The sequence below is a fragment of the Dermacentor albipictus genome, chromosome 4 (assembly GCF_038994185.2).
Source record: "Dermacentor albipictus isolate Rhodes 1998 colony chromosome 4, USDA_Dalb.pri_finalv2, whole genome shotgun sequence".
Classification (NCBI taxonomy): Eukaryota; Metazoa; Arthropoda; class Arachnida; order Ixodida; family Ixodidae; genus Dermacentor; species Dermacentor albipictus.
The window spans coordinates 173517676-173758990 of record NC_091824.1 but is presented as its reverse complement, the minus strand read 5'-3'; the positions used below and the strand labels follow the sequence as shown (position 1 = coordinate 173758990).

Below are 241315 nucleotides of genomic sequence, written 5' to 3'. Positions count from 1 at the left end.
GTAAATAAGCGGCATACCCCCCCCCCCTCCCCATCTACCCACGCCACCACTCCTCACACACATTCCTAAAGCGCAGACAAATCAATCTACTTGGCGGTCAACATTTTGCCGTCTTTTACAGCGAAATCAGTGTATGACTAACTTCTGTAGTTTCTTTCGGCGTCCGTTCACAGAAAAAATCATCATGTGGGCCGATCCTGCATGGTGACAGTGAAGAAAGGGTCCAAGATCAATGGCACATACCGCTTTGGACTCGGGAACCTACAACGCGCCCTTCGGAGTCTTGGGGACGGGCCCATGTATGGGGAGCTCTTAACGCCTGCTTCGCCTCCGCCGCGGGTGGGTCCGGTATTGCACTATCTTCGGGATCGGCATACGTATGCGGGGTGCTTAACGCTTGCTTCACTTCCGCCGCGGGTCGGCGCGATATTGCATTATCTTCAGGCCGACCCGCAGCGGAGGTGAAACACTTTGCTTTTCGTTTGACAGCTTCTCGTTGAGAGACTGTCGTCAGCTTTTGCTGCCATTCCAATCTTCACAGAGTGGAATGGTCGTCAATTTTTGCGCTCCTTTTGGATGGTGGTAGTTATCGGCATCTCCTGGGGTGTGGAGACCAGTTTTCTGATCGATTCGGTGCCTTCGGTACTAACTCAAGATGAATTCAGGCAGGACGCGTAGTTTATTGTTTTAAATATAATATTTTATTTTGTTTATAATGCCCAACAAAATTTTTATCTGACCATCTATTCAACGATCACGCGCATCGCTGTTGCTTCGTTAGTACAACATTCCTTATTTAGACTGATCCAGGGGCCAGGGAAGGGATTCGGTTCATAGTCAACTGTTCTGCATGCTCGTGGAACGAGTTGTTGACGGAGAAACTGTCAATTGCATTTAACTTTTCCTTTTGCTTCATTATTTCCTCGAGTGACGACTCGCCGCGACGCTGGCAGATTTTCGGAACCATATATCCGTGATATGGGTTAGATAAGATGAAAAATTAGATATTGCGAAATAGCGTCCATTATCAGACCCTGCAATAACCGTTAAACCCATAAGCAGTATGACTGTCACCCGTTACAGCACTTTTCGTGCAAAATTGGCAACTGGAAACAAGAGTCGCAAGGAGATGAGAAATTAAGCGATCTACTAAGGGAGAAAGCCATGGCAACAGCCAAACAGGGAGGCAAAGCGAAAATTGTTCGTGAAAGTATTTATGGATCAATTTTTTTTATTTAAAAAGGAAGTAGAGATAACGACACCGGAAGTTGAGAATAATTCCGTGTGTTGAATGATGCTTCTACAGTTATAAATCGAGCCGCTTGACGTATCCACTTCCCTGCTGTGCTAGTGGGGGTGTTTTTCTAACCTTCCGCGGTGGCCTCAGTACGTTTAGAACCCCACAGCGTCCTGCGGTCTACGCGGTTGTACGAGACTGGGGTCCACGAATCATTACGCAACTTCCCAAATAACAGCACGAATTGGTTTTGGAACTTGGTAGAGCAGTAAACGAGGGATGCAAAAGAACTGTGATTGTTCCGCAAATATACATTTCTCTATAATTCTTCCAGAGCTAATTAAAAAAAAAACGCTAGTAGGAATCTTTATTTGGCACTTTCGCTTGTTAACTTGTTCTTGGCAAGGTTCTTCCTGCGCATCTTTCGTGCGCGAGTCCATTTATATGGTTCTTTGTTTGCCAAGTAAAGAAGAGGTGTTTCTCACAGGTGTATACCTGTGAGATACACGTGATTTCAATTCTCTTTTGCGGGTTTACGCGTCTTTATGACGAATGGTGGGCATTATTTACATTTGTACTAGTAAAAGTACCCTCCCCCTCATTTGCATAGAAATGTTACCTTGGGTTGCCCCCCCCCCCCCCCCCCCGAAAAAAAATCCTGCGTACGTGCCTGCCCTTCAGACACAGCGACCAACAAATGGGGCGTCCGTGCCCACAGCCTCACCGGGCGGGCAACCAGCGGCGGAGCAACAAACTCGACCGCACTCCACAATGCCGGCACGTCTAGGGGACAAACGCGTACAACACAAACCTCCTCCGCAGTGCCTAGGCAGAGTCAAGGAGCAGAAGATCCCAGATTTGCTCTCTCGCGCCCGCTTTTACTCGCGCCGGCGCACAAACGACTGGCGATCCCTCAAATGAATGTTTCGTAAACTAGGGCCGAATCTTATAAAGGCCGATCCACACGACGGACCAAATTGCTCTTTTGGACCGCGGTCCGCGCATCACGTGATAGGACGTCACCAGTTCGTGCGTACCGCCGTTGGCCCGCTCAAGACCGCGGCCCTCGCGGTCCAACAAATCGCCGAGGCTATTCCCGCTTCCGTATTGGCGGCGGACCGCATGCAAACCGCAGCGATTTTGCAACTAATGTTGTCCAGCAACAGAGTGTCTTCAGCCAAATCCAATATAGTTTTCGGCTCAGCAAAAGCCAGTCAAGCCAGTCGTTTCATGTCTGCCGTTCCGCCTACATGTGCGTGCAGCAGATATATTTTTTAAACACCGTGTCCTCTTGGAGTGACGAGGAGGTTTTTTTCATCTTGTATGCCTCATGGAGCAGTTTCCGGCTTTATGGGACTCGAGCCGGAATGATAACAATGATAACACTCTGGCCGAGAGTGTAGCTGGTTGGTCCGCTCTGCCGTCTGCTATGGCGGTCCGCCGTGTGGATGTGCTCTGCGCCGGACCGGACCGCGGCGGGCCGTGACGTCGCATCACGTGACCGATTGGCCCGCGGACTTGGTCCGTCGTGTGGATCGGCCATAACGGTTCGGAATACGAACCGTTCCCTTCGCCGCTTACGTCACTAGATGTGCCACTCCCAAGCCGGCGGTGGAAGAAGGGGAGGACGCGACCAATAGATGAGAGGGTGCCACCTCTGAAGTGTACGTCATTATATGACGAGCTAATCGAGGAATTGCAGAATGTTTCTGCTTGCTAAATAAATGTAAAATATAAATTAAATATTATACGCCAAGTTCTGAAGTATAAACTTGTGGTGCCGGGCGTTTACGCAATGCAGAAGTAATTTATTAATGTCATTCTTTTTCATTCTCAGCCCACAGGTGGTATCGTAAGCGTAAATGAGTTGGCAGAACGCAGTGCTATGTCGTCTGCTACCAGGGGCCCTATAACGTAAAACTATTCCAATATGTTTCTATTCCAATCTCTTGACGTCAAATTTGCGTAACCACCAACGCAAGCACCGGGTGGTAACCAGCAGGGTTGTCTGAACAGACCAATCAAACGCCCTCCTCGTTCATAGGAAGTCACTTTTGTTTGCTTGAAAAACGAATAACATTGCCTACACTGATCGGCTTGTCGTATCTAATTGGCTGAGAAGGGGCGAGGAGAACGCTCAAGTGGAGAGGGATTCGATGGGGCCGAGCCACTGCACTGAAAGTCGATAACCGGATGAAGCGGGTGGTGCCGGCGTCTACGATTGGTCGGCTTTCCCTTACTTAGCTTGCGGTGGCTGGTCGAAAATCGCAGCGGCATGCAACGGAAGCTCAAGGATGAGGCTAAAACGGACCCTCAGCAAAGAAGAGTTGGCAAAATGAGGGAGTAAACGTGCCGAAAGTGCTCGAAAACGTTACACGGCCACGCAAGAAGTTTTATTATACGCAAATACACCCATGCTCCCCGGCAGGTGCGAGTAGCCAGCGTCTGAGCGATAGGCGGCAACCATCTTCTATTCCTTTTGGAACGGGGCAGCATGCGGCTATTCCGAAGAAAATTCAGTTTTGTTCGGCATATTAATGCATCTTTATCGCGTAACGTCACTTTGACGCGGTGAGTTCTTGCGGGTTTGTGACGTCGCGTGACAACCAGGGGAAGTGGGTGCAGCCCGAAAACTTTTTACCAATAGCCGAGGGCTAATGGCGGAAAGGGGTCGAATCAGAAATAAATGTTTTTCTTTTTTCTGTCAAATCATGCATAATCAGTGTGTAACCATAATATCAGATGGGAAGGTATCGCGGTTTTCGTGACGTCGCATGAAAGACAGGTGAAGTGGGGGCGGTCGAAAAAATTTTTCGACCAATCGTGGAGGGCTGATAGCAGAATTGGAATAGAAAAGTTTGGAATAGTTTTACGTTATAGCGCCCCAGGAGCTCGCACGACGCATGCAACAGGAACGCACTGCCAGCACTTCTCAAGTAGCTAGCGCGACAAAACCGTGAACTGGTTCTTAGGGACACCTTTACTAGCCGACTATATAAATTTTCCTTCTTTTTTCGCCCGTCGTCATCGGCTCGGACATGACTCGATCGCCGCCGCGCTGCCGCTATCCCTGCGATCTGCCCCACGACGCGTCGCGTAATAGAAGCAATGGAATTTAAATCGAACATTAGGTTATACGGGCCATGCATTGTCTGCGCGAAGTAAAATCGAAGAGTGTGGTGCTGATGGTGCGCGCTGTGCCGTGAAATTGAGAAAGAAAGCATGGCACTCCCGAACTAGAGAAAAAAGGGCAACCAAATAAGAGAGCTCCACAACACCTTCCCGTCCTGACTGTGTAGTTTTATCAGCCGAACGAAGAAAGCGCTGCACCAGCCTAGGTTGAACCCTTCTGACTGCTGAACGGCGATCTGCGAGCTATTCACACTGGCGATAGCAGTGGGAATTCAATTTCACCATGCAAATAGCTCCTTGGCATTGACTTTGAAGCTGAGGTCACAGGAAAGCTCACCCAGCACTTCAACCGGCCAACACAGTAATTGCGAGAGCAACTTTGTGGTCAATGTCGGCAGCAGAGATCTAGGCAATTTCGATGAATGCTTCGCGTCCGACTGAGTTCTGGGAGCTGCAGGCCGGTGGCGATGAACCGCAGCGCGCAATATTCAATCTTCTGCGCGGAATGGCCACTCGTACGCTTGCACCCGAGTCTCCTCCATTTGATAGCGTAGCCTGCAAAAGGTCTACTTAGAAAGCTAGCAAGGGCGGTGCAACTCATTATCCGTCACTTCTTCGAACGCGTATCGCACTTCCAGCCGTGGTCGACACCGAAAGAGCAACGCCAAGCAGACGACGAAGGCAAGTAATAGCCTCCGAAGCAACCAACGCACGCGCGCGCGGCCAGGGTCACAAGCCAACAGCCAAGCCACAGCGACGGAACCCAAAGCGGACTACCCGTTCGCCGGTTCCTACGACCGGTTTGCTTTGAAGATGATTGACAGATGCGTGACGTATTCATAAATTGCGATACCACCCCGCTGCCTCTGACGACCTGTGACGTAATCAAAATGTTGGCCAATCAGGTGAGGCCAAAGCAACGGTTCCCCAACCGAACCGTTATAAGATTCGGCCCCTGGTTCTTTATTCTATGCTGTGGTCACAGATCTAGAGGAAAAGCTGGCCCGAAGAAGTGACAATCGCTAGGGCGCCGCCCTGTTGCTACTAGCTAGTATACTGGAATTACTATTGGCGGCGAGGAGTTACGGAGTCGCCCTCTATCGGAAGCGCCTCGCTGGCGTAGTATGAGGGATCACGTGGCGCGCTCCTCATAGGTTTTGCTGTCAGCGCTCACTGAAAACACCACGCGCGAGCTTTCCCGGACATTTCTGTAAGTACTTTCGAAACGAGAGAAGTTTCTTACTGTCTAAATAATAATCTTGGGCCAACTGGAAGCACACAATCGTTTACAGCCGCTATCTCTTTACCGAATACGTAGAGTGAACGCCACTGCGCGCGGTCGCCGCGATGGAGTCTGCCGAACCGGCTACTTGCGTGAAAGGTAGGTAAACGCTGAGAGCAAACTATATGTGAAATATGCTCTTATAGTGTTTGTATAACTAAATGGAGCGTAATAGAATGAAGCCTCAATGCAGCGATCGCGTAGATTCGCAGCGACCGACTGCGCGTCTGCATGCTTGTCCGTGCACTGTTTCGCTTTCTCCGCGCGCACGTTTTCGCACCGTGCCATGAGCTTTAGGCCGCAGAATATGAGCATTTGACAGTATATAAGCAACCATTGTTGCGTGGGCGCTATCAGAGCTGTTCAAAAATAATTTCATTGTAGAGACTTCGACGCCTACGGGGACTGTGATGTGCCGTCGCGACGATTCAATCTTTTTTTTCTTCTGAATTCTTTGTACTTTCAATACTATTTCTCGAGTTGCGTCGCACTGCATGTTTATCGGTGCACTCAGCGTGCAATTTCCCTCTGCTCCTTTTTTGTAATCCAGTGCATTAATTCATAGCACAAACATGACCATATGCCATGCTTTTTTTTTTAAATGTGCTTCTTACAGCTGCCTTTCCAGTCCACTGAACTTGCCAGTATCTATAGCATCGACAAATTCATACACCAAACCGTCATGACATTAGTCGGGCAGCGGACTCGGGCGAGCGTCTCAGTGCGCGTTTTCAGAACATCGCAGACCGGGCGCCGTAGCAGAAATCTTCCTCGCGACTGTGCTTGCTGCATACCCGAGTTGCAGCCGATGACTGTTTGCCGGTTTTATGTTTCGCGAGCCAAGCTTCACGCAGCTTCTTGTCCTGCGGCTACGTGTGAATAAGGCTGACACCGGCCTCCGTTACGTGCGTCCGGCCCTGCGGCACCGAGCAGTAGCCCACCATGTTGCGCGCCTTCAAAGGCAGCCATACCTATTGTAGTGCTTTCAAGCATCGTAAAGGAGACACTCGAAGCGGGAAAAGTTTGCCACTAATTGAGGACCGCAGCGTCCGAGGGAATTTAAACTCGTTTTCAGCTCCCTTCGGCGCGCCCGAAGCAGCCGACGCGGCCGCTATGTCCACGTGATCCTTCCTAGCACGTCACGCCGACGGTGGCGCCAGCTTTTCCATTGGTGGAGCTCGAGGCCATATCAGTTAGAGTAAATTTTTTTCCAGTGACTCTAATATCAGTGGCACGACCGCGCCTCTCCGCTGACGTACGTGCGCGGTGGCACCCATAGAGTTTCCTACAAAATTACTAGAGGGAACTCTGGCGCTAGTGTCTACGTGAGCTACAATGGGAGCGCTTGTCCTAGCATGGGAATTATGGGAAGTACATGGATTTGCCTAAACTTCGTCTTTTTGGCTTCAAACTGCTTTGCGACTTTGTAAACTCGTCATTTTCAACAGTTTATTGCATAGAGTTTCTAAATAAATACCCTAGAGGGAAATGTGGCGCTAGTGTCTATGGGGGTTCTCATGAGCGTTGCCTCAACCTACATGGGAATGATGGGAAGTACAGGCTTCGGATTGACTTCGATCTTTAGACTAGTGGCGTTTGCTTCTGGCGCAGACAACAAAGCTATACTCAAATATTATCGCGTAAAATCTAATTATATTTCTGCAGTATGTTATGTAATGTACAACACGCTACATAAAATTTGTATGAATTTGAGATGAAAGTATGATTTACTATGGTTTGTCACCAGGACACACCAGGGTATGCATACTTGTGCGATTCTGTTCTCAATTTAACGCCAAAGAATAATTATTTATTCATTTTTGTAACAGCAAAACAACCGTGCATGTACTTATATAAAAATACTCACCAAGTATTTCTGGAAATAAAAATGTATTGTGAGAATGTGTTGCGCCCTTGAGCAGAATGCTACAAGGTCGTCTGCTACGACGCCTGCTCGCTGCAAACGCGAGACTTTTCTCGCAGACGACAGGCACTTGCGAACTCTCTCGCTCTTTCGAAAGGTTGCGTCGGCTGTCACGATTGCTGAACGTCTTCAAGTACTTTTAAGCACATCTGCTGCAGTGCTAGCTAGGACGCTAGTGGCCTCCTACGAGTATGCTTCATATTTTATATTGGCGTACCGCTTCCGAAGCGTTACAGCGTGGCTTTGCGGGTACCCATTGTGCGACACTAGACTACAGCTCGGAAGCAGCTATCTTTCCTACCACAAGTAAGTTTGTGTTCTCAAAGTCCTAAAACACGCATGTCAATGAGCACACGAACGAGCACATAATGAAGCCCTCAATAAAATTTGATTTTCAAGCCACTAGAAGTACAACTGTATATGTCTTGTATCAGTAGTGCCTTCTTTGTCCTATTCTGCAGTTTCATAAAGCACGTAACGCTATAGTGTCAACCTAACACACTTAACCAACCAAGGTCCAAACGCTCAAAGCATGTTCTTTCAACGTTTATGATGCCGCCGCTTTCTCGTCACGGCTTCGACGCCACACCGCGACACAAGCATCGTCCCAGTAGCTGGCCCAGCGCTCTATCGCCACTCCGAGCAACATAGCAAAGGCAGAGAGCTTTGCGTTGAACTGTCACACTGCAGGTTATAGCAATTGCGCTTGGAGCGAAACCAAAACTGCAAAAAAAAAATACTTGTAGACTAGTTCGCTAGTCAATAGAATGCCAATCCGAAGCCTGTACTTCCCATCAACCTGAGGCAGCTTAAATCTAGGTCCCATGGAATCGAAAAATACAGCGGCGAGTATAACACTTAAATTTGCTATCTTGCGAACATGAGCGATAAAACTTCAATTTGAAAAGCTTTGCTCGAAAGGGAAACTCACGGCTGTAACTCTGCTGCTCGTCGCCAGTTATGTTTAAAAAAAAAAAAAAACATCTGCACGATGAATAGACACTTCGATATTTGAAGCAGCTCGTTAGTGGATATCAAGGAATGTGCATGCACTGGAAAAGAGCGAAACATGTAACCGACTGACTGACGGAAGTAAGGCTCACAGGATGTTTTCTCTGCCTACACCGATAATGCAGAACGTATTGTGCAATTAAATCGCCCGTAATGCGCAGCAATTACCGCACTCGATTGAAGTCGCCATCGCAGCGACGCGCCATTTATTTCAGGACCACGAAAAACAACGTTAAGTACAGCGGCGGTTTACCTGTCGGCAAGCCCCTAACTCGCATATGACGAAAGCAAATATCACGGAGTCCAAGCCCACGATTGCTCAAGTCAAACTGCGCTCGCACGAATATCGCGCACGTTATAAGCTTTCGACACGCACAAAAGCGCGCGCAGAACGTCTTGCAGCCGACACGGCGGCAATGGCTAATGGCTAATCTACGTTCGAGAGTAGCTTTTTCAAAAAAGTAAAAACAAGCAACAATGTGACGTCACATCCTGCAAGAAAGAGTTGTTCTCCTCTCTTACCTTCTTTCAGCTCACGCATGCGTAGCGACCGCGGAGCCCTCGGGGGCGATGTTCAGGTCATCATTCCCATGCACGGAGGAAGGAAACTAAGGGTCTGTTCGATTCGCCTGCACCACTGTGAACCAGTTCACGGCGGTTCACGAGAAGTTCAGAAACTGTGCAGCTTGATTCCGGAGGTGCAGGCCCAGCGAAACGCTCGAAACGAATGCAAAGGTGCAGACGCGGTGTAGACGTTATGCTATGTCAGACTAATGTGCATGGAGTGCGTAAGTTTGAGAGGTCCTGAACTGCAGGTATGATCGGTTTCTGGGGCGTAAATACACACTACAGTTGCGTAGACACATCACACGTGTGTAAGCGGTTTTTTACGGTGCTCGCGCCCGTGTGCTGCGTCGTCTGCTGCGTCGCTGCTTCGCACCTGTATGCCTGCACCAAGTCGGCACCGACAGTGGAGCGGGTGCAGCAAAATCATGAACCAGCCCTGCACCTTTCCTGCACCTTTTGAAACGAACGTCAGGGTTCTGCGGGTGCCATTGCTGCACCGCTGAAACGAATGGCAGGGTGCAGCACCTCGTGAACTGGTTCAAGTGGTGCAGGCGAATCGAACGTACCCTAAGGAGAGGCCCTACCCCCTCCGCGCGCTAGGAGAAAAGTGTGGCGGAAATGACGTATAGGTTCTCATTTCTTTTGCTGCTTTTTTATTTTTTTTGCTGCATGGCCACGCCTTTTGGGCCACAATGGCGGCGTTCATCTGATTTTTTGAGCGCTCACACGTGTTGCTCTGGTAGGTTTCGTGCCGTGGCAAAGGCGCTGTGTGGGCGGGTTTGCGTTAGTCACCGTGTCTTGTTGCGCTGTGTTACCTGCACCGTGCTCTGCCGGATGTTGCGCGAGCGCGCGCGCTCCGCGCGCGAAACCACGTGCAGCGCGGCGTGGTTTCGCGAAAGATGTAAACAAGAGAGGAGGGTGGCACAAAAGGCGGAGCATCGCCATGAGCAACGCCAACTTCCGGCTTCACTTTTGCTTCACAAAGAGTGACGTCAGGGCCTCTCCTTAGTTTCCTTCCTCCGTGTTCCCATGGTAGGACAACGACTGCAGCGCCAGAGTTCCCTCTAGTAATTTTGTAGGAAACTCTATGGTGGCACCTGCAGCGGCGGCGCTGCAATCGACCGCTCTTGAAAGCTCGCCCATAACTTCTTTTTCTTTCTCTATGGCTTGCCCTGGTTCGCCTCTGCAGCGTACATGGCACACAAAAATAGAAAGCGTATTTGGTTATGTACAGCCGCTGTTTTACCGTAATTCAGCTTGGCTTTGCAATTATTTTTGGGGTACTTTATGTGCGCAGGGGTGTTTGAGCTGGGCGTATGATTTCGGGCGTGTCTACAAAGCAAAACCAGTAGCAGACGAAGGAAAGTCAATGCGCTGCATTTTTTTTTAATTTTTCACGCTTAGTCGCCAATTCGGGCTAGATCACCGTAAGCTATAGCGTACGCTATAGTTAAGTACGCTAAACTAAAACGGCAATACCGGAAGAATTTGCGAGTACTAAATTTTACGAAGCAATACTTATTCGCGGGACCAAACATTCGCATGATGTTCGCGATCGCAAAAGACACCTTGTTTACAGTATCTGCTAGGGTGCACATGCACAGAAATCCGGCCGATTAAGGCGGATTTAATATTTACACGAGAAGGCACTTCATTTTAAAGCACGTGCTACAGAAGACGGAATATGACGAGCAGAAAAAAAGAAGGAAGAACAATTTCGAAACTGCTTTCTCTGTCCCATACGATTTTATTTTAGGCGCTTTGCAATAGCACAAGAATAATCCTGAGCGCTTTAATGCACTTAACAAGCAGTGTAGAAATTAAGTCACTCTGCTTAGCTTCAGGTGCTGTGCTGCCTTTCTTTTTGACAGAATACGTGCTTTGTTCAAACCTCTGACTATGCCTGACTATGCGAGGAGTCAGGCTCTCTACATAAAAGCGCTTCCCCGCAGGCCGGCTGTACCCGGTTTGGAGGCAAACCGGATATGACGTGAGCCGGGGGTGTACTCCCTGCCCCCAGATGGGTACTTGTACGCCTAGGGAAAGACGCTGCTAGGTGTTGCTGCTAAATCCCTATGGTTTCTGCCGGCTCACGTAGGTCGACATTCACGTGATCTTGTTGCCCCTCGCTGGTTCGTGTTCAGTCATGCCGTCTTCGCGCGGTGTCATTGTCGGCGACAGTCGTGTCGATTTCGCCGTTCTTTATGACCTTGAAAGCAACATAGATCCACAAGAAATATGCGACATCAAGGTAAGTCTACTGAAATAAAAAAAAAAAATCTGAACATTAAGCACTGATAGTTGTGTTTTCTTTTAAATTTTAGGCCTTGATTGTTCAACTTCCGCGAGACGTGGCCCCCGTCGTGCTGGTTTTCAAGGTGCTCCCTCGCTGCCTAGCATATGCTGATGCGGAGCAGAAAATGCAAAAACGTCGTTTGCTCAACCGCAAATTGACGGCTACGCTGAAGCGCATGCCGTGTCTGCGGTTTTTTAACCCCGAGGTATGGACCCCCTTTTTCCAGCGGCATGCTGTTGCATACCGTCCGGAACACGCTTGGCTTATTTTTGACTCGGTTAAAAAATTTTCACTTTTTGTCCCTGCTCGCTGCGGTAGAAATGCAGACCGTTTGTCGTAGTTGTACTCGAAGTCCCTTAACTGGCCTAGCCCTTTGAAGACTTCTGCACAATGCTGTGCTGGGGGGTAAACATGTTCGTATTCAATGCTCTGCAAGCGGCTGATGAACCCCAAACGTTCTGCCGCGGCGCCACTCGGTGTTACTCGGTGTTCTGCTCTACAATGTAAAATGTTTCTTCGTGAGATTTGTTGTTGGCTGAAAGTAACAGCCGTACTTTTTCATGCGATGCAGTTTTGTATAAAAAAAATGCTGTAAGCGTGACCCGGCAGGATTCTGTTGGCTTATCTGGTAGCGCGCTTCAATGTCTCGTTTCGAAATAACGCAACAGTTTGCGCCCGTGTCTAATTTGCACGTCATTGGTGTGCCTTCAATAGGAACCATCGCATTCCAGTTGTCTGTTATGGTATGCACCGTTAAAGTTTGCAAGAAATAGTCGTCGTCTGCTTTTAGAAGCAGCTCACGCAAATCTCTGCGTCTCTGAACCGCGTCTCGTGATGGCAGTGGCGTCTTGCATACTGGGGAAAAATGGTTTTGCCCGCCGCACTTTTTGCAAGTCTTCCCGATCGGAGAGCAAATTTCGCTGCGATGTGTCTGGCAGCCGCATTTACTGCAGACGTTTCTTTTACCTGCTACTGCATGAACTCGTTTCCTGAGCGGTAGTGGCTGCTACGCTTATCTCGCGAAACTGCTCTTCCCCTTGCTCATGGGCATGACAGATATCGACAGTCTTCTGATACGAAGGGTTTTCAGCGATAAACTCTTGCTGCAAATTCTTGTCTCGAATGCCTAGAATAATGGGGCTGCGCAGCATGCGATCTTCTAGCGCTCCAAATTCCCAGTTTTTAGCTAGTATACGCAGTTCGGTCAACCATTCACAGAAGAACTCGCCTTACTTTTGGTTTCTTGATCCGAAACGGAATTCCTGAAAGGTTAGATTCGTTTCAGGCTTGTATAAATCCTCAACTTTCTGTAACAAAATGTTTACGTCGTTTTTGTCTTCTCCTGCTTTAAACTTGAACATGCTGTACGCCTTTCTAGCCTCCTCACCAATCGTTACTAGCAACGTGGCTGCCTGCACATCTTTGCTCTGCTTGCTCAGCTGAGTGCCGGTAGGAAACAAAGTAAACTCACTTTTCCAAGTTTGCCATCCAACCCAAGCGTTGACAGATATGTCCAGGGGCTTCGGCGGAGGAAGAAGGGACGCTGGCGTCGACATGCCGACTAGGGACCACCACCATGTAAGCAAGCCAGTTGTCAGTGAAGAACAACGTTTATTGCCGGTGGGACGCTGACATATATGGAACAGGAGCGTGACGTAACAGGTCACGATGCCGTGTTGCTGGCAGCTCTGCTACAATAAGAAGCCAACAAACAAATACTCCAAGGACAGCATAGGGGAAATGTACTCGATAATTAAATTAAGCAAATGATAAATAACGGAAATGAAAATGGATGAAAAAAAAGTAAAGCCACGTCCACGCAGTGAAAGCAGTCAAAACAGCGAAGCTGGTGGTCGCTTTTTCAAGTTAGAACTCCTGTTTAGCGCGATTTTCTTTCATGAATGTCTTTTGTCTCGCTGTCGTCGTTTTGCTAGACTCGAGCTGCGGTTCCGGATTGCGCCCACTCTTCAGTTGAGTGAGGTTGTAATGAAATCACAGCCTATCACACACCTTGCAGCTGTGGCCGCACTCACGGTCGAGGAATTCTTTCTTGAGCCGTCCATCGGCACCCTCCGTGGGAGGAATCTCTCTGCGTCGACGTCTCTGCTTGGCCTCCTACTCTCGAAGTTGGGGGTTAGCTTGCCTCTGCTGGCGTTTGGCTTGGGTTGCCATCTGTTGAAAGTGGGGGCTGGCTTGCCTCCATCGGCGCTTGGCTTGCGCTTCCCGTTCTCAATCCTCGGTGGTAGCAGTTTCTCAGCGCTGGCACTGTGCTTGCGCTTCTCGCTCTCGAAGGTCGGGATTTGTGCGACGTCTGCGCTGCCGCTCGCGCCGAACGGAACACATGGGGCGAAAGTGCGCGCGCGCCGGCGAAACACCTGCTCCTGTGTTTCTCTCCTCCCTCTTCCTATCCCCCATAATGGCTTTGTGCCATTAACTTTCACCCCTGCGTGACACCGGACGCCGGACGGCGAATGCTCGATTCCGCTGCTAAAACAACTGGCCGCAGGTGGGGCACGAACCCACGTCTTCGCATTACGCGTGCGACGCTCTTACCAACTGGGCTACCGCAGCACCGATTTCCCGTCCACTTTGTTTATTTATGTTTTATTTATGGGTATTTATGTTTTTTCTGCTAGAATTAACCCTGGGAGTGTTAGCCGGTGGCACCACTCACAAGCATTGGCGGCGGCTGTGGAACATCCTTTCTGCCGCAAGTGTCACGTGTACGTAAACTTCATGGATGAAGGCAACTGGTCAGGAAACCCACACGTGCTACCTGAAGGCATCGCGATGCTGCCGGACCCAAGATGGGAAAGTGGATGGGAAAACGGCGCCGCACTAGTTCAAGTGGTAAGAACATCGCACGCGTAATGCGAAGACGTGGCTTCGTGCCTCACCTGCGGCCAGTTGTTTTTCATCCATTTTCATTTCCATCAATTCATCATTTCTTTTATTCAATTAACAAGTACAAATAATCTACCCTACGCTGTCCTCGGTGTCTTTGTTGTCTTCTTATGTGACTAATAAAAATTGGTCTCTCGGTTTCTTTTCTTCTATGCAATAAGAGCTCACTTAAAGTGAGTCCCGTGACCATACAATAATTTGGGGGCACTCGGTCCTTTGGACACGAAGGCCACATCACCGGCAACCAAGTCCGCCCCCTCCGCGCAATGCAGGCGCAGCTCCGGCCAAGTGGCGCGCACCTGGCGCAGAGGCTCGTGCTCGTTGGGGCAATGAACGGGACGCTGGGCGCCGCTTGCCACTCAGCTGCTTCTGCTCTACGATTTCGAAAATGCCTGGACCAAAGGTAAGCGTTGTGTCTACGTCATGCGCCAGAACAGCCATGCACAGGCATCGCTACACTAATCTAACGGAAAAAAGGGAAGCAAGAACGTCTAGCTCACAAGCACGCAAATAAGAAACCACTATACAGGCTGTTACGAACAGCCTGCAAGGGTCATCATCTTCATCATCAACAGCCTGGCTATGCCCATTGTAGGGCAAAAGCCTCTCCCATACTTCTCCAATTACCCCGGTCATGTACTAATTGTGGCCATGTTGTCCCTGCAAACTTCTTAATCTCATGCGCCCACCTAACTTTCTGCCACCCCCTGCTACGCTTCCCTTCCCTTGGAATCCAGTCCGTAACCCTTAATGACCATCGGTTATCTTCCCTCATCATTACATGTCCTACCCATACCCATTTCTTTCTCTTGATTTCGACTAAGATGTCATCAACTCGCGTTTGTTCCCTCATCCAATCAGCTGTTTTCTTATTCCTTAACGTTACATCCATCATTCTTCTTTTCATAGCTCGTTGCGTCGTCCTCAATTTAAGTAGAACCCTTTTCGTAAGCCTCCAGGTTTCTGCCCCATACGTGAGTACTGGTAAGCCACAGCTGTTATACACTTCTCTCTTGAGGGATAATGGCAACCTGCTGTACATGATCTGAGAATGCCTGCCAAAGGCACCCCAGCCCATTCTTATTCTTCTGATTATTTCACTCTCATGATCCGGATCCGCGGTCACTACCTGTCCTAAGTAGATGTGTTCCCTTACCACTTCCAGTGCCTCGCTATTTATCGTAAACCGCTGTTCTCTTCCGAGACTGTTAAACATTACTTTAGTTTTCTGAAGAATAATTTTTTAGACTCACCCTTCTGCTTTGCCTCTCCAGGTCAGTGAGCATGCATTGCAGTTGGCCCCTGAGTTACTAAGCAAGGCAATATCATCAGCGAATCGCCACTTACTAAGGTATTCTCCATTAACTCTTATCCCCAATTACTCCCAATCCAGGTCTCTGAATACGTCCTGTAAACACGCTGGGAAAAGCATCGGAGAGATCGTATTTCCCTGCCTGACGCCTTTCTTTATTGGGATTTTGTTACTTTCTTTATGGAGGACTACGGTGGCTGTGAAGCCACTATAGATATCTTTCAGTATTTTTACATACGGCTCGTCTACACCCTGATTCCGTAATGCCTCCATGACTGCTGAGGTTTCGGCTGAATCAAACGCTTTCTCGTAATCAATGACATCTATATATAAGGGTTGGTTATATTCCGCACATTTCTCTATCACGTGTGAATATGGTCTATTGTTGAGTAGCCTTTACGGAATCCTGCCTGGTCCTTTGGTTGACGGAAGTGTAAGGTGTTCCTGATTCTATTTGCAATTACCTTAGTAAATACTTTGTAGGCAACGGACAGTAAGCTGATCGGTCTATAATATTTCAAGTCGTCCCCTTTCTTATGGATTAGGATTATGTTAGCGTTCTTCCAAGATTCCGGTACGCTCGAAGTCATGAGGCATTGCGTATACAGGGTGGCCAGATTTTCGAGAACAATCTGCCCACCATCCTTCAATAAATCTGCTGTTACCTGATCCTCCCCAGCTGCCTTCCCCCTTTGCATAGCCCCCAAGGCTTTCTTAACTTCTTCCGGCGTTACATGTGGCATTTCAAATTCCTCTAGACTATTATCTCTTCCATTATCGTCGTGGGTGCCACTGGTACTGTATAAATCTCTATAGAACTCCTCAGCCACTTGAACGATCTCATCCATATTAGTAATGATATTGCTACGGGATAGTATTTCCAATGACGAAGAGCCGAGCAGTAAGAAGACGACGACGACGATTGGAAGCTAGCGCGGGCTGTTGCCTCTTGGCCAACTGCGGCGTATTGCCTTGTAAATATACTTGTAAATAGCTTTTCGTCGGTGTCTTCCTACGTAACATATCTGGTGGAGGTGGACGTTCCCTGTACCTCGTCACGGAGCTTCGCAGTGGACGGTACGTCGAGCCTTCCTTCGTGGCTTCCGGCAACGACAACTCGACTCCGCCGGGACACCTGCTGCCACTTCGACGACCTACATCACTCTCCCCGCTCCCCGTGATCCTGGCGTATTCTCGGGCAATGATGGGGAAGACGTCGAGGACTGGATCAGCCTGTACGAACACGTCAGCCGCAATTGATGTATCGCCAACTTCATCGTCATCTTCATCGTGCCTTCATCGGCACTGCCATCGTCATCATCACACGTCAGCAGCGGAACACATGGACGCAGGCTGCAATAAAGCTGCGGTGCTTGCGGCGTTATGTCTGACTGATGTCAGTGTTTTAAGCCTAGTGCGACATATCAGCAATAACCGGTGGGACCCTATATACTATCATGCTCGCCAACGTAGTCTTTTACCTCGGTGGCACACCTCGAGTTTGGTATCGGACGCACGAAGATGAGCTGATTAGTTGGGATTCGCTTAAGCAAAAGCTTCGAGACTTGTTCGGCAACCCTTACGGTCACCAACTTGCCGCGCAGAAGGCGCTTTCCAGTCGTGTGCAGACGTCAACGGAGCCCTATGTCACGTACATTCAGGACGTCTTGGCTCTGTGCCGCAAAGTTAACGCACACATGACTGAGTCCGACAAGGTCTCCCACATCCTCAAAGGCATTGCCGATGACGCCTTCAACTTGCTCGTATTTAACAACGTGGCGATGGTGGATGCAGTCATAAAAGAGTGCCGCCGCCTGGAACTCGCTAAAAGCCGACGTATCGACCAACAGTTTACCCGTCTGCCCAACACCCCAGCGACATTTTCCTGTGCCGACGCTGCTCGCCCCAATAACACTGGCGATGTTACCAGGATAGTCCGGCGTGAGATCGAGGCCGCCTATCCGGCTGCCTTGGACTCCAACCCCTCCAATGCACCTGCAGTCACTGTTTCCCTGATCCAGGCAGTTGTCCGCCAGGAGTTCGCCAACATGGGTATTCACACCATCTGCTCGGCCCATCGCCCTGATACCCACCCGGCTTCTTCGATTCCACCCCGTCCCGCACCTTCTTACCCGCCACGTTTCCGCAACCCCTCTGAATGGCGCACTACAGACGACGAGCCAATTTGTTTTCACTGCCATCGAATTGGGTACATTTCTCGGCACTGTCGCAGTCGCTGGAGTTCCCTGAACCAGTCTACATATACTGCCTACTCTCGCCCCCCAGGTGGCCTTTCTCGTCCCTATGCTGCCCGCTCGGACAATGCCGCCACCGATTCTCCTGCGCCGAACCACCCCTATTCTCGTTCGCCTTCGCCCCAACGACGACAATCTCGCTCCCCCCAGCCCCGTCGCTCCTATTCCCCGACTCCCTTCGGACGCCGCTCCCAGCCGGAAAACTAGACGATGCAGCGCCTCGAGGTGACGTTGCATTGCTCCCTACACCGCTGTTGTGCCATTACCACAAGCCCGGATCCCGAATCTGCAAGATGCAGAATCTATCCTGCGAGCGCCATAATTCTCCCTTCACAAGTCAAGATGCTGCGCCTTCGTGCGGGAGAAGCCTCGGCGGAGCAGCGTGTTTTGACGTGTCCGCGTGTGCCCGACGGCCCGGCGCCGCACCTCCCTTGCCTGGAGGTCACCGCGCGCGCGAACTTTGAACCGAGTGGCCAGCGCGGTCGCTGGTTGGACCCCTCGGACGACCGTCGTGTGCTGACTTTGTATTGGGCCGTTTGAGTGACAATGGGCCTCGGGGATTATAAAAGCAGCGACACGCCGCTCGAAAACAGGATCTGCCGACCCCACCGGGAGAGAGTGTCGCTCCCGACTGGGGTGAGATGTGTAACGCGTTTTCGCCGGACGTCGTCGTGCGAGAACAGTCGCGTTTGTTGTGAGCACTCGGCCCCAGTGCCGACCCGGTCATGTCCTGTATGATAACCTGTATATAATGTATAAAGTCCCTTTTGTTATTCTCATCGACGCCAGGCTCGGAGTCTTCGCTACCAACGCTCTGTCACGAAACGGGTGACGAGCGCTACGGGACCACAAAGCCGTATTCGTGGTGCAGCGGTGCAAGTTCGTAACACTGGTGGCACCGGTTGGATGTCCGTAACACTGGATGGCAGCTACGGGATTGACCGGCATCAGCTACCTCGGCGCGGTGAGTGCCTGAAGTTTACCTCAAACACCAGACTTTCTCTGACACAGGTTATAGTAGCTTAGGGAAGGATTTGGTGTTGCATTGTGATAACCTTGTGTGTTTCAAGCCTAGTAAGAGTGTTTTGAAAACCAGGGGATGCTGAGGGGGTAAACAGGGCAGTGTGTGATATACTTGCATATGTCTTACTAGTAGTGTTATAGTAGCGTACGGCAGGTATATTCAAAAAGGGTAAACAGCAGGAGGACAGTGTGAACGATGGAGAAGTACAAGGTGAAGGAACTTCTCGAAATTTGTGAGGAGTTGGGCATTGAGTTGGGCTCAACCAAAAGAAAGAATGCGATCCTTGAGGTCATGAGGACTGGGGACGTAACGGCTGAGGAAGCCGCTGAGGCCTTGGCGGGTATCAATGAACGTCGGGAAAGGGAGGAGGAGGAACGTTGCGAGCAGGAAAGGAGAGAACAGCAACGTCGCGAGGAGGAAAGGAGAGAACAGCAACGTCGCGAGGAGGAGGAAAGGAGAGAACAGCAACGTCGCGAGGAGGAAAAGGAGGAAAGGAGAGAGATTCGTGAGCACGAGCTTAAAATGAAAGAGTTGGAGACCCGAAATAGCTCGCCAGCGCCTAGTCTCACTTCTAACGTTCCAAGAATACGCGATCAACTTCCACCCTTTGTCGTCGGAGAGGATATGGCCAAATACCTCGTGAAATTTGAGCACGTGTGCGAACGGAATAGCATTGAGCGATCCCTCTGGGCACAGAATCTGTTAGCGTTGCTTCCTGGGGAGGCATCAGACGTAATAACTTGCTTATCGAAAGAGGCGTTTGAGAGCTACAGTGATGTGAAGGAAGCGCTACTGCGGAAGTACAAATTGTCGCCCGAAGCTTTCCGGCAGAGGTTCCGGTATGCAAAAAAGGGTAAGGAGTCGAATGTTGACTTCGCGTTTCGTCTAAAAGCCGACTTGGTGGAATGGCTGAAGGGCGAAGAGGTTTACGACGACCGCGACAAAATTGTCGAATGCATCGCGTTGGAGCAGTTCTACCGTTGCATTGATGAGGATGTCCGGCTCTGGCTGCAAGATAGGCTAAAGGAGGTTAAGCTAAACAAGGCAGCAGAGTTAGCGGAAGAGTATTACACCCGCCGCAGCTTGCACAGCAAGGCGGTGCGCGTAGAAAAAGCTGATAGAAGAGATGTGTTTTCCGGGAAGTCCGATGAACGGAAGCAAATCACGCGTCGCGAGTTTCGGAAAGATGAGTCTCTTACCAAAGAAACTGTAAGGGAAGGACAGAATGCATCTCAGAATGCTAGCGATGGTCCCAAGCAGCGAAACGATACGACGCGTTCTTTTGAAAAACGGAAGCCGTTAACTTGCTACAATTGCAAAAAGCAAGGGCACATCGCAGTGAGCTGCCCGGAGAAAATTGCTTTTGCGACAATACGGGAAACTAACAAAAACATACGACTATTGGAGCCATATATGCGGGAAATTAAGGTAAACGGCAAGAAGTGCCGAGCACTTCGAGACTCGGCAGCAACTATGGACGTTGTTCACCCGTCTTTCGTCTCCTCGAGTGATTTTACGGGAGAATGCGCTTGGATACGGCAAGTGGCCGAGGAGGAGAGTGTCTGTTTACCGATCGCAACGGTTACCATTGAAGGAGAGTTTGGGAAACTTAACACAGAAGCCGCTGTGTCTGCCGCCCTCCCGGAGCATTTTCCCTACCTCTTCTCAAATAGCTCGGAGCAGCTGCTGAAGGATCAGGGCAAATCATTCTTTGCCGACGTGGCGTACATGGCCCTCACGCGATCCAAAGCGCGCCAGCTGTCGAGGGAACTTGACTTTGAGTCGGTGAGCGAAAGGCGGTGCGGCACACGGACTGATCAGGGTAACTTGAGTGGCGAGCAGTCACGGGAGAGGCAGAGCTCGGAGGCTGGCCTAGACGAGCGGGTCCTGGAAGTGAGTGGGAGTGACGCGTGCAGTGCTAGCCGCGATATAGACTCGACGCCGCAATTAGGCGACGCGGGCTCCACACTCGCTCCGGTTTCCGCCAGCTGGCAGGAGCAGGCTGCAGTTGAAAGGGAAACTCGGATTCGCGAACAACAGGAAGATTGTTCACTAGCCGATCTGAGGAAGAGCGTCAAACGGGGAGTGAAAAAAAAAGGAGGTTTCATTTGGCAAGGAATCTGGCTTATTGTACCGCCGCTACACGGATAAGCAGGGTCGCAAATATAAGCAGCTTCGGATTCCGCGAAAATATCGCCGGGAAAAATGAATGACCTCATTTGCTTCCTCAGTAGTATGTTTTCGGTCCAAGCGATTTCAAGGGGACCATTCTATTTGTAATTATTATTGCTGATTAATAATTGTTTCTATTTTGTTGAGTTGTTGATTTGAAAACTGATTGTTTGAGCCTTGTGTGCTAGATCGTACACCTGCCTCTTGTTGCAGCGGGAGCAAAAAGAGGGATAGCAATTTAGTTAGGTTGATTTGAATTATGGCCTTGTCTGGTGTTTGACGGGAGACAGAGGGCACTTGTTCGTGTTGGGTGTTGCCTTTTGCCGGTCGGTTTTGCAAGCTGCAGAACGACCAAGCGGGACTAGTGGCGAGAAGCAAGGTCTTAGGAACGACCCGAGCGGAGCTGGTCAAGGTGCCTTGGCGACGACGTGGTGAGCAGAGCTCCTGTCCTGGCGAGTCGGACCTGGGCACGTGAGGTTACCTGGCGTCCCGACACTGGACGTGAACTTGGACGAGCCTGACGAACGTGCGCGCCTGGCATCCGAGCCACGTGGAGGCAGCTCGTCTTCCCGGCGCCTTATCTGAGGGCGGGGATGCTGTTGTGCCATTACCACAAGCCCGGATCCCGAATCTGCAAGATGCAGAATCTATCCTGCGAGCGCCATAATTCTCCCTTCACAAGTCAAGATGCTGCGCCTTCGTGCGGGAGAAGCCTCGGCGGAGCAGCGTGTTTTGACGTGTCCGCGTGTGCCCGACGGCCCGGCGCCGCACCTCCCTTGCCTGGAGGTCACCGCGCGCGCGAACTTTGAACCGAGTGGCCAGCGCGGTCGCTGGTTGGACCCCTCGGACGACCGTCGTGTGCTGACTTTGTATTGGGCCGTTTGAGTGACAATGGGCCTCGGGGATTATAAAAGCAGCGACACGCCGCTCGAAAACAGGATCTGCCGACCCCACCGGGAGAGAGTGTCGCTCCCGACTGGGGTGAGATGTGTAACGCGTTTTCGCCGGACGTCGTCGTGCGAGAACAGTCGCGTTTGTTGTGAGCACTCGGCCCCAGTGCCGACCCGGTCATGTCCTGTATGATAACCTGTATATAATGTATAAAGTCCCTTTTGTTATTCTCATCGACGCCAGGCTCGGAGTCTTCGGTACCAACGCTCTGTCACGAAACGGGTGACGAGCGCTACGGGACCACAAAGCCGTATTCGTGGTGCAGCGGTGCAAGTTCGTAACACCGCCAAATCCTCTCCTGACGTTGCCCACTCATCTGAACCTTCTTGACGTGCAAGTCGACGGTGTTCGTGTATCTGCTCTCATAGACACTGGGGCGCATTTTCCGTAATGAGCGCTGACCTTCGTAACGGGCTGAGGAAAATAATCACGCCCGCCACGTCGCCTGTTGTCCGTGTCGCCAATGGCGGAACAGCCCCTGTAATTGCTATGTGTGCCGCCCGCGTCTCCTTCGCCGATCGCTCAACAATCGTGCTATTCACAGTCATCACCCACTGTCCCCACGACATCATCCTCGGCTTAGACTTCCTCTCCGCACATTCTGCTCTCATCGATTGCTCCGCCAGTACTCTCCGCCTCGACCTGCCTGTTCTGGATTCCGCTGAACAACACCTTACTCGCCTCAGCTCCGTCGACTTCGTTCGCTTGCCACCTTCGGCACTGACTTACGTTGACTTCGTGTCATCCCCACCAGTAGCCGACGGTCACTACATCGCGGCTCCTATGCAAGAAGTCCTCCTTAGACACGGGATCACAGTACCTCACACAGTTTTACCTATTACCGCGAATTGCGTCTGCCTGCCAGTGGTCAATTTTGGCTTGACGACACAAGTGCTGCCACGCAGGATGTCTCTGGCCCAACTTTGCTCATTCGAGGATCACTCTGTAGCATCGATTTCAGTAGACGACAATTCAGCCGATCCTCCTCTACCATCGCAGTCGGCAACTTGTACCATCGCCAACTTACAGAAAATGATTGCACCCGACATGCCGTCCGAGCACGCTCGCGCGCTCTACCGCGTTCTGATTTCCTACCAAGATATTTTTGACTTTAACGATCGTCCTTTGGCCCAAACTACAGCTGTCAAACATCGCATTAATACCGGCGATGCCCTTCTATTCATCGCCGCCCGTATCGAGTATCACCGGCTGAGCGTCAAGTTATTCACACCGAAGTTCGCAAAATGCTTGCCAAGAACATTATTGAACCGTCATGTAGACCATGGGCGCACCTGTTGTGCTGGTAAAAAAAGAAGGGTGGCTCATGGCGCTTTTGCGTGGATTATCGGCACCTTAACAGGGTTACCAAAAAGGACGTGTATCCCCTACCTCGAATTGATGACGCCCTTGACTGCCTCCACGGTGCTCGCTAGTTCTCCTCTATTGACCTTCGCTCCGGCTATTGGCAGATTGCCGTGGATGATCTCGACCATGAGAAGACTGCCTTTGTGACACCCGGCGGTCTTTATCAATTCAAAGTGATGCCGTTCGGTATATGTAACGCTCCTGCCACTTTTGAACGCATGATGGACTCCCTTCTTCACGGTTTCAAATGGTCCACGTGTCTGTGCTACTTGGACGACGTTATAGTATTCTCCCCAACATTCGCTACGCACCTCGAGCGCCTCTCAGCAGTCCTGGACGTTTTTCGGCGAGCCGGTCTGCAACTCAACGCATCGAAGTGCCAATTCGGCCGTCGCCAGATTACAGTCCTTGGACATCTCGTTGACGCGAACGGACTGCAACCGGACCCAGGCAAGATCCATGCTGTTACGCACTTCCCTGTTCCAAAGTGTGTCAAGGATGTGCGCAGCTTCATCGGCCTTTGCTCGTACTTCCACCGTTTCGTGGAAAATTTCGCGGCCATAGCACGACCACTAACCGAGCTTTTGAAGAAAGACGCCCCTTTCCAGTGGGGCGATAACGAGGCCTCTGCATTCTCGCTTCTAATCGGCCTTCTCACAACGCCTCCCGTTCTGGCCCATTTCGATCCTTCTGCGCCTACTGAAGTCCGTACTTTTGCCAGTGGTCACGGAATTCGCGCAGTACTGGCACAACGCCAGCGTGGCCACGACCATGTTATCGCTTACGCCAGCAGGCTCCTCTCGCCCGCGGAGCGCAACTATTCCATCACTGAGCGTGAGTGTCTGGCCCTAGTTTGGGTGGTTGCGAAGTGCCGCCCATACTTATATGGCCAACCCTTTTCCGTTATCACAGACCATCACGCGCTTTGCTGGTCATGCTCATTGAAAGATACAGGAAGACTTGGTCGCTGGGCCTTACGCCTCCAAGAATATTCGTTCTCTGTCACCTGCAAATCTGGCCGACTACACAAGGACGCTGACTGCCTGTCTCGCTACCCGGTAGACGAGCCTGACAACGCTGACAGTAGTACCGCCGACGGAATTTTCTCTGTGTCTTCCTTCGCTAACATCGCCGATGAGCAGTACCGAGACCAATCGCTGCGAGTACTCATCGAGCGTCTGCGCTCTACACCTACCGACGTATCCGTTCGCCGATATGTCCTCCAGGGCGGCATTCTGTACCGAAGGAACTTCCTCCCTGATGGCCCTGATCTTCTTGTCGTGCCAAAACATCTACGACAGACTGTACTCTTTGAGATGCATGACGCACCCACTGCAGGACATCTTGGCATAACCCGCACGTACGACCGCGTCCGCCGCCGCTTCTATTGGCCTGGTCTCGCTCGCTCCGTCCGACGCTATGTTGCTGCCTGTGAGCCCTTCCAGCGTCGGAAAACGCCTCAGGTGCTACCTTCCGATCATCTCCAGCCGATCACCGTCCCTATGGAACCGTTCTTTCGTGTTGGATTAGACCTCCTCGGTCCCTTTCCCACGTCATCCTCTGGGAACAAATGGGTAGCCGTCGCAACTGATTACGCCACCCAATATACTATCACGCGGGCTCTCCCTACCAGTTGCGCCACTGACGTCGCGGACTTTCTCTTGCGCGACATTATCTTACTTCATGGCGCCCCGTGACAGCTGCTTACTGACCGTGGTCGTAACTCCCTCTCGAAAGTTATCGCCGACATTGTGCGTTCCTGCTCCATTCAACACAAGCTGACTACCTCATACCATCCTCAAACCAATGGCCTGACAGAGCGGTTAAACCGTACTCTTACCTACATGCTGTCCAAGTACGTTTAGAAGGACCACCACGACTGGGACGTTGCCCTTCCTTACGTCACATTTGCTTATAATTCTTCCCGGCACGGCACCGCCGGGATTGCTCCCTTTTATCTACTCTACGGTCGCGAACCGACCTTGCCCCTTGACACGGTACTTCCTCCTGCTGCGACCTCAACAAGCGAGTATGCGCGCGACGCCATCGCCCTCGCCGACCATGCACGTCAGCTTGCCCGTGCTCGACTGACGGACTCGCAAACCACGCAGCAGCGTCTGACGTATGACTTAACGCGGTCGGACGACCAAATATTGTTAGTGGATTTGCCATGGCCGCCACGGCTTGTTAGAAGCGGTGGAAATCCTAGGAGGAGATGTCTTGCGGCCGTCTCACGGGGCTTAGAAGTCATGGACGGACGCGGCGGCCATTGTCTGCGGAATCAACACTGGGATGAAGGGGCTCCTGCTCGGGCCAAGACACGTGTCTGCGAGAACCCGCTCACCTTGGCGTGGTCAGTGAAACCTGCGCGGAAGTGTGTGTAACACCTCCCCTTCAAAGGCGGGTCGGCTACGATGACTTTGAACGCTCCGAATCGGTAGCAGGTTGAACGGCCGTTTTCCCTCACGTAGGGATCTAGGGAGCCGCTGGCGGCTCCTCAGGGTGCATTTTTCTTTCAGTCATGTTAAATTGATGAACTGTAATGTTATCATGTAAAAACCGCAAATAAACCCATATTCCTCGTTCTCGATGAGAACAAGTCTCTCCCTTCAACAACGTCCTCAGCGAGGATAAGTTGGACAACTGCATGGGCCAGCTACCATCTACTTCATGCTCGACCCCAACCATTACAAGGGTTCAGTAATGTGGAAAGTTGGGCTAATTGGTGAGTAATCATCATACCTTTCTGGTGAAGTAGTGCACTGACACGGACACAGTGAAGACACACAAGAAAAGACGACACTCGCTGCAGCGGGTGTCGTCTTTTCTTGTGTGTCTTCACTGTGTCCGTGTCGGTGCGCTGCCAGCAAGGTATGATCATTACAAGGGTCTTTCACCTAACTTGAACCATAGGCGTGTGGGCAGGAAAGGCAGGCACCTCCTCCTTCGCCTAGAATTCTATCCACCTATAGTGCTATCGGAATAAAATGGTGGCCCACTAATACCTTTCTAGTTGTGTGTGCTGAAAATATGAGTAAATGTTTTCACTGAGCCCACGCACCACTAATTTTTATGGTGGAGAAAAAACTAACATGCGAAGAAAAACCATTCCTTTATTTTCCTGGTGTGATTTCGAATCTTTATCGTAGATGAGTATTTATGATATATTCATTGCATTTAGTAGCCATTTGTGCCATTTCCCATTTTCAAGCGGTATATAGCAATGGAGTGCTGGTACCTTTACAATTAACATGTTTTCTTTTCTCCTAGTTGATTGAGCATCGATTACAGTAACTTAAATATAGATGTACGGTTTAAAATGTTTTCTAAAATGTATCTCCATGCAGGAAAACAAAAATATGAGAGAAAAATAATTCTAACGTTGAAGAAATTTTTTTACTTATAAATTGAATACTAAAGTGGTTTATGCAAATATATGAGAGTTCGTGCATTTTACAGGCTATGTGTCAGTATTTGCTTCCGACTTTGAAGTCAGTCTGTATATTGTCAGAGAGGAAAGGTACTTCAAGTTGTGAAGATAGTTATTATATTTGAATATGCAAACTACCACGTGCTTCACACTCGTGAGGTTTGAATTACAATTTTAATCAATCAATCAGTGTTTATTTCGTGAATAGAAAAAGTACATCGATAAATTAGAAGCATGATATGTTTGGTGTTAGTATACATTAAAGTTCTTATCAGGAAGAGTGACAATAGCTCTTAATTCAAGGGAGGAAAGCAAGTGTGACGTCCGGTCCTCGTTCTATAGTCGGCATCACTCCGCTCTGCATCTTCTCTGCATCGCATTAGATAATGCAGTGAAGACGTATTACTGCGAAGCAGCATAACGCGCTGTTACAAGCGTCTTTTCTTTTTTCTTTTTAATGAATTGATAGCTACACAAAAAACGCTTGCGGATTTTGACTTCGTGAGATGAAGTAACATTTACTTCCATGTGGGCATACAGGAACACACAATCAGTACTTCATGAAACAAAATCAATAGCATGCAGAACGCGCAACCCATATGAATTGATGCTGAAAAAGGTGTGAAGTAGGCTTTGCCACATGTTTAATACAATCGCGGCTAAGCCTGCTTTGACAAGTGTATCGTTGATGAAGTATATGAACGATTCTTTTTTTCTTTATTTCCCCTTCAATGTAACATTTGGGCAGCATGCGACATTGGGCAAGCGCTGTTTGCATACACGACGCCGTGCAACACGCATTCTTATGCCCTCGTTTATCAAAGGAATTTTCAGCAAAGCCGCGTCCTTTCCGGCGAACGCAGTGCGTCTTCTGCCGATGATCATCGCAAGATGCACTACCATTAGTTATCATGGAAGCGATAATTTTACTGACAAAGCAGTGCCAGCATTGTAGAGAAAAGAGCTATGGGTTTTAAGTCATTCATTTCTCTAGAGTTTTTAATAAATACATGTACCCACTCACTGAAATGTCACTACAGATTGGGATATGCCAGAAGTTTTCTCCACAGACGTTGGTCAAGCTCAGTTCAGATGTCTCGAGTTCGTAACAAGAGTGTGTCTAGCACTGCGTAAACGCAGTTTTAGTGATCCTAATCTTGTTGAAACATAAGTTCAGATACAATATGTAATTCTGAAACAAATATGCGGCGTATAGTAGCCAATTTACAGCTTTCGTTTGGTATAACTGTTCAGTTCTGGCGAAGAAACACCGATAACCAGAAGCTGGACCGGCACTAGCAAGAAAGAAAGGCCTCGAGGCAACAAAACCGCTCGAAAGGTGCTTTCCTAGCTTGTGGTGAAGCTGATTAGTCACACTGCAGAGATGTGGGAGCAGAGACAAAAATACCAACCATGAGTGACTATCAATACCATTATTTGTAAGAAATGGTTCAGTCTGACGTAGTTGGCAAGGGTGATGAGATACCTGCGTCCTATCCCATACATGACATGTTTGTGTATAATGGCGAGTATAACCACGAATGCATCTTGCATGTTGTAATTTTGTATGTGACCGCGCACACCATTCGTCCACTTACAATGTCATAGGCACGCCAATGTCATCGTTTTCCAGCTTACCAATAAACTACAATAACATGAAATCAGCCGCTAAAAATAGAAACGCTGGCAGAGAGTAGGAAAGGTGACAAAATCACACATTGTTTGATTTGCGCAATAACGCGCGCGTTTATTTATTCATTCATTCATTCATTCAAACGGCTTTTCCGCATCTTCCGCTCAGTACACAGCCGCTGCAAGAGTTCACGACACGGGGCTGTAGCTAAAATAGGTAAAATAAAACATGTCCATACATATATACACAACGTGGCAGGAAGCTCGGCGTTTATGGCACACAGGTCCCAAAAATTTCACTCATATGCTCGAGCTCCTTCCAACCGATCAGCTGTACAACTATAAACAACAAACAGCCAGTTCTAACAATGCTCGGCATATGAAAGGAGTCCGGGCGAGCACACGCACTCCTCTCGGAAGTAAACTCGGGCTCCAGCTACACAGCTTGAAAAACACAACAAAAAGTAAGTACGTGCAACCGTTTTTTGACAAGAACAGAGCAAGAATGCGTATGCAGGATCCTGCAACAATGTGCTTGGTGGAATTAAATAACGAGATTTGAATGATAAGCCACAAGCTTAATACCTCTCGGAGCCAATTAAAGCAGTACCTGTACTTTACAAAAATGACATTTGAAAGAAAGAAAAAAGAGATGTTGTGGGGCTCACACACTTTTTTTATTATAATTTGCTCCTTGACATGCTACACCATACGTTCTTATAATAATAAGGTGCCTCCAGTGAATGTAAAGCTATCGTTGCGGCATGTCGTATTTATCTTGTTACGTATACGCACGAGGCCTAACCGTTTTGTTAACTACTGTTGAAACTAGAAGTTTTAAGGCATGGTGCCTACATATTTTGCTTTTCTTTGTCTCTGCTCATGTAGTCTGAGAAAGCAAGCTTGTTTTCGTTGGTTGCGAAGCGGTAACATTTTGTCCATATTCATGCCGATGATGCCTTCTTTTGCTCGTAAAAGCAGAAAGGCTGACGAAAATAAGGCTACTTAAGTGGTTCTGCAGCCTGTTACACAGGGCGTAAAATTTATTGTGTTACAGGCTGACCGAACTTTCTGGAAGCTTTAAAATGAAACATGCCTCTATAACTTTTTTTTTTCGTTGACACCATGGGCAACTGCGTACCTCAATCAAGTGTTTCAATACGCGCATGACCAGGGCGTAAATGGTCTAATATAAATTTTTAAAAGTGAATGCTTCCTCGCACCGCACATTTTAGACGACTAGATCTCCAAAATGACGGTACGTTGGGCACTTTGGTATTCCATACTGGAGCTACACTGACAGCGCGAAACGGAATGAGCTACACCAGAAAGATACACGGACAAGTACTGCATCAGCATCGGCATTGTGTACGTTTCTTGTGCAGTTCGTGCCGTTTCGCGCTGTCAATAGTTTCAGGACTAGATCTCAATGCTCCTTGGGAGCTTCAAGTGTCCGGTTATCTTCCCCGTTCCAAAACCACAAACGCAGGTGTTGTGCATGCGAGTCTTATACAAAGCCCATAGGAACCTACAAAAAGATTATAATGCAGCCTAACTTGGTGTAGCCGCTGAACAAGTGGTGCGTCAACATGACGCATGTTCTGCGCACCACACAAAGAGATGAGTTTACAGAACTAAACGCAGCAAATGACAAGGTGCAGCGGCTGCCCCCAAAACTCCAAACAAGTACAACAAAAAAATGTACTAGTGCAATAAAAAGTTGTATACGACTACAAAACACCCCAGGGTCATCTACAAACGTTCCTTGAGGTAACACAGCAGGGAGTGCACAACAGGCTCTCTGATTGCATTCCTGAGGTTTCCTTTGGTCGCACAAAACGAGAAATAGTCTGGCACTATTTGATTGGCATCATAATGACTAGAACACAAATAGCTTGCGAAAGTGAAGCCTGTCTTTCACCTGGCGAGCAGATCCATCACGAACAGGCATCCAAGAACTCAAAATGCAACAAAGCATGATAACACAGACCTTTAAAACAATATTACTAGATAGTTCATAAAAGCAACCACAACTCCGAGTGGCCAGTTACCCGAAAGTAGCATATGAGTGGCTAAATTTCATGTCATTATCGTCTGCGCATGCGTAGCAAGTACATTTAAATTATGCCTATATGTGCAGCAGACTTTCCACCGGACAGAATGTAAACCCTCAATCATCTTTTGTGAAAACAGTATGGTGCATTATTTCCCTTTCAAGTCCTGCGTCCTTGGATATCAAAACTTTGTTTGTTTTCGGTGTAATTATGCAGTGAATGCGATGTCGAATATATGCTGTGTATATGCCGGGATAACTTAGAAATCAATGCCGTAGGACTATTTTTTTCAACCCTGATCTCAGTGCGAGACCAGGCTAGTTGGTATTCCATGCTGAATTGACTAGCGCAAGTACAAAAGTGGATTCCACTCAGTCACATTTTGGAAAAAGGTTCTGATTAATCAAAAAAGAAAGTACGATAAGTACAAGCTGTCATGCATCTACATATGATTTAATCAAAGCAAACACAGGTGTCAGTTTAAGCCCCATGCCGTGAAATTAAGCAATACGTGCCACCAATGCAGTAACCTGTAAATGCATGCGTGATTAGTCGATGGCCATATAATTCAAGCCTTATAAGTACATGTGTAATACACACATAAAATTTGTTTTCCTTCCTAACCCACCAGGTAAAGAAACCAGGTAAAAAAATGAAAACAGTCCAAGCATAAAAGCAGCCGTAAACTAGTGATGACGAATGAAGCCTTCTGAGACACAATGTGATCTTGTCCAGACCCTGCAAATATAGCAAAAAAAAAAAAAAGCCGGGGCTTGAGAGATTAGTGATGTCTTCATCAACAAAAATACACAGCCTTTATTTTTTTGCGCCCCACTACATTTGTTTTAGGTTGCGGTTCAAAATGTCTGGAAAATTTCAGAGCAAGAATGAGTAGCCAGGATATGGTCTACTAGAATTGGACAATGTGTTGTCAGCACCGCAAAACAATGAAAGAACCGTGGTCACCACTGCAACGACGCCCATAGCAGAACGCTGCGAGCAACTGGCATACTCAGAGCGCGAAACCCAAAGGTTATAGTACAAGGCACCTTCATTTATAATCTAAAACGCTGTCAACTGTCAAATAAAATTAATATACTTCGCATAAAATTTATAAAACAAGATCACAGGGTACGTTAAAGCACAAAGAAATTGCAAAAAAAAAGTAAGCTGTACCTATGCTTGGGTGTTCAGAGGACCCCGCGACCACCTGAGCACTGTTCTGACGCAGCAGGACAAGACGTGCTTTCGATCGTCTGCCTGTTCCACTCGTATGCATGTATGATTTTGTTATCAAAGCTACTTTGAAATTATTGGCCAGAACACACGAGAAGGAGATCGACCAGAAGGGGAGCCTGCGTTGTACCAGGTAAACTGTTCGAGTATTATTTCAGCTGTATCAGCTAGAAAACTGGTCACCAGGTCTCGTCTAATAAAAAATAATGCTCGGGTATTATTGTGCTGTGCTCAAGCTTGTCCTGATGGGTAGGAAAAACTGAAAGTGCGCGTTTGAAAAAAGCCCGGTCACCCGCCATGGTGACTTAGCGGCTATGGTGTTGCGCTGCTAAACATGATGTCACGGTGATAAATCCCGGCCGCGGCGGCCGCATTTCGATGGAAGCGAAATGCAAAAACGCCCGTGTACCGTGCATTGAGGGCACGTTAAAGATCACCAGGTGGTCCAAATTAATCCGGAGTACCCTACTACGGCTTACGCCTCATAATCAAATGATGGTTTTGGCACATAACACCCTAGAATTCGATTTTAAAAAAAGTCCGGAATTGCAATAATTGTTCCAAAGGAAACATGATGCATAAAAAACAAACAAAAGTTACTTAAGCCAACAGTGTGCCTGCCATACGATTATAAACGTACGCGGGCGTCGGCAGGAAAAACGGCACCGAGAACCGCAAATGTTGCTTCCGAAGGCTTTGCGTTGCCAGCGACTGCAAGAGAAATGTTGTGGTGAGGCTATTAAAAGAAAGTAAAACACAAAAAAAGCCTTGCCGTGCCACCAAGGTATAACAGGCTGCCAACGTCTACAGGCTGCAGCGACAGATGACGCTGCAGTAGACGAATGTGCTACAGCGCCTCAGGCTGTCATCGCAAAAAGGGCCACTGACGACACACTGCCTAATTCTAGTACAGCATATAGCCCAATTTTCCACACGATCGATGAAGGTATAAAAGTAAAAATGACATGCAAGAGGACAAACGCATGACCTCGAGGACAGTGCAATGTGCCAATGGCTGTTCCAGACTAAGTACTTTCCATCATCGCAAGAAAAAAATTCTGCGACCACGGAGGAAGCACACAAAATGAACTAACCGACACCACGTTTTGTAATGCCGGGTTTTGGTGGCTTGCTACGCTGACCCGGTTGCTCCTCCTCTGTCGGTGTAACATTTTCTGTCCCACATTTTTCACATCGTCCGCATTTCATCCCCCTATTCCACATCAGTATAGCGCAAGCAAAAATGTACAGTGGTTAACAATTCAAACGCGATAATCGGACCATTTGGCGGTCGGCAATTTTCGTCTCACCAGAAAGCACTGGGTGATCGTCGGGCGGCAAACAATGTCACAATGCGTCACAAAGACCCTCGCTTTCATTGGATACCATAGTGCATTAGGTCCCCAACGCCTACCGGTACCACAAAAAGCGGCGGCGATCACGCTCTCCGAGTATCAATCATATGGGATCGAGTTTGAATCAGGGAGTACTGTTCATACATGGTCCTTTCACGCTGAGCCCAGTGTTAGCAACCGCAATACCATCGCTGACGACGCCAGTCTATCATGTGTTTAAAAATCTAGCATGGAGCATTATACGGGCATCTCGTGAATATCTTTTTTTTTTGTCCTCCCTTCGTCGTCACAGCTAACACAAAGCTCTTGCTGAAATTCTTAACGTTGGTGTGAAAACTATACACACATATCCTCCATACCGTGCAGCATGGTTCATTATGCGTGAAAGGCAGTGATTAAACGCGAAACAATAAATGCTTTGAACACCGAGTGGAGTACTAAACGAGAAAAAGATAACCATGGCACAGAATAAGCTAGCATGTCTGAGTTTGCTTCGAAAGGCTACCTTGGCGATCATCACAGCGCCCATGTAAGTGGGAAACTCAAGGAAGGCGAAGCTGAAGTGCTTTCAAAATTTGCAAACAACGACTTTTACTTGAAGCGGATGTAGTGATTCGAAATTTGCTTTAGTTCCTTGATTATGTCCACATTTATCAAATAATATGTCAAATTCTCTGAAATAAAGGGAGCTATAAGTGTCCCATCTTTCATGAGCCAAAGACAATCTATGCACACTTCAGCAGGCCGGAAGAGAAGCTACACAACGCCGCTCAGAGCTTGAAGATGTACACGTCCACGCTCCCATACTCTATACGACACCGGTGCATTACGCATAACTGAAAGGCACTTTCACAGTTAAGGCGAGCGTAGATTTACAAGATTGGCAGGTGAAAGTCAACACACATCATATGAAATGAACTGGCAGCAGCGGCGGCTTGATTTTTCATAATACAAGTACAACATATGTACAGCACAAGGTACTCACGGGGTAAATGGTTCACGATAACACTAATTACCAAAAATACGGCGTGATCGAGTTAGCATGAGAAGATAAGTGTACTGTGTTGCCGGCTGTTGAATTAATGCATATACTAGGTCTGCGAATAAATATATAGCTTGAGGTTTTTTGCTTATTCTTTGAATTTTTTTCCTCGTAGTAATAAAGTGAAACGTGTACACACACCCGAGTTCCGCCTGACGTGGCGACGATTCACAGACTTTGGTTTATAGCATTATTTACTCATAATCTCTTTCTGTCCGAAACGTCAACAGATCTCGTACAATTTTGTTTCTGCCTGAGCAGAGTAGAAAGTTAGAGAATGCTGACTCGGCCATCTGAACTGATGCTTCTATTAAATCCCACCTCCATAACTGCTGTCAGACTGCGGGGACTCATCGGTAAGCACAACAAACCGCACTAGCCATCTTTATGTGGTGTTGCCAAACCAATAATCAAGGGCGATAACGCCATTTTGAGACTGAGCGAAGCTAAGTAGAAAACTTACTTAGGCATTGACCACTCTAATTTTTATCTCAGTATAGTCGTTGTAGCTGTTGCTCTTGGCATAAGCCATACCCTTTTCGACAACCATGAGCGTATTGACCAAGCTGTAGAGCAGCTTATCTGGACGTCTAGTGTAGCCTGTCACAATTTATGCCCTGCCACAAATTATGAAAAGTGTCTTTACACTCATCAGAGTTCGAAACTTCAGCGTCACAATACAGTAGCCGGGCACTAGGACAGCAATCGGGTATGGACACCCAGTCAGTAAAATAAAAGCTAGTAATTCCTGGCACAAAGCAAGGAGCATCGAGGTCCAAGTTCCTGCCCAGCAGGCGTCTTTCGCGAACACACACCAACGACAACAACGACATGCACACGAAGGGATACACGTAGGACCCCCCTCGGCCCCCGTCAGTCTAGAATAGACACGACCGTCCAGAAGACGTCCGCGGCGCACTTGCGCACCTTGGCCGATGTGGACTTTCGGTTTCTGGCCAACGTCTGACTTCGCACTGGTCCGGTGGCCGGAGCGCTGCCTGGTTCACTGTCTGCCGCTGGAGGCGAGGATGGAGGCAGCGCCGGCGGCGAAGGGCGCCGCCTCAACGCGAGGTTGGTCCTGAGCGCAGGGGTCAGTCGGTCCTCTCCGATGCGGCCGTCCATGAATTCGAGCACGAGGGCTGCCTCGATGTCGTCCAGCAGTGACGGAGCCGCGCGTCGGAACTGGTCGCGGTCGAGCAGGAAGTGACGAACGAGGTAGGCAGTGTCGCCCAGCACTCGCCGCTTTTGCGCGGGTTCTGCAGCGTCACCCTGCCGTCGACATTCGGCGGCTGCCCAGCGGTCAGCGCCCTTTGCCGCCGAAACTTCGGACCTGGGATCGCAGCAGGAACAGGGAATAAGAGAACGGCATCGCTTGCCAAACCAACAGTCATTAAGGGCAATCTTACCGCGATAAGTTAAAACCTAGGAAGCAGCGGGTGTAAGTACGTAAACGTACGCGACGTGACGTCAGGCTCATTTCGCCAACATTAGATAGTCGTCATGGTCCAACAAAAAGTGATACGCAGATAAGACATGTGGTGTATAGAATTGAATGTCTGAAGGTATAAATCGCAAATTTGAGGGACTTGAGTTAACTGGCATAATCATGTGCCAAGAATGGAGTAAGTGAAGACCGGGTGAAGATAAATCGCGCAGAGGAAGTATCTAAAAGAATCAACGTTGGACTAAGTCAGAACTTTCTGAAAAAGCTAGAAGAGACAGAGGAAAATAGCGGGGGAAGGCAGACTGGAAGAATGACCAGACGAGCGTGCGATTTTCTACCCTGCACACAAGAGTGAAGGAAAGAACGAGGAAAAGAGAGCGAGTGAACAATCTGTATACACGTTAGCATGCTCATGTCCTTGCGCTTGACTTGGGCAGATGGCTTCCCTGACCTTAGAGCGTGGCTTATTCTGGACCTATAGATGAATGTCAGATCCAAACTGCTAAGAAAAAACGTTTCCTCGGTTCACACTATTGGGTGTTTTCAAGTTGTGTGTGCGCAGAAACTCTTGCAGATGGCCCAGTAGGCGATGCCACAAGTCTGTAGGCAATACATTGCCATTTCTGCACCACTACACAGCTGGATGCCAAAATACAGCTGATCAATAGTTTGATGCACAGCCCGCATGCGCACAGCTAGCTCTGTCTTCTTTATGCACGCGCAGTAGCTCCATGCCGCACAATGCACCGGCAACAGATTTAGGATGTGTGATTCTTTCCCGGTGGTTAAGGTCGCCCATTTCAAGCTGTAACGACCAGCTCATATGGTTCAGCAGCTTCGACATGTTGGCTCCTAGCTCTTTGCAGATCCACAAACTAGCAGACGCCCTGTGAGTTCCTGCACCTCACAGTAATTGTGTGGGTGACTCCATGGCCGACTGTGTACTATAGAGTGAAAAAGTAAGAAGACCACTTCCGCCAACATTTCCTTCTTCAAAAACGGTCTCATCGTAGATTACGAGTCGATGCTGTAGTTTATCGCTAGGTGTGGTAGATAATTCGCTTGCGAAACAAAGATATGAAATTAGCGAGTAGTTTGCTATAAAAGAAGCGATAGTTGAGTTCTAAATAGGAACCGGCGCCACTAGACACGTGTGCGTGCATGCTTGGTTGGTGCTGCGCGAACCTGAGCCACAGGGAGTCCCTGCCCAACACGAGGGCGAAGATGGTGCGGGGCAAGCACTCGAAGGCGGCGTCAGCGAGCAGCCACTCGGCGTTGCGGTCCACCACGTCCAGGCAGCGGGCGCGCGTCTCGTTCAGCAGGTTCTGCTGCAGGTCCGCGGCGGGGCCGCCGCCGGAGACCTCGCAGAGCCGCGTGAGCGCTGACAGCGCCGTCTCCCTGTCCACGTGGTCGCCCACGTAGCGCAGGCACACGGTGAGAAGCCCGGGAACGGCGAAGGCGTGGGCCACGCGCATCACATCCAGCGCCGAGGACACGTCGTCGAGGCGCACGTCCCGTCCGTACAGGAAGCTGAGCAAAGGAACCCGGACTGTCAGCGGCTCCGCTCCCAAAGCGTCATGTCCGCATGCGCAATCACAACGCAGTTACGCTGCTTCTATATGGCTGAGAGAACCTAGTCGTATGCTCCAAGCGCTGTTCCTTCATACGAATCAACGTGAGATAGAATGCGTCGTTACTTCCTCTCAGAATTGTAAATATCAGCTGCCTGAATATGCGCTCGCATAATTAGCGTGATCCGTGAAATCTCTGCAGCGTTGAGCAAGCACTGAATGCAAGGTGTTGCATCATGATTTTCGAATCGGGACGCAACGCTGTCATGATAGAAAAACTATGTTATGTAAAAACAAATACGCACAGTAGAGTTCGCACTCATTTCGCCGTAACATCCCTCTCACGTTTCTCGTTCTCAGCAAGTGGCAATGCCGAGCCACGATTTAAGCATTTCATGAGGTTGAAAGCGCAATCATCGGAAAGCGCACAAGTTGATAACGCCCGTTTGCCGAGTACACCAAACTATTCGCAAGTTCGATGACAATACGAAAAGCGTTGTCCATGCTTCGAGCCATCGCAATGAATTTCCGTCATCATCTGCATGGAGAGACGCAACGACAGACACGCGGCAACAGTATTCTCAGTGCACTAAATATTATGTCGACTGGCTCATCCAACAGAGTAAACTGCCACCATCTCCGAAAAAACAACAACAAAAAGAAAATAAAGACAATTCTTGAAGCTACAGCTGCACATTTTTCTGTGCCCCTGGAAGATATATACAGGGCGTCCCAGCTAACTTTAGCCAGAGATTAAAAATACGCGAATGCCACGTCGCTGGACAGGAACAAGGTAATGTTGTCTGCCGTCGCCTGGAGATACTGTTTTGTTTTCATTCCACCTAATTAAATAATTAATCCTGATTAATTATTCAGCTTCTCAAGTATTATAATTAAATGAGAAGCATCAATGAGAAAATTGTATACAGCGACATGAAAAGCTCCCGATACAGCTTTCTGTTGCTCAATACGTGTTACATAAAAGTGTTTTTCCGAGCGCTAAAGAAGTTTAATAATTAAGACTAATTACCTAATCAGGAGGAATGAAACAAATAATTTGAGTATCTCCAAGCGACGGCAAACAATGTTACCTTGGTTCTGTCCACCTACGAGCCATTCGCATATTTTAAAACTCTGGCTAAAGTTAGCTGGGACACCCCCTGTACATACGATGGTTAGGCTCACAGCTATTGTGGCAGCCTAGCCTGCATGGTTAACCATCCTGCCTTTCCCCTTTCTTCTGGCTTTCTCCCTCCAATTAGTTGCCCAGCTGACATACGAAATCACATCGGACGGGCACGGCGTTTCAGCCTTCGCACTCCTCCAACGACGCAACTGCCTTTATACATTGCGCTCCCCCCGCCCCCTTCCCCCTCCCCGTTGTATGGGCTAGAGACAACTCCTTCCGGCTTTCTCGCACGTAGGCTTTCAATCTGGTTACGCAACCAACAGTTCTCTACAGCGAAAATGTGTTCGCGCGAAACGTCTGAAGCAAGAAGCGCGTGTGCAAGCACACAGTTTTCTCAGTAATAAGGGGAAAATGAGACATCCACCCAAACGTAGCTAAGTGGTACAGAGGAAACCAATACGTATTTCTCTAAATAAAAGCTTCGCAGTCGAAGAAATAATTCGTGCTGGTCCGGCAATTTTTCTTCAATTGCGAAGCTTTTCTTTCGAGGAACCCGTACAGGTTTCCTTTGTAGCATTCAGCTACGTTTGGGTGGATGTCTGGTTTCGCTTTATTATTTACTGCTCTCCACCTTGCGGGTTTCCGCAGAACTATTACGTCACAGCATTCTCAGCCACAACAATCGTGGCCGGGGATATGCGCAGACTGTAGTTGTGCGCGCGTAAAGTGCGAAGAGCGACCTGTGGAACGTGCACACGCGTGTCAACGGAGAGGCGACCCACTCACGGCATCATCTTCTCGAAGGCGTCCGGGTCTGCCCAGACGACTCGCAGCGTCCTGGTCCGAGCGTCGGCCTCTGGCTGGCAGCCGACGCCCGTCGCACTGCACCGTGCGAGCAGGTCTCGCAGCACAGCGCTCTGGCTCAGCACAGCAGCGTGCACCGGGACGGACCGGGCCTCCCCCGGCTGCGGACCGACGGCGAGCCGCACGTCGGGCGGCTCCGCCAGCCGCCGCAGGTCCTCGGGCAGCGGCGGCGCGCTGGGCCTCGGCGGTCGGCGGACGGCCGGAGGGTAGGAGGCGCAGCCGCACGCCACGGGGTCGGTCTGCGTGCAGCGGCTCCTCGCCCGCCGAGGGGCGGCCATGGCCGACGTGAAGGCGGCCGGGCGGCCGCCGCCTCGGGACCCCGGCGCCCGGCCCTGTGGCGAGAACAGAGCTCAGAACAGGCCTCCGGGATCCGGGGCTTCGATTTGCGGGCCAAGTCGATGCGCCCTACGTTATCGTCAGCAGCCGCGATGGCAGTAATAGCACGCGTCAACTGCCGTCGTCGCCGCATTCGTGATGGAAGTATTATGGCAAGGGTATTTGGCACTGGTATCAGTAGAAATAGCACGCGATGCTAGCGTGGCTACCGCTATTGCGGTTGTACTAAGAGTACTTGGTAAAGGCGGACAGTGTTCTCGTGGTGCGTAACTTATAGCAGTAGCAGCCATCAACCCTCGTAGATTACACGACAATTAATGGGATTTAACACGACCTTTAACAACTGATATAACACGGGAACTGTACGATAACTTTATTTTTGAGGTTAGAAAGCACAGAACGCATTTTAATTTTAGCAGTAGAAAACGTTTTTTATTGAAAATACGTTCTATCTGTTTCTGATCACAGCATGTTTGCACGTTCGCAACAACGACGGGACGATACGAAAGGGTTTGATATACACAAAGTGTTTGAGCGAACACGTTCAATATTTGTTTTCAATTACCTGTGGCAGATAGCACAATTATAGTCCATGAGCTGGTGTACTCGAAGAAGCGGACATTACTTGCACAAAATTTGAAGTGCATAATCGTCCAATTAACAAAGATTTACTATTTAGGTTTCCAATTACCTTATGGCACATATTGTAATTTACAAATTCTAGCGGGTGAGACTGCAAGGCACATCCACTTGAAGAGAATTACGTGGATAACACCATTTACGAGACAATGCGCCGTCAAACTTGCGGTAAATATGCACTGTCGTTCCAGTTACTTTCATAACAAAACGTCGTTTTATGCATTGATGCACTAAAGTAACTGGAACGCCAATGCATTTCTCCTCAAAGTTCTGGAATTAATGTTTCGAAACTGATTTCATACCAAGAATTCGTTTTAAGTGGATCTGCCTTGCGAATTTCCCGGCTAGAATTTGCAAATTGCAACACGTGGCATAAGGCAACCAGTTTAAAACTTAATTAGTAATTTTTGCTAATTAGTCGATTATGAATTTCAATTTCTTGTGCAAGTAATGTCCGCCTCTTCGGGCAGACCAGCTTATGGACTAGAATTGTGCTATCAGCCACAGGCAAGATATATATATATATATATATATATATATATATATATATATATATATATAAATTTATTGAGAACCAGCAAATTAGTTGGCTGCGCCTAGGCCTCCCATGATGGGACGTCGAGGTCTTGCCTCTTCGCCGCTTCGTAGGTACAGCGTCTATCGTAGGCCTGCTGGGTAGCCCAGAGTTGCTCGTCGAGATGGAAGCTGCGCAGGGCTGAGTGCTATCTCGAAGCGAGGGTCACGGGATTAAAGTCTGGGTATTGATGTTTGCGCTCCCATAGCATGTGGGGGAGTGTTGTTAATTGAGAACGAGCAATAGAAACAGCGCTAAAACGACAGGACGAGTGAAGCGACACAGACAACAGCGCTGACTAACAACCAAAGCGTCTTTATTCTTTCAGTCAGCTTATATATGCTCCGCCGCTATCTGAAACCACAGAATCAACAGCACTGGGCATGCGCAGGGGGATTGCAATTAATGCGATAGGAAGGCAATCTCCTTCGGAAGGAGAGAAATCGTGAACCAACCAGCCCAAATGCGTACTCTTCTGCTGATTGAGCTTTACAGATCTTGCACGTGTGGCGTCGGTAGAAGTCGGGGTATATGATGTGATAGCGTGTGAGGGAGTGGTATGTATTGGTCTGTAGCAGGCGAAGGGTGGCTGCCTGTGCTCTGTTTAACTTGCGGTGGGAGGTGGGGAAGGTTCTTCTTGCGAGGTAAAGTGACTTCACAAAGTCGTTGTATCTTGTAAGGCGGTCGCGTCCTGCGGGTGCACCTGCACCATCTCCAGCACGGTTGACTAGTTCTCGTGCTACGGATTGTGTAACCTCGTTGAGGTTGGTGAGGTGCGGGTGGACATCGCCGGCGTGTGCTGGGATCCAGACGAGGGTGATTTGATTTTCAAACGAATGCGGGCCTTGTAAGATGCGGAGTGATTGTTGAGAAATACTACCCTTGATGTAGTTGTTGATGGCTGTGCGAGAACCGCCCAGTTAGGTGCGGCAGGCTGGGTCAAGAGTGGCCAGGGCGATGGCCACTTCCTCGGCCGTCTCTGCATTTTGGGTAACGATGCTGGTAGCATGTCAGAGCAAGCCGCCTGCTGTGGTAACCGCCGCAAAACGACCTCCATCTTGGTATTTAGCTGCGTCGACTAAGGTGACGCCTGCGGTATTGCCATAAGCTTTGATGAGGGAGGTAGCTCGTGCCTTCCTGCGTTCTTTGTTGTTGTCTTAGTGCATATTTTTGGGATGACAAAATGCCGACTTTATACTGATGATAAATTCGACGGGATACATAAATTGGATGGGGGATGAGGTGATCTCGTAGAGTATGATGATGGTACAACTTGTGGTAGAGGGCAATACGACACACTTTTCTGCGAGATGCCAGCGATGGGAGGCAAAGATTAGATTTCATGTTAGTTACACTCGCTGTGCGGTTGTAGTTAGCAAGTATAAAACGTACAGAGTTATTTTGAACCATCTTTGATAACAAGCTTGGTTAGAATGCTGCGGCCCGTTTCTGTGAGGGTAAGCCGCTCCAGTTGGGATCGACGTTGCGCTTCGATTAACTCGTCTAGCGTGTTGTGGATACCTAATTGTAGTGGTTTCTGTGAGGCTAAGCCGCTCCAGTTGGGATCGACGTTGCGCTTCGAGTAACTCGTCTAGCGTGTTGTGGATACCTAATTGTAGTGAAGTTCCACACTGGTGTGGTTGGATAGACCTAAGGCCTGCTTATATGCTCCTCTGATGATGATGTCTAGTTTAGTCTTTTCAGCTTCGTACCAATTGAGAAAGGGCGCAACGTAAGTAATGTGACAGATGTTAAAAGATTGGACAAGGCGGATGAGGCTTTCTTCCTTCATACGCCTCCGTCGGTAAAATTTTTTTGAAGGGGTTCGCTGAAACGCCCGGTATATTCAGCTTGTCTGCGTGCTTTAAAGGCCAACTGCAATTGAATTTCACTTTCGTGCAATGGGTGCTAAATGAGTAGTACATATTATACTGAAGCAATTTTGGCAATGCTGTAGTGCTAGTAATCGTCTATTTTTCTAATTAGCAGCCTTCGTATAACACCTAGGTGGGCGACGCGTGCATCTAACTTGTGCGTCTGCTACGTGAAGAAGGCTTAGCGGAAATAGTTTCAGTATTTTTCATAACTGTACACCATATTCCTTAACAATGGCTTACTTAATCAAAGAAATTATTTGTAGAGTAAAATCTATATAAGCTTTCCATCGTAACATCTGTACTATTAATAAAAACGTAGAGTTGTTTCTGCTTTCCTGTCGTTGCATGCCCATTCGTTCAGTGTCATTGCAACAACTGAGACGCGGCTGCGAAAAAGTGAAATAATGCGTTTTACAGGTTACCGAACAGAATCAAACGCGCGCGACTCACGTTCACGCGAGGGTGGCGTTGCATTGTCCGTAAAAGACGACATATCGTATATATTGTAAAGTTTCAGCGGCCACATATAGTTGCAATGACATTGAATCCCTTTTCATTCGGCTTGAGTATGACGTCATCATTGGTGCAGTTTAGCGGTAGCCTCGTAGGATTTCTCGATAAGCTGGAATCAATTTTCTGCGCTGTGTCAAAGCATCCAAATGAACCAGTGATTATAGTAGGCGATATGAAGATGAACACATATAACATGCATAACCGTGGCTATAGCTATTTGTTCCAATCTTACAACTACCGTAATTTAATCACGTCACCGACGCGTATAGCTAAGGCATCTTCGTCTTTAATTGACCATGCATTAACGAATCTAGACATGGGGTTTACTGAAGGCGTTCACTTAGAGCCAGTCTCTGATCATCTACCTATCTTTTCCGCTTTAGATCATCCGACTAGTACCGTGAAAATAAGAAATAACATTGTAATGAAAATATATTACAACATATTACGATAAGAAATTATTTGCATTAATTGCAGTGAAATATACAACGATGATATCGATATTGAAATAACTAGCCCAATTACATATCAATATTGCTGTAGAAAGGAGCAATCGCAAGGTCTCGAAGGGCCGACATGATCAACCCATGTGCCCTTAAATGACAGAGCAGATACTTCAAACACTTAAGGCCAAAGAATACTGGCATGACAAATGGCGCCATAACAAAGATAATATATACTGCTCACAGCAGTTCAAAGTAAATCTATCGCTATGATTCGATCGCGCAAAAGGGCGTATTATATTCACCTAATTACACGGACCGCTGGTAAGACGAAAAAGATGTGGGAAATTATAGACAAAATCATAGGAAAATAACGCAAGGTAACTGTGCTTCCCGAAACTGATGAAGACGTTGTAGAGACTTTCAACACATAATTCGCATGTATTGTTCCATCCCTGGCTGCATTGTTAAGTGAATCAGAAAATATATCTATCTCGAGCCGCACCTGAGGCCACCACAACAAAAACCGCCGGACTAATCTTTAATAAAGTTTCTTCTTCGCAGAGTCCCGTACCAAGCACTTTCGTTATGTATACCGTTGAACTTGAAGCGTGATGGCAACAGTAAGTAAGATGTCAACACATAACATGTCTGGACTAAATGGTATTTCTATTCGAATGATCAAAGATATTATAGGTATATTAGGACCAGTTTTATGCCACTTGTTTAATCATTCCGTGAACTGCTCTAGATATCCGTCTCAGCGGAAGATTGGAAGATTTCTGAGGTGGTCCCTATCTTCACAGATGGAGACCGAAGTGACCCTTGTAATTACAGGCAAATATCCGTGCTCAGTACCATTAAAACTATATTAGAAAAAAATCTGACCCGTCGTTTCTACAAATGTATTGATAAGTACAGAGTTATGCGCCCACAGCAACATGGCTTTCGTCCGAATCATTCAACTTCGTCAGAAGTATTAACGTTAACTCAAATAATTAATGTAGCTTTGCAAAATAATATGCTTGTGTGTGTCATATTCCTGGACCTAAAGAAAGCATTTCGATGCAGTTGATCACAACATACCTCTACACAAGCTACAGCATTATGGTTTTCGCGGTAGCTCATTGGATCTTCTTACTTGCTACCTTCATGAACTAGTGCAAGTATTAGAATGAACAATTTTACATCATCACCTAAGAATATGCCCACTGGAGTCCCTCAAGGATCCGTTCTTGTGCCACATTTATTTTTATTATACGTTACCGACTTCCCACTTATTTTTGGTACAAGTGAAGTTCTTATGTACGCCGACGATACTTGTATTGTAGTAGCAGCCGATAACATTTGTGATCTGGAAACTAAAGCAAACGAAGAGTTGAAAAAAGCAAGTGAATAGTTTTTAATGAACAAACTTGTAATTGTTACTTATTTTGCATTGGACCCGCAACTAGCCTGTGGCTATGGTTCCTACCAGTTTTGGTATTTCTGTATGTTCCACGTCTGCAAATAAAGAAATCAATCAATCAATCAGTCCTGTGGTCCCAACACGTTGCCTCCGAGAGTCTTCAGCTTGGCTGGCGACGCCTAATCTCGCAGCTGACGTCGAGGAGCCGCACATTCTTCGTGCGTCACTTCCGGCAAGCGGCAATGACGGTGACGGTGCTTATTATTATTTTTTTTGTAATCTGGCAACGAGAACGCCTAATAAGATTTTGCATGGCGGCTGTTCTACAGGGTTAAAATTTTTAAAGAGAGAAAGAGAGAGAAAATAATGCAGAGAAAGGCAGGGAGGTTAACCAGAGGTAGTTCCGGTTGGCTACCCTGCGCAGGGGGAAGGGTGAAGAGGGATAAAAAGAGAAACAGAGTAGAAGGGGGAGATAGAAAGGGAGACAAGCACGAACAAAGCGCGTATGCTACAGAGCGGTAGGGGGAGGCATTCTTAGAGTCTGTCGTGAAGCCCCGTAGACCGCAAGAACCTTACTAGCGCGTGTAAGGCCTTCAACGCGGATGTCCTTTCGGAGCATTGGCCTAAAGCTTTTAGTTCTGAAAGTGGACGATTGTCCAACTGGTCCAGTACACTGCACATCACTTGTCTCTCAGCACTGTATCGCGGGCAGACACAGATAATGTGTGCGAGCGTCTCGTCGATGTTACATGTGTCGCACGTGGGGCTGTTGGCCATTCCTATGAGGAAAGCATAGGCGTTTGTAAAGGCAACGCCTAGCCACAGACGGTAGAGCATGGTCTGTTCACGTCGTGGTAATCCAGGCGGGAGGTGCATCCGTATGTCCGGAGACAATGAACGCAACCGACACATGGTGAAAACATTTGAGTCCCACAGGGGCAAAGTACACTCACGGGACATCAATCGCAACTCAGCCGCAGCGTCTGTTCGCGAAAGCGGAATGACGACTCGTTGACCACTTTCATGTGCAGATCGGGCGGCTGCGTCGGCGTGGTCATTCCCGCTGATGTTACTATGTCCTGGAAGCCACTGAAAGATTATGTCGTGTCCCTTGTCATAGCTTTGATGATATATGTGCCGAATTTCTGAGGCCAGTTGTTCATTCGGTCCGTGGCGCTTTCCAGAATTCTTAATGGAATGGAAAAACTTTATTGCTCAGAGAGATTGGCCTTCAGTCTTGGCCGCTTCACAAGGTCGGTTAAACATCGCCTATGGCAGATAGCACAATTTTCGTTCCTGAGCTGGATTATATTCGATGAGGCGGACGTTGCTAGCGCGAGAAATCGAAACGCATATTCATCTGGTTAGCATACATTCACTAATCAAATTCATAATTGATGACTTTTGCGGCACATATCGTAATTTAAGTATTGTAGCCGGTGAGATTGCAAGACGTATCAATTTTGAATAAACCACCAGGATGACATCAGTTTCGAGATATTATTTCGCAAAGTGTGTGAGGAAATGTATGGGCGTTCCAGTTACTTTTGTGCTTCAATACATAAACATAACAGAGCATTTTGTTAAAGGAGTAAGTAGAACAACAGTGCATATTTGCGGCGAGTTTGATGGCGCATATATTTCCAAGCTGGTGTCATTCTGGAAATTCATTCCAAGTTGATGCGCCTTGCAAGCTCACCGGCTACAATTAGTTAATTGCTATATGATCTGTAATTCGTCCAGGACCAGGACGAATTTTTCTTTAACTGCGAAGCTTTTTTTTCGAGGAGCCCGTATGGTTTTCCTTTGTAGCACTTAGCTACGTTTGGGTGGATGTCTCATTTTCCCTTTATTATGATCCGGAAAGTAATTAATTGAGAATTTCATTTGTGCATATTATTTATTTAGTCGAATATGTTTTTTTCATTTCTCGTGCAAGTAATGTCCTCCTCTCTGAATAATCCAGCTCAAGGACTATAGAATTATGTTATCTGCAATAAAAATGCTGAAAACCTTAAAAACGATCGCCCCGCATATCTACGCTTGCTGAAACTAGGTTTTTTTACGCGGCCCAATATATTACTCCAGTTGATCTTCAATTCGGCCGCTTAGCATGACCAGCGTGGTAAACGCACCGTTTGCCACGCGCATACAAATTTCAGTCTTTCATCCGACTATTTACAACACGCAAGAACTCAATTGTAATCTACGAGGTCGCGGGATCGAATCCCGGCTAGAGCGGCCGCATTTCGATGGAGGCGAAATGCGAAAACACCCGTGTACTTAGATTTAGGTGCACGTTAAAGAACCCCAGGTGGTCCAAATTTCCGGAGTCCTCCACTACGGCGTGCCTCATAATCAGAAAGTGGTTTTGACACGTAAAACCCCATAATTTTTTTTTCAATTGTTGTCTCGCGCTCCTGGTTGTCGCGCTCCGCATACGCATTGCGCATTCACCGGTATAATCAGGGGCATTCGCAAGCGGCACTCTTTGCGAGACCTCCAAGTCAAAGGTCAACGCATTCGAACTTCAGCACCACGTTCAGCTGCATCTTGGTCCACATTCGCACGACGGACACTTACAACCTGAAGGGGAGTAGGCAAGAACTTTATGCGCCGGAGAATCAACCGTGGAAGCACTCGTGATGGCTAGAATAGTATAGTACGCAGCGAATAGGCTAACCGGTGGTTGGTGAAAATGTCCTCGCGACGGCAAACTGAGACTAATCTGTCCTTTGTTTGCCTACGTCTTATCAGCGCCTACTTCTCTTCCACTAGCACTGGTTGACGTAATGATTAGATCTACGAGATTGCGTGAGCGCGCGGGGCTGGGAAGCAATTCCAACCTGCTGCCCCCTTGGTCCGCGGCGTGCACTTAGCAACAGAGAAGGGGGGGGGGGGGGTGCGTACCACGAACCCTCTTGGGCGCCGAACATCTGGCGGCGAAAGGAAACGACCGGTCGCGATTGCGCCAGCAGCCGCGATTCGCCGCTCGTTTCGCACGCTCGGTACGTCGCTCACTTTCTTCTTTTTTTCATTCTTCTTTCGGTGCGTGCTCGCGCGAGGAAAGCCGTTGGCCGCCGGTGGAAGGGACCTTGTGTCGGCGAGTCTCGGATATTCTGAGCGACTAATCCCCATTGAAGTCTCGGACAGCACTATGGGACTTTGTAAAGTACGTAACGAGGGGGATGAACTAAACTGTCCTCAGGTAAATGAACTAAACTGATGCTGCTTAAAATAAAGGAAACGTGATTACGAAAAAGAAATGCCGAAGAACTTCCATGCGTGAAGTGACAAGAATGTGGCGAAGCCAATTTGCCTCCACGCGTACTGATCGAGTAAGCATTCAATGTAACCACGGCCCACGTAACTAAACGGGGCCTCTTATGGCGAGACCGTGCGTAGCTTTGGGGAGAACTGTATCGGTACATGATTTTTGATTCGAACCATGACCATCCTATTGTGACGACCAACGCCTGTGTTGCGCGGTATTGCATCGAGGGTTCTCATGCGAAAGCGTTTTTTTTTTGTAACTTCTTCACTCTCCAGCCTCCCTTTCACCCGTCTCACATGACAGAAGGGAAAAGATAGCGGCTTCCGTCCCCTAGCTGCCAGTGCGGGCTACGAGTGCTGTAGTGAGAGCAGTCCCGATTAATTTTGCCTGCTTTTGGTTCTTCGACAGATACTCACATGCAAGCACTCGTTCGTTTTAGGAATCGAACCGTTGACCTCTGGCTAAGCGCCACGCACACTGCACCGCCGCGTGCTCGCTCTGTTCGGCGTTCTCGCGTGGCACACTTTTTGTTTGTTGCGGTTACGTGGTCAAGTGGGGCGGCAGCGTGTGCCGGCTCTATCTCGCACTCCCGGCCTCGATCAGCTCGTCGACCGCGTGCTCGAAAGTGTCGAGCTGCACGCGGCTGAACTACACAGTTCGTTTTCTTCCCCTCAACTCCTTCCCCAAAGCCATCCCTTTTTCAATAAACCCATATCGTGCCGCCATAGAATGCCCGACAGGACCTTCCAAGAGCTTGGAACACAATGTTACGCACTCTCGTTCATAGTAAACTACCTGTATACCGCGTGCTTGAAATCCCTGTTGCACGTATAACTAACTGCAGGTTCGCGTACAGGGTGTTTCACGTAACTTGAGCCAAACACAAAATATGTACAAATGTCACGTAAGCTGGACCGAACAAGGCAATGATTGCCGTCGCTTTATCTGATATATACATATACATATATATATATATATATATATATATATATATATATATATATATATATATATATATATATATATATATAATTTTTTGCATTCCGTCTAAATACACAATTACCCTTAATGAATTAATCGACTCCTCAAATACTCTTATAATAACATGAAAAGTGTAAGTGAGAAAATCGTAGAACATCATGAAAAACTCTTGATGCAGCTTTCTGTTGCTCCATACGTGCCACATAAAAGTATTTTTCCGAGCGGGAAAGAAGCCTGCGAATACACGCAAAGTGCCTCGAGCGGCCACTCGCGCGGCAATATTGTGTGCATTCGCAGGCCTCTTTCATGCTTGGAAAAACTCTCTTATGTAGCACCTATTGAGCAACGGAAAGCTGTATCGGTAGTTTTTCATGTTGCTCTACAATTTTCTCATTGACACATTTAATCTAATTATAATAATTGAGATGTTCATTAATTATTTAGGACTAATAATCTATTTACGCGAAATACAAAAAATAACCTGTATACCTCCAAGCGAAGGCAAACAAGATTACCTTGGTTGCATTTTTAAAGTTTGGCTCAAGTTAAGTGAAACACCGTGCATAGGCGTTCTTCCTCCTCGACGCTCTCCCTGCCTCCTCTTTACTCACCGCGCTTTGTAGGCGGTCGTACGCATGCCGAGAGATTCTTCTATCTTCTTCATATTTTTAAAATTTCTTTTCACCCCTTCTTCGTACATCACCTGCTTCAGAAAGAGATATTCAACAATGGATCACATTCGCGTCGTAGCCGACTACAGCCAACTTTTCTATATAGTTTTTATAGGTGCTGAAAAAGCGTTTGATTCAGTGTATATACCAGTAGTTATGGATGCATTTCGCAGCCAAGGGCAACAGGAAGCATACGTGAATACCTCAGCAACTATATATTAAGATTTCACAGCTATATACTTGAGTTCTCCACATGAAAAGCGGAAACATGTTTTTGTCCTGTTCAACAAGCTCGATATAGCTCGCAAGAAATTATAGGGGACCTATATAGCCGTCAGAATGAATGAGTAGGTTCGCAGATCATTATTCAGAAAGCTAAGGTAATGTTCAATAGCCTGGCAAGAGAATGAGAATTCATGCGATAAAGTGAAGGTGTGAGTTCTCACAGCGCATGTGATGTGTCCTTTCTTCTGTCGCCGCCTTTTGCGCTGTGTAGTCATGTCGATAGAAAAATCATTATTGGCAATCAGCTTCTAGAATATGTGCAACAGTACGATTATCTATGCCAATTAGTTACACGGGGCCCGGATCGTGAGAAAGAAACTTACTGAAGAAGAAAAATGAGTTGGAGAGCACAGGAAAGGTATATTACCAAGTCATGACAGGCAGATTACTGCCATCACTGAAAAAAAAAAGTGTAAAACTATCGCATTCTGCCGGTACTAACGTAGAGGGCGGGAACTTGGAGGCTAACAAAGAAGCTTGAGAAGTTAAGGACCATGCAAATAGCGATGCAACGAAAAATGTTAGGCATAACTTTAAGAGGCTAGAAGACAGCGACGTGGATTAGAGGGCAAACGGTGGTAGCCGATGCTCTATAGTTGACATTAAGACGAATAAATGGAGTTCGGCAGGACATGTAATGAGTACGGCACGTAACTGGTAGTCTCTTATAGAGTTACATAATTAGTGTCAAGAGAAGGGAAGTGTAGTAATGTACGGCAGACAATTAACTGTAGTTGGTGTGACAGAATGAGGAAACTTCCAGGTATACAGGATGGAATCAGCTGACGCAAGACAGGGGCAATTGGGGATCACTGGCCCTCGTCCTGTCGTATAGATAAAAGATTACGATGATGATGACGATGATCAAGATTATGGTAGTGGTGGGGATGACGGTGATCACTTGCAGAAATTTGCATCGTCCTCCAGCGTTGAAAGCTGTAAGCGTTCGCCATGAAAGACAGGTGTCCTTTATTGTGGCTTCTGCTTTGTGTACACTTTGCGGTGCTGAGTATACAGATAATACTAGTACATTCGCTGGAGTGGAAAGCTGGGAAATCGAAAAGGCGCACAAAAGACGCAATTATCGCGCATGGAGATGAGCTTTCATGAAAGCAAAGCCGCCTAAGTTGTCGTTTCCTTACTGGGATTATTTTGTTTACGGTGGATCTGACCGGTCTAATATACAAGAGAAATAAAGCGGCAACAACCCTGTTACCTCGATGAGCCACAAGTTTATTAACAAAAAAAAAAAAAAAACGGTTAAGCTAGCTCGACTATCCATGCAAGTAGTATGTTCTTGATTTCCCGTGGCGCCGCCAAGTGGGCGAGCAATTGCTGCCAGTGTTCCTGGACTTCAAGGGTGCAGGGTGGTCTAGTTTGACCATTGCAAAAGCGAGCGAGCATTCGAGCCACCTATGCAGGAAGTCTGCCGTGCGAAAGAGAGAGGCCTGTGTACCGGCACACGATAGACAACAACAACGAACAAAAGCAAAAAAGGAAATAAAAATAAGCAAAAATAAACACGGGGACTGATCGGACGCAAACGGCGAGGGCTGCACTGTTTTGTCCGGACCGACAGCCGACACCAGCGTGGGAGCAAAGGCTCGAGCGCGTCCCCAAGAACACGAGAGGCATGAGCGCCTTCGACGAGCACGCTGACCGACGCGATGTGTACGTACGTACACCGTGCGGGTTTCGAAAGTGTTGGCTGTTCGAACGCACAGTTATGTTGCGCACGTCTATTTTGTGCTTTGTGTGAAAAGTGCAGCGCAGTCATTCGAACGATCTCGTACCAACTATCCCCAGTTGACGCCTTATTTTTCAGTTGCGCATTAATGCTGCCTGACTCTACTCCGTTTTGCATTTTGTTTTTCTGTCGTTATGGAACACTTGGTTCTGTGTATCCTCCTATAGTATCCCACGTATGTAAGTGTCGTGGATGAAGACCACCGCCGCTGCTGTCGTCACCGAGCTACTCCCCGCGCTCTTCCTGCGAACCAGTGCCGTTAGAGCAGAGAAACGCCAGCACGCTCCAACGGCGCGAGGGAAGACAGCGAGGGCACGGAAGCCTTCGTGTCTGGCAGCGCGACGGTGGCGTCGTTGGGGGACGCGCGTACTCGCCGGAGGCAGCTGCTCGAACACGCAAGCGCCGACGACGGGTTGGCGCGTCCGACTGCCACCGGATGTCGTGACGAACCCTATCTCGACTGTAGTCGAGCAGCCGCCACCCCCTCGGTGTATTAGCTTGTTCACTTTCCCTGTCCTGTTTTCATTGTTTGTTTTTTATCGCGTCCCCTTTTGTAATTGCGACATCACATCGCACTAAACCGACGCAGTGCTGTGGACGGCTTGGGACAGAAGACGAATTCAGGAGCGCTCGCCTTCAACGGGTCCCGACTTGGCGGCGTTCGTTCGCTGGCCAATATCGATAAGCGGTAACACCAGCAGGAACGACGCAAAAGAATCACAAACGTACAGTTTTCAATACAAACGAACAATACAAACGAACAGTTTTCTGCACCGGGGTCTGTGCCCTTATTCACGTCATAAGCTCGAACCGTTCGTAAGGACAGGTATTGGCAAACTATGATGAGGAATACGTAATAGTCAAGGCGCGCGACCAGTGGCACTGTTTTTACAAAAGAATACATTCGTGCATTCGCCAAGTATTCACAAGGCGGTCCCTTACGTACAAGTGCTTTCCCATTGGTTGGTATTTGGGCCAGACGTGACAACCATCGGTGCGATGACGAGCCGATCGTCGCGGCGAGAAACAATCATAAACCGCACGTATTACTTAACAGAAGTTTATGGCCGCGAGTTTTTTTGTTCCTAAATGCTCTTTACCGATGGCCGGCCACCTACGCTAATTATACATCCATCATCACTATTGATTTTAGCTGTCTGCATACGAACAGTTCTGGAACTTTTCTGTGAATAGGGCCCATATTCACGTAGACGTTCGTATGCACCAGTGCTTCGTGCAACTATACCGCCGGTCAGTCGTTATAGCGAACGGTATGAATGATGAACGAAAAGATTTCTGAACATCCTCGTGCAATCGGCGACGTACACCTGAAAACGTCAGTAAAGTAATTATGTTCGTCGTTGCTTATACTTTCGTCGTGAAGTCGTTCGCTCGTATGCTAACAGAAGGGAAGCACTCGGAAAACAGTGCACAAAGGCGGGGCGTTCTGTCGTTCGCTGTCGCGATTAGCCGGCGCACGCCGTGATTCGCAGGTGTGCGTTACTTAGCAGACACCACCTCTCGCCTTAGTTTCGCTGCACAGATTTATCGGGATGACGGTGCGTACACCCGTGCACTCTTTCCACAACCCTTTCAACGCCAACGGTCGCCCCGAACTTCGCGCCTTTTTCTTAAAGCCGCTTTCTAATCACCGCCGCCCGGTCACGTACGCGGCCTTCAAACCCAGTTTTACCATTTCAGGTGTTTACTTTCTTTTCTTTTTGCGTCCTTCTCCTGCGTCTTTTTGGCGCGTAAACTGACAGCCACGTGATTTGATTTCGCGGCCCGCCATTAGCTCGCGCAGCGTGGAGCCGACGCGGCACCCGCACGTATGTTACTAAATGCACGGAAAAATAAATAAAGAAAGTGAGGCGTGTGAAGGGTCTCGTGCGAAAAGTGTTTCAGCGATAGAGAGCGACAGCGTACATGCGTAAACGTGCTTTGTGCTTCCACAGCATTTCAGAAAACGACATCAGCGTAAGCGATGTACGTGTGCATGCAGTCGGCCATACGTAACTCGTTAATCGATCAAAATCTCGACGTAAACAAACTTGCTGCCCTGTGCGACTCCGTTGTTACTACTTTAGTGTCACTCACCATTTCCACCAAGTCCACCTCTTTACCACTGCTGTTTTACACGCTGTTGGAATTAAATCACGAGACTGAACCTCCAAAAACTACTTAAATGGGTTGTGCATGAGAGACACCGTACAGTCGAAGGCGTCGAAATTCGGCCACCGCGAGCGTCAATCGAACCCGTGACCTTGTGCTGAGCAGCAGTATCCAGAAGCCACCGCAGCGAGTGGTTTACGTGCCATGCAACAATTGCATGTTTGAAGAACAGTGTGTGAGCGGGACACTAGCCGTGATGTGCCTTTACACTTCACTCTTTCCTCCTTCACGCCTATGCCTCAGGCCAGCCTACACGGTTATAGGTCTAGGGCTGGATGCACAAGGCCTCTCGTTCGTAATTAAGGGCTGCTGACACGACTGGCCGGCTGGCTTTCCTTATGTTATGTCAGGCATCACGATTGGCTGGCTCATACGAACAGATTTAGGGTGAGAACTTTCTTATGAAAACGGGGCCTCATTCATTCATTCATTCATTTCAGCACAAAACGAAACTACATTTGTGAGAGACAAAAAGGAAATGAGTTTATTGTACAATTAGTGGACGTAGCCGCCGTCGATGCTATTAATTTGCACTTTGGTACGCTTAGTGTCATACCGGCGCTTCTTAAGCAGAATTTATATTTAATTGCTCATGCGGAAGCGCGAACGGTAGACTAAATGCGAGTGATTAAATTTTTTCACCGGATGCGACACGGCGTGCCACTCCGGGCACATGTCGCGAGAGGGAAGACTAAATGCGGAGCCGTCTCGTCGGTGTGTCACAAGTATAGAACAGTCTCAGAAAGGCGGCGAAATTGAAAGTGATTCCCTTCAGTTTTCTTCAGCTTTCATTTCCCTTTGCTGCTGAGTGAGTGCGTGAGACGCAGATGACGTGCGGCTGTTATAGCGGCTATAAAAACCACGCGTTATTCAGAAGCTGTGCCTAGTAGCCCAACCAAAGCAGTTCCCTTTAAGCGGTCTGTAGATTAAAGCGCTCACAGCGTACGAGAAACTCGGTGGTCGTGGTCGTCTCTACACACCGGCTACTAACGACGGTGACAAACTGTACGCGTGTCACTGTCGACATGCTCAGTCGCGCAGGTTATACCCTTGCGGGCTGGGTGCTTGCAGCGATGGGTCGGTGGGAGGCGAGCGGTAACTTCTGTCCGGCTTATGCAAGTTTTACGCGGCAATGCATTTATTTACGCTTCGTGTCCCTGCATAAATCGCAGGGTTAAACTCAGTACTAGTGCCCGAACGTCCGGAAAGAAGGCATGCGAGAAAATCGCGAAGAACGGTTGCAGCATTGCGCAGTTCCTTATTTCTTTATTTTAATATTTTATTTCTTATTGGCGGGAAATATCGAGAGCCGACCAAGCTTTGAAAACAGAAGACGTTTCGGCCATGCTACGGGGGCCTCGTTCACAACATATTGCTTATTATTTTGACACTTAGAGAGCGATGAAACTATGCATAGCAGCGAATGTGTTCCTTCGTGTGTATATGCTTGCTTGCATGTTTGCGCGTGGGTGAGTGTTGTTGAGAATCGCAAACGACCGCCACACGCTGTTGTGCCCGTGGTTGGAGGCCCGACTACGCAAGAGAGAGAGAGCTGGCGAACGGACGATGGGTGGGCTAGCGTCCCGGCCGGCGCCTCGACCCGCAACTATAATCCGTGCCACCGGGTTTTCGGCGACGCCTCCGAAAGGGACGAAGACGTCGGTGCGGCCAACGGGGAACTTGGATCTTGTGCTTCCTCTCTCTTCCCTTCGATCTGTCTTTTTTTTTGTAAAATAAACTATTCTCGAAACAGATCCCAACGAGTGGAGTTCTTTCCTTCGAGTCGCCGAGCTGCGCGCGCGCGGCCGACGCCGTCCAGCTGAGCCAACGCGCAGCAAAAGTTAGCGCAGTCGTCCACGAGCGACAGTAAATAGAGTCAGCCCATCTGCGCGAGCATTTCATTCGCAACTTTACTGTTGAGCGAGTTCTGGGGGCTGAACGAAAGCCGGGCGATGAAATGGTATGCAAGAACGCGACACCTGAAACATAGATAGTTCGCCCAAGTCAAAGCTATTTGAGCATGTATTTTCGCAACTGACCAACTGTGTCTGAAGACTTCGTAAATCAATTACGCTTGCAAAGAATCGCACTGTACACTCCTTATTAAGAAGTAAAATGCGCAACTATACAGATATGAAGGCTTGTTTAGGGTAAGAAGTATTCCGCTAAACGTATCTTGCATAACACGGTTCAGTAGCGAGTCAGGGTACTATTTATGTACCTTGCCTTCAGTTGCAAGCTGCGCAGCGTTGCTTTTACAGTGCGTACAGGGTTACCGAAACGCATTCTTGGAGCCAGTGCACCGACTGTTGAGGGAGACAAACAGATCGCCATTACGTGCCGAGAAGGCTTACATTATTCGTACCGTGCTCAGCCGCCGTGCATCGGGCGTCGCGGGGCTTTTCTTCGGGGTGGGACGGCCATTGTGAGCACCGATCGACTTTTCCGCGAATCCGGCTGTTGCGCGCCGCATTCGGCATGCGAAACAGAGACGGCGTGGCGGGGGTCACTCCCCGGCCGTGTAAGACAGTGACCCCCGCCTCTCGTAGCGAAACAGCCGCGCGCCCTTCTCCCCAGCGGTGCTACCTGCGCGAGCAGTGGCTGGCAGGGTCGACCCCTGCGCGGTTTTAGAGCACGGCACGGCAGGAAGCACGCGGGGTGATGCTCCGGAGCAGCTGCTGGGCGGAGACTCCGGGCATTTAAAGCACATCGCTCCGGTCCCGCGGGCAACAAGAAAAGGCACGCAAACGGAGCTTCTCTGTGCGCGCGTGTTTTGGTGAATTTGTGTAGGTCGTTCGTGCTGTTGGTTGCACTGGCTGCAGTTGAGCCCGTCTTTTCCCTCGCAATCGTGAGACGCGCGTGTTCTCTCTCGAAGGAATGAAATCAATTCGACGCTCCGCGGAGTCCTCCCTCTCGATATAGGAACAAAACTCGTGATAGGCGAGGTCCGTAACTACAAACGCACTTTAATCACGGCTGCTGCTTAAGGCCGGCGACGCCTCTTTCTAATCTTTTACTTTTCGCGACATATTACGTGTACCCGTATTTATGCACAAAGCAGTTAAGCACGCAGCAACGGTTAGAACAACAGGAAGGCCCGGTAAATCTTGATAGCGATCATATTACAATGAAGGCGACCGGCCAGTGATAAAAGAAATTATTTATGGATTCGGCCCCTGCAGTGTAACTGTACATCACAACAGCGAACGGGCATGTAATCTAGCCGCTTCTTTGCTGTTCACAATGTCGACTTGCAAGCTGGGCTGGCGCCCCATCGCGCTAAGTATTCCGTTTGAAATATCTTGCTACGGTGCGTAGCTTCGCGCAAAAGTCACATAGACGCATTTCGGGCGCATCGTCGACGTGACGGTCGCCCGGTATCGTCGTGTCGTCTATGCGCGATCATCCCCAGCGACAAACCTGGCAGGAAGCATGAGTTTTCAATCGGCGAAAAAAAGAAAGAAAAGAAACAAAGAAAGAAAAGAAACAAAAAAAGAAAGAACAAGGTCAGTCGAAGCAAGCGGGTACACGCGAAAGGGTGTCACAATACCTAATTCAGCCATGTTAGGTGTATCAGTTAGCGTATCAGCGGGTACACATGTTCTAGCTGCTGCCAAGTGCAAGTTCGCTGATTACATCTCCAACCGCACTGTCGCGTTTTCACAGCTGGGGCCTTAATGCGAAAACGTATACCGCCAGAATTTCGATCATCGAGTGTGATGTAGGTCAAAATTATTTCGTACCTAGACATCTTTATTAACTGCGCGTCGTCCCGCACAGACAGGCCACCTGGGGACGTTAAAACCAATCGCTGTCCCTCTTCGACAAACCAATTTTATCACAGTATCCTCGAAATGGTGAGACAGTAATAGCACGTTATTCTATATTATCAATAGTCATCGCGCGTTACATAAAAAAAAAAAGGATTTCTCGCGACACCCGTTTACTGTCATACTCCTCATCCGCTTCGTTGTCGGAACGAATTTTATGGCGCGTGAACGTTCCAACTACTTCCAAATTATACGAAATTGCACGCGCTATTCGCGAAGGAAATATTTTGATTCCGCGTTTATTTGGTTCCACGAAAATCTTGATTATAAGCCAGGCAGCACGTTTTGACGGCGTTGAATATTCGAACCCTGAGCTAGGAACACATGATTCATTGCTCCTAAATGTTTAATATTTGCATATGTTTGTCCATTCTATTTGTTGTTCTCTGTGTGAAAAAGTACAGCGCAGTGAACAGAACGCAACCGAGAAGTCAAAATAAGTGAATTTAGGCTGTGAAACAGTGGTTAAGAAGAGTATGCCGAAACAAGGGGCCCGATTTCTTGCTAGTTGCAACCATATATATAAATATGTGAAGCAAACTGACAATGAAACCAGGGAAAGCATAGAGGAACTTAACTGTTCTCTTTATTTGGATGGAAGAATAGTGAGTAAAATGGAAATGAAAGAGGACAAAAAAGGCAACTCGCCGCAAGTGGGAACCGAACGCACATCGCGTGTGGTGCTTTACGATTCGGAGTGATTGAATAATTACCTATGAGTAAAGAAAAAGGCTGAGCGATACTCTTCTTTATTAAAGCAAGCGCTGCACGTTGTTGGTTTGTTTCTTTATCTGGTGTGCTCTGGAATTTCCTAGCCATAAAGTACATCGTCGTATTAAATAAAAGTCTCAGTTGTCAGTGGTCAATTCCGCATCGGCTTGTCCCGTTGCCGCCCACCCCATATTCTTTGCCCTCCGGAGCACTGATCCTCCAAAAAGAAAGAAAGAAATAAAGAAAGAAAGAAAGGAAGAAAGAAAGTTGGTCGTTCAAGTCAAAAATAAATACAAACAGATTTGCTAGCCGTGGTTACTTCCTTTTACCGAGAAGCTCTGCAGAAAAGGCAGTAATATAAATAATCAAGCGCGAAGCCGAATGGAAATATAACTCACTGGAAGTTAAAATAAATGGCTTGAATGAAGAAACGTTAAGGTAACTTTATTGCAGCACGCGGGCGATGCAATGCACCGCATGCATGGAAGGAGCGCTTTCAGCCGGTAGCCCGGAACGCTATTCTGATTGCACAGAACCCGAGTTGGATCGGCTCGAAGTACTGTTGCCAGCGATGCATCATGTGTCCCGATTTAAGGCTGCACAGCCGCATCACAAGAAAATTTTGAATTATCGCTGCTGCCATGGATCCGTAAACCTTCGCTCGTGATATTAAACTTTCTTTTGTGCAATGTTGGTTTGCTCTTAGGAATCAAATTTAAAAATATATATACGTGATTTCGAGCCCTGTCTCCGGTGCAAAGTCCAAAATAAGGCGGTGGTGGTCAATGAATTCATCCAGTTGAGCAAGTCTGGTGGCTCGTTGGGATGAAGACCGATACGGCGCGTAAATTCTGCGCCTCGAATCGTCCTGAACAACGTCTCGGATAGCACGCATGCGCCGATGATGAGACAAACAAACGCGATAGCACTGGTCATCATGCCGCCGACTTGGGTGGGTAGCGTCCGCGGCGCCACCTGCCTATGTATTCCGGTCACGGGGTCCCTCACAGCGTCGACCAGAGGTGGGGGTCGTCGCGCACGACGTCGGTGCGCTGTCTCGTTAGCATGATGGCGGTGCAGCGTCCACGCACGTCCTGCGGATGGACTCCCGCCCACGTTCTCTTGCTTTCTCGCGGGAATCCCGTCTATGCTGGTTCAAGGCCTGGCAGCACAGGTGTGAGCGCGTGGAGTCAAGAGCCAGCGCACGCTAAGCGAACGGCGCTCTGCTGGTCGTCAATGCAGTCGGGTGCCGCACCTGCTCTCTTACCTGACCTGATGCGGCAACGATGTAGGCCCATTATATCGATCGCGATGCTCTTATAATTACTTCTGTACCAGAGAGACATTTTCAACCTGCTTGCAATCCTTAGGAGGGCGTTCTTATACGTTCCCAAATAGGGCGCTCCTGGACGGATCATGAACCTTTGAAGGAACGATATATTAAGCTACAGTGCATTAGTAAATTACCTTTCTAGACAAGCAAGACGATCCCTGTCACCGTCAGGAGAAGGTGACTTCGCGTAAATTCGCGTGTCGCGATGGCTGAGCCCATCCGAAGAGCGTGGTACATGGCGCAAGTAGAGGCAGCTTCGCTGTAATTTAGGTCGTCATTTGTTTGGCCGCGCAAGACTGCTGCGGATATTCAGCGTAGCTATCTTTGTTGCAGCAGTTGCTAGATGGTTGGCGAGGCACTGACGCCACTTTCATATTCTGACATCCGAAGACTCGAGGTGTACACATTAAAATGGCGCTGACATGTCTGCGAGATGGGCCAGCAAGTGCCAACTTGCGAGCACGCGCCTGTCCCGTCAACTTCGCTGTCGTGTCGACGAATCGAGTGTAGCCAGCAGTGTGGGCTGGATATTTGAGCAGGGATTTCGCTAGAGGTTGTCTGTCGTTTGCATGCTAATATGTGGCTCTATTATGACGCTATGCCGTGTGGCAAATCAAGCGCAATAAAGAAAAACAAGAAGGATTTATCGAAGACCTTCGGTAGATACACACGGGCAATGAATGTCGTCGTGCACGAACGCGCAGTCGCCTGCGACACGTTTCCACAAAGGCAACAGCTCCAACAACGCCGGATCCTCCACCTGCTATAAAAATGTGCGTTGACAGGGGCTATCCATCCTGTTTGCCTGCTGGGCTGCTCGGACTTATTCCTTGATCGAGTGCGCGTTTAGCGGCGTACCCGTATGTGAAATCTCGAAGCGTCGTTTCCCCTCGTGTCGGGAGCTTTTGTTAGTGAAAAGATTTGGCGCCTCCGTGTATAGCGTTACATGTGGAGATAAACGCGTTCCTTTCGCCCATATCTGCATCCGCCACTCTTGCGCGACCGACAAAAAGTGTTCCGTGTTTACTTCCTTTAGATACGGATCGGAGAAGAGAAAAGAAAGGCGAACCTCCACAAGCATCCGCCGCCTTCACCGGTTGCGGGAGACCCCCAACAGGCCTGCGTTTCACGACACATTTCGACGGCGAGAGGTACCTCACCCCTGTTGAGCTACCGATGTCAATCAACCAATAAATTTTACTAACGTGCCCATGAACAACCTGGGTACGTTGGTGTTAACAACAACAACAACAACAACAACAACAACAACAACAACAACAACAACAACAACAACAACAACAACAACAACAACATTATTATTATTATTATTATTATTATTATTATTATTATTATTATTATTATTAGTAGTAGTAGTAGTAGTAGTAGTAGTAGTAGTAGTAGTAGTAGTAGTAGTAGTAACAATAACAATACTTGGCGGATCGCACGCTTGTGTAAGAATGAAGCTTTCGGTCATGCTCCCGCAAATTATAAAGTAAATGTTATGCGCAAACATGACGCTAATAACCGAACTGCTTTCAGAAAACGACGGAAATGTTTAGCTGCAGGTGGGACGTCTATTTAAGGGCGACAGAAATGCACATTAAATGCAAACACCCATTACGGGGATGGCACATGTTGCCAACTTCTTTGTATCCCGTCCGTAGCCGACTTCTTTTCTCCTTGCCTCGGGTAATGGGTAGTGGGTGTCGACGGCAATGGGATGAAAACTCTATAGTGGCGACGAAATGATCACGATTACCGCAACGGTCTGACAATCGCGGCACGACGATATGGGGGGACGGCAGCACAAGTGGCGCCAAGGGCAGAGCAAAACAATTACCGCCAACGGAGTGCTTTGGAATCCAACAGAGTAGTATTATTTAATGAAGTTACATTTAAAATGCAACATGTCGTATACAGTGTGTGAGGTGTGCGATGGTTAGACTCTTTTCGCTTAAGGTTTGTTCAGTAGTCGTTATGCTGCTGCTATCCAGCAAACTACAGCATAGCAGCGCAATTAGAGCGAGGAAAATGTCGGCGCGTTGAACATTTCGCGACTAAACTTGGTCTGCACGAACTCGGTGCAGTGGAGAGAAGGCGCTTGTCAGCCAACTAGTAGTGAGAGCCTGCTAGCTGCACATCGTATCGTGCTATGTGCCAAACTTTCCGCGACACTAAGTCGGCGTCGCGCGACCGGGTGTTCTAAAGGCGGAGGAGCCCTTCTTCTTTCTGCACGGTTCCGTAGCTTTCGCTGAAATGCACGGAGTTTTTAAAATGAAATATAAAATGCCGGAACCAATGCATCGATGAAGCATGGACCGTTGTAACACCCACAAATCATGCGGTTTGATTATCAAACGCTCGCACTCTCAATGAGTGCCGCTGATTTGTGTTGCCAACCCCCCCCCCCCCCCCCCCCCTTATACCGCTGTATCAGTTGAGTGTGTCAGCTAGTGTTATTGACGGTCATTCATTCATGGTTTAGCTAAGCTCGCACTCGCTTACAGTCTGCAGGAATGACTCGCGTTTACGTCACACACTCTCGAGCTGCCCCGGCACACCAGCGCAAACGCGTGCACTAACGAGGGCCGTGGCATGCGCAGGGGGCACGTGGAGCCTGCCTTTCATCGAGGCGAGTGCGACTGAGCACCCTGGTCCCCGATAGCCTGCACTATTGGCGCTTTTTCGCTGGAGCTGTGACAAAGGACGATGCAGACCTGACCAGCGTCGGCGTCAAGTTGAGGTCAGACAGTGCTGGGAAAGCGCGTGCCGCCGCCGCAAGCGACAACTTCGACAGCGGTGGTGCGACACGCGACCACCCGCGCTTGTCGCGCGGCGTGAGCCGACGCCCTCCAGACACGCCGACCCGGCGGCTTTCGCAGATGACGCGCGCTATACGCACGCGCCTCCTCGAGAGATGGCCGGCGTACAATACAAGCGCGTGCGCGTCGAGATAAGTGCACCCTGCTATCGCCGCGAAAACAGCTGTCTCCCCGCGCTATTCCGAGTACGTGGGCGGAGGCTGGCATTGCGCAACATGCGCGGCGACGGGCAGCTCGGTGTCCCAGCGGACCGTCGCCGCGTCGCACTGCGCGCGGGTTGACGCCCGCCTCGAACAGGGGCTGCAGGAAAGACGCTGCGTCATAAACGACCTGTTCACCATCGGTGCGTATATATAGCTCGCGAAGCTAACGCCGAGGAAAAGAGAAAAAGACGAATCGCTGACCTCGGGATAAGGCGCAAATAATTCTTCGGCTGCTCCCTTGCGGTAACTTGAAGTATGAAATTAAGACGAGCGCTAACTTGGCACACGTGCGCTTCTCCTGCTCGTTATGGTGGCGTAGTGGCTATTACGTTTTCCCGCTAAGCACGATGTTACCGGCTGTGGCGGCCGTGTTCCGATAATATGCACTGAGCTTTGGCAGCGCGCACCGTATGGTCAAAAAGGGCTCTCATGGTCACTGTGTTGGTCTCTGACATCTACACCGGTTTACTATTAAGCCACGTGTACGCCTCCTTGATTTGTTTTTTTTTTATCCCACAGTCGCTACCTTCGTAGGAGTGTTTCAGTTCAGGCGTCCCCAACGTCATGTATACAATTAAGAGCCTACGCGAGATTTATGGGCAGGTTAATCGAGGTATATAAAACCACAGCGAGAGGCGTTATTAGTGCACTAATAAACGAACGTACTACGTAAACGGCCGTGTCACCTGTAACGCTTGCAGGCATCGAGGTGCGTCTCCTATATGTACTGGGTGCTTTCCTTTTCCTTTAATGTGCACCACTTTCTTTAGAGATTACCTACGGCAGATAGCACAATTCTAACCCTTAATCTAAATTGCTCGTTGAGGCGGCCATTACTTCTGCGAGAAATAAAAATGTTCCATCGAGTGATTAAGGTAATTAGGTTAATTAACTTTTTAATTAATTACTATTGAGCCACATATTTTAATCTACGAGTTATAACCGCTGAATTCGCACGGCGTATTCATTTTGAAACGAATTCTCTGGACAGCACCAGTTCCGAGATATTAATTTTCAATGTGTCCTTCGAATTGCATTGGTGTGCCAGTAACTTTTGTGCTCCAATGCACAAAACACCTAAAAATGTAACCGGAACGGAGCCGTCACTACCAGGCCCCGTTTTTTCTTAGAAACCGAGGTGCCTCGAAGACATCGAGGAGACAGTCCCGCAAGCGACGGGCTGCATGCCTGCAGCCTCGCCGCGACCCCCGGTTCGACCGCCTTCGCTGACCGCAGGCGCCTCTCTCCGCCTCGAGCCCCGCGTCTTACGACCCTGGCGGAGTGCGGTGGCCTGTGTCGTAGAGAGAGAGTAAAGTTGCGTTTCAAAGAGATTAGGTTGTGTGTCTGTTTGCACCCCCAAGTTCGCGAGGTGCCCTTTTCGCGTGGGAGCCGCTTGGGGCGGGTGTACGCCTGCGCCTTACCCTGCGTCGCGTGTTTCTGGTCCACAGTGGCCAGTTCGCGGGACGCTGTCGACCAGAGCCGGTCTTTCAAACCAAGTGCGCGGTTAGCTAGCTTAGTCCGCGGTCGAGAACTTTTTACACCTCTGAGGAACGCAACGTCAGAGTTGACGCACTTCTCTACGAAGCCGCATCTTGCAAGAGCTTCTTGGTGGGCCTCAGGAGCAAGCTGGCGTGCACGGGGACGACGAATCGCTGTTCGTACGGAGGCAGCCCACACACCCAGTGTTCGGCAGTCGATGTGCTCGGATCGCGCGCCACGGGGCTCGGCACAGACATGTAGCATGCACGAATCGGAGACGAGAGTCGGATGACGGAGCTCGAATGACGACGATGCCGCGACCCCGCCGGCAACGCGAACGTGAATATCCAACGGCTCAGGTTGGTACACGCACCGCCCGCTCCGCGTCGTATACGAGGCGAGATAAATACGTGCCTGGAGTTCGCAATGAATACTTCGCATTAATAATGATATCCGCATTCACAAAGCTTTTCAATAAATACTTCAGTTTTGACATTGGCTGGTCACCTTGTCTTATAATATGTCCAGCATCAGGACTGGTTGGAATTTTCTCTTCCGATCAATTGTAGAATAACAGCCTTTCGGCGATGACAAGCTCTGTTACCGTTGTCAGGTTTGAGCAGCGTCTGCCGTTTACGTGTACAACGCACATGAGGCGATTGCAACAAAACGCTTGCAAACAAAGCTTTGAATATTGCACCATCTCGACCTTCCAACCACCTGCTGTAGCTCACGCCGCTTTGTGAAAGGCCTGCTGTGCTGAGCTCGTATTCATGAAAACGTTTTTTTTTTTATGCTAAAGCAGTTTACGAAGCCATATTCCAGCCAATCGCAACGTTCGATAAATTATTAGTGAAGGCGACTGGTCAATAGCGAAGCGCATTTCAGAACAAGAAAGCTTTGTGAATTTGACCCCTCCGTCGATGTCGGCATGCAGTAGCTGCAGTCCCAATCCTTTTGCGGGTGTTTTCCTCGGACGCCTGTGCGGGAAGCGCAGTCGAGCTGGCGCCGCTCAGATGGGGCACGTGTCAGCCCTGTCGGGTCCACCGGAAAGAAGCGGTCTAAATAAAGACGGCGTTCGAGGCAGCGCGAGTCATATAGGAGAGAATGCCCAAGCGGCGCTCGCGCGACGATGCCATCGACGGCGGAAATCTCGGGGGCCATGCCCGGCATGCAGCCACCAACCGCGGCCTCAGCGGACGTCGGCTTCTCGTGGTGCCACTGCGCTCGCCTTGCTGGTTCACAGCCAACTGTGCGGGCGCGGCGGGGCGGCCCAATTAGTGTGCCCGATAGTCGTCCCGCCACGGGGAGCCGCAGACGATGGGCAGGTGGTCGCCATCCGCTGCAGTATCTTCGCTGAGAGTATTGAAATTTCACGTTATTCTGTTTCTCAAGTCTTCAGGCGGGCATTCGCAGCATCTCCACGTTAGCAATGAGTTTCCCGCTGGCTCTTTCTCCCCTGGGCAAAAGTATACGGGAAAGGCACTCGGCGATGATGCCGATTTGCTTCTCCGCCTACGAATGTAAGTTGAAATTGAGGACTGCAGAATAAACTTGGCATTGCGAACTTTCGAGTCCACTCGTCAATTTCAGTTTGTACGTCTGAGTTAAGATTTTTTTTCCCCTACGAGTCTGCGGTCCGTATGCTTTTGCTCACGGGTCGCAGTCCTGTGCCTAGAGCGCCATATAAACTCGACATTTAGTCTTAACGGGCCGAATATACAGTGCGTAAGAACTGTTCGTAAGAACTGATGTCACTCGACCGCTGTATAACGCTGGGCACATTATTAGCGAGAGCGGCTGGCTGACGGCAAAGAACACTTCCGGACAACAAGCTTTGTGAATTGTTACCACAAATTACCACATTCACAAAACTTCGTTTGCGTCAGTTCTGTCCCAGGTCGGCCGTCGCAGCTGCCACTGTTTGGGTATCGTATACTACGCACGCTCTCGAATGAGGGGGTGGAGTGCCGAAGCCTCAGCGGAACAAGAGGCTTTTGCGAACATGACCCTCGACGTTGATGAAAATAGGCTGGCTGCGCACATCTGATGTTCAGTAAGTTCACGCCCGATTAAAACGGCTGCCCTCGCCTTGCCATCAGGCCGAATGTCTATTTACGCGTGTGAGGCGCGCATCCTTTTTCGAATTTTTTTTTACACAATGTGAGCCTTACGAGAGTCAGTCTTTTGGCTATTCAGTTATCCAAATGGCGCGTACTTAAATATCTCGCTTTTTTTGTTTCAAGATTTCGCACTCCAAAGTGGGTGCTGACTGGCTGTGACTGATGAGAGCGGTGAGAGGCTCGGTTAATTACGCCATAAAACAACAAATGGTAACGAAGTAACCTCACTGCAACAGATATCAGCCATCAAGCGCATAATTTAGGAATGTGCGAATATTTGAAAGTTTCGAATAACAAATCAAATACAGTATTCGAACAGTTTTCGGATATTTGAAATTGTCAACTGTGTGTGACCGAACACGATATCGAAACAAGAAAGTGCTGTAAATGTAATCTTGGCCCGGCCACAGTAAAAATAAAACTCGAGAATATCAAGCATTATGTAACAGGCTACGTCGCTCAAAAAGCCAGTCTTTTAAGCTTTCGCACTCACGGATCAGCCCTGAGCACGCGCATGAACTGTTTAGTACTTGCTCCCGGTATTGAATTTGTGCCTTTAATAAACAACGCTTCCTGACGTCTAATGTAATGACAGAAACTTGCTAACATAGCGAATAATAAAGTGGGAACATCGTTTTAATAATAGTATAAATGGCTGCTCAATATTCGATTCGTTTCTAGCACTATTCGAGTCGTACGTGTTCGATTCGGTCTCAAAAATTACCATTCCCCTAGAATAATGATTTTACTAAAGAAAAACTTTCTTTAGGCTCGGTTTCCGGCAGAGTAAAGTGGGACAATGCGGAGGCAGTGATCACGGAAGCAATGCAATAGTAAACAGGGCCGATCTCGGAGACTGTCATTCGCGGTCTCATGGTGTTTCACATGGCTCCGCGGTCCCATGGGCGGGAGAACATGGGTAAGGCTGGTACACATACAATCTGCATTGTAGGAGTGTGTGACGTTAGCATATATTTGTCACGATGGGAGCGACTAGTGCACTTTCAAAGCCAAGAAGCGTCTCGCCGGGCAGGCACGTGTTCGATATACGCTGCCAGACGCAGTACAAAACACGACGAGTTCCATGTGCGGTACCCGCGAAGCCAAATGACATAAAACTTCAGCGGTGAATGACCGGTGCGAACAGTTCCTCGGGCGTAGTTGAACATTGAATAAAAGTGTACGCTTCATGCGTCTCTTTGCATAGCATTTCATTGAAACGTTTCAACAAAGTTTCGCTTAACGTCAGTTATAACAAGCGCGTTGGATATGCAGATTTCTTTTTTGGCTATATTGCACTTGGACCACGTCCCGCCTTCTTGTTGTATGTGTATATTTGTCTTTTGAATATGAAATTAACGGGAAAAAAATGCTCTGCCTTCGAGAATGACTTTGTATTTAATAGCGCATCTTCAATAAGTATTACAACTGAAGGAAGACTGTAGGTCATCTTTATCATTAACCTTACGAGGCTGCACAGATATAACTTATTAAGCGTTCTTCTTATTTCCTTTCCCGCGCTGCGCTTCACTCATAAGAAAGGAAGAATAGAGACAACTGCAGGTTGCTATCAAAAGCAGCACTGCCGACTCGAAAAGGCCCTCCGTATAGTCGACCGACGTCTGTTGGATTGCACAAACCTGTTTCACATAATACGTAATGCAAGTCTGTAAGTGAGCTGTAGTTACTACTCGTGTGCTTAATGCTCAAGATAGTACGCAGACATATTTACAAAACGCTCACGTGCCTTCCCGCCCACTCTTGAACTTAGCTGAAGAAAGAAAGAAACGTTGTACACAGTATTTTAAGAAAAGCAGATTTCTGCAGCTGACCGTTACATGACCACCTATAAAGCCAGAATACCGACTTTACATTGCGTGCAAGCGTCTTTACCTCGTATATTTGCTTATTGATCACAACCGCGAAGAACTTCTGCAAAGAGGAACAAAGTCTAACAAATGAAGGTACATAAATAAGAACACGAACTCAAAAGGGAATAAGGGAAAAGAGGGAAACAGCGATAGCCGTTTGTACATTTAATATGCGTGCGACGGCTTACGTAGCAGAAGAGCAGGACATCGACGGTGCTGACTGCGACGCGTTGTTGTTGTTGCCTAGAGCGGCGGCCGTTCCACGGGGCTTCCTCGGTGACCCAGCTGACCGTGGTTCGGGACAGGGACACGAAACACACGGTCACGGAGCCGCGGTCAGGTGTCATGGTCGACAAAGTCCCGGGGGTGCGGCTCCGCGCAGCAGCAGCGCCGGTTCCTCCGCTTTCGACGATGCCCACTAAGCAGCCACTTCCCCCGTCACTGTTCACACCACTCGGCTGATAGGTCAACCGAACATGGAATCGAAACTTGCCTTGCGACAGTTGTGCTGTGCGGGATACTCTGATGGGAATTCGTACGCAGCCACTGCGTTTGCCGCACCGTCTTTGAATCGAATCGTGAGCCGACAAATCTTAACGGACCTGAAGCTGCAGCATCGTTGCAGCGAAGCGAGATAGCGCTGCACGTGCAGAAAGAGTCAAACACTCTGTGCGATGCAGCGGTCACTCCCCTCGTCTCTCAACTAGCACTGTGTCTGTAGACGGAGTCGGGAGCGAAGAGCGTCTGCGAACATTTGGTCCGACACCGCCGCTCCGCCGTGGTGGCGGGGAGCGAGCGACGGCCGAGAACGTCCTCGGCAGCGCTGGAGTCGCCGGCGGGCTTCGGATCCGTCTCCCGTCGAACGCGCCAGACGCGCAGCCTGCCTCGACTAGCGAACGAGTGAGCGCCGCCGCCCTCTGCGCGCACGAGAGTGGTGCGCTGGTGCTCCCACAGCGGAGTGGCGCGACGCCTCCTTTCCACAGATCCGGCGGCACAGAGAGCGCGGTTGGGGACGGTAGCCCACCGGCCGCCCGGGTCTACCTGAGATCCCCGCGGTCACCCCCCCCCCCCCCCTGCCTCCCTTCTTTCCCGAAGCGCTACGGTACTTCCCCCCGAGACACTCCAGTGCCAATGCGCCCAGTCGGCGGTCGTAGCCCATGGTTGCGCGGGGTTGGCTGGCCGGAGAGCACGCGCAAGCCAACGCCTGCCCTTCGCTCTTTTCTCCGTTCTGGCCGTACAGGTTTGCGACCCCCGCGCGTACCCCGCGCACGGGCCCCCCGACGCACACAATGGGCGGTGTGCGCGCTCTTTTAGCCACCTGCCCGCAGCCGCCCCTCTTTCGGTGTTTGTGCGTCTCAAGTCTACACGTTGCTATGGGCGCCGCTTTCTTGCGTGCGTGTGCTCGTACGCATTTTGCTCGTTCTTTGGGAACTTCAAGGACTTCGGTGATCTGTGGAAACGTGCCCGGACTCCACCTGAGCCCATGGTGCACCTTGTCTGCTCCGGAAATGCTCAATCCGAAAACACGCGACTTGTAGGCTAAGGTTTTCTTTTATCTTCCTTTTTTTTTTCTTAATTACTTGGAGCGTCGATTCCTCAATGTATGTTAGAGACTCGTTCTGGCGTTTCACAAAGCGGCTTATTCGCCCGTAAAGCTTAGCACGAAGTACGTCTCGTGGCTCTCACACTCTGCCCGATGGCGTAACGTTGTGTCGACGCTGAACCAACGTTCTGCTTAGGTGGATCGTGCACAAAGCGCACGCAGTGTAGCGTATTTGTCTACCGCACAGTATTTGCGAAATGTATGATATATATATATATATATATATATATATCGTGCACAGAAAACCTAACCGCAGTTATGTTCAATTCCATTCAGTTTTATTTTACTCTGACAAGAAGGCTTTTGGAATAAAGTCGCTTTTAGCAGCTTGACTGGATCCAGAAATCCATAGCAGCACTACATTCTCAGTCAAAAGCAAAAAATACACGGCGGTAAATACCCAAAGAAAAGCAGTATAGCGAGAAAGTACTAGAACAAACAACAATGTAAATGAACGTACATATAATAAACAAACAGCCTCACGTTCTGCAATCTTAGGTATATGATACACGATGCTGAAAGGAAATATATTAGCGCCAATTTAGGGGTAAATGCGAGAGAACTGCGTTAGCATTAGGTCGCACCTCTTTGAGGTCCCGCATCGATAATTTTAACCGCGTTTACCACATTGAAGAGTGTTGTTCAGGAGCTAACTCGACACACGTCTTGGCACTTCGTGGAGCGAAGTGCAACTGACGGTTGTCAGGAGAGGACCCCGTTCAGTCGCCCTATGCATGCACATACAGGGTGTCCCAAGTTTACGTATACGCAGGGTGCAGCAAGATTTAAAAATATGCGAATGCCACGTAGCTGGACCGAACCAAGGTAATGTTGTTTGCCGTAGTTCGGAGATACTCGGATTATTTCTTGCATTCCGCCTCAGTACATAATCAGTCTTAATTATTTAATCAATTTCTAAAATAACATGATAAGATTAAGAGTGTCAATGAGAAAATTGTAGAGAAACATGAAAAACTCCGAATACAAGTTTGTGTTGCTCAATATGCGCTACACGAAAGTGCCTTTTTCTTTTTCGAGCGCGAAAGAAGCCCGCGAATGCACGCAATATGATGATGATGATTGGCACATATCGACTCACGGGGATTGGCCAAGAGTCGGGCAGATTCTGCATATGTGTCAGGGTAATAAATGAACAAATCTATAATTTTGATGAATAAATTAAAGCGAGGAAAGTTGAAAACGATTCAGTAGACAGTCATTCAATAAAAGAAAGTATATATAATATAAATGAGGCAATAAAGGAGGAATGAGACTAATAATACGGTCAACAATTAAACCGGTTTGATTCAATAATGAGTTTTTCTATAACGATGCATACATTCGTGTGTAAGTACCCAAGCACAGACGCTCCGAAAGACAGCAGTACCAGAGTGTTCAATAGAAGGCCGAGCTGTCGCACTGTAACCTTCAACGTCCTTTTTCTCAGTGAGGAGAAACGCCGGCATTCCAGTAAATAATGTTCGATCGTTTCTAATGAGTTGCAAGAATGGTACAGTGGGGAAATTGCCAGAGCAGATCGATGCATGTATAAATTTAGGGGTGGGACTCGACAACGCAGTCTCGTGAATGTCGCTTCCATCTGTCTGGCTTTGCAAAATTTCCTGCTCCAAGGGAATTGTAAGTGGAGTAGGTCCGAAGATGATGTTAGATTTGATTTTGATTTTAAAAGGATATATCTTCCAAATCTGACAGACGTGATGAAACCCGTCGTTGGAAGAAGGGTAAGCCCAGGACCGCTGATAGAAACCTTGGCCGAGCTGTCTGCCACTTCATTAATAAATATGCCTTTGTGCCTAGGTACCCATATTAACATAAACTCCGCAAATGACTTGAAGCCAGTGAGCGCAAAGTTTTTAACATATGCTACTCGCCGGGAGCAGTTACTGAGGTGCATCGCTATAAAAAGTGTGATTATTACTGGGGTTATCCTGGAAGCTTGTACCCTACGCAAAGCTAAGACAACAGCTAGGAATTCCGCAAGGAATATTGGAGTGAAGTCGGGAAGCCGAACAGAAAAATACCAATCCAATGATGATGAACAAATTCCAACTGCGGCCTTTTCCTCATTCTGCGAAGCACCTGTTGCTATAATTACGTTTGTGTGGAGCTGATTCAAATGATCCTGGAGTAAGCCGTTAAGAATATGCGAGGAAAGCTGCTTTGCATTGTTTGGGCATATGTCACGATAAGCAATACCCAATGAATTTGAGGTACTGTTTACCGCGATTACTTTGTTTATATGTACATCTAACGGACTCAATAAGGATTTTGTTATAATCACTCGTGGCGTGTGAAACGCAGGTCATGAGACTCCAAAAAATTGGGCTGGTTGATTGATAAAAATTGACCTTCTTAATGGGGATTCATAGAGCCTGATAAATGTTTGAACGGTGAGTATTTTTAAATCTAATTTCAAGGGAAGGTATTCGTGATTCCTTGTATAGAGCACAGCATTTGCTACAAACTTTGGTAGCCCCAGGCATAAGCAAAGCGCTTCCCGTTCCATACAAAACCAGTGGACGTAGCATATAAGCAGATGCGCTGGAGAATAAGAGAGCCTTACTCTAGTATAGGTCGGATATGCCTTCGGTAAATCATTATGAGTGTGTATCTCTTTCTCTTTTATTCCCTTTACCCCTTTCCCCAGCACAGCGTAGCCAGCCGGTATTTACACTGGCTAACCTCCCTGTCTTTGCTCCCCTTCTCTCTCTCTCTCTCTCTCTCTCTCTGCGCATGCTCCATCGATTATTGATTATCCTTCGTAATATCGCCATTGCACGGGACGCTTCTGAAGTTTGCACGGGACGCTTCTCAATATGATGACGCCAGTTCAGATTTCCATCATAAATAATTCCAAGGTACTTGACTTTTTCCACTTGTGGAGCAGTGGAATGGCGGTGTGAGAGGGATAAAATAACTAGGTCTTATAGAGGAAAGACAAGAACGGCACTCTTATTTACATTAAGGGACAAGCGGATACTGTCCAGCCATGCTTCTAGCTCCCATGGTATTCCTGTAAGCATTCGTTCAGTGACTGAATATCACTTACCGAAACAAAAAACGCTGTATCATCAGCGTAAATGTAGTGATTACATTCTGATGATAAGGAACGGAGCTGAGTAAGATGTTAAACAACAGCGGGGATAAAACTGCGCCTTGGGGAACTCCGCACGTTTGTCTGAATTTTCCCGATGAATATCCACTTTGTGCACAGTAAAACGGCCTGCCCTGCAAGAACTCAGTAGTCCACGTTACGAAGCATTCAGGTAATCCAATATTCTGCATCCTCTTTATCAGTATAGGGTATTCCACACTATCGTATGCCTTAGAAATGTCTAGTGTAACTAGAGCTGCACATATCATGAGAAGGCAACAAACTAATACACCAAGGACAACATAGGATAAATTACTTGTACTTACTAACTGAATTAAAGAAAATGATAAATTAATGGCAGTGAAAGTGGATGAAAAAACAACTTGCCGCAAAGGGGGAACGATTTCACGTCTTCGCATTACGCATGCGATTAATGTATCATTTTCTTTAATTCAACTAGTAAGTACAAGTAATTTCGCCTATGTTGTCCTTGGTGTCTTTGTAGGCATCTCATGATAAGATTAATAAAAATCGGTACACACGGTTAACCCCCTTTCTTCTAGAGCTGCGGATTGTTTTTGGTAACGAGACAACTTTATTCGGGTCTCTAGGTCGACGTGTGTGCACCAAATTCACATCCCTGGTCTAAATACAATTTCGCAAGGGCTCAGTAATTCTCTTGTGGCCACAAACTTAATCATGCATGCGTGTAATAATCTTTCTATGAAATTGACAAAACTTGATGTCAGAGAAATAGGCCGAATATTGTCTAGAACATACCCTTTGGCTTGGTCTTTCAGCGGTGGAACCACCTTCGCGATTCCCCACGCAGGAGGGATCCATGCATATTGCATAGAGTAATTTACGGCATCTGACCGCTCGAGGCACTTCGCGTGTATTCGCAGGCTTCTTTTCAAAATTTTTCAAAAATTGGTAAGTTCGAAAAAAGAAAAAGAAACCAGAAGTACGAAGTTTAAAACTCGTAACTCTGCACCTGGAACAGATATCGCACTTTTGTAAACTGCATCCATTAGAGCACTCAAAGCAGAAAAATTTGATATGTCAGTTATTGTGTTACGTGGATTTGTTGCAATGTGTCTACAATAACATTGCAAAAGTTCTACGCACATATTAGTGATAAATTTGAGAGCCATATGTAATACATAAATTTTATCCGCTGTGGTTGTACTGTTAGCTGCAATTTGCAGAATTGTTAGATCTGTATAGTGAAGGCGACGAACGCTGGCCAGTCGTTATCACCAGGTTCGCCACTCGTGCTGCTGCTGCTGCTGCTTGGCCATCGCGTTAGCCGCTCCCAGTCCGCAGCCAATAAACTTTTCACGTATCGTTTTTCATTGCTGAGTTAGAGAGCTGTAAATGTCATAATTTCGTTTTCTGAGAATTTGCGACATTTAACAATCTTTATTGAAATATTCACGGCCTAAATCGAAAATTCGCTACCGACAGTCACTAGATATTGATATTTTTTCTTTTAAATGCAACAAACATCACCAAATTTAGTGCAGCAGTTGCCGGGAAAAACGATTTCTCCTTTCCCATGTATTTAGAAACAAATTTAAGGGCGTCCTGCAAACTCCGTAAATTGAAAGCTTGTAAAGAAGTGCTGCATGATCGAGCGTACCAAAATTATGATTACAGTCTAGAAATGATCCTAAAGTATGTAACTGATTGGCTATCAGCTGAGCTATTCTTTTCTTTAATGCTAGCAAGGCAGTTTTGGTTGAGTTCTCTTTTCTAAAACTGAACTTAGTATCAGATAAAATGCTCTTTTTATTTAAAAATTCGTTATCCGGGAGCAAATAATCTTTTCGACTCCTTTAGAGAACACCGGTAGCACTGATATAAGGTGACAGTTCGAAACTAAATTTATATCTCCCCTTTCATATAAGGAGTCATATAAGACAGAAATATTGCTTTTGTTTCATTGCGTCAGGAAATTTTCCTTCCTCAAGCAACAAATTGAAAATATGCGTAAGTGCTTGAGTAATAAACTGTCAAACGCATTTTGCAGGGTTTACGAGTATTTGAGTGCTATTTACATCTAACGCACTACTGTTCTTTGGAAACGTGAAATTTCTATAAATTTCTAAATTGTCTGTAAGTTCAAGCATGATAATTGAATACGGCAGTATTTGTCTTGCAGTGGCTTTCTTTAACAGCCTGCGTTCAAGGCTATACGAACTTCGATGTCTTCCGCTGCTTCTGAAACTGAAAGTAATAACCAATCTGTTTTTTTCGATCGGGCGTCGTGTTTCAAGCTTATGCTTGCCATGGCTTTCCTCCTCTGTGGACTTGACCACGCGCGCAGAACCGTAAACTACGAGCACATTCGCCACATTGTAATAAAATAGTAAGAACTAAATAACCAACAATAAAGAAATAAACAGTCAAAAGAGAGGAGTCATATTATAGTATAGTTCAAATTGGGTGACGGTTGGTTGTTTCCCATTTCTTTATAAAAAAATGCTATATCTGTGTTTTCATAGCAAATAATAATAATAATAATAATAATAATAATAATAATAATAATAATAATAATAATAATAATACCGCACTTGTGTTGTCAGGTTGCTTACGTTGAAAATGTATAGCTACACTCCGGCAACATTATGGAAGTTTAGCATATAACCCTTTGAGAACCATAAGGGTTCCCCACTGACACTTTAATTTAGCCAAATAGGAGACCGGGAACTAGCGTATAAACTACATCGTTTAGCAAAAGATTTTAGGGCCTTTGTTCTTTGCTCTGTCATAACCCCTCAAAGGGCCGTTGCGAAAGCCTTCATAACGAATACCTGCGTGACGGGCCTATTGAATAATAGCGCACGCGCAAAAACTTTGGCTCTGCTTGGCGTGGCGGACGCTGCGACAGATGGTTCGACTCGCGTTATTCGGGTGACACCTGGAATCCCTTTTCGGCACGAGATGGCCCGAACAGGCGCCGTCGTTTCGCCTTCCTCCTCGCCGCTTAAGCAGCCGCAGGGAATCGAACGTGTGACCTTGGACTTAGTGTCGCAGCACGTGCCCGAGCCACCTCGCGCAACCGGCCGCCTCCGTACGCACTACGATCCGCGCCCAGAGCCGCAGCCAAGGTTGTGCGGCAGAAGATGGGCTCCGCAAGCCTCGGCTCGGAGGCTCCCGCCACACCCGCCCTTGAATCGCCGAGCCACCTCGGTTCCGCGCATTCCATCGATCACAGACAAGCTTAATCCGCGGCGCCGTCTCGTTGCCTTCCGCGAAATCGTGCGCTCTCCGACGCGACCAGGTTGCGCAACGCTGATGAGAGCGCGGTCGGAGCCACGGCGAACCCGGGCGGTCTCTGGCGGACGCCCGCCGTGGGGCAGCCTGCGAACAGTGCGCGCAACGGCGGCCGCGCACTGCACCTCGAGCATGACCGCGCACGGCGGAAGCTGGCTCGGCAAAGTGGCCGGCTTGCTCACGCTGCATGACGCGCACGAAGGGGAAGAGTAACCTGCCTTCAGTTCAGCGGCATTATCCAGCATATCTTCATTAGTAGAGGTAAGAGAAGCGAGTTAGAATACTCCGGCAGGCCATTCTGACGCCTGCAAATGCATTCTTCACTGCGGCGTCATGGCGAAATACGGCTTTGGCGGCAGGCGCTGGAGAAGGTTTGCAAATAAAACAGACCACAAGGTTTGCAACTGCTAAAGGTAATAAGAACGAACGAATAATGATTAACTGTCAGCGAAGCATTACAGGCAAATAATCGTAAAGTAGTTCTCGGGGTTTTTGGAGATTTTGAGATTTCAGAATTAACAAGACCAGGTGGCAATTTATGCTGTAAACATAACGCGCGTGATAAAAGCGAACTAGCGACTGGTTCGCAAAGCTAGAGCTTTACTTACAGTAGTTTAATTAAAAAATAATACAACCGAGCGAAATAGAGGGGGGGAGGGACGGAACATGGACGTGTGTGCAGTAAACTTCTATACTGTGCGTAAAGTGGACAGGCATGAAAATTCAGTTCCCGGAACACGTAATTTAAACGGCCGGGGCAACCTCTTTCTGTTGGAGCGTTCTAAACACAGCTGCATGTGCGTGCGTGCGTGTGTGTGTGTGTGTGTGTGTGTGTGCGTGTGTGTGTGTGTGCGTGTGCGTGCGTGTGTGTGTGTGTGCGTGTGTGCGTGCGTGCGTGTGTGTGTGTGTGTGTGTGTGTGTGTGTGTGTGCGTGCGAGCGTGGGTGCGTGCGTGCGCGCGCGCGTTTGTATTCACTGCAGTAGGTTGCAATCATCCATTATACTATCCGACGCACCCCCCCTCGCCGTAAGTAGTGGCAATAAATAAATAAATAAATAAATAAATAAATAAATAAATAAATAAATAAATAAGAGCGTAGGATGCCCAACTGCGTCTTTATTTAAACATTAGAACGTGCATCGTTCTGGTAAGCTTGTCGGGCATGCAGTGTCGCATCGTGCGCAGGTCTCACGTCGTTTCCGGCAGAGCACAGCGTTTTCTAGAGCATCCAGCGCCGGCCAGATAAAAAAAAAAATAAGAGCGGACGCAGATAGAAGATTCAACGCAGTTCTCAGAGCAAGGCAGTCATCCGAGAGAGTCTGGTAAATTTGTGGAAATGGCGTAACTATGGTAGATACAAGGAAAGAAAAGGTTCAAGCTACATATTTCGAGTGCGTCGTCCGACGAGAGCCTGAGAGACCTGGACGCTATGGCAATGTCCGAGATCCCGATCGTCGCAAGCATCGAATCCCGCAATACTCGGAGGCGCTTTCGACGCATTGCATCATCGCCTTGTGTGCTTTCGTTTGTCGCTGCAAAGGAACCCCGCCAATTAGCTGCTGCGGCTTCTTCGTGAGGCCACATCAGGCTCTTTTTCGATTATACGAAAATGTTCTCGGCTATAGGTTACACGGATAAGTCATTTATATGTCTTTTTTTTTCTCTGATGAAGTGATTCATCTATACGTTATGCTTCAGTGTTCTTTTACAGGTTCACTGGATGGAGTCAAAATATCCACACACCCTATGCATTACTGACGTTATTTCACTTTGTCCGGGAATACGTCTCGCGTTCAAGAAACTCGCTTTCCATCGCAGCAAAGCGCAGTCGCGTTACCTTCGTTCTGAATGTGCAGCTATCAAAACGAGAAACGTGAACACCTCATAGCAAGAGACAATTAACGGCATGGTTAATTTTATGAAAGAGCTAACATCGACTCAACAGTGCCCGTTTCGTAACAAAAAAAAAAACAAATCTAATGCAAATTTGATGTTTCCTTAAGTTGCCTGCATGTAAGTAGACACGGAGAATCATTAACAGACTAGTCATTCGGTTAAAGCTTGGCGATCGGCGCTGACCAAGTTTTAACGATAAATGATCATCTTCGTGGGCAGGAAAACCAGACAGTCATGTATTCCAAGGCGCTGGTATATATATGTGTATATATATATATATATATATATATATATATATATATATACACACACTGCGCATTACTATTACAATAGGTGAAAGAGGCTGGCAATGCTTCTGTCGGTTACATTTATATTTTACAGACATAGACCTATTTATCAATCACACATGGTGAACCATAAGGGCCCGAAAAATTATTTGAATTTGCATTTATTTCTTGCAACTATATAGAATCTCAGGGTGATGCAGGGACAAGAAGCAATTCGTGCCTGACAGAGTTCCCGAATCCCACCCAGTAGCAGCAGTAGAGTAAACATAAAAATGGTCATTTGCTACAAACACTTTTAACGATTAAGCAAACAATTGTACTTGGCGTTTAAGTCTACAGCATAAATGCATCGATAGTTTAGGTAATACTATTGACGAGGTTATCAGCAACGAAGCACAATCAACATTAATTGCTTTCAATATTCATAACAAAAAAGGACAGCAGATGTGTGCGACCTTGGAGAATTACAACCCGATTATCAGCGAAGCTGCTTCTTTCAAACAAGTGCAATAAAAGCTTCAATTTCTTGTCATTATATCACACACTTGAGCAATTGCCCGTATATGACTGTTCCGTTTGCTCGCATGTAATGCTTTGGAACACTTTTCCCGCTAGTTTCGACATCGCTTCTCCGAGGGCAACGGGATGAATTCTTTGTTCAGAAAACACATTCGCGGAGCTCCGGATCGCTTGCGTAGGTAATTTACTTCAAATGTCATCATTAGTTCCCTGCCTTTGAAGTTTACCTACATATTGGTCATAACGCGCCCTTCATTTCTGCCAAATATAAATAAAATGCCTTCTTTAGTTCATCGAGGACATCGCTGAAACCAAGTCGGAACGTGTTATGACGCCTGAATATAGGAAAAGAAAAATGACGGCTCAGTAATTATTTGCAGCGCTTTTAACTGGATAGGAGCGTACAAATTTTGTCGCACATTGCAGTTACCATGTCCTCGCTCCCCTTTCCACAAAATATAAACCTGTTGTAAACTGTATACAGCTTTGTCGAGACACTGAGAAGCATAGCTGATAGTGGTCTTATCACACGCTCTAACGGTTGAATAAGAATTCTTTTTACAAAGGTTGGGTTTGATCCAAACACATTTAATTTCGCACAGAGAGTTTCCATAGCGTACCACCATTGTTCGCTAAATTTGGTCTTGGTGGCTTTTATAGCCAGGGCAGCGGGATCAATGCTTCCCCGCTCAAGAGACACGCTGATCACTCTACAGTGATTGCGTAATGTATTACGAAAGCCCCAATTACCTGTCTATTTTGAGCTTCGCTTAACGTCATTATTAACTTGTCCTTACAGTCACCAAGCATAAGGAAGCTGCCTCTTTAGTTCAGTGAGAACGCCAGGCGAAACTAATATGTAACGCACGAAAAAGAAGAAAGATAAAGGTTCAATAATTATTCGTAACGCCTCTAAATAAGCCAGAAACGTTGAAGCCACGCGACACATTGCACTTAAAATGCTGCCTATTTTTTCAATGTATAACATACATGTAACACAGAGTTCTCTTGGGAAGTAGAGAAACCAAGCAAATAGCCGTAGCGCGATACTCTCGTGCGCCTATGTTGCCTACAATTTTTTTCACTGTATTTGATGAACAGGCATTTACCATCGCACATAAAGTTGGTGCATTGTTTCCCTTATGTACGCAAAAAATTGACCTCAGTTGTAATTGTAATTATACCAGCGGAGCCCTCAAAGCCTTACACCGCTCGCAAAACAGAACGCTATGGGCCACTTGCATACTGTTACGAACTTCAACCGGTGCCACCAGTGTTACGACATCCAACCGGTGCCACCAGTGATACGAACTTGTACCGCTGCACCACGAATACGGCTTTGTGGTCCCGTAGCGCTCGTCACCCGTTTCGTGACAGAGCGTTGGTAGCGAAGACTCCGAGCCTGGCGTCGATGAGAATAACAAAAGGGACTTTATACATTATATACAGGTTATCATACAGGACATGAACGGATCGGCACTGGGGCCGAGAGCTCACACAAACGCGACTGTTCTCGCACGACGGCGTCCGGCGAAAACGCGTGACACACCTCACCCCAGTCGGGAGCGACCCTCTCTCCAGGTGGGGTCGGCAGATCCTGTTTTCGAGCGGCGTGTTGCTGCTTTTATAATCCCCGAGGCCCATTGTCACTCAAACGGCCCAATACAAAGTCAGCACACGACGGTCGTCCGAGGGGTCCAACCAGCGACCGCGCTGGCCACCCGGTTCAAAGTTCGCGCGCGCGGTGACCTCCAGGCAAGGGAGGTGCGGCGCCGGGCTGTCGGCCACACGCGGACACGTTTAAACACGCTGCTTCGCCGAGGCTTCTCCCGGACGAAGGCGCAGCATCTTGTCTTGTGAAGGGAGAATTATGGCGCTCGCAGGATAGATTCCGCATCTTGCAGATTCGGAATCCGGGCTTGTGGTAATGGCACAACAGCATCCCCGCCCTCAGATAAGGCGCCGGGAAGACGAGCTGCCTCCACGTGGCTCGGATGCCAGGCGCGCACGTTCGTCCGGCTCGTCCAAGTTCACGTCCAGTGTCGGGACGCCAGGTAACATCACGTGCCCAGGTCCGACTCGCCAGGACAGGAGCTCTGCTCACCACGTCGTCGCCAAGGCACCTTGACCAGCTCCGCTCGGGTCGTTCCTAAGACCTTGCTTCTCGCCACTGGTCCCGCTTGGTCGTTCTGCAGCTTGCAAAATCGACCGGCAAAAGGCAACACCCAACACGAACAAGTGCCCTCTGTCTCCCGTCAAACACCAGACAAAGCCATAATTCAAATCAACCTAATTAATCGCTATCCCCTTTTTCTCCCGCTGCAACAAGAGGCAGGTGTACGATCTAGCACACAAGGCTCAAACAATCAGTTTTCAAATCAACAACACACCAAAATAGAAACAATTATTAATCAGCAATAATAATTACAAATAGAATGGTCCCCTTGAAATCGCTTTGGACCGAAAACATACTTCTGAGGAAGCAAATGAGGTCATTCATTTTTCCCGGCGATATTTTCGCGGAATCTGAAGCTGCTTATATTTGCGACCCTGCTTATCCGTGTAGCGGCGGTACAATAAGCCAGGTTCCTTGCCAAATGAAACCCCCTTTTTTTCCACTCCCCGTTTGACGCTCTTCCTCAGATCGGCTAATGAACAATCTTCCTGTTGCTCGCGAATCAGACTTTTTCTTTCAACTGCAGCCTGCTCCTGCCGGCTGGCGGAAACCGGAGCGAGTGCGGAGCCCGCGTCGCCTAATTGCGGCGTCGAGTCTATATCGCGGCTAGCACTGCACGCGTCACTCCCACTCACTTCCAGGACCCGCTCGTCTAGGCCAGCCTCCGAGCTCTGCCTCTCCCGTGACTGCTCGCCACTCAAGTTACCGTGATCGGTCCGTGTGCCGCACCGCCTTTCGCTTCCCGACGCTAAGTCAAGTTCCCTCGACAGCGGGCGCGCTTTGGATCGCGTGGGGGCCATGTACGCCACGTCGGCAAAGAATGATTTGCCCTGATCCCTCAGCAGCTGCTCCGAGCTATTTGAGAAGAGGTAGGAAAATTGCTCCGGGAGGGCGGCTGACACAGCGGCTTCGGTGTTAAGTTTCCCAAATTCTCCTTCAATGCTAACCGTTGCGATCGGTAAACAGACACTCTCCTTCTCGGCCACTTGCCGTATCCTAACGCACTCTCCCGTAAAATCACTCGAGGAGACGAAAGACGGGTGAACAACGTCCATAGTTGCTGCAGAGTCCCGCAGTGCTCGGCACTTCTTGCCGTTTACCTTAATTTCCTGCACATAGGGCTCCAATAGACGTATGTTTTTGTGAGTTTCCTGTATCGTTGCAAAAGCAATTCTCTCTGGGCAGCTTGCAGCGATGTGCCCTTGCTTTTTGCAATTGTAGCAGGTTAACGGTCTCCGTTTTTCAAAAGAACGCGTCATTTCGTTTCGCTGTTTCGGACCATCGTCATCATGCTGAGATGCATTCTGTCCATCCCTTACAGTTTCTTTGGAAAGGGACTCGTCGTCCCGAAACTCGCGACGCGTGATTTCCTTCCGTTCGTCGGGCTTCCCGTAAAACCCATCTCTTCTGTCTGCTTTTTCTACACGCACTGCCTTGCTGTGCAAGCTGCGGCGGGTGTAATACTCTTCCGCTAACTCTGCTGCCTTGTTTAGCTTAACCTCCTTTAGCCTATCTTGCAGCCAGAGCCGGACATCCTCATCAATGCAACGGTAGAACTGCTCCAACGCGATGCATTCGACAATTTTGTCGCGGTCGTCGTAAACCTCTTCGCCCTTCAGCCATTCCACCAGGTCGGCTTTTAGACGAAACGCGAAGTCAACATTCGACTCCTTACCCTTTTTTGCGTACCGGAACCTCTGCCGGAAGGCTTCGGGCGACAATTTGTACTTCCGCAGTAGCGCTTCCTTCACATCACTGTAGCTCTCAAACGCCTCTTTCGATAAGCAAGTTATTACGTCTGATGCCTCCCCAGGAAGCAACGCTAACAGATTCTGTGCCCAGAGGGATCGCTCAATGCTATTCCGTTCGCACACGTGCTCAAATTTCACGAGGTATTTGGCCATATCCTCTCCGACGACAAAGGGTGGAAGTTGATCGCGTATTCTTGGAACGTTAGAAGTGAGACTAGGCGCTGGCGAGCTATTTCGAGTCTCCAACTCTTTCATTTTAAGCTCGTGCTCACGAATCTCTCTCCTTTCCTCCATGCAACGTTCCTTCTCCCTCTTTTCCTCCTGTTGCTGTTCTCTCCTTTCCTCCTCTTCGCGACGTTCCTGTTCTCTCCTTTCCTCCCTTTCCCGTCGTTCATTGATATCCGCCCAGGCCTCAGCGGCCTCCTCAGCCGTTACGTCCCCAGTCCTCATGACCTCAAGGATCGCATTCTTTCTTTTGGTTGAGCCCAACTCAATGCCCAACTCCTCACAAATTTCGAGAAGTTCCTTCACCTTGTACTTCTCCATCGTTCACACTGTCCTCCTGCTGTTTACCCTTTTTGAATATACCTGCCGTACGCTACTATAACACTACTAGTAAGACATATGCAAGTATATCACACACTGCCCTGTTTACCCCCTCAGCATCCCCTGGTTTTCAAAACACTCTTACTAGGCTTGAAACACACAAGGTTATCACAATGCAACACCAAATCCTTCCCTAAGCTACTATCACCTGTGTCAGAGAAAGTCTGGTGTTTGAGGTAAACTTCAGGCACTCACCGCGCCGAGGTAGCTGATGCCGGTCAATCCCGTAGCTGCCATCCAGTGTTACGAACTTCAACCGGTGCCACCAGTGTTACGACATCCAACCGGTGCCACCAGTGATACGAACTTGTACCGCTGCACCACGAATACGGCTTTGTGGTCCCGTAGCGCTCGTCACCCGTTTCGTGACAGAGCGTTGGTAGCGAAGACTCCGAGCCTGGCGTCGATGAGAATAACAAAAGGGACTTTATACATTATATACAGGTTATCATACAGGACATGAACGGATCGGCACTGGGGCCGAGAGCTCACACAAACGCGACTGTTCTCGCACGACGGCGTCCGGCGAAAACGCGTGACACACCTCACCCCAGTCGGGAGCGACCCTCTCTCCAGGTGGGGTCGGCAGATCCTGTTTTCGAGCGGCGTGTTGCTGCTTTTATAATCCCCGAGGCCCATTGTCACTCAAACGGCCCAATACAAAGTCAGCACACGACGGTCGTCCGAGGGGTCCAACCAGCGACCGCGCTGGCCACCCGGTTCAAAGTTCGCGCGCGCGGTGACCTCCAGGCAAGGGAGGTGCGGCGCCGGGCTGTCGGCCACACGCGGACACGTTTAAACACGCTGCTTCGCCGAGGCTTCTCCCGGACGAAGGCGCAGCATCTTGTCTTGTGAAGGGAGAATTATGGCGCTCGCAGGATAGATTCCGCATCTTGCAGATTCGGAATCCGGGCTTGTGGTAATGGCACAACAATACGTATTCTACTGGAAAACGGGCATTTAACCCAATAGTTTGGAACATTGCCTACACATTGCCCATACCATGCCGCTAATTTTTCCCAGATGTAAACAAGATACGTTGTTTATCTCACCGTGGACACCGGATAAACAAACTACGAATCTCGTATGACGTCGGGAGAGAGAGAGAGAGAATAACTTTATTGAATTGGGGAAATGGGGATATGGGGGATTAGGAGCTTGATGGGTGGTGCCCCAAGTCCAGGGCTCCACTGGCTTCTGCCGCTAGCCGAACGTGATCAAGAACAGCCTTCTGCACCTTCGGGTCTGAGCTGGCGAGTTGTGCCTCCCATTGCTCCAGTGTGTTAGAACACATGGAAAAACGGGGGCTAAATATATACCTGCAGCACTTGCATTTAAAGCGGGAAATAGAAAGTCTCGCAGTGCACTGCGCTTAAGGTTATTTCCATTTTCACGGAATTTCAACTGCTTCTAGTTCTCTTGCTTTAGGAGTATGGGAAACATTTCGATTAGTGGAAGTATGACATCCTGGAACGCTTCAATGAGAAACTTTCTCCAAAAGCTGTAATGAACTTACACAGAATAAGCATATATCGCTTGTCACTCAGAACATTGCTTCGTACTTCGAATGAATATAAAAACCATGCCCCGCATATTTTACCGATGATTCCGGGGGAAAACAACTAAATGCGTGTAGAACGCATAAGAATTGTGAGAAAGTGACTATAGGTAACTTTTCAGAGAGCACAAGTAACCAGCACAGTGCAAATTTTCGGTACACGTAGCCGAAAATTCCCAAAAGTAGCCCTCATTTTTTCGATATACGAAATATCTGCTGTTTTTGCTCCTGCCGGGAAACAATTAATAGTGCAACTTTTATTTAGAAGCAGCCTGAAAATGGAATTGTCAAAGTCAGAAGTGACATGCGGCTTTAGAAAAAAAAAATCAAGCCAGTGGTACTGAAATGGCTCTGCGAGTTCGACCAAGGTCATTTTCACGAGCATATCTACGATAAGTAGTGCTTACACAATCAAATTCGACAATTTTGCCTGTAATAAGTTCGATTAGATTTTTGGTGGTGATAAGATACTGAGACTGCAACGCTACATAGGTTATCTCTGGACAGAGATTAAATAGTTTCAGCATTTGATGTTATGGCACACCAGTCATTGGGAGTGGCTGATTATAACACTTTATCCGAACTTCCCCGTCGCCCGCAGATTGAATGTAACAAGCTGATAGTGTTTTAGAATACGGATATAGTGGTCCCCCAAAACTGGGCAGGATGCAATTTGCGCAAGCTGACAGTTTGTCAGGGCGGGAACTGCCCTGCGCCAGCTGCGTTATCCGCAACGCGAGCGTGTATGGAGAATCACGCGCGTCGTCCGCTACAGGGCGTCCCGAGAAGGCCCAAAAGCCAGTCCTCGCTGTCCAAGCAAGGCTATGCGTAGTAAACAAAAAGCATTACTTATGTGGTCACTCGACCAAGAAAGAAAATTTAGCTTCAGCTGTAGATTTAATGGAATTTTCGGCGTGCAGCTGAAAGTGCCCGCTTTCAAAAAAAGGGGGGGGGGAAGGTTTACTTTTTCCTACACCTACGGCAGAGGGGGGGGGGGGGGCAGGAGGTAAGTGCTCCTTTTGCCTTCCCCAATAGTCACGCCTATGAAGACAATCATCTATCGAACCATTGTACGACATATACGTTAAATGCCTAAGCATTGTTTCGCGAGTACCGCAGCAAAATGTGTCTGTCATGCGAAGAGTGTAATGGCTTGTATCTGCATAAAAATGCTCAATTTGCGAAGTTACGACATTTAACCGTTATAATTATGTAAATGTAGATGATTGGTAGCTTTATAAGCGATAAGAAACAATCGTAACAAAAATGTTACGTTATTCCATGCTGACTTTATTCCATTCTCCCGACGTCAAACTTACGTAATTTCCGACGCAAGCAGGTGCGGTGACCCGCAAGGTTGTTTAAACATCTCAATCAAACGCGCTCGTCGTTTACAAGAGGTGACATTTGTTTGGTTTCAAAGCGAATAGCATTGTCCTACCGCGAGAGCTTTTCCTTTATCTAGTTAAATGTCTGACGAGAGGCAAGAAGCGCGCAGAAAAGGAGAAGGTAGGGCTGAGCTCAACGAAAGTAGATGACCGGGTGAGAAGAGTGGTGCCGGTGCCTTCGATTGCTTTTTAGCTTGCGGTGGCTCGTCCACAACTGCGGCGGCGTGCAACGGGACGTTAAAGATGCCGCGAGAATAGAGGCTCACTGAAGACCATCTTGGCAGAGCGACGTCGCATACGTACGGAAAGGGCTCGGGTAATGTTATACAGCCACGGAAAACTTCAATTATAGGAAAATAAACCGATTCTCGCCGGCAGTTACTAGTACACAGCGCCGGAGCGATCAGTGCACAGCCATCTTCTATTCCTTTCGGAACGGGGCCCCGTCTCTGGCTGTTCCAAAAAAACGTTCAGCTTTGTTCGACATATTAATGCATCTTTAGTGCGCACATGCCACTTTGACGCTTGTGTTTCCACGGATTGGTGACGTCGCGTGGCAGACAGCCGAACTAGGTAGGTGTGGCCCGAAAACATTTCCACCAATCGCGGAAGGCTAATGGTGACAAAGGCGTAGAAACGGCAAGAAACGTTTCTATTTTGTTCAGCATAATCATCCATAATCAGTGTGTGCATGTCATCTTGAGATGCCATGGGGACTTCTCGCGGTTTTGTAGCGTCTTGTGAGACGGGTGAAGTGGGTGAGGTCCTAGCAATATTTAAATCCTGGAGAGCTAACGAAGGAAACGGAATAGAAACATATTGCAATAGGTTTACGTTATAGCGCCCTTGCGAGCAAACGTAGCGATTACAATACATTTTACGAGTGAACATTGCTCGCGACAAGATATATGTATACGTGCCACAATGCCTATTTAACGCGCCTTTACCGCAGTCATAAGTTCTCAACCACATCAGTCTATGTATGTGACTGATGTACATTGCATCATGGAGAAAAAGTTTTTCGTTGGCTGCTTATAGAACCAGCAAATATGAGCGATGGGTGAAAACAGAATGCGATTTGATAAAACAAGTCTGTGTGCGCTCTTCAGCATATGTTTCGCTTGTCGGAGTGCCACGTGATGGCAGCAGAGCGCCAGACGCAGACAGGGCAATAAAGAAGCACTTTTATCACAGTAGATCTAAAAAATAATTGAGAGAATTAATCTGAAAAACAGACATACTGCATAGGGTCCCAAGAACTCGACACGCGGAACGCTGCTAGAAGGAAAAGAAACGCCAGGTTCGTTCTCCTCCAGATACATTTTTTTTTTCTGCACTTGAACATTTAACACAGTGAATACCCACCGTGAGCAACAAGTCGGTGTCGCAACTCGAAGGCTGGTCGTCAAACATGGCTTAATGCGGCGTAAGCCTGTCGGCGCGCCCTGAACAGTTCGGCGTCGGGAGGCCCGCGGTGGAGAAGGCGAACGGTGCCCGGCTGAATGGACGCGAGAGAGACGGCCTGCGTGCCGGCAACGCTACACGTCATCTCGCCGTGATCGTGCGCTTCTTCTCTTTTCTCATCGGTGAAAAAGAAGACGAAGAGGCACGGATAAGAGTGCATCCAGGCCAGAGGAAAGCGTCCGGAAGAGCACACCAGTCTCGCGAGTGCCCGCACGCACACCCACACGTCTGAGAGGCGAAGAATTATATGACGGTGAATTATAACCCGGTGACGCTGTCCGCATCATGTGCTCTCGCGCAAGAGTGGAAAAGGAAATAACAACACATACATCTGCAAAGCGAGAATGGAAGAGGAACAGAGTAAAGCGGAGGGAAGCGAAGAGGATGGAAAGCTTGCAAGGAGACCGCGAGGGAATTGTTACACAGAAGGCGAGAGTTATTTTTGTGCCAGTGGCGCGAGGAATCAAAGCAAAACCGAAACAAAGGAGGGTGGTCGCCCAATCTCGTGATCGCGGATCGTCGTGGGCGACGCCACAAGGGTGGCGAGACGTGGTCGCACCGGAAGGGTGCGAGGTGCCACTGCGCTGTTCCCGCTTATTTCTCTCTCTCTCCCCCCTTTTCGTCCCCGCACTCGCGATATCTCGCGCCGTGCAGTTCCCCCAAAGGACGCACACGTACACGCTCACCGCATGTACAACCCGAGTCCTTCAGTGCTCTGATACAACGTGCGCGCGTGCTCGGAACGCGCAGCGTGCTTCCTCGCTGCGCTCAAAGCTCTGATCGTCAACGCGGGGCAGAGCCGCCGTTCCGCACGTACTTACCGAGCGTGCGTGAATCAGTTTTTGCCAGCCGGGTGCTCGCGTTGCATCGCTACCGGCAACGATGCGCGCGCGCGGAGGCGAACGAGGGGGGGGCGGGTCTGTGACGAGGCGACCTCTTTTCGTTTCTTCTTCGCTTGCGTGGAAGACGCCGAGAGGCGCCACGTATCCGTCGACGGCGCCCGAAGATGCTAGCGTGGACATCGCACGTCGCGGACGCTCGTTCCTCCTCGTGCGGTCGCTCTTGGCACGAGGTCGCTGGGATGCGCGCTCACTGCGGTCGCGCTGTACCACCACACTAAACGCGGTGTGAACTGCGCACTTAGAAGCAGTGCACGCGCGCGACTGTAAAGAAAAACAAAAGAAAGAAGGGAAAAAAAAGCGAGACAACCTGCGTGCATGAGCGCAGGACATTTATGAGAGACTCAGTGTCCTGCGAAGAACACCTCCGCAAACTTCGCTGCGAGAAGTCAGTGATGCGTTCAAGTTCAAGTTCATTTATTTACCACATACATGGAGTTTCACATAAGTGGTTGGGACGAGGGAAAGAAAGCTGCATTAAGAACAGCTTGACTGGCGCCACGTCTCCGGTTCACTAAGGCGGCATGGCGGTAAAAGAAAAATGCATTTCAACGTCGCTGTCAAATGATAAAACACATGATATCAACAGAAAAAAAAGTGAAATTTAACTATGAACATATTTAGCACAGCATGCTTAAAACAGAAGTGTTAGAGAGTGTGCGAACGTTTTCACAAGAAATCTTGAAATTATTTAATGCCTTCCGCAAGCTATGACTTAACGTTTGAAAGCCATACTTTGTGAGTGGCCGTGGCACATACCATTGTTCCGAGTGTCTGTTTAGGCATGAAGGAAGATTTAGTTGCAAGTTAGCTACACTGTGTATATAACCGCGATATCTTACAGTATCAGATCTAAAGAAAAGTGATAAAGTGTATTCATACAGCACGTTTATTCTAATTACATTATATTTAACGAATAGTTCTGAAGTATGTGCATTAATCGGTAGGTTTGCAACAGAACGTAGGGCCTTTCTTTTTGTAGGATAACAAGATAATTTGTGGATTGCTGCGTTCCGTTAACCCTAATTAAGTTACAATAACGCAGATATGATGGGAAGAGTGCCTTAAATATCGAAAGCTTTTGTCAAACTCGCAATACACGCTGACATTCTCTCGGTACGCCCAAGACCTTACAAAGTTTGTTTTGTAAAAGTTCCATATGGTGATCCAATTTCATATATTGGTGAAAAATTACACCTAGAGATTTTACTGTAGAAGAAAATTCAATTTATTATTATTCAACACGATATTATAAGAATGAGTGAGCTCATAAAGTGGAGATTTAAAGCGAAAAAGAACAGCTTTAGTTTTTGAGAATTTCTAAGTGTCCAGCTGCATATTTTTTCTAATGTCAAGTTAGCTAGATTCACGAGATCATGTATACTTGTTCCTGAAAAGAAAATACCTGTATCATCAGCATAGATGATGTATTGGGCTGAAGGGTCAACATTTACAATATCATTAATGAATATAATAAACAAAAGCGCCCCAATATGCTGCCTTGGGGAACTCCGTATTTAACAGGTTGCATAGAAGTTGCTTATTGATACACATTGATGTCTGTTTGCTAAGTAGTTTTGCATTAGATATTGAGGGCAACACCACGAACTCCATAACATTGCAGCTTTCCTATTAATGTTTCATTGATAATTTTATCAAAGGCCTTGGACATGTCTACAAATATGCCTAGTGCGAATTTTTTTGCTTCTATGTTTTTAAGAATCAATTCTTTTTGAAACAGTAGAGTATTTCCTGTTAAAAAACCTGATCTAAATCCATATTGCGATTTTGTTATGACGGAACGTATGTCAAAAAAGTTTGTCAGTCTAAGATGAATAATTTTTTCAAGTCCTTTGGAGAATAGGGGAAGAATTGAAATAGGTCTATAATTACCGAGAATGTTTTTATCTCCACTTTTGTATATTACCGTCACCTTAGCTATATTCATATTTTGTGGGAAAATGCCAGTTCGTAGCGAAAAGTTGTAAATATATGTCACACGCGGACTATGAAGATCAATCATATATTTAATCAGCTCCATCTTTATACCATTTATATCCTCGCTTTTACTCATCTTAAAGTTTTTAAATACTCTTAATACTTCATTTTCATCAGTTGGGCAAATAAATATTGATTCCTTGAGCGACATGGGTAAGTAATCAAAGGCGCCATCTTGATGTGAGCTCTCCCTTACAGATGTAAAATATTCATTGAATTTGTCGGCTAACTCCTTGCCTTTGATAACTTCATTGTCGACTACAAGTTCTTTTAATCTTCTAAACAATTTCTTATTCTACCTGTAGATATGATGAAGTGCAAAGTATTCCACATTTGTATGATATCTGTGACGACCTCGAACACGTTATAATAGTAATTTCGTTTTGCTTGCCGTTGTAACTTAATAATCAAAGTTCTACATTTTTTAAACATCGTCAAAGAGTCTGGATTTCGGTTAACTAGGAATGTATGAAATAGCCTATCCTTTTCCTTCATCATCTTCAGGATCTCTGTAGTCATCCCAGATTTGTGGGCACGCTTTGGTTTAAAAAAAAAACTGAAGTGGGAAATGTTTATTATAATCTGAACTGATCGTTCGGATAAAACAGTCGTAAGCTAAATCAGCACAGGAGAAAAAAAATAAGTCGTCCCATTGCGTTTGCTCAATTTCATCAGGAAAGCGCGAAAGAGAGTTTGAATGTACAGCTCTATAATTTATACCAGAATCAGCCTGTCTAGGTGTGCAGTGGGGTTGGTGCGCAATAAAATATATGAGTAGGTGATCACTGATAGCGGCACAAATAGTGCCAGAAAGTAGGGAATCGAAGGGAAAGTTTGTTATTAACAGTTCTAATAATGTTGCACTCGAGTCAGTAATACGAGTAGGAGTGACAATAACATTCGATAAAAAGTGGGAATCGAGAAGTGCCGAAAGATACTTTTGCTTATTTGCCTTTGCTAACATATCAATATTTAAGACACCTCCCAACACGAGTCCATACCCATTGTCATTAACAAAGGAAAATATGTTATCTAAAAACTGTATAAAATTGTTTATGCTGCCATCAGGTGGTCTGTATACTGCAGCAAGCACACAGTTTTCTACTTTAAGACATACAATTTTAATATCATCCTTGCATTGAGACCACTCGTTAAGCCATTCGTATCTCATCTCATGTTTAACATACATACATATGCCACCTCCTGTCCTTATTTTCTCATTTAAATAAACTGGATTATAACCTGCGATATTAATAACGTCCGAGTCATCACGGTGCCAAGTTTCTGTTAGCATAACTATGGAGGAATCAAATTTAAACTCATCAAGAAGAACAAAGAGGTTGTCATGTCCTCTTTGCAACGGGCAGACTGATATTATTGTGAAGCACAGCCAAGGGTGATATGCACTGGTCTACAATGCGTGAATTTAGTTCCGATGGACTAGAACCCATCGTATTAAAGTCCATTAGTAGACAGTGGTAATAACATATGTATACAGAAATTAATTATAGCAAGTATAACAAAACACCAGCCCTTGAATAGGGTAAACGTACTCACTAAGAGATGTTGCTGAATCGTTACGAAGCCATACTTTCGTTGTACAATGTTAGAAAAACTTGCACAGAGAACAGAGAAGTGATATATGGCACTAATTCAGCACACAGCAATATTGAAAGCATTATACAAATGTTCAGTTGCCTACAGATGAGCAAAGAGTAGGGGCATTGGTTACACAAAATTCTGCGTAATATGAAGAAATAGGTTTAGACAAATATAACACTGTATACAGACGGACAGGATTATGTTTTCCCGTTTAACAAATCGATCAAGAAAATAAAGAACAATGTCATGCAGGATCACAACTAAGAAGACCGTTTTTCCACCGTGACGACCTGTTGGCTGACGAATAATTGGCTCAAAAGCAGAATTTCTTTACCGAAAGCTGCACCAAACCAACTGGAGACTCGCATCTTGTCATAGTAGCGTTATTTCTCTCATGTAGAGCATTGTGTTTCTGTACAACGTCTTTCATTTTCTCTTTTCATTTTTTTAAAGCAATGAAGCAAACATACAAAGGGATTTCAGTCGATTAGATGAAGACAAAGACCTCGCAGCGTTTAGTCCCCGAAGAGAGAGAGAGAGAATTAATTTGAAAGAAGGCAGAGAGGGCTGCCTGAACTAACGTGCTCTAGCCTCCTACTCTGTACAAGGGGAGGGGGAAACGGGGACATAAATGTGTGAGGAGTTCCGCACAAAGATTGCGAGGAGGAAGGACGGCGATAGTGTGTGCATGAGCCGCCAGTATGCTGTCTCAGTATGATTGGCATTTGGATATTCTATTGTTACGTAAAGAAAACACGAGTTCTGAATATGTACAGGGTGTATTTACACTGAGATGTAAAGCTCTCAGCAAAATAGTGGAGAGCTCGCATGTTTAACGACACCGTCCTCTTCGTCGTCTTTTTCCAGCAACAGTTCTTCCCTTCCTCCTTCATTACACCCGACGCTGGAAGAGCCGCCTCAGATCAGAGGGAGCTGTGCGCTGTGAACTATGTCACTGAACGTGGTCGCAGGTGGCGATAGTCGGAGAGACAGGAACGATCTCGTAGTTGACGTTCGTGACCTGACGCACGACCCGGCAAGGACTAATGTACCGTGTTAGTAGCTTCTCGGACAATCCTACGCGACGAAACGGGTACCGTAGGTGAACCGAATAACCGAGTGAAAAACAGGTGTCTTGACGCCTGCTGTCGTGCAGGCGCTTCTGGTTAGCTTTTGAGGCGGGCGATCTGCCTAGCGTGGACGGCACGAGTGATGGCGTCGCACGCGTACTCGCTGAGCGGCGCTGTAGCAGCAGGACGTCCACTGGTCTCGTGGGTTCAAGGCCATGTAGAAAGGGCGAACGTCCAGCGGTGTCCTGTCATGATGAATTGTAGGCAAACGTCACGTAGTGTAGCGCAAGATCCCAGTCATGGTGATCTGATGAAACATACATAGATAGCATGTCTGTGAGCGTGTGCTTTAAGCGCTGTGTGAGACCGTTTCTTTGAGAGTGATAGAAAGTTGTCAACTTGTGCTGCGATAAGCAGGAGCACAATACGTCATCAATAACTCTGGACAAAAATGTGCGGTCGCGGTCCGTGAGCAACTGGCCTGGAGCCACGCGATGCAAACTGACGTGCAGGAGAAATTCGGCAATGTCAGTAGCATGCAGAGCTGGTGGGGAGCGCTCGAGTGATCGCGTATCTGGTCGCATAATCAGTTGCTACGACGACCCACTTGTTGCTGGATGCTTATTCAGGAAAATTTCTGAGAAGGTCCAAGCCAACATGAAAGAATCGTTCGGTCGGTATGGCAATCGGCTGAAGGAGTCCAGCAAGGAGCGTGGCCGGTCATTTTCGGCGTTGGCATTTCTCGCAAGGGGTGACGTAACGTTGAAAGGAACGGGCGAAACCGCGTCAAAAGAAGCGGCGCCGAATACGGTCGTACGCGCAGGATATGCTGAGGTGCGCAGCAATTAGTTCGTCATGAAGCTGATGCATCGCAGTCGAACGCAGATGTTTAGGTACGACGAGAAGAAAATCAGGACCGTCGGGCTGGGCATTGCGGCGATATAGAGTGTCATCCAAGAGGACGAACATGCGTAGTGGGGCGTCGTAAAGCGCAGCCTCAAGGCGGTCAAACAGCGATCGCAAGGAGCCATCCCGGCGTTGCTCGTCTCTAATATGGAGGAAGTCAGACATAGAGAGGACGCAAGGGCCAGGATCGATGTCTGAAGCGTTAGGTTGGTGTAGCGAGACATGCAGTCGGCGTCTCGGTGCAGACAGCCATACTTGTGCGCAACTGAGTAAGAATTCTGGAGGCGCAACGCCCGACAACCAATCCAATCTGCGGAGTAAGCTTTCAGTGCAAGAAAGCCAACAGAGGGCGTGGCGATCAGTGACGACATGGAAAGGCTGGCCATACAAGTACGGAGGGAATAGTGCGACCATCCAGATATTCTAACTGCTCTATTACCACTCTTTAATAGAGTAGTTGTGTTCCGATTTTGAGAGCAGACGACTGGCGTACACCAATAACACGATTCATGCCTATTTGTTGTTGGGCCAGGACTGCACCTGTGCCATGGACGCTTGCGTCCGTTCGCACTTCTGTATGGTCAAAACGGGCGAACATTGGTGGGGTAGTTGGAACCGCGACTAGCAGAGAGAATGCGTTGGCTCCTAGAGGACCTCAACAAAACGAAACGTCTTCTTCGAGGAAGGAGGTCAGTAAGAGGCATTGTTAAAGCAGCAAATTATTTCACGAAACCACGGAAATAGGAGCATAGCTCCACAAAACTACGGACATCGTGGGAAGAGCGGGGAATGGGGAATCTCGTGACGGCACGAATTTTCTCGGTGTCTGGTCGCACGCCGCAAGAATCAACTAGAGGGCCAAGTACTGTAATTTGTCGAAGAGGGAAGTGGCACTTGGAGGAATTTAGCTAAAGTCCAGCTCGCCGGAAAATAGCCAGAACGGTCGAAAGACGCTCAAGGTGTGTAGCCAAAGGGGTGAAAGACACTAACACATCGTGCAGGTAACATAAGCAGCAAATGGATCATTTGAATCCTTGAATTACACTGTAAAAAATGTATGTAAAATTACAAACATTTCTGCAAAAACATTCTATGGCCGTACACAAAATATCTGCCATTCTTCAACAGAAATCTGTTGGTAAAAAAAAAAAAAAGATACAATTTCCGTTTTTGAAGTCAGCGCTCTGTACAGATGATCGATAATGCGCATTTTTTATGTAAACAACGGCTTTAAAAACACATGTTATACAGTATTAAATCAGTATTTTCAAAGCAAACTAATAATAGCAATTAACTGTATCTTTAAAGGAAGGGCGCTTTCGTACATGCTGCGCATTGCACGGGCAGGAAAGCATGACCTTGAATTGGCAAAGGCCGTCATGGATGACGAACGCAGTCTTTTCACGGTCCATATCGTCTACAGAGATTTACCAGTAGCGAGATCGAATGTTCAGAGACGAAAAATAAATGGCACTGTGGAGGCAGTCAAGGGCGCCGTCAATACGAGGAAGCGGGTACACGTATTTTTTAGTGATCTTGTTCAACTGGCGATAGTCGATGCAGAACCGCCACGTACCGTCTTTATTTCTTACTTATACGATGGGGACCGCCCATAGACTAGATGGCTCGCTGATATCCTTAGCTATAGCACCTTCTTCACTTCCTTTTCTTCCCTTCCTGCGATGAATCGGCCACTGCGGAGCTGCCTGGTGGTACAGGGAACAACACGTACCTCCAGCAAAAATGATACGTAAACAAAACACGGGTTCTAATTATGCACACTGTGTTTACACTGAGATGCAAAGCTCTGAACCAAATGGTGGACAGCTCGCATGCAGAGCGACACCGCCCTCTTTGTCGTCTTTTCCCAGCGGCGACTCTTTCCTTTCGCCTTCAGTAGACGTGTAGCAATATTAATTTACTGCCCTTAATCTTTCTGGTTTCTTACAGCAGTCTTGTTTTCTTATTGTTACTTTCGTTTCATATCAGTCATTTTGATACGAAGTGGCAAGACCTGCTAGTTGTAGGGCCGACCTTCTAAGTTTACTTCGACGTCTATCTCTTTCGATCCCTATGTTGATGCTCCCTTTGATGAAACATTTTTTTTTATATGCTAGCAGTTTCACGGGAATCCTGGAGCGTACTGCTAGCCTTCACGAGTTCCGAGCGCGTGAAAATTGTTTCAAGTATAAAACACAGTTCCCCTGCAGTGATTGTTACTGCGAAGCATTACCTATATTGAGCGTCACACATGTACTAAGTAGAAATTTATTTAATTCATTGAAAATATTACCCGAGACATTAAATGTTCTCAAATGCAAATTATTGCAGTAAAGCAGAAGAGCCATTCTAATTACGAACATACTTAAACCTCAAGGAGTAACGATAGAAGCCATGCAGCACGTTCGCAGTGAGTGCTACGACTGAGTAGAAGAAAAACGTACTGCGCATTGTGGTCCCCCCCTCCTACCCCCCATGCTTGTTTGTTTATTTGTTTGTTTATCTGTCTGTGTGCCCGTCCATCTGTCCGTCCGGTTGGTGGGTGGGTGGGTGGGTGAGGTGGTTGGATGGACGGACGGACGGACGGACGGACGGACGGATGGATGGATGGATGGATGGATGGATGGATGGATGGATGGATGGATGGATGGACGGACGGACGGACGGACGGACGGACGGACGGATGGATGGATGGATGGATGGATGGATGGATGGATGGATGGATGGATGGATGGACGGACGGACGGACGGACGGACGGACGGACGGACGGATGGATGGATGGATGGATGGATGGATGGATGGATGGATGGATGGATGGATGGATGGATGGATGGATGCTTCCCCTCCACTTCCCATTTCCACTGTATCGAATTGTTGGCAAATGTTACGCTGCCACAAAAGTCCAACATCAAGGAGGAGGCTGACAGATGGAGCAGCACACTGTGGTATAGAAGTTGCATTAAGAGGAATAAAGTGTCGCGGAAAAAGTGCATCGCATAAAAGGAATGTTATGTGATGCAGGTTTGCTACATGCCGCGAAACATCTTTTCCATCGCCTTTTTTCTGCAATCACGTAGGCTCTCCTTGATATCTCCACGTTTGGCACAATCATCTCCCCGTAAAGATTAGATACTGATGCATCTGGACCTCAGTGCTTGCCTCGACTGGACGACATATGGTAACTCCAAGCATGACATTGTAATTTTGTTGCTTTCATCATAATAGCACTTGGTTTTCTTGCAATACCGTCGCAAGAATAAGAGGGTCTACCTCGTCTCCAAAAATATTTGCCAACTGCCAACTCTTCAAGGTTGTTCCCCTCACACGTCAGAAGAAAGATAACGTCGGCGTATATGAGCCCTGGCAGGGGATGCGTCTGCCGTTTGTACAGTCGTTGACAAGACAAATTCAATCCCAAATCTCTCAGGTCTAGCCTCACTTCTATGACTCTAGGGTAAATCATAGATAGCGTCGGTGACATCGGGCATAATACCCGAAGTTTCCTTTATATTTTTTACGTCGACAACACTGCCAAGAGATGGGAAGCGCAACAGAGGACGGCAGAAAATTAGGTGGATCGACGAAATGAGGAAATTCGCAGGCGCAAGTTGGAATTAGTTGGCGCAGGACAGGGGTAATTGTAGATCTCAGGGACAGGCCTTCGTCCTGCGGTGGCCACAAAATAGGCTGCTGCTGCTGCTGCTGCTGCTGCTGATGATGATGATTATGACACTGGTAGCTCCTTCCAGGAATGACATTATCATCGTCTCCTTTATAAACATCGTGTGATAAACAGACGTTTGCGCTACCTACACATCCCTATTCCAAGATATGTTGTATGATCATTAAGTTTCTTTATTTTTCTCTTCTCTTCTTACTCTCGCTCCCGCAAAACAGTTACGACGCCCGAGATCTTTCTTTCCACCATTCACGTATATAGATAAATATAGTGATATATAATGTAATTATATAATTGTATATAAAGTTATATAATAAAATATATATTATATAGTATATAATAATATAATAAATATAACGATGACGGCAGGGCCAAAGCAACCCTTTCTAGCCATTGCATAGTAGTCCGATACCACGGAGCTTTCCATTCAGAAAAGGCGGCGAGTGGCCATTAGGCCGCCGAGTGTTTTTTTATGTAGCCGGCCCGCAGCGTTTATGTTGGAATGCTTGGTGAGCAGAGTAAACCCTTTCACGAGGCTGTTTGTCCCGATAAACTAAGAGGCGCAAAACATGTGCGCCGTCACTACTTTACCCCCAAACGCATTTACGGGCTCGCCGCTGGACCCCGTGGCCGGATAGCGGCACACTCATGTCCCCTCTTTTATGCGACCACGTGACGAACACTTGAGACGAAGGAAAAAAAAAAAGTGACTGCAGCTACGAGGCTTGACTTATATTTCAGATGAATGGCGTTTTCGTATAATTATTCAGTACGGTTTAGAGCGCGATTCGACGTTCCTTGGCGGTGATTTAGCAGAATAAGAAGTGTTCGATCAAAGAACTAATGGTCATCGATGCGAAACAGCGCTACACATACTAATTTAGGAGAGAGAACAACGGGAAAAGTAAGATGAGCCGAAAGAGCATTCTTTCGTTCATGTTCCTCCTCCCGTTGCCCTGACTCCTAAAACAATCTATGCAGCGCTGCTTCACACGAATGCTAATCAGACTAGACCCAACGCAAGCCACGGTACAGACACAGCAGCCATGCATGGTATATGGGCATATGGTTACAGTATCAAACACAGGCAGGAGGATGCACTACGTCAGTGTTTGCTGTTTATTTACATCAGCAGGTATTTACAATGCGTAGTGTTATACAACGCCAAAGGGAATAAAAGCTGAGGTTTAGGCACACTTTAATCCACCGACGATTACGATGCTTCATAATGCGAAATTTGAGCGCAGCTGTATACACGTTTTAGTTTCGCGATATATTGGCTGGCGCGGAAAATGTGTTTGGTGCGGCACGTTGCAAACGGAGCGAAGTCTGGCGCGTCTGCCTTGATAATCGTGACACGTGGACGCGTTTCACAGCCGCCGCCGCAGACAGACCTCCGCTCATGCAGCGCTTTGTTTCCATACAGATGACGTGCGCTACTGTGGCACCATCTAGTAGCCATCGTCGCCGCAAAGCCCGTCGCGTGCGGCATTACACTTTTCTTCTCACGTTTTCGTCATACCCTCCTCTTCCACTTTCCGCTTCATGTTTCCGCTGCACACTCCTCCACCGCGTTCTTCCTTGCGCCTCTTCGCTATCACCATCTTTCATCCGTGCTCTGCGTTTCATCATTTTGCTTTGATCATTTTGCTGTGCTCGTTCGCTCGGTTACGAGAATGCCGAGGGACGACGCCGACGCTCGCCGCAGGAACGGGCGCTTAAGAGCTGCGCTCTGATACAGCTTGAAATTGTTGCTGTACCAGCTGATGCAGCAGCTGAACAAGTCGTGTGTGTATCACTCTTCCTGTTTTGCGGTGAGCTCAGCCATCACCAGTTGTTTGTTCTCTTCCTCCATTGTTAGTTCTGTTTACTCCGATATACTGTTACACAAAGGACAAGAGAGAGAGAGGGAGGGAGAGAGAGGGAGGCTGACACACATGTGCACAAACTTTCAACTGCTTATTATTCGCTAGCGTACAGCAAATATATACACGATAAGGGGACTGAAAGTAAATAGAAAACATGAAATGAAAGACGAAAATGAAGCTAATCTACACACATCTGATTTACAACGACTAGTAGTAAAAACTTAAATGATGGGGTTTTACGTGCCAAAACCACGATCGGAATATGAGGCACGCCGTAATGGTGGACTCCGGAAATTTGTACCACTTGGAGTTCTTCAACGTGGGTCTAAATGTAAGCACACGGGTGCTTACGCATTTCGCCCCCACCGAAATGTAGGCGCCGTGGTCGGGATTCAATCCCGCGACCTCGTGCTCAGTCGCACAACACTATAGCCACTAAGCGACCACGGTGGGTAACAATGACAAGTATGGCTTGATTTAACATTAGTCTATGAATTTAAAAGCTGTTTCTCCCAGCATCACAGAAGGTGTGCTAACGTGGTTTCCCGAGTCATTTTTAGCATGAAATACGCTTCCAAGATCCAGATCGTCTTCACGAGCGCGATGGTCACTCGTGACTTGTACCTCTACCACAAAGCTCTTCCTCCAATTTACCAATAATTTAAAGAATACTACATGTTACATTTCGATCAAAAATACTTGCATACTTGCCTCACTATCAGCGCCAACATCACGTAAGCGGATTCGCGTCAATGGTTCTTAATTGTCTCAATTGTGCACAGTAGTAAGGCGGTAAAGTCAGTGATTCATGACAAATAAGTCAGTGGACCTAGTTGAATGCTATACACGTCGCCCTCTCGGAGATGATCTCGCTCAAGTAAGACAACATGCGCTACTCGGCTGAAGTTCAAGTGTTGATGACAAGCAGAACTTGTGATATGACGTAGTATAACTGCACCAGCCAGCAACCATTACTGTGCAGCGGCCCACGTGTCACTTGATGCTGAGTGTCCGTAATTTGCCCACCACTGCGTTCATGTAGTCTTTATGCGAGGCGTTGCTTCCCCTCCAAATGTAAGACACCAGCGGGACGGTGCGAGTGCCGAGTATCGCCCATTACAGCCGTCGCCTCGAGGGCATCGAGTAGAGACTGTGAGCCCGTGCATGTTTCGCTGAAATACAAAATGTTGGGTACCGCATCTGTTGAATCAACTGCCTACGATTATGTGTTCAAGAAAGCCAAACAGGACTGTTACCCCAGCATCATCAAATAACCGGCACGTCGTTATAACGTCACATTAACATTTCCATCCCACGGTGTGATAGACAGCAGGTTCGACAGGGTGTAGTTGCGTTTACTAAGAGAGAGAGAGAGATGAAGCGGAAAGGCAAGGAGGTTAACCAGATATCAGTCTCCGGCTTGCTATACCCTACATTGGGGATGGGAGATAGGGTTTAGAAAGATGACAGAGAGGAAAGCGTAAAAAAAACATAAAACAAAACACACACACACACACACACACACACACACACACACACACACACACACACACACACACACACACACACACACACACACACACACACACACACACACACACACACACACACGCACGCACAAACGCGCGCGCGCGCACAAAAGGCGGTCCAGTTAAAGACGTTCACAAAGGCCGCTATAGATTGCAAAAAAGCGCAATAGTGCTTGCACGACCTTTTTCTGTTACGTTAGGTCCTTTCGATGGCGTAAAATTATTTTTTCCGACAGCGGTTAGTCATCCAGCTGGTCAAGTTCGTGGCGAAGGCATTCCCTCTGTGGACTGTACTGCGGGCAGGCGATATGGTCAATCGATTCTTCATGACCGCAGGGGTCACAGGTTGCGGTGTCGGTCATCCCATATATGTGGAATGCATAGGCTTTGGTAAAGGCAACGTCCAACCACAGTCGATACAAAAGTGTGGCGTCTACACGGCAAAGCTGTCATGGCAGACTGCCCACATCGATTATGGGCCTCTCGCGTTTCTAAGAAATTAATGCAAACTTGGCAACTGATAAAAAAATGTGAACGAATGGACCGTCACTAGCCCTTTTCCAAAATTTTCCCGAAGATTGTAGCTATAGTAAGCCTGTCACCTTATAGTTTAATAATAATATACTTCATTAAAAGGTGACTACTTCACACGCATAACTGATTTGAAAATTGTTACAGCGCTAACAGATGCATCGACAAAGTAACAAGGACGAGACTCAGGCGCTCACTTTGTGGATGCAAGTGTTAGCGCTGTAACAATTTTCAAATCGAGTATGCACCAACTCGCCCAGAAAGAAGTTTTAATTCACATGCATAAGGTAGATGACCGGACTTCTTTTAAAGGTTAGTTTGCCTTTCGGCATAAAAAAAATTAACTACGCCTTATTGGGAAGATAGGGGTTAGAAAGAGGACAGAGAGGAAAGCGTTAAAAGCGTTATGCCTTCTGCATAAGAAAAGCGTTTATTTTTGACAATGTTTACGCATCACTGAAAGTATGTGTTCGCAAAGAGGAGAGACGGTGTGCAGTGTTAAATTCAGCTGCTGCCAACTTCGGAAGACATCTCCCGACTTGAAGTACTTGACGACGCCCGCCACACGTGACGGTCATCGACGCGCCGCCGCGTCGTCCGTGTGTCCCACGGCTCACCTGCGCGGCTCTCACGGCCGCCTGTCACTGGAAACCGCTCTGTCGGGGGTTGGCACCAGCAGGTCTTGCCGTTCAGTGCGTTCAGTAGCTGGGCGCCGTGAGTCAGCGAGTGTCCCCAAGCCAGCTGCTCACGGAAGAGGCGGCGGCTTTAGGGGTAGGAGGATATATTTGAAGAAAGCAGAGAACAGACGCACATGCCGCAAGCCAACGCTGCCGTAGACATCTCGGGCTCGGAGCAGCATGAATTCGTGAGGTTTGCTTATGGAAGGTATTGCGCGAAGGCAAATCGGCACGAGCTCCCGGTCAAAAATAAATAAATACATTCCGAACCTAATTACCTCTAGATTTATTCTAACTACTACTGCTACTTCTAATGCCATACCACTGTTACCAGCCTCAAATCACAACTTCATCTTCATGCACTCTCCTCTCGTCGTACAATAGTACGCACCTGCATTTTTCACAGGTTTTTATTCTTTGGAACTAAACAACGACTTCATTCAACCTGTACATCGCACATCACGCAGCAGTCATCAAACCGCCGTTCAGCCTCTATGGGCCAGCACAACGACGTATCAAAAGTATGTTTTTTTTTTCTTACCGACTGCCCAAGACCGGAACGACCTTCGTTCCCCCATCGCTATAATAACGGATCCCCTCCAAATCAAGTCTGCCATCGCAGATCATTTCATCATGTAAATCATGGCTGCTGTTCTCGTGCTCATCGTTCACGTAATGCCTCACATAGAGGCCGTTTGGGATATAATCAATATTCACCAGGGCCTGTGTTCACAAAAACGTTGTTAAGCCAGAACTGCTCGTAAAAGCAGATACCAGGCCATTGTGATGTTGGACAAATATTTAACGAAGGCTGCAGGCCAGCGGCAAAAAGAACTCACGAACAAAAAGATTTGTGAATGCCGCTCCAGGATTTTACTCGTTGGAGCGAGAAAAAATTCGATCTACATTAAGTAAGCGATTGTACACTATGGCCTAGCTGCTCTGCGTCCCCAGCTGTTGCGAAGTTTGGAGCTTTGCGGTAATACACTGAGTCACTACACTGATGTCGAATGCACAGCAGAATGTCATTTTATAGATCACAAGCGATGGAAGCGATACGAGGGCGGCCGAAAACAAGCAAACAAGAAAAAGAGGTAATGACTATCCTTCAAATCCGCTGGCCTATTTCACAGCAGCTGCTGCCCAGGAGCAGTTATCGACGCAGCCACTACTACGGCCGTATGACAAATCAGAGCAAGTGGATAAACAAAGGCAGTGGTCCGCCTTAGCGAAGACTGCGCGTGTGATTGCGCTGTATGCACGTATGTGCATTCAGCGAGCCTCCCCCCTACCCCCCCCCCCCCTCCGTAACTAATAGATACAGGAACACAGACAGAGAAAAGAAGCGCGAGCTGTTAAAAGAGAAATCTGTGCGTGCTTTAAAGTATATGCATATCGTGCAGAGCCTACATCATTCTTTCTGCACCCCACGAAAGTGCAGACGATGAGAATCGTTCCACGAAGCACCCCCGCAAAACGCCGATTCCTCTTCAAGAAGAGCGGCTCCGCAGGTGCGCCCCTTCGTGGGACGCCGACTTGCACGACCGTTGCGTGAATGCCGAGGAAGTGGCGCGCGCCTTGCCCGTCCTTTCGAGTTTTCGTTTCTAATTCGCAATGGCCGTTATACCCCGCAGGCAGGGCTTCTGAGGCACTTTAGGTTTTATTTATTTCCAGGCTCACCTTATTCTCGCCTCTCTCCTCACCCAGCGGGACGGCTGCAGCGAAGTGAGGAGCGTGCGTCAGGCCCCCTAGGGGGCGCCGCGTAATTAAGAGGTGCGCGCTCCTTACCGGCTAAATCACTTTTCGCTCACACTGCCCGATGACAAAAACATGTTTTCGGGCCCTTCTCTCCGAGTAGCTGCCCCCGCCACCTCCCGCTCAGTCTTCTTTCTTTTTTTTTCTTTTATGACTTGGAACTCTGCTGGTTATTCCATTCTTATAATACGGTTTCGCTTCGGAAGCCCGGCCTCCATCAAAGTGAGTTCGACTGTTTCTAGGAAAACAGAAAAAAACAAAGACAATTAAGTAAACGGACTAGCCTGGCGTGTCAATTGCAGCAGCGACTCGTTCCGAAGGAGACGGGGGCGTCCGCGACAAACGGCGCCGCGAGTTGGACGACGTCGCGTGACGCGGCGAGAACATTGAGGCCGCAGCGGCGTCAGCTTTAGAAAGTCAAATATTCTTAAGCCGCTTTACTACCATTACCTCCACTAACTACTATAGCACTCACGCTGTCAAATATCTCTTGCAAGAGACACCTCAGAAATGGGTAATTTCTTGCGACTCTATAGGGCAGCACTTCAGAGACTGCATTTTTCCCTATATCATGACTCATGAGCAGCTGACATATGAAATAAGAAAAGGTCACCATCAAGCTATCGCTAAAGGACAAGAAATTACATTGGCTACCTGGACATACCGGCAGTGCTGGTAATGACCTCGCCGACGAAGCCGCCCGGTCTGCCCATCTGAACGCCCGACCAGTGCCAATCCCCTTATCAAGAACCGACGCTGCAAGAAAGCTTCATACTGTTACTAAAGCTATGACACACAAATACTGGTCTTCTCCCAACCTCCAGAAGTGTCATCTGCATAGGTTGGATCCATCCTTAAAGCTACAAGTGCCATGAAAAATTTCCCGCTCCGAGGCGACAGTATTGTGCCGCCTCTGGCTGGGGGTGGTATTTACGAAGGCCTCCTCGTTCCGCATTGGAATGAGGGATACGCCCGTGTGCGACTCTTGCGGAACCACAGAAACAATTGAACACATCCTATGTGTCCGTCTCCACTACGACGTCGAGCGCGAAGTTCTCCGGACAGCACTGAACCGGCTGGACTCTAGATCATTTTCCGTAATGAAGATCATTGGACCCTGGCCGTACGCGTCGATGGCACAGAAAGCCACGAAAGCGCTCTTGAAATACCTCAAGTCGACAGGTCTTGGGAACCGTGTGTAGACTCGGTACGAACCTTCCACTGTGCGCGAAACCGCGCTCTCTCTCTCTCTCCTCTCGTTCTCTTCATCCCCATACCCCCTTCCCCCAGTGCAGGGTAGCAAACCGGACGTGCGTCCGGTTAACCTCCCTGCCTTTCCTGTTTTCTATTTTCTTTTTTTTTCTCTCTCTCTCTCTCACGTAGCATAATGGTCGTAGCTGTTGTAGTAGTATGGCAGTAGCGTCAGAGGCAGTGGGTGCCGTTCTTCATGATAACATTGACGCTGGTAATAGCAATGTAGTAATAAATATTCAGTTTATTTGGTTTAACGTCCCATAGCAACACATAGAGGCTATGACAGAGCTTGCGGTGAAGGACTGTTGACTTGTTCTCATAGCCTGCGATCTTTTTGACGAGTGTTCAATTGAGGGTTGATAATACATCCTTATTAAAAACTAAATGAATAAAAGGAACAATAAAAATAAGAATAAGAAAGTAAATAAACACTTGGGCTCACGACTTAGGAGTCAAATCAATTCATAAACGTGGTTGCTCCTTATAAATCCAAGGAGACTTGTGTAGGCGGGCTCGCTGTTTAAGGGCCCCATTCTTAATACCTCGACACACGGGTGCGCTTTTGGCGACGGTAGTGTCTTTCGGCGGCAATCTTTCGTCTGTCCGGTAGGCAGCAAGTTCCTCAACGTCACTTTAAAGTTCGAAGCAGCTGTGGCCACGGCTGTTGGGCACCTAATTTCATGGCAATGAACATTCGTTTGACAGCGATGCATACGTTACGCACAGCACAGCTGTCCGGTTAGTTATAGTTCACATGCCATAAGCACGCCAGCAACGCATCCAAGCAGCGCGCGTGACGGAATGCAACCCCCGCGACCGTGCAAAGCAAAGCTTTGTACGGTGCGCCACCAGGGCCATGAGTGGCACTGGCTAGCACTTCCCAGATACGCAAATACCCAAGGATGTGGAGGTGGGAACAGCCGCAGGCCGACTTTCATTCCCGTTTAGCCTCTCATTTCTACACTTCCAGTAAAAACTAGAAATAACTTCTCCTATGGCTTTCTTGGCTTCATTATCTGTTGGATTCAAATGGCTGGACTAATAACATTTAAAAAAAGACTCTTGGGCCTTTGCCGATTCTGTATACATCAACGTAACATTCAATTTGAGCTCGGCATAGCAGCGAAGCCAATAATGCGGTTAAATAGCAAAGAAAAGTCCAGCGAAAATGTATTTTAAAGCCCCGACGCTTCGGAGCCCGACCAGCTCTTTCTTCAGGGGCTGAGTAGTCGTGAGGCTCAGCAGTGCTTATATGTTACTTTTTTTTAAAGCTTCAACAATAACCAGGCCGACATCTACCAAATGTCGAACTTTGATTAGTGCGGTTACATCCGATGGCACTGTGCCAATAGTGCCTTCTCATAGTACGCGCGCGAGTTTCAGCTAGATGTCGTATAGCTTAACAGTCTTCGTCAAAAGTAGCGCAGCGTCACCCCTATCCCACGCACGGCGTTTCCCTCGGAGTTTCAAAGCCGCGTCTCTCCACGTTGCTCGATCGTGCTCTACTTTGCTCCCGGCAGCTGGTCTACGTTCCCCGCCTACCCTCGTTAAACTGCCCGCGTGCGAGGAGGAATAGACGCGGAGGGACAGTGGCGCGTGACACGGACTCAAAGGTGGGGGAGGCGCGCGGCGTTCTTTCTCGGGTTCGGGAACCGAGTCACGGGGGCGCACACTTTCCCTTCGCAGGGTCTCGCGGGTCACGCAGGTGAACAACCACCACCGCCGACACTACTCTGGCAGCCGGGTGAAGATGGAGATCGCGCGGGGGAGGAACGCATCGGGAACGCTTTCTCCACTGCATCCCTCCCAACTATCCCCGCTCGACCAGAGCACGACCAACAAAGGTATTGCCAGCACACTGACCCCGCTTCCCGACGGGGAATCCGGGCAGCAGCACGGCCGTGGCTTGCGCGGTCGTCCATTCAGAGCGGCCGACCATTGTGCAGTTGTTGTCCTCGGCGTGGATGAAAGGCGATGCCTGCCTCCTGGACCCCGCACGCAGCCACGCTGTCGACGGGAAGGCGGGGGAGCGCCGGTTTACTTGGCTGCTCGAGAAACCGGCGAGAAATTCCAGAGCGTATCCCGGGTCAAGGACCTCGGCAATCCAGAAGTCTGTTCAGGGTCGACCTGGTTGCCGGCTGATGCTTGAGCCGCCGATATGGCGATGGCGCGGAACTCGTGTAAACGGGCTGTCGCGCTTATGGGGTGGGGGTTCGGCAGTAGTTTTGTTTGCAAGAGATTTTCCTCGTGGCCGGTGTCCATGCTACCCCATCGTCCCTGCCACTTAAATTGGCTCTAGGCGGGTTTGCACTCGCCCATCAAATAGTTGAGTCCCGATGCGTCGCCGCTTACGCCTAATGGCATAATAGCTCGGAAGCGGTGCCAATGAAAGTCGGCTGCCGGATCGGACCAGTGTATGACTTTGTTCCTATCTATGGTTCCTATCCCAAAAATATCACGGTGAACGCGTTGTCAACTGGTTCGTGCCCCTGTTCTCTCAATAAGGTGTATTATCGCAGCCATATTTTCGGGCAACGACCAAGTGTTTCCAAACAGCACTCGCGCCGCATAGAGCTACATGGACAAGGATGGTTCAGCCATCGCATGAAGCTATAGTTCTGTGTTTTTGTTTTCTTCAAGCTTAGCGGTATACGAGTAACGACTTGCGTAGGCACTGAAAATGCACAGGAAACAACCAGGAGCAGCGGTTATGCTCCAAGAAACGTATACAGCATTTTGATAGGCACACAGGCGGCGTGTTCCTGCTGCCTATGTACTAAGATATACAATGTGCACATTCGCGTATACTCGAAAATGTAAAGCAAATCATGTCGTTGAAATTAATCTCAAGTTAATACTTCACAGGCTAGGCAGTACCTTAAACCCCGACAATCGACCAATCAGGGTCACTTGCTCATTCTTTTTTAAGCCTATAGGATGCTATCGCATTTGAAAAAAAAATTCACTATACAGAGTAGTCTGTGTCATACTTTAGGGGTTACAAATTGGCAATTGCTTCTTCTTTATTTATCGGGTACGAATATGTCGCTTTCGACATAATTAGGTGTCACCAAATGTGTACCAAGTGTAAGAACAAAAAATAAGAAGTAAACTTGCTGCACGAGCGTTGTGTACAGACTTCTTTCAAAAACACATTATTCTGTGTGTCAGCGCTATCTCGCCGACACACAGAATTGCGCCTTCCCTTCCCTTCACGCAAGCAGAAATTATCTGCCCCACGCAGCTCAGCGTAACCAGGTATTCTTGCTATTGATTTTGCGAACTTGCTCATAGCTTATTTATTGCAGGTGATGTGCTGGTGACGCCGAGATGCAAATGTATAGCTGTAAAGGAGTCAAAATAAGAATAAGTGAACTCGTTGCATGCTAGTTAACCGGCGGGCAACGCTTTTCATTGCACGGTCATGAACGCATGCAGTGAAGTGATGACGTGTTTTCGGCTTCATATTTCACAATATCCTGAAGTACTTATAATCTGTGCAGCAAAGAAATCAACACATAAGACATAAATGCGCGAGAGGCCGACTTTTGGTGCGGGGAAGGAAAAACAGGTGCAGGAAAAACAAATTCGGACAGAACTCATCTACCATGGTTACCTAAGCAGGCGAATTGATGAAACGTATCATGTGTGAAGCACGTAATGCAGCAGGGCCCCTGTTTCGCACTTCCCTCTACAACTTTGAATTATTTCATTTCATTTATTTACCCTAAGGGCCCAGAATCGGGCATCACATCAAGGGGGGGGGGGAGGGGATAACAACGACAAGAAACTTCAAACGGGGGTTATAAGCACAAATATCAAGACACAAATAAAGAACAGAACTGTTTTCAGCATTAAAGAGATATAGTGCATGACATAATGATCATATAATGCAATAACACAAGATCTAACTACAACACTATTAGAATAATGCAGCAAATACACGACAGTGATCAAAGATATACGCTCAAGCAGGATAACATGGTTGTTTAGAAAAGATCAGATGGTACGGCAGGTTATCTCATTAAAGGGGCCCTAAAGTGAAAAATGATTTCTTCTGCATCAGTAAATTACAGTTCTACAACACCAAAAACACCGCTCTTACAACGCTAAGACGTTTGGTAAGCCAGAAAAAGCGCAAGAACGAAATACGTGTGGCGACACCTACTTAAGCTCCCGCACCTGGGGGCTGTGACGTCTTGAATTTCGATGGCATATTGTAGGGCCTACTAATTATATATAGCGGTACAGATTGACTACATTGTGTTCTAAAGGAACCAAACAACAAACATGGCAAGTTTCGGGAACCTTTAGTCAGCCAACGCGGCCCATATGCGACAACATACTTTGGAATCCCTGACATCACGCTGACGTACCATCGCTGGGTTTCGGCGCGAAATTCAAATACTGATACTTGGACCTTCATTTTCTCATCTAATAACCAAACTATTTTTTAAAATGACTGCCTGCAGGGTTCTCAGACAATGCTTCATTAGTCTAAACTGATTTATTGTTTCGCTTTAGTGCCCCTTTAAGGTAGTTTAGTAAAGCCGATTGGAATGAATATAATTCCTTAATGAATTGCGGAAGGGTGTTCCACCCATTTATCGATAAGACTAAAGGTGATATAAATATTTTTTCTAGTTCGTGCGAAAGGTGGGTACACCTTGAGTTCGTGGTCAGGACGGGCGGCAATTTGGGCTGCTGGATGAATGAATTTGAGGGAAAATGCACTGTTACGGTAAGAAACACTGTGAATAAAGGATAATCGTGAATATTTTCTGCTTATTACGAGGGCTAAAATGCCAAGTGTTCTTTTGATGGATGACACACTGTGATAACGAGAACATGGACGCTATAACGTAAAACTATTCCAAACTTTTCTATTCCAATTCTGCAGTCAGCCCACCGCAAATGGTCAAAAACTTTTTTGGACCACCCCCACTTCACCTGTCTGTCACGCGACGTCACGAAAAGCGCGATAGCTCCCCGTCTGATATGATGTGTACACACTGAATATGCATAGTTTGACTGAACAAAACAAAAATATTTATTTCTGACTCAACGCCTTTTTTCCATTCGCCCTCGGCTATTGGTCAAAAGTTTTCGGTCTGCACCCACTTCACCTGCCTCTAACGCAACGTCACAAAACCGCAAAAACTTACCGCGTAAAAGTGACGCGTACGCGTTAAAGATACATTAATATGCCGAACAAAAGTGAATTTTATTCTGAATAGCCGCACGCTGCCCCGTTTCGAAAGGAATAAAAGATGGCTGCCACCGATCGCTCCGGCACTGGCTACTCGCCGCTGCAGAAGAGCACGGGTTTATTTGCGGGTAATAAAACTTCTTGCGTGGCCGTGTAAGGTTTTCGAGAATTTTCGGCACCTTTGCGACCTGATTCTGCCAACTCTTCTTTGCTGAGGATCCGTTTTAGCGTGATTCTTAAGCTTCCGTTGCATGCCGCCGCGATTGTCGACAGGCCACCACATGTTATAAGTAAGAGAAAGCGGACCAATCGCAGGCGCCGGTAACACCCTCTTCATCCGGTTATCGATATTCAGTGCAGTGGCTCGGCACCATCGAATCCCTCTCCACTTGAGTATGCTCCTCGCCTCTTGCGAGCCAATTAGATAAGACAAGCCACTCAATATAAGCAATGTTATTCATTTTTCAAGTAAACAAAAGGAACCTCATATGAGCGAGGGGAGTATTTCATTGGTTTGTTCAGACAAACCTGCGGGTGAACGCCCGATGCTTGCGTCGGCGGTTACGCAAATTTGACGTCAGGAGATTGGAATAAAAACATATTGGAGTAGTTTTACGTTATACGGTCCCATGAGGACGAGATTAATCTAGCGGCTTTACCTTTAATTCATTCCAGCATGTCAGTAAGGTAAGCTTGATGTGGATGTCATATGTTAGTAGCGTACTCTAATGATGACTTAATTAGCGAATTAAATGCCTGAACTTTGGTATCGGAATTAGCAATGCGTAGGCGACGTTTTAGAACTCCAAGCTTTCTAGAAGCTTTGCTAATGATTAGTTTTACATGATCATTCTATTTTAGATTGCAAGTGAACAGGACTGCTAAATATTTATTCGACGAAAGTGTTTCAACTGCAGAATTGTTAATTAGGTACTAGTTAGGCAATAAATTGAGACTGGGGCCAAGCTTAGCGTGCTAAGTTTTCTCGATGTTGATTTTCATCTTCCGTTTCCTGCACCATTCTGAAGAAGTCGTTAAATGGGGTTGCAGGGTTAAAGTGGTCGTTCTGGTTTGCTATTTCTTTATATATTACACATTAATCTGCAAAAAGACATATGGAAGACTGCACGATAGTCGGTATATCATTTATGTAGATTAAAAATAACCGCGGTCCCAGGACTGATCCTTGTGGGACTCCCGATTTGACCTGCGTGTGGTGAGATATGTAGTGATCGAGTTTAACAATCTGAAGTCTGTTGGTTAGAAAGCCCTTAATCCAGATAAATGTGTTGTCATCGAGCTGTAGGCTACGCGGTTTTGTTAGTAAACGTTGGTGGGGGGCGCGACCGAATGCTTTACAGAAGTCAATAAAAACTGCATCGATTAAAGATGACCCATTGAGGGAGCTGTGTAAATCGGTTATTAACTCAAACAACTGGGTGTTACAGGATCCGTTTTTTTTTAAAGCCGTGGTGGTTTTCAAAAAGTAGTTTATTAGATTCGGTGTGAGACACTATGTGACTGTATATAATATGCTCAAGTAATTTGCAGCAAATAGATGTAAGAGAAATGAGACGCTAATTGTTGGCGAAGTGTTTGCCTCCAGGTTTAAAGCAAGGAATTACATGCGCAATCCTCCACTCATCAGGAAGAAGTCCAGTGTCCAATGACTGTTGAAAGATTAGTGATAAAAGGTAAGATGAATTATCTCATGTTAGCTTCAAAAGTTTTGCGCTGATACCATCTGGCCCAGGGTCAGTTTTGCATGGAAGGCTCTCCATTGTGCGTGCCATGCCTGTTTCTATTATCGAGATGGGTGGAGACTCGTGCAGTATTGCTTTCACTTGAAGCCTCGTAGATTGTAGCGGCAGCTCGTCAGAGAAGACCGAAGCAAAATGCTGATTGAAATTTTCAGCAGATTCTTCTATCGACGGTAGGTCACGATTTTCACATTTGAGTTGCACGCTGGTTAGCTTTTCTTTCGGGTTTAGTACCCGCCTAAGTTTTCCAGGGTCGGTAATCATCAAATTGGGCAAAGTACAGTTAAGGTATTCGTTTTTAGTTTCATTGATTAAGGTCTCTGTAAACTTTGACAGCTCTCTGTAGTTTTCCCAGTCTAAATTGGTATGTGATGTCCAAGCATTTCTAAACGCTCGTTTTTTCGTGTTAATATTTCTCTTGACGTCACGTGTGAACCAAGGCTCGTCTGCTTTGGACGGGAGAGCTGATTTTGGCACACAGCAGTGTTTCATTTTTTTTTTAAAGCAGTCTCTATATAAAGACCAGTTGTCGTTAACTGATCAGCTTGCGAAATTGTGCAGGAATTCGGCCACAAAAGTCGTGAACATGCTCTCCATTTTGGCAATATCTACGCGAGCATAGCCTAGTACTGTTTTCGTTTCTTTTGTTTTCTTTGGTCGTTATACCTCCATAGTGCAGTGAACGGCCCTGTGGTCACTTATTTCTACAAGAACAAGAGCGTTTCTGTATTCAAGATGGTTACTAAATATCAGATCTAGAATATTTTCGCCTCACGTAGGGTTTCTTTATTAATGGGGAAAGTTTATGAAGGTGTACAGTATGCAGAAAGTGAAGTTATTCTTGGCAACGGCAACGATAGTTCGGCAACGATAGTTCATTATCAGCAACATGTTCGGTGAGCCACGCTTCTGTACCAATGATGATTTCAACATCACACACGTGTATCAGTGCTTTTAAGATATCAACTTTGTTAATAATATTTGGGGTTTTACGTGCCAAAGCCACTTTCTGATTATAAGGCATGCCGTAGTGGAGGACTCCGGAAATTTTGACCACCTGGGGTTCTTTAAAGTGCACCTAAATTAAGCACACGGGTGTTTTCGCATTTCGCCCCCATCGAAATGCGGCCGCCGTGGCCGGGATTCGATCCCGCGACCTCGTGCTCAGCAGCCAAACACCATAGCCACTGAGCAACCACGGCGGGTCTCAACTTTGTTAAGTAAGCTTAGGAAGTTTGCCAGGAACAATGAAACATTATGCGCAGTTGGTTTGTAGTGAACCGCTGCGGCTGGTCATTTATGCAAGGGATTGCTTGTTTTAGTCCCTAGAACGACAGAATTACACAATGATGAGCAAAACGAGAACAAGGTGAAAGCAGGAGCCAACGTTTCGAGAAGTGGACTTGTCTTCTTCAAGGCGTAGGGGTGGATTTATGCATACCCTATGGGTATGCATAAATCTGGTCATATGGGTGTTCTCCCTGACCATTTTTTTGTTTGTTTAAGTTGTTCCTTATAGCTTGTAAATCTACCGATCATCTACGTTTACACTATTATAACGATTAAATGCCTTAACTTCGCAAATTACGCATTTTTGTGCAGATGCAAAGAATTACACTTTTGGCGTGACAGACAGTTTTGCCGGGGAACTCGCCAAAGGATGCTTACACATTAATATGTGATATCAAATAATATGTGCTCAGATGGTACCCTGGACATTTTAGACGACGAAACAAACTTATCCGAAGACGCAGACAAGGTAGTCTGCATTAACATATATTATATATCTGTATTTTATGAATCATTTCAGGGTGAAAGTCCGTCTGTCATCGCTGGCATTCTTGTTTCCGCAGATGGTGTGTGCTATTTCTTGAATGCCTTAATTTGAACTGAGCTTTAAGGCCTGACACCATTTGCTATCACTTATTGATGAGATGCGCAAATAGTCTTGGCACTATTTCTTGCTATTTTAGATCAGTAACTCCAACCTGAATGGCAGTTTATGCTAATGTAGTCCGAATACTAAAGTCCGGTAATGAAAATAGCCTCACTAATTACAAACCAACTTCTGTGACAAGCATCTACGGCAGAACCACTCAGCATATAATCTATAGTAGTATTATAAAACATTTGGAATCCAATAATTTATTTTCTTTATTTCAACATGATTCTAGGTGCGGCTTATAGTGTGTGACACAAATGTATGAATTTTCTCATATCTTGAGTTATACTATCTTCAAGTTGATTCAGCATTTCTAGATTTTCAGAGGGCATGTTATATTGCTGCACACACTCTTTTATTGCATAAATATTCATTATTAGGTTTGCCTGCTTCTGTTTTTGATTGGTTGAGTAGTTGCCTGTCTTGTATAGAACATTATGCTGACGTAAACTGTTCTTCTTCGATGTTGACATGACTCCGGGGTGCCACCGGGTTCAGTGTTAGAACTGCTACATTTTTTTCGCTTATGTTAATGATTTGTCCGAACGGTTAACCTGAAATTTCAGGCTGTACGCGTATGATTTTATCATTTATAGATCTATACAATGCATGGTTGATATTGATGCCTTACAACGCGATCTTGACAATTTTCCCCCTTCTGCTGTAATGCCATATTGGCGCTGCAAGATATAATGGATAAATATGTTGCTTCGGTGGTGCAAAAAAAAGAAGGAAAATATGCATGAATTTTAAGTAAGTGTTGCTATATTAATTTTAATAGGAAAAGCAAACCCTAGCTTCGATTCTTGTTATAGCGCGTCTGGTAGTCCGTATTCCGCCCGAGCTTCCACCACGTGACTGCACCCTTCTAGTTCGTCTATGGCTTGGAGTAGCATTTTCAAATGCGCACTCATTTCTTATCGGAATGTCCAACAGCCCACTTTGTGACTTCAGACGCCGCAAGGCAGCTTCGACACCTGGCACGCAGTCTCACACTGACCGGCTGGAACTCGCCAAACTTACGACTTACACGACTGCATCGACTAAACCCCTCCCTGCAACTCCGACCTCCACTCGGAATTCCGCGACGTGAAGCTGCGCTTCTCTGTCGCCTTTGGTTAGGAGTTGCCTTCACAAAGGCATACTTTACATTAATTGGAGTGGCTGACAGTGCAGCATGCGAGGTCTGTGGCGCCGAAGAAAACATCGACCGCCTGCTGTGCCACTGTCCACGATACACCCCAGAGAGACAAGAACTTGCCAAAGCTTTCCAAAAACTGGACAATCGGCCACTTTGTGTGCAAATGCTGCTGGAACACCGCCCCCACCGCCCATCGGCCCATAAAGCGGTGAAGGCGCTTTTGTGCTTCTTAAGGACGGCGGGCTTGTGCGACCATCTGTGACTATTAATGCAATTTCTGTAAGACCACACACGTCAGCGAACTCACCGCAGTTGCCTTCTTTCCGTCACTCCTCTCTCTCCCTGTTATCTTTGTTTTCCCCTTTCCCATTCCTCCGGTGTAGGGTAGCCAACCGGACGTGGTTCTGGTTAACCGCCATGCCTTCTACTTATATCTTTCCCTCCTGCGGGTGCAATGAAACAATCGCGCACCTTCTTTGTCAGTGCCATCGTTTCAACCCGCTAAGAGCTGTCCTCCCAGCCAACCTATAGACAAACTAGACAAGCGGCCAATGACAGAAAACAAGATCCTTGGAAACTGGCCTACGCTAACATCAACCGGATCGGCTGTGAAGGCACTGCTGCGGTATTTAAAAGACACTGGACTTTGTGACAGATTGTGACTTCACTGTGTGACGCAGGATTGTACGGTGACACTGCATAACACCAGGAACGCCTTTGCGGGCTGCGTGACAGTGCCCACAGAAACAGTTTGTGTGTACGTGCGTTCTTTTTCTTTTTTCTTTTTTTAAACCCTTCTCTCTCTCACCTATCGCATCCCCTTGCCCCTCCCCCAGTACAGGGTAGCCAACCCGATATAATCCCTGGTTAACCTCCCTGTCTTTTCTTTGCCTTCCTTTCTCTCTCTCTCTCTCTCTCTCTCTGAACATTTAAATACGTTTTCGTGTCTATTTCTCTTCTGACTGATATTTGAATAAACATATATGCTATAGATCTGGTAAAACCAAGGGTGTTTTAAATTTTATTAAACGTAATTTCAGATCTGCCCCAAATAGCCTTGAAGAAACATTGGATATCCCTAATGTGTGTGACCAATCCTTGAATATGCCTGTACAGTATCGGATCTTTATGGCCAAACGCTAATCCATAAGCTTGAACGCGTACAAAACCATGCTGCATGTAGTCTTCATTACAGCAGCAATTCCAGTATAACTCACGTTAACAGCGAACTAGGTTTGAAAGCTCTTCAGCAACGAAGAAAATTATTGCGATTAAAGTTTTACTCCTCCATTTTAATAATGAAACTGGTATTAATAACGGTTTCTACATTATGAGTCCCTACTATATATTGCACAGATATGATCATGCTAAAAAGGTACGAGAAATAAAATGTCGTATGAATGTAGTTGCGCATTCATTATTTTTCTTTTTTAGGTTTAGCAAAAGGAATAAGTTGGAAGCGAGTGTTATGGGTATTCCCGAAAATATGGTTTCCTCATCCTTGTAAAATGTGTGCTTTAGTTGAATGTGTAGTGACAGTTGTGCCTGTTCCCATGATTCAATTATTGCTATTTTTTCGACCCCTCTACAATAATACGCAAGAGGGCAATGTAGGCTCCTAAATAAATAAATAAATAAATAAATAAATAAATAAATAAATAAATAAATAAATAAATTCCAGAATACGCGAACTTCAGGATCGGCCTGTACTATTTGGTGAGATAGCTTGTTATCTGGAAAGAAAAGTGTCTACGCTATGCCAAGAGTGCTATACACATCGAAAAACAAAAACAAACAAAAAAAACGCGCTATACACTCGTACTTGGCAGAATGTGTGCAATCGGGCTGCTCGCGACGACATCTTCGGATACACCCGCTACCTTGAATAGTAACAAACTGCAGCTTTCACATTTTCATGTCGATAATTATCTAACATTGTGACACTGGTAATTGTTTCTCACGTGAACCACGTCGGCGTCTGCTTTCTTGCGGTTTGAGAAGTAAGATGAAGGGGAAGCGTCACTCATAAGTAATTCTGCGCGTATTGCGCGGTTGTTGCGTGGCTGTTTGCAACGTGTCTTGACAAACGAGTAAGGGCTTTCATTCAAAGTGACAATCAACAACGCACCTTACTCGTCCGGCTCGACGCGCAGTCCTCAGATACATTGGATGGAAATGACAAAGGTCACGGCGTGAGGTCGACACATATCTCTGACTGCCTTTCCGGCACTTCGTCTTCTAAAGACCTTTATAGAGCAATAATAATAATAATAATAATAATAATAATAATAATAATAATAATAATAATAATAATAATAATAATAATAATAATAATAATTTTTTTATGTGCCACAAGAAAAAATACATAGTAAGCGGGCCTGTCGAAGCCCAAATGGCTTGTGTGACTAGGCCCGGCAGTGCCGGCAACAGCGATGAGATCAGTGTATGTACATACATGCGTAACCTTAGTGCCGACAAAACATTGTGCAAACAAAATGAAAATTAAATACATGTTAGTACAATGTAGCGTGAACATATTTTCACGCTTATATAGATGAAAAACAGAAAATTTGATACATGGTAGTCTAACATAGTGAACATTTTTTTTATGCTTACATAGAACAAAAAACAAAAATTAAAAAAAGGTATGGCAACGTAATGAACATTTTTGTAAGCTCATAAAGATATACAGGTTAATACAACCAAATTACTTCAATTAAACACATACCCATACATAAAAGAAAACTGAAATGGAAGATGACATCTTCTTTAAAACCTTTTTTGACTGAACCGAGAAAAATTCGTCAGGTAGATAATTAAAGATTTTGGACACATAGACGCATCGCCGTGCCTCGCCATACCGAGTTGACGAACGAGGAACATTAAAACGAATGTTGTCCCTCAAAAGTCGAGGAGCTACATATTTTTCTCTGAATTGGTCGTTCCAAAAATGACGAAGAACAACAGTTTGCTTAAATAATGACTGAAATGAAGGAAAACCTAACGCGGAAAATGAATTGTCCCCTGACATCTGGCCGCTGCCATAGGCAACACTTTTCAATATATTTTTTAGTAAACTGTCAATTCTCATCTGCCATCTCAATGCGCAGAAAGCCAAAACGGTGATTCCGTATCGCAAGATGCTGTATGCGAGTGCATGCACTATGGTTTTCTTTACCGATACTGGCGTTAAACCTTTTATATTAAAAAGCAACCAAGCGACACTCCTAAGTTTGCCAAACAGATATGCCAGATGATACTGCCACGACACGCTGCTATCAATAAATAAACCGAGATATTTCACAGAGTCTACATACTGAACAGGGGTACATGTACATGAAATGCAGTGCTGGTCATGCAAGAATACTGGAATGTTTATTGCTGTGGTCTTTAAGTGATTTCTAAAACATATTAACTGTGTCTTCCTGATATTTACATTAATACAATTTTTCGCAAACCAGTGCATTACACTGTGTATTGTATTTTGCAGGCGCCCACAGCCTTTTCATAATTTATATGCTTTGTTAATATAACCGTATCGTCAGCATACTGATAGATAGTGCTTTTAGAAATTACTAGAGGAAAATCGTTTACGAATATGTTAAATAAAAGAGGTGATAAAATTGAGCCCTGGGGAACACCGGCTGTAAGCCATTGCTTGCTACTGACGGTTTCCTTGTCACCCATAACTATCTATGACCTACCACACATGTAGTTTCGCAGTACCCTGTGGAATGGTCCTCTGAATCCCATTAAAGTTAATTTCTCTAGTAAAATGTTATGATTCACTGTGTCAAAAGCTTTCGCTATTTCTAGAAATAGCACACAGGTGAATAAGTTGTTTTCAAATGCAGAATATACTTCATCTGAGAATTCTTCCAATAGGACTGTGGTACCTCGATTCACAACAAAACCAAACTGTCTGGGCGATAAAATTGAAAACTTCATTAAGAAAGACATCATGCATTCGTAAAGGAATTTTTCTAGTATTTGGGAAAGTACCGGCAAAATTGAGATTGGCCGATAGTTTTCAATGTTATCCTTCCTGCCTCCTTTATAGAGTGGCTTAACTATAGCCGTTTTCAGAGTCTCGGGAATTACTGCAGTTTCTAAAAAGCCATTGATTAAATAAAGCAAGATGTTAGCAAGCACATCGAAGTTTCTTCGCAGAGTGCCTACAGATATGCCAGCTATTCCTGGTGGTTTATTTTGCCGAAAACTAAAAACCAGTGCCAACCAATAATAATAATAATAATAATAATAATAATAATAATAATAATAATAATAATAATAATAATAATAATAATAATAATAATAATAATAATCCTATTTATGTCCACTGCAGGACGAAGGCCTCTCCCTGCGATCTCCAATTACCCTTGTCCTGCGCCCACCGATTCCAGCTAGCACCCGCAAATTTCCTAATTTCGTCGCACCAACTAGTCTTCTGCCGTCCTCTACTGCGCTTCCCTTCTCTTGGTATCCATTCTGTCGCCCTAATGGTCCAACGGTTATTTAATCTGCACATTACATGACCTGCCCTCTTTTCTCTTAATGTCTATTAGAATATCGTCTATGCCCGTTTGCTCCTTGATCCAAACCACTCTCTTTCTCCCTCTTATGCCTAGCATCGCTCTTTGCGTGGTCCTTAACTCGTTGTCAAGCTTCTTTGTCAGTCTCCAAGTCTCTGCGCCATATGTCAGCACTGGTAAAATGCACTGATTTTACACCTTCCTTTTCAATGATAATGGTAAGCTTCCAGTCTGGAGCTGACAATCTCTGCCGTATGCGATCCAACCCATTTTTATTCTTCTATGAATTTCCTCCTCATAATCAGGATTCCCTGTGACTAATTGACCTAAGTGAACGTACTCCTTCACAGACTCTAGAGGCTGACTGGCGATCTTGAACTCTTGTTCCCTTGCCCGGCTATTCATCATTATCTTTGTCTTCTGCATATTAATCTTCACCCCTATTCTTACACTTTCCCCGTCAAAGTCCTCAATCATTTGTTCTAACTCATCCGCAGTGTTGCTGAATAGAACAATGCCATCGTAAACCGAAGGTTGCTGAGGTATTCGCCGTCGATCCTTACCCCAAATCTTCCCAGTTTAATAGCTTGAATATTTCTTCCAAGCACGCAGTGAAGAGCATTGGAGAGATTGTGTCTCCTTGTCTGACCCCTTTCTTTATAGGTATTTTCCTGCTTTTCTTGTGTAGAATTAAGGTGGCTGTGGAATCTCTGTAGATAGCTTCCAGTGTATTTACGTAAGCGGTCTGTACTCCTTGATTATGCAACGCGTCTATGACTGCTGGTATCTCTACTGAATCAAATGCTTTTTCATAATCTATGAAAGCCATATAAGGAGGCTTATTGTACTCTGCGGATTTCTCGATAATCTGGTGAATGATATGGATGTGATCCACTGTAGAGAAACCTTGCCTAAAGCGAGCCTGCTCCCCTGGTTGACTAAATTTCAGTGTTATCCTTATTCTATTGGAGACTATGTTGGTAAATATTTTATATAATACTGGGAGTAAGCTAATGGGCCTATAAGTTTTTAGTTCATTAACGTCGCCCTTTTTTGTGGATTAGTATAATGTTTGCATTCTTCCAGTTTTATGGGACCCTAGCAGTCGATAGACACTTCATATAGGGAGCCGCCAATTTTCCTAGCATTATGTCTTCAGCATATTTGAATAAATCGACAGTTATATTCCATCCTCACCGGCCGCTTTTCCCCGTTTCATACCTTGCAAGGCCCTTCTGACCTCATTTCTAGTTAAAGAACGTGTCTCTAGTCCATAGTGTTCTTGTGGCCATGCAGACAAAGATGTCCATCATCTTCTCCTCGAGTGCACTAAATACAATCCACAAAGAAGGGTACTGCAAGCAAATTTGTTGATATTAGACAGAAGACCATTCACTCTAAAAAAAAATACTTGGCCCATGGCCAACTGCGGGCCTTCAAAAAAGAGCGCTTCTTGCTCTGAAAAAGTTTTTAGAGGAGACCAACACTTTGGGAAAATATTAGGTATCAGATGATCCGAATGCGCTAGATGAGTAACATAAACGTTGTTCGTGATTCATAATTGGTTTATGTGGCGATCGCAACTTTTATGCAATATGTATAATTCTGTTCTGTACTTGCAGCACATTACATGTGTTGTGTGTTATGGCTGTTCTAAATATCTGACTTTATATATGCGTACGGGGACTGAACTAATGCACTGAACTTTGCGACTCATGTACTGTTGGACTGTATATTTTTTATTGATCCAGTGTTCTACTGAGTGCCATATTTCGTGTCGCTATTCTCCCTTTTTACGCAAATTTGTTTCCTTTGCCAAGTGACAAGGAGTAGCCGGTGCCACCGTAAAGGCGCTAACCTCTCCTAATATTCATATCAATAAAAAAAAAAGAGTTTCTGTATACTGTCCATTGTTGTTTCGAATAGAGTACTCCTGAGTCCTCTAGGTACTGTACAGGTCAGTATAGAATTCTTCCGCTGCATTTATTATACCTTCGAGATTGTTCATGATATTACCTTGTTTATCTTTCAGTGCATTCATCTTGGTTTGTCGTATGGCAAGTTTCCTGCTCATTGATCTTAGGCTGTGTCCAATTTTTAAGGTTTCTTCAGTGTTTCTCACGTTATTATTTCTAATATCGCTTATTTTCGCTTTGTTGATCAGTTTGACAGTTCCGCGAATTCTGTTATCTCTTGAGTTGGACACTTTCATTCTTTGGGGTTTCTTTATTAGGCCCTTTGTTACTTGGGAGAGCTTGCTCACTGGTTGCCTGGGTGCCTTGCCTCCCACTTCAATTGCTGCCTCTGAAGCTAGCCTCGTTACGGTTTCATTCATTACCTCAATGTCATCATCATCATCTCTCTGTTCTTAGGCTGCATATCTGTTTGCAAGCACCAGCCTAAATTTGTCTGATTTTACCCTTACTGCCTCTAAGTTGACCTGTTCTTTCTTGACCAATTTTACTGTTTCTCTGTAGAACAATAAATCCGGACATGAGAGCCAATGCTATAGACTCTATGAATCCGCAGTAAGGTTTTCTGTGTCTGCTGCTGAGACACATGCGATTGGTGAACAGCTGCTGGCGATAGTGAAGCGAGGTAGTCATTGACACTGTCGCGTCAATTAAGTCTCGCAGGCTACCTCGGATTAGCGACTCTGACTCGTTCCGTAGGCGAATCGATTTGGTGCAACCTTTTCGCTCAATGATTTCAATTCAGTGTTCTGGAGAAATACCTGCATGCAATCGTTAGCACCGTACATTTAGCGACGTGTGCAGCAGCGGGCAATTTGACCGCACGCTAATGTGAACAGCTGGCATAACGGAGAGGTGGCCCGCATCCATCGATCTTGACTTCTCCCGAATCCGATTGCCTATCTAGGGGATATACTGCCTTGTTTAGCATAAAGAGAAGCCAGGCCGCATCGCCAGCACTTTCGTAAGCTATACGCTCCCATGCAGACCCCGAAAAACACATTCCACTCTGTCCCTCGTATAATATTCTTCGCTGCGTTGAGTGCGCCGCCTTACTTCACCGCCTCGGCTTCCCAAATAACGTGTTCACCACCGAGAGCTGTCATCTGCCATCTGTTTCTGTCCACTGCTTGGCTACAAAAATAAACAACCAAAGAAAAGATGGAACTCCAGCACCGTGGAGACGCGAAATAGCACGCGGGCTCCAAGTGCTGCCTCAGCGGCCCAACCGCGCTGTGCTCCTGGCCCCTCCGCACTAAAACGTGGCCAGTGACGTAACACACTTTCTAGCGCGATACCTCGCGCAGGACACGCAGGCGCAAAAATATTTCGGAGAGCGCATCGCTCGTCACCCTCTTCCGGCTGCAGCGACCCCTCACGGCGGAGGCGCGCGTGGTGGCGATCACTGCGCAAAGGGGACGCCGGGTGCCCCCACCTCCGCAGCAAGCGTCTCTGCTGAGCAAGGCGAAAACCACCACCGTGCCGCGCCACCAGGCACAATTTATATTTAGCACGCGAGAACATCTCGCCTCGTGTTTCCACAACACGTCACAAAAATACCCCAAAACGGCAGAAACAGCAACAACGGCGCGTTTCCCTGCGTACGGTCTGTCCCCGCTGCTCCTCGCTTTGCAAGCTCTATTTTGGCCCATCGGGCCCGTAACTATTTCCTTTTCTCTTTCGCGTGCGATGCTGCTTTTCCTCCCCCCCCCCCTTTTTTTTTTTCTTTCGGTGATCTCTGTCTTATCTTCGGCTGATGCCTCGACTCGACGGCACGCAGGTCGGGTCGCTGTGAAACCTGGAACCACGTCTCGGAGTTCACAAGGGTCCCATCATACAAGCAGAGCTCCAGTTTCACTTTTAATGCGATAGCATTATGCGCACCGTTACGCGAAAATCCGTCGGCGTGTCAAAATGGTCGACGGCGCTAAGAGTGAAAGCACGTCAAAAAATGCTCGGATTGACGTGAAATTTCTCAGGGTGATTGCTGTAAACAATGTAAATAAATGGCTTTGAACAGAAAACGAGGTACATTTCGGTCTAGCTGGGAATCTAGCCCCAGCCAGCGGGGTGCAGGACGAGCACGCTTGCCCGACACCACGACGGCTTTGTGGTTCTGGTTTACTAGACAGAGGTGGGACCTAGTGCGTGAGTCACTGGGCACGTGACGGAGCAGCCAATGGGGAGGAGCTGGCGGCACGTCACGAGCTTTGTGTAAAACGAGCGCGTTCGTGACGTTCCGACAAACGGTGCAAGTTCTCGCATTCCCCCACGTCAGCGGTCAGTTGTCAGCAGTCTTAAGTGTCTCTACCGAATTTATCATTAGACTGTCTGGTAATAAATATTACTAATGCGCCATGATTCTCACACCGATATTCATCAATCCATGCAACTATCGTTTGTTGACCTTGCTTTCTAGCTCCGTGTCTAGTTCTGTACCATATGCAAAAAGAAGTGGCAGTTGTGGAAAATTCATACAGAAATTTATCCAATTGAGAAAGAGTAGTGTTGAAAATCTACCCGAATCGAAGAAAGTGTGGGATCGAAAGGAAGCGGAGAAATGTGTTCTGATAGTATATACTGTGAAAAATGGAAAGAGCGTGTTTGCTTTCGGCGAAGAGAGAGTAAAAGATTGTGAAGGGTGGTTTTCAATAATGTAATACCAACAGTACGATGATATAGTTAGCTAGAATGAAATTAGCAGAGCGACGTTGTACTGCTTCATCTGGTAATGTGGGGTGGTGTGGATCTCAGACAGATGAAGCACGTTCTGATTGGGGGCGGACGGGTGTAGTATGCAGCAGCAATTTTATTGAAACTGGCGCGAGGAGTAAACTTATTTTGAAGTATTCTGAGCGACGGTTTGATTTAGAAACTAGGTTCTAGTGCTATACAGCGGGACCAATTTTAGGTTTTACGGAATTTTTAAACGTAGTCTGTTGCAGATAGCGTAATTCTAGTCCTTGAGCTGGAATATTCAGAGAGGCGGGCATTACCGCCACGAGAATTCGAAACACCTATTCAACTAATTAACGATTATGCACTAATTCAGTTCTGAATTAATTAATTTACGGCACATATTGCAATTTACGAATTGTAGCCGATGAGCTTTGGAATGAATTTTCAGAATGATGCCAGTTTGGAGATTTGCGCCATTGAACTCGCCGTAAAAATGCATTGTCGTTCTGTTACAGATCTGTACCACGATCTTACATACTCTGCATTACTAATCTTGTGAAATTCAGTGTTTATATATTCGCATATCGAGCAATTAAACACCATCACCTTCTTAAATTTGTTTTCATGTAAGGACTTACCAATACAAATTGCACACGTTTTTTTCTGAATAAGATTTTTCTTTTACTTCCAAAAGTCCGCAGTAGCTATAGTGCCCAAAGGGTTGGTGTTGTTTTAATTAAATTGTGAAATTCTTCGCCTTATAATATTAAAGCTGCTTTTCTGTGTCATCATTTAAACGTTTGCTTCGTGATCTTATTCTGAACCAATAACACAGTATGGCAAATGAAATAACCCGTCCTTTATTGTTTCTGCTCAATAATGACTAAGTATTCATTGACTAGACTTATTTAATCACCGAGATGATTCTACTTGCTTTATTCTTTTGTTAATAATTGTGTTACTGCTGGTATTTTATCGTAACTGTTCTTATTACTCTTCTTTTGCTGTTTAGCAGTTTTCCATTTCGTATAACATATCATAGGAGGTCCCCCTGCAGTATTTTCGCTATGGTACCTCCTTCTGCACACTATCATACCCAAATTTGTATATGCATTTTATCAGAATAAACTTCAACACTTCAAACATACCTTAAAAAAGAAAAAACGCTCATTCATACATTGAAGTAGAAAAGTAACTGGGACGCCCACACTTTCGGAAATAGTATCTCGAAACTGGCGCCATCCTGGTAATTCATTTCAAGTGGATACGTCCTGAAAGCTCAACGGTTACAATTCTTAAATTGCAATATCGGTCGTAAAGTAAATAATTCAAAAAATAATTTGTGAATTTTCTTTAATTAGTTGGATATGTGTTTCAATTTCTCGTTTTAGTAATGCCCGCCTCTTCGTATAATCCAGCTCAACGACAAGCATTGTGCTATCTGCTACAGGCGATTCCTAAAAATTCCACAAAACTTAAAAATGATCGCCCTGTATGTTCTTTCCAAGAGAAATCGTTAGTTATATGAACGCCAAGATAATGATGGGATGTTACGGACTGAAGAGGACAGTCATTGAGGGTGCAGGCACAACAGTGCGTGTAACAAAGGGAAATGCTCATAAGTTTGCATTTATTAGTGTTTAGCTCCGTACCCGCCGCGGTTGCTTAGTGTCTATGGTGTTGGGCTGCTGAGCACGAGGTCGCGGGATCGAATCCCGGCCACGGCGGCCGCATTTCGATGGGGGAGAAATGCGAACACACCCGTGTACTTAGATTTAGGTGCATGGTAAAGAACTCCAGGTGGTCTGAATTTCCGGAGTCCCCCCACTACGGCGTGCCTCATAATCAGAAAGTGGTTTTGGCCCGTAAAACCCCGTAATTGCATTTTTTTAGCTCCGTGCACCACCTAAGGCACCATTCGTGGCCGTGTTCTTTAGATCAGATTGTGGAGACATTCCATCAGAGTTATTAGTTTTATTATTTATTAGTTTTTGCTATTTATTACTTATTCCATCAAAGTTATTGAAGCGAAAAGTCCGGCGTCCGGTGCCCGGCGTTAGCATCCGGTACCCACGTGACCAAGTGATGACGTACCTCTCCCGGCGCTGGACGTGCCGCGATCCCGCTGTGAACAGCCACGGCGTCTGCCGTGGCCCGCACCCAAAGAGCCACTCTGACCTACTCGCGAAATTGGGTAAAGGTGGTTTAAAGTAAATTATTAAAGCTGATTAATGTAGATTAACGTGCGTTAAGGTGGATTAAATTTGATTAGGGTTGAATAATGTTGGTACAAATTAGAGCAAGGTGGATTAATGTGGAGTTTAATTTGTCGTGGTAGGTCAGACAAGTCCTCATGCTCTCGTCTTCGGATCACGTAGGAATACTTAAGTGACTGCCAAATTTTTTGCGATATATATAACACAGTCGTCCACAAATAAATTTGTGAGGAAACCTTTCTGGATAAGTTGTTTACATATCTTAAGGACGAAAGAGGGCCGACAACTAACCCCTGTGGAGCACTGAATTCAAGTGGAGTCGTGTTAGATGTGGAATCGCTAGTTGCAACAAATTAAAACGAGAAAAAAATAAACGTCTGAGTTCAGTTACGTACACCCGGGCCAGTGTTTAGGAGACTTAAGTTTGTGTAGCAGCAATAGCTTATTAATTTTGTCAAACTCTTGAACATATAGAAATATCCAATCAGCTGGAATACCTATGTCAAGATGCACATGCAAATTATTAGTGAAATATAGCAGCTGAGTATCACAAGAAAAGAATTTGTGAAAGCCACGTTGAAGAGAGAGAGAAAATAATGCAGAGAAAGGCAGGGAGGTTAACCAGAGGTAGTTCCGGTTGGCTACCCTGCGCAGGGGGAAGGGTTAAGAGGGATAAAAAGAGAAACAGAGTAGAAGGGGGAGATAGAAAGGGAGACAAGCACAAACAAAGCGCGTACACTTCAGAGCGGTAGGAGGCGGCATTCTTAGAGTCTGTCGTGAAGCCCCGTAGACCGCAAGAACCTTACTAGCGCGTGTAAGGCCTTCAACGCGGATGTCCTATCGGAGGATTGGCCTAAAGCTTTTAGTTCTGAAAGTGGACGATTGTCCAACTGGTCCAGTACACTGCACATCACTTGTCTCTCAGCACTGTATCGCGGGCAGACACAGATAATGTGTGCGAGCGTCTCGTCGATGTTACATGTGTCGCACGTGGGGCTGTTGGCCATTCCTATGAGGAAAGCATAGGCGTTTGTAAAGGCAACGCCTAGCCACAGACGGTAGAGCATGGTCTGTTCACGTCGTTGTAATCCAGGCGGGAGGTGCATCCGTATGTCCGGAGACAATGAACGCAACCGACACATGGTGAAAACATTTGAGTCCCACAGGGGCAAAGTACACTCACGGGACATCAATCGCAACTCAGCCGCAGCGTCTGTTCGCGAAAACGGAATGACGACTCGCTGACCACTTTCATGTGCAGATCGGGCGGCTTCGTCGGCGTGGTCATTCCCGCTGATGTTACTATGTCCTGGAAGCCACTGAAAGATTATGTCGTGTCCCTTGTCATAGCTTTGATGATATATGTGCCGAATTTCTGAGGCCAGTTGTTCATTCGGTCCGTGGCGCATTGGGCTTCGTATGCACTGAAGGGCTGCCTTGGAGTCACTAAAGACTGTCCATTGTTGCGGAGGCTTCTGCTTAATGAAATCAAGTGCAGCACGGAGCGCCGCGAGTTCTGCACCCGTCGATGTGGTCACACATGAAGTTCTTAATTTGATTTCCTCAGATTGTGCCAGGATGATGACTGCAGCAGCAGAGCTGTTGAGTTTCACCGAACCATCTGTGTAGACATGTTGCCGGAATCTGTGCACGTTGTGAATGTGCTCCAATGTTGCTTGTTTCAAAGCTTGCAATGGCGCTCCAGCTTTTTTCCCGATTCCTGGAATTGTCAGTTGAACTTGGGGCTGGTGCAGACACCACAGTGGATCTGACAATCGTGTAGCGGGCGTAAATTCTGATGGCAAGTACGATTGATGTCTTGCAATAGTTTTAGCAAAAGTTGAAAGTGGCCTTTTTGCTGGCAAGCAAGCAAGATGGTGTGAGGGGATCCGAGTCAGGTGTCGGATGTGCGCTCTCAGGACATCTGTATCAATGTATACTGTCAAAGGAGCGTCTCTGGCTATGGCCACTGTCGCAATCGATGACGTTGTTTTGGGAAGACCGAGACAAGTCCCGAGTGCTTGGGCTTGCACGCTCTGGAGTTTGCGAATATTCGTAGTGCAAGTATTTCCTATTACAGGTAAGCTGTACCGCAGGAAGCCCAAAAACAGTGCTTTGTATAGTTGCAACATTGACGGTACTGTCGCGCCCCAGGATTTCCCGCCGAGAAACGCAAGAAGGTCCACAATGGCGGCCAAACGCTTTGTCATGTACGAGATGTGAGGGCTCCAAGACAAGTCTCTATCAATGATGACGCCAAGAAATCGGTGCGTTCGGCTATATCGTATAATTTGGCCATTAATCCGCAAAGCATAAGGGGCCATCGATTTGTGAGTAAAAGCAACGAGTGCACATTTCTCAGCGGAAAGCTCCAGGCCTTGTTTTCTTAGGTATCTTGACACAGCCGTTGAGGCTTTTTGAAGTCGTGCTCGGACTTGTACACGTGTCACGCCTGAAGCCCATATGCAAATGTCGTCTGCATATACGGAGAGTTGAACGGTTTGCGGTAACGAATCAGCGAGACCAACGAGCACCAGGTTGAAAAGGGTAGGGCTGAGTACTCCGCCTTGCGGTACACCACGACTGGTATAGCTAGGCTGCGTTGGTCCGTCTTCAGTCAAAATAAAAAGAGATCTCCCATTCAAATAGTTGCATATCCAGCGAAAGGTGCGTCCACCAATCCCTACAGCTTCTAAGGCGTCCAGTATTGCATGATGACCTACATTGTCGTACGCACCTTTAACGTCAAGGAATAGGGCCGCAGTGATTCGTTTCAGATGTTTCTGGTGTTGTACGTATGTTACCAGGTCGATAACGCTATCTATTGACGAGCGGCCACGTCGAAAACCAGCCATTACCTCTGGATAGACGTTGTAAAATTCCAAGTACCATTCTAACCGTGCGAGGATCATTCTCTCCATTACCTTGCCGACACAGCTGGCCAGTGCTATTGGACGGTAAGATGATAATTCCAACGGGGATTTGCCAGCCTTGAGGAGTGGAACAAGCCGACTGGATTTCCACGTTGTAGGGACCAGGCCGTCACGCCATGATGCGTTGTATAGGCCAAGAAGGGCATCTCTGGCTTCTTGACCAAGGTTTGCAAACGCAGAGTATGTGATGCCATCGGGTCCTGGTGACGAAGATCGCCTGCACCCAGCAAGTTCGGCCTCCAGTTCTTCGAAGGAGAAAGCAGCGTCCATACGAGGATCTCGAGAGCAAGGGGGCACAATGGTAATAGGTGCGCAAGGTGAATACGTGAGCGCCGGACGCGCGATCCTTGCGCAGTAATCTTCGGCTACCTCGACTTCTCGGCGTCCTTGATGTAGGGCTAGAGACTTAAATGGACGACGCTGTTGAGGAGCTGATCGAAGTCCACGGATTGTTTTCCAAACAACCGACAGAGGTTTACGCGGGTCGAGAGACTCACAAAACGATTTCCAGCGTTGATTTTGCAATGCAGCAAGGCGACGCTGAATTTTCTTTTGAATGCGTCTGGCCTCTCTAAGGTCGTATAATGATTTAGTTCGTCTGTACCGTCGCTCCGCTCGCCGGCGGATTGCACGGAGGCTCTGTATTTCCGAATCAAAGTCTGTGTATTTCTCTGATGGCCGATATGAGCGCATAGCATCCTGCATAGCCTTGGCGATCTCAAATTCTAGTGTGGACGAAATGCCTTCGTGACATGCGTCTTCCATAAGTGATTTAAACACGGGCCAATCTATTGTTTGTTTAACACTTGATGGAACGGATTTGGTGAGGCCTTTTATCTTCAGGTAGGTAGGAATGTGGTCGCTTCCGTGGGTTTCTATATCTGCGAACCAATGGACGCTGTGAGTGAGGCATCGCGAAACAAAAGCTAAGTCTAAACAACTGCTGTACGTCCGGCCACGCAGAAACGTGGGACTGCCATCATTTAGACAACAAAGGTCATGGTCGCAAGCGAAGGACACGAGGTTTCTTCCTTTGGAAGTAATCTTGTTGCTTCCCCAAAGTGAATGATGCGCGTTGAAGTCCCCAACAACAATCCATGGACCAGGTGTCGCATCTATAATGTCACTCAGTCTCTGCCTATCGAAACGAATCGATGGAGAAAGGTATGCGCCCACTAAAGTAAACGTAAGTTTTTGTTTTTTCACGGTCAAACACACATACTGATTAGTGTCATGTGGCCGCACTGGATGAACAACATAAGTCAGTTCACACCGTATGTAGATGGTCACTTTGCTAATGTCAGCACAAGTGGATGACACATGAGGTTCATAGCCTGAGATCCGGACGGGTTTCTGTAGTTTCGGTTCACAGACGACCACAATGGGGAATCGATTGGTGAAAACGTAATGGCGAAAATCACTGCGGGATTTCAGGCCACGGGCATTCCATTGCATAATAGATGCTTCCTTGACTTGTCTGAAGAACGGCTGACGCGATAGAGCCATTGTGCTTGCTACTCGAGGCTCGCAAGAAGCGGATCCAGGCCGTCCAGCACTTGTAGTGCACTTCGAGCATACGGCGTCTGTATGTCGTTTATCAACACGCGAATGACTTTCATTAGAGATCTTATTATGGCGATTACTTGGTTGTCTTGACCTCGCACGTGATCTGTGCCCACATTGGTTCGTCGGTAGTCCACCGTCGACATTTGTTGGGCTGGAGGACTTAATGTCGGAAGTGCAGGCCAGTCGTTTGCAGTAGAGGCATTCACTGCGTCATCAGACACCGTGTTAGTGTGGGTCAGCGCCTTGGGAGCACCAGCCTCAGGAAGTATCGTCTGTCTTGCGATGGTATCAGTATTTCCAGTAGACGAGGATCGTCTACGGTGACGGCGGACACTACGCCGTCGTACTTTGGCGGCGGCCTCTCTGTGAGTTGAGTTGTCTCTCACCATTTGTTTTAGGACTTTCCGCTCTGTCTTGTGTCTCGGGCAGTCTTTCGACGATGCTTCATGGGGTCCGGAGCAATTGGCACATTTGAAGTGAGTCGCACGGGAAGCATCTGCGCTGTGCTGCTCAGAGCATCTTGCGCACACGGTCGAATTTTTGCATGTGCCGCTGACATGCCCGATCTTCAAACAATTACGACACTGAAGTGGTCTTGGAACAAACGGTCGCACTGGATGACGGAAAAATCCAACTTTCACGTGGGACGGCAGGCTACCTCCCTTGAAAGTTATCCTCACACAGCGTGAATGTCCTAGGCGACGGATTTCAATAATAGGTACATCTGCTGTGGCGGGTTTGACCAAAATAGGCAGATCGTTGTCGTCGATTGACTCATCGACATCATAAATCACACCTGATATAGTATTGCTGTCCTGCGGTATTATGGTGCGAACATTTATCTTGCCCAGCATTTTCACTGTACTCAAGATGTCCAATGTTGCTCTGTTCTTGACATCAACCGCGAGAATGTTCTTACGGGTGTTAATTCTCATATCCGTGATCTCATTTGGAACAAGCGCCTCTAGTGTTACAGATACAGCTTGCCTGTTTAGCCGATTCAGGTTGTCGGTCGGCGTCTCGGGTAAGAAGAGGATGGTATGAGCCGTGTCATGGGCCTTTGCTGACGCCGTCGTCTTTGTTGAAGACGATGAGGCAGTGACGATTCTCCTCTTTCCTTTTTTCCTCACAACTGTCAAGTAGTCGCCGTCATCCGACAAATCTTCTTCGGAAGCAGAGTAGTACATCAAGGTGTCCTCGCTGCCTGTGTCGCTCATCAGGTGATTGCGCTTCCTCGGAGCGCACGACGCTGTGATGTCGGTCTCCTCCGGACGTCTAGCTGACTCCGCTTCCATCGCCGAAGGTCTCGGAAGCGGCGCCTCCCGAAAACACGCAAAAATACTCGCAAAATGAGAGCAGTAGAAAACGGGGTTCCACACAAGAGCCACTTCTTCGTCTTCCCCACGTTGAAAAGTAAGAGAAAAACAGGCACACGCAACTCTAGTTGACATGAACGCAAAGCGAAGCATTCTCGGTGTGATTGGCTGATGAACCATGAGTGCGTGCATAGGAAGTGTGGTTTTTGAGGTATGAATGTCAGTATTAAATCGCATCACGTTATACGAAGAAATGATTTTATTTTCAGTGAAATCTACCCAGGCTCGATATTATATACGCACATTTCCATGCAGTACATCGTATGCACATTTTTCGTTGAGGCTTTCAGTGGTGACCCACGGTGTCGTGCTTCGTTCGTGCTCTTCCTGACGCATCGGTTTCGTCTGGTGCAGCTGCGCACCGAAATGTGCCACGTGCCTCAACGCGCTGGCTTGTCGGCGAGAAACCGGTGCCGCTTGTCGAAGCATGCGTCCATGGCGTTCGGCGTCAGATACGCACAACAAGCCTGTGGAGCTCGGCTAGAAAGTTTCGCTTGAAAAATTATCTACGAGAAAGCTGACGATGTGAGAAAATATAATGTCCTCCATTATTTTCCAGGGTACCGAGGCAATGGATACGGATGTATGTAAAAGGATCATGAGTTTTACCTGATTTGGGGATTGGAATAACCTTTGCTAGTTTCCTGTCGACAGGCAAGGAAGAATATTCGTACGACTGTGAAAAAATGCTCTCTAAGATTGAGCAATACTGCCTGCCACAAATTTTGTTGTGATTTCATCTAATCCCTTGGAAGAACTAAGTTTTAAATTTTCTATTATTTTTTATACCAGTAGAGTTGAAGATGATAGGATCGCGAAAAATTATTTGGTAAACCCTTGGAAGTTCGTGACCGTGTGATGCAGATGAGAATAACTGGATAAATGCGTTATTCAGGATAGGTTCGCCGGATGGTGTGCTAAGCGATATAACTTGCGATCCACTACATCTTATTACATTATCGAAGCTTCTTGTATTATTGATAAGCATGTGCGGTAGGGTAGCATTAAAAAATGAGAACTACATAGTCTTCAGTGCGGATGAGCAGAGGCAGCTTCTTTGTAAGGAGACCATTTACCCCGGTAATGCGTCCCCTTAGCTGTCCGAAAAATACGTGTTACTTTTTTTCTGTTCGATAGGTGTTTGACAGATTTAGTATACTTTGAAGCACTGTTATTCTAAAAAAAGAAACGCGCTGAGTCAGGATAACCTGGTTTACCAAATCGTGTGCTTTTGTCTTGAATTACTATACTCACGTTAACATATCCAGTGGGCGTTCGGGGACTATAGGCATGAATGTAACAGCAAAAGTAGCGAGTTCTTTGATAATAGCTTTAAGGTTACCATTTTTGTAGACTCAAATACTTTAAGACGGTTATGGAACGGTAAAACTGACAGGCTAATAAAAAATGGAATACATCATGATCGCTGTGGCTCCAGCCTATCACTGTTTTCACCATATATTGGGAATTATACACTGTGTGTTCTCAACACGCACCAAAGTCTGTCCTTTTATCCTTTACCGTGCTGCGGTATGCTTTTTTGTGCCATTATTTCTCCACGTGTGATGCTGACATACGAGGCCAAGCACGAGCTGAAAGACCCTCTGGTTATCGATATTAGCGTAAATCCGTCAAGTGGATGAAATCCACGCTTCGGGTTTCATCACTGGAAGCAGGGAAAGTGAAATCTCATTAGCTGGTGGCCGCGGCTGTGTCAAAGGTGTGTGCGTCTTAGGAGAGCCGAGAGCATTCGTATTGACTACACGCCGCCTTTGTTGTCCGTGCTTGTGGGTCACAGTAACTATAGACATTCAATTACAACCAGCCCTTTCTTTTATAAGCGAAGCTTTCTTTTGGGAACTTCGGGTTTCGGTGGCCGTGGGTGCTGCTGTGGGTGTTCTCTTGCGAATAGGCCAACCAGTCACAACGGAGGACGCGCGCGACGTCATCGCCGCTGGGCTCCCCTCGCCGCCCCCAGATGGCGCCCGCCTCCACGCATCCGCGGCAGCTGCGGCGGCGGCCGTGTCGGGGAAAGAAAGAAAGAAGGAAAAAAAGAAGAACCAGGGAAACGCCAGGGTGCCCCGCCACCTGTCGCACGTGTGTGTTTCGTTTACAAGACATTGCATCGGCCTCTCTGAATAAAATATTCCGTGTCACATTGTGCAGGCATTCAATAAACACAAACTCGTGTTTCGACTCTTCATGCACTCACACAGAGTTTCGCTGTGCCAACGATGCCACGATGTCCCGGCAGCCACTCAAAAATAGTATCATGACCTCGTTCGGAAGCGCAATGGCAAATTTCCTTGATTTGGGGCACCATGTGGTCGTAATTAGCACTTCGTAAACCTCGTCAGATTTGAAGGGATGCTTTCGAATCATAAAGTGTTGCCCATTTGCTCGGCAGTCCTTTTTCAAAGTACTCCACAGCAGCGCGAAGAGCGGCCAGTTCGGAACCTGTAGATGTCGTGATGTGTGAAGTCTTAAACTTGATGACGAGGGATTGGGACGGTATAAGAATGGCTCCTGTCGAACATTCCGAGACCAAACCGTCCGTGTAAACACGGATTATGTTAGCATACGAACAATGCAAAAGATCGAATATGATCTGCTTGAGAGCCGCGGTGGTCAGGCTATCCTTCTTCGCAATTTCTGGAACAGCAAGATACACAGGAGGCTTTTTCAAGCACCGCAGAGGGGATGGCCTTCTTGTTGTGCAGCTATATGCTACACCAACCTGCCCGAGTTTCTAACCTATTGAGTATGCAGCCCGTTACAATCGCAGCAAATTATAATCGTCATATTCGAAATATTTTTATTTTCTGTTCATCTTCGTCCGATGTACACGTCAGGCACGCACCCAGGAGGAGGGGGGGGGGGAGAGGCAGGGCCCGGGGGGCCCACCCCCTTCCCGATTTAAAAGGCATCCCCCCCACCCTTCCCGCCCACGCCAACACTCCTCACACACATTCCTAAAGCGCCACCAAATCAATGTTTAGACTTGACAGCTATTCGGCGGTCAACATTTTGCTGCCTTTTTCACTCCTTTTGGATGGCGGTAGTTATCGGCATCTCCTGGGGTGTGAAGGCCAGTTTTCTCATCGATTCGGTGCCAGCGCGATTAACTCGACATGCATTCAGTTGTCACCATCTATTCGACGCTCACGTGCATCGCTGTTGCTTCGTTAGCTCAACTTTCTTTTTAATTATTATATGGTATTTAGGAGATGTCGTCGCCTTTAATTGGCGCCGGCTACTCCTTCTCACACAGGGATTTAAAAAAAAGGAATAACTCGTAACAAAAATAGTATAATCATACCAACACAAATTCCGGTAACATAAGTACACTAATGTCACACTATAACTGAAAGTTAACTCGAAATAATAAAAACACAAAGTACATTCACGTAAGTAGACTAATGCCACATTAAAGCTGGAGGGGAACTCAGTAACACAGCAACACAGAGTCCAGTCACATATGTGCACTAAAGTAAACACAAAATCCGGTCATTTAGCTAGACTAAAATAAGGGCACATAAGAAATCACGGATTAAATTCTTATGAAATTACAAAAAAAAACAGGCATTGGATTGCCCAAAGTTGGGTAAAAGAAAAACAGAGTGCGCTATCACATTTAAACACTCTACTCAATACATTCAGAGAATAGTGCTTGCTTCGAGAAATCTTTGAAGGGCCAGTAATGCTCGTCTTTGCAATGAGTATGTTGGACAAGGGCCTAAGATCTTCCTGATGCTGAAGGGCCTGCGATCTAATGCCATTAAATCAAGTGCTAAGCGTTGTCTGTGAGTGTCATGAATGTCGCGTACATTCTAGCAGAAGATGCTGTACATCTTCATCCGCGTGGCCATAAGTGCATTGCGGACTATCACCTCTTGAAGTTTTATGTAGAACGTGTTTTGTGTACGCGGTAGCGAGGCGCAGGCGGTGAATGAGCGTTTCAGAGGCCTGGTTGTGTCCAATGTGGACGCGATCTTAAATTGAAGCGATGGGTCAGTGTGAAGTAAATCTGAAAATTTCGAGCTCTGATCAAACCGTGTCGCTTTGCAACCACGGGTTGATATCTGTCTTAGTATGCGGCGCAATTCGCCTTGTGTTAGAAGGAGACCACGTGTGGCGTTAATAACATGCCCTTGTCCAGCTGCCTTATCTGCTGCAACATTCCCAGGGATATTGCAATGGCCTGGTATCCATTGGAACATTATTGTGCGATTTCCTTCACTTGCTTTTATCAGCTTTATAAGTACCTCCTTAACTAACGCCATGTTTTGCGAATTGCTGATGTCACCATGAAGTGAAGACTAAGCTGCCTGGGAGTCACAAAGGATGACGCATTGCTCCCCTTTTTGCATTGAAGTTATGTATTGTAACAAAGGCAATAAGCTCTGCTGTTGTTGATGATGTCGTGTGAGATAGTTTAAATGTCTATGTTTGGTGCCATTCTGGAATGACAAAGCCGTAAAAGAACTTGTTTGACAAGAACCATATGTATACGTTTGAATATAGCCAGGGTATCGAAAGCATATCTGGTATAACGCTAGTTGTTTTGCTGCTAGCATAAACATATTTCTTTTGCGAATAATTCCCTCAACCGAAAGTTCAATTTTTGGAGCTAGGAATCGCCATGGAGGGTAAGAGATATCTGAGAACCAAGATTCGTGATGTGGTAGCAGATCCTTGTGCACTTGAATCACCGAATTGATGTTCACCCTGTCTCTCTCAGTTAGCGCACATGCTAGTGGGTGCCTTTTGGGTTGTACTGAAACGCGAAAGTAGTGTCGACAGGTTTCAATCGTCCTCATAGTAGGAAATGGAGGATGACGTGCCTCTGCAATTACTAAGGAACTTGAGGTTGGTCGAGGAACGCCTAAGCATACTCTGAGGCTCCTAGCTGTTATTCGTTGGAGTCTGTCTTCAGATGAACGGAGAGAGAGAGAGAGAGAGAAACTTTATTGTGATTGTAAAGATTTGAAGGAGGGGTGGTCGGAGCCTCTCAGTCCAGGGCCCCACTGGCCTCTGCCGCCTGCCTGACCTGGCAGGACAAAAGTCCTTAATTAGTCAGATGAACGGAAGATTCCATGCACAGCAGGTGAAGAATATGCTAGATTTTGCTGTATAAGTGCATTATGTACTTTTAGTAAGGATGAAACCGACCCTCCCCGTGTCGTGCCTGCTACGCAGCGAAGAACATTTATTAATGAGTTTATTTGTTCTTCGAGGGTTTTAATGTAGGAATTCCAAGAAAGTTGCCTGTCTAGTATAACCCCCAGAAATTTGTGTTGTGAACACTAGCAATAGATACGCTTGTTCTAGTTATAACTTTGCAGAATTCCGCAGCTATCACTTATAATGAAGTATCCTTGGTTATTGCGAGAGCACGAAGTGGTTGTGTTTGAACAACAGGGCCGCTCAATGCACGAATAGTCATCCATACTCGTGGAACTGGTGTCAGGGAGACAACGTATAGCAAAATTCAGGCCATCTTTTTCCCCCTAATTTAAGTAGTCGTCTCTGCATGACTGCGTGGATTTTCTGCGAATTGCTTTATGCTTCTATATTTACCCTCCAGCGATAAGCTTTTTCTGCTCTTGCAGCTCTCAAATGTTCATATTCTCCATCAACTCCAGGAATGGGCACTTGTTTTGTACACATTCTCAATGTTTCTTGTATCGCGAATGTGAGTTTTTCTACGTCAGCTTCACAATCCACTTGACTGGACAAGTGTTGACGAAAGAGATGCAAGTTTGTTATATCCACGTATCTTCGTCTCGCAGTACTTTTTAAACGCGTATTCGATCACTTCCCAATTCTTATATCAAAAGAATTGGGAAGTGATCGCTTCCACGTGTTTCTGCATCTGTTGTCCAGCCAGCATTGGTAACAAGATCATTAGAGCACAGTGTTGCGTCTATGCAACTGTCGTAGCGATATCCCCGCATAAATGTGACAGATTCATCATTCAGTACTGACAGATTGCATCTTTCCACGGGCATCACAGAGATTACTCCCCCATGTTTTGTTGTGTGCGTTAAAGTCCCCACATACGATAATGTTTGATCCTGTGATGCTAAAAATATTGACCAAACTATCAATCGTAATATATCTCGATGCTTCCAGGTGTATGCTTACGACTGTTACACATTGTCTTGCGAGATATACTTTGCAGGCTACATATTAAGGAAAATTTGAAGTGCTTGATTGGATCAGTCTAAACAAACCTTCTTTGTTTAGACTGAACCGGAGACTAGGAAAGGGATTCGGTTCGTGGTCATGTGGTCTGTATGCACGTGGAACGAGTTACGGCCGGAGAAAATGCCACTTGAGTTTAATTTTTCCTTTTGCTTCATTATTTCCTCGATTGACGGCTCGCCGCGACGCTGGCAGATCCTTGGAACCATATGCCCGCGATATGGGTTAGATAAGGTCGAAAATAAAATAATGCTAGACATCGTCCATCATAAAAACCTGCAACAACCCTTAAATTCATAAGCAATATGACTGTCACCCGTTACCTCGTCTGGTTTTTCCCTAATCGTACAGCACTTTTCGGGCAACATTGGCAACTGGAAACAAGAGTAGCAAGGAGTTGAGAAATTAAGCGATACACTAGGGGGGGGGGGGGGGTGAAGAGAGCCAAGGCAACAGTCCAACGGGAAGTAAAAGCGAAAATTAGCAAATTTAACCATTGTTTATGAAATTTTTTTATGAATAAACACATCTTTTTATTTAGAAAGGAAGTAGAGGAAACGCCGCCGGAAATGGAGAATGATTCCGTGTGTTTTGAATGGTGCTTCTTCAGTAATCAGTCAGGCTGCCTGACATAGCCACTTCTCTGCTGTGCTTATGTAGACGTTTTTCTAACCTTCCGCGGTGGGCGCAAAGCGTCTAGAATCGCAGTGTCCTGCACTCTACGTGGTTGTACGGGACTGGCGGCTACGCATCGTTACGCAACTTCCCCAATAACAAGACGACAGTGTGTTGGGAGGCTAGTTGGTAAGACATTTTATGTGAACCTAAACTGCGCTAGGGCCGAGGCACCGAGGTAGATGAAGACAGGACGAACGCGCGTACTGCGTTCGTCCTGTCTTCATCTACCTCGGTGTCTCGTTCCTAGCGTAGTTTAGGTTCACATAAAAAATATAAAAAATCCCTAAGAACAATACGAGTTGGCTGCGGCACTTAACTAGGCAGAGCAGTAAACGAGGGATCCAAAAAAACTGTGATTGTTCCGCAAATATATATTTCTCTATAATTCTTCCAGAGCTAATTCAAAAAGTGCTACTATAGTCGGATGCAACTTAAGTCTGCCGTGAAGCCCCGCCCACATCCTCATAACCGCCAGCCACTGTTCCTCCGCGAGGCTGCAAATAATTCGTACTTCAAACTTTTCCTGTTACCCATATAAGGCGGTAACAACAAAAATAAAACTATTAGCGCGTCATTTTATACGTTTTCCCTCACGTATTATAGTGGAATAGCGAAAGCCTAATTCTTTACTGAACTGAAATAACATGCTTGCTTCTCTGCGACTATTTATTTTCAAGTTTCACTTCAGTTGGCAGTGAAGTTTCATGAATAAAACAGGTTCAGCAGCGAAATGAACTGCATCGCAGACTTTTCAAGAGTGCAATGTTCAAACTCCGTAGACTTTGTCCATGTCTTGCACACCTCATTGCTTCCACCGATGAAAAGACTCTTCAAGAACAGCGGACGCTCCGGAGGTATCAAGTACGACATCATTTTGGAAAGACCGCATGGCGACGTACGATTTTGTTTGCTTCTGTGATTGGCTGGTGGAATAACACAACCCCGCGCGGTCCGTGTGCCTTGGTTGCCAACTGCTGTTTCTTTAAGTTGTATTCTTATATAGTAATCCTTATTTTACACTTTCGCTCGTTTACTTCTTCTTGGCAGTGTTCTTCCTGCGCTTCTTTCCTGCGCGAGTCCATTTGACGTGGTTCATTGTTTGCCAAGTAAAGGAGAGGCGTACCTCACAGGCGTACCCGTAAAATACACCTTATATCCCTTCTATTTTGTGGGTTTACGCGTCGTTATGGCGAATGGTGGGCGTTATTCCCATTCATAGTAGTAAAGGTACACCCCCCCTCATTTGCACAGAAAGGTTACCTTGGGTTGCCTCCCCCCTCCCCTCCCCCCCAAAAATCCCGGGTACGTGCCTGGTACCCGTGTACGGCTGTATAAGGCATGACTGACCCTCTCGCGGTGCGGCGCCGGAGCCCGGTCTCCGCCGGAGCAGCCGCCAACACAGTGGGTCGTCGGCTCGTTTTCTTTCGGCACGGATGAAGTCACAGTGATGCCGCCGTTGGAGGGCAGCGGGGCCGCGGCACCGCGCTTGGCGGGGCGACCTGCGTATTAAAAGGGGATGCGTCAATATTTTTTGCACCAAGGGAGGGAGAAGAAGGTTTAATGAGAGGAAACGGTAGGTTGGCTTCCCGCACCAAAATTGCAGTTAGCTGCTATGCTCGACGTATTATAATAAATAAAACACAATACAATTGTTTATCTTTATGGTGGTGGTGGTGGTAAACTTTATTGAAAGGAAAAGGGGAAAGGGGGAAGTGGCTGAGGGATCGGGCTCAAGTAATGCCCTGGGCTAGCTTGGCCTTCTCCGCCCAGTCCACCCCAGTTCAAGCTGTCGGTCGACGTCTCCGGAACTGAGCCAGGCTATCCATTCAGTCACGAGGGGGGGGACAGAAAACGGGAGTGAGGTGCATTCCCACATTATGTGTGTGTGTCCCTGTTTGTGAACAGAGCCTACATATAGGTCGCTTTCCTTGCACCCTGTGATTTTGTTAATGTACTTTCGGTGTGGGTGTGTTTGTATAAAGAGTCGCCTGAACGCGACCGCTCGCGTTTTATGGAGTAGCTTGGCCAGTGGTGGGAGCGCGCAAGGCGCGCGAATCTCGAGCCAAACTATGAGCCGACGCGTTGCCGGGCAAAGCCGCGTGAGCGGGGGGTCGACACGAGGGTTTTCAAGCCGCTTAGTGGGCGCCGCGTGAGGACACGGTACGCCTGTTCGGAAATTCTACCATGGACGAAATTTCCGATGGCCTGCTTGCTATCGCTGATGACGGTATTCGCTTCCGCATGCATGACCATGACGATCGCGATTTTCTCCGCTTCCACCACTCGGCCAGCCGTGATTGTTGTGTGTTCGATCAATCCTCCGTTGTGATCCGCTACCACCGCGGTCATGAGGTCGCCGCGAGGGTGTCTCTCTGCGTCTGTGTAGACCACTCCATCTTGCTAACCGTAGCGTCGCAAAATGGTTTTACTACGGGCCTGCCGACGGCCCTGATGGAACTCGGGATCCATGAAGACAAAGAAGTCTTCCTTCTAACAAAATCTACTAGGCCAAATTCACAAAGAGCTCTTACGTTAGAATTGTTCGTAAGAGTAAATTCCAACTAATCCCGATGCTGGGCATTTAATTAGGAAAGCCTGTCAGCCAATGGCAAAGAACCCTTGCGAACGAAGGGCTTCAGAAATTCGGCCCCTCGCCCACAAAGCCGAAACTTGAGAAAGACCCGGGTACCGTGTGGTCCCGCGTATCGTCAGAGCATCGACCAACGAGCTTTAGTTACACATTGCTATCGCTGTCAATGCCAATACATATATTGCTTAGCCCGACTGTTGGCCAGTGAATGCTTCCATGAGTTTTGAATCTCAGCTCTTCTGGAAGGTGGACGATACTTACAATCTTAAGTTTTTTTAAACGCGTAAGCATTTCTATGCCTACCCAACGAGGAAACGCCTCCTTCCGTCAGTTCGTCACCTAAGGACGAGATCGCCTTCAAGATAGGGCCCGCAGCAGCCAGCGAATTCCTCTTCGTGCTGCCTCTCGCTTTAATGCGAACTAACGCGGAACACCGCGCACATGAAGCTATCAGCACTTCGCGCTGTCTGTCCCCATCCCAGATCGCTTTCAAGATAGGGCCCGCGCGGCCGCGCCATACGCCACCGCCGCCGGAGTACGGTTGATAACGGTTGATAAATGGTTCTCATTGAGAGGAGGCAGCGTCATCAACAACGTCAATACGCGCTAGGTATACCAAACGTGACACTGTTCATTTATGTCACGTACTGCATACAGCACGCATTGGCCAGTGGTCATCTTGCACGAAGCAGCGGTATCATGCAAACGCACCATCATGTAACACGAGTGACCATTGCTACTATGCTCGACTCTTCCCATTCGTCGCCTTACGCTGCTCTCAGTTAACATTTCGGTGTTGCAACCCCGCTTCTCCGTTTTACGATTCGTTCGCGGTGTTTCTAGCAAGTATACCAAAGACAGCAGCATACAACCACGAAACAACAGGTCATTGGTAGCAAATGCTTACGCATCACTGAGATAACTCCTACGGGAGATTCTGCATTGAGTTGTTGTTGAAAAGTATGGCCATTTGCGTAAGATATATTTTCTGTTCTTTTTTGATTTCTGTTAACTTGTTTTTCTGTTATTTCACCAAAATAACCAGTTTATTGTTTTTCCGTAATTTTACAGAACTGAATTTCTAGACACCTTACTCCATTAAAGGAGCAATTTTTACTCCCCTCATGACTGCAGATTTCATGTAGTACGAAAGAATCAAATGCTGGCATGCGACTGTAACAGATCCCACGTTTACAGATAAGCACACTACGTAGAACGCGTGAGATGTGACCACCTTTGACCAGACATCTGCCGCCAAGACGCCAGCACTGCGCGACACATCCAAGCACCTGATCTACGAGTTTGCGTAGCTCTGGGTGGCATCACTCGACCTTACTGCAGCTCTGTCCTGTACAGAAACCGGTTGTCTCGAGCATGCGAGACCTATGTGCTTGCGTGGCTGATGCAGTTGCACAGGAAATGTTAATTAAAGGTAATAAATTTCATTCAGCTCACTGTATTTATGGCGAAGTTTTCACTTTAGCGTATAGGGACCAATGCTGTTAAGATAAAAAAAAATTCGGGTTTTGAGCCTGAACAGCAAGAAGTCAATTTATAAATAAAGTAATTTATGTTTCTTGCATTGAAAGAAATGTTCTGTAGTGAAAATAGAAATCTCGCGTTCTATCTTTGTTTTCGCATTATTTTTTGCAGTGTAAGGTTCCAAACTGGAATTCTATTGCTGTGCGCCGAGTTTCCTCTGGATCTTATTTTTTTTTCGCAGCAGACGCATAGGTCTTCATTTTGTTGCGAATATTTGCTTCGGTATGTTTTTGTCCTCGGGCAGGCGGATCGGACCTCGAATAGAAAGGCACTGTTCTTTGTGAGTTTTCTCTCCTGATTTCCTTCTTGCCGAATTTGCACCTCTCCTAGGTATATCTTGTTTTAGTCTTTTGGATCCAATTTACTTTCTTGGTGTCTCTCATTTCCTTTCTTTAATGACTCCGTGTTGTCGATTTACACTTTCAATTAACCTGTAATTGGCAGTCAGCTTTATTGACCTCCTTCTCCACTCCGTGTCCGTGTTCTTGTGGTACATATATTTGTGCACTTTAGTCACCCAATCTCTTCCATCAATGTTCCTGAGTTCTTCTTCAAAAGTAATTTTGCTCTGCGATTCTCTGCTTTATAAATATGCCTAATCCATATCACCCTGCACTGCCTCTTAGTGGGCTTACCGTACGTGGCCGCTCAATGTTGATTGGCCCACAGACTATTGGGGAACTCCCAAACCCGACAAAATATCTTACTTTAAGCCCAGAATAGCATTGCCAACGTTAACCCTGGCAACATTTTTCCTTTGCCAATTCTGCGAAGGCAGGACTCGCTTGATGCACACTCACCAAAAGGATGCGAATTTCGGCGGGTCTTTACGATTCCCTATTTATTGCCTGTTGCGCCGAATGCAAGCGACATCGGAAGCGCGGTGAAATTTCAAAAACAACACAATAATTATGTTTCTCGTCGTTGGTCGATTGTTAACTGTGTATTGCGTGCAGATTCTAATCGTTGCAAGAAAAGGCGCAGAGCACATGCATCTTGGTGCTTACCGGCTATATTTTCTAAAAAGCACCATATAGACTTCTTTCCAACCATGGCTAAAATATTGCACTGCTATTTTCAGCAGTTAACTTTGCTGAGGAAATAAGGAGGCTAAATGCCTCCATAGTTCATTTTGATGCTAATTTTAGTCAGCATCGATCACAGTATGCCTTCGCATGTGTTCAAAGCACTCGTCTGGCCAGTTCGCCCTAAAAAGAGTCCCCTTATTATGCGCTACTTGTCGTTCACATGGTTTCTCCAGAACACGGCACGAACAACATTCATGCCTTTTTTTCTTGCGCCTAAGTGGAGTTGTGATAATTTGCGCCGCGAAGACGGACGAGATTGCAAGCCCCCCCGCGCACTAGCTGTCTATGTTCCTGAATAACTGCAACTAATATTTATTACATATGCGAATCCATGCAAGAAGATTTCTCTTGAAGTGTGTTAGGAGTGTTCAAGTATACCTGAAACAAATGGAATTAGCTGAATTCTCCCTATAAAGCTTGCTGGCTGCATTATTAAATTTTTGCGCAACAAAACTGTCAGTTTCAAATTATCACGCAACATATATCCGCTTCCATTATAACGCTGCACCACTCTGGTGATTACTGCGGTTGTGTTCAAAGCTTGTAGGTCGCTGTCACCTACAGCTACGCGTCAGAGCAATATACGTAATGCGGAAAAAGAAAAAAAATGAGATCCCTAAAACACGGGCCGGACACTCGGGCCATGCTATGGCTCTCTGAAGTCGCCGAAGCCAGCGCCACCATAGCTCGGACGTATGTCGGGAAAAGACGCACGGCCTTGGCGCAGGCTACCGGTCAAAGCTAAGAAAGAGCGCGCCGTCCGCGGTGCTTCCATTCGTAGCGCGCAGATAAGGCCGCGATCCGAGAGGATTATTTCTTTCTGCCGCGTGTCCAGGCCGACAGGCCATAAACGCTGGCCAAGCACCTTTCGATGGCGCAGCGGCACAATGTCGATCTCTCCCTACACTGGCCGTGCGAGGCTGGAGTAGCGATATCGTTCAGAGCGCTTGTCATACAATACCAACAGCGAAGTGGCCCATGGACGCCGTTTGCAATATCTAGCACGCTGACATGACCAGAATACGGAGGTTCACCGGCTGTTATGTCACTTGAGGGTAGTATAAAACGTCGCCAAATAATGACACCAACGCTATGAACCCCGTGCACGTGATTCTTGCAAAAAATGCGCATGTCCGTAAAGCTCGGATTAGGTCACCTTCACTCTTCACTCGAATTAGGTCACCTTCACTCTTCACCTAATTTAATCAAGAATGGGCAACTCTATTTAAAAGGGGTTCCCCACCTGTGTTCTCACAGGACAATGTTCCGTTTTGGACAGTGTCCTACCTTCTGTAAGCAACAGCAGGTGACCCATTCATCGTAGTCTAAACTATTTAAATGGTAATTGTACTTCTCACATGAATCGACACAGTTTGTAAACTGATTGGCCCGATATGTCAGCGGTTGATGAGGACACAGTAGCAGCAGCCCAATGGTGCACTTCAAAATGTTGCGCCCACGTAAACAAAACTATTTTGTTCAAGAATTATTTGTTGAAACAGTAGACGTACATGTGGTGACCACTGACTGCGAACGTCGGTACACCGGCTTACGGAAATCGTGGCGCACGATAATCCCAGGAGCACGAACTCGTTATCTATATCTGCACAGAGAGCATTGGTTCACTTGTATCGCGAGTGACAACAGGAAATGTGTCAGCTGAAACATGCGGCTAGTCACTCTAGTAGGTGGCAGCGGTGTTATACTTCAAGTGAGGTTAGCCTAGTAATCTCTAGCACGCAGCTGCTCCTCTTAGGTGTTTCTTTCTTTTCCAGGGTACAGAGATGCGTCAACGCGCGTCTACCAGTTCAGTTGCAGGAATGCACACCGCCAGCACGGAATATCTCCGTACGAGCGCCACCGCAATGCACATGCTGTTGATGAGGCCGCGTTCAGGTCATAGTTTATGCTTGTGAAATGAAAGAGGGAAGCCACGACTCATCGACCGAACGCGAGGACAGGGTAAATGCACAACACGAAAAGATGGCTTTACGTATTGGTGTATTGAAACTTTTGGTATATATTGAAACTTTTAATTATATTTCACGATCCTGTAGGCAGAAAGATTGTCGTACCACCACGCAAGCCAACCGATATGCGAAGTGGGTGAGCACTGTTAGCAACGAGTACCTGAGTTTGTGACAAAAAACATTCTGGAGGTTGACGTGTCAAAACCATGATTTGATTATGTAGCACACCATAGTGGGAGACTCCAGAATAATTTTGATGCCTGGGCTTCTTTAACGTTAACCCAATTCACGGTGCACGGGCGTTTTTGTATTTCTTCCGGATCGAAATGCGGCGGACACGATTTGATGCCGAGACCTCAGGCTGAGCAGCCCAACACCGTAGCCACTAGGCCACCACGAATTTGTAGGAACTGCAACCAAGAAAAGCAGAGAACACAGGCGAAGGCGGCTGGCCAAGAACTCTTACGAAAGACTGGATTCGTGAATTTCACTCATTTACCCTGATCCATAACAGTAACATATATTGAAGGCACGGCCGCAGCTAAGGTCCGACACAGCTGCAGTTACCTGCGCGCCGTTGTCGCAGGTCGTGGCAGGTTGCGACTCGCAGCAATCCATGTGACCCAGGTTGTGCGATGGTGGTCGCATGAATGAGCACGCGCGGCCCGGCCACGCGATAATGCGCGACGACCGGCCAGCCCTCATCGCATCGCCGACTGCTCGCGTAAAAGTTTCGGTGCGCGACCACTCGAGCTGGCGGGCGGCGGCAGCTCTCCGCACGGAGGGCGAGGGCGCCGGGATCCGGCCCGCAGCTCGCTTCCACATCGACGCGGAGCAATCCTCGCGGCTTCGGGTTGGGCGGCCGGTCGCTGTGGGAACGAAGGACAGACCTGCGCACTTTCTCACTAAAACAGTCATCGTCCTGGAAGCTATACAGAGTCGGTTTATTCGAGAGCAGATTTCAGCGAGCTTTTTCTTTATTGTTTTTCTTGTTTCTTTTCGCAACGGCCATTTGCCTCTGCCCGGCGTCTTCGTCATCGACGTTCCACATTATTCCAACTGGCTGCGGCTGTTTTACTTTGTCATATATGAAAATACAGTTCCGCTCAGTTCATTTTCCACAGGAACACCTTCCTTGTACAAACGGATTTGCGAATTTAGGCCCCGGGAACACCATCTTTGGATAGTGCAAGGACTGTGTGGTTTTAGCAGCAGCCTGATATTGCATAAAGTGAACTGACATTATTATCAAACCCGGCGTATATTGAAAATAATAAGATAATAATAATAAGCGTGGCTTGTTGCCTCCCCCATTTGATCGCATGAGCTATTGCTCTAGTGGTTTCCTAATTGCGTGACATCATGTCTCAGAGCGCGAAGGTGCTGTGTGTACGTGACGTTGACCAATGAGCTGAATTACGAGATCGTCCGCACGTAAGAATGAACGTGGCTCGACGGCGCCCACGAGCCGACCAATAACAATAGTCTACGATACTACAGCCAAGGTGCCGGCAAATCGCGAATCACGTATACTTAGCCGGATGCACAAAGCTGTTTGCACGTGAAATCCACTGGTGATTGGTCAGCAGACAAAAGTCAGCCATTCGTGATAACCAGCGTTGCCGTGTAAAGAAGGAACTAGCGATCACCATCTTATCCTGCGACCGTATCTGTGAACTTGAACCCTTATTACATGATACAACCGCCTCAGCTGCCCCTAAACTGTGTGCTTTTAGTGAGGGTGCAGCGTGCGAAAGGATCGCTCCACGCCATTAAGCCGCGTCAGCCGGAAACGTGCTCGGCTAAATTTTGGAATGTAGAAACTCGAGCCACCAACGCCACGATTGGTTCCCGAGACCCATTCTTGAGTCGGAAAGCGAGCACTCGTTCTTTATTCAAGAGCTTCAACTCGGGAAATTTGTGGGTGACTCTTCTTTATCGTATCACGTACCAGTGCGCCGTGAGCTCCTCGATAGTGTTGGGAGTACAGCTGGGATGAAGTCGGACGACGCCTAGCGGCATTGCACGCCGCCACGTGAGCCGTCTTGCGTATACAACCACGAGCTGTTTGCGCCGAGCTTGAGAGTCTGAAGCACGCGTTGCTCTTTCAGACGACACCGAGGCTTGTTTATACACGAGCACGCATATGCCCTTTTCACTATGCGATGCTACAAGCTTTCGATCAGTCACCATGATAACGTTCCCAGCACTGACGTTTCTTAGTAACTGCGCTTTCCGCATTAATGCTGAAATGCACTCGGATCAATTTCACTGCTACAAAATGGGACTCACTTGTTGCACGTACAAAACGCAATTACTCGCCACTGTGGCTTAGCGGCCATGGCGTAATGCTGTGCACTGTGCACGTTAAAGAGCTCCAGGTGGTCAAAGTTAATCAGGAATCCCCCACTACGGTGTGCCTCATTAACATATCTTGGTTTTCACACATAAAATCTCACCATTTAATTTCATTTAAAATGCTGTTTGAAAGACAAAATATACTCATTATTTTAAGAATTTTCTCACCTTCCACGTCATTCACAAGAGCGTCATCGGTCATAAATTAAGCTACGCGCTATACATACGAACCCAGGTCTCGCACATGACGTCCATCACAGGTTACACAGAAGCGAGGAAGACTGGAAATTCGCTGCCTTAATTAAGCTTGGACCGGAAGAGAAGACTCAATCAGGCCAGACTGGTAAATGACGTTTTCAAAACTATTGCTCGGTCATAAAAATAAATTACTAAAAAAAGGAGACGTTTTCTCAAAGGACAACATCGGGTGAAGTTTGTTGCTTAGTGGATGTATTAATTTCTCCACCGATGATGTCGGTGCAACGTCAAGGTTGTCGTATTTCTTGTGCAAGTCCAGGAAAGCTGCCAGGCGCGGCTACCATTCAGTTGCAAACACAATCTCTCTGCCTCTCTTTTTTGATTCAGATGCTGTCAAAATTGCGATGTTCGTGGAATACTGGGGAATGTTAATGGGGCATATCTTCACCGGCTTTTTTTTATGAGTTAAAATGACTAACGTGATATTCTTTCTATTTCTAGTGGGCACGTCAGCGGCTCCCCAACAAGCATGAACCCGGTTCTGTATATTGTGCAGATTGCACTTCTCGGCTCGGCTGGACTGACCGGCGCACCTACAGTAACGGAAAAGGACACCACCCGATCGGCCTGCGCAGATTGTTACCTCGGCGGCATCAGTGACCAGGAGCATCCGCCCCCCAGTTCGACGTCATCGGAGCCGAGGACTATAAGAAGAGGGATGCACGACAGCTTCTTCAGTGGGCACGTCAGCGGCTCCCCAACAAGCATGAACCCGGTTCTGTATTTTGTGCAGGTTAGTAAGAGCTACTTGACTATCAAAACTAGCAACCGTTGTTTCATCCAGCTGACTTGCCCCACTTGTTTAAACGGGTTATGTTCTCTTGTGCAAGACGTTGCATTTTCATTGCTCATGCTTTGCGGTGACATAGAATCGAACCCCGGGCCGAGCACAGAGGAGCTATTGCGCCAAATACTTGATGGTCAAAAAACCATGCAAGCAAGACTTGACACTATCGAATCCAAGGTCGAACATTCCACAGTAACATTTACAGAACTTACGGCCAAGATTTCTAGTCTTGAGACAACCATAAATACCTTGCAAAGTAAATTGATCGACCTCGAGGACAGGAGCAGGCGCAATAATCTTCTCGTGTTCGGTTTACCGGAACGTCCTGATGAAACGTTTCAATCGCTAACAAATTCTGTGGTTTCCGAAATATTTGAAAATATGCTCGGTGTAAAGGTGTCAACAGTCGAAAGAATTCACCGAATCGGACAAAAGAAGCGAAACAAAAATAGGCCAGTTGTGCTCAAACTCATTGACCACCGTGAAAAGATTAAAGTGCTCAGAAACTGGTCTAAGCTAAAAGGAAAAGAAATCTCGATTGCAGAAGACTTTTCTGCAGAAACTAGGCAAATAAGAAGGCATCTATGGGAAAGCACGGCAAATATCAGAAAGGGCGGCGAAAAAGTGAGGCTTGTGCATGACAAAATCGTTATAAACGGAGAAATGTATACCTGGGACTCTACTGAAATGAAAAGAATTCCTGTTTTAGCACCCACCAAAAAACCTAGGAAGAAACAGTGAAGTTCTTCGGGCACTCAAAAAAGCTTCCGATGCCTTAATTTAAACGCACGCAGCATTGTAAATAAGCTTTGCGACTTGCATAGCATTGCAGTGGCGCATGAGCCACATGTAATGATAATAACTGAAACTTGGTTGCACTCTGGCATCCTGGACTTCGAGATAACATCACCGGGGTACAAAATATACAGGAAAGATCGAGATTCCCGCGGAGGCGGAGTCGCCTTGTTGTTTCAAGACTGTTTGCAAGTGCAAAGGTTACCTGATATTGCCGGCACTGAATTCGTCATCGCGAAAGTGTTTTTGGATGATTTCCATCTTATAACTGGTGGTTTTTACCGCCCACCACATTGTGACGCATTCTTTGACGCTCTGAATGAATTTTTGTGTACAACTGGCATACAGGGCAAGAATGTTTTGCTTGCTGGTGATTTCAACGTCCCGTCAGTGGACTGGTCAACTGATTTCCCTGATGCCCTTTGCGCGGCAGCTGAGCCTTTAACTGACATCGTTATTTTTCATGCTTTGACTCAACTGGTAAAACAACCGACTCGCGCGCAAAGCACATTAGATCTCTTTCTTGTGAACGACCAAGTCCTCAATCGTAATCCGAGTGTCGACATATTCCAGGGAATTTCGGATCATAGAATGGTATGCCTTACACTAGAGCTAAATTTCAGGTTCAAACCCTCTAAAAACCAGTACTCGATTCCTGACTTCTTGCGCGCTAGTGATGTCGACATACTTGATGCCTTAGAGAGTAAATTTTCTGAATTTGCATCTCTATCAGAATCTCACCTTGTGTCCGTTGACAATTTATGGTGTTTCTTTAAAAATGTTGTTCACAACTGTATCGACACTTTTGTGCCCGTAAAGCGGAAAGTTGTATGTGAAACGAATCCGTGGATGACAAGAGACCTCGTACGACTTGGGCGAAAACTAAAGCAAGTAAGAAAGCAACATAAAGCACGACCCTCAAAGGCTAACGCCGAAAAGCTAACCAACCTGCGTCTACAGCTAAAAACTGGGATTTCGAAAGCGAAAGGCTATTATCAAAATGTTGTTTTAAAAAATTTTCTTCTGTCATCCCCGGATAAGTTCTGGCGGTACTTATCGCCAAAGAAAACCCACGTGTCTGATATTTGTGTGGATGGTTTCATAGTGAAAGATAAACTGAAAATTGCAAATGCACTTAACAAGTACTTTTACTCTGTGTTTACGAGGGATGATGGAAACACACCGCACATAGCTGCTTTAAATAATATTCCACCCATCGATGATCCCGACGTAAACGAAGCAGGTGTACTGTCCTTGCTTCTTGATCTTGATATAAAGAAGTCGCCAGGCGTCGATGAAATACCTAATGCTTTTTTGGTGCGATATGCCGAATGGTGCGCCAAATATCTTTACGTTATTTATAATAAATCACTTTCATGTGCAGAAATCCCACGTGACTGGAAACATGCAAAAATAATTCCCATCCCTAAATCAGGCGACCGTTCATTGCTCCAATCTTACCGTCCTATCTCTCTACTTTGCACTTCATCAAAAGTGATGGAACACATAATATTTAGGCACATCTCAGTCTTCATAGAAAGTAATGGCCTCTGTGACCCACGACAACACGGCTTCCGTCGTGGGAAATCCACTGTAACACAACTATTAGAAACAGTGCATGAAATCGCGGCAGCACTAGACGGCCAAGGCCAAATTGACATGATATTCTTAGATTTTGAGAAAGCCTTCGACCGTGTGTCCCACCAGAAGTTGTTATCAAAGTTAAAACCTATTCTCAAAAACGAGCCACTACTTCACTGATTGAGGCGTATCTTACGGGCAGGCGACAGACAGTCGTTGTTGATGATGCGAAATCAGACTTATCCGATGTACAATCTGGAATCCCACAGGGATCAGTCTTGGGCCCTCTGTTCTTTCTAGTTTTTATCAATGATATAGTGAATAATATACCAGTTAAAATTCGACTGTTTGCAGATGACTGCGTACTTTATCATGAAATTCACAGCGAGGCAGATCAGACGATCCTAAATTCATCTTTATCAGCAATAGCGACTTGGTGCTTAGAGTGGCAAATGAACATTAATCTAACAAAAACAGTATCAATGATCATTACACGCAAAAAGAAGCCGTTACCCTTTGTGTACAGCATTAATGGCCATAACTTATCCTCTGTTACAGAATATAAATACCTTGGTTTAGTAATTACGTCGGACCTTAGGTGGAATAGTCATGTAGCTCACATTAAAAAGAAAGCCATGAATAAGCTCGGATACCTGAGGAGAACCTTGGCTAAATCTACACGTAATATAAAATTATTAGCATACAAGACTTTCATCAGACCATTGTTAGAGTACGCTACTCCTGTCTGGGATCCTTACACACAAGCAAGCATAAATATGATTGAAATGATACAGCGGAAATCAGTCAGGTTTATTTTTAATTCCTACCGCCGTGATACATCAGCTAGCGCTCTTTTACAGCAGGCGAACCTGGAAACCCTAGAGGCAAGACGGTATCGAGACAGGCTCAAAATGTTATATTTAATTCATCGGGAACATGTAAAATTAGATAAAAAATTGTATATTACCCCTTGTAGCCGGCGCCCAACGCGTTCATCACATTCATTCAGGTTAGACGAGTATTCGCACCATACCACATTATTTAAGCAGTCCTTTTTCCCCCGAACCATCCATGACTGGAACGCCTGGCCTGAAAACGTTCTTCAAAGCTCCACCATATCGTCCTTCATGCACGCACTCATTAATCTATGAACCGAAACGTTTCCCACGATTTCTATCCTAATCCATACACTATAGATTATATCATGTTAAGGGCACCGTCAATTTCTTTTTGTGTGTGTTTGTATAAGCCATTGTGCAAACATGTGCTGTATTGCAGAATTCTTTGATATCTTCCTTCCTTTTTATTGTTGTTTCTTTTGCATTGTACCAAGATGACGCTTTGCTTGTTTCCACCTTTTTTTTCTCTTTTTTTTATTTCTTGTGTTTCACATGTTATTGACTCTTAAAGCCTTTATGTATGTCCCACTCCTGCCTAGGGCCTCTAAAGCAGGCTGGCAGTACGGAATAAATAAATAATAATAATAAAAATTCGATAGTCCGAGGGGACGGCCTGCAAATAGTCCGCCACTTTCTGATGGCGGCGTATGATTACCTGAACGCAGCATCGTGACGACAATGCCACGGCATGCAGCTGAATATTTTAAAAATAGCCATGGCTCTATAATGTTCATGTATATTGAAAATTCGGTGTACAGTCTTATAGAGAACCCGCAGCGGTGACTTGGCGGCTATGGCATTGCACTGCTAAGCACGAGGTCGTGGGATCGAATCCCGGCAGCCGCGGTGGCCGCATTTCGATCGGGGTGAAAGGCAAGAACGCCCGGATACTGTGCATTGAGTGCACGTTAAAGAACCTCAAGTGGTCTAAATAAAACCGGAGTCCCCTACTACGGCGCGCCTCATTATCAGATCGTGGTTGTGGCACGTAAAACTCCACAATTATTTCAACTTTAATGTAAGTATTATAAAGAAATACAACAGTTCTGGCTAGTGCCCTTCCATACACATCTTTTCACATCACTGTTCTCAAAGTATCATTTAATTAACGTCTAGTTCAGGGCTAAACCTGCAAGTATGCAATTCGAGTGCCTTCTACTTCGCATTACTTGCGTACATTTAACTGTGTCGCAACGTGTACCGCATGTGAAGTGCTCGCAGTTTCATATTTGAGAACTGTTCTCTTTAAATAACTATCGGTGAACTTCGCACTAACTTGAGGCAATTCAGAAATCACGCCCCCCTAGCGGTGCATCAAGGAAGTAACAAAGAAGCATACGGATGCGATTTATTCAGTTGTACTCGGCGTCTTTCGTGACTACAGACACGCGCCCCCGGCTTCGTCGGGGTTAAGGACAGGCCCTAGCACTGGCTCTGGTCCAGGGGACAGCCCAGTGTCGACGCCAACACCCTTCACTCCTGCCGGCGGCGCAGCCGCTTTTTCTGCCCCGTGCGGCGGATGCCAAGTTATATACACAGCTGCTGCCCGCGTTGCTCCAGCACCAGAAACAAGGGCGCAATCAAGCAGCGGCGCGGCTAAAACATGTTCCCCGGCCACCCTCTGGGATCGTCCCTTACTTCGACGCTTATAGCAAGGAGCTTTGCGCGTAGAAAGAAAGAAAAACAGCGATGGTGCGCGATTGTCAGATATGGGCCTGGTCTAAAAACGCCTTCTCGCCGAGCTGAGATGAAGGGGCAGAAGTGTGACGTCGTCTTTGCATTCCAAATGCACCGCGCAATCCTGCTCGTCATATACATGGTGAGAAAAACACTAAAGAGAGGGACGACGCAAGAGCAACTAGAGAGCGAGACGTCCGGGCCCGCATTCACAAAAAGAAAAATAATTCCGCAGAACCTATCTCACTGTGAATGTCGAAGTTAATGAGGTTATAATTAAAGCAATGCTGCGACATACGGTAATGCCAACGCGGAGACGCGTCATGCGTGAGGCCGTGTATGCAGCCGCGCAACTTTCTCGCGCTTCCCTGCGCCATCTAGCGCCGCCGCGGCGAAGTGCCCGCGTAGCTCGTGTGTGAATTCGGGCGTGATTCACAGAATATAGTAGGCAGTCTTTGCCTCAATTTCTTATTAGCCAAAATAAGGTACACATAGGTAATTACAAATATACGTACTACTCTACGTACCTTACAATGTTTTTGTCACATACTCCCCATTCCGGTTCAGACATTTCTCCCATCGCAGCACTAAATTTGAGATGCCCCCCCCCCCCCCCGAAGGCTCATTGTCGTGCAAGTCTTCGCGGCCTTTGGCGAACTCACAACATCCCCACCTCACGCTTCTCAAAGCGAGACACCTTTCCACACACGTGGGCTCCATTTCCCTGTGGATTTCGATGGGCATTCGTCTCTTGTTCCATAGAAAACAAATCCTCCTTCATTGCTAGGACATCGTGGACGTGTGAAGCACAACCGCCATCTTCAACTGACAGCAGCGCCGTGCCGCGGAGCTACCGGCCGATAAGGCCGGACCGGTGCAAGAGAGGTCCACCGCTGGTAATGGATACGTTGACTTCGCATTTACGGCCGTAATTTGGCTAAAAGAAAAATAGGGGCCAAGACTTTCTGACTCGCTCTCGTGTCTGTATATATATATATATATATATATATATATATATATATATATATATATATATATATATATATATATATATATATATATATATATATATATACAGTAAAAGCTCGTTAATTCGAACCGCAAGGGGAAGCCGCTTCAGTTCGAATTAACGAAAGTTCGAACTAACGAAAGTGAAGGAGGGCAACAGTACACTGCGATTTGGAAGCAGTAGGGCATGTCAGAAATTTGGCGTGTCAGAAACAGAAAGTGATGGCGTGTACCGCGGGCACACGCCATCTTCAAGTCGAAGCTCTGGGTCCGACTGTGCCACACCATCGATGTCCACCGAAACGAACGTTAGCCGAGGCTTAACACCATCATAATGAATCGCGACGGCCGATACCTCCTAAGCTGAAAACAGAGGTGCACAACCGATGAAGACTGCCGAGACAAAGACGCTGAACATGTGAAGGTGGCGAAGGCCCTGATTCGTTGGTTCTTGATTGCAAGCGCAGCTGCGACGTACTTGATTCGCTGTGTTTTGGAGCTTGCCGTGCCATCTTCGCACAACATTAGCAGCTGTACAAGATTTGCAAAGCCTCCGAGATTCGCAACGGGCAAGAAGTCTCGGAGGTTACGTAGAACGGAGAGGTGGCAGCCGCCGCTGCCCTCTGGCTGACTCCGCGTCGGTTAGATTTTTTTCCGATTTTGCCTTCTCTCGCCCTTCTCTCCGTTTCGGAGGCAATACAGCCTTGTGTGTAGGCATTAGGCGCTTTTCTATGGCCGTGTGCCAGGTGAGCGTAGTTCGAATTATCCGTGAGGGAACCTTCTCGCGTACGAATTAACGGACTTTTTTATACATAGACTTCTGTGGAGCTTGGCCGGACCAAATCGTACAGTTCGAATTATCCATAAATTCGAATTATTGAAGTTCGAATTAACGAGCTTTCACTGTATATATATATATATATATATATATATATATATATATATATGGCAGTGACTACAGTGACGGGGCCCGGCACTTTAAGATCTGTACTACAGTGACGGGGCCCGGTACTTTAACATATGCGTGCACTACAGTGACGGGGCCCGGCACTTTAACATCTGTACTACAGTGACGGGGCCCGGCATTTTAACATGACCGGCACTTTACGTCAACTCTGTAGCGACGTCAGTGGCCGCACAAGCTTCTTTCAAACATTTCAGGCGGTCAGACCGTGCCTGACCGCCTCCTCCCACTCTTCTTCTGTGGTGAGATGACCGTGGTCCCGTAACGAGGGGCACCGCCAGAGCATGTGTTCTAAAGTGCAGAATGGATCTCCGCAATCCGGACACCTGCCCCGCACGGACGCGGCGTTAGGTTGCCCCTGTGATCCACCACGGCCGCAGCGAGCCGGTCGGACGAACCGTATTGGGCGACGTCGACGAACGCGACCGATCGTGGATCGTCGGCGACGGATCCGAGAAGTGCGGCCGCTCGGGCCCGGCGTGTGCCTACATTGCGTTGCGGGTGCACGTTGCGCGGGAACGGCGAGACCGTGACGGCATCCCGCGACCACGCGTCGAGCACGCACCGCCTTTCCCTGACGGGTTAAAGTCCAGCGCCTCCAGGATCCGCCTCCCCGCAGGCGAGGAAGCGAGCCTGGCAACATGGACTAACTTCTGTGACCCAACCTCATCGAAAGTGCTGTGGACCCCCAGCTGCATGAGCTTCTCGGTGCTGGCGCCTATGGGGATGCCAAGCACTTCACAGACCGCGGTATTTTATTCCAGTACTGTCCACAACACCACGTGAATTTCACGATGTCAGCAACTTCCGTGCAGTAATCGAATACATTGATTGCACACATACGGATCGAACGACCGCAATGGGTACTTGTCCACGAATGTACAATCTTTTGCGTATGCACTGTAACACGTATGATGATTATAATAAAGAAAGAAAGTTCACTCTAATGGAAGGCGAACGGTAAAAACACATTTAAAAAGGCACGGCCCATGTTCCTGCTTGTGTAGCACCAGACAATGAAGAAAAAGAAGCAGCGGGTAATTGCTCACTTAGAAGACCGATAAACATGCAGTTCGATGAAATTTGAGAAATAATGATATTGAAGCTTCCAAGACTTTAGAAGAAAAGAAAAAGAAAATTAAGACTGAATCATCGCGACGGAACATAACAAGTCGCTGTAGGCGTCGAAGACCCTAGCTATAACGAAATTATTTTTGAACAGCTCCGACAGTGTCCATGCAACAATGGTAGCTTGCGTACTGTCAAGTGCTCATATGCTGCGGCATAAAGCTCACGGCACGGTGCGAAAACGTGCTCGGAGCGAAAGCGAAGTATTGCGCGAGGACATGCATGCAGACGCGAAGTCGGTCACCGCGAACCCGTGCGATCGCTGCATTGCAGCTTCATTCTGTTATGCTACATTTATTTACACAGACAGCCATCCCACTATAAGAACATATTTCACATAGTTTTCTCAGCGATTGCTTACGTTTCACGCAAACCGGTTCGGTGGAATCGATTGCGGCGACCGCTCGCAGTGTCCCAGCTTACTGTACGTAGTAGGCAAAGAGATAGCGTTTGTAAACCATTCTGTGCTTTCTGTTTGTCCAACATGATTATTTTAAAGGTAGAATACTGCCATTTCGAGAGTACTTGCAAAATTGTTCAGGAGGGCTGCCGCGTAGTATGTTTATTTAACCTTTATTTAACGCCGACGCATGTGAGGCGCTTCCGACAGATGGCGACTCCGTAAGTCGTCCTCGCCCCCAATACCGACATCTTTATAGTGACGGTAGAGTGTACTAGTACACTCTAGTGACGGCCCCGTCGGTGTAGTGTTGTTGTTAAAGCGACGGGCCCCGTCACCGTAGTGTGGATGTTAAAGTACCGGGCCCCGTCACTGTAGCGCAGATGTTAAAGTGCCGGGCCCCGTCACTGTAGTCACTACCTATATATATATATATATATATATATATATATATATATATATATATATATATATATATATATATATATATATATATATATATATATATATATATATATATATATATATATATATATATATATATATATATATCATCATCATCATTTATTTACCCTTAAAGGCCCTTGGATTAGGGCATTACATAAGGGGGGGGGAGCAGTCGTTACATATGCAATGGTCGGTAACAACAAAAAGCAATACAGAGTGCAGGATACATGTTCAACATTAACATCATTTAGTAGCATCAACAACTTGGATACAAACAACTTGGAAACAAAACAAAAAAGCAACTTAGAAAGAACAACTTGGAAACAAAACAAAACACGCATACACATTCAAAAACACGGCAAAATAACTCAGCTCTTGAAATGTGTTGTTAATAAGTGCCTGAATTTATTAGGTTCTATTTCAGTAACTATGGAATCGGGTAAGTCATTCCACAATGTAATGGAGCTAGGTAAAAAAGATTTATTAAATGAGTTTGTGGAGCCATGTATGCGCTGCAAACTTAAGGAGTTGAAAAGACGGCGTGAGGTGCGAAGCGGCGGGTGTAATACAGAATTTCTTAGCTGTGGGAAGGTATAGTATAATTTGTGAAATAGGCAAAGTTGTGAAATTTTACGCCGAAGTGCCAGGGGTTGAAGATCAAGGGATGCCTTGATAAGAGTTATACTGTGTCGTCTGTCATACTGCGATGTGATAAAACGGGCCGCGCGATTTTGGATGGCTTCAAGCTGATCGATTAGATAGTTCTGATGGGGATTCCAGATCGCCGAGGCATATTCGAGTTTCGAACGGATGAATGTTACGTAGGCGAGTTGACGGACAGAACGGGGTGAAAAAGCGAGGGATCGTCTGATAAACCCAAGTAACTTAGAAGCATCTGTACAAAGTTTTGAAATGTGTTCAGACCATGTTAGTTTGTTGTTCACGATGATTCCGAGATACCTGTATATATATATATATATATATATATATATATATATATATATATATATATATATATATATATATATATATATATATATATATATATATATATATATATATATATATATATATATATATATATATATATATATATATATACTTTCTTGCATAGCGTTTCTCACTACATTACCTAGAGGGAAATCTGGCGCTGCTGCGCTGTGGTATGCATGGGAATGCCGGTATATTGTGGATTCGGATTGGCATCGTTCTCGTAGAGACAGGACACCTTGAAGACGCGCTTGGCAAGTACCGTTCCGTCTGTCACAATGATTCATTTTCTACTAGAACAGCACGTGAAAAGCTGTTTTAGCTTTATTACTACGCGAAAACATGTTTTGTTTAACTATGAGAACTTGTTATTGTGTGTACGACTACATATTACGTAAAAAGCATCAGCGGGCGCTAAAGTTGGAGGACAGACGACAAGGTTCGCGCTCGCTTTGAAACAGTTGGTCGTCTGTTCTTGCTTTTCTTCGCTTGGTCATGCATCGTGGGTGAGTAAAGATGTAATATGCGTGAATGGAAACATTTTATGAAGATTTTACTTTGAGAACGCGTTATTTGCGTAGCCATATCCACGTTTTAGACGAAGCCTCTTACAACACCAGCCAACACGAGCCTCGCAGACACATATACCGTCATTCCCATGACGGCACGGTGCCCCCTTAAGAAACTCCCATAGACGGTGGCGCCAGATTACCCTCTAGGTGTTATAGTGAGAAACTCTATGCTTTCTTGGATATTTATGTTTGACTACTAGAGCTAACCTTAGGAGTGTTACCCAGCGCCACCACTCACAAACCTTGGCGGTGGATGTGGCACATCCTTTCTGCCGCAGGCGTCACGAGTACGTGATCTTTTTGAGTGAAGGCGACTGGTCAATAAACCCACATATGCTAACCTGAAGGCATCAGTGTCGCCGGATTCGGGACCCTTGTTATGTAATGAACGAGAAGAAAGGGGGTTAACCGAGGGGCCTGATTGTATTAATCATATCACGAGAAGGCAACAAAGACACCAAGGACAACATAATGGAAATTACTGGTACTTAATAATTGAATTAAAGGAATAAAGGAATGACAAATTAATGGCAAAAAAAACAACTATATATATATATAATATATATTATGCGGGTTTGATTCTGCTCAACACCGGTGAACACCGCCAGTTTAATTTGGTAAATTATGCTTACTACTGCCTAGGGAGGTCTCTCGAACGCGACAATTCCTGCTCGAATTGACAAACGCATACTGCCAAGCTATACGCTTGTCTGAACGCGCCGCGCACGGGGCTAAATGTTTTTTCGATCGCGTCATGTGTGATGGGACAACGGCGCTATCTACGCATGCTATACAAGCATGGTCGAGTAATGGCTTCTTTCCTTTACACAACGATACCAAAGTAACCCGCCGTGGTTGCTCTGTGGCTGTGGTGTCGGGGTGCTGAGCACGAGGTCGCGAGATCAAATCCCGGCCACGGCGGCCGCATTTCAATAGGGGCGAAATGCGAAAACACCCGTGTACTTAGATTTAGGTGCACGTTAAAGAACCCCAGGTGGTCGAAATCTCCGGAGTCCTCCGCTGCGGCCTGCCTCATAATGAGAAAGTGGTTTTGGCACAGAAAACCCCATCATTATTTTTTTAACGATACGAAAGTAAGGTACGTGGGTGGTATGGTTGCGAATATATAAGCAATAATGCTATAACACGTCTTCGTTAAATCGGTTTGCACAAGCGACCCTCTTTGATTGTTTTTAAAGACGTTTAACGTCAAAACGTCTATTTAAAGCAGTTTCTAACTTGCTTTTCAACCAGACGGATTGGCGCCAACAGTAATCAGTAGTTAGGTGTCCCACTAGGTGTTAGCAAATGCGAAGATCGCAGCTGCCGCGATAGGTGCATGTGAACCGGAAATGCGAAGTCCAAATTTGTGGAAATCATAGCTGAGAAATACACGGTGTAGAATATCATCCTGTTAAACGGGCTTCAGACGAGAGCTTTTTAAATCATATATGACCGTGGTTATGCCACTAAGCTCAAGTTTGTGGGCTTCCTCCTGCCGGTGCGATGATGGTTCAAAACTTTTAGGTATTTGTCTCATATGCAGGAGGCGCAAGCACTGGCCACTCACAATAGCATATACGTATATGGTGCGATAAGCAAGATTGCGGCAGCCACGTAACGGTTACTATAAACCTGTACGTGCTAACGCCTGGACGATGATGGAATTTCCGAAGCGGGTGACGCATTCAGAAGAGATTGTGAGAAAATATTATGGTACAAAGTTTAACCAGAAGTGCATCAAACTTGCTATTCCAGAATGATAGGGTGATCAACACGGGCAGACGGAGACCAGACCCACACTGGCCAGCGTACTTAAAAAAAAAAAAACACACAATAGCGCCTTCGGTGTCGGTGTTCAAGTGGAGCATTATAATTGCCGGTCCTCGCAGCGCAGGGAGTGATAGATAGGGAGCACCTATGCACATTCATTCTCACAGGTTCTGCACAGATTCTGTGATAGATAGGGAGCACCTCTGCACATTCATTTGGAGACCGTTCAACAAAAGATAGCTATAGACTCTTCAAGCACAGGTAACAAACATTGTAACAGTCGTGCATAGCAGGCTTTCGTTAATGCTATACTTACAGCTATAGCGCCCAAAATAATAGAGGAGTTCCGGCAGAAGGAGAGATTCTGGCTTTAATGCTAAAGTGGGTATGGTAGTTCGCGTTGTCGGTATATGAGATAGCATGCATACTAGAACACATGCAAGCGCACACACAGGCACACAAGCGGCACGAAAGCATGTGCGTGCACTATACAAACTATTTCCAGAATGCCCCTCTTCAGCATCTAGGCCAGAAGCGCGCTCGCTGGCAGTTTTTTTTTTCTTTTTCGCGCGGCTCGCGCAGCATGAGATGCAATGCAAACGTATCGCATTCGTTCGCGTACATTCCATGAACATCTCGATAGAAATGCCATGATTTCATAGAAACATAAGTGTCATCGGGCCTATGTCCTCAATCAAAGTCGCGCTCTGCTTGGATTTTAGTGAAGTTTCATGTAGCGACTGGTCAATGTAGTCAGCTGTTTGTGCTGACGGGAAATGGCCTTCGCTCAGCTTGTGGGCGGGGCGAGATCTCAGACCACCTCCACCGATATTTGACCTCATAATTCGCCCTCACATACATTTAGCACAGACGAACCGTCACACAAGCCATCCTCCTTCTTTCTGCGCCGAAAATGTAGAATTAGTAAAGGCCAAGCAAGAGTTTTACTTGAAAACTTAGCTGAAACGCAAAAACAGGAGCGGGCATCCTCGCCAGCAGAGCCGTCGGAGGAACGAGGGACAACGTAAATAAAAACGAAGTAACACATTTAAACATGTTCGCGAAAGATGACACTTGTTTTCTTTCTTAACGTTACGCCTTCCCTAACTTCAGGAACGGATCCATGGTACGTACCCTGCGCCATGCGAGCACTTGAAGTTCCGCTATCCAAAGTCCGACAGGCATACAGCGGGGCTAGATGAACGTGTCTGACAACCAACTGTTGCACTACGGCCCCTTATTGCACTCAAGGAAACTGCTCGTACTCTGACTTCGGCGCAAGCAGTGGTCGAAGCAAAGCTCAGCCTCTCGCCTCAGTCAATCCTGAGCTGGGAATCGGTGCGCGATGGTCGGCCGCCGCTTCGTGCCTACCTGCTAGGTATCAGCGGACGACAGTGGAGCTCGGGCTTCAACCTTGTGGTGGCAGATCGTTCAACCGTCGGCAGGAGACAGGGTCAGCTCTCATCAACTGAGCCGAGGCACCGCTGTGCGATAGTACGCACACGTGCGACTCGAGTTCTGCGCTGTAAACTATGGCTTTCTCGACGGTGAGCGCCCGCGGCTCGCGGTCGAAGAGGCCGAAACCACCAGCACCGCTGCGGCGGCGTTGAAGCTGCCCCGCCGGAGGGGGGAATTCTTCCCGCGGGTGAGAAAGGGGAAGGGGCGCGGAGGGAGGGGTCCTATTTTTGGTGACCCGGGCGTGAGTCAGGAGAAGCCGGGTCCTGTTGATGCGTCCGGCGCGAGCTGCGGCGCCGGCGCTAAGGGCCGTGGTACCGCGACGCCAAAGCGCCGCGGGCAGAGCAGCGCCGCCCTGTGGTCGTCGAGAGAGGACTGGGCGAGTTGGTAGACCGGTGAACAGGACATCTGCTTTGTCTGTGCGTTGGCTTGTTCGCCATTCAATCTTGCGGTCGGCGTTTCTCGCTCTGACCTTCCAGCTACAGGGAGTGCGCGGCACTTGACGGTTGCCGTCGTCAGGCCCATTCTGCACCGGTCACAGGACTCGCAGGAACGAACGAATTCCAAATGAGATGTGATCTGGGCCGGTATTTTGTAGCGATGCCTTTTCCGATTCTATGCTTTTTCAGGCTTTTCGCGCTTGGCCAGTGGTCAGAGCGACGGTCTGCCCAGATTATCAACGGGATCAGGCGGCCGTGTGTGGTGGATGATAAGAATAGCATAGAATCAGGCATAAGGCATCGCTACAAAATAGCGGCCCTGGGGCGCTATAACGTAAAACTATTCCAAACTTTTCTATTCCAATTTTGCTATCAGCCTTCCGCGATTGGTCAAAAACTTTTTGGACCCCACCCTTTCACCTATCTGTCACGCGACGTCACGAAAATCGCGATAGCTCCCCATCTGATATAATGTGCACACACGGATTATATATGATTGGACAGAACAAAAGAAGAATAGTTATTTCTGATTCGACGCCTCTTCGCCATTCACCCTCGGCCATTGGTCAAACGTTTTCGGGCTGCACCCACTTCACCTGCCTCTCACGCGACGTCACAATACCGCAAAAACTCACCGCGTCAAAGTGACGTGTACGTGATAAAGAGGCATTAATATGCTGAACAAAACTGAATTTTCTGCTGAATAGCCGGAGGCTGCCCCGTTCCGAAAGGAATAAAAGATGGCTGGCACCGATCGCTCAGGCACTGGCTACTCGCACCTATCGAAGAGCCTGGGGTTATTTGCGTGTAATAAAACTTTCTACGTGGCCATGTAACATTTTCGAGCACTTTCTGCCCGTTTACGACCTCTTTCTGCCAACTCTCCTTTGCTGAGGATCCATTTTAGTGTCATTCTTATGCTTCCTTTGCATGCCGCCGCGATTGTCGATGAGCAACCGCAAGCTAAGTAAGGGAAAGCGGACCAATCGCAGACGCGGGCACCACCCTCTTGATCCGGTTATCAATTTTCAGTGCAGTCGCTCGTCCCTATCGAAGCCCTCTCCACTTGAGCGTGCTCCTCGCCTCTTCTGAACCAATTAGATAAGACAAGCCGCTCAGTGTAGGCAATGTTATTCGTTTTTCAAGCAAACAAAAGTGACCTCCTATGAACAAGGAGTGCGTTTGATTGGTCTGTTTAGAGAACCCGGCGGGTGACCTCCCGATGCTTGCGTCGGCAGTTACGCAAATTTGATGTCAGGAAATTGGAATAAAAACACATTGGAATAGTTTTACGTTATAGTGCCCCAGGTAACGCCTACTCGCCGGTCGTTTCAACGTCCGGCAGAAATGCTGCAAAGGTTGGTGTCGGGCATGTCAAAAGGGGTAGCTGGCCCACACCGTCGTCCGACTCATCCACGCTAAGGACGTTGTTGAAGGGAGGAACATGTTCTCACCGAGAACGAGGAATACTGGGTTTATTTACAATATCTACATGAGGAGTGGAGAACGTCACGTCTCATCAGTCTAGCATAACTGAATTGAAGCACACCGAGGAGCCGAAAAAGTCCGATCGGTTCTCATTAGGTCCCTAGGCCAGGTAAATCTGCCGCCCCACCTGCGTCCAGTCGGAGCGTCCAAAGCCGCCAAAGGATCCGCGTTAAGGGCGAAGGTGCACGCGCTCACTCCGGCAGCTTTGTTCACTCAACACACAGAAAGCATGGAGCTTCGTAGACAGAGATTGCCACGCTTGACTCAAACTGGCGCGTCTTGGTTCCGGGGATGACCCAGCAATTAGCTGGAGCGTCTGCCAAACGACCGTGGCTGTTACAGGAGTCCGTCAGGAAACGCCGTAGAATGCTCTTTTCCAGGAGTTTCTAGCTCGCATCGTCGGTGACGGCGATATTGAACCGACAATATACACTCGATCCGCCGAACGTGTCTAGCCTTGTTGTCGCCGCAGGTCTGCCCGAGGGGACACATTGTTAGCTTCACGAAGCTATTCGTCGCAGTGGTGTAGGAGGGGCTAGAAGGTCACTACCACGCCGGCGGATCGTAACAGTTCCTCCGTGGCCCGGAAAATCTTTACTGGCCAGTACTGATAACCGCTTGGCAGGAAGATAATGGCTGGTGGCAAGGGGCGTGACTTGCCTTGCAGCAACGAGCCGCAAAATGCTGACATACATCTCAAAACATCTCACAATGACAGTCAGCGGCAAAGCGAACCCCACAACACGGCTCTGCGCGACGATGAAGTATCTTGGATCTCGCTTTAGACACGCCAGGATTCAAAGAAAACATGAGTGTAGCAACAACAAATACTGCATTTCGAGCCGACAATGTTAGCCATCATGGATGGAGTCCTGCTAAATAAAAGGGGGTCGTCTTGGCTTAACAAAAAAATAAAAAAATTAGTTGGGATCCCTAAATGCAGAACGAGTTTCAAATTAGCCTGCATTTTGATGATTTTCAGCACCTGCTTTCGACACTAAACAACACCTTTTCAATAATATGTTTGTCTGTAACCTGGCTAAGCAATGATGACCAACGTCCTATTCTGCTTTAACTCATACCCTTCTAAGTACTCTTGCAGAGAGACGAGTAATCACGGTGGTGCCGCTGTATTTCTCTCATCTAAAATTTCATATAAACGCCGGCATAACTTGGAGTTGAATATTACTAACTGCGAATCTGTATTTGTTGAATTTGATTCCCCCGTCTTTTGATAGACAACAAGAACTTAATGTTTGGCTGCATTTATCGCTCACCGTCTTGTTTAGTTACGGACTTCTGTAGTGCCCTTGATCAAGCCATGGAAAAGATATCGTGCGCTAATTGTAACACAATAATCATGGGCGATATCAACATTAACCTCATGGGTACCACTTCATCTAATTATTCCAAGCATCTTCCATAGTTTTCAGTATGAATGTTTAATTACTTTCCCTACTCGCTGTCCTAGCATTGCCGATGGCACCTTAATTCATCACGCATTATCGAACTTAACAGACCGACCTGATGCTCGCATTGTTACCACCGATATTACCCATCACTACCCTATCGTTCTACGCCTGCGCAATCACTCAACCTTATCAAACACTTCGTTCTGCAGAGTTGTACTTGAAAAAGAAATGTTCCTTGCTAGCCTAACTAAAACTGACTGGTCGGAAGTTGTATCATCTAATGATCCTCAAAAAGCTTTTTCACAGTTTTTAACGACACTTTCATCATATTTCAATTCCAACTCTCATAACCTAAAATGCAGAAAGAAGGTATCATAGCCACAAAATCCATGGCTTACAGATAGCCTTCTGAAAGCAATGCGGTCTCGTGAAGATTTGTATAAGGAAAACTAAGAAACGACCTTTCAATACTAAACTACTTGCCCGTCACAAAACATTTTCTAACTACGTAACTTTCTGCACAGCTGGGAAGAGCGAAGAGGAATTATAACGAACAAAAAATTATAGAATGTGGTAATAACAATAGAAAAATTGGGAAATAGTCAACACCTTTTTAAACCGTAACTCTCACAACGTCCTTTCGAGAATCATTCACAATTACATGGTATACATTGATCAGCTTGATTCTGCAAATCCCTTTTGTGATGCTTTCTTCAATAACACTCCTGATTCCGCCCCATGCGGTAACATGTCCTTAAGCCGTTTACCCCATTCACTTTTCCTTTTTCCAACAACACCTGGTGAAGTAATTTTAATAATTAAGACCCTTAAAGCCACTAGTGCTGGCCTCGATAATGTTAACGCTTACCACATTCAGCTGTCATTAACTTGATCTTTAAAAGCGGTGTTTCCCCACGTGAACTCAAACGCGGTCGAGTCATTCCTGTTTTCAAAAAAAGGTGATCGCACGCTTACAAAGATGTATAGACCCATTTTCGTTCTTCCATTTTTAAAATGAAATTATTGAAAAACTTATCCAAGAGCGTATAACAATATATTTAAATAAATTTATTATTATTTCCCCTTATCAGTTTTGGTTTCGTTCTGGCTTTTCAACTAAACTAGCATTTATATCTCTTACTGATTATCTCAAAAAATCGATTGATGAAGGTAAATTATCAGCCTCGATAGGCCCTTCGATACAATTAATCACACAATTCTTTGCGCTAAACTTGAAGCCGTTGGAATAACTGGTCCGCCTCTACTTCTAATCCGCAGTTACTTACAAGATAGAAAACTTGTCGTTAACATTTCTGAGTACTACCTTAAAATAACTGCTATTAACATTGGTGTACCATAGGTGTCCAGTTAGGTACCCTACCCATTCTAATTTATATTAATGATCTACCTAGTTGCCTCTCCTCGTCGAAGTGCATTCTGTATGCTGACGACACTACTATATTTAGTTCTAACAATTGTGTAACAACGCTCGTAAGTAGGCTAAACGAAGATCTTGTGAAAATTTCCACATGGTGTGAACTTAATAAGCTGCAGATTAAGCATAATAAGGCCAATTTTGTCGTCTTTGCCTCGCATCAGCGGTCGCCTGAGCTCCTTCAGTCTATTTCCATCAACAATCACCCAATCACTGCAGTTGATCATTGCACCTATTTAGGTGTGGAATTTGATGGCCACCTTAAATTTCACCTTCACAAAGCTAATAAAAAAAGAAAATGGCATATGGAATACGCATTTTAATCAAAGCACGACCATATGTATCATTTTCCACTCTTACGTCGCTTTATTATGCTTTTGTTCTATCTCATATTAACTATAGCATTAAATCATGGCGAAACACTTATAACAGTCACATAACTTCGTTGCAAGTCATTCATAATCGAGCTATTCGCCTAACATTTTCACCTCGTAGCATTAGCACGAATCAGCTATTACATGCACATAAAATTTTGACTGTGACTGATCTTGTTAAATATAACGTAGCCATATTTGTTTTCAGGACATTAAACGATGATATTCCAATAACCACCATACCAAAGTCATCCCTTACTAATATAAGCAATACTAGATTTGCAGGCAATATAAACTTCATTTTACCCTTTGTTCGCACCAACTATGGTAAGTAGTCATTACACTTTTCAGCTTTATCTCTATGAAACACATTACCATTTCCTTTAAAATTGCTCAAAGCTCACATATTTCATACAGAACTTAAGCACTTTATTTTAGCGTCCTCCGACTTTCCTATTTGAGTGTAGCATGTGTTATATTCTTAAACTTTAACTTTGTTTCTATATTTGTCTCCCGCATTTTTTTCTTACCTTTTTTTTAATCTCCCTTTGTAGTTTCACCTTTTGTTGAATAATCCGAAGCCGAAGTTTAATGCATCCATCTGCTGCTTTCCTGTTCATTTACGCCTTATCTCCTAAATACTTTTATCATCGTAAATTTTACATGTTGCCATTGTTGTTTGTATTATTAATTCTAGTCATCATGCGCAGGAGGTCCCATTTCAGTTTCTAACTACGGGACCTCCTTCTGTATATGCTTATCAAGTAATTATCCACATTTTGTCATAAATTAACTGATACTGATTCTGAAGCCATTCGCATTCAACTTTCCCTTCTTATGTCTAACGGAGAAGTTGTACTGTGGGGGAGCCAGGCTCCATCGGAGCACGTGGCCACTTTTTTTGTGACACTTGATTAAGCCATGTCAGAAGGCGGTGGTCGGTCTCGAAGATGACTCGCTCCGTACAAGTAGCAAGACCACTTCTGGGCTGCCCAAACCAAACAGGCACATTCTTTCTATGAAGCGCTATAGACTTCCTCTCTGGCATAGAGAAAAAGATGTTCCTCATTATCACCGGCGACCTGACTAAGCACCACGCCCATTCCCCTGTCGCTTGCGTCGCACTAAACTACGAATTCCTTTGTATAGCCTGGCGTGCGAAGCACAGGATGAGAAACTAATAATGCTTTGAAACCTTGGAAAGCGTTCTCTTTGTTCTTATCCCAGTGCACGTTATTCGGTGCGCCCTTTCTGAGTGCCTCCATTAAAGGACTTGCTATTTGCGAATGATTCGGAATGTACCGTTGATAGTACCCAACATGCCCCAAAAATGAGCGGATGTCTATTTTCGTGCGCGGCTGTGACAAATCTCCAATAGTAGCTGTTTTCAGCTCGGCCGGCCGTCTCGTGCCCTGGCCGACAACATCGCCCAGATAAGTAACCTGCGAGCAGCCAAACCTATATTTCCCGCTTTCATCGTTAAGCCTGCTTCCCTCAACAGCCAGAACACCTGCTTGAGGTGTGATACGTGCTGTTTACATCTGTCAGAAAAAATTTCGACATCATCAAGATATGGCAATGTGAACTCCAGCAAGACTTTTAGGACAAAATCCAACAACTTAGAGAATCTGAACGGCCCGTTCTTCAGCCCCTCGTCGTCGTGAGTCCGGAACCAGACATGCGGTGTTCCCCGTCCAAGTAGAATATTACATTTGCGAGTATTATGGCAGGGTCCCAGCGGTTGTTCTCGCTAACACGATCATGCACGCCGAGCCAGTCCTCAACGTCAACATTATCTTGTTCGGAGAATATGCCAGGGCCTCGGGCATTGGTAGCAGTGACGTAATTTGCTGCTGGAGCCGCAACTGTGGTTGCAGATGGGCTGTCGTCACCGGGAACCATGGTGGAAAGCTGGACGGTGCGGCCTCTGCGGAGCTCCGTGACGAGGACGGGGAACAACCTCCACCAAAATGTTACGCGAACGATGGATTAAACACTAAATACTATTTACGAAGCATATTGACAAAAACAACTGCAGCGCTGGCCAGTTCAGCCGGCGCAGCTCGATACTCAGGAGCAGCTCGTCTTCTTCGTGGAGGGGGGGGGGGGAGGGGGGGGAGGTGGAAGGGGCACGCGCATTGTCCAAAAGAAACACGTAATATGCATATTACGTGTTATATTACGTAATATGCATATTACGTGTTATATTACGTGTTAAACACGTTATATATGCATATTACTGACACAGCTGGTGTCACGTCCATGTTAGTAACTATCATCGCGTTAAACCAGTGCCCAAAGGGTTCGGAAGATCGCAAGCTGGTACGGGCCTCCTCGTGTTGTCAATGATTTATCACGCGAACTAACATGTCTTCTACATGTCGTCACTTGGCAGGGGTTGTTTAAAGCCCTTTTAAATTTCATGCATTCCTTATTGTAAACCCCTCATCGTGCTCTCTCTGAAAAGCTTGTGTCTGCCGTCGTCGAGGAACCAGAAGCCACAATATCGATTCGCCTAGCTGTTATGGGCGCAGGGTTCGAGACTCGCACGTGGTGGCACGGACCTTGGCGCAAATACCCGGCGCGCTATCTTCTGAGGCGTGTCAGGTTCCGATGGCTAATTTTTAAATAACGAGGTGAAACATGTTCGTCGCAGCCTGAATAAAGATCCGCTGTTTTCTTACAGTTTACTATGACGGCACATTGCTACCATAAAATAAAAGTGGAAGGCCAAAAGTGACAAGTTTTCTGCCTGTCGCTCTCAATTATTCGTCGTTTTGTCCACATGTATAGCGTGACCACACAACAGCACTTGAACTCATATTTCAAAAAAAGAAATGGGGAGCGTTGGCAAGTGCGCTCAAGAGACCGTCGTCATCGGTGGCTGACAAGAAACACTAAACTATTTTGCGGTGAACATAAGTGCTGAGTAACAATATGGCTCTACACGGTGATTAAGAAGAGAATCGAGCATAAAGTAACAAAAGTGAATTTCACATGCTGTTGCCCATGGGCTGTTCAAGCATACTGACGTCAACAATTCTGGTCGCACTTGCGGTAGCTTCGGTGATGTCCCCGCGGGGAAGTGGTGTGACACGTTTCATAATGTGGCTCGCAGAAACTTTTCGTTTTGAGTTTTGAAATGAAACCTCGCGTACTTCGTAACGTTACAAGTCTACTTCACCCACGTTTCTGTGCAACGGGCACTTGTTTACAGCGATCTTGGTGAGGCAGGTGAAGAATGTGGCGAATGGCTGCACACGGAATCAGAGTGGAGCGGGCGGGGGACGTGCACTCTATGCGGTCTGTGAGGAGAGGGAACCTCGGGCAGTCCGTGTTTACGCAAGATGCAAGCACTGGCGTTCGCGAGGGGGCATAAATCAGGCGGAGCACTTCTCTCCCTTCTGCTCCGGCTCGCCTCGCGGATGCTTTGCTCGGCGCTCACTGAGCACGCCGTGAGCGAGAGGCGAGGGAGAGAATGGAGTGGTAACACACGTCCCTCGCCGCTACTCGCGCGCCCAGTTGCGCCACGAGGTTTTGATTTGGAGAAGGTCAAGGCCTGCTTCACGGGCTTCGCAGTTGTGTGCGGTTCGTTGTATAAATTCATGGCAGCAGATAGAAATCAGTGCCGGGCGAAATGTCCTGTGGAATATGCGTTAAAGTGAGAGGCTAGAATATAAATAAGTAGTAGAATATCAACATAGGACGAATTGGTTTGCCAAAGGCCAAATATATCGTGATTCACCAGGGGGGTTCGACAGGTTCGTGCGCTTCAGGAGCGGCCTTTCCGTTAATGGGAATAAGTATTCCTGAACATTTTAGTGAAATGCCCTCCAAACTCTCAGCGTTCAACGATATCAACGAACGATCCTGTATATAACCAATTCATTCATTCATTCGTTCATTCATTCATTCCCGCGTGCCAGCCAAAATAAAAAAGAAAGCAGGACTGAAATTCAACGAGGAGGGTTTGCACCACATAAAAGAACTACTAGCGTGTTATTAAATTACGGGGTTTTACGTGTTAAAACCACTTTCTGATGATGAGGCACGCCGTATTGGGGGACTCCAGAAATTTGGACCACCTGGGGTTCGTTAACGTGCACCTAAATCTAAGTACACGGGTGTTTTCGCATTTCGCCCCCATCGAAATGCGGCCGCCGGGATTCGATCCCGCGAACTCGTGTTTAGCAGCCCAACACCATAGCCGCTGAGCAAGCACGGCGGATCAGTACTAGCATTCCATGGTTCCGGAGGACACGTGCAGATTTTCAGCCATTACCCAAGGGCCGCGTGCGCCCAAGGTGCCGCTCATACGATCATCTGTCGACAAGCACCTCCGTCAGAAGCACGTCACTGTGCTGCAAATCGTTGCGCTGTATGTTGGATTCCAGGTCACCGCGAAATTTACGGTAATGAGCAGGCACATTTTCAAAGGTGATAAGTTTATGATAAATAGTTGTTCCCGTTATGATGTTGAGACGCTGTGTACCGTTTCCACCAGTGGATGACATCAATGGAACGTCACTGGAATTATTCCAAACATAGGAAAGAGCGCCACGCTGTTTTGTCCTCCCGGATTCCACTCCAGCTCCGGATTCCAGAAGAATCTGTCCCAATGACTGATCAACAGTTGGAGAGTAAGAGAAGCCACAGCCCGCACCCAAGGTTCTGACCAGAGGACTTGTCTTCAAGACTTTCACTTTTTTTGGTCTAGTGTAAATCACTCAAAGCACACAACCAACAGACCCAGGAGACGATGCACAGTGCCCACTTCCAAGCTGGAATACGTGAACCAATCCCTCTTCTCGTTTAGTGTGTTCTTGTTCTTTGGGCCTTTGCGTTTGTGGCGATCGACAAAATGTGCCACGTTATGCGCGGATTTACCTTTTGCACATCGCGTGCAAGTACGTGTACAGCGTATTGGGCGCTTTGCATTGTCGCATCGTCACGTTCCATCCCGCGCGCCTTATATGAGTGAGCGCTCTTCCCACTCAACGAATCCTTCAGCTTGGCAATGACTGTCACGAACGGAAAGAGACGTTCACACAGCGATTTATTTTGTAATTAATTAAATTAATTAATTAATTATGGGGTTTTTCGTGCCATAACCACTTTCTGATTATGAGGCACGCCGTAGTGGAGGACTCCAGAAATTTCGACCACCTGGGGTTCTTTAACGTGCACCTAAATCTAAGTACACGGGTGTTTTCGCATTTCGCCACCATCGAAATGCGGCCGCCGTGGCCGGGATTCGATCCCGCGACCTCGTGCTCAGCAGCCCAACACCATAGCCACTGAGCAACCATGGCGGGTGATTTATTTTGTAAATCACGATATTTCAAAATGACAAGCAGCTTTTCACGAACCACAAATTTTGACAATCGCAATGAACGTTTTTGTTTAGAACGAAAATAAAATTAGAAGATAACAAAGAAAGGAAGGGGGAGGAGGTGGAGTACTTGGAGGCATGGAACACAGTTCCACCTCTTTGGCTGGATTATTTTAAATAATCGTATCCTATGTAATAAATAAATAATAATCGTATTTTAAATAAAGCGTCACCTAATTTTAGGTTGGTGGAAGTTGGTGGAAGTTGCCTGCGCCACAAGTTGCAATGTGCATCCAGCAAGGTACTTTTCAATTTTACGCTATTTATACTGTATTTATTCATTTTAGGGTACACATAGGGATAAACGAAATTGAAGCCAGTCGGTGAACTCGGCACGTCCATACATTGTCGTACCGCGTAGTTTCGTCCGGCGGTATGTATGGGAAGTGTTTTGGGGGAAGACAGCACACGAGTTGTATTTGGTAAAATCCTGATAAATCTCCCGTTATCTACATATATGTTATCACTAACCCAAATCGCCAATTTCACTTTTTTAATGAAATTCTTGCGGGTTAGCAACTTAGTAACCTGTTCCCTTCCTCAGTTTTTTTTTTTTTTCGCTGTTACTTCCTTCGATGTTTTCCTGCCACCTTTTCTAACGCGTGCTGTGACTGCAGTTGTTTCGAACTTGATCTTTCCTGACGACGTCCGTGAGCGTTCCGTGCTTAGCGATCGCGACTATTGCACCTGTTTTTTTTTTCCTTCTTCCGCGCGGTTCTTACAACCGGATCTATTCCCCGAGAATCTTCGAAGCGGCGCGAAAGATGGATTGCTGCCTCCGCCTTGCAGCTAGCTTTAGGCTGAAAATAGTTTTTTTTTTCTCCCTTCGGCTCCTCAGCCGAGGCTTTGAACTTGCAGCACGGTATTGTGCTGGCGCTGATTGCACGCGTGTTGAACCATAGCTGCTCGCTAGTTCTGTTGTGCCATAGCCGAGAGGCTTAAGTGTACTTTGAATATCGCCTAATTTCAGAAAATTCTCTGCAAAATTTTCGTACCATATGAACGAAAAATAAAAATAAGGGAGAACCGCAATTACAAAACAAGAAAAGAAAGCGCGGGGTGGGGGGTTGAATATACACACACAGAGACAAAAATAAATAATTAGCCCGTCGTAACTTTGCGTGCCTGAATGAACGCTTAGCCAATGGTTTACTCAGGACAGCAATAGCAGCTGCGGCCAGTAAAATCAAACGAAACAAGTCTCTTGCGCTTGTCTATCGAGAGAACTCGAGAGCACGGTGCGCTGTTGTCTTCGCTGTCAACTTATATACGTGAAATGAAAACAATTATTTATTGGCCAGAAGCCTATTGCACACATTATCTCCTGCAAGAACTGTGGAGGTGCCAGGGGTTTTATCAAGTGCAACGCAGGCAGTAACAAGTGTGGCCATCGGTTGTTAGCTTCGTGGAAGTGAATAAGAATATACATTTTTAAAGATGTGGAAATTGGTGCGTACAATTTTTGTTTCGCTTACTGATTCGCCGCGGTTATCATCGGGGCGTTCACTCCGTGAGATGCCATTATAAAGATCAAGATAAAACAATGAGAAAGAAAGTGTCTAGCTTAATACGAACGCACTTTCATGCATCAGAAGCTTCCCGTTCGCTTTTTCTTTTTTTAATTTCAGTACACGGTGACAGCGCTTATGATGGTCTAGTTGTTGTTGTTGTATTCGTTATATTTCGCATTATCAATCATACATTCCTTTCTCGGAAAGAAACTATTCACAAAAATTTTTGCGTGATGAGCTTAGCATCTATGTCAATATTTTCTTGCCCCTTTTTTCTTGAATGCGGTAAAATGAGCGCGGTAAAGAAAAGCAATCTTAACGGACGGCAAAGTGACAGAATGCAGGTTGATGGAGTAAACATGGCGGCATCAGTTTTCCTTTCTCTCGAACACACTGCGGGCGCTGGAAGGACGAATGCGCGCCATGCGTAGGCGCGAGAGTGCTGCTGCACGTCGCCGTATCGATTCTGAATGCGCGCAGGAAAAAAGAAAATTCGCGAGTGCTCGCGAATCGCTAGACGACTAGAGCGACTGTAAACTCCACTATTTGAGTATAAGTAGACACTATAGTCATGCTTGTCACAGTTAATGCGCGCACTTTACATTAACCATAATATTTAAATTTATATACTTACAACTTTATGCTAAGATGGGAGTTTTGCGATATGGGAGATACATAGTAGGAGCTTCATTTACTCTAACTAAAAGGCTCTGAATATTTCTATTTTTTTAAAATCTGTATTGTTCCCTCGTTTAGTGGTTTTGTAAGCTAGCTTGTTTGTTTGTTTGTTTGTTTGTTTGTTTGTTTGTTTGTTTGTTTTAACTACGATCTGGAATTAGCGAGCCCTCCAGTAGCCAAACATTCCTCACTGTCACCGCAAATAAACAACAAACAACGAAATGGCAAGAGGAACCAAGAAACCAACAACAATGATATTATCATATAACGATATTATATTGGGCGAGTTGGTTCATATTTAGTATAACTTATTTTTCAGTTGGCAGTCCTGTTGTGTTTGTTTTTGATCCCTGTCCTCGTCTTCTTCGCCCTGCTTCAAGTTATATCTAATAAAGGTATTGTGGCGCAATGTAAAAGATCAACGGAAGAAAAACGTCCGGGGTTCCTTCTGTCGTCTCCTTTTTATTACATATGATCTTTTACATTGCTCCACAATACATTTATCAACAACGACCACCTGCTCTTACTGGAACCTGCTCTTACACTTCTGGCGTAAGAACTTTCTCTCTAATGCAACGCGAATATCGGCAGTGGGGATGGCTCGGAGCCAAGCGCTCACACACTTCGTGGGAACATTATTCAAATCAAAATCAAATCAACTCAAATCAAGTTTATTTCAACATACAACTGATGCTGAGGACCATGGGCAAAAAGCCAGCAAGGCTTGACGTGGTCCATGGCCCCGTTTTACAGGCAGCAACAAATGCAACAAAGGATTAGCACGGTTACAATAGTAATTGGAAAAATAGGATTTACACACTAATAACTGCGATATGTTAATCAGCCTTCAAAACATTTAAGAAAATAGTACGTCCGTACTCTGCTGGACGCGCTTCAGTCACTCATCTTTACAAAGCAGCGCGTGGAGTTTACCTACTCTGCAGCCACCTGTGAGCGGTCGCAATGGGGACACGCAGCTGCAGAATGATTACGTATTTCATTTATCCAAGTAACGTGTCACGTAGCATGCACGGCGCCATTGACCCTTGCGAAATCTCTAGACAATGTAAGGCTTATAATGGCGGTTCTTGTTTACCTGAAGCTGAAATTGCTGTTGGGTTGAAAAGTTCGGCCGACGATAACCATACAGCGGATTCAAAGATTAACAGAAATAAAAATGACCGAAACCTGCTCGCTCCATAGCGGAATGCCAAGGCACTGTCAGTCTGTGAGCCACCGCAGCGCTATATAGCATGATCACAAACGGCGTGTTCCCGCTTTGTTTACTTGTGATTCCGTGTACGCACGCTTCACGGAAGACCAAATGAAGTAGCTTTGAGGACGGCCGTGCTAGTCGCGCTTGTGGCCAAGCAAACTGCCCGACCTTCGCGTGCGCAGGAGGGGGAGAGGCGGGAGAGGCACGCGCGAGACGTTTTCTGGTCTTGTTACCGCAGGAATGTGGCCGCGAAACCCCACCTTGAATCTTTGGGCTCGTGAACTTCGTAGGAGAGATGCCGGTGTGCGCAAATGATGTGCCGAGCATCGTCTCAAGACAGCTCACCGGTAGCGGAGCGGCGACTCTCGTGCGTCACCCTGCCCGTCGGCCAAGAGCGGCGGCTTCGTCGGCGCAGGCACCGCGGATCCTGCTTGAGGGAAACCGTGTTGACGTCTCGTCGACGCCGACGAAGCCATCGCGACACGGCACGTCCCACCCGCGGGCGTGCACTCGGCGTGCACTCGCAGCGCTCCAAGAAAAGATCCCGAATTAGGATTTCTGCGACCACTGGCAGTCGACATCGGAAAGATGGTGTCCGAGCGCCAGCTTTGGCCCGAGCGTGTACCCGGTGACCCACTGTTCTTCGAAATGCCAAGTGTCTCGGAGTGCTGCCAGCCAGTGTTGCTAACGCCGCTCTGGACTCACTGCTCCCGCTGCCGAAGTCCTGCAGGTAGGCTTCCAAGTTAATCGACGGCGAACCGACGGCTCGCCTATGTGGGGGACGATATGTGCCACGAATACTTGTTCCACATTTGTTCGACGTCGCCAGTGCAACTCGGCTCAAGCACTCTCTGGTCGCTCGCAAGCAGCGATTGCTCTGCGACGGAAACGAGCTTCCGCGACACCGAGAGACACCGCTCGTTCCTTGCCCGAGGTGCAGTCGCCACAGGCGCAGTGTACTTGCTCGCAGTGTTGCGCGAGGCAACCGTGCCGGCGATCGCCGCAGGGGCGCTGCTGCGACCGGCGTGTAACACATGTGCGCCGCCGGCGCCGCCTCTGCTGCTGTGGGTCGTGCGCAGCTGTGCGACCCCTTGGCTCATAGTGCACACTCTCCCTTCCCCATGCGCGGATGCTGGGAGAGAAGTCTTCCGCAAACCCATAGCCCGTCTGTGTACCGGCCTATGCGGTGCTATTGTCTAAGCGCGGTGGAAAACGTTGGCAACTGTCGTCTCTCTAAAACCGTGCAACGTTTCCGGAAGCTATACAGCCGGCGGATATAATTTTCCGTCGAATATACGAATTAGATTGTTCTCTTTCACATCGAAGTTTAATACAATCGTCACTGTGTAATGTGCGCAACTTGCGCGATGATCAGAACCACGTTAAACGCGTCCACATGCGGATTGTGATCTCGAAAGCTACTCTGAAATGTGCCTTGAACTTACGTGGTAGGCGCCTTGAGCTGAACCACGTACTTGGACTTTGTAAGCAGCGCTCTCGTCCCTTCACACTCAACGAAGTCTCTCTCTGTCTTTCTCCGCAACAGTGGTCTCGACTAGGCACCCCATGGCTAACTGCAACTGTGCGCGCTACTGTACGTTCTGCGAGCGTGCACGGCGCGTGAACGTGCCATCTCATGTGTCACTAATATCCTCTGGAGCGTGGCAACCTACGGAAAATACCAAATCCCTTCTTCTCTCCTTCTACTCATCTTTCAGTCGTTTCTTCACCTTCCTCAGTGCTGGGTATATCCAATCTGGCTAAGCCTTCCTGTCTTTCCTTTATCACTTCTTTTTCTCTCTCTCATTATCTGGCGCGCGATGGACTGTCATACACGATAGCGATCGAAACGACAGGCAAGGTGTCGGTCAGTCCCGCACAAATCCCAAGAGGCAGCCATATAGGAGCATCTTTCGGCGATTTCCGACACAGATTAAATGCGTTGCGCCAGGTTGTCGCTGTAACGTGCACGAGCCGCCAGGAGCACTTTTTAGTTGTGGACGCACTTCAGCCGCACGCATGGGAGTTGCTCGTCGTGAAATAGACGCCTCGACAGTTCGCCGAAAACAGGACCGAAAACACAAAGCACACATAACGCGAATAACACGTGCGGCCAACAGTGGAGGTCGGACGACTGACGTCGCCGGAGCCAACGTTTCGACAGGCGAGTAAGCTAGGGTTCGGATAATACGTGCGAGATTAATTGTGAACTTCGCCCTCGAATAGCTTGCCACGGTTGTAAATTCCCTAAAGGTGCGCTGTTTTATCTTGCTAGCACAGAATGCCATCTCACTCGAGCGTGGAATTTAAACCTCGAGGAAGACCGATGTACGAAGATGCCTTCTTGAGCCTCTTTCGCCGCTCAACAATCGCCGCCGTTCAGTAGGACTCGTGTCTTTAAGGACTGCAGGCCAAGTTGGACACATTTGATGAAAGGCCGTTTCGACATGTCCGAGCAAATTGTGAGCCGAGAAAAATAAATTTCAGAAGAGGTGGGAGGGAAAAATGAATAGTGCTGAGTCAGCGCGGCAACTGGCAAACTGGCATCTGCATACAACGCCAATTCTTGTCTCGTCTCTTCCTTGTGATTGTTCTGTGTGCTTGCGCTGAATTTTTCACCTTTAGAATACTATGTACCGGGTGGTACCAGCTGAAGTTTGATTTAAATGTCTCATATGTTCTGTTTCCAAGTGTGACACTGCAGACAGGGCGCGTCAATTGTGGTTTAAGTCACTATAAGCGAATGGCTTCTAGAAAATGCGGACGAGCCTCCTAGCGTTATCCACAAGTTTCTGGAGTCACTGTGGGGGCACTGGTGTAGTTTGTTCTCCGGGAGCATCAGGCGCTTTTCTCAACAAGACGTTTGTTGTCTCGTCGCTATAGAAAAGCCAGGACTCCCGCCATTAAATTTTGCTCATGCCTAAGCGTGAAGAGTCTCACAATTACTTTTCTTCCTCGTGCGGGTTATCATTCTTATCTGCAGACAGCGAAAAAGCTGAAAGAGGGGAACAAGGATGAAAGGGCGAGGAAGTTAACCAGTAGTATACCCGGCTTGCTACATTGCACCGGTGGAAGGCCGAGAAGGAACATTAAAATCGGGTAAATCCGACAAGGTGCGAACACACACGTCAGGTCTCAATTCGAATCCCAGTTATATTTAGAAAAGGAAGCGGCACTCTTGTAGTCTTGCGCATAAATAACGCCCAAAGCCAGGGTCCTCGCACTGATTTACTTAACCCGTTGCACTGATTCGAACGCTTTTAGCTACTTCAATTGCTGCCCGAACCCTCGCCATAAGAAGCCACGCTGCTGTGTCGGTTTGGCCTGGCCGTCGCTTTTATTACAAATGCTGGTTCGTTCCCTGCCCCTGTGGCTTAAAAGCGCTGTCGCCCAAACACACTCGTTCTGTGCCAGCTTCACTCGGTCGTTCTATCAGCCATTCGAGATGCAATAGGAAGAAGCGGAGAGCAACCACTTCTTTTGGTTACGCTCCATGTCGCAGTGTTCATCCCCTTGTTTACAAGCGCACAACTTGCGTGTAGCACTCAAGCGCAAACGTGTGGTATACGGGCATTCATGTTGCGAAATACGCCGGAGGTGAGAAGGCTGCAAGGAAGCCCTTTATGGCAAACAAGGAAATCGGCAAGTATAGGCATGCGTGCAGGGCGGAGCAAGTGAATTCAATGCAAGCTGACAGCGTTACATATATATATATATATATATATATATATATATATATATATATATATATATATATATATATATATATATACCTGAGCCAAGGTCAGGTATATATATATATATATATATATATATATATATATATATATATATATATATATATATATATATATATATATATATATATATATATATATACCTGACCTGAGCCAACGTGAAGAGCAGTGGCCCTGGATGACCTCCAACTCCCTCGACGATCCCTTCCCAGGAAGTTAACGGCAATGTTCCTGGCATGCGTAGGGTGGTTTTGAACATAGCGATGCCTCAAAGCCGGCTCAGTAGCCATGACCAGGCGAACTCGGCCGCGCCGAAGATTCGTGCTGCGACGCAGTCCTGATAGCGTATTGAACGCGCTCCACTTCTGCCTCCGCGTTTGACGTCAAAAAGCAGAATTTTCAATGATAACATCAAAGGCTGTTCATTAGTGGCCGCTATTGGCAACCTCAATGATTACTCGGTGCCTCGCCTGCCCATCGCGACCGAAAGGCGTTCACACTTTTCAGCAGTGTGGCCGTTCGTGCCACCACCAGCGCGAAAATGATTCATGAACGCAGTCTGAGACTTTCAGCGTGGATTCGATTGAGCGTGTCTTTCTCCGTGCACTACCATGCTGTCGTCGATGGTTACATGCTGTCATCAATGTGCTTTCAGAGCAATAAAATAAACGCATCCATTAAGTTAAACATCTTCAGCTCATTCGGGTATCATTTTTTTCATACCTGTGTCTTTCATCATTATTATTATTATTATTATTATTATTATTATTATTATTATTCCTTTCCGAGCTTTGCCTTATACCATAGTTCCATGCATTGTTAAACTGCCCTTCTCCTCCTTTTCCTTTTGTATTTACATTACGCTAGGTTTTCACAATTGTTCTTTTTATTCATTGACCTTTTAAATTTATATTCCCTTGCAGTGATTTTTGTTTCTGGATTTTCATTTATGCGGGGCCCAGCACTCAGACCTTATGGCTGAGTGCTGGGCCCCGCAGCACTTATGGCTGTTCCTGGGCACGTTATATAAAAATAATTGATCGATTGATTGATTTTGTTTATATTGTTTATAATGTTTAACCAAGAAAAGCCCGTGACTACACGCAAAGTGCCTCGAGCGGCCAGTCTCGCGGCAATATTTCGTTTACTCGGGGGCGTCTTTCATGCTTGGAAAAGCCCTTTTATGTAGCACGTGCTGATAAACAGAAATCTGTATCGGGAGCTTTTCATGTTGCTCTACGATTTTCTCATTGACACTTTTCATGGAATTATAATATTTGAGAAGGTGATGAACTAATTAAAATTAATTATGTATTAATAATAACTTCTTTATTTCCATCACTGATGGAGGAGACTGCGGGTAAAAGTCGCTTTGGGCAAGCGACTTGACTAGAGCCCGCAGCCTCCTTTACAAGGCAAACAGCGATTGAATAGGAGACATATATATATATACACAGCAATTGACTACATGTGAAATGTGCACAAATATAAACGCAAAAACATAACTTATCTGAAAAACGCTCTTCAATTATTTAAGAAAGATTGAGTGACAAAATGTTCACGCAAAGCTCGTACACCAGTTATATAAATGTCAAGACCTGATTTCAGAAGGAAATTTAAGAGTGTTGGTAGTGTGTATGATATCTTTTGTGTAGAATAATTGGCACGCGGAGTGACCACCTTCCACTGTTCTGTACACCTTGTGATGTAAGAATGTGCGTTCCTGGTGAGATTAGATAACTCATGAAGAAACTTTAAGTTCTCTTTTACCTCCCGCTTGAAAGCTTGACTTAACTTGTAATTATAAAGGTTAAAAACGCGTATTACATTTGCTATCTGAAATAAGTCTGATGTGTGTGCATTGTAAGGCAGGTTAAATAGTATTTGCAAAAATTTTTTCTGAAGTATGTGTATCTTTTCTAGATTCGTATGTGATGTGGTGCCCCACACGAGCAGACAATAATAAAGTGTAGAAGAAAATAGGGTGTTATAAATAAGAACCTTGATTCTGTAAGGTAAAAGATGTCTCAGCCGCACCATCATGCCAACTACACGAGATAATTTGCCCAATACCGATTCTATGTGCATGTCGCAAAGCATATTTTGTGTGAAAATAACGCCAAGTATTTTAAAACTATCTGCAATTTCTAGGTTTACATCGTCATAAACAAGGTTGATGGAACTGGTTATTTGCTTAGATTTGGGCCTAAAGATTATTGCTTTTGTTTTGTTTATATTGATTTGTAGACAGTTTTGTTTTGACCATACATGAAGAGTTTTCAGAGCAGTGTTCGCTTTATTCTCAAGGCTACTAGAGTCAGGTGACGAAAAAATATACTGGCGTCGTCTGCGTACATTACGTATTTCGCATCTTTATAGATATTTACTAAGTCATTTATATATATGATAAACAGGAACGGGCCAAGAATACTACCCTGAGGAACGCCTCTGGTGTTATGCTTCAAATTTGAGCGGCTATTGTCTATTTCAACATATCGATAGCGATTATCAAGATAAGATTTTATAAGGCTTCCACAGTGCCCTCGAATACCGTAGGTTTCAAGCTTATCAAGTAGAACAGAGTGAAGGATGCAATCAAATGCTTTAGTACAATCAATATAAATACCAAGGACAATGTTTCTAATTTCAAATTGCGATAAAATAAATTCTTTTTGATGGAGTAGTGCTAATTCTGTAGACCGTCGTTTTCTAAATCCAAACTGGGCTGGAGAAATTAGGCTGTGCTTGTCAAAAAACTTCGAAACCTGCATTAGTATTATTTTTTCTAGACCCTTCGAAAAAACAGGTAATATAGAAATGGGTCTATAATTTTTAGTATCATTAACGTCACCTTTCTTGAACAATACAGACACTCTGGCTATTTGCATCCGTTTAGGAAAGATAGCGCTTGACAAGGACAAATTAAAAATATAGGTAATGTACGGGGAAATGATATCAAGCACATACTTGATAGGGCGAACCTGCATACCTTCTGCATCGCAACTTGAGCTATGTTTTAGTGAAAGTGAAAGTGATGTCACCTCGTGCTCAGTAAAAGGATGAAGAAAGAGTGAAGATGAATTTCTGTTCGGCATAAATTCACTAATGTCAGACGACGCACTACCACCAGAAAAGTTTACAAGGTAATCATTAAAAACATTTGCAAGAGCACTTCCCGATACTTCGCTCCCCCCAAGTATTAGGGTTTGTATTCGCGGAGCTGATTTTCGACGATTTAAGACATCATTTAACTTTTTCCATAAGGTATCAGGTTTGTTCAAACAACCCTCGAATTCTGCATGAAAATAGGACTTCCTATGGGATTTTAGTTCCTTATTTAGCTTGTTTCTATAAGACTTGTATTCCTTTAATATACTTGGATCATTAGTCTTGACGAACTTGTGATAGAGAGCGTTTTTATAGCTAATACGTTTTAGCAATTCGGGGCTTATCCACGGCTTCCGTAATTTTTTACCGAGCCTGAGCTTTTTTTCTGAAAAATGGTTCTTATATATTCGAGAGACTTCATCAATAAGCTTCATCATTAGGCGGTATGAAAGCAGTAACTTGAATATCTCCAAGTGACGGCAAACAACATTATCTTAGTTCTATCTAGCTACGTGGAATTTGCATATATCTAATGTATGGCTCAAGTTACGTGGGACGCCCTATATATTTAATAACTGTTTGAATACTTCCACTTTCCCTCACATGTGGAAAACTGCTCATGTCTTTTTCTGTATTTAAGTCTGGCTGTAGAACAGATGTCTCGAATTATCGCCCGATTTCTCTTCTCTGTGCCACGTCTAATACTATTGAGCTGGCATTTCACAACATAATGTAGTTTACTCTGAAGAACTCGTTAATTCTGAATCAACATGAATTTTCCGCCGGCCTCTCCGCTATCACAAATCTCGCAAGTTTCATGACACAGATCTCGGCGCCGGTACTTCAAAGGGGGCAAGTTGACACCGTCTGTGACCTGAGCAAAGCCATTGGTGTAGTCTGCCGCTCACTGCTTCTGATCAAGCTTACGCAATTTGGTGTCGACTCGTCAAGTATAAATCTCTTGCGCATTTATCATCTTGGTAGATAATGTTAACTTAATTTCAATGGTCAAGCTTCTTCTTTTTACATTCAAACAGCAGCGTCCTTCAAGGACCAGTATTATGACAACTCCTTCCGTTAATCTTTATTAATTATGTTCTTTCCACTATTCGGAATTTTTTATTCCTTCTAAACGCCTGTAACATCAAGACATTTAAAGAAATTCATACTGTTGATGACTGTCACATCCTGCAGTCTGACCTGTTTACTTTTTCTACATTGTGCAAAGGTAATAATTGACCTCTCTTTCAATGCAGCTAAGACCAATGTCATGACTTTCACACGCAAAACAGTAAGCATTTCTTTTTCCTATTCTGTAGATTCTGTATTGTTGTGTAAGGTCTTTAAGATCAATAATCGGTGTACTTTTGATTTAGCACCCTGCTTTCTCTTAGCACTCTTTGCAGACTATTGGGAGAATTAAATTCTCCTACACCGTTCCGCAAGTTGTACACAGCAATCTGTTTTCCTCGACTCAAATACACGTTGATCGTCCGGAATGACATTTCTAGATTCAACAATAACATTACTGAATGAGTCCTACAAAACGTTTCTAAGCATATATAATAACCGCTTTGCTAAACCAGACACTGAAACATGTTCTAGCACTGTCGGATCATTGTCATTGTCCTTACATCGCTGCCGGCCTAATTGAGCTGATCATCTGTTTCTTTTCAAACTCCATCGCGGCATCCTCACCTGCCCCGAATTGTTCAGTTGTATCATGTTTCGTATTATGCGCAAGAACACCAAAGAACATGGTCCTTTCCATGTCCCTTCCTGTCATCAACAACACACAATCATCCACAGAATACAGATTCCTTATAACGCAGATTTTCATGACCTTGATATTTTTCATCTTGTTCATTTCTGAGATTTGCGTTGTTGTGTCACAGTTTCACATATTGGTCAACTGCCCTTCTCCTCCTTTTTCTTTTATATTCGGCTTGGGCCTTGTTCTATGTATACTCTTCTTCTTCTGTACAAGTGTTCTCGTCCATACAATAAAAAGAACGGCGAGAAACCTGTGGTCGCTTCAGTCGCGGTATTGTAAGCGTAGGTTACAAAGGGGAGAACTATGTCCCAGGTGGAGTTGTCCGACGAGACGTATGTCGTGAGCATGTCGCCAAGAGTGCTATTGAAGCGCTCAGTTAATCCATTGGTCTGAGGATGGTACGCGGAAGATGTGCGGTGGACGACGTGGAACTCGCCATGCAGGGCTTCAACCACTTGGGAAAGAAAGACATGCCCTCTGTCACTAGGAGTTCTCCAAGACTGCCATGTCAAAGCACGAAATTGTGCAGGATGAAGAAAGCAACCTCGCGTGCTGTAGCGGCAGGAAGGGCGGCTGTTTCAGCATATCGGGTGAGATGGTCAACACCAACGATAATCCACCAGTTTCCAGACGTAGTGCACGGGAGTGGACCGTAAATGTCGATGCCGACGAGATTGAAAGGCCGCTAAGGGCAAGGTAAGGGCTGAAGAGCGCTGGTCGAGCGTTGAGGAGGAACCTTGCGTTGTTGGCAGGCTTCGCAAGCATGGATATAAAATAAATTCACGACAAAGCTGTACATACCGCGCCAGTAGAAGCGTTGGTGCAATGTTGTGTAAGTTTTGAGCACGCCTGCGTGAGCACTCTGTGGGTCGACACGAGAAGCAGCGCTGATGTCGGAGCGCACGTGACGAGGTATTACGAGAAGCCACTTGCGAACATCCGGTATATAGTTGCGGCGATAGAGCAGGTTGTCTCGTACGGTAAAATGAGAGACTTGACGGCGGAGCGCGCGGGAGGGCATGGTGGTGGTAGAATCCGACAACACGTCGAGCAGGTTAACAATCCACGGGTCCTTTCGTTGCTCCGACTGCATGGACTCGACGTTGAGCGCTGAGATAGCGGTGTGCTGTGCTGGGAGAGACACTGTATCGTGGGGTAGTGGAGAGCGAGAAAGGGCGTGCACCTCTGAGTGCTTGCGGCCAGACCTGTACACCACCTGGATATCATACTCTTGTAGCCGCAGGGCCCAGCGACCGAGGTGGCACGAGGGGTCTTTCAATGTTGACAACCATCAAAGATCGTGGTGATCCGTGACGACGTAAAAGGGTCGTCCAGAAATGTTGGGTCGGAACTTCATAAGAGCCCAGACTACAGCCAGGCACTCTTTCACAGTGGTGGAATAGTTGTTCGAGGCCTTTGTGAAGGTTCGGCTTGCATAGGCGACAACATACTTGTTTTAGCCAGGCTTGCCTTTCGCGAGCACTGCTCCAAGGCCCACGCCGCTTGCATCCGTGTGTACCTCTGTAGGCGCCCGGGGATCATAGTGCCGTAGTATAGGAGATGTGAGCAGCTGGCGTAGTGTCTGGAATGCGTCATCACATTCAGGAGACCAGTTAGACATGTTGGTGCCAGCAGTGAGAAGGCACGTCAAAGGAGCGATAACTATCGCGAAATTGCGCACAAAGCGACGTAAATAAAAACAAAGGACGATGAAGCTCCGAAGCTTCTTCAGTGACATCGGTTTAGGAAATTCGGCCACAGCTCGAAGTTTCGCAGGATCAGGGAGGACGTCGTCTTGGGATACAACGTGGCCCAATATTGTCAAGTTGCGAGCTCCAAAGCGGAACTTTTTGCCATTCAAGTGAAGACCAGCGTTCTTAAGACATGTCAAAACGTGGTGGAGACGAGCGATGTGCATCGAGAAATCTGCAGAAAACACGACGATGTCATCAAGGTAGCACAGACAGATGTTCCATTTGAGACCGCGAAGTATGTTATCCATCATGCACTCGAAAGTTGCGGGTGCATTGCAGAGTCCGAATGGCATGCCTTTAAATGCGTATAGCCCATCAAGGGTGACAAACGCTGTCTTAAGACGATCGCATGCGGCCATGGGAGCTTGCCCCTAACCAGATCGCAGGTCCAGTGATGAGAAGCACTCGGCGCCTTGTAAACAATCAAGCGAATCGTCAATTCGGGGTAAGGGGTAGACGTCCTTTCCTGTTACTTTGTTGCGACGACGATAATCGACACAGAATCGAATAGAACCATCTTTTTTAGGCACTAGCACAACTGGAGAAGACCACCGACTCTGGGATGGTTGAATGACGCCACGCTTGAGCATGTCATTCACTTGGTCGTTTCTTACACTACGCTGTCCGCCACTGAGACGCGATAAGGGCGTCGTCTGAGGGGAGGCTGGAACGCGATCTCGATGTGGTGGGAAACACCATACGACCGAAGGCGTGTTCCAGAAGGAAGAGCGGAAACTATTCAGGAGAGACAGAAGTTACTCGCGGTTTTCAAGGGAAAGGTTGGCGTCAACGCACATCGGTAGTTAAAGACATCGTTAAAGACATTTACCGGCATTAAAGACATCGGTAGTTCAGAATCAGTTTTATTCATGACAAGTTTTATTCAGGTAGTTAATTGGGAGCTCTGCGGAACCGGTGTAATGAAGTCGAGCGAAAGTTCAGAAGAGGAGCCCGGCACGTCCAAACACTCAGATATGTCAATGGGTTCGACAGAGCCGAGGGACTCGTCGCGAAGGAGAGTGAGCGGGTTTGTGAACGGGTTGTGCACTATAGCATGATTGTTGTACCAGCGGCTACGTCAAGAACGGTGAATGGAAGTGGTAGAGGTTTGGCAGTGAAGAAAAGTAGACGACGACGTGAACAGTACCTGGACGTCGGGCGCATACGGACAAAACAAAGGGACTAGTGTGGAGATGCTTGGCGGCAGGTCAGTATCGGTGGCGACAATAATCTTTACAGGGGCGGGAGAGGCGGCCGGCAGAATGTTAAGGACAGACAGAGCAATTTCGGCACAGGCGTAGTCAACGATGGCTCTGTGGCGCGAAAGGAAATTCCATCCCAGGATGACATCGTTAGTACAGGAAGGCAATACAAAGAGCTCAATCACATAAAATAGGTCCTGAATAACGATCCTAGAAGCACATGAGGCTGAAGGTTCGACGGGCTCCATGGTGGCAGTACGATGTACAAGGCCAGAAAGTGATGCGACTTTCCTGATCTTACGACAAAGAGCCTCACGTATGACGGAAATGGTAGCGCCTGTGTCGACAAATGCGAATGTAGCGATTCCTTCAACCTATATTTCTATAATGTTTTGGGGCGATAGTGGAGCTCTTGGGCATTTCGACAAGCGTGAAGCTCTTGCCTCCGAAGCCGCAGTACTTGGTTTCCCTCGTTGGAAGGCGGGCGACGACGCATGGGCGATATCGAACAGTGACTTGGTGATGGGGAACGACGGCTGCGGAAGTTCTGGCGATGAGTCCAGAAGTTCGGCAGCGGATTCGAATCAGCATTCTTGTGGGCGCTGCAGATGCTTGTGGATCAACGACGACGTCCGGACGCGGCAGGCGGCGGCGACAAAAGCGCGCCACATGTCCCGCGAGACCGCAGCAGAAGCGTATCGCCCGATTGTCCCGCCTGCGCCATGGATCTTGCGGCCGGAAGTATTGAGGGGGCATTTGAGGCACAGGGAGAACTGCTGGGCGCGATGGCGGCAGCGGGTAGGGAAGCGTCGTTGGTCCAAGACGCGACACGACTTCAGCTCACGTCAGCGGTGCGGAAATCGGAGTGTGCTAGTAGGCTGGCGGAAAAGCCTCTGCAACCTGCTCGCAGATGGCCTGCTACACGGCCAAGGACAAAAGTTGGTCAGGCTAATGGGTGAGAGGGAGCAGCGAGAACTGGCGGGCCACCTCTTCTCGAATGAAGGCTTTGATTTGAGGTACCAGATACCCATTATCAGTCTATTCGGGAGCAGTCGCCAAGCTGGAAAGGGAGGCCACGTGAGAAACAGTTTGGCGGGCGAGCGCTCGTTGCGGGCGTAATTCATCGAAGCTTTGGCAGTAAATGACTACGGGTGCAACGGCATTAGAATTCTTAGCCAGGAGCATTTGAAAAGCGTCGTCTTCAATGCCATTGAGGATTTGTGTAATCTTCTCTTCCCCAGTCATCGTTCGGCTTACTCGGTTGCAGAGACCGATAACGTCCTCGATCTAACTAGTGAAATTCTCGCCCGGCTGTCGTGCTCGTTGGTGGAGGCCTTGTTCGGCGCGAAGCTTTCGCATGGCCAGACGGCCAGATTACCTCCGCGAAAGCAGTGTTAGTCATTCCATGTCACAATAGTGGCCTCATGGTATCGGAAACAGAGGTTGGTGACATCCACAAGATAAAAAATGACGTTGGTGAGCCTTGTCGGATCGTCCCATTTGTTGTGGTTGCTCACCCATTCGTAGTCACTATATATCAGCGATGCCACTGAACATACCTGAGTCTCGTTGACGAACGGCACCGCAGCTGACTGGTCCAGTTGAAGTGGGTCGCTCACCGGCGTCGTCTGGCATGGTATTGGCGGTAGCAGTGGGCAGAGTGCGGCTCCGGAGCTCCAGGGCCAGGAGTTAGGGTGCCCCGCACTTCCAACCAATGCTACGAGGTTTATTGACGGTTAGCGGTTGGCGAGTCCAGCGCAGAGAGCAGTCGAGCGGTTCCAGCCAAACGATAGCGCGAGCAGAAGCAGCGACTCCGACCCTTTGGTCTTTGTCTTCCTCACTTCAGGAGCAATGCGGCCGCAGTAACATTCGCGCTATCTCCGTCATTACAATAGGAATGGTAAATAAATAAATAAATGACTGAAAATTTATTTATTTATTTATTTATTTATTTATTTATTATTTATTTGCATTTATATGTGAAAAGGGCTCACCAGCACCAGTTAAAGACACCATTTTCTGAACATCGTAAATTTAAAAAAAGGACCCTATTTGGTCTTTTATTGTTCACCTTGTTTACACCACACCTGAGCCTTTTCGTAATATTCGCACAGCATTTGTGTCAGTGAAATTGCATTTACTAGAAAATGTAGTGCGTGCTTTCTTTCTACTAGTTAGTTTCTTCTGTTTTAACGAATGTTATAACTCGTGACGTCGTCTGTAACATTATAGTCACTACGACGATATTATAAGTGGAATAGGAGGAAGACAATGGAAACACTTGCGCAGACGCAACGCTGTTCCAGAAAGGCATGCCTGGGAGCCAGTTTACGATTCGGAGCCCAGATATGCCTGCGCCATTATACCTGCGTTCTACAAATTATCTCGTCTGCTGTTAGCCAATTTTTCTTTTGTTGTATGTGACCGTAACTGCTGGACGAAAGTGAGGAAAAATGTATCCTTAATACGGTAAACAATAATTTAACGCAGTAAATTTCGCTAAGTCAACATCACGATATGAGAAACGTGGTCATTGCAGCATTTGCGGCAGCCTTGCGAGTGACATCAGCTCTCGACTCGCAGCCAAAAATAGCGCTCTGTGCAAGCGGCGTCGTGTTTTGCTTTCACCGTGGCGCGGCGTCAAGAGTGCAGCTGTCGGATCTGCCGCACAACTGTCGGCCCTTCGCTTCGGGCTAAAGTGAGAATGCCTGTGGAAATATATATGACCTGATATCGCCGGGCTCCATACTTGTTTGTTACACTGCATCTCGATTATGATAAAGATGGTATTGATTTGCTCCTCCCTTTCTACGCTCATATAGTCTTAAATGGATTCGCCCCGGTCGCTTGGTGGCTATGGCATTCTGCTGCTAGGCATGATGTCCTGTTTCGATTTTCGGATACTTCGTGAATTTCATGAAGTTTCGGATGCGGCACTCCCGTGCCGATGCGAGTGGAATAGCAAATAAGAAAGCACTGGTGCACCTAGCATGCGGTGCAGGTTAAGTTATTCCAAGTGGCGAAAATTAACCCGGTTCCCCCTGCAACAACTTTGCATAACCCCTCTGTTGCTTCCGCCCTTTAATATCAATCAATCAATCAATCAATCAATCAATCAATCAATCAATCAATCAATCAATCAATCAATCAATCAATCAGTTTTCAGTGACGATGCAGCTCATTGTGCAGTGTACACAGTAGCGCATTCACTTGTATCGTACCAAATGTACGCTTGCTGACGACCGTAAAAGCAAAATGAAGACGAAACTCGCTCTTGCAGTCAGCACGAGGAGTTAACCCCATATTGCAATAAGTGATTAGGAGAGTGCACTTTACTAGCGGTACACAAAACCACAATAATATACACGGTAATGTTTCCGCAAGAAAAGAAAGTCGAACAGCCGGATTGGTTTTGCCTTTGTGTCTATATAATCCTTTAGTTGATGCACATGCGTGGCTACGGGGGCACCTACACACGAAGGAAGCCAGCCCGTCAACAGTGGCAGCAGTGATGCACTTTAATATTAGCAGGTAAGTTACTCCAATGCAGCAAGATCGCTAACGTTCTTACCGTAATCTCTGTAATCTTTCAATGGTGCAGGATTATTTCGCAAAAAAAAAGGAAAGAAAAAAGAAAGTAACTCGTGCTTTCAGTCGGTTACATTCTTTCTTTTTGTCATTACAGCTACCTCGAGATGCAATTATTTATTAGTATAAATGCGTCAGTACCAACCTTACATGTCTGTATTAAGCTGTAGCAGTATCCTTATTTCTTTCTTGCATGCATACATACAAACAAAGAAGAAACAGAAGCAAAAGGCCTTTTTATGCGCCTGGCAAAGGCGCCCGTAGTTCGCAACAGATACGCATTTGTTGCACAAAACACATCTGACGCATCATAGAACGAGATGAGGGACAACAAAGGGATATCACAGTTGCAAAGTGATAATAATTACAAAGGGATGACAAAGTGACATTACACTTAAGGGGTGTGCACATATTCGAAACTTTCGAGTAACAAATCGATCAGTGCCCTATTCGTTTCGGTCTTCGAATCGAATAGTCACTATTCGCAAATGCGGATATCTTTTAAGTACTTTTAGGGTATATCGGAATGCCAACTGCGCCCAAATAAACATACAAATTGGAGCAAAAGTCCGGTAAATTTTCACCCCCGCAGGCATAAAACATGTCAGCTCGCGTAGTGAAGCAGGATACGTCACTTGGGACAGTCATGTTTTAAAGGCTGTGCAGCGATCAGCCACCTTCTTCGAAGAGCCTTGTGCTCGCGAAGAAACTACTTGTTTGCTCCTAATGCTATATTTGTGCTTTTAATAAACAACGCTTCATAACGAATTACGTAATCACAGAAAGTGGCAAACTCGGAGAGTGCTGGCATGTGAACATTGTAGCATATTAATTATAACGGCTGTTCATTAATCGAAAACTATTCAAGAAGTATTTGATATTCGATTCGATTCGTATTCGATTCGGTGTCAGTAATCACTGTTCTCACACCCCTATTACACTTACAAAACACTCGCCGCGGTGGCTTAGCGACCATTGCGTTGCGCTGTTAAGCGCGAGGTCGCGGCATCAACTCCCGGCCGCGGCGGCCGCATTTCGACGGGGGCGAAATGCAAACATGCACGTATCCCGTGCAACTTGGACACGTTAAAGATCCCTTGGTAGTCAGGATTAATCCATAGTCACCCACTACGGCGTGCTTCATGATTCATCGTGGTTTTGGCACGTACAAAACCCCAGAATTCAATTCAAATTCAATTCACACTTACAAAACGGCTAATAACAGACACTTCCAATACAGTAAAGTTTCATGAAGATAAAAAGGAAAGGTAAAAATATAGGTGAAATAAAAAGTGAAAATTATAACTAAATGAAAATTAAGTACAGGTTCATGAAAAATAACATTGAAATAATTATCATCAAAGCATAGCGTAGTATGCAATTTGCTTGATATTAGATTCTTTGCAGCGGGTTTAATGTCACAGCAATAAATGATGTTTCATGATAAAATCTGTGGGTGAAAGTAAAGGCTTATAAAAGGCTGCTGCTGTCTGTAAATCAAATTAATTCTGCGCTCAAAGGCGCTGATGTTGTAAGCATAGTCTTTTGTAGCAAATTAGCCAAAATATTACGCTTTAAACAGCTGCATGCCTACAATGTATAAAATCAAGCATTGAGTAGTAGGCAAGCTAGCGCAGGATTAAGGTAAACGCGCAGAAACTGCTTACATCTTAAATTCATTTCACTTAGAATAACGTATTTCTTCGTTACAGGAATAATCAGCGCTTTCTTGACATTTAGAGACAATTGGTTGTTCAGCCTGTGAAAGAGTTGGCAGCCATAGGTAAACCAGATTGTGATTGCTATGGAAGAGACTGGTGCCCATCAAGTGGACGTTCAAGACACTCATCGCAACCAAGTCAAATGTTAAAAAGCAAAAACAAATAAAAACGATGTTATTTCACGTATATTTTGTAATCATTGGCACATAAGCAGCACAATTACATAGATAAAAATACTTGTCCTTCTATTTCTAGAATACACATCATATCTCACCATTGAAGTGATCGACCGTGGGGGTGAAAGTATAAAAAGCAACGGCTGTCGTCTTGTTCAGCATAGGTTCATCAGAAACCACCTCTGCATAGTTACATTGATGTTTTCATTAACAGTCTTGTAAGGATGTATACAGCCTGTGTTCAGAGCAAACAAAATACCGCAGCAGTGTTTACCTTTGCAAAACAGCTCATTTCGTACATGGCTACGAGATGAACAATAACTCACGGTGCACCTACCATGTCTTTTGTGTGCTCCCGAAAATGTGCCATCAAAAAAGTTTCCTTTCCACACCATTTATCATGGACAAACTCACATCCTAAATCACTTTGGGTTCCACCATATATGTCACGCGTAACTAATATATTTCTTCGAGAGGAAGCCTCACTTCTATATGGAATAAGGACAGGATTTATTAGTGCACCAGCATGGTTATTTAAGACGGGGCATATCAATTCTACGAACTGTACTACATGCGACGAGACAGGAGACAGTGAACACTTTCTATGGTCGCGCCAGAAATTCCTAGATGAAATGGACGCTTTCCCGGAAAATATGCAAGAAAAGGACCTTCCACATACGTGCCTGCAACACCTCCTCCCATCCCCTCCCTCTCTCTATCTCATCTTTCTCTTTCCTCTTTCCTGTCCCCAGAAGTAAGAGTAGGGTAGCCAACCAGACGCATTTCTGGTTAACATCCCTGCCTTCTCTGTTCATTTTCTCCTCCCCTTCCTCATCCTCCTCCTCCTAATCCTTCTCATCCTGCTCCCTGTGTTCCCCAAAGGAGCAAAGAAACTTCGCTTCTCCTTATCGCATTCTTAAGAGAGACTGGTACGATGAACATGTGGCGAAACACCACAGTGATTCTGTAAGAGACGCTCGGGCGGAGCAATTGCCGGCCTTGATCGCCAGGCTAAACTCGCCTGTTGCTACAACTCACCATCACCCCCATCAAAGACACACATAACAATATACCCGCAACAGGGTTCATCAATAAAACCACGATCTCAGTAAAAAACAATCTTCTGTGATTCTCAAAATTAAATTCTGCATAAGTGCATTCATCTGTGTTTGCATTCATCCGTGTACAAACGACCAGCAAGGTAGATGAACGAAAAACAGCCCGAGCGCCTAAACACTGCACAGGATATTGTCACTGGTATAAGTGAAATCAGATTGGGTTAATAGTAAAAAATAATAATAATAATATATTGCGCGTCGGTATCAATTACTTCGTGGTCTGCTGCTTTCCCTTCCTGATAATAATATTTGATAAAACAAACGTACATTGTGTGCCAAAGGCAAATACGCGACGTGCCTGTTGTGGTCCACAGTCAGGTGGTATTTTTGTAACCTTTGAGGCTCTGGGCTCGATATCAGTGAGGTTTCCGATGTGATGCGTGGATTAACTTAAGATTTGCTACGGAATCAGTGATATGATAAAGAAAAACGCTTGCTTATGCTCGTTCATTCTGTTCCACACACGCAGGAAAAGAGAGCCGGCGGATAATTAATTACCTTAACGAGACCCTGAAACCCTTTCTCCGGTGAGACAGAAGTGAGGCCGGTCGGAGAAGACGAATCCGCGTGTCACTAGATCGCCTCGGGACGTGGACATCGCTGAAACAAAAGAGCCACGCCGCCATCTGTCGGGACTTTTGGGCAGTTTGGCCGCCGCTATATACAGAACTGAATAGTCTGAATCTGCTCTAATGTGGCCTTGGCTGCCATCTGTGAAGACTTGTGACGAGGCGGTAGTGGATCTGTCTGAGAGCAGCATAGAACGCATAAACCATCACGTTCTCTCTCTCTCTCTCTTTATTTATTTTTTTTTCTTTTGAACGCTGAATGTCAGGAGCACGTGAACTGAGAGGGTACACAATAGCAAACCGTGGCCTTCGGTGGTCGTATGCCGAGCGTGGTCAAATTGTTGTGAGGCTGTCGGAGGCCAAAACTTCCGTCGTTTCCGTTGATAATTAACGTCTGTGCATAAATTGTGAGGCAACTCAAATGACACAATTTTCTTCCGTGAGAGCGGTGTTAAGCTGCACGAGTTGGTGCGAAAACATGTTCAGCCAGAATATCTTAAAGATGGGGCTCAGGTGCTGAGTCCGGATTTGCACTGCTTGCAGGTCTAGTGCGTGGTTTACACAGTGGCACGCCCTTCACGAATTTTAATAACAGACGTGTCTGCCGAAAATACAAGCGAGAAGACATGACCGAATGCCGCTTCCTGAACTTAAGCAGATGATTTCCTTTCCCCGGTACGAAATTAATACGTACCGTGTAGCTGCAGACGATGCCGATAGCACCAAGCTCCCGTTACGACACACGGCTTGTTAGGTCACAACACTCAAACACGGTAACATATTTTAAAGGGACAAAGAGAGACAGAGAGAGAAAGAGAAAGAAGGCGAAGAGAGGAAAGGCAGTTGGGTCAACCAGACGTGCGAACGGTTTGCTGCCCTACACTGAGGGTAAGGAAAAATCAGGAATAGAAAGAGGAAAAGGGGGACAAAGTGGGGGAACACCTCCAGAGTAACACTCCGATTTTCATGGAGTGACTGCGTCACACGCTCAACATTTGTAGCGGTACGTGACCCGCCTCTACGACCGTCTGGCGCCGAATCCCCGCCCTCGCGAAACTGTTGGTGCCATTCAAATACACGGCTTCTTGATAATCCTTCATCGCCATACACTTGCCGTACCATGTACCGTGCCTCACTATGTGTTTTCCCTGGCCTGACGCAAGACTTAATCTTTACTTTCTGCCCAGATTTTTTGTTCATCGCATCCCTCGTGTAACGTCTATAAATGCGCCACCAAGTCTAACAGTTGGTTGCCAAAGTGAGCTCTGCCGCCTAGTGAGCTCGTATTAGAACCCTACCAAGACTATCTGTGCGCTGAGAACCTACAAAGTGACTCAGAAACACCCATTTTGAGAGTTTGAGTATCATGAAAAGAAACTGAGATATCGGCTTTAGAAATTTTCTGACAAATTGTATATAACCAAAACATCAAAGTCCACGCGAATGTTAGCTTTATTTAACATCACACAGCAACAGTAGCCTAAAGTTGTAAAAATGTGCACCTGGGTTACCGAGTTCAGAGTGCACCTTGACGTTATAGGGGCCCTGACGTTTCAGTCCATCTGCACTCGCGGCAGCGATGTGATAACGGTGAGGATGCACTAACAGTGCGCGTAAAGGAAGCTCGTGGTGTCTCCACTCCTGAGCAAAACAAACGTGACACATAACATGGAATGCCCCTTTCCAGGCCCCCCTCGTTTCCTGCGTGGTCGTGAATCGTTCCGAATACGAGTTGAGCGTTGCCGGAATAGGAGACGTCCCTTGTCGGAGACACCGAGGTCGGCGCCACAACAGCGGCGAAAGCGCGCACCGCTGTCGCTGTGGTCGTCTCTCTCGCAGGACGTGGCCCGGCGACACTTCCTGGGGCCGGCTTCTCCTTTCAGAACGGTCGCTCGTGAGAACCTATGCGCTGACGGTGGCGTCGCTCACAGCTCACGACGCGCTGAGAAGTGGACATGTTTTCATCGAAGGACCATAGCGGGAAACTGTTAGGAGAGAGAAAATAAGCGATGAGAGACAGAGAAGTTTGACTGTGCGGTTTGCTACTTCGCACTGGGGGATGGGTAGAAAAGATGACGAGGAAAGAAGAGTAGATGTGAAGAAATTCTGTCCGTACATATACAGTGAAGACCACTGACAACCATACTTTCTCGACCAGTCCCGACCAATACATTAAAAAAAATTCAGGGGCGATTTAGTGGTAAATGCGAGAGAAATGCGTTAGTGTTGTGTCGCACTTCTTTGAGTACCTGGATCCATGATTTAAACCGCATACGCCACATTGCAAAACGCTGTTCAGGGGCTCACTCGACAGACGTCCTGCCTCTCTGAGGAGCGGTGACGGTGGTCTAGAAAAGACAACCGTCAGCTGCAATATATATATATATATATATATATATATATATATATATATATATATATATATATATATATATATATATATATATATATATATATATATATATATATATATATATATTTTAGAGCAACTCCTGCTCGGGTCGGCTGAGGCAAGGGTCCAAGATGTTTTCCGTAAAGCGACGGTTGTCAAGCTTGTCGAGCGTGGCGTGGAATTCCCTTCTTTTAAACTGACCGAAACCGACAACTGTCGGTATATATAGAGCCCGCTGCTCATGGAAACCCACCGCTCTTTGTGCTCTTTTGTGCAAGACATTGTACTCTCATTGCTCATGCGTTGTGCTGATATGAAATTGAAGCCCGAGCCCAGCACAGACGCGCTGTTGCATCAAATCCTTGGTGATTAAAAAGCCATGCCAGCAAAACTCCGAGGTTGAAAGTTTTGCAGCGGCATTCACAGAACTTTCGAACAAGCTTTTTAGCCTTGAGACAACCATTCAGGACCCGCAAAGGAAATTAGTCGATCTCGAATACAGGAGTAGACGCAATAACCTCCTCGTGTTTGGTTTACCTGAACGTGCTTGTGAAACAATTCAATCCCTAATAAATGCCGTAGTGTTCGAAATATTTGAAAACAGGGTTTGGATCAAGGTGTCGACAATCGAAACATTTCATCAGGTAGGGCGGAAGAACCGAAACAAAAATAGGCGAGTTGGGCTCAGGTTTAACGACCGCCGTGAAAAGATTAGCGTACTCAAAAACTGTTCTAAGCATAAAGCGAAATATATCTCGATTGCAGAGGAACGTTTCGACTGAGACTAGACAAATAAGAAAGCACCTACGTGAAAGCACTACAAATATCAGAAAAGACGACGGAAAAGTAAAGCTTGCACATGACAATGTCATCATAAACGGAGAAATGTATCCTTGGGATGCTGCTCATCTGAAAATAATTCCAGATATAGCAACCAACAAAAAGCTTAAAAAGAAACAGTGAACCTTCTCAGGCACTGAGGCAAACTTCCGTTGCGTTAATCTAAATTATCGCAGCATCGTAAATACACTATGCGACTTACAGAGCATTTCAATGGCGCACGAACCGCACATCATTGCAATGTCAAAACTTGGCTTGATTACGGTATCTCCGACTTCGAGATAATAACGCCAGGGTATGAAATTTACAGGAAAGACCGAGATTCTCGAGGACGCGGAGTTGCTTTGTTGTTTCACGAATCCTTGCAAGTTCAAAGATTACCTGATATAGCAGGCATTGAATGCGTTATTGCGCAAGTGTTCTTGGACGATTTCCATCCTGAAATTGACGGGTTTTACCATCCACGTAACTCTGACATATGTATTTATAATCTGAATGAATGTTTGTATGAAACTGCTAAACATTGCAAGAGCCTCTAGCTTGCTTTGCTGGCGATTTCAGCGTCCCGTCAGTGGATTGATCAAGCGATTTCCTTGAGGCCCTTTGCGCAGCCGCAGAAAATTAAATGGACATCGTTCTTTTCTATGGGCTGACTGAACTTGTAAAACAAAAGACGCACGCGCAAAACACATTGGATCTTTATTCTTGTAGAGGACCACGTCTTCAGCCGTAATCTGAGTGTGGACACATTCGAAGAAATCTCGGATCACAGAATGGTACGACTAACATTAGAGCTAAACATCGAATGAAGACCCTCTAAAATTCCGGTGTTCTCACGGACTAACGACATCGATATACTTGATGCATTAAACACTGAATTTTATATCTTTTTCTTTCAGAGTCTGGTTATGTGTCTGTTGAAAGTTTATGGTGCTCCTTGAAAAAGGTTGTTGACAAGTGCATCTACGCTTACGCACCCAAAAAAGCGAAAAGTTGCATATTATACGAAACCGTGGATGATAAGAGACCTCGTGAGCCTTTTGCGAAAATGTAAAAAAAAATACCGACCCAACACAAAGCACGGCCATCAAAGGCTGACACTGATGAGCTAACCGACCTGCGCAAACATACTGTTTTGAAAGCTGAAGAACCTTATCAAAATATTGTTTTTAAAGACTTTTCACATCCCCGGATAAGTTCTAGCGATACTTATCGCCCCCCCCCAAAAAAAACAAAAAAAACTAATGTGTCTGATATATGTGTTGACGGTATCGTGCTGACCGATAAACCAAAAATTGCGAATGCATTCCACGAAATTGCTATGTGTCCACGAAAGATGATGACAAGACACCACGCATAGCCATTTTGAATAGCGTTGCACACATTAACGATACTGACATAAACAAAGCAGGCGTGCTGTCTTTGCTTCTTGACTTTGACGTAGAGAAGTCGGCAGGCATCGACGAAATACCTAATGCCTCTCTCGCGAGGTACGCCGAGTCGTGCGCTATGTGCATTTGCATTATTTACAATAAATCACTCTCGCGTGCGGAAATTTCATTTGAATGGAAACATGTAAAAAATTTTGCCCATCCCTAAATCAGAACACCCCTCACCGCTCTCCTACTGTCAAATTCTCCTACTTTGTATGGCATAAAAACTGCTAGAACATGTGATGTTTAGGCACATATCAGTTTGAATTGAAAACAACGATCTCTGCGACACGGGCCAACACGTTTTTTGGTCGCGGAAAGTCAACGGTAACACAACTGTTAAAAACTGTACATGAAAATTGCGGCCGAACTAGACAGGCAAAGCCAAATCGACATGGTATTCTTAGATTTCAATAAGGCGTTCGACTGTGTATTTCACCAGAAATTGCTACCAAAATAAAAACCTATTCTGAAAAACGACCGGCTGCTTCATTGGATTGAGGCATACCTTACGAGAAGGCGACAGGAAGTCGTTGCTGGTGACGCAAAATCTGTCTCATCAGAAGTTCAGTCTGGAATCCCGCGAGGATCAGTTTTGGGCCCCCTGTTTTTTCTAGTTTTCATTAATGACATCGTTAAGCATATATTAGTTAAAATGCAGTTGTTCGCACATGATTACATATTCTATCGAGAAATTCACAGTAAAGCAGATCAGGCTATACCAAACTCATGATTATCCGCTATAGAAACATGGTGCTTAGAATGGCAAATGACAGTTAATCTAATGAAAACAGTATCAATGAACATAACACGCAAAAATAAGCCGTCATCAATTGTACACAGCATTAGTGGTCATGACCTATCCTATGTTAGTGAAGATGGGTACCTCGGATTAGTGATAGAACCACCCAGGAATAAACCGCTCAACGGTTTCTGAAATAATAAAGTTCCTCCTCCTCCTCCTCCTCCTCATATTTTAAATAGAATAACGATATATATAGCTGCCAGTTAAAAAAGAAAGAGGCCGTGAGGAAACTTGGATACTTAAAAACTTGGGCTAAATCTCTCACTCACAGAAAATTATTAACATATAATACATTTATAAGACCGCTGCTAGAATATACGTACTACTCCTGTCTGGGACCCTTACACCTTATCAAATATAAGTATAATCGAAAACATGCAGTGGCAACCAGTTAGATTCATTTTTCATTCCTATCGCCATCACACAAGAGTTAGCGCGCTTCTACAGGATTCGAACCTCGAAACTCTAGAAGTAGGGCGGCATCGAGAGAGGCTTAAGATGTTTTACATAACTAATAGCGAATACGTAAAAATAAATAAATAACTTCTACATGAAACCGTGTAACCGGCGCTCAACGCGTTCATCTCACTCACAGAGGCTAAACGAGTACGCGCGCCGAACTGGAGCGCCCTGCCTGAATACTTGAAAGCCGCATCTTCATTCATGCACGCACTCGCAAAAGCTGTGACATAAGCTGTTTCCCAGGGTATCTGCTACAGACTCGATAGTGTGCGACATAGATAAACAATACATACATGCATGTGCACTTCGCCTGAGAAGCTCTTTGTGCTTTGTGCTTTTTGCTCTTTGTGCTTTTAGCGCTACATTGTAATGAAGTGTTCTCTACTTGCCGTTGTGTTTATATGCATGCCGTGGTACTTTCTACAATGCTATTGTTTCTGCTTGGGCTTTTCAATTTTCTGTTATTTCTACTTGCGATATCCTACCTTCTTTATTGAGATCCAGCTTTGTCTCAATTGTCTCATACTTATTATGCAAAAAAGGTGAGGCGTGCAGACAGGACACAAGAGAAGAGAAGTGGACAACACGAACGCCGCTTCTCTTCTCGTGTGTCTTGTCTGCACGCCCCACCTTCTTTGCATACTGAATCCTTACCAACTAGCTCAGCTTTCTGTCGTTCTAAGCTTCAAAATGTCCCATATACTGTTATTCTTTCGTACATATTTTTGCATTGTATACACGCTATTTTTGTTCCTTTGTACTACCCGTTACGTATCTTTTTGTAATACCCCGTCATGTCTAGGGCCTGACAGCCAGGCTGCCAGTGCGAAATGAATGAATGAATGAATGAATGAATGAATAAATAAATAAATAAATAAATAAATATTCCGAGTTTTGCAGCCGGTTAGCTTGCAAGACGCGTCCACTGGAATGAATTTCTAGAATGACACCAGTTTGGAGACATACGCCATCAAACTCGCCGTAAAAATGCACTGTTGTTCCACTTAGTTGTTTAACAAAAAGCTCTTTTATTCACGGAAGCACAAAAACAACTGGAACTCGCATGTGTTTCGCCCCATGCACACACTTTGTGAAATAATCTCTCGAAAGTGGTGTCATCCTGGAGATTGATTTCGAGGGGATACCTCTTGCATGTTCACCGGCTACAATTCGTAAATTGCAACATGTACCGCAAAGTAAATAATTAGAAGTTAATTAATCGACTTTTGTTAATTAGTTCAAGATGTGTTTCGATTTCTCGGGCTAGTAAAGTCCGCCTCTTCAAATAATCCAGCTCACGGATAAGAATTATGCTACCTGCTATACAGGCGATATTTGGCCGTAAAACTGAGAAATGGTCACCTCGTATAGAATATAACATAACGTTGTCAGAACAAAGACGAAGGTGCAATGTCAGTGGAGGTAGACGAAGCAGGGATGGATAATCTATCAATAATGTTGCAATATAAGCGAGGCATCGATTTGGCAAGGCGGTTCGATGGTGAACGCCGCACGATTCCTGGTCGCTCGACGGCCGCTTCTGATGGAAGTAAACTTTTCGTGTATCCAGATGTACGTTACAGAACTCCTGCACCTTTAGACCTAACAATGAAAGCTGTATTTAAACATGCATTGAGAGATTGTTCTTTGGTCGTATACAGGCGTCGAGGACGTTTTAACGGCAAATTTCGCGTGCATAATATTTGTTCAATAGCTTCAACATTTGATTATCTTATTACGGTCTCAAAACGAAGGGCAACATGCGGAGATAAATATGAGCAAATTACTGCCTTATACTGAACTTGCGAATATAATTTTGCTTTGGGAAGGTTCCTGTCAAACATGCTATATAGATATGCACGAGCGCCATCTTAAGACGGCTTCCATTGATACTTTTAAGTCATGCCGAAGTTGCGGTTGAACGCTCAGATGGAACCCAGACACGGAAAAATTTTCTTCTACGAATCATCGCGTGAAAGTGATTGGCTGTTACTATCGTGAATAATAGCTCTCGCCTGCTGCACGAGTAGACGCGCGTGCACACGAACGCGCGCAACACGTTCGTCTTTCAACGGGACGTCGCCTCAACCGTGCAGCGGCTGGCGCCAAGTTCAACATGCCAGCTGAACGCTGCATGACGACAGTACGCATGCTGTTTTGCTGTGGGATGGCACCATTACAGCGAGAGTCGACGTAGAAGGGATAAAAGCCCGTGAGCTTGCCTTCAGTGACGCAGCAAAGCAGGAGAGTGCTACAGCCGGGCTGATCGTGAGACGGCCATCGTGTGACGAGTCAGCAGCCGCGTTTTCACATTTCGTGCACAGCCGCGCGCACTTGCAGTGTCCGGCCATGCGCAGGGCGCGGAATGCGCGCCAGCTGTGCACGGGGCGGCCGCTATCGAGGCGCGCAGCTGCTGCACTAAGTGCACGGCGCCGATCGCGAATGAAAAAATGGCGGCGTAAAACACGAGAAAGTATTCGCGTTAGTTTCTGACGTTCTAGTGAGCAGTTTGTTCTAGTGAAACTTGACGGCGCTTTCGGCGGCGCCCCTCAGCGACAGCGCACGAATGCGAAACCGTTACCGCTTTCACCTCGCTCGTGTGCGATCAGCTGTCGGATTGAATTATGTGCATTGAAGACGTGTGCAGTACTTGGATGCAAAAATAGTGACTGGCATATTAAGGAATGGAATTAATCCGTGTAGCCAGGTTCGCGGACCGATGCTGCAACTGTCCGTAGATGTTACCGGCACTTCGAGATGTACGGCTTTCTTCGAGGATGCAGAAATTCGCTCATCCGCCAGCGTTGTATCGCTAACCTTCAAAGAAAGTGCTTCGGCGCCGGAACGTCGGCAAGAGTACCGCTCGTCAAACAATGAGAAAGAGAGTAGCGCCGCTTCCTGTCATAGTACGTTTCGCGCACAGTGTCTGCACCCATCTACCCCAACTGGCGCGGAATCTTACGCCCACTTTATCGCCAACGTGTCAATAAGTGAATGGGCGCGCACTTGAATATACGCACACCATGTACGCACAATAAATGACGGACTAAATTAAATTACGGGGTTTTACGTGCCAAAACCACTTTCTGATTATAAGGCATGCCGTAGAGGACTCCGGAAATTTCGACCACCTGGGGTTCTTTAACGTGCACCTAAATCTAAGTACACGGGTGTTTTAGCATTTCGCCCTCATCGAAATGTAGCTACCGTGGCCGGGATTCCAACCCGCGACCTCGCCCTCAGCAGCCCAGCACCAAAGCCGAGCAACCACGGCGGGTGCAAATCATGGACTACAGCAATAGCGCACGAATGTTCGAAGCTGAATGTTGAATGTTTCGTGACGGTCAGCAAGAGTAAGCGACTTACTAGCGTTAATACATCTTTGCTACAAGGCATTACAATGCACAAAACGGCTAGGCTTCAAGCTTTGCACGCAGCAAGAACAAATACATCGGAACTGAGCACCCCGAGATTATCAGATAGTAACCGCACCAAGGAAATTTACTGAGTCAGAAGTGTGACAAGCCGCTGCTTCAAAATATTTGCTAAATAAAGAACAAAGAGCAAGACACTAATCCTGATTCAATTCATGAGCGGAAAGTATAGATAGCTTACAATACATATTTAGCCTCTTTTTAAAAACAAGCAAAATATGCACTGCTCGTGCCATTTGAAGATAGCTTAATCAGTTTCCAGAACGCTTTTGCATGTTCTCTGAAGCTGTGGCCAAAGCTTCGTGTCGTCCACCCAGTCACCGTCTACAATATCTCCCGAAACAGAGGTTTGCTAAGCCGCACCGGCGTCATACACACCCATTGCGAACGCAGAGGCAACAGAGACAGTTGAGGCAAGCAATGCAAGCGTTACCACGTGATAAAACCTGGCATTGCCCACGGGTTCACAGCGAAAAGGGTAAATACGCTTAAGCGCGAGATCGCTGGTTCGATTCTCAACCGTCCTATTCCGATGAGGGATATACATGAAAAATTGGGGAGAAACTACCGAAGAAGATTTTGAAGGTCAGAGTTAGACTTCTTATGTAACCTGCTGCTTAAAACCCTGTGTACAGAAGCATATTCAGGTATTGTCAATAAATCAATAAATATCGCCATGCCATCTGCGAATCACGAAACCTTGTGTGATCATCGGCAGAAACACGAAGTGGCAATCGCGCTGTCAACCACAATGCCAAACGATACCACGACACGGTACATCCTGTTGTAATCAGTGCACCCCAGCTGACACCCCATAGCAACGCTCACTATTCCTAGTAAAAAGCCATTGCAACTTCGTTGCAATGGCTGTTTACCAAGCGTGGAGGTGTCTGCTGCGGATGGTGCAGCATCGCTTATTTAATACATATTTATAGTCGGATACAACTATAGAAAAAAGGGGGTGTTTACCCCTCCGAGGCGGATGCACACGTGCATCGACCAATGGGCGCGCACTCTGGACCGACGTCATGAGCCGGACGGCCGGTGACCCCGCCGTCGGAGAAAATGACCACCCGGGCTTCGAACTGGGCCAAGTCGCATCAGCTGTGCGCGTAAACCCCTCGTCACAGTGAATTCCCCAACTGTTTGCGATTGTCTATCATGCCGGAAATATTACTGCGAGCTTACGATGCCGCATTTGTGCCGCGTGCGTTTATTCTAAGCCGTGATCCGGCGAAGAAACATTGCAGCGAGCATCGCTGACGCTGTTCTACGCTTTGCCTGAAAACAGCATCCCGCGGCAACCGCTGCAAACATACATCTTGCGTGTTTGTTCCATGTTGTTTTTATTTCGCTCCCGAGTGAAGTTACGACGAGAAAAGTTTGCCAGAGTCTGGTGCCTACTGTCAGCGGCGGGTGTGTTCATGTACTGTGTCGCTGCGTTTCTCGTCGGACGGGGTGAAGTGATGGAGCAAAACCATTCTCAGGAGAAATGAGAAAAGCGTGCGTGCATGAAACAAACCTACGAGCCTATCAACAGAAACTATTTGCAAAAGAAGCCTCATACACAAAGATTTGTCGCCGTCAACTTGGCGTGAACGATCGTTGTCAGCATTGAGATAGCCGAGCGTCTAACGGCGGTGTTCGAGCGTTGTGTAGCACCGTCGATTGATTGCTTTCCACCAGTGCTCACCGCGCCCGCAAGATGTAGAATGCGCGCTGTGGCAGTCACGCATAAGTTGTGTTGCCAGCGCTCGATATGGTTTCCCACAACACAGCTTCGCGCTGCTTTTCGATCCTCGTGATATGTTGCAATTAAGGATTCCCAAGACAGTGTTAAGAGAACGGTAAAAAAAAAAAGCATTCGAGAAAGTAGGCACAGCAGCTTGTGAACCCGCTCCTATAATACCTCTACCCGCGTCTGTTTGTAAATGTGTGTATGTTTTCTTGCGTTTGTCTAATTTTTTTTTTAATTCCCACATTTCCCACATTGATACATAACCCTTGTGTCGCCATGGCACATTCATTCTGGGGTACTGGCCAATAATGCAGACGTACCACTATCACAAACTCAGCGCCGAAGTTGTCCGTCCAGGCACACACCCAGTGGCACAAGTTGTCCACCAGGCCAGACGGCAGCCAGCAGCGAGTTGTCTATTCGAGCATCCGCCCAGTTGCCCATGTCGTCTGCTCGGCAAGATAACAGACAGCACATACCTAGTGACCTAAGCTAGGAGACAGCTTGGGACAGTGGGTATGTGTCACTGTTTTTTGGGCGAGTTCGTGCAACTATCCAATGTGACCTTAATAGCTAAATAGATCTATCGCTTTAGAACACGTGTAGCGCGCTTTGGGTGCATGTTAAAGAAATGGTAGAGCGCTCTCAGATGGTAGAGCGGCTGCCCCGGAAAGGCGGTGGTCCCGGGTTCGAGTCCCGGACCAGGACGAATTTTTCTTCAACTATGCGTCTTTTCTTTCGAGGAACCCGTATGGGTTTCCTTTGTAGCAATTGCTACGAACGGGTGGATGTCCGATTTTCCCTTTATTCATTACTTCTCTCCACCTTGTGAGTTTCCGCAGAACTACTACGTCAAACCCTTGATGGTCAAACGAAACCTACGTTAATGGTGGTCCCGCAAGGGACCCACGCCACAATATATGTAACCTACTAGCATGGTCTTAAGTAACGCTAATTTCACGAAACACAAGAACGAAGGGAGATACACACCATGCGCAACGACTTTCAACTGAAGTTCATTGGAGGAAAACAAGTTAGCACTACTTAAGACCATGCTTAGTGTAAACTCACTAGTCCAATTTTCCATTCTGTTGAATTGCTATGAGTTAGCGCCGATGTATGCATATAGCACGTACTAAAGAACCAACACTGCTGGTGAGCAGTCTTCACGCAGGCCTTGCACTTCAAAAACAATTACCAGGGAGTGATTAAAATGCATGCTAAAGGACATGCGTCCTTTAATTAGTGCACTTCATATGTGAGGCACACAAATAGTAACCATAAAGTGCGATATCGATACACTGTATGGTGTCAGTGAACGAATCACGTGAGCTATCACTCTGCGTCATGCTTGTTTGCTACGCGCGTGTCGCTCAACGCCTACCTCCTGGCACTTTGGGACCCTCGTCTGTATATTGTATCTTACCAATTCATTGTATTTAAAGAATATTAAACTGAAACTATACACGGCATATATCGCACACCTCTGAAGTGCAATACTACAAATATTATTGCCAGTTTGCTGTACCATCCACCTTACCTGTACGATGGGTTTGCCGACGAATTTTGCCGCCTACTGACCGATGTGTGCACGCGTTTTCCAAATTCTGTCCTAATTATCTTCAGTGATTTTAATTTTCCAAGTATCAAGTGGCACACTCTATCTCTCTCTGCAAGTGATAAGGATGCGGACGTTTTTTTGCAGACTTGTCTTGTTTTTCGCCTGACTCAGCTCATTACAAAGCCCACGCGATCCAGAGGTAACACTGCCAACATTCTCGACTTGATTTTAACCAATTATCCCGATGCTTGTTCTGAAATAAATAATCTCAGTGGTCTTTCGGATCATGACATCATTACTGTGTCCCCGGCCCAGACGGACTAAGAAACAAACTAATCAGATATATAGTTGACAAAGCCATACAAATCATTACAAGCAAAATTAACGAGGTATGGGCTGAAGGCCGGGTGCCGGATGAATGGTGAACTGCCAATGTAGTCTTCATGCCCAAACCCGGGAAACCGCTTCATGCAGAGAATCTGAGACCCATCTCCCTTACGTCGTGCCTTGGGAAGGTCGCAGAACATGCCATCCACTATCAACGCTCTTAAATTCTTTCAGTTCTCAAACTGCTGAGCGGCGCCTGGCCCCTTTCCGTTGCGCGCCGCGAGAGGGCGTGCACGACGGAGTTAGCCCGGCAAGGCGCAGCGTAGCAGCACGTTTTGCGCAGGTGGCCGCTGTGTGTAGTCGTCGTTTGCTCACGTTTGCGCTCGCACTCGCGGTATTTAATGTTTTGTGCATCGCGCTGCCACTCGTATGCACTATGCCACGCTGCTTCGTTCCAGGCTGTAAGAGCGGCTACGACTCCACGCGATCCGTGGACAAGAGACATTTTTTCAAGGCACCTCGCAATGCTGAGCGCCTTCAACAGTGGGAGCGCGCTATACCACGGCTGGACAAAAAGCTTTCAAGCTCGTGTTCTGTCTGCGACCTCCACTTCATCAATGATGACATTTCCAAGGTCTTCGAACACAACATTTGTGGTGATATTGTGGTCATACCGCGCGACAAATGGACGCTGAAAGATGACGCCGTGCCTCGCCTGTTTCCGAACTGCCCAAGTTACCTCTCGAAACCCACACGGAAGCGCAGAGCACCAGCTCCCAGACGTTCACCAGCACAACAAAAGCGGCATAAGAAACAAGGTGAGTATGTGGATGCTGCTGTCAGAGCTGCCGACGACGAAGCGAGCTTGCCTACCGATGACAGCATGCCGGCGGAGAATGTCTTTCATGTGCTCAGTCGCATGGCGAAAGAGGGACGAAAAATTCGAGGTTGGTGCCTTGACGTTGTTAAGGCAACGGTCGTTTTGTACAAGCTCGGGATAAGAAAGAATATCCCGCATGTAGAAATGTCTGTGGTGTTGTCAGACAGCCTTAATTTAATTGTCAGCGCAGATGGTCGAGTTGTGCCACGCAGTGTGTATGCCGGGAAGCAGACCACTGAGTTCAAGTGTATGGAAGACATCACATGCCTCGTGCTATATGTGGAACAGCTGAAGCTGTGTAAGGGCTGTCCTGCAAAGAAGTACCCAAAAATCTCTTCATCAGTGGTGGCAACAAAGCATGGTGAAATGTGGAGGCGCAACACATGCATGGTATTGAGTGTCAATGCTACATGTGCTCAGTGCCGGACTCTCGAGAAGCTTTTCTTGCAGCGGACGAAACAGCAAAAAGATACCAAGAAAAAGCAGGCTGCTCGCTTGAAGTTACTGCGTCGCAAAGCAATTCGCGCAACCTCAAGGCGAGAAAAACTGAAGGAAGAAGTCCTTCTGATGAAGAGGAAGCTTAGTGCAATTACGGAAGAGACAATTGACGTCTCTCTTCATATTCTTCCGGCCAGGCAGCAACTAGCTTTCAAAACAGCTTTCATGGCTGCAAAAGCCAAGTCAAAAAATGGGAGGCGATATGATGATGAATGGCTTATGACATGTTTGTTACTGCAAATCTCAAGCCCGAAGGCCTACACTTTACTTGGTGATATGCAGCTGCTACCACTGCCATCAAAGGCTCGCCTTCGCCAAATAATAGCAGGAATACCATGCAAGTATGGATTCAACCAAGTTGCATTGAACAGTGTCAGAAGCCATTTCAGCAACAAAAGTCACTTGACACGGCTAGGAGTATTGCTCCTTGACGAGATAAAGTTGAAGCGAGGTGTCTCCTTCAATAAGGCCTCATGCAGAATGGATGGCTTTATAGACTATGGTGAAGTCATGGCACCAAATGCAAACCACCTTGCTGATCATGCATTGGTACTGATGTTTGTGCCACTGTTCGAAGACTGGGTGCAGCCAATAGCAAGCTTTGCTACAAAAGGAGCGGCTCCTGGGAAAGTTCTTGCTGAACTGGTAATGAGCAGCGTCCTGGAACTGCACAAAAACAATGCGTCAGTGCTGGCTGTGATCAGTGATGGGGCTGGCAACAACAGATCTATGTGGGGCCAGCTTGGAGTGTCAGGAAAAATGGATGCGACATGCCACTTCATTGAGCATCCCTGGGAACCGTCACAAAATATTTACTTTATTTGTGATGTTCCACATATTGTGAAGTGCATACGAAACCACCTGAGGAAGCACACATACGGAATGGTAAGGGAAAAAATGTCCTTATTTTCCGAACAGTTTAACAATTTCTTTTTATTATTTCCAGGCTGGCGACCTTCGCATCAACTTTCAGCATTATGTGACCCTATACGAAACAGAAAAAAAGAAGCATGTACGTGTTGTGCCAAAACTCACTGAAGCACATGTTTCCCCTGACAACCTGCGCAAAATGAGCGTCAGGCTGGCGACACAGGTATAACTTGTTGCTGTCCAAGCATGTTGCCTTTCTGTTCGTAAACTAAAAAAATGCTATCTCTCTCTCTCTCTTTTTTGCACAGCTCTTTAGCCGTGGAACGTCAATTGGATTGCGTGTGTACAGGGAAGCAAATGTCCCCGCCTTGAAAGACTCTGACGGGACTGAGACATTCACAAGAATGCTGAACGATGTTTTCGATGCACTCAACGTCAAGCTTCCATGCAGGGGAATCAGGCGTCACTCCAAAGAGATACAGGCAAGTGGCCAAATCTCATCCTGGAGCCTAAGCTTGATCTTACATATGCCGTCGTCTTGCTTGTTATTATCATGAACTGTTGAAACGTTTTCTTTCCAGATCATGAAGCAGTTTCTAGAAGTCTTAAATGTGACTGAACAAAATGCAGTTGAGAAAGGTACAAAGCTATTCGCGTCGCAACTAACGACGGAGTTCCTACGCGTCACATTGTTGTCTACGCTGGATATTATCAATTATCTGTTCAACAAGGGAGCGCTTTATGTGCTCACTGCCAAGCTCAACCAAGACCCCTTGGAGGTACCTACCACAATGACCTTGTTTCCCTTTTAATATATAATTTATGGATGTTTTACATATCCACTTTAATGCGTATATTTTTTCTTTCAGCGGCATTTTGGTCTTGCACGATCATTTGGAGGAGATGAGTCGCACCCAACCGTCATGAATTTCTCGCAGATATTTCGTCTGCTGAGCGTCTACACACCCATCAAAACAGCACTGCGTGGAAGTGTACAAGGCGAACCAAATGCTGTACTTGTCAGCGTGGAAGAGGCATTGAACACTGCTCGAGCGGTCCATCGCTTGAACAGAGCTAGCTTGCGAAATGAGATTGAGGCTAGGCTGCTAGCAATTACTTCTGGTCCTTCAAGCTCTCTTGAGCGAATGGACACCGAGCACAGCTATTTCAGAGGCGGTGTAGATGATGCTGTGACATACTACTTATGTGGCTATGTCATACACAAAATGAGCAAGCACACAGAGTGTGAATTGTGCCTGCAGGACATCAGCTCAACTGTTCCACTCGTTGGTTCCGATGCATACTTGACGACATATCGGAGCTTTAAGGAAGGGAGCCTCAAGCGTCCAACAATGAAGATGCTACAGTTCGTAAGAATTGCAAATGACTCCGTATCATTTTCCCTTGATCAGGCAGGTCTCTGCGGTGACCTATTTTGGAAAGTCCTGGATGAGCTAGATAAGTGCAGTCTTGCTCGGCTGGGTTGCGATGAGCACATGTGCGCGTTCACGTGCCAGATACTGAACTTTTTCATTGCCACGCGAATGCATTTCTATGCGAGAGATGCGAACCGCCGCCTAGAAACACGAGAGAAAGTAGCCATCGCAAACAAAAAAGCTCGTCTTTTGTAAAGCCATGCGGTAAATTCATAAGCCGTGTGCGGCTCCTGTAATAAAAGCTTTTGAACTCGTTGAGAGAAACAAAGATCTTGTCTTATTTCTTTCTCTTTTAGTTGCTAGTAACTAGCCACGGCCGCTGGATAAAAAGCGGCCGTGCTCTAGCAGACGCAAACGACGGCCGCAGTGAAGGGTGGTCCGTCACAGCTTTGGGCGCAAGTGCTTTCCTTGTTCAGTTGGCTAAGTCGTGGCATTTTTTAAACTTCGGAATGGGTACGAAATAAGCTGCAAGTAGATTAATGACGCGCTGTGCATATTTGGCGATTTCAACAAAAATAACGCCACTTGCTAAGCAATCACCAGCGCTTTGCAGCGTAGGGCGCCGAGTACGGCCGGGCTAACAGCGGCCGCCGCGCCACCTGTTGAGTGGAAACGAAAAGGGGCCGTGCATCGACGGCCGCCGCAAGGGGAGTTTGACAACTGAAAAGATCTAGTAACGTTGATCCACTATATAATTGGAGAGCACATTGAAGAAAACGGCCTATTCCGCCACAATCTCATAGGCTTCAGAAAATCACTATCCACACAAGACGCCATGCTACTCATCAGGAACGAAGTCATAGACAACAAATCCAGGGATGTAAAAGGCATCCTGGCGCTCGACCTAACCAAGGCCTTCGACACGGTCAGGCACGAGCACATCCTCAACGAAATCTCCACTTTAGATCTCGGAGTAAATTTCCACATTTTAGTAAGATCGTTTTCGGCTAACCGAACGGCCACCATAAACGTTGGACAAATCAGAAGCAGAAAGCACATGCTAGGTAACATCGGTACCCCGCAAGGGTCAGTGCTTTCGCCGCTTCTTTTCAACATCGCTATGCATGATCTCGCAAACAAACTCTCGAAAGCCCCGGGGGTAGGGCACGCGATTTACGCCGACGACATCACCATTTGGTCCACGAGCGGCCCGCTAGGCACTCTGGAGCAGAACCTACAGCAAGCGCTGGACACCACGGAAGCTTTTCTTGCAAACACGAGACTGAAGCTCTCCCCCAGCAAATCGGAGCTCCTTCTGTGCAAACAAGGCCCCAGGCTGAGACAGCCCCTTAGCTCCCTCCCCGTTCACCTACACACCAGGGACGGAGAAAACATCCCCAGGTGTAACACAATCAAGGTCCTGGGCATGGTCATTAGGGCTTACAACAATGACAACGCGGAGGCACTAAAACGCATCACAAAGAGCACCCTCAACTTCACCAGGGTCATATCATGGGTCGCCAGCAAAAGGGACGGACTGAAAGAGGACAACCTCATGAAAGCATTTCACGCCTTCCTCATTAGTCACGTAACCTACGCCGCCCCCTTCCTCAACTGGAAGAAGACGGAGCTGAATAAAATTGATACACTGATCAGAACGGGATTGAAAAAGGTCCTAAGCCTCCCTAGAAACACTAGCACGGAACGACTCCTCCAACTGGGGCTACACAACACGGCAACCGAACTGTTTGAGGCACAGCGAAACTCCAAATTAGTCGGCTCTCACTCACAAGGGCGGGCATCGAGATCTTACTAGAAGCAGGCATACAGCCCCTCTTCATGCCACCACAGAAGTCGCAACTATGCTCAAACGCCAAGAGATCAATAACCGTTGATCCCATCCCACGAAACATACACCCCACCCGCAACGAAGGGCGAAGAAAAGTGAGAGCGAAGGCAATCCTTGACAGCATCAAACGTAACGAAACGCAAGTCCTCTTCGTTGACGCGGCCAGATATTGGAATCAAGGCGCCTATGCGGTCTCTGTGGTGGACGCCCATGGCTCTCTCGTCAACGCAGGCACGGTAGTTACCAACTTCACTCCCGAAGCAGAAGTAATGGCCATCGCGGTGGCCCTTCGAAGTTGCAAAGGAGCGTCAGTCATTTACTCGGACTCAAGAACAGCTATTAGCACCATCTCGTCGGCCCTCGTTTCTGGGAAAGCAGCTACGGTTATCAACACGATCTTCTTCGAAGAAACGGGAGGAGGCAACCTCAGGTCCCCACACATCACATGGTTCCCGGCCCACATGGGCAACATTTCTAGACCTCCTGACTGTAATCCGAACGAGCGGGCACACCAACTGTCGCGAGAGCTCACATTCCGCGTCTGCGGTCCGCCCTCTCGCTTCAACCCAGCCTGGAGGGACCTAGACAACAAAGACCCGCTCGTATCATACCACGAAATCACTTCAAATCATAGGTTATCACGAAGATTGTTTCCTCCTCCTCACCCGAAGCTCAAGAAAGCACAGGCCGTCACTTACAGACAGTTGCAGACTAGGACATACATCACACCAACAACACTAAGCAGGATCAATCCCGACCTTCCTATGAATGCCCACACTGCGGCCACGAATACAACAACTTCGAACACATGCTCTGGCTGTGCCCTGCCAACGCGAGCACGGACTTTCCCGACCAGTCTTCCTGGTACTCAGCGCTCAGAAGCACAGAGCTCATCGCTCAGCTCAAGTCTGTCCAGAGGGCCCGGGCCGTCGCCGAAGGACTCTGTCAACCGGCCCCAACCTGGGTAAAGCCGGAGGATTGATTTCCCCTCAGGGCCTAAATAAAGTTCTAACTCACTCTCACTGGGTGCATCAATCCCCGTATGCTTGACATGAAAACCACCTAAAAGCTGATTAAGTGCTAACAGAGCTAATTTTAACCAGATAAATCTCGAATTAACCTCTTTTTCTGGGCGGTTCTTAGCTGGATGTTCTTTCCGCCCCATAGAACAAACCTGGGCGCTGTTGAGAACTACCCTAATTAACCTCAGTTCAAGATTCATACCGGTTATCACAATTAAGTGCAACAAAAGTGCGTCTCAGTTCACTCAGCGGCTGTGAAGAGCCAATAAAAAGAAAACACGCTTGTATGGGCAGGCAATTGCTAACAACCTATTAACTACATGGTAAACCTACAGAAAAAGCGGCAAGGATCACCAAAGAATGCTTAAAGCCATTCGGCGCCAGTTTTACAGCAACGTCTTGCCCAATAGGCTATCTAATAACCCCCGAAGTCTGTTTGCACTCATGAAGTCATTGCCCCTTCTCTACTTCTTAGTTCATTTCATGATCATTATATGCCCCCTATAACCAAAGTGAATGTGGTATTCTTTCTTCGTTAACGAACGTTAGAGATACTACAAGCACGGATCCACTCGGCTTTAACAACAAAATACTTAAAAGCATATCTCAGAATATTTTTCAAGTCCTATCTGCACTTTTTCTCAGTCATAACATCTGGCTCCATCCCTCACGAGTGGCGAGTAGCTGAAGTAATGCAACTTTTCAAATCAGGCATCCGCTGTCATCCTCTAAACTATACATCATTTTCATCAACTTGCAACTCCAAGCTCCTTGAACATGTCATACACACGCATATGATTAATTATCTCGAAGATCACATCACAATTAAATAGCAACGCGGTTTTCGTAAAACATTTTCTTGAGACCCTCAGCTTGCTGGATTTACTAACGACTTATTTACTTTAATAGACGCCGGGATTCAAGTCGACGGTTTGTTTCTCGATTTTTCCAAGGCATTTGATCTAGTACTCCACCATAGACTAATACTCAGGTTGTCGTTTCTCAATATTCACCTTCAGGCTTTAGCATGGATTAAAGACTTCTTCTCACCTCGCGTTCATTTCATCTCTGTTAATAGTTCTAATTCCTGAATGGCTCAAGTCACATATGGTGTAGCGCTGGGGAACGCGCTTTGTCCCCTGATCTTTCTAATATTTCTTAATGATTTACATAATGGTGTATCTTCCCAAATTAGGCTGTTCGCTGACGACTGTATTGTGTACCGAACCATTAAAAGTGACACCGACTATTAATCTTTACAAACTCACCTCGACTCAAATACCACTTTGTGTTCATCGTGGGTAATGACATTAAACCACGCTAAAACAAAGATCGTCTCCTTTACAAGAAATTATTGCCGTATCCCAAGCACATACACTCTTAAAGACACAAAAGTTGAAACAGCTTCCAATTACAAATATTTAGGAGTTCACCTTCAGTGCGACTTATCCTCGAGCTGTCGCATTGATCATTCCAGCAGCTGCTAGCCGTTCTCTTGGCCTCCTAAAACGAAGCCTTCGACATGCTCCTGCGCAGGTGTGCAAATTTGCGGCGGTGGCGTAGAGGTACAGCAACCCCCTCGCGTGCAAGAGGACTGTGGTTCGAATCCCGGTGCCGTGCAATTTTCCACCGCATAAAAAAATCCGCGTGTTGATAAAATTGCATAAACAGGCCTGGAGTGCGGCCTGATCCCGGTGACCAGAACTGGTAACGCACTCCCTCACCAGAGCAGGATTGGCCACCCTGGTGCAGTACTTGGCCACAACCTCCTATATGAATACAACAGTCACAACGTCTAACGCTAGAACATTATCTAGTGAGGCAAGTCTAGAAGTGCTATTGGAGGAATTAGCGGGCAGTAAATGGGAGATAATAGGGCTCAGTAAGGTTAGGAGGACAAAAGAAGCATACACAGTGCTAAAAAGCGGGCATGTCCTGTGCTACCGGGGCTTAGCGCAGAGACGAGAACTGGGAGTCAGAATCCTGATTAATAAGGATATAGCTGGTAACATACAGGATTTTTATAGTATTAACGAGAAGGTGGCAGGTCTTGTTGTGAAACTTAATAAGAGGTACAAATTGAAGGTTGTACAGGTCTACGCCCCCGCATCCAGTCATGATGACCAGGAAGTCGAAAGCTTCTATGAAGATGTGGAATCGGCGATGGGTAAAGTCAAAGCAAAATGCACTATACTGATGGTCGACTTCAATGCCAGGGTAGGCAAGAAGTAGGCTGGAGAAAGGTCAGTGGGGGAATAAAGTAACTTATTCCTACCTAACATTGAGTACGCTTCAACCATACGGGACGCACATCAGGCCTACATCAAAGATAATATCGAATCCCTGCAGAACCGCATCCCTCGTTTCATTTTTTACAGTGAAGATGTCTATGGCTAGTATCTGGCGGATCGCGTGCGCGCGTATAGACCAACAATTTTTCATACGTGGGCCGATCCCGAAGATGGTGCAATGCCGGGCCGACCCGCGGCGGAAGTTAAGCAGGCGTTAAGCACTCCCCCTACGTGGGCCGATCCCCAAGATAGTGCAATGCCGGGCCGACCCGCGGCGGAGGTGAAGCAGGCGTTAAGCACTGCCCATACGTATGCCAATCCCGAAGGTGCTGCAATGCCGGGCCGACCCGCGGCGGAGGTGAAGCAGGTGTTAAGCACTGCCCATACGTGTGCCAGTCCCGAAGGTGGTGCAATGCTGGGCCGACCCACGGCAGAAGCGAAGCAAGCGTTAATCACGGCCTTACGTGGGCCGATCGCGAAGGTGGTGCAATGCCGGGCCGACCCGCGGCGGAAGTTAAGCAGGCGTTAAGCACTCCCCCTACGTGGGCCGATCCCCAAGATAGTGCAATGCCGGGCCGACCCACGGCGGAGGTGAAACAGGCGTCAAGCACTCCCCATACATGGGCCGATCCCGAAGATGCTGCAATGCCGGACCAACCCGCGGCGGAGGTGAAGCAGCCGTTAAGCACTCCCCGTACGTGGGCCGACCCCGAAGATGGTGCAATGCCGACCCGACCCGCGGTGGAGGTGTAGCAGGCGTTAAGCACTCCTCATACGTGTGCCGAGGCCGGAGATGGTGCAATGCCGGGCCGACCCGCGGGGAAGTGCAGTTCGCCATTAGGGGCCCACATACACAGCTTCGCTGGTCATCCTTCTTCACAGAGTGGAAGGGCACTGAGTTTTTTCAGATAACTCACGTTTCACTAGCGTCACAGCGTTAAAAGCTCGCGCGGGTCTTGATAACCTTTCCCGTCGTCGTAAACTTGCTAGTTTACCTCTTTTTCCCAAACGTTACTGTCATCCGTTGCTTCATGGCGATTTCTTTCACTCACCCTAAGTGGTCATTCCATGCCGTTACCATTCTTTCAAGTTTAAACGCGTCATATGCGGCACTTCAACTTTTGCCAAATCGTTCGTACCAAAAACCATTACCGATTGGAACCGGCTGCTTCCTACACTCGCAACTGAAATAAATGCGACTATTGTTCATGAATTTCTAAAAAATTGAACGATGCGTATCTTTTCTTCTAGTTCTGGTCCATTCGCCACAATATGTTTAATATTTTTGGTATTGTTGATTCTGTGGCGTTTTAACAGCGAAACTGTTGATGATTAGGGTTCCATGGATTTTTCCTGTCCGTCACTAAATCTGCGTCTGCAAAACTTTACTCCCGAATTTGACGCAAAATCGCTTCTTTCTATACAAAGGCTTATACGCCTCATGACTTGGGTATGAATTTTCAGTACATTAATTATCCATAGGCACAATTTGCAAGGTCGGAAGATTCTCAGACAGATAACTTTCTTTTGGTTGCTTACGGTGGTATGAGCCATCGCTTAAACTTCTCGTTGGGTAGGCACAGAAATGCTTACGCATTTAATAACAGAGGTGATACGAGAATGTGTGTGTACCTATCGACACGATAGGTACGAGAGCTTTTTGTCTTATTTTATGCATGCGCTGTTCTGCGCAAATCGGCTTGTCCTATAGCGGTGATGTGTAGTTAAATCCCGGTCCTACGAGAAAGACGACTCGCAACACCAGTAATTCTGATCAAACTACGTGCTCATATGAATGTGATATAACTGATAATGACTCGAACAGCATTTCCCGAATGCTGACCGAACTATTGGCTGGGCAGAAAATGATGGCTCGTGACATCGCTGACATCAACGTTTTCCAGCAAACTGTGAACAAGCGTTTTGACGCGCTGGAATCCCATGTGGCCGCCCTCGAAAACACTAGCGCTGATCCTAGAGTGTCGTTTGATCATTCCGGTTCTGACGTACGCTCTTTATCTCAGGCCGTTTCAGAACTAACTAAAAAAATTATGACCTTGAAAATCGCTCCAGATGCAACAATATAACTTTGCACGGACTTGGTGAACATAATGCTGACACGCTTTTGACACACATACGCTTTTGTCTAATGTACACCAATTTTTCACAGAGAAACTTCAATTTGAATGCCCGCCCATTGAACGTTGTCACAGAATTGGCACCAAACGTGAAGGTAGATTGCGCCCAGTTATATTACGAGTACTAGACTTTAGGAACAAAGTAGAAATCATGAAAATTGTCTCAAAGCTTAAAGGAACAATTACATTGCTGAAGATTTCTCGGCTAATGTACGTGTCAGTCGCAAAAAGCTATGGGCAGCAACCTCTTCTTTTCTTGACCATGGCTCTGTGGTTAGGTTGCGTTATGACCATGTTTTTATAAATGATGTCCGCTACAGCTGGAATGATACAGATAACGCCCTAGTTAACAATTCAAGTCTTTCTGAAGGCATGCCAAGCACTCTCCCGGCTACGTCGTCTTCGCATTGACATATCCGCGGCTCTTACAAGCTTACTTTCTTGAATTTGAACGCAAGAAGTCTAGCAAATAAGTTTCCGCTGTTCATTTCCCTGGTAGCCTCATATTCCCCTCATTTCATTGGTGTCACTGAAACCTGGCTTCACGATCACATATATGACTCTGAAATCACCCGGCTATGTAGCTGTCTGGTCAGACCGCAAAACTGGCAGAGGAGGTGGTGTCGCCCTTTGTTTCAAATCTGACTTAAAGTTTTCGGTTATCTGTCCTCTAGAAGATCTTGAGTCTGTTTGGTGTAAATTGTGCCGAGGCAAAAAGCAATCATAGTCTCTGTTTTCTACCATCCACCTGCCTCCTCACCCGACAATCTTTTTCTACTCGCCGATTATATTAACAAGCACAGTTTTCATGCATCTAGTTTAATTCTAATGGCAGACTAACACATCAGATATTCACTGGCCCTCACTATCACATTGCAGTTCTTTAGGTAGCGAACTAATTAACTTTTCTTTATCTTTTGGGCTTACGCAAGCAGTTGGTAGCGCAACAAAACAAAACGCACTTCTTGACCTGGTGTTCATCAGTTCATACCTCGTTGATAAGCTGTCTGGGTGTGAAATTATTGACGGAATTTCAGATCATGAGGCAGTGTTTATATCGCTAAACTGCCCAGTCTGTAAACCGCGTGCCGAAATTCAAACTTTTTTCGACTTTAATCGCTCTGACGACACGACTATTCTTGATGTTTTATCAGAACGTTTCGAATAGTTTTGCACACTCAGTAAAGATTGTGACGTGAATACACTAGTTAACCAATTTGAAAGCATTACAAAGCTGTGTATTCAATGCTTTGTTCCGTTGAAAAGTAAGAAAAAGAATCGTGCCTTCTCTTGGATGACTAGAGAAATTTTGCAATTATCACGCTGCGTTAGAAAACTAAGATGCTCAAAACGCAGTAATGATCCAGATGCAATTGCTAGAGTCACCTCTACCAAAGAGGAACTAAATTTGAAAATGAATATGGCCAAAGATTTCTTCTTTCATGTCGAACTGCCAGGATTGCTAAGAAATAATCTTCGGAAGTTCTGGCATTATGTCATGCCTACTACTGATTCTTCATCTTCATTGACTATCAATAATGAAATTGTAAACGACCCTGCACGCATCTCCAATGCATTCAATGAAAATTTCCGTTCGGTATATGCAAACGATCGTCATGTCTATCCTGCTTTTGATAATGATTCAGATTTTTCGATTTCCGACATTTCAGTTAATGTTAATGGCGTTATTAATTTTATTTTAAATTTAGACAAAAAAACTCCAGTGCTTCAGATGGTACTCCGAATTCGTTTTTACTTCGATATTAACAATGGACATGACGCTATCTTGAAATTATATTCAATAAGTCTCTAGAAACAGGAATCGTTTCTTCATCATGGAAACTTGCAAGAGTAATACCCTTGTATAAAATAGGTAGCAAGACAGACGTGACCAATTAGAGACCAATCTCTTTAACTTCCCAATCGTGCGAAATGCTGGAACATATTATTTACAAACACATAATAGATTTTCTTGAGTCGAACAACTTTCTAACGAATGTTCAGTACGGATTTAGATGTGATTTCAGTGCTATCACGCAGTTAACCGACTTCACCCATGACATTGCTTATCAATTAGACCTCGGTAAACAGATTGACGCTGTCTTCGTTGATTTTTCTAAAGCTTTCGATTCATTACTTCATTCTCACTTCTTGCAAAAATTAAATTCGATATTAAAACATTCCCGTCTGGTCGATTGGATTGCAAGTTTCCTTTCTAACGGGTCCCAATACGTCGACTTTAGTTCTGCAAGGTCATCCATACTTGAAGTTGGCTCCGGGGTTCCTCAAGGATCCGTCCTGGGTCCTTTATTGTTCTTAATTTATGTCAATGACCTTCCAAAAATGTTTTCTTCAGCATTCGTCTTTGTGCTAACGATTGCGTCTTATACGACGTAATTGACTCTGCGGCTAGTCATAAGCGACTGAACGATTCCTTTGTCTCTTTCGGTGCTTGGTGCGAAAAATGGAAAATGAACATTAACTTTAAAAAAAACGGTTGTTTTGTCATTCACGAAAGGAGCAGCACCTGTAATTGGGACATATTCTTTGAATTGGTCACCTTTAACCAGAGTTCCACAATACAAATACCTTGGCGTAACATTTACCGACAATCTCTCATTGACTACACACATTGACCAAACATGTTCAAAAGCCCTAAAACAACTTGGTTACCTACGTCGTACTATGCAAAAGGCTCCGAAGCCAACTAAACTCTTAATGCACAAAACTCTTGTTCGCCCCGTTATCGATTATGCCGCAACAGTCTGGTCACCCCATAACCAAAACAACATAATCAAACTAGAAGCAGTTCAGAAAAAAGCCGTCCGTTTCATTTTTCACCGGTATCACCACTATTTTTCACCCTCGTCTGCCCTCCCTACACTGCAACTAACATTACTTTCAGTACGTCGTGAGGTGGAATCATTAAAATATTTGCTCAACATAATTAACAAGTCCTATCACACTTCTAACACAGCTTGCATATCTTTTACCAAGCCTTCTTGCACGCGTAACTTCCGCGAGCTCTATCTTAACCCTTCCTATGGCCGTACAAATACTTTCAAGTACAGCTTCTTTCCCCGCACAATAGAAGTATGGAATTCTTTACCTGGCTGCCTTCGTTCACTCCCGATAAGCCAATTCGAAAGTGCTCTTTATGAAAACCAGCATGTGCTACTTAAATTATGTTTAGTTTATACTTTATGTGTATGCATACTGCTGTTTCGTTCCTTTTAAGATTCGATGAAAACGATTTTCCAGTTCTTTGACTATCTGATAAATGTTGTAAGAGTCATTGTTGATTTCACTTTATTTTTCGTTACCACTGTTTTTACACACTCCTGCAATAGCCCTCCTATGGAGCTGCAGTATGTACAAATAAATGAAATAAATGACCACCTATCAGGACAATAAATGCATATCCAAGTGATGAGACGTATAAGCTTTTGTATATAAGATACGAACATAGTCCTACTAAGACCACCGACTAAGGCACAGCGATTAATAAAATTTGTTGCGCGTTCGTGTGCCACCGATCTAGAATAAATGTGCGTGCGTGCGTTCGTGTGTGTGTGTGTGTGTGTACGTGTGTGCGTGCGTGCGTGCGCGCGCGTGTGTGTGTGTGTGTGTGTGTGTGTGTGTGTGTGTGTGTGCGCGTGGCACTAGAGAGAAACAAAATTTGCTCGTACCTTTGATCTAAACTCTGTGTCACCTCTATGTCGTCTGCTAAACAGCTTCGCTGGTAATTCACCTTCACAGCAGTGGAATGGCGCGTGATTTTTCGTCGTTTCATTTAGTGCTGTTGTTCCGCCACATTTTCGCCTATACATTTATCGGGGTTCTATAGTTTGCCATATAATTTTTGCCACACCCCTTAATACCTTCGCTGTGAGGGCCTTTAGAGCAAACTCTTAAAATTGCGCTGGAGGTAGGGGACATGCAAGGCGCAATAGAGTGCCCTTTGTATAGGCGATGACAATAATTGCATCGTTTTGCAGTATTCCATCTACAGAATATTCAAATTTATGTGCATGTTCGTGCTTGAATTTCGTGTTCATATTTTGTTTGTATACGACAGTACATCGCACATCGTACGTATACCGCAGGGACTCGAGCACGTCTCTGCGTGTCTGCGCGCTCCGCATTGAGCCGTGTAGATTTAGAATTCCTTGGTGAACTCGTTGGACGACCGCTTGGATGCGCATCTACGCATCATAATGGCGAGCCTAAGCATAGCATTTCGGAGTGAAAAGGGCGCGCGTACGGAATCCTTTCGTGGCGGGCACCGACTCGCGTACGCGGCGGTCAGATAAGACGAGTCGCGCTGCCCACTTTCTCGCGCATCAATCAAGGGCGCGGTCAGCTCTCGGCACAGCCGCGCCCGAGACGGGAGCGCGACTTCCACGAACGCCGTCCTCGAATCGAAACAGGCAGAATGACAAACTCGACGGGCGCAAATGTTCCGCAATGGCGAGATCAGTGCAACCGTTTCCGGAAGGCACTAGTGCGAACGTGTGGCGCGTTATAGCTCTGTGTCATGGTGCAAACCGGTTGTAACATTTGTGACCTAGCAATATTGTACAATTAAATAAAGGCCTAGAAAATAAAACGCATTTCTTTGCACGTAGCCTGAGACATAGACCGCAAAAGACAGTCACCCGGTGTTCACGGGCATTTCACAAAAGCTCCGTGGATAGCCACATAAAGCAATAAAATAAAATAAATACAAGCAAGGTTTCGTACAATTGAGCAGTACCAAACGAAAAACGCGAATAGACACAAAGATCACGCAAACAAGAATCCACCTAAGCAAAGCCAAACACACACATACAGATATTTGCCCTTTAATGAACTATATAAAAAAAACTACGATATAAGAGAATATAAAATGCATTATGAAAGCTCCGAAGTATAAAGTAGATCAATAATTTGTCACTGTGTCATTATCTTTTAAAAATGCCTAAGAATTCAAACGACCAATAGGAATGCTCCAAAAATGGCACCGGATGTTACCTCCCGCCTGTAGAAATTGACCTGCTTTAATAGTAAATTGACACAACTCCCTCTTTAAAGAGCTAAAAACTTGCAAAAAGTTGTTTTTTGCTTTCGCAGTTGGGGATGTGGCTTCATAACTGATTTCAGCTTTTCAGAGTTTCGAATATTCACCGAAAATTACATTGTTGACACTTGCCAGCAGCGCACTTCTTTGTACATCAGCGATTTTGTTCGTCGTAGTAGAAATTCTCAATTTTTTTTTAGTACTAACAGAATTGTCATGTTTACGTGCTACACTCAGAATACAGGGATGTCTCCTTTCTAACCAAGCAGAAGAAAAAGCGCAGCTCCTGCAGCAATCGATTTGCTACCCTGCGTCAATAACGTGGTCAGCTCATGCTCACGAGGGCGACGCACATAGAGATTGCGGGCGCCAAGCACAATAACTGAAAAAGCTGGCGAAAGAGGAAACATAGAGTAAATGCAAGAAATAACTTTTGAAAGGATTGTCAGGTAAATGTTGCTAGAAATTGTATCCGGTGGTGCATTTAAGGCTCGATCGTCTGCAACTTAAAAGATCAACTCGACTTCTGAAAAACTCTGTTTTTGCTCACAAAAGGCGCATTATCCCGGCAACTTACAAACTTTTGCAGCGATATTCTGCAAAAATTTTGTAATATGTATAATTAATCTAATGAACTAAAACAATTATGTTACCTCCGAGAATATTTTTAAATGGAAAAAATTTCATTGAAAAATTGCCCTCATATTGGGATGTGAATGTTGAAACATTTATTTTGCAGCAAATTGCAATGTGAATGGTATTGATTATGTTCAGTGAACGGCCTATATGGGGAACAATATTTGACAGAAGCTTCAACGCTCTTTTTGAATTACCTTGTTATATGTTTTTTGGTGGAAGTACAAAGTCAAATAGATGTAATGCTCATAATTCCGACACTTCTGAATATTTTTTAAAGAAAACGTACTCTGGATAATTACGAATGTCATTACCAAGCACGTACGAAATTAAAGCTTTGCTTTTTGTTCATTTAGAGGAAGTTGAGAAAATCGCAATCTCCGACAAGCATATGTGTGCATCCCCCCGCTTAGTGTGTAGCGATTGTGCTCGGTGACCTATCAGGGCGGATTTTTTTCGCGATGCAGATAGGCCTGGATACGTTCATAGCAGATAGTTTATTACGGCTGGCTCACCAATGTCAAAACTTGTGTCCAGCGAGGCTTGTCAAAGTGACGGGCTGTGACAGCAGGCGTGACGACCGTGAGAGCTGCTTAATATCTACAAGGTCTCTCTTTAAGTATATCATCTTCTTTCATTCATGCAGCAATTCAACGTTGTGGAGAAGCCGGCTACGTATTTTACTTGCTACCAACATTTGCAATCTATAATAAACCAATGATTTTTTTTAATTATGCAAACTGCTGTAGCATATTAGTCTTAGGGAACGGTGCTGGACCACTGTTTCACTGCTAGGTTGTCCTATGTGTTTTTTTATTATAAAGCAAGTCCAGTGCGCGAGTTTTTAATCGGCTCCATCAGCTTGCGCTTATAGAGTTGATCCACCGTTTATCCACAAATCCACAAATTATTTAATAAGTTAATCCACCATCTTAACACAGTTCTGAAATAACAAGAAGCACATTTGTAACCAGAAGCCACAGCGGACATTTGCCAAAGAAATAAAGCGTAATAGCCCTCTTATCGGCACCTTTTGTCGGTTCATCTTGAGCAAACGCCACCGATACTGAAAACATCGACAACTACTCGCCGAGCCTAAACCAGAGTCCTAGATTGTTGCGGCTTCCTCTGGAGTGTTGCCAAAGTAACGTCTGGGTTTGCCCGGAAGCCTCTGGCTAAATTTATCTTTCACGCAAACTGTGCTGTTCCTGCTGCATGGTTCCGGATGGTCGAACGCGTGCGACGTCACAGGGAAAGAAACAAGCATGTCAGTTCAACAGAGGAGAGATTCTTCATCTATGTGTCACACACGTTAAAAAGTACTGCGTGACTGCCCTCTGCCTGAAAAAAATGCGCAAGAAAAAATCTTTGATGAAAAAGAAATTTCAGGAGGATGGCTTAATATAATGAAAATAATAAAAAAAAGAAAATGGTACGTGAGGTTATAAACTGCTCTGTTGGGAAGCAGCTTTTGGAGTTTGCTGACCCGTAGAAGAAGCTCCTGTGTTGTACGTGCTTGCGGAGTTCAAAATAGAAAGCATGTTTTGTAGGTATGTAGGCTCTTTGACGATAGCTTTGGCAAAAATATCTGCTTCGTTTTCACAAGTCCATGGCTACTCCCTCATTAGCAAGCTCTGAACGCTGGTTTCCCCATGTAGCTTCCACGTGCTGTGAGAGCCACAGCTAGAGCCTCAGGTACGCATAAGGCGCGGGATCACGTGCTATGCGCGCGTATTCACATTTAAAAGCGCTGCTATTGTAAAGTGCGCTTCTTTCACGACCTTTAAATGAAGCAGCAAAGCCACCTATACAGTACAATGAAAGAAAATTAATCCTCACACCGGCTGTCACCTGTAGTACTTAAACTGGCCGCAATTTCCACTGGGTGTAACGTGTACAAACTCTCTCTCTCTCTTCTTTCAGTGACGAAAGCAGACGCCTGTCACCTAATATGGACTAGTCCAGCTTTACGACCGGAACGCTCCTTTCTCCTACTCCAAGCCAGCCTCCGCTACAGTGCCATGCCTACAGCTGTGATCGCTGGGTACTACTGAGCACCGTTAGGCACCACTACTTGCATTCATACACAACACAAGGCTTATATATTTATATACGACGCTTTTCTTTTCAGCATGGTTAGGCCTGTGAAAATTCACACTGTCGCGATAACATTTTAGCTTAGCGATCGACATGATCGACAAGCCAAGAATAAGTAAGATAGTAGAAAAAGTTATTTTCCCTTATAGACAAAGCATTTTGATAGTGGGAAAAGAATTTTAGTTTGGAGACCAGTCATAATATAATATTAGAAGAAAACCCGAAGAGAAACTACGACGTTCTAAATAAAAGCAGAAGCAATGACTATTAAAAAAACTCGGTGCACTGCGAATAGCATTGTACAACAAAAGCAAAGTGGCTAGAGTGCAAGGTGAGCCGAGATACGGCGACCTACCGCGTGAACTGCTGTGTCGCCCTACAAGGGCGGTTGAGGCAGGTTTAAGTTAATGTTGAACAATTTGCCTCTGCATTAGGCATTGCATCATTTCCGTCTTACTGTAATGTAACGCTTACCCATTTATTGAGATTCGGATATATAAGGCGAGTGTGCTGGTGACGTCCGGTCAGCAAGCTTCACGAATGTTATCATGGGCTTTCTACTTCCTTTCGTCGTGCCTACGTATTCTTTCCAGCGTCACTCAATGCGGTTGACTTGCCATAAGAACGCCAATTCTGCGAGCTTCAGGACTGCAAGTTAAAATGCAGCAGCCGTGGCCACTGTAGTGTTACCAGTGACCTTTTTTTCCACTTCGATAAAAATAAATGTTGCACATCTGACGTATTTCTCTGCGCCGCTGATGCACGTAGCTTCTCCCTGAGCCGCAGCGTCGAGTATGAAAGCGTAGTAATAGAAGTGCAGAAGGCAGTCCTGCTTAGAGGAAGCCAACTCTTGATAATGCCTTAAACTTTCGGTAAATGTGTTTCGCTAACATTGCAGATTTGATGGAACGCGTCAGACTTTTGTGCCAGCTGTTTCAAACCTCCCTCGCCGCCGCCAGTGGCCGCGAGCGTCAGTGAGGCTGTGTGGTTATTTATTGTTCGAGAGAAAATCTACGTCCGCTCGGCAGGCCATTCATATGCCACGCAAAATGTACTCGCTGGCTGTGTGCGTGAAGGGTGCCAGGAATAAATTCTGTTCAGCCACTACGAATAAAACACCAGGAAAGGTTGCCATGGGATGCTTCTCTGCTCATCGTAAGACTTGCACCCCTATAAGGTTCCAGTTAGGTCCCGCTAGCTGTTTTATGCCTCTTTCAAAGCTTGATCTATGGATCTGCCTTTTTCGCGTAAATATAACCAGCTTGATCGAGAAAGCCTCAACTAAAAGAGTCAAGCATTCGTGCACTAGACAAACAAAAACAATATATGATTCTAACAGAGGAAGCTTGACATGCGCAGTATCCAAATGTGTCATACGAATTCTTCGTGAAACGAGAGAGCGTGTCGCGAGGGCGTGTCGCGAGTTTTTGCAACGCCAAGTAGCCAATGGGTGTTCACCACTGTACTCACAAGAAGAGGCTCTCAGCTCAATGTTGAACCGCACTGGGCGCCAAAGGAGGAAAGGTGCGGTGGAGTATTTCAGTGGGTGACGAGCGAAGCCCACAAGCGTGTGCAGCGGCGTGTGCCTGCCACGCGTAGCAGACTGTGTGCAGTTACGCCGCGCCGGCAGATCGGCCGGGATGTCGCCCTGGCACGCCGCACTCGGTCGGCTGCGATCGATGGGCTCGCCAGGGCGTCGAGAATGAAACGCGACTACGCTGTACTCCATCTCCTGGGGGTGGGCTGCAACGCACGGCTTAGCTGCCACAGGAAAAAACCACACTCACCGTCAGCGCTTGGCTTCGGGCTGGAAATCTCGCTCCTCTCGAGTGGCCTGCCAAGCAGGTGATCAGCACGTCACGGTAATCCGAAGGCCATCACGAGGCGATCGCTGTGGAGCGAGGCAGTGCTCCGTGTGCACACGCACACACTCACTGACGCCGGCTATATCTCGGCGGAGGAGCTGGGAGCGCAGGGAGCAGGTTTGTGCCTGCTTTCCTTTCCAGCTGCTTCCTACTTCGCCGAAGCGCTGTTAGAGCTGAGCCATGGTTGCGTGCGGCCGCTACGTCAGCAGAGCGTCGACGGCGGCGCTCCCGCTGGATCGGGTCCCTCTGGTCGCGCTTCGATCGATGAGCGCAGGCGAGGAGGACGGCCGCTCAAGCTCGGTTCATGACGTCACCAGGACGGCTGCCGCCGCACCTTTATTTCGCGGAACTTTTGCTTCCCCGCAAGGGTGGTGCCGTCCGAGGGTCTATTAAAGGGGCACTGGCGTATAGTTGCGCTTTCTACTTCATTTCAAAAATATTCCCTTCCTCATGCTGCGTTAATATTTATCACGTTTTGACACCGAAAACGAAAGTAACTGTTGGGTAGTTTCGCTATTCGGGGCAGCAGTACCGGCTCGCAAGGCGACTGAAAGAAAAAAATGCAGAGGGACACTTAAGAGACAGCTGTGTGGCACAAAAAAAAAAAAATTCCGGCAGAGCCCATCTCCCTATGGCTGTCGACGTTAATAAGTTTAGCATTCAAGCAATGTATATAGCGACACGCCGTACTGTTGAAGACACCTTTAATTACAATCTGTAGTGGTCATCCTGAAATTTCTGTTGCTTTGAGTTCGTTACCAAATTCACGAATCTTACACTCATGTGCAAGAAAATCGTTGTTAGGCGAAGCTTTATTTGGTGTTTTTTTTATTTATTTCATTCATTGCATACACGCAATACACAGTACTGTTTGGACCCATAGCCTTGGCGGCTAGTTTGGGGTCCAGTAACCAAATAGACATAAGAACAGCGTACTTCTTGCACGAGACAACTTAAACACACGTTATTAAAGCATTTTTACATGGAAAATATAAACTAAACAAAAGGCTGTCTTATAACATCAGGGGTTACAAATAGAAAGACCCTGTGAGCATTCATGAAAAAAGTTTTTCAAGCACTAGACAAAGTTTTGGCTGGTCTTTGGCGCTGACTAGGAATGCCTTCCATGTTAGAGCACCGTTGAACTCCACGAGTCTCTGTCCGTGTACATTGTGACATGGTGGTAAGTTAATACAGTTGTTAGTAGCTGCCCTCGTGTTTCGTGCCGGGAAATTAAATATTGTGGTAGGTAGCGGATTATTATAGCGTATTATTGCATTAACTGCCTGAGCAACTGTTACTTTAAGCGCCTCACTGAACGGCAGAACACGAAGCAATTGAAACAGAGGTTTACTTGGATCAGTATGTTTTGAAAAGGAACTATTCGTAGCGCCCGTTTTTGAAGACCGACGACAGGTTCTACATAGGTTTTGTGCATACTGCCCCAAGAATATAAACATTAATAAAGGTGACTCTGCATAAAAGCAAAGTACAGTTTCTGTAAAACTTGAGGGTCGAATCATTGACGGGCTTTTAACAATACACGACAACCATACGCCAATTTGGAACACACCTTACCAATTTGACATTTCCCATGCATATCCGATTCAAACCAAACACCTAGATACTTGTAGCGGCATGCTCTGTTCAACCGGACATTATTCAAAAATATAGACAGGGAGTCGCAATTCGTTTCATTCCTCCTGGAATGGAAGACTAGAAAACTGGTTTGGTCGATGTTAAGTGTAAGCTGATTCTGCGTGAACCGTTTCGCGACACGACCAAGCTCTTGATTTATTTTGCCTTACAGTTATTCAATGGTATCCTCAACAAAAAATAAAGCCGTATCATCAGCGTATAATAAAACTTCGGAGCACGTTAACACCGACGGAAGATCGTTGACATGTAGCGAGAAGACGGGCCCAAAGACTGAGCCTTGCGGAACGCCCATCGAAACACTATGTGAGGCTGACATGAGGTTATTAATTACAACATACTGCTTCCGCTCCGAGAGATAACTATTCAGCAGATCCGATATTCGCCCCCTAAAAGCGTAAGTATACAGTTTATGCATTTATATTATATGATTAACCGTATCAAATGCTATTTTCAAGCCTAGAAATACAACAACGGCAATCTTTTTATCATGTAATGCTGTATTAATCAATTGTGTAACTGCAAGAACTGCAGATGATGTGGATCTATGAGGATGAAACCTATGCTGATTAGGACAAATAACATTACGTTTACCTATATATTCCTGCATGCGCGCAAAAATTATTTTCTCAAACAAAGTATTCAATTTGGTCAGAACAGATATTCGTCTATAGTTGCTGGGGGGAGAACGACCTCCTTCCTTATAAATTGGTACTACCTTTGCTGCTTTGAGGGCATCAGGGTATTTTCCCGCTTCCAAGGAGTGATTAAACATGTGCAACAGATGAATACCTTATATATCTATATTATCTTTCAGTAACCTGAAAGTAATTCCATCTAGTCCCGCCACCTTACTTACAGAAAGGTTTTTCACAACTGTTAAAATATCCACCAACTCTATATCATGCATTGCGAAGCTATCGCTAACAGGTTGTATCGGTACGGAGGGTTCATAACCGGGAGGAAACTGCGCGGCTAGTGACGGCCTATGTTAGAAAAGTAGTCATTAAAAGCATGTACTGTGGCTTGATTGACTAGTTGGGACAATACAGGCTGATTTGAGTGATTGCCGATTACATCATTTACAATAGTCCATATTTCTTGCGTGTTTCCGTCGGCCTGCTGTGCCATCGAGGAGTAATATCGTATTTTTTTCGTTTCCGCGTAAGAGATACTGATTTATTCCTGAAGCATTTAAACTGGCTCCAGTAATAGGGGTTAGGCCAGTGTTCCTTCCATTTGTGGTACCACTTATATTTTTCTTTCAACACAAATAGAATTGAATCGGTCATCCAGGGACAGATGGGCTTACTGTAATTGTTACGCGTTATGGGGATGCTACTAAGATTTATCACATTTGTAAGGGTTTCTTCAAATTTCAGATATCCAATGTTAACGTCACTGTCATACAAGACGTAAAAATCAGATTGTTCAAGGTTTCTGCGAGGAAGCTTATAATGAGCCTTCGTACGCGACTTCTGTCTGGGTGGATTGGTTTGCATAATAAGAAAAATAGGCAACTGATCAGAGCAAATTCCAGCACACGCCCCAGTATCTATATCGCATAGAGCGTGACCTAATAAGGTGCTGGACGTGTCAGTAAGGCGAGTAGGTTCTGTGATAAGATTCCGTAATTCAAATGACTGGAGAAGTAGCGTATAACTGTTTTGCGCATCACAAACTAAATCGATGTTAAAATCACCAACCATAACGACAATACTACCAGATCCTCGAGATAGTTCTCCCAGAATAAACTCAAGCATGCTCAGGAAAGGTGCCATCAACGAGTTAGGAGGTCGGTAAACCACACCAGCAATTAAACCGAAATCAAGTCGTGTAAACAGCGCTTCCACATATATTCATCAGTACTTGAGAGAGAAGGCATAACTTGAAAATGGATGTTTTCTTTAACAAAAAATGCGACATCTCCGCCTCGCGAACGAGAATCGCGGGGTCGCGACAAGAATTTGTATCCCTGAATATCGATTCTTTCGTTATACTTAAGACATGTTTCCGAGACAGCGATTAGGCCAAACGATGATTTATTACGTGAAATACATGCAACTAACGAGTTTAAATTCTTATGAATACTGCGAACATTGCATTGAAATATAGAACATGTGTTAATGTTTCCGATCAACTTATCAACCTGTGAAGATCAGAAATCCATACTTGAACAAAAATAAAAGCTATTCTTAGCTAACAAGCGTTATATAGTTAACCTATGCGGGACAAGCCCGCCTCGCAAGTTATGTGCACAACAGGCGAATTGTCCGCCTTTCGCGTAAGCACTTTCCCTTGGGAAACCCAAACATATTTCCAGTTCTTCTCTTTCCTCACATGTCGTGCCTTGCCAAACGGTATTTTGTTCTCAAATGCAAATATGTTCGTTTGCATAAATTGGCTCATGAGCCTCAAAGCCAAGATTCCCAGTATTCAGCTTAGCTTTCTTAGCAGCGGAGAGCACTCGATCTCGCAGATGTTAAATGTAAATGTTATACAAAATGAAACGCTAATGATCGAAATATATCAGTACAATATGACGCAAACTAAATGTACTTTTTTTCGCACTAATTCTTTGTAGCCGACTTGAATTTTCTGTTGCCGACTTATACACTTCTCCGTATCTCGACAGGCTCATCGCTCAATGCTCGTTCGAGCAGGACAATAGACAAGCACCAAATTCGCTCAATGTACGCTCAAGGGCCAGTTTGCTCGCTTGAACTCTTTACCGCGCGCTCGGCTGCTCCTGTTGACGACTTCTCCGCTTCTTTCCACTCGGCCTGCTTGTCTGTCCGGGCCCACGTACCCGCCCCGTGGCGTTAGCCAACAATGGGCGCATGCCCAACGGCTGGCAAATCAGTTTTGCCGAAGCCCGCAAGGTGGAGGAAGATTCGCGACAGGGAAGCATACTCGTCCACCCGTCGTGTAACACGACCTCACAAAGGAGGAGACCTCTACCAGTATCTCAGAAAGCAAGCTTTTGCAGTAGAAGAAAAAAATGTTCTAGTTCGGGCATCTAGCACAGGCCCGACGCCTTTCCGGGGCGGTCGCCCTACCATCTAAGCTAACCAAGAGGCTAGCAGATGGCAACGCGAGGGCGAATGATCATCACACTGTAAATGATCATACTGCAGATGAAATCGGACTTTAAATGACCAAACTCTAGCATGAAGTTTTGCAGCTTGGTGCCACATACGGGTGGATGACAATTCTTTCTTTTCATGAAGTTTTCCCCACTTTACGGGCTTCTGCAGAACGGATTTGTCATTTTCTGTGTATATGTGCTTCGTATTTACACACACATGTGGGAATCAGTTATTAGCTAGCTTCTTTCAAAAACAAGCCTTTATTGCCAGGTAACCAAATCAAATTATCACACTGTAGGTGGGCAGCGCCTAGCAAGTGAAATATTTTTTAGCGTTGGCGAATCACTAGACGCGGAAAGGGAGGATAGTGAGTCTGTAACAATAGCAGATATTTTAGTTGAAGGGTTTAATTTGCCTAGAGCTAGACTTACTGTATTAACCTCAGCGATAAAAATGGGCCCAGCGCCAGGCTACTCTTACAAAAGGAACCAGTCGAATGCAGGATAGAATATTCCTATGCCACACATTTCCTCACATTGCAATGCGTCTATCGCAATGTCCGCCTTTGTTGCTAGTGTCTCTGGATAACGCTGTAGTAATCCAATTAAGATGCCATAAGGTAGTAGTTTCGCGTGGCTTGGAAAAATATTATCAAAAGAAATTTCCGGTTAATTAGAATAGGTATTCAGGGGAATCTCATCAGAAATTTGCACATTCAGTGGCTCAAGTTTGAACAATTATAATTTGTGGTGCATGAAACTCGGAGTCAATGAGCAGAAAATAATAGTTCTGGATCGGAGATGAAAATTATCTGAGAGCTGCTTGAAAGTTATTCATATAGCCCTAAGTAAATCTGGACAGTCAGGTGATGTCGACATACAAGGGGGTGGGATTCACGCTTCCAGGTGTAATATGGCGTTGGCAACGTATTTCGGAAGCCCCAAGCGCAAACGCCTCTCTTTCTGGTATAACTACAGCGCCCGAAGGTGCGAAGAGGCAAAGATAGCCGCGCTTAAACACAGCTGGTCCCACGACGACGGCACGACCACTAAACCGCAGCAGAAGTGGAACTTATTTTTCTGTCGACTGCTTCTTCTGGCACGAAAACATCGTGATCAAAGTTCTTGTGCCGCATTACAGATAGGCACGTCGAAGCTTGGAAGAAAACGGGGCAATACGGCCCTTAGATAATCTATATATGTGCAAGGGTAATGCAATAAATAAAACCAAATTCTTGAGTAATTTGAGAACACTGAATTTTCACAAGACATTTTCTATTAATTACGCAGAGCTTAAAGGAGTACCGACACGTCTTTTTGGAACTGTACGAACATTTGCGCACGTTTTTCGCACCCAAAGCGATGACACTTAGAAAGCATTAAAGTTGATAAGCACCTATGAAAGTTGGTCTCAAAATGCCAGACCAGGCGTCATCAATACTACAGAGACGTACGTCACGACAAATAGCAAAATTTGCTAAAGCCGTTCAACAATGAGGCTTCGCGTGAAGAAGCTGCTCATGAAAAAGAACGAGAGAGCTGCGCGCGTTTCTTCCGGGCTGCGCCCGCGGGAGAGCCTCCGGCACAGCCGCGGTGATATCGCTGGATAGGGGTGAGATAATGTATACATGTATCCCCATACCTAGAGTTGGGATTTCCGGGGCGTGTCCCGGTTTCACGTGTCTCGGTATAAATGTGAGTTACGTAGACGCGTCTACGAAACTGCTTGTACCTAGTTTTCAGCAACATTGTTCTCTCGAAATGTCCCGAATTTACATCGGGTGTCCCGGAAAATTACACATTGTCCAGGTTGTCCCGATATTCTTTATTGTTTCCAGAAATTAAAAAGACGTGCCTATACTCACTTTGCCACACAACTGCAGGTAATAGTTTGACCCTGTCATGGAGCAACAGTGGTTTCCTCTGCCTATGTGCCGACGGCGTCCGAATCACTCAAGCTGTGAACTTCAAAATTGTGAGAACTGTGAAAGCACATCACATTTATTTCATGCGCGTCATGTGTCATGCGGCAGCTGCCACCATGGTTGTTGGCAGGCATGTATGCGCTTTCAGAACAACTCCTAAAGTGAAACTTCGACGTTATCGCAACTAAATAGTTACATTTTCATTCTAGACTCTCACTTACGAAACATCAAATGTTTGCCGTGAATCCCACGACTATTGCAACTTGGCACGCAGTAATTTTTGCCCCGTGTTCACTGCAGTGTACGCTGTACGGAGTTCTACTACACCAGGTTGTGAAGCTATTCAAGAGCTGTCGATGGAGCTGGCTATATCAAGTCCTCGAATGTTACCTACACTGAGCCCATGCGATAAACAAAAGAAGTGTTTAGTTGGGTCGCTTTCAGACTTCTTTGTTCTTTCCCTCCGAGCGTCATAAGCGCTTGACGTGTGCGCACACACCTATGCAGTTTCGAGAACCATTGACGAGTATTCATTTATCCCGAAGTGGCACGGGTTGAGTGAGGAGCCAAATGAGATGTTCTTAACAATTTATTTCAGTGACATAACATAGCATGCGTATTGGTTGCCACTCTAGGGCGCTCTGACGCTTTATAGTATTTTGTAAAGTTCGGACTTTCACTTAACATATACAAGAGAGAGAGAGAGAGAAGAATACAGGAAGGCAGGGATGTTAACCAGTCAATAGTCTGGTTGGCTACCCTACACTGGGGGAAGGGAGAAGGGGAAGAGAAAGAAGGGAGAGAGAAGGTGTAGGTACGTGTACAAACAGCACTTCAGTTAAAGTCGCTCGAGCAAACCAGAAGTTCTGAGAAAACACAAAAGTGCCTTCACTGCCTTCTGAGCCGATGATCGGTCGGGACGGTGCTCTAATATTGTCTGTTCACTCAGAGGACGATCGTCTAGTTTCCTCAATGTGTCGGACAAATACTGTCTTTGTGCTTGAAATTGAGGACAATGGCACAATATGTGGTCAATGTTCTCCTCGCATGCGCAAACATCACATGCAGGACTATCAGCCATTCCAATTAGTGCTGAGTAAGCATTCGTGAAGGCCACTATACAAACATGACAAGCAAGCAAATGTCATTCAGTACTCATTTACTGGGAACACCGCTGAGCGAAGTCTATGCGTGGAAACGCACGAAGGGAGATAAAGCTTAGAAAAGAGAGAAACGTGTTAGAAGCAGCTGGAGTGAACTGCTACGCCGATATTGGCACACCGGACACTCGATGTGGAAAAGCGAGGTGTAGAAATGCGTTGCGACGGACAAGCACGTACACACGCGCGCGTGAAGAACGAAACGGAGCCGGACGGTTGCCGGCAATCCATGCGCTGCTGCTTTCGTGCCGCACTGCCCGCACAGCAGCACTTGTCTGCTCTGTCATTACAGTTGCCGGCGATGCCGTGATGGTCATCGGCGATTACAGCAACATTCACAACCAAGCCCGTTAAAAAGAAATTTGGTTACTCAGCAAAGTTCCTTTTATAGCAGGATAGACACAGCCGTCTAAAAAAACATCGCAGATCTTAACCGAGTCGTTTGGGGAGCACTAGCTGTTGTCAGGTGAAATCGTTGCAGGTTGATAATTAGTTATTTAAATACCGTAAGAATGGGCGCACTAAAAGAAGCGTCCTTTCAAAAAGATCAGAGCGAAGTCACTGCGCTGTCTTCTACCTCACAGCCAATAGTTTCTCCGATGGATCCGACACATGGAAGCTTCGTTTCCGCAAGAAATTCGTGCCGAAACGTGTCAGCCTGGGCCGCCGTTTGGTAAAGGACGCCGTTGTGTTCTTTGCAGGCGTAGCTGTGAAAGCGAAGGGTCGTCTTCTCCCACGATTCATCCCTAAGCAGACGACACGGCTCGAAAAGTGCGGCGGTAGTCGGAGAGGCTAGACCGGAGATGCGCTGCGTTCTGCTGACGTCGCACATTTCGTGCAGCGTCACCCACACAGGCTGTTGCGGAAGAATGTGGCACAACGAGATATAGTTCTTGGCTACCTTCCAGGGAATGGCAATGTCGCCTGGAGAAGGCCAACTAGTTAGGTTTCTGAATACGGGAAACGTTGGGTACAGCAGTAGGCCATAAGGGACGCCACGCAACGCTTTCCTCAGCCTCGCTAGCCTCGCCAAATAGACACCACTGGGTAGCAGGTCGTAGGGAAGAAAGAACCCGAAACTATAATGTCTCTTGCCTAACGCGTCGCCGATCGCTCTCGCTGCCCCGACAAGGTCGTTCAAATTGCAGGTCGCAGCGCCGCTCCACCAAAGGCGGATGCCGTCGTATTCGTTGTTCTCCATGAACCGAAGGACGTTGCGCACGAATCGCGCTCGTGGGGTGCCATGGCTTAGGACCTTCCGAAACGCCGCCTCCCCAATGCGCAGACCGACGAGCATGCTCACCGTGCCATCAGGACGTCTGCCCACCAGTTGACCCCATTGCAAATGCACAGGACGTCGCTGTCCACTCGAATCGCCGTTGTCGCAGTAGACAAAAATGACGCAGTACTCCTCCAGGTCTGTCAAAACGGACTCCTTGGTGTGCTTCGCGGGCCCGAGGGACCACGACGAGACGTTGAGGATGCAGAAAGACTGGCTCTGGTGGTATTTCTGCGGATGGAGCCTAGCTCGGCGGGTTTTCCAAACCGGGCTACTTGTTGAAACGGATTTGCCAGGCGTCGCATGCGGCGCTGCTGCTGGACCGCGTCTGAAGCCGACGGAATGAACGACGACCTTGTACTCGGAAGTCCTGCTGTCTACGGCAGTGAGAAAGTAGCCGTCGCGGTAGCTATCGAGCAGGGAGAACGACCCGAGCACGAGGAGGCAAGTGCCTACCGCCACAAACACGGCGAGGCAGCCGATGCCGGGGAAGGATCTCGAAGATTGAGTCGCTGCCGCTGTTGGTTCGAAGTCGGGAGTCAAGTTCCAGGTGATGCGTCTACCCCGGCGGCGGCTGGCAGAGGGCTTCCGCTTCCCCGCAGTCCTGTCCACCAGGATTGGTGGCTTCGTTTGCTGCCCGGCTGCTTCGTCCGTGCCGAAGAGCGAGGCCTCCGACGCGAGACTTCCGAGTCCGGATTCGCCAAGATCGCTGCCTGGTGCAGACGTGGACGCGGAGGCTCCATCGCTTTGTTCCCGTTGGCTCGCTTCTGAGGAAGTGGCCTGCGAAGACCTGTTCTCCTCGCTATGCGACATGTAGATGTAGATCCTTGGAAATACTGGCACGCACCCACTCGTTGATGATGATGATCATCATCCGTCATGTCTCGCGCCAAGTAAGGAGAATAAGCCAAGAATCGGGCGGCAGGAGGCAGCTCAAGAAAATTCCCATTTGAAAGCGAGAAACGCAAAGTAAACGAAAAGGAAAACGAAGGAGATATTGCAATGACTAGAGTAGCATGTGCCATAAGAATGGTATAAAATGTGCACTCTTTATAATAATAATAATAATAATAATAATAATAATAATAATAATAATAATAATAATAATAATAGCAACACCAACAATTTAAATCTTAGTGTTTTCTGCACTGGGGTATAGCCTTTAGTTTTTCACATTTCTGGGCGCTTTAGTCGCAGCGTCCTGCTGGTTGATGTGGCCTTTTAAATATGAGTCGTACCCGTGATGGGGAATTAGCCACGGATCTTAGTGAAAACTGCACGAGATTACTTTTATCTTCCCATTAACTGGATTGTATGGCAAATAATACCCTTCCATGATTCCTCCATTTCTTTCCCAGTATAATGTATAGCCCGTTGTGTCGTTTTTTTTTTATGTCCAGGCATTTCTATGCTTACCCAACGAGAAAAACCGTCTGTCCGTATGTCCGTCCGTCAGTCCCGTAAGACGATCGCTTTCAAGATAGGGCCCGCAGCTGCGAGCGAATTCACCTTCGTGGTGCCTCTCGCTTCAGCGCGAACTCAGTGGCGATAACAC

The 241315-nt window shown here is 46.5% G+C and overlaps 1 protein-coding gene, 1 non-coding gene and 1 pseudogene across 11 annotated transcripts; 1 reads left to right on the top strand and 2 right to left on the bottom strand.

Moving 5' to 3' along the window:
- Positions 1-13947: 13947 nt before the first annotated feature.
- Positions 13948-14020, bottom strand: TRNAT-CGU (transfer RNA threonine (anticodon CGU)). Its single transcript has one exon. It is a non-coding gene; the product is annotated as a tRNA-Thr (tRNA).
- Positions 14021-28564: 14544 nt separating this feature from the next.
- LOC135913610 (BTB/POZ domain-containing protein 6-like) lies at positions 28565-230865 on the bottom strand. Of its 10 annotated transcripts, none has more exons than XM_070537834.1 (7): positions 230575-230865; positions 141452-141603; positions 116252-116387; positions 39112-39521; positions 36811-37155; positions 35109-35511; positions 28565-31286 (listed from the first exon to the last, which is right to left on the bottom strand). In XM_070537834.1, the coding sequence occupies exons 3-7, from the start codon at positions 116312-116314 to the stop codon at positions 31029-31031; spliced, it is 1479 nt and encodes a 492-aa protein (XP_070393935.1). In that variant the 5' UTR covers positions 116315-116387; positions 141452-141603; positions 230575-230865; the 3' UTR covers positions 28565-31028. The 10 variants fall into 10 exon arrangements, with proteins under 10 accessions (XP_070393935.1, XP_070393933.1, XP_070393936.1 ...); XM_070537832.1 differs by lacking the exon at positions 230575-230865 and adding an exon at positions 164303-164544; XM_070537835.1 differs by lacking the exons at positions 116252-116387; positions 230575-230865 and adding exons at positions 88025-88181; positions 164303-164544.
- Positions 210310-213964, top strand: LOC139059735 (uncharacterized; annotated as a pseudogene).
- Positions 230866-241315: the final 10450 nt, after the last annotated feature.

Coding starts and splice junctions, on each gene's coding strand:
- LOC135913610 (XM_070537826.1), bottom strand. CDS start 191,542: ATGCCAGACGACGCCGGTGAGCGACCCACTTCAACTGGACCAGTCAGC. Junction 37,156..39,111: donor GCCTTCGAGAAGATGATGCC/GTGAGTGGGTCG, acceptor TCCTTTGCTCAG/CTTCCTGTACGGACGGGACG. Junction 35,512..36,810: donor AGGGACTCCCTGTGGCTCAG/GTTCGCGCAGCA, acceptor CTGCGATCCCAG/GTCCGAAGTTTCGGCGGCAA.